This window comes from Rhinopithecus roxellana, chromosome 11 (assembly GCF_007565055.1).
Source record: "Rhinopithecus roxellana isolate Shanxi Qingling chromosome 11, ASM756505v1, whole genome shotgun sequence".
NCBI classification, from domain to species: Eukaryota; Metazoa; Chordata; class Mammalia; order Primates; family Cercopithecidae; genus Rhinopithecus; species Rhinopithecus roxellana.
Window position 1 is genome coordinate 37,861,061 of NC_044559.1, and position 288,358 is coordinate 38,149,418.

At 40.4% G+C, this 288,358-nt stretch overlaps 2 protein-coding genes across 3 annotated transcripts; one reads left to right on the top strand and one right to left on the bottom strand.

Moving 5' to 3' along the window:
* The first annotated feature begins 43,331 nt into the window (after nucleotides 1-43,331).
* Nucleotides 43,332-83,010, top strand: ENO4 (enolase 4). The gene is made up of 14 exons (XM_010388891.2): nucleotides 43,332-43,558; nucleotides 49,093-49,221; nucleotides 50,281-50,471; nucleotides 52,782-52,930; nucleotides 54,595-54,764; nucleotides 54,860-54,988; nucleotides 56,596-56,649; nucleotides 62,258-62,314; nucleotides 64,775-64,942; nucleotides 67,737-67,862; nucleotides 69,894-70,089; nucleotides 73,154-73,221; nucleotides 73,733-73,850; nucleotides 81,928-83,010. The coding sequence occupies exons 1-14, from the start codon at nucleotides 43,394-43,396 to the stop codon at nucleotides 82,080-82,082; spliced, it is 1,875 nt and encodes a 624-aa protein (XP_010387193.1). The 5' UTR covers nucleotides 43,332-43,393; the 3' UTR covers nucleotides 82,083-83,010.
* A 2,184-nt stretch (nucleotides 83,011-85,194) lies between these two features.
* SHTN1 (shootin 1) lies at nucleotides 85,195-206,985 on the bottom strand. Of its 2 annotated transcripts, XM_010388887.1 has the most exons (17): nucleotides 206,422-206,985; nucleotides 179,440-179,492; nucleotides 168,424-168,484; nucleotides 159,974-160,068; nucleotides 154,667-154,835; nucleotides 152,538-152,635; nucleotides 149,732-149,813; nucleotides 145,866-145,960; nucleotides 141,384-141,530; nucleotides 131,086-131,239; nucleotides 128,903-129,002; nucleotides 122,210-122,292; nucleotides 116,019-116,128; nucleotides 112,444-112,497; nucleotides 107,314-107,434; nucleotides 102,430-102,622; nucleotides 85,195-86,977 (listed from the first exon to the last, which is right to left on the bottom strand). In XM_010388887.1, exons 1-17 carry the CDS (start codon nucleotides 206,477-206,479, stop codon nucleotides 86,755-86,757), a joined length of 1,896 nt encoding a protein of 631 aa, XP_010387189.1. In that variant the 5' UTR covers nucleotides 206,480-206,985; the 3' UTR covers nucleotides 85,195-86,754. The 2 variants fall into 2 exon arrangements, with proteins under 2 accessions (XP_010387189.1, XP_010387192.1); XM_010388890.2 differs by lacking the exons at nucleotides 102,430-102,622; nucleotides 107,314-107,434 and having other exon boundaries at nucleotides 206,422-206,883.
* Between the last annotated feature and the right edge of the window lie 81,373 nt (nucleotides 206,986-288,358).

Genomic DNA, 288,358 nt, shown 5'->3' on the forward strand with positions numbered 1-288,358 from the left:
CCAGCTATTCGGGAGGCTGAGGCAGGAGAATGGCATGAACCTGGGAGGCAGAATTTGCAGTGAGCCAAGATGCCGCCACTGCACTCCAGCCTGGGTGACAGAGAGAGTCTCCGTCTCAAAAAAACAAAAACTGCAGGGAATTTTAAGGTAGTTCTATTCCTATTTTAAAGCTGGAGTTGAGGATTTTTTTTTTAATTCCCAGATCATTTTTTGCTTCTGAGAAAACTAAACATTTTAGCCATGTGGCACATTTTATTTTCCTTAACAATGATGGGAAATTCACACACACCTGAGGACACAAAAACACTACTTAAAATCACAAACTGATTTCAAGGGAAAATGTACCCAAAAGGAGAAAATGAAAAGGCTGTCCTCGTTGATGTTGGGGGGGTACCGACTTGTGTTTGTCCTTGAAAAAAACAAATTCACCTGTCACTGATCAACGATGCCAGTTTGCCACCATGCTACGGAAAAAGCATTCCTGCTGACTGTAAACGGCCCCATTTATGTGACTGTTTACATAATTACACAGCGAAACATTGCAATCTTTCCAATTTAATACATGTTTTAACAAGCCCTTCAACTACAGTGTAAGCTTCTATAATCAAATCAAGTCTTTTCAATTAAAACACAATTAGAAAAGGTGTCAGGGTGTCACTGTTATATTTTGCTGCGTGAAAGGATTCAAGAATCGCCTAGCTGGAAATCGGAGCTAACCCAGGATGCCTGAGCGTAAATGCCACCTCAGACCACCCAGGAGGGCACCCAGGCCTTTGGTCCAATGTGAGAGATGCATACTGTCATCCTTCAGCCACCTCTGTGATGGACTGAAGGCAGAGATGAAAACACAGTGTGGCTCTGAGCTTGACCTCCAGGCTCTGGCAAGTGTCTCATGGGCCAGAAGTGGTGGGCACAAAGTTACCAGAGAGATGGCCATCTTCCCTAGTATGAGTGACAGGACAGTGGAATTCTACAGGAAGATGCTAGATATATATATATATATATATATTTTTTTTTTTTTTGAGACTGGGTCTCACTCTGTCACCCAGGATGGAGTGCAATGGCACGATCTCAGCTCACTGCAACCTCCACCTCCCTGGCTCAAGTCATCCTCTCACCTCAGTCTCCTCCTGAGTGGCTGGGACCATACAGGCTTGAGCCACCATGCCTGGCTAATTTTTGTATTTTTTTATATAGACAGGGTTTCATCATGTTGCCCAGGCTGGTCTCAAACTCCTGAGCTCAAGCAGTCTGCCCACCTCAGCCTCCCTAAGTGCTGGGATTCCAAGGCATGAGCCACCTCATCTGGCCTGTTGCAGACATTTGATCTCACTATTTCATCTCAAAGATGTGAAACAGAGCTCACAGAAGACACAGTATTTGCCACAGGCCATGATGTGAATCATTTTTTGACACAAGGTAAAATGTGCACCCCAACCCCTCACCACCCCTTCTGAAGGATCAGTATCTACTTAAAGCAGATATGCAAAGGTGCTCCAGCTCACAGTGCTAAGGGGCAATCGTTCCAAGAGGCCATTGGGAGACAGAGGGTTCCCTTCCATCTCAACACATCAGGGAGAAAGGTGAGATGTGGAAGGCTGGTGCAGTGGATTGACCCTTAGTCCCCCCAAAAGATATATCCACATCAAATCCCTGGAACCTGTGAATGTTATGTGGGAAAAGAATCTCTGCAGAGATTCCAGTTAAAAATCCCCACCCAGTTATAAATCCAATGGCAAGTGTCTTTGCAGGAGACACAGACAGGAGAGACACACAGAGGAGAGGAGAAGGTGATGTGAAGACAGAGGTGGGGACTGGAGTGATGCAGACATTCCTGTACAGGGCTTATTTACAGAGGGCCCTGCACCACCGTTCCTATGTTCAAACTTTCCTACAGTAGGCTACCGTAGGATCAGTGGTGGTGCCACTGACCAGGCAACAACTCAGTATCATGCCCCCAGTGGCTAGTGGGGAGGGGGAGGCAAGTCGGGGGGGACCTCCTTCCACAGACCTCTCTTCCTCCGCTCCTTCCTCTTCCTAGAGGGCTGCTCTGTGGCTTCAGCAGCAGCCGGCCTGGGGTCCTGCTTCCTGGGACACCTGCTCATCTCTAGAGGCAGGGAAGGGGGAGGATGAGGCACATCACAAGACTTAAGTGGGGACTCAGGGGAGTCACTTCCCGGCACCTGGCTCAGGAGCAGTGGCTTTTCCTGACACTCTACGTGTTGATGTGGCACAGTTATTTGGGGGTAAAGTCACCAGCATCGCCAGCACAAGCCACCACTGGGGCTACTCATGACTGAAGCCCTCTGGTGATGGGGTTCCATTACCCACCTTTGCACAAAGAGGAAAGCACCTTGAACCCTCATAAAGGCAAAAGCTCGGGAGTCAAACACACCTGGATTCAAAGCCAGATCTGCCTCTTTCTAACTTGAGTTTGACCACATTTCTAAATTTCTCAAAGCTTTAGTTTTCCTTGTTTCTAAAAAGAGGGCTGAAAATAGCATTTGTGCTCTCCGTGCAAGATGAGGATTCCATGGGAGAGCCCAGTAGAATGAGTAGCCCATGGCCTGGCACACAGGAAGTGCTCAACTGACGTCAGCAATGCTGCCGCTGCTGCTGTTTCAGCGACACATTGCAGCGACGCAGAGGACTGTCCGCAGGGGAAACCCACTCACTCCTGGATTCAGGAAGATTGACGGTTCCAGTATTTGCTGTGCCAGCGCCTAGACAGCTTCTTGGTCTCTGGCGCCTCTGCAGGCCTGTCCCCACTACTGCATCTGCTCCAAAGGACCCTTTCCTAAAAAGAGGATTCACAAAGACAGACGGTGCTCACCGCCGTAACTGCAGCTTCCTCTCGGGTATACACGGGACTGGCAGCGCACTGAAAAAGGCGAGACCTTCGGAGAGAAAGTGGGCAGCAACCTAAAACCTGTCATGGCAGGTTCTTCCAGTCGCACAGCGTCCCTAGGGAGGGACCCAGGAAAGACACAGGTTGGTTTATGCAAGGCTGTGTGGACCAGAGAGGTGGAAAGCAACTGAAGCCCACGGAAGGAAAACTGAAGAATGTGAACTCTTGAGCAGGGCTTAACAAATAAAACACCCAGCCAGGCGAAGGCAGCGCTTCAAGCCATGGGGGGTGCTGGGGTCGCAAGGTGCTTCTTCTTTTGTTTTGTTTTCTCCCTGGTTTGCCTCTATACTTGCCTTATTAATTTCGGTTCTCTGGTTTTACCCTCCAAGGTGAAGATTAAATGTGGAGCCCGCGGGAAGCGCTCCTGAAACCTCCCGGCTGCAGCCACCGTTTCATTTTCAAGTATTGTTCCCAGAGATGGGCTCAGCCCTACGAGCTGGTCCACAGGCACTTCCATTTAACTGACCTTTGGCCATTGTAAACCCCATCAGTAGGTGTTAATCCCTCCTGATTTAGAGGGGGGTTTTTTCTTTCCTCTCTACCACCTCCCCCTTCCCTTTTCCTTTTGAAGGTAAAGTTATGTTTCAAAACATCTCTTGCACTCATATGTACAGTTCTTATAAGCAAGGCACTTTCATATTCACTATGTCACTTGTCAGAAAAATTAAAGATGTGAGCCTGAGGGTCTCTGCAGATGGTCTAACCCAGTGGTTCTCAAAGTGTGGCCCCTGGACCAGCACCATCAAAATGACCTGGAGACTTGTTAGACATGCAAAAATTCTGGTCCCCTTCTCCAAAACTACTGAATCAGAAACTCGGAGGGTGGGCCAGCAATCTGTTTTTACAAGTCTTCCAGGTGATTCTCTGATGTGGCTGAAGTTTGAGAACCACTGTGCTAATTAAATTTCCCCTACAGCTCCTCTCCATTGAACAGATTAGAAAACTGAGCTCCATGGTGATTTGGCCAAGGCCATTCATTCATTCGTTCAACAAGTGTACAACACCGTGCTAGGGATTTAAGACACATTCATGAAAAAGGAAAATGTGGTCCTGCCCCATGGAATTCACTTTCTATAAACCAAAAAACAACAAAACAAAGATAATCACAGGCTGTAGTTAGTGCCACAAGGGAAACAAACATAGGGATAAGATTAACTGGGAAGGAGCTACCTGGGATGAGGTGGTCAGGGAAGGCTTCCTGGAGGAGGCGACATTTCAGCTGGAGCTAATGGGTGAGCAACGCTGGCCATGAGAGCAACAGAAGGCAGAGGCCACCGCTTGGGCAAAGGCTTGAGAGTGAGAAAACACATGGCCTCTTCCAGAAACAGAAACACTGGTGTGGCTGGAGCTTGGTAAGCAAGGAGAAGAGTGGCCAACACAGAACCAAAGGGAGCTGAGAAAGACTGAGGCCGAGACTATGCAGAGCCTCAAGGGCCTCACATCCAATTCCCATTCCCATAAGAGTCAGGCTAAGATTCCTGGTGCCCAGGCCACCTCTGCAGGGCTCTTCTGCCATCTGCACTCAGACCCTCGTTGCGCCAATCACCTTGTCCAGCCTCTTAGATCTTCTAGGACCCGGGAGCTCCCTTTCTCCCTCAGACCAAAGGCAAGGCAGCTGGTCCTGCTCCAGGCAGTTCTCACTGATCTTCCTTTATATTGGGCCTAACTTGGATTCCTCTTTGCTTTTGTTAAAAAAAAAAAAAAAAAAATCAGATCAGCCTCACCCTCCCCATCCCCTATCTCCTCTTTCTCAGGCTAAACATCTTCACATCTATTAAGAGGCAGTGAGACGGTGTAGTGAAGAGGGTGAGTGCTGGAATCAAACTGCCTGTGCTCCATAGGGCACTGCCCATGACCTCTGTACCTAGGTTTTCCCGTATGTCAACTGGTCGTAATAGTAATAACCCCTGCCCGGTAGGTTTGTTGTGATGTTTACATGTCTTAAAACATGTAAAGGGATTCGGCAAGGATTCAGTGAGGGTCAGCTGCCACCGTGGGGCTTCCCGGGCTGGCCTCCATTCACTCCAGCATCCTAGTTGACCTCCCTGGATGGCACCAGTGAGCAGCAGTCACCCGGATGTGGCCAGGCCAGGCCAGAGTGCAGAGGGACTGCTGTTCCCTCCCAGTCTGGCCACTCATCTTCTGGAACAAAACCAGAGGCTGAGTGGGAGACAGAGAGACTTGTCACTGTATACATCTGGGAAAAGCGGCCCTTTCCCTTGGACCCTGTGTCTATGATGTAGACACACTCTGTATATTTGCCCCCTGCCTTACTAAAAGCATGAGACCGGCTGGGCACGCTGGCTCATGTCTGTAATCCCAGCACTTTGGGAAGCAGGCAGATCACCTGAGGTCAGGAGTTTGAGACCAGCTTGGCCAACATGGTTAAAGCCTGTCTCTACTAAAAATACAAAAATTAGCTGGGTGTGGTGGTGCACGCCTATAATCCCAGCTACTCAGGAGGCTGAGGCAGGAGAATCGCTTGAACCCAGGAGGCAGAGGATGCAGCAAGTCAAAAACTGTGCCATTGCACTCCAGCCTCGGTGATAGAGTGAGACTCCATGTCAAAAATAATAAAATAAAATAAAATAAATAAAATAAAATAAAAGCAGGGAACCCCCACAGCCATCAGGAAAACTGATCTTGCCTTTCCTATCAGATGAAGTGGCTTGCGGCTGACCACTGCAACACTGAGACCAGCAAGGAAAGCAGAGACCAAATTCAAAAGCCTCCTGTACAGCCCTGGAGAGCTGTGGAGATGACCAGGACCCACGGGGACAAAAACCTCACAGCAGGGGCCCCTGGATGGCAAGGTGAGCCGACATTCTGCTGCCACTCTTTCCTTCAGGGAATCTGCTCATTCCGGGGGTTGACACAAGAGGCTGAGGATCTGTCGAAGGCCAGGGTCGACGTCAAAGAGGCGCAGACACAGATGAGCTTTGGGCAGCCTCACAGGAATGGAGGGACCAAAATGAGGGATTTGTGGGGCTGGGATTCCTCTAAAAAGGAAGGACAGAAAAGACGGCCCAACACACTCCCACTTTGCCCCATGAGACATTTGCCAAGTTCTGAAACTGTGCAGGGAGGGAGGAGGCTAAGACGTTAAGCAGGAAACTTTTGAAAAGCAGTTAGGAGTTTCCAGTCATCCTGGGAAGCTGTGATGATGAGGATTAAAGTCCAGGACCTGCAGGGGAGATGCCCTGCTGAACTCTCTGGGTTCGGATGGAGGACCTGGAAGGCTAAAACCTTCAGACAGGGGTAAGCCAAAGGCAGGCAGAGCTAAGGTCCTAAGGAGTACAGCTACCAGCTCCTACTTTATCTGCCACTAAAGAAAGAGGCCATCCAGAGCTTTCTCGCTTTTTTTTTTTTTTTTTTTGAGAAGGAGTCTCGTTTTGTTGCCTGGGCGGGAGTGCAGTGGCGTGATCTCAGCTTACTGCAAGCTCCGCCTCCCGGGTTCTCGCCATTCTCCTACCTCAGTCTCCCAAGTAGCTGAGACTAGAGGCACCTTGCACCACACTCAGCTAATTTTTTGTAGTTTTAGTAGAGACGGGGTTTCACTGTGTTAGCCTGGATGGTCTCGATCTCCTGACTTCGTGATCCACCCACCTCAGCCTCCCAAAGTGCTGGGATTACAGGCGTGAGCCACCGCACCCAGCCACTTTCTCACACTTTTATACATAATGTCTGGCATTCAATTAAAAACTCTAAGTCAGGCATGGTTGCTCACATCTGTAATCTCAACACTTTGGGAGGCCAAGGCAGGAGGACTGCTTGAGCGGGGAAGTTCAAGACCAGCCTGGGCAACATAGCAAGACCCTCCCTCTCTACAAAAAAAAATATATATATATATATATATATATTTTTTTTTTTAAATAGCTGCGCATGGCGATGAACACCTGTAGTCCCAGCTACTTGGGAGGCTGGGGTAAGTAAGAGGATCACTTGAGCCCAGGAGATTAAGGCTGCAGTGAGCTGTGATCCCAACACTGCACTCCAGCCTGGGCAACAAAGTTAGAGGGACCTTGTTGCTAAGAAAAAAAAAAATCCAGAAATGTCTAGTAACAGAATGACAGACAGACAAACAGAACCAAACGATCAGAATCCAAAGAAAAAAAGACAATAGAAACAGACCCTAAGATAATCCAGATGCTGGAATTAGCCAAGAAGCACTTTTCAAAAGCTATCATAGGAATGTTCAAGAAAACAAAGGAAAAGATGGAGGAAACATTAAAAGACAGAGAATTTCAGGAAAGAATTAGAATCTATTTTTCTAAAAATAATTAAATGAAAATTCTAGAACTGAAAACTAGAATAACTAAAATTAAGTCAGTAGATGGTTTAAAGGGCAGATTAGACAGAGCAGAAAAGATCACTGAGTCAATAGAAAATAGACAGAAGCGCCGAGGAAAAGCCAGAAAAGATTCTAAGAGACATAAAGTCACACATGGAAGGTCTGACATATAAGTGGAGTTCCCAAAGCAGAGGGCAGCCAGCTCTTGGTGAGGGTCCATACAGGAACCCCCTTTTTGCCTCCGAGCCTTTCCCTTATCCTTGCTCATCTGTGACATATCTCAGCAAGTGAAAAGCCACATCTGCTACCTACACCCAACTGCAGCAAAGATGAACTTTTTTCCCCATGGGACTTTGCACTCAACTCCAGCCAATAATGGGTTTGAACATTTTTGCTAAACTGTAAAAATTGCAGTTTCTCTGCTGGCAATCACTCTCCACCCTCTCTCTCCAGTATTCCTGATGACCCCTCATCCAGCTGTGTCCTAGTGGAAAGGCCAGACCAGGCCTTGGGCCAGACTAGACAGCTCAGTGCCAAAAGCGAAAGGACATTTCTGGGATGCACTGCATCACCAGGTAGGGACATCTGAGAAGGAGTACCATGGACCATTGCAAGCTCGGGATCATCTTTCACCACCATCACCTTGCTGGGAAGTTATGTAACTCTCCTGTTCTGTATTGAGGTTGCAAATGTGTTTTCTAAAAATATAGCCTATGTTATAAAGGGGGGAATAAGTTCCCTTCAACCAGAGCTAAGACTTGGTTTCTTAAAACCCATCAGATGGAGAACAGAGAGCAAAGGGGCAGTCTGACCTTTTCGCTAAACTGGGATAAACCCGACATTTTTCACACCATCCCCTCATCTTGCAGTTAGGCAGTTTATTTAACCTAAGTACAGGACTCTGTACAGTACAGGACTAAGTACAGGATTCTAAGTACAGTTGACTTTTGAACCTAAGTATAGGACTCTACATTTATCCCCACTCATTTTTTTTTATTATTATCACCAGCTCTTTTCTTATTTCTGAGATATCTTTGAACCCAGCAGCTGATCAGTCAGCCAGCCTCTTCCAACTTTGGGTCACCCATAAATCTGCCCAGAGTGGTGGATATCCTCTGCCTCAGATCCAAAAGACAAAAATAAAATAAGCAGAGGGCCAGGCCCAGGGACTCATGCCTGTAATCCCAGCACTTTGGGTGGCCAAGACAGGCGGATCACTTGAGGCCAGGAGTTTGAGACCAGCCTGGCCAACATGGCAAGACCCCATTTCCACATGTTGTAATTTTCTGAATACAAAAATTAGCCAGGTGTGGTGCTAACTGGGTGCCTCAGGAGGCTGAGGCAGGAGAATCTCTTGAACTTGGGACACGGAGGTTGCAGTGAGCGGAGATCATGTCACTGCACTCCAGCCTGGGCAGAAGAGTGAGATCCTGTCCCAAAAAAATAAATAAGTAAAATAAACAAATAAGCAAAAACCCCAGGAAGGAACTAGGAAACTGCTACCCTGTTTTATACAGGTGAGTAGATTCTCCAGGATAACATGGCAGGGCCCTGACTCTGTCATTTTCCGTCGGGCCACTCCCTCCTACTCCCCCACCAAATGCTGCCAGTCACAAATCCTTCTTTTCAGTGCACTCTGCCTGCTGCTTGGCATGTGCTGTTGACAAGGCTCAAAAACAGAAAGCTTTTTGTTGGAAGGGCTGTATTCCCAAGCAATGCATCTGGAAGATAAAATGTGTATCTCCACGGGATTTGTGTTTCTGCTGTGGCTCTCAGCCCCCGCGGCCCTAAGAGGAAATAGCCGGGCTGTGGGTTGGAACAAACCCTCACTGAGCACCGACTGGGCCAGACCCTGTGCTGAGCTGTGCAGGTACATTACCTCCATCAAAGCCCACACATCCTCTCTGGTGAGTGCTACTTCCTCATCTTATGGGAGAGGAAACTGAGGCTTGGAGAAGGGAAGGAACTCACACGCTGGCCGCAGAAAGAGTGAGTGGCATACCAGAACTGAAGTCTCAGCCCTCATGCAAAAGGCCACTGGCTTACTCAGCCTGATTACTCAGCAATCGCTGACCTTCCAGCTCCAGATCAGCCATTCTTTCTGCCACATTCGTATCATCTGGCCCCTGACAGAGGAGCGACTGTACACATTCCCAAAACCATTGTTCTTCCTGCTCAGCTGCCATCCCCAGAGGCAGAGGATGCCTGGCCTGGTCTCCGGCATTCTGCACACGGAGCAGAGAATGTTGGTCATGTGCCAGGCAATGATGTTCTAAATTATAGTTTGATCAATGCATTCTCCACCTTTTCTCCGAGGCCCGGAGTTTTTAGCAGCTCCAACCCCAGACTTCACAGCACCCAAATCATGTCACTGAAGGAGCGAGCAGAGGAGGCGCCGTGTGACTCACGCACCTGACTTCCTAACCCAAAGCTGGCGAGACACACAGCTCCTGAAAGGTTAACCGGCACCGTCCTGCTCGCGTCAAACAGACCCGACATCCAATTCCGGTGGTCGCAGCTGCACGGTCTCCCTGAAAATCTGCCACTCATGATTCTTTTAAATGGAGTTTTTCCTTCTTTTAAGGGTGACAAACGTCTTCCTAATGAGAAATACCAGAGGGTAAAATTGCCTGGAGCCCTCGCCAGTTTCTGGTTTAAGAGATGACTCTTTATGCTCTGGGTTACAACAGCACCTTTGCTCAGGGTTGGATTGAGGCTAAGTTTATTTTTCTGGTGGGGAAATCAATCCTTGAGCTGTGTTAAAACAATCAGCAGGTCCAGTCATGACATCATGTTTCAAATCGTTCTTCCTTCTTATTTATCAACTATGCTGTCAAATGTGGAAACATGAAATCTACAGTTTGCCAGAATCATCTGGATTAACTCTAAGCTGTATTTCTTAGGCAGAAAGAATGAATAATTCTTGCAACCTATACCCCTTACCCCCACCCCACCATACAAATTTACTTCATATTTAATTATTCTTTTTTTACAATTAACAAAAGGAGAAACCCATTTGCTGTTTTTTCCCCTGGGGATTTAGAATCGAAACTTCTACTGCCAGTGGCTTGTGATTCCACCACCCTCACTCTCTAGAAGCTTCTGAGATCTAATTTTGTCTAACAGAGGCTTTGTCTGTAGTGAATGAACCCTGGCTACAAAGTCAGCTTAATTAAAACAATGGCAGTCCAGAAACAATAGGGAACAAGGTGCTGGCTTCTGTGCTGGGCGCTAACTCCTGGCACAGCCTTTTGTGGTGACCTGAGTGGAGCTACTCCTGACGCCGTCAAGTTCAGGGACAGGCTGGTCTTCTATTCAGTCTGTTCAAGGCTCTGGCAGAGGAAATCCAGTGTGGGGAGGCGGGGGGGACATGGCATATTCACACCTACACATAATGATCCTCTATTTAAGATTTCTCTGCGCTCCACAACCCTAGCGATGGGTGTCAGGCTGCCAACAGAATGAAGAGAAGCGGAGAATCACTGCCATTGTTAAAATATCTCAGGCTCGTCACCCCCAACTCCCTGAAAAAACCCCTCTGCCTCAAGAATGTGGGTCAGTCAAGATAATCTGCAAACATGAAGAATGTGGGTTAGTCAAGATAATCTGCAAACATGAAGATGATGCAAGACCATCTCACTGCTTTCTGTCTGGACACAGAGCAGCCACAGCAGTTCGGTTGCCCCGGTCAGACACCTGGCAGACATCCTGGATCATATGCCACCTCCAATTAGGCGCAGATTCCTGTTGCCTAACCTTACAATGATGCTCTCCCCTCCAGCTTCCTCTTCCTCTCTAGGGTCTCTGACCTGGGTTAGGAGTGATCGTGTCTCACCTGGGCGACTGCATCAGCCTCCTGTCTGGCCTCCCTGCCTCCCACATTTTCCTGGCCACACATTGCCAGTAGGGGTCTCTCGAAACAGGAAGACACCTGACCACCTTACTCTCTCCTTGAGAACTTGGATGGTTCTCCCTGAGCTAGAGAATCAAGTCTCAACTCCTCAACCTGGCATATGAGCTCTGTCACAATCAGGGATCTACGAGCCTTGGTAGGTTGTCTCCCTTGGCCCCTGTAAGATTGTGCCCCAACCCAGCGAGGTAGACTTTGGGCCTGCCCCACAGCCAGACCTGCCCTGTAGTGGTGTCCCAGGTCACCCACTGGTTCTCTTCCTTGCTCTGCTGAGTTGCTTGATGCCAGCCATAATGGCAGTGATGCATGGAAGGGGGATGCAGTTACATCATAGATTGTCTCTCTTGGTCCTTGTAGGATTGTGCCCCAGCCCAGCGAGATAGACTCTGGGCCTGCCCCACAGTCAGGTCTACCCTGTAGTAGTGTCCTGGGTCACCCACTGGTTCTTTTCCCTGCTCTGCTCAGCTGCTTCATACAAACCATAATGGCAGTGATGTATGGAAGGGAGACACAGTTACATCTCTATGTGCTGTCCCCACCAAAGCAAAGGCCACAGCACGTCCCCACAACACACTGACACAGTGGTCTGACGCCCCAGAGGGAAAAATGTAACTGTCAGAGAGATGTTAGAACAAGGGACATAGGAGTATGTGATCCCTAAATCACAGTTCTGTTCCATTAGTGAGTATAAAAATCAAAATCTGTCTTGGTAAGAATTTTAAATAAAAGGAAAATAACCGATGTCAAATGGTGAGAGATTTACCCCCAACACATCCCAGTGTGTCTCCAGGAGCAATCATCGCACCTAAGGGCACCCTTCCTGCTTCCAGGCTTATACCTTTGACCTGCTCTGTTAACACTTTGCAGCCCCTGCCACTCTCTCTCGCTGGATTCCTGTCTCTCTGGGTCTCTCTGATGTTCCCAAGTGTCTGTCTCCATTGGTCCCATTCTCCCTAGGACAGATGCTCCACAAGGGAAACCCTTGACTTTTCCTCTTGTTCACAAGCAGCACCCCCAAGCCCTGCGTCCCATGACACCCTGTTTATTCACTGGTCCCAAAATCGCCTGCATTTTCCCAGTTCTGAGACTCGGCCTTTGCCTTCCTTTCTGCCCCAAATGCCCATCATTCACCTGAGGAGCCCTTGCGCCCCTCTGATCTGGATGGCTCCACTTCTTAGATTCCCTGGGTCCCCTGACCCCTACCCACAACAGACAGGGCAGAACGGACAATTCCCCCTTGCACTTTACATAGGAGGGTTCCGTGGTCTGAGTATTTGTGTCCCTGAAAAATTCCTATGTTGAAATCTAATTCCCAATGTGCTTGTATTAAGAGGTAGGGCCTTTGAGAGGTGACTGAGTCATGAGGGTGGAGTCTTTGTGAACGGGATTAGCGTCCTTATAAAAGAGAGCTGACAGAGCTTGTTCACGTGAGGACACATAGAAGGCACCACCTATAAGGAACAAGCCCTCACCAGACACCAAATCAGTTGGTGTCTTGATTTTGGACTTCCCAGCCTCCAGAACTGTGAGCAATAAATATCTGTTGTTTGTAAATTACTCAGCCTAAAGTATTTTGCTGCAGCAGCCTGAACAGGCTATGATAGGTGGGTTAAGACTGATTCAGAGAACAATGGCAACATGGGAAAATCGTATTACTGTATGATATGTATACTGGAAATGTACCTCATAAGGGGATCTGTATGTAGCTGTACATGTTTGTAAACAACTTATAGGATTTTTTTGGTTTTTGTTTGTTTTTTGAGACAGGGCTGCCCAGGCTGGACTGTAGTGGCATAAACTTGGCTTACTGCAGCCTCAACTTCCTGGGCTCAAGCAGTCCTCCCGTCTCAGCCTCCTGAGTAGCTGGGACTACAGGCACATGCCACCATGACTGACTAATTTTTGTATTTTTTGTAAAGATGGGGTTTCACCATGTTGCCCAGGCTGATCTCAAACTCCTAGGCTCAAGCGATTTGCCCACCTGGCCTCCCAAAGTGCTGGGATTACCAGTGTGAGCCACTATGCCCGGCCAATTTATGTGTTTTTAGTTGGTAAAAATGGGTTGTACTGGGTCAGTACCATTAGAATTAGACAAATATGACTTGATCAGCAAAATATTTTAAAAAATTAAAAATCAAGGAAAAATAAGAGCCGAACAATACAGTTTCTGTACTTTGACAAACTTCTTGAATAGCAACATACTTGTTGACGTGAGAGTACCAAAGGGAAAGAGATTAATTTTGCCATTTTTAGGGACCATGATAGGGTGGTAGGACAGGTGTGGAGTTCAAGATCTGTGCAGGAGACAGTCACTGTGATCACCTGGTCAGGGATGCAGTTACATTGACCCTGTGGAAGCCAAGAGTGTTACCTGCCTTCTGTTTCCACCAATGGAATGCTCACATGGCCATGACTTCGCATCAGTTCTCAGCCCTCATCAGACATGGCCAGTCACCACCCTCTCCTCTTCATTTGCCTTCTAGGACACCACATCCTCCTGCTTGTCTTACTCATTCCCGGCACAGCATCTCAGACTTTTTCACTGGTTGCACCTCATCGCTGTGGCTCTAAATGTGACAATGCTCCAGGCTTTAGTCCTCAGACCCCTCATTCCCATCTACACTCTTCCCTTGGGGAATCTCTTCAGCTTTCTTGGTGTTCAGTACTATTTATATGCTAATGAGTCCACGTTGACATTTCCAGTCTGAGCTCACTGTATCTCCACTTGCAGTCTAACAGGTAACTCTAATAAACAAACCCCCAAACAAACACCTGATCTCCAAATCAGCAGGTTCTACCCCAAACACGATCCTCCTCCTCCAGTTGCCAGCAGGTCATATTGATGACTCCACCCTTCAAAATGCCAGCATCATCCGTACTCCTCTCTTTTTCACAACCATATCCAGTCCCCAGAAATCCTATGGCCTCCCCCTGCACCCCTGCAAAATCTGTCTGCTTCTCACCCCTCCACCCTCTCCTCTGAATTCACATCTGTTCCATCTCCACCTACATCTTCATAATCGCTTCCTCTCCTCTCGCCACCCCACTTCCTACCAAAGTGCATTCCCAACATGACCTTTGGGATCTTTCAAAAATTAAGTAAAGAATGTAAGATCATGTCACTCTCCCTCTCAAGACCCTGGCTTCCCACCTCAGAGGAGAAGCTGGAGTCCTTGCCAGGGTCTATAAGGCCCTATGTGGCCTCATCTCCCAGCTAAGTGGCCTCCTTGCTGGGCCTCTAACACACAAGGCACCTCCTACCTCAGGACCTTAGCACAGCCCTTCCTTCGGCCTGGGACGTTCCTCCATCGGACAGCCACATGGCTTGATCAGCCACCTTCCTCAGGCTGCTGCTCAGTTGCCACCTTCTCAGGACGCACCCCCAGAACCACTATTTTAAATGCTAACCTCATTTCTAGCCCATCATTCTTTATTCCACATCCAGCTTTATTTTTTTCTCTATACCACTTATCATTTAACATATTTGTTCAGATTTGCACGTGTACACACATACATACACTAGAATGGAAGCCCCATGAGGGCAGGGATTTGTACTTTTATCCATTGCTGCATAATGATGTGCAGAACCATGATCAGCACATGATAGACATTAAATCATTATCTGTTAACTGGTTTGTGGTTCCACGCTGATCTACCTGTGTCACTTGCCATCCTGACTGCATGAGAGGCAAGCCTGGACCTCAGGGGATGGCATGGCAAGTCACCATCTACCACAGTACCCACCAAGGGCATCACAGTGCTGGACTCACCTGTCAACCTTCCCTGTCGGACAGGGAGCTCCCACCGTGTAGGGACTATGCCCTTTACAGCTCAGAATCCCCAGAGCCTGCCAAGGGGCCTGAAAAAACATGAGTCGGTGCTCGTTGAATGAATGCAATCCAGATAATCCAGGCCTAAGAGGAATCCGAATGAAATGAGATAATATGAAATCACAAATGTGATTTAAAAGACACCTTTGTGTGCTGTGCCTGTCTTCTGGTGTTCACTAAGGCACTTACATCACTTTGTATAGAGCAGTAGTATTTCACTTTGTGTAAAGTAAGTAGTACACTCGGGTTTATCTGAGGACACGGGACGTGGATAACTGAGTTTCTTCCCACATCCACACTTGCTCAAGTGTCCATATGGGAACTGTCTCTCTCCATTACCAGTGGAGGAAGCACAAGACACGCCACCGTAAGCTTTGGGTTCTAGTCTTCCCTTCACACTTACCAGTCTTATGTCTGACCTTCCCTTCGGTGATCCTCAGCTTCTCCATTCTCTTATGATACGAGAACAACTGGCTGATGAAAACAATTCAGCAATGGCTTGTTAGAGGGGACTTGTGGTTTATGAACATACAGAAAGCAGGAATCACCAGGACCCACTGTGGGTTCACAGATTATTACTCTTTCAAATGAATCTTGTTTCCTTCCTTGATAGGATTAAGAAACAGGTAGAAATAAGGGAGATCAAGAGTTTATGAATTCAGTAGGGCATCTGATAAGTTCAATGGGGTTGGTATGAATTTGGTGTGTGGACCAAATTGGATGGCTTGGGGACTCGTTGGATACTGTTCTTCAGAGGCTACAATTTAATGTTCCCAGAGAGAGGTTCTGAATTCAGGACTTCAAGCCTCTATCCTTTGCAAAGTCCCATTGGACATTTTTATCACTGGCTCGAATTAAAATAAAGAGGCCATGTTTATTGCATTCGTGAATAGGCTGGTAACAAAGACGTCATGACCCAGGGTCAGAATCAGCATCCAAATCACTCTCACTCCTAGACTAGAAGCAACGACCTGGATCCAAGAATATGCAATGGAAAGGGTAAGGTGCTATTTTTGGCACTCAAGAGCTACTTGCCCAGGTATAGAATAAGGAAGGCATGGCCTAGCAGCAGAAGACTTAAAAAGGTGTGAGGGGTTTTGTTGACATGAGTCAATGGTGTGCTGTTAGTGTGCCAACCACCCAACCCCAACTCACCTCTTCCACAAAAAGCTTAACTTTGTCTGAGGTTATAATACAGAATCATATCCACAAGTTTGAAGTGAACATCCCACTGTGTTCAGTGCTAGTCTGATGGTTCCAGGGACCACGTTTTGAAAGGGATGTGAAATGAACAATCCAAAAATAAAATTAAGAAAACAATTCCCTTTACAATAGCATCACAAAAATAAAATATTTAGGAATGCCTTTAACAAAAGCAGTGAAAAATTTATTCTCTGAAAACTACAAAACACTGTTGAAAGACATTAAAGAAGACATAGGTAATCCATGTTCATGGATGAGAAGATTTTTAATACTGTTAAAATGGCAATACCCCCCAAATTGATCTACAGTCTCAACACGGTCCCTACATTCACGTAGAAATGCAAGGGACACAGAATAAACAAAACAATTTTGAAAAAGAAGAACAAAGTTGGAGGATTCACACTTTCTGATTTCAAAACTCACCACAAAACCATAGTGATCAAGATAGTGTGGTACTTGTATAGGGATAGACAGACAGATCAATGGAACAGAATTTCAGAGTCCAGAAATAAACCCTCACATGTGTAGTCAATTGCTTTTTGACAAGGGGATGAAGACAATGTAGTGGGGGAAGAATAGTCTTTTCACTAAATGGTGCTGGGACAACTGGATATCATGTAAAGCAATGAAGTTGAACCCCTACATCACACCATATACAAAAATCAATTCTAAATGGACAAAAAGCCAAAATGTAAGAGGTAAAACCATAAAACTCTTACGAGAGGAAAGAAGAAATACAGATACAAGTCTTCGTGGCCTTATGTTAGCAATGGCTTCTTAGATATGCCACCAAAACCACATGTAACAAGAAAAATATGGATAAGCTGGACTTAATAAAAATTAAAAACCTTCATGCTTTGAAGGACATCATCAACACACAGAATGGGAAAAAAATATTTGCAAATAATATATCTGATAAGGGAGTTGTATCTAAAATAAAAGAACTCTTACAAATCAATAATAAAAAGATATAACCCAATTTAAAAATGGACAAAGAACCTGAACAGATATACCTACAAAGAAGATATACAAATGTCCAGTAAGTATATGAAAAGGTGCCAGCATCATAAGGTATCAGTGAAATGCCACTCAAAACACAATGAAATACCACTTCACGCCCACAAGGATGACTATAATAAAAAAGACAGAAAATGCAAAGTGTTAGAAATGATGTGGAGAAATAAGAACCCTCATACACCGTTGGTAAGCATACGAAATGCATACCTACTGTGGAAAACAGTTTAGCAGTTCCTCAAAAGGTTAGAGTTACCGTATGCCCTAGCAATTCCACTCCTAAGATATACACGCGAAAAGCGAAAAAAATATGCCCACACACAAACTGGTCCGTATCAACCTTATTCATAATAGCCCCAAAATGAAAACAACCCAAACCTCCATCAACTGACTAATGGACAAACAAACCATGATCTATCCATACAATGGAATATTATCATTATCCAGCAATAAAAAGTGAAGGACTGGCCTGGCGCAGTGGCTCCCACCTGTAATCCCAGCACTTTGTGTTTTTTTGTTTGTTTGTTTTTGTTTTTGTTTTTTTGAGATGGAGTCTTGCTCTGTTGCCCAGGGTGGAGTGCAGTGGCACGACCTCGGCTCACTGCAGCCTCCGCCTCCCAGTTCAAGCAATTCTCCCGCCTCAGCCTCCTGAGTAGCTAGGACTAAAGACATGCGCCACCACACCTGGCTAATTTTTGTATTTTTAGTAGAGATGGGGTTTCACCATGTTGGCCAGGATGGTCTTGATCTCCTGACCTTGTGATCTGCCTGCCTCAGCCTCCCAAAGTGCTGGGATTACAGGTGTAAGCCACTGCGCCCAGCCAATCCCAGCACTTTGGAAGGCTGAGGCAGGCAGATCATTTGAGCCTAGGAGTTTGAGATCAGCCTGGGCAACATGGCAAAACCCCATCTCTACAAGAAATAAAAAAATTAACTGGGTGTAGTGGTGCACACCTGTAGTCCTAGCTACTGGGGGACTGAGGTGGGGGAATCACTTGGACCTAGGAGGTCAAAGCTGCAGCGAGCTGTGATTGCACCACTCGACTCTAGTCTGGGTGGCAGGGTGAGACTTTGTCTCAAAAACAACATAAGTAAATTTAAAACAAAGAAGTGGCCAGGTGCGGTGGCTCATGCCTGTAATCCCAGCACCTTGGGAGGCCTAGATGGGAGGATCACTTGAGCTCAGGAGTTCAAGACCAGCCTGGTCAACATGGTGAAACCCCATCTCTACTAAAAATACAAAAAATTACCAGGGTGTGGTGGCTTGTGCCTGTAGTCTCAGCTACTTGGGAGGCTGAGGCAGGAGAATTGCTTGAACCTGGGAGGCAGAGGTTGCAGTGAGCCTAGATTGTGAGACTGCACTCCAGCCTGGGTGACAGAGCAAGACTCTGTCTCAAAAACAAACAAACAAACAAAGTACTGATACATGCTACAACATGGATGAATCTTAAAAACATAATGCTAAATGAAAGAAGAAGTTACAAAAGAACGCATCCTGTATGATTCAATTTATAAAAAATGTCCAGAACAGGTGTATCTATAGTGACTACAAGCAATTACTGGTTTCCCAGGGCGGCGATTGGTGGGGGAAATGAGGAGTGGCTGCTGCTAATGAGTATGAGGGTTTCTTTTTGGGGTGATGAAAATGTTCTAAAATTGATCATGGTGATGGTTGCACAATTCTGTGATACACTAAAAAATCATTTAATTGTACGCTTTGAGTGAATTGTATGGCATGTGAATTATAGCTCAATAAAATTGCTATTGAAAAAGGAGGATGCGAACAAACTGGATCTCAGAATGAAAACAGGCTGTGAAACCACATTCCAGGCAGGAAAGCTGAAGAAGGCAGGAATACAACAGAAAGGCTCCCAGGGAGGAGCCACCTACAGATATGTGGAGGGCTGTCAAGTCTACTCCTCTGTCTGGACTGCACATTCCGCACCCCCATACATACCCAATAACTCCTATGCACCTTCACAGTTCAGCTTTCCCATCACCTCCCAGGGAAGCCTCCCCTGCCTCCCTCCACCTTCATCTCTGCTGTCCACCTTCATAGCACCGCATTCCTTGCCTTCATCTCACTTCCATCCGTCGTGACATATTTATTTAATTACTGGATGACAGTCTGAGAACCTTGATAAATTACCAGCTCCATCAAGGGAGCCATTGGTTTTCACTCACCAGAACTTATCAATGTGCCTGGCAGATAGAAAGTGCTTAATAAGTATTTCTTGAATGAATGAATGAATGAACGAATGAATGAATGAATGAAACGTAAAAGCCAGAAACTACAAGCAGATCCTCTAAGAAACAAGCTTCTGAGAGTCTGAGCCATCTACAGATGCGTGAGTGTCACTGTCCCTGCCTGCATGGGAACTGATGGACGACACGGGTGTCACAGAAGTACCAAAGGGAAAGGCAAATGAGGTGGCTTTTCCTTCTGTTTTAAAATCTCACAAACAGTTCACATACACTGGAAAAATCCTAAAAGGCAGATAAATAATCAAATCAAATCACCCATAATTTCTCTACCATGTGATACCCCCAGTTCACGTGTAGCCTTCTGGAGTTGTGCTATGTAGCATTTCCTTATATGGACAAGAAATACTTGAATGAATGGGGAACTATGTGGCTCTTTGTATGTCTCACAGCCTTTAATCATAATTCACACTTCTTGGATGCTTAATCTGTGCCAGGCACCATGTTAAACACTTGACATGTATTTGATTCTCCTAAAACCCAGTGAAGCGGATACTTAGTAATTCACATTTCATATTATATAACACCCAGAAACTGGGTGTTCTAGGAATCACGTCATTTGCTTGAGGTCATAGACTAGTAAGTGGCAAGACAGATTCCGATCCCAGCAAGCTGACTCCAGAAGCCAGCAGGGGTTCCGCAGATGTCGGCTGAATGAATCACTGAATTAATGAATGTGTGCTCAGCCACCCACACTAGGGAAAAACTGAGCTGCGCTTAACCAGTTAGTTGGCTGTTGTCTTTCAAATGCTCTAGAACCTCATTAATACCTTCAGGGGTCACAATATCCTAAGGCTAAAAAAGGGACATCTTGATAACATAAGGAGCTTTCTTTGGCTCCAACTTCCCCCATCACTGGAGAGGTCTTCCTCAAGGGGGAGCCTCAAGCACCTCCCGGGATAAGGCTCTCCAAGGTCTCCCGTGTCCGAGCTTCTGTCATCCATGGAGTCATCCACAGGGCTCGCCCTTGCTGGCAGAGCCCCTGCTGGGCCACTCCCAGCCACTGCCTCCACACCGACTGCAGCCGATTGGCCCCTGCGGCCACTGTGATGCTGCCACATCCACTTTGGAGGTGCTGGTGCTACCTCTCCTGCTGGTACAGACACTGCCAGTGCTGCTGCCACCACCACCACGTGAGTGTCACCAACACTGCCAGTGCCAGGCTCACCACCGCTGCCATGTCACTGGAGCCACCAACTCACAACACTGCAGGGCCAGCGCAGTGGCAGGGAGGAGTGAAGCTCTGGGTGTTGATTGCTCAAGCCCCACTCAGTTTGAAGGCATTTGTAGGACAAACTGGGTGACAAGACGTCATGAAGTGCTCCAAACTGCCCCTCTTCTCCAAATGAAGCTTCATGCTGGACTATCTGGGGATGTCCAAGGGAGAGAGGACTTAGTGCCTCAGGTAAACACATTCCCGGAAAGCCCCACTCATGTTCCCAAGACATCTCTAAATTCTCTGCGGTGGACGGTGCAAGCCAAATTGTGAGCTGCTTTCCGCCCCACCCTTCTCCTGCTGCATATAGATATGACCAATTATGTTCCTTCGTTCTGCTACTGGGAAGCTTACAGGCATTTGTAAATTAAAATTCAGTAAGACCTCGTGGTATGCATTTGTGATCCAACCTGACCCCTGACTTTGCCCTAGTTTCTTTTCAGTCCTGTTTCTCAAATGTATTGTTCTTATTATGTTGTTATACCTATGCCTGAAAGTCCCTTTTGAAATAAGACAGGCATTTATAAAATAAAAGGAAGAGCTGGAATAAGAACTTACGGATACACACTTTAAAAAGTTCATTTCCAAATGTAGTACGTTTCATTAGCGGTTTTTCTCTGCAGACTTCAAACAAGCAGGAAATCTTCACCAAACGACTTGGCAGTTCCAGGTGAAAAACAGAACTCTCAAAGAGTTTTACTGCATGTGAATTACAGAATGACTGTTCACCTCCTGGCCTGTGGTAGACAGGCAGTAAGGACATGGCTGCGAGGCATAGCCCTGGCAAAGCTGGCATTCAGGACCCACAACCCTTCCTACCTCTCCATCTCCTTCAGCCCAGACTCCTTTTTTAAAGGGCACCCAGCTTCCTGCACTGTCCTGGGTGGGCCGTAACAGATGAAGTCACGTTAAGATGTAAAGCTGTAACTCGATGCATGCTTCACAGTTAGGGGCCTTGCAGAACCCCAAAGGCAGGATCACCTATGTAATTTGCTGGGCCCAGCATGAAACAAAAATACAGGACCCCTCATTCAAGGTATTAAGAATTTCAAGATGGTGACAGTGGAGCATTAAACCACATGCAGGGCCTTGTGTGACTGCACAGGTCACAAGTCCCAGTCGGTCCTGCATCAAGGACACACAAAGGCACACTTTAGAACATTACTTTTATATACACAACCACAAATTCTGGTTATTACGGAAGAACAATAAATAGTTGCAAATATTTAAAAACAACAGAAAAGTTCAAGGACATTCTATTCTGGCAGAAACACTAGTTGCCTCAGCTCTGGGATTTGCATCACTTTGGTGTGAAAGTGTGAGAAACAATGTCTTAATTTTTACCATATTTCCATCCAAGCCTCCACATGCTGTCAGAGTGTTGCATTTTTAAGAGAGAAGTTTGGAAGGGGTGATCAGATTGCATATGCCAGATATCGATTGGCTGTGTCCCCACAGCCCAAATCTCTGTGTCCCCAAATCTCACCTTGAATTGTAATAACCCCCATGTGTCAAGGGCAGGGCCAGGTAGAGATAATTGAATCATGGGGGTGGTTCCCCCATACTGTTCCCATGGTAGTGAATAAGTCTCATGAGATACGATGGTTTTATAAATGGGAGTTCCCCTGCACAAGCTCTCTTTCCTGCCGCCATGTAAAAAGTCCCTTTGTTCTTCCTTCATCTTCCCCCATGATTGTGAGGCCTCCCCAGCCATGTGGAAGTGTGAGTCCATTAAACCTCTTTCCTGTATAAATTACCCAGTCTCCTGTATGTCTTTATTAGCAGCACGAGAACAGACCAACGGATACCACAGCAAAGCAGGAAGCGGTAAGACAGCCATGGGCATAAGAGGTTCTCAAAGGATGGGTAGGATTTGGCAAGGCCAGGAGGAAGGGTTCCGGGAAGGGGAGCCAAGGCGCAGAGAGAGGAGCAAGGAGCAGAACCGGTGAGGGGGCAGGAAAAGGGTCACCCACCAGGCCAGGTGGGGCGAGCTCACCTAGGGTCACTGAGTTACTTCAGAAAAATACATAAGAACCCTTTTAAAGTTCTAGAATCTGATTTTAAAACAGATTTTATGTTCATATAGGGTAAAATAAATGTGACTCACTCAATGTCAAATGGGCACTTGTATATAAATGACACATGAACTTTCTCCCTCTACAAGCAACAGCATCAGAATAGAATCCAAAGGGTACACAGGAGGACTGACAGCTTGAATTCTCTTAGTGAACCGTCATCCAGCTCTCCAAATCTCGTGGCTGCCTCTGAGCTCTAGCAGAGCCTTTTGGGTTTGTGCCAAGGCCATTCTCAGTGTAGGGTCATTAGTCAGTCTTACTCTAAACATACTGCCCAGCACATTCCGGGAGGGCGTTATGGGCACTGGTGGGCGCTCCTGACAAAGAACAAAACTCATGTTCACCACCATTAACAAGCTCAGCCTGCAGGGACTGAATGATGAGGAATCACACAAGAACAAAATAGGACTTGTCATCTTCCTACCTGAGACAACACACATGGAAAAACTCAAGAACACTATTCTAGCTATTCTAGCCAGGCATCCGCCTCCTCTAATGGGCTTTCTGACTTAAATGTACCATGACACACACCATGGCAGAACTTTAAGAGCTTAGAGGTTTGTCTTTAGAAACATGTAGGCCAAGATACCTGCTATCATCTACTTTACAAGGAATATAGATTAACAGAGAATTTAAAGTCAGAGAAACCAAGTAACACACGTATATTCCTCCAGACTGCAGCTGATTCTTTCTCCTCCTGCCTCTCTTGCCGTCTTTATATAGAAAATGTTGGCCGGGCGCGGTGGCTCAAGCCTGTAATCCCAGCACTTTGGGAGGCCGAGACGGGCGGATCACGAGGTCAGGAGATCGAGACCATCCTGGCTAACACGGTGAAACCCCGTCTCTACTAAAAATACAAAAAACTAGCCGGGTGAGGTGGCGGCGCCTGTAGTCCCAGCTACTCGGGAGGCTGAGGCAGGAGAATGGCGTGAACCCGGGAGGCGGAGCTTGCAGTGAGCTGAGATCTGGCCACTGCACTCCAGCCTGGGTGACAGAGCGAGACTCCGTCTCAAAAAAAAAAAAAAAAAAAAAAAAAAAAAAGAAAATGTTAATTTATGCACACATGTACATATTATGTTAATTTATGTGCATAGATGTGTATATGTGTATGTACATGTTACATATGTATATTAAATATGCATATATGGGCTGGTTGTGGTGGCTCACATCTGTAATCCCACCACTTTGGGAGTGAAGGTGGGTGGATTACTTGAGCCTAGGAGTTTGAGAACCAGGCAACATGGTGAAACCCCGTCTCTACAAAAAAATACAAAAATTAGCCAGGCATGGTGGTGCATGCCTGTAGTCCTAGCTACTTGGGAGGCTGAGCTGGAAGGACCCCTTGAGCCCAGGAGGTCAAGGCTGCAGCAAACCGTGATCACACCACTGCACTCCAGCATGGGGGACGGAGCAAGACCCTATCTCAAAAAAAAATGCATATATGTACATATATAAAAAATATATAAAAACCTATCTAAATATGCAGATAAGTATATACATATATATAAAGAGCAAGAGGGCCAGGGAGAGCATATATGCATATATACATATATATTAATATATACTACAGTACAATTCAATTCCATCTTATTAAACCCAGTCAGCACTTCAAGAGTCTCTTCCATGTGCTGGCCCAAGGATAAGCACTAGAACACAAAGTTATGAGTGTCACCAACCTCAAGGAGCTCACCATCTAGAGAAGACACACTGAAAACTGAAATGCCCCTCCTATCACCATGGTGGCTATTTATAATGGAAGGTAGTTGGTTTGGTGGTTCTATATTCATGGCGGCCAATAATGTGGGTTGAGTCATGCCGGCTGGGTTCAGGACCCAGCTTCACCACTTTGAAACCGTATGACATCCAACGTGCAACTTGAGCTGCAGCATCCTTGTTGGTAAAATAAATACAGTCATGCACTGCACGATGACATTTTGGTCAACGACAGACCACATATATGATTGTGGTCCCATAAGATTATAATATTGTATCTTTACTGTACCTTTTCTATGCTTAGATATACAAGTACTTGCCACTGTGTTACAACTGCCTACAGCTTCAGTATAGTAACATGCTGTACAGGTCTGTAGCTTAGAAGCAGCAGGCTATCCCGCATATAATAGCTTAGGTGTGTGGTAGGCTATCCCATCTAGGTTTATGGAAGTACACTGTATGATGTTCACACAATGATGAAATTGCTTAATAATGAATTTCTCAGAACATATCCCTGTCATTAAGCAATGCATGACTGTATCTATAATAACGGCCTCTTCATAGGGTGGCAGGACTTAAATGATCTAACAAGTGAAAGCAATTACACTTACTGGAACCAAAAGGCATTCAATGAAAGGACGCCATCATTGTTAGCAGCACTGTTGTTATTGACAGGAACATCAAGTTCGACAGTGGGGGGCACACAAGAGAAAAAGATCACTCTAACTTGGCAGGTGTCAGGAGAAGTTTGTGGAGGTGGTGACATGGAGTTGAATCTTTCCTAATAGCATGTGTTTGGCAGGGGAACAAAAGGAAGAAAAGGCATTCCTTCCAAGGATAGGAAAGGTTTATTCAAAGGCCCTGTGGCATGAAACACCCTACCATGTCTGGAGGACGGTCAGCAGATCAGCACAACCAGAGTGAGGGTTCAAGGTCAAAGAGAAGCCAGAGCCAGATCTCAAAGGGCCACCAAAAAGCCCTTAACAATGGAGTAACAAAATCAAATTGTCCTTTGAGAAGGGTTAGGCCATATTCAACCGAACATAATTTCACCTTTCCAGGGTCACCATCGTGATAATCAGCTATCACGAATACTACTGGAGTATATCAATGCCACAAAACAGAAAACCTGTAATTCACATGTCCTTTCCTCTGTTCACAAGTCTTCAAAAGGTTTTTTGTTTTATCCACTAATTGGCTTATTTTTCCAAAATGATTTAGTTGCTGAGGAAGGTTTTCTTTACCACTAATCTCCTCCAGAATGATTTTAAAACACTCGTCTTACTAACCGTAAGGAAAATCTTAAGTGGTCACTTTTTAGCACTCAAAAAGGCCGCATGACAACAGTTCACCCTCAAAGTGCTCAAACATCCATCGTAGCTGTGTGGATCAGGCCTCCGAGTCGGAGATGAGTGTGGGAGGCATGGACAAGATAGGCGTTAGAACCGGAAATAGAAATGAGAGCTCATAAAAGCAGTGTGAGTAAACAACAGTGTGCAGGAGTAGCAAGAAAGACAAAGAAGGTCACCGAAGAGGAAAAAGAATGCGTGATACGGTCTGAAAGGGACAGACAAAACAGGATAGGACAAAAATGTAAAGGGATTTTTTTTTTTTTTTTTTTTTTTTTTTGAGACAGAGTCTTGCTCGGTTGCCCGGCTGGAGTGCAGTGACACGATCTTGGTTCACTACAACCTCCGCCTCCCCAGTTCAAGTGATTCTCCTGCCTCAGCCTCCCGACTAGCTGGGACTACAGGCATGTGCCACCACACCCAGCTAATCTTTGTATTTTTAGTAGAGACGAGGTTTCACCATGTTGGCCAGGATGGTCTCCATCTCTTGACCTCATGATCCGCCCACCTTAGCCTCCCAAAGTGCTGGGATTACAGGCGTGAGCCACCGCGCCCAGCTGCAAAGGGTCTTTTCAGGGAAGTCAGTGGCAGAAGAGGTCTGAAAAAGTTTGGGACAGTCAACTAAACAGTTTTGAATACCTCTAGATCAATTTGCTCATTCATCATTCAGAAGGTCAGCCTATTAGTCAATTCTATTAATTCTTTTTCAAATATGTCCTGTGCACCTTCCATGCAAGGTGCTGAAGATTCAGAGCTGAATGAGCGTCCAGTCTCTGTCTTCACTCAGTAGCTCACCTGCTATCAGGCCGAAAAAATAACTTGGCATGCATGGACTCCAACCTTCGAGAACTCATGACAGCAGGGAGAGAATTAACTGCCATTGGCCACCTGAGATATGCCAGGTATTGTCCTAGGTGTGCTCACTTATGCCATCTTTCTTAATCTAACCTTCCTTTGATAAAATCAACAGGCATCAACAATCTGTTTTGCTGGCCCCCATTTTCACTGTTCCATATTAGAGAAAACAGAGGCAGCGGGTGGGAAAGAGGTCACGGAAAGGAAGCTGAAAAACCAAAGTTTCAGATGCCCTTTGTTTTAGACACCCCTCATTTCCAGAACTAAAATGAGGTTTTAGACACCCCTCATTTCCAGACCTAAGGATTGGGTCTGAGATTTTCATAAAACAAACATTGCTTTTCCCTGTTCACTTTTTCCCTTTAGTTTAACACAACATTGGCCGCAAATGCCCATGGATTAATTCTGTCATTCCTTGGCTAACAGGCCCATAACATGTTCCATCTGTTCACGTGCGTTTGTGTGTGCTCAAGTGCTGGTGCGTCCAATTCAGACACAACTAGGGAGTACCGTCATCCCTGCAGGAACTGCCAGTTCGTCAGATCCAAATCCTGGACACAGATGTCCTGTCATTGCCATAGGACTGCTTCTTTGTGTGGTAGCTGCTGCAGTCTGGGGGAGCTGAGAATTAATGGTATTTTGCTTAAGTCGTTAAAAACAAAACAAAACAAAACAACAAGATAATCATGTCAACCCATAACGTGGAACTACAACTTAGCAAGCATTTTATGGTCAACGGACAAGCTCAAAGAACATAATAGAAATAGTTAAGGCAAGCATGAAAAAGAGCAAAATCTCAACCAATCACTCTTTGTTTCTCAGACAATAATTTTTCTCCTGAAAAACCAATTCAGATCAATAAATTTATTTATTGAGCACCTACTATGTGACAGGTACTGTTGATCCCACTGAATATTACAGAATTTGTTTTCACTACAGTCTTTTATTCTTTCCAATATTGAAAGCATTGATTGGGATGCCTTCATGGTTTTCTCCTTAAGCAATTTTATTATTATGTCTTCAGAAGTTTAACACTTTCAGGACTACAGTTTTCTGCATTTTTGTTTTGTTTTGTTTTGTTTTGTTTTGTTTTGTTTTGTTCTTACTGTTGTTTTTCACCTAAAGCATTCCCTTTCTTTTCCTACTCTCTGATTTTTACGGAGGAAAAAAAGTCTAGCATCTGGGGTCTGAGACCACTCGAAACGTCTGGGCTGGGGATTGTTAATGGCCTCCCAGAGATAACCCAAATTGCTGATTTAGCGAAGCCCATTCTTGACCTTGACACAAGACAAGACAGGCAAAGGGGAAGGACTTGGGAGGCTGCAATAAAAGAAAAAGGATCATACAAGCGCTCAGATCTTGCCAGGCCCCTCCCCCATTCAGCAAACACCTGGCTGAGTTGGAAAACATGACCAGCCCAACCTTCCTATTGGCTGCAATTGAAGCTGTCAGTTCTCGGCTTGTCACCGGTTGCACTGGGAGGCCCCAGGCAGCCACAAGAGCCCTAATTAGGCAGAAATGACACTTCTACAACTGACCTGCCAGGACCTTTGGCAAACCATTTAACATCATTAGTTAACATGTTTTAAAAGTGTGAATGTAAATGAACAGCCAGTGGCTTTCAATGGAGTTTGTCGGTGGCATCTCCCCCTCCCTTTCTCAGTCTTTCTCTTTTTACATGAATAGTCCACTTGTTTTCTCCAGAATTGGAGGGAGGCACCGAAGAAGAAGGAGGAAGAGGACCAGTCCTCTGAGAGGAGAGACATGTTAAGGCAAAAACAAGCCCAGAAGAGCGAGAGGCCATCTCTTCCTGCCTTTGTATGGGCCCTCACAGAGCCAATCTCCCAGGGCCACCAGAGCAGGGCAGGAAGACAGCATGAAGCCGGCAGGCTAGACGGATGCCAGGTCCATGATCTGTGCGTGTGAGTGTGGCCAGCGACGATTCTAGGCTTTGGATAGGTGGGAAACGAATTTGTTTTCTGACTCAAGGGTGCCTCTGAAATTCTCTCAAACCTCTTCCCACTTCCTGGTGTTCTGAATAAGCAGGTTTTGCAGCAGTGGTTTGGCAAACATCTTACATGTGCAGAAGTTTAAACACCCCAGTTTTAAACGTACCTAGTCCCTCTCGAGAGGAATGAGGTCTGGGGTAGTTATTTCAGAGGCCAGTTTGATACTTACACACATTAGTTCATTTCCTACCTGAAGCGGCTATTTCCCACCTTGAATCACACTTCATTTTGTTCTTTGCTTTACACCCACAGAATCCGTACACGCCAACACTCTCCATCTGTAGGAGGGGGGAAAGAGTTGCACTGTGAAAATGTCGCTTTGTTTCCATGTCGCTCTTAAGTCGCGTACTCGTGCTGGTTGACAGTTTGAAGAGGCAGTACCCGACAGGAGGGAGGCAAAGATTTAGGTGGGCACAGAGGAGCTGGGTCCCTGGCAGGCCTGTGCACTTACCACCTACTTGTTGTGTGGCCTTGGGCAAGGTGCTTAGCCCTGAGTCTCAGATGTTTTGATCTGCAAGACAGAGATAATGCCTTACTACATCAAGAAAGAAAAAAATAGATGGAAAATCACAAAAACTGGAAAGCGCTGTGTGCATGTAAGGAGTCGTGGAGAGACAAGAGCTGCCAAAACTGAGGAACCAGGCCCGGTTCTCTCTCTATTTACCTTGGAGAGATGACACTGAGACTCTGTCCTCTGGTTCCCCAAGGCAAACTTGATGGAGCCACTATACCACCAGCCCATCCCAGGGTACTCCCCGTCCTCTCCTTCCACTCCTGCTTATTCTTAAAAGGGCTGTAGATATTACAAACACAAGCGCCTGGGTGTAAAACAGATTCCCAGAACCCACAGTTATATTAGCTGTTCATTCCCTCTGGTGGGTCCTAAACAGTACAAGGGGAAAAGCATGTCTTGCTCATCTGCAGATTTCTAGAAGCCCTGCGAACACTGGTGGGTACACAGTAGATGCACAATACATGTTTACTACTTGGAATGCAATAATTCAGCATCCACACACGTGCCGAAAGCAGTCAGGAGTGTGTATTTTACAAAGGTAGCACAGATCCTAAATTTGTAGAGCTTTACTCATCCTTGAATTAAAGATGAGTAAAATCAAGCAGGCGGTGTGTGGTGGAGAATGCCTGTGAGTAGTCACGAGAGAGGAGCGAAAGAAAACAATCTTAGTTTGGAGCAGAAAGACAGTGAAAATGCTGGAAAATGTCCTTAATAACAGTAAATGGGGAAAGAGAAAACGACTCATCATGAGGAGGCATTTAGTGCTTTTAAGCTAAATACCTCAGCATATTAAGCAAATAGAGAAAAGCCAGCTAGAAGATGTCAGCAAATTGAACCGAACAGTGCTCAGAAAGCCCATAGGAGGTGTCTGTTTTTGACCCCTTTTCCCATCACATGCCTGGGCCCAGGCTGGTTGTTTAGTGTTGCCTCTCCTCTCCAGCTGCGGAGCTTATTGAAAAGCTCTTGCTCCCTGCCTGGTTTTGGCACATTTTCTGCAGGTGCCTCCTACTGCGGCCACAATGGGCTGCTAGGGAGGTTTAGACCTGTCAACAGCTACAGGGGAGGGGGTGGCAGTGGTGGAGGGAGCGCAGTCATTGTCTTAAAGGGCCAGTGACATTGTGTGCCACCACGGAGCCTGCAGCACTGGCACCTGCTAATGAGATGAACCCTTTCTCCCACTCTCTTTCTCTCTTTAATGATTTAACTAGATCGCTTTGGTTCCTTTCTGGAAGGGGAATTGCTCCATTGATCATATAAAGTAATTGCCTGTAAAACATTGCTCTGCAACAACTACTACTTCCCTGGCTGAAAATGTCACAGCAATTGAAAAGCTCTTAGACCCGTTCGAGAATGAGGTTGCAGAAGAGAACAGTCTTTGCATACATCCCCAAGTATGTGTGTGTTCCTGGAGTTACAAATTTTTGGTGTGACTGGTGGATTTTTAAGACAGAGAATTTCTTCCCTGCTGTATGGTATGATTTTTGTGTGAGGTTGTGGTAAACTAACCGAACACACACAGACACATACACACACTCCTTCAACCCTAAAATCACATCTATACATTCAGAGAAAGAAATTATTTTCTTCATCACCCATGCCATTCTTCTCTGAGAGACCATGAATTTGGAGGGACACCCATTAGGTCCAGTGTGATTTGGGGAAGGGTCTTCATTTCTCCTTACAGAAGTAGACACTATCTTTATCTAGGAGGTAGCAGGGGCCTTGGTTTGGGAAGGAGGAATTGATGCCTTAAGTGTTTACGATTTGCTGATTTTTCAGACCTGTCACTTGGCGGCGGCAGTGACACACTGTGGGGATGGGGACCACACACTGAAGGAGTTTTCATAAATAGCTTTATTAAACAGTCATTGCCACACCAATGTGAAGGAGTAATTCACCTGAGGATAAATCTTTGTCACAGGCATGAACCTGCCAACAAAATAAAAACTGTTAGTGATGGTTTCATTTTCCTCCGACAGGTGAAAGCGTAAGTTTATATCTAAATCGGAAAGAAACCTTTTTCAATTCAGTTGGTGGGAAGGGCCACTTACGACATGCCATGTTGCCCACTACCAATCTGGGAACAAAGCTCAGGTGAATCACCTGTCATCAGGATAAGCCATGGATATGGTTCTTCTAGCTGATGAAATAAAGGCAGTAGACATGCCTATTACTGCACTTTTTATAAAAAGGCAAAAACATCTGCCCACTTACTGACAAAGAGCACAGAGAACCGAGCTACAAAACAAGACCATTTATGGCAATAAATCTGAAAAAGCTGTAGAACTTTGTGCAGCTAAACCCTCTGAAAGGTCATGGTACAACTTCCACAGCTGAACATATGTGCAGCATTTTTTTTTCTTAGAATTTAGAGACTGGAGATTTTAGATTTTAAAATATTTTAATACTATCAGAAAATACATGATATCCAGCTAGGGCAATAACACATACTATACCAAAATACACTGTATATAATAAAAGGTATTTTCCTACCGATAATAAAAGGTATTTTTATCTACCTATTTAGTAAAAAGAACGCAAAAAAAATTCTTTAAATCTAAGCTCATTAAATAAACCGATTCTCGAATATGAAGAATCATATTGACAGTCTTTTAATCAGGAATTTAAATGTGTTTCTATTTGCTCATACTGACAGGGTTTTAAAAAAAAAAATTGTCTGTAAAGTGACACATATAATTAGATGTTTAATTTAATAACATAGAACTAAATAACATATGAAACTAATAACCCCAAAAGTTCTGCCTGGGCTCTGAGTCCCTTAAGGAAAAACAAAGATTTATATACTGTGATGGGAAATAGATAGTAAGTGGCAAATTACACCACATGACAATTTCTAGTAGCTTTGCCTATTTGATCAGTGGTCAAGGCAGAGGAAAGGAGGTTGAATTAAGCCCCTGCATCCAAGAAGAGAACAGCTTGGACTATTGAGGCTGGAAACAGAAACCCCATTCGTACAGAGAAGCACAGCAAGCTAGGGTGTGATGGGAAGGCCTGGGAGGTGGCATTCTGCGTGGGAGGGAGGTGGGGGTGGCGGGCCTGCTGCTGGTCCTCAGGCTGAGTGTCCTCTGCATGAACTCCCAGAGTGAGAGCGTGTGTGGACAGTTTTAACACCATTTCACCATATTTCTGGAGGGGGGAAAAAACTGAACATTTGAAGTGGAGAAAAACAAGCCAAACAAACACATCATCAGTGGAACAAATGTCAAATCTGACAGCAGCCACAGGACTGGTTTCACTTCTGCATGCCCCTTTTTGGTTTATTTGTACATGATGCAAGAAGTCTGTCTAGAATTCCAAAGTTCAGAGGCAACAAAATTATGCTTTACATCTTATTCTTCACATGGATCTCCACTGCACATTTTAAACCAGCCGACTTCACAAGGTACAATTTAACCTTTAGTTAAGTTTGTCTTAACGTCATATGAAAGAGGGTTTGTAAAGATGCTGGGGCTTGCATTCAAAAACGAAAAGACTGCATTTTTTTAAATGTTGCCTTATTCCTCTGTCAAGGCACAGCCGGTTAAATGCACAGAGAGATGAGAATTATAACCCGGGCTAAAATGTGATTGTTCTGAGCAGTAACTGCTAAATTCTTCATAATTCAGTTTTCTCAACTTATTTCTGTAGTGAGAGCCACACGCACTTCAACCTGAGCACCTTAGGTGCTTAGTAAATCCATGTGTTTACATTTGTCAATATGTATTTCATACACTAAAAGTTAACACACAGAAGTGTAAAGGTCCTTTATACTTTAATAAAAAGTTAACAGTCAGGCCAGTGGGTAACACGGCCTGTTGAAATGTTTATATTCAATACATAAGGTGAACATACTTTCACAGTTGGAAAATGATATCAATCTGAACTTTGTTTTATAGCTCCTGAATTAATATAGAACTACTGGCTAAGGAAAGAAACAGATTAGTATGCACAAGTTCATTCTAAAGGAACATTTCAACCGCAGTGTTTAGGATCAAGTCAGACATTACTGAAGCTACATGAGCACAGCCTTCACTCCCCTCCCCCACGAAGAGCCTGGCTCTACTGTGCTGTTTCCTACAATGTTCTTAGAATTACGTGCTACAAAGTTTCCTCAAAAGTCACAAAGCACTAAGTAGCCAAAGGAGTCTTCCCATACCCTTGTTTTTCTCAGTTTGACAGGGATCACAGCTCCATTCCTCCAATAATATCCATCCAAAGTCACAGCTTATTTAAAAATACCCCATTGAAAGAGATGAACTTTAGTAATCAACACAAGTATGACTGATTCCAAAGGACTTCGTAGATGCCTACTGTAAAAAAAAAAAAAAAAACCCTAAAATCTCACCGACACATTTTGTCAAAAATAGATGAGACAGGACGGCATGACGTGTATAATCTTAAAGTCTCAATTTGGAAGCAAGGTGGGTCTATCATAAACATAGTAATCATATGGACTGATCCTGATGTGGCGGCTGAGCCTTAACCCCAGAGGGTACAGACGTGTGTGCAACATTTGATATACCAGCCAGGGTCTAGTTTTGTGCCAAGAAGGTTAGTGCCTTTTTTTTTTTCTTTAGTATTGGGGCTTGAAAGAATGTGAAAAGTCCAAGGCATGCCCCTAGTGAATTGGGGTTGAACTCAAGACAGCATACATATGGACGGGAAAGTCAGTTCTTTTTAGTTAAAAGCAAAACACACGGTGATTTTTTGTTTTTGTTGTTCTCATATAATATATAATATTTGGAGATAAAGTCTCTTGCAAATATAAATTAAAAAGAGTTCCTGTTTTGAGTCCATTTTGACTGCATATCCTGTTTTGCAGATTTATAATTATGTCTGAAAAAGACAACTAATTTTCCAACATTCGGTTTACAAGAAGTATACAAAAATTACTAATTGAACAGATAATTTTTTTCTTGCAGTTATTAATTTCTTGGTTTAGAATTCAAAATGGCTGTGTTTTCAGTAAACTAATAAATGATGATACACAGGAAAACATTCATTCTAAAGCTATACATTGATAAATATACATTTTATTTATTTCAAATATTCTTTAAAATAAAAGTTATAGCCCTTTGTTTTTACCCTAAAAAAAAGAGTCTTTGATTTTGTATTTGATTCTGTATTCTCAAAATCAGCACAGAAACTGTATTTTTCCTATCAGCTTAGCTATAAAAAAAAGAAAGCATTTATGATTAGGCAACCAAAGTTCAGTTAATAAGATCCACAGTTAATAGGAATCTCAACAAGTGTTGGCTGAGAATAATTTTACATCAAACAGAAATTTGGCACTAGTTCCCTCAAACAGGAACTCTGCTTTTAACATGTTAGAGGCAGGAGAATTCTTTAGGAGGTACAGAGATCTAAGCTGAATTCAGATGGAATTCCTGCCTTGTGAGTGTGTTGCACTATCTTCTCCATTTTCAAGTTTCCCGAAAGTTTGTAAGACTACAGTACAAATATTTGGTTGTGACCTTTGGGAAGGATGACTACCTAGGATTGCTCAGTGATGTTTTAAATCAATCAGTTGTTCATAGATCAACTCCAATTTTCACAACAGTCTAACAGTAGCTGTTAAACAAGTGCAGCTCCCTCACGGCACTTTGATAGCTCCGGTAAGGGCAGTGGAACAGAGGGAAGCCTGAGTTACTCACGCTGCTTTCCTTGGCCGTATCTCTAGGCGCACACACATACACACAAATGGGGATGAGGGCAGACACCCAGATACTTCTAATCCATACCTCACTTTTGCCTCAATTATTCATTTCAAGTGAAAGTAATTTCATACAACATTCTCCTAATACACACAACTCTTTATTCCATTCTGAGTACAACTGTGTGTTAGATACTCCCGCACTTTCCTATTCTTTCCTATCCCCCAACTGTAGCAGTTAAAATTGTAGCTCAGGCCAAAGACAAACATCATTAATAACACAATAAAAGCATTTCCATTTTAGAAATCATATTTCAGTCTTTGATCTTTACTAAACTTTTCTCCTTCAAGTATTAATAGAAACATTTTTCTGATAAACAGATGCTGATCATCGGCAGTTTTATCTCTGTAATCTCTACCTAAGGTGTTGAATGCACAATCAGGAAATATAATAATTATATTATTTAATTAAAAACAGGATTAATCATACATTATCCCTTGTCAGCATTCAACACAATTCAATGTATTTTTTAACATCTGGTATAGAAATTTAACACATCTGAGATTCATTCACATACATCACCTTAAATAATTTTTGAAGTACATAGGGCTTCAATTATAATAATTTATAGATGTTTGTCATATACGCAAGAGAAGCAGTTAAATCAACACTGATAAATTTGCCTAAAATGATTTCATTTGCTAAAAAAATACTGAGAATTTACTCCTCCAAAATACAGTTCTTTGAAAAACAGTTCTCATTCTTCATTTGTGACTGTTATTTTTTTTTTTTAATACTCAAAGAACTGTGGTTCTAAAAACTTCCTTGGGACAAAATAGCTGCCAACTCTAAAAGACAAAATTATGGCAGAAAAAGAGAAAACACTACCATAATGACAAAAAAAAAAAAAAAAATCTACACTTTGCGAATAATTAATCTAAAGTGAAGTGCTAAGTTGACAACTTAATTTTTTTTAATTCCCCAAATAATTTTTGAAGGTTTAACATTACCATAAGATTCATAACCAGGCCTGTAGAAATCATCAGTTACAAGGCAGAGGCAGTCTTTTGATTTTGCTAACAACGAACAGATAATTCCTCTTAAGCAGATTAACTTAAAGTACATTTTCAAGGAAGTTAAAATCCCCTTCAATCGGGTTCTCAAATTTAATTACAAAAGTCAAACAATATATTAATACTCATTCAAGTGCAGCCACAAAACAGGCACAGAATTCTCAGGGGCCAGGAAACAAATCCAATTGATATTTACAAGAGTCACAGAGAAAACATTTTTTTGCCATAACTTGATAAAACATCTAACTGGTCCTCTTAACTAAGATTCTTCCTCTCTCTTCTTTGCTGCCCCCTATGTGGAAAATACATTTGACATCTTATTCATTCACAATAAGTACAATCATACTGTTTATTTTGCTATTTTTAGATTAATAAAAGAAGTACAAATTAGAAAACCTGGCCTTTTAAAGGTATTTTATATGTATTCCTTTTGCTTTATTAGCCCTGTAGATACGTTACAAAAATACCTTTAAGCTGTAGCTACTTCTATAAAGTTAAAAAAATTATCTATTTAAAAATGGCAAAAGAGTTTGCTTAAAGAGTTTTGTTTGTTTGTTTGTTTGTCTGTTTGTTTTTGAGATGGAGTCTTGCTCTGTCGCCCAGGCATGATCTTGGCTTACTACAACCTCTGCCTCCCTGGTTCAAGCAATTCTCCTGCCTCAGCCTCCCAAGTAGCTGGGATTACAGGCACCCGCCACTGCACCCAGCTAATCTTTGTGTTTTTAATAAAGTCAGGGTTTCACCATCTTGTCCAGGCTGATCTCAAACTCCTGACCTCGTGATCCACCTGCCTCAACCTCCCAAAGTGTTGAGATTACAGGTGTGAGCCACCACGCCCAGCCTGAGTTTCTTTGCTCTATCTTTTCCTTTTCTCTTTACTATATGAACTCACTGAATAATTGCCCTCTTCCAATTTCATTCTGCCCATATAGAAATTGTGTGTCTATTCCCTGAAAAATACTAATTAAACTGCCAGAGGTAGCATCTCCAACAGTATATTTTGGTCTTCAATGTCAAAGGCCTCTGAACAAACGACTGCAAGGCTCAATCTAAAATAGCCTTTGTCAGGATGCTAGCTTTGAACACTCACATTATGACTATGGCTCCCGCTTTCTATTTATCTGGGAAGCAAGAGAGAAACAACACAACTTTACAATCTTGCACAAATGCTAAAGGCTAACAGTGATAGATCACCAGGAGGCATAATCACCTCAAGAGCTCACTGATACTGTTTTTAAAAGGGGCTCCCTTTTAATTCAGTTCAGTCTGGATTCCAGTGTAAAGTTAAATAAAGGTTTTCAGACAAATACTGCAAAACTGCTAAAGTACTACATTTTCCTTTTCCTTCATCTCCTTGGTCATGACACCACCATTTACTATGTGTTAGCCACAGCAGAAGGAATTTCACATGGATTTTTAAATGTCATTTCCTAGCAATACTATGAAATTAAAAATATTAGTCAGTGAGGAAATGGGCTCAGAAAGGTCAAGTAATTTGTAAAAGGTCACACAAGTGGGAACTGGAAGAACCAGGGTTTGAACTCAGGAGCTTTGATTTCCTAGGCCTTGTTGGCTTCATCCATCAACAGATCATTCCTGGGGGAAGCCTTCGTCATTCTCTTTCTGACCTAATCCATGGAGAAATCTTTTGGAGCAGTGGTTTGCAACCTTGGCTGCATATTAATTATCATATATTTTTAAAATATATACGCATGGGCCCCACCCTCTGGAGATTCCAATTTAATAGGTCTGGGATAGGGCCCAATCATCAGTATCATTCAATACTGTAGCAATGATTAAAATAAACAATATGTCTCTGCGCGGTGTTTAAATTCTAATGGTGCTTAGATTCTAGTAGAAGTCAATGGAATCTCCAGGTGATTCTAATGTATGGCTCAGCCTGAGAACCAATGATTAAGACACCACCTACTGGGAGTTCTTTCTTCAAGACCTCCTCCAAGTAAGCAACTCAACTGGCTCCTCCAAAGAGGATGGACAAGAGTCTAGCAACAGCTAGCATAAGACAGTGGAACCTGAGAGAGTTCCAGCTGTGAGAGGCAGTGGAGCACAACGGGAAATATATGGCCACTGGTGTCAGCTAGACCTGGACTCAAATTCCATCTCCTCTATTTATTAACTGTGTGACCCTGGGCCAATCACTTACCTTTGGTGGCTGTTCTGCAGATTCAATGAAATGATGTAAATAAACCTCCAGGCATATAAAAATGCCCAATCAAAGGTAGTTGCAACTGTTGTTTTGGCTGGTTTTGTTTACTATTACTATTTTGTTTACTATTTTATTACTATTACAGTGGTAATGACTACTGCCAGCAGACATCAATAAAGAAAAAAACAAATTTTAAAGGCCTCCCCCATTTATTAGCCAAATATTTCCTACTTTTATTACTTACCATTTAATTTACAGCTATTTATATTTGCAATTAGCTTGGTAATCATATTTCTTACTCATGACAACTGGGTGAGGATGGTTAACATCATTATTCCCATTTTCTAGATGAGGAATCTTATTTCTTTACTATGCCAGATGACTGAGTGAAGATAGTTAACATTATTATTCCCATTTTCTAGATGAGGAAAAGGCAACATCTTCCATCTACTGTCTGTAGTTTCTATGATCCTATGATTAAAGGCACCTGCAGTCATGTTCATTAGTTCCCTATGAAAAATGATATTCAACATAGATGTCAAGTATAGGAAAGAAGAATTAACAAGCACTTGATAGCAACCCCAAAATAACATCTAAATAATCACTCATGAACACCAAAGTCACGGCAAACAAGTTCCAATTTAAATAAAGGTGTTAGACAGGATTAGGGAAAAATGAACAAACACGTCTTCTTTATCCACCTTCATTTAGGGAAATATCTGACGTAGCTTAGAAATTCTTTCTGAAACGCAGACTGAAGAATTGTTAACTTCCTCTATGAAGGGTCTTCAGTTAGCAGGTTGCAAAAGATTGCGTCCTGATATTTTATCTTAAATTAGGGCTACAAAGTAGGAGGGATCCAAGATGGAAAGATCCAGTTCAGGGGTTCTCTAAAAAGGCCACCAGGAGGCCCGTGGGCTCTGTGCAAGGGCCCATCACTCCAAAGACACCAAATACTCTCCCAACACTGAATAATGGCTTCCCCATAAATGTATCCCTTTTCATATGCATGAAATTTCCATGAATAAAAATATAAATGTCTCTAGAAACACTGCTGAATTTACAGTTATTATATATAACTACTATTGCATTGCAGAGAGGGGCTGAATTTTGTTATTGTTGTTAAAAGGAGACTTCATATTCGAAAAGCTTAGGAAACTCTACCCCAGTCCAAACATCTCTTTTTACTGACGTAGATGGATCTTAGGGGCAGCTGGGACTCCAACCTAGATTTTTTCATTCCCAGACAAATGTTTCTTGTCGCACACCATACACGCCTTCCAGTGCAGTTACAGACTCATGGGACATTAACAGTCATGACTATATCCTCTCTCTAATATCATTTCCTCTTTCTAAAGCAGGAGAGTACAGTCCTACCCTCTCTCCGTGGATATGTTCCAGGAACTTTCTAAATCTCCTGAGCCTCTTCTTTCCCCTTTCTTCCCTCCCATCCTCAGTTAGGTAAGTTTAGGGTTAGCAATACACTCAACCCTTCTCAAGCTCAGATGCTCTGGAAGTGCCCTTTGACATTCAGTCTCAATATGAAATGGAAATACAATCACCGAGGCACTAAAACAAAGAATGTGTAAAGTATATATAAAATCTGCATATATATGAGTGTATTTGTAGCTAAAACTCCACAAATATTTCCTAATACCTACGAAAAATAAGAAAGTGGAATACTCATGAATAATCATTTTATTTACCTGGATCTGTCAATACCAATTGGCTGTTAATAAACCCCTTGCACATCGACTTGTCAAAATGCTTTCACATTTATGATTTCACTTTCTCCTGATGACTCACTCTGATATAAGTGCTGCTGGAGTGTCACTGGAACTGAAATTCCATGAAGAGAAGGAATTTATTTTATTCACTGTTCTTACTCCAGTGCCTAGAATAGCGTCTGGCACGTGGTGGGCATTCAATATTTGGTGACTGAGTGAATGACAGAAGCTGACCAGGTTGGCAGTTTCTATTTGTTGATTGATTTTTTGACTTCTTCTTTGAGAAAATTAAATGAGTCTATAGGGGAATAATTGAGTTCCTAAAAATTTATTCTTAAAGTCTTCATCCTCTTGTAACTTTAACATTCTTTCCTCAAATATTATTAATGTAATTTTTCTTTTCTTTTCTTTTCTTTTTTTTTGAGATGGAGTCTCGCCCTGTCACCCAGGCTGGAGTGCAGTGGCACAATCTCGGCTCACTGTAGCCTCCAACTCCCAGGTTCAAGCAATTCTCCTGCCTCAGCCTCCTGAGTAGATGGGACTACAGGCACGTGCTGCCATGCCTGGCTAATTTTTGTATTTTTAGTAGAGACGGGTTTTCACCATGTTGGCCAAGACAGTCTTGATCTCCTGACCTCGTGATCTGCCCGCCTCGGCTTCCCAAAGTGCTGGGATTACAGGCGTGAGGCCACCACGCCCGGCCTTGTTAATGTAAATTTTCAAGGTTATATAAAGTAATTCATTCGTTACGGGAAAATCAGATACTATCAATATATGGAAAGATGAAAATAAAAGGTCCTGGTGATCCCATCACCTTGGAACAACACAATTAACATGTTGATGTGTATCTTTCCAGACTTTTTTCTATGCAGTTCTACAAATACAAACACATACATATGAAACGTTCCCAAAAGTCTCTGCCCTAGACTTTGTGATTTTGGTTTTTCCTTCTTCTCTAAACCCTTTTTCCTGACGTAGCTCCTTGCCTTCCTTTTATGTCCTAAATGTATTCTTTCCCCAATATTTAGTTCCTATTTCAAAACGATTCTTCCCCCTTTGCCCTCCAAAGGATTCGTCTGTTCTTACAACCTTGAACTCTATGCGGATATTTTCTATCGGATCTTCAGTCCTTCCTTTTCTCTGGGATACCAGTGCTACTCAAGCGCTACACATCTAACGCCCAATGCATCATGTTGCCTCCATCAAAACCAGATGATGCACTGATCCTATTCCCCTTAACTACCACAGAATTCTACAAGGTATCCTTGATAGCCATCTTTGCTTCCCCAACCCCACCACATCCAACTAGTGAAAGCCTTTTACATCCCTCCTTCCTATTCTTTCTCACTCATCAATTCCCACGGTTGCCATCAGTGTTTGGCCCCTTGCACATATACTATTTTCTGCCTCTGTCTCGTTTTCTGTATAACAAAAACCCATCAATGCTACCCACTGCTTCAAGTTAACTTCCTAAAATCCCACTTATTTCTTGCCCTTCCTATATTCAGAAATTTGTGGTTGCTTCCTTCTCTTACAAAATGGGATTCCAGCCTCTTCATAATCTCACCTCAAACTACTTTTCCACCCTATTTCTCATTATTCCTGAAAAGAAACCCTTTGCTCCAGTCAGGTTGGTGTACTCATTATTCACCCACCTCCAAAACATTTGATTGTGAGTTAGGAGTACTTATTAACCGTTTATTATGTGTAAAACCCATTCAATCATTCAACAAATATTTACTGAGCAGTTATTCCATCAGGTAATGTAATAATCCTGCAGACATAGTGGTGAACAAGACAGATCAAGTCGCTGTCCTCCTGGTACTGAGGCAAAAGGGTAATGGGGGAGACTCTTAAAACATGGTGGTCCCAGCCCAGGATACTCGCAATCTTCCATTGAAATGTCAAATGAATCAAGACATCCCTGAGGGCTGAACTTTGCAGTCCAGGCTGCAAATGGGGAAAGACTTCAGAAGGAAGGGCTGGCTGGAGTGAGAGCTGGATTGTGAACATGGCTTCTCTGATGTGGGACTCAACCCGGGCACTCAAGGATGAGCACAGGAGAGAAGCAGGTGCCTTCCTTCCAGGGGTGTATGAGGAAAGGCAAAAAGGTGGAATGGAAACAACAGCAATAGTGTCAGCTTATTTTGCACAAGGGTTCACTCAACACCTATTCAGCAGAGCACATCCTCTGCCCTTGCAGGGCCCCAGGCACCGTGGTGGATGTGAAGGTAACACAGACTCAGATTCTACCGTCAGGGGATTTCCATCTAGCAAGGAGAGAAGGCAGGTTCATGATGGTCTATCACACACAGACAGTGAGACGTTCCATAGAGAGCACAGAGAGCACAGAGAACACGGAGGAAGTTTGGAAGGTGCAAGTTTGGGTTTGTATTAACAGTACTTAAAGCATCACATTTTTATGCATCTGCACCCACACATGCATGTATTGAAAATAACTGTGTTTCAAAGTGCTTTCTCACTCACTTTCTCGTTTTGTACTAGGTGACTTGGGAATCAGGCAGAGTAGGTAAGATGATGTTTTCCAGAGGGGGCAAAGTGTGGCACAAATCTTGTAACTGATCTGCTTGGGTAGGGAACATAAACAGGCGCGAGTAGAACAAGAACACCCTGTCCGTCGCCGCCCACTCCTGCAGCAGAGGAAGTATCTAGAACTGAGGACGCACACTAAGTTCTGTAATCGCATGACACCTGGCAGGTACAACGAAGCCAGGAAGGCACTTCGGACTGAAAAGGGCAGGGCGTAGACAGCATTCTGGAGAGGGAACGTGAGCCAAGGCCATTCCCCCATTTCCGTTTTACCTCCCCAAGTCCTGCCTGAATCATTCCCCACCCTTAGATCTGCCCAAACCACAACCATCCCTTAGGGTTCGCCCCAAATAGTTTCAACCCACACTGGTGTTTTTCATTCCATTGATTTCACCCCTACTAATATCCCAGGGAAAGGCGAGTGGCCGTTTCTCTCCTGGACATCATAGCAGGCCCATCCAGCACACGGCTCGGCTCAGAGCCGGTAGTTAATAAACATGAGCCGAATGAAAGAATTCCTGAGATCGCCACAGCTCAGTAAGGATGCCCTGAGCCCCTACATCCCTCCCCCAACAGAGTGGGCCTGCCTGGCACTGGCGGCCTTAGCAACCCGGAGGAGCTCACTAACCGCGGAAAGCACAGGGGCACGTGGGGAGAGCGGGGTGGCCCAAGACGCTGGGCCACTGGGAGCCGAGCGCACGACCCCAGCTGGAAGTCGGAGCTAAGGTTGCAGCGCTCCGGCAAAACGCGCTAGATGAGGTCGTTAAAAGATTTCCCCCTCTGGAAAATCGCCAGGGAAAAGTGGTGAAAAAGGAAGCCGGGAGGGCCCTAGTCTCGGGAGTCTATGAGGAGCCCAACCCCCGGACCTAATCCCGCAGGAAGATGAGCGAGGTGAGCTAGCGCAGAAGCCATTCTAGCTCCAAGGAAAGGGAGCGGCTTTTGCCGCAGGAAGAACCTAGGTCTGGAAGCCTCGCGATATCTGGGGGGTCGGGATCACGTTGCGTTGCCTAGCGACAGCAAGGACGCTCGTGGGACCCCCGGCTAAACCCCGCTGTAGCCTTAAATCTCCTACCATGGGGGAAGAAGGCGGCGGCCGCAGCTGTGGGACCACTAGGGAGCTGCAGAAGCTGAAGCAGCAGGCGATGGAGTACTACCGGGAGAACGACGTTCCGCGCAGGCTGGAAGAGCTGCTCAACTCCACCTTCTACCTCCAGCCTGCCGACGTCTACGGGCACCTGGTAGGGACCTGGGACAAGCGCTCTCCTCCCGCCAACCCCGCTCCCCCCTACCCGCGCTGCGGCAACGCCTTGCGCCTGCGCCTCAGAATCTAGCATGCGTGCAGCCGGGGCTCTGGTCCTGCGTGTGCGGAGGAGACTCTGGGAGGGAAGGAGCGGGAAGGACACCGCGGGGTGAAGGCGTCTCCGCAGAGAAAGTGGTGGAAAGGAGGCAGCTGGAGGAAAGAGGGCTCTAGGCGGATCTGAGCTGCAGCGACAGCCCAGGGCCTGGCAGGCTTCCTCGCTATCTAAGGGGCCTCTCCGTTTGTGGGCCGGCCCACCACCCATGCCTGCCAGTTGTCATTTTTAACACAGACCTTAATGCCCTCAGCTCAGCTTACCGACCTTGAGCAGCTCCTCTTTGACCACAGGATGAACACCTTGACCACAGGATGAACACAAGTTTGCTACAACTTGGCCTCAGCCTATTCTGGGGCCTCATCCTACTGGCTCCCCTGCCGGGATGCCCGTTAATATCTGACCAGCCCCGCCCTGAACTCCAAAATTCAGACCAAATCCTTGCCCACGTGGCCCTGGACCAACTCTCCTTTAGAGTTCCTACAGCATTTCCTTCGTGTATTGTAGTCCCTTGAGGCAGCCTCCCTAGACAGCCTGTGAGCTCCTGCTGGGCTCGGGGGCCTTTTCTTATCACCTTCCGGGTCTCTGCCCAGCTGTGAGATCTGGCACATAGCTTAGCGTTAAGCAGTGAGCAGTTGAAGCAGACGTTTTCTGCCCTCCAGATCTGTAAGTAGTAGGAAGGCCCCTAGGTGTTTGCACTCTGGCAAGGGAAAGCAAGGAGGCAATGTGAACACCAAGCAGAATGAGTCCTATGAAGAAACAGATGTGCTGTCAGGGTGCAAAACCACGTCGTGTTGAGGCAGATGATATAAAGGATGTTCTGCGAATGACTTTTTCCCACTCATGGCCTATACTATCAAAGGGGACGGGTGTGGGGTTTACCCGGCCCCTTGTGCTGCGTGCTATAACTCACTTAATCCTTAGTACAACTGGGACGAGGTAAAAATGATGATTCCCATTTTACAAATGAAGAACCTGTGGCCAGTGCAATTTAAATGATTTTCCCAAAGGACATAGTGACAGAAGAAAAAAAACCATGTTTTTGTCCCTAGTACCCAGCAGAGTGCATGGCACACGGTGAATGCTGAGAAACTATCTGCAGGCTGAATGAGTGAATGCTTGACTCTTATTCCATCCTCTTCCTACTATCTGTTGCTAGAGGAATTATTGAACACAGTGTATTCTAACGTCCTCATTTTACAGGGACACCAAACCTTTGTCTCACAGCTACTTAGTGAGCAGGACTAAAAACGTGAACTCTTGTTCCCCAGTGTAATGTTCTTCTCATTCTATTAGGCAGCCAGGATATTCGTTTGTGCAGCTCTCTGGGAATTTATATCTTGGTTTGGAACAAAAGTCACTAATACATAAAATAATTGGAGCAAAAGATAAGGAGATAGATGACTGTGTGCTAGATGGAGGGACAGATCCCTATATGCCTATTAAAGGAATTCAGGGATGGAAAAGATCCTTGGAGGCTGTATATCCAGGAAAGCTTTGGCTTGGACTTTGAAGGATGTTCAGGAATTTTAGGGGCAAAAAAGCAAACTCCTTGAACCCGGGAGTTGGAGATTGCAGTGAGCCGAGACCGCACCACCACCATTGCACTCCAGCCTGGGCAACAGAGCGAGACTCTGTCTCAAAAAAGAAAAAGCAATCTCCTTTTCCTTTTCTTAGTGACTGCCCTAGTTTTGGCTGTGCTTACTCTCACCTCATCTCTCCCTCTATCTAGTTCATCCTGCAGAGTGCTGCCAGAGCAGCGTCCTAACATGCAAGTCTGACCACAGTTCTCTTCCTCAGAACCTCCTGTAGCTTTCCCCTGCTTGCTGGCCTTCATGTGTATGGTTCACAGTGCTCAGCCCCTCTCTCATGTAACAGGCGCATCTCCCACTCCCTGTCCTCCTCCTCTACACCAAATCACTGACTGTTCCCTAAAGCCAGAAGTTTCCTACCTCCCTCCCCTTTGTCCCATTCCCTGTCCCTGAAGTATCTGCTCACCACATTTCCCCCTTGACTGCCACTGAAACACTATACCTCCTCCAGTGTTCAGCTCCAATGCCATTTCTTCTGTCCCTCTCCGACACTGATATGGCTTGGCTCTATCCCCACCCAAATCTCATCTTGAATTGTACTTCTCATAATCCCCACATATGACCTGTGGGGAGGGACCCGGTGGGAGGTAATTAAGTTATGGGGATGGTTGCTCTCATGCTGTTCTCGTGATAGTGAGTTCTTATGAGAGCTGATGGTTTTATAAGCGGCTTGCCCCCTTCACCTTGCACTTCTCCTTCCGGCCCTCATGTGAAGAAACATGTGTTTGCTTCTCCCTCCACCATGATTGTAAGTTTCCTGAGGCCTCCCCAGCTGTGCGAAACTGTGAGTCAATTAAACTTACACTTTCCTTTATAAATTACCCAGTCTCAGGCAGTCCTTGATAGCAGTGTGAGAACAAACTAAGACAGACATATTAGAGGAATTCACACATGTTAAAGATCCTTGTAGGCAATTACAATACAATTTATTCCATTATCATAAAACTGAATGCTTGAAAGAGTTTTGGATTGGGAATGTGGCAGATCTGGTTTTGATTCTTATCTCTGCCACTTCCTCACTGTGATAGAGATACACTGATGGTCCTCCAAGGAACTACACTTCCAGTGTGAACACCTTTTTGTAAGTCCCTCCTACACTGACTCTGGACTTGGCTATGTCACTTACTTTGATCAATAGGACCTTGACAAGCACGGTACAAACAGAGAGTTGATAAGTGCTGGCATATTGAAGCTTGTCCTCTTGGAAGCTAGTCATCGTGCTGTGAGGATGTCCCAATTACCCTACTGGAAAGAGAGAGGTTGTGCAGAGAAAGACCTTGGCAGATATGAGACCCCTCAGGATATCCTGTGAGAAAGACAGATGCCCAGCCAACCCCTCACTGTGCCAGCCATCCCAGCTACGGCACTGGACATTGAGTGAAAACAGCTTGGATATACTGGCTCCCGTCAAGCCTCCAGATGATTACATCTGCATCACGGACTCCACAGAAGCCCAGCAAAAGAATTTCTCAGTTGAAGTCCCACCCAGATTACAGGATCATTAGCAAGTTAATGGTTTAAACCGCTAAGGTTTGGGGTGTTCTGTTATAAAGCAGTAGATAATGAAAACATTGGCTAAGTGATCTTGGACAGTTAATTTTTGTGGAACTCAGTCTGCCCATCTGTGGGATGGAGATGATATCACATAGCTTAGAGAGTTGAATGTAATGACATAATGTATATATAGTGCCCAGGGATGTCACTGACATTTATTAATTTATACAAGATTTAATTTATAGAATCCTATATATGTCAGGCCCTGTGGTTTGTGATATAGTGATAAAGATGTCACTCTTTCAGAGCACATATTAATTACTTTAAAAATGTTAGTTCCCTTCCTCTCCTAACACAACGTATGGCACATTATAGGTGCTTGGTGCTTGTTAAATTGAACTCACTATAATACACAGAGTATAAGCTAAATAACATTTTTGCTCTCCTGATTTTAAATTCATTTAGGCACTTACTCTGTTACAAACCACCATTTTAAAAATTCATGGATAGCTTGAAAATGAGCTCTTGCTTACTACTTCTGGGGCCCCACCTCTGAACTGACATGTCGCTGTGGGTATTAGATGACCTGTTGTCCAGGTTGAAGTCACTGGATTTTGAACTGAAAGATCGGAGAACTGGTCTGCTAAATGAAAGCAAAGCCCAATCCTATCTGGTAATCAAGAGAGCAATAAAGGTGTGCCTTTGCCTTCCCTCCTTCCAGTCTCTCCTAGCTCCTGCTCCTCTGCACAGAAACACTGTCCTGAGCCTTTTCTTGCAGGCTCCTTGAGTGGGCTTTCTATCTCAGCTTCTCTTTCTTCAGTCTCTTTCTTGGATCACTTCCAAATGGCTTCTGCTTTTCCACCTCAATGAAACTGCAATTACTAAGGCTCCCAATAAGCCTTTTTGAATACATAGGACTCTGCATGAGCTGATGGTAAGATACAACCATTGCATTAAGTCTTCACCACTAAAAGATCACATGCCTTGCTGGGAGGAATAAAAATGAGCCCATGTGCTGGGCGCGGTGGCTCACGCCTGTAATCCCAGCACTTTGGGAAGCTGAGGCAGGTGGATCACGAGGTCAGGAGTTTGAAACTAGCCTGGCCAACATGTTGAAACCCCATCTCTACTAAAAATACAAAAAACTAGCTGGCCGTTGTGGTGCATGCCTGTAGTCCCAGCTACTTGGAAGGCTGAGGCAGGAGAATGGCTTGAACCCAAGAGGCAGAGGTTGTGGTGAGCAGAGATCATGCCATTGTACTCCAGCCTGGGTGACACAGCGAAACTCTTGTCTTGGAAAAAAAAAAAAAAAAAAAAATCAGCCCATATCAGGTTTCTTAAATTTGAATGCATCATGGTGTTCTAGAGACCAATTGGTTTCTATATCTTGAAACAAGGGGGCTGGGCACAGTGGCTGACGCCTGTAATCCCAGCACTTTGGAAGGCTGAGGTGGAAGGGTTGCTTGAGGCCAGGAGTTTGAGACCAGCCTGAGCAACATAGTAAGATCCTGTATCTACAAAAAGTAAAAATTAGCCAGGTGTGGTGTTATGTGCCTGTGGTCCCAGCTACTTGGGAGGCTGAAGTGGGAGAATCGCTTGAGCCTGGGAAGTTGAGGCTGCAGTGAGCCATGATGATGCCACTGCACCCCAGCCTGGCTGAGAGAGCAAGACCCTGTCTCAAAAAAAAAAAAAGAAAAGAGGGATAGCTTAGGCAACTGAATTGACTATAAGAAGGCCTGCTAGCCTGTAATCCCAGCACTTTGGGAGGCCAAGGTGGGCAGATCACGAGGTCAAGAGAACGAGACTATCCTGGCCAACATGGTGAAACCCCATCTCTACTAAAAATACAAAAATTAGCTGGGTGTGGTGGCACGCGCCTGTAGTCCCTGCTACTCGGGAGACTGAGGCAGGAGAACTGCTTGACCCTTGGAGGCGGAGATTGCAGCAAGCCAAGATCACGCCACTGCTCTTCAGCCTGGCAACAGAGTGAGACCATCTCTGTTGAAGAAGGCCGGCTAATCAGTGACACAGGGCCTTTTAATTAAGAAATGTATGCAAGTTTCTGTTGAGAATTCAACATACACCAAATTGCCCCATATACCAGAGACTCAGGAGTGGCCTGAATCCATATCTCGGTAAGTGAGGGCAGGGCAGTTCTCACAGAACTGCTGGTCTAATCCTGGCATCAGGAAGAATACTCATGGAGAGGTTTGGTAAAAACGAGAGTCAATGTGAATGACTTTTTGCAGATAAATTAGATGTGGTATTGTGACTTTTTTTTTCCCAAGCAGCCACTTGAACCAGAGGATTTTTGTTCTTTTGTGTGTGTTGAAGGCAAACTGCTTTTCTAAACTTGCAAAGCCTCCCACCATATGCAAAATAGTGGGGAAAGACGTACTGGATGGACTGGGGCTTCCAACCCTGCAAGTGGACATATTCTGCACCATTCAAAACTTTCCCAAGGTATGAGGCAGTTTAAGTGTGTTCTTTAATGTCCTGGCCCCACTGTATTTATTAGCAGCTCTTGTCTAAACTGTAGAAAATTAATGTTTTGAAATTAAGTGTTTGTGAAACATATGTATATTTCATAGGTAGTCATGTAAGCATGAATCTTACCATCAACCATGATGGCTTTATTATGTTTAAGTGTAATTTTGATACAGACATGACATGCTAACCTGAGGATGATCCAGCATGGAGAAAGGAACTGAGGCAAAAATAGTATTTTTGTTTTGTTTTGTTTTGTTTTTGAGATGGAGTTTCACTCTTATTGCCCAGGCTGGAGTGCAATGGCATGATCTTGGGTCACTGCAACCTCTGCCTCCCAGGTTCAAGCGATTCTCCTGCCTCAGCCTCCTAAGTAGCTGGGATTACAGGCATCCACCACCATGCCTGGCTAATTTTGTATTTTTAGTAGAGATGGGGTTTCTCCATGTTGGTCAGGCTGGTCTCGAACTCCCGACCTCAAGTGATCTGCCCACCTCGGCCTCCCAAAGTGCTGGGATTACAGGCATAAGCCACTGCGCCTGACCAAAATGGCTTTTAAATTCTGACATTACTCATGCGATAGGTTCTATAAATCTACATGTAGGTTTATAGATTAGTCTATTTACGTAGATATTTATAGATGTTAGACTGACCTAAATAAAGAAAATAATTTACTTTGATAGTTTTAACAATTCATTTTAATTCACTTTGCTACATATTTGTTAGAAATAATTTTTGCTATAGTCTGTGGTGGGAGAATAATAATGATTAAATCTGCATTTTTGTTGTTATTTATTGGAAAGGCAGTGATAAAAATGAAGTTCGATGTAGGGTTTTTCTAAGGGTATTTTAAGTGTTCTATGAAGCTGATTTCCACAGTGTTTCAACAGCTATAAAAATATCTCAAAGAAAATTGTATATTCTCATTCTCCCCTTGAAATTGGTGCTGAAATTTCGTGCATGTTAAAAGCTGGATTAATTTGTTCTTTCTGGGAGAGGTAGGGAAAGTGTTGAACACATTTCTGTAATTTTCAGAACATATGTTCTGTGGTAATCTCGACTCACTTTGAAGTCCATGAGAACGTTCTGCCCGAGCTGGCTGAGGCGGAGGAGGCAGAGAGGGCCAGTGCGGTCAGCACCGCCGTGCAGTGGGTCAACAGCACCATTACGCACGAGCTCCAGGGGATGGCACCCTCTGACCAGGCAGAGGTGGATCACCTACTCAGGTACAGTTTCCACTTTGAAATATAAACCTCAAGAACAAATATATGTCCATTATCTTTCCATTTCACCTGCCAATTAAATGGGTCAAATCTACAGCATTGGGAAGTCAGTTTACATAGCATATGTGAAAGCAGCAACATTTAGCACAAAATTTGTTTTTCTCCTGAAAACCCTGTAATTAACACCTTACTGTGTAACGCTACATAGGGCTTTTTGGTCTCTTTTCATGTATAGAGCTTTCCTAAGATTTAGTAAAAAGCTTCTCAGAAAAAGAATCTGATTGTGAATCCAGAGGATGCCCTTTTCCTCTCCCCACCCGTCACATGCCACCTGTGAACTTCTCATATCCTTTTAGTTAGTCGCAACAGCTGACACTTACATTCTGTCCTCCAGCCACAACTGAGTCTCCCATGCTTTGCCCATAGGTTGACTCAAACGCGCTAACAAGGAAGCATTTACCAGGGCTATGAAAATGTTCTTCATTGCCCAACCAAGTAATGGGTTAGAATCATTTTTCTGTTTGTGCGGGTCCAATGCCACAACCCTTGGCCAACAGAAGGTCATTAGAGGCGTTAGCCACCACATCAGGCCAAGAAACTTTTTTGAATAGTTTTTGGTTTGCTTGGAGTTTCTGAATGCTATTTCTCTATTCCTTTTTTTTTTTTTATTCATGTGCTATTATCATTTTCTTAGTTTATTTATTTTTTTTTCTCAAGCTCTCAGTTACATCTTATATTTTATTACAATCCTTTTTTTTCCTGGCATTTTCCCTCCCCAAATCACCCATCTGGACTGGTTCTTCTGTAGATCAACTACAGAGATGCCATTACAACTTCATTGTTCTCCTGTTTCTGGATCCCACATTCTTTTCTTTCATGATTTGCTGGATCGTATCCTTTAAAAGTAAGGATGAGAAAGGGTATATGGGATGTAAAGTTTCTTAGTTATTCTATGTGTGGTTATTCTGTGTTGATACTTTGCCCCCATGGTTGACAGTTTAGCTCAGTATAGAATTCTCTGTTGAAATCAATTTATCTCATACTTTAAAGGCATTGCCCCACTGGCATCTGGATTATTAATAAATCTGATGCAAATCTGGTTCCTATGTCTTTGTTTTTTATTTGCCTGGTTTTTTTGCCTATAGAAGCTTTTATCCTCTTCTTTTTATTCTGGCGTGCTGAAATTTTACATAAATGCATCTAAGTGGGATTTCCAAAAGTTTTTTTTTTTTGTTTTTTTTTTTTTTTTTTTTTTTTGAGACGGAGTCTTGCTCTGTCACCCAGGCTGGAGTGCTGTGGCCGGATCTCAGCTCACTGCAAGCTCCGCCTCCCGGGTTCACGCCATTCTCCTGCCTCAGCCTCCCGAGTAGCTGGGACTACAGGCGCCGCCACCTCGCCCGGCTAGTTTTTTGTAGTTTTTAGTAGAGACGGGGTTTCACCGTGTTAGCCAGGATGGTCTCGATCTCCTGACCTCGTGATCTGCCCGTCTCGGCCTCCCAAAGTGCTGGGATTACAGGCTTGAGCCACCGCGCCCGGCTCCAAAAGTTTTTTTTAAAATATTCATCATAAGTGCCAAGAAAAAAGAAAGGAAGTCCTCTATATTTGTATGCTATATTTCACTCTATTCTTTTTTTTTTTTTTTTTTTTTTTTTTTTTGAGACAGAGTCTCGCTCTGTCACCCAGGCTGGAGTGCAGCGGCACGATCTCAGATCACTGCAAGCTCCGCCTCCCGGGTTCATGCCCTTCTCCTGCCTCAGCCTCCCGAGTAGCTGGGACTACAGGCACCTGCCACCACGCCCAGCTCATTTTTTGTACTATTCTTGTAGAGACAGGGTTTCACCTTGTTAGCCAAGATGGTCTCGATCTCCTGACCTCGTGATCCACCCGCCTCGGCCTCCCAAAGTGCTGGGATTACAGGCGTGAGCCACTGTGCCCGGCCTATTTCACTCTATGATTGACACATTTGTTTTCTGATGGTCATTTATACAAAAAGAAAATATTGTAACCCACAATAAAATTACATCTTCAAGTTTTACTCTAAAAATGCAAACCCAGGGCTCAAATAATTTTAAAATGAACACTTGAAATCTTTAAACATTTATTTCCATGCCAAAATGATTTTCAGTTCTTGAATGCAGTTTTATAATAGCATCAGTGTTTTCTGGCTTTGAAAATTAAAGTTGATTTGTTCTTAAGTAGCTGAAAAGCAGTTATTTATTGAAATATATTGGGGTCAGCTCTAAAACATGACCAAAATCACAGAGTGATCTTCCTAAATATCCTACTGTAAAGCCATATTTTCTTGCCATTAAGGATATTCTTTGCAAGTAAAGTACAAGAAGATAAGGAGAGAAAAGAATTGGAAAACAGCCTGGAATACTCAGCAGTGCCTACACTTCTACCTCCAGTACCACCGCCACCACCCCCTCCACCTCCTACCAAAAAAAGGGGGCAAAAGCCAGGTTGGTTGGTGACTTACCATCTTGCAGAGTCCTTAGTAACAAATGTGTGAGGAAGAAAGGCTGAAACTTGGACTGCCTTTCTGAGTCTCTTGGCTACAGAACCAGTTTGGGCTCACAGCCAAAAGCCATCCATCCTATGCCACATCCTCACTCAAAGATTTTGCCCCCATCCCACTCTCCGTTTTTATTTGTAAAATAAAACAGTTTCTCACCCAGAGGTGAGAAATACTTATTATTAAATAAGGTGCATTAAGCAGTGCCAAGTTGGGGGTGGGGTAGGAGGGGATGGCTTGGAAGACCTTTCACCTCCCTTCAAAATTTCCATTAGCTAATCAAAAAGCCACTCCATATCTTAGAGTTTTGATTCCTTTGATATGAACAACCAACATTTTCTCAATCCTATGTAAAATGAACATTTTCTTTATAAAACTTTATTTTAAAGAAAATAATAGAAATTATCACTTCAGTTTGCCCTTGCTGCATGCCTTCCAACAGATCGCTAACCTCAGCCCCTGCAGTACGGTCATTCTGGAGCTGCTCTTAGTATAATAACAGGGTTTTGTGTGTCTGCTGAACTAGAACATGCTCCTTGAGGGCATGAATCATGTTTATTCCACTTGCCATTGCCCGCATCTAGCATGATGCCAGGCACGAACCATACACTCAATTAATGCGGGTTTCGTTGAGTAAGAAAGCACCAGAACCAGGAAGGGACCAAAGAGACCAGGGAGACAGGGTACCTTATTTCATAGATCCAAATGCTGAGGCCCAGAGAGGTGAAGAGATTTGCCCTGAGACAAAAAAATTATGTTTGAGCAATCTTCCCTTGGGAGGGTGGGATGGCCACTACTGAGTTATAAGTAGAGACCAACATGGATATTGGTTTAGTGGTTGATTTTGACTAACAGAACGTGGAACTTAAGGGAAGAAGTGGGAAGGCACAGCTATTTTCTAAGCGCTCATTAAGCGTGAGGTGCTGAAATATCTTATCTCCACTGGGGACCTGAACCACATTGGCAGCTGTGGAGGAAAGGCCAAGAGGAACACTAGAGATATAGATGATGGACTCTGTCTGGACCTCACGAGACAGGGAGGCTGAGAACATACTCTAGTGAAAGATGGATAAGGAATCTGGGTCGATGGCTGGATCTGAAAGGCACTGCTAAAGATCGTAAATGACACAGAACAAGGCGTTGGTTTGGTGTTGGTGAGAAAGACAGCAGGGTTAGATATATTTATGCAGAGATGTTCAGCAGAAAATTGAGTGTGCAGCAGCTATGGTGAAATATAGAAAAACAAAAGATTTGAAATTTAAAGACAGTTCAAATCCTCTATCTACTTTCTGTTACATGTTGGGCAAGTCTTTTAACCCCTCTAAACCCCAGTTTACATATATGTAAATGTAAAATAAAAATATCTACCTCATATGATTGATGAAGGAATTAATGTTAAATGGCCTACAATGTCTTAGACTGGCAAAATCCATGGCTAATGATTATTTGAGAATCTTGAGCAAAACCAAACAGAAAACTTCTTGGGGGTTGAGGTAGAGCATTTGTTGTTCCCAGCCTCAGCTTTCATCCTTTCTTTTTCCTGGATCTTTCCATCTGTAAGTAAAGCATTTAGAAATACAGTCTTAACTCTCTCAATATTTCTCCCTCCAGGGAGGAAGGATACTATTACGGAGAAACCTATTGCACCTGCAGAGCCTGTTGAGCCTGTACTCAGTGGCAGTATGGCCATAGGGGCCGTGTCACTAGCTGTTGCCAAAGCCTGTGCCATGCTGCTTAATAAACCTCTGTATTTAAATATCGCTCTATTGAAGCACAATCAGGTTAGTATCTATGAAGTTCCATTAAAAGGAGCCATGAGTATCTCAATATGGATGAACCCTGTTTCTCATTTTCCCTCGTTTTCCCCCTATTTCAGGAACAGCCAATGCTATTTATGCCTTTGCTGATGGTATCGCTGGTCAGCTGTGGGAAGTCATCATCTGGGAAGCTAAATTTAATGAAAGAAGTGATTTGTATACCCCATCCTGAATTAACAACCAGACAAGTACCTTACATTATGTCAAATTACCTTTTCTTAAAAAAAAAATACTCCATAATTGATGAACTTTTAGTGGAGCTCCCTTGTGACACCAAGGGAGAGGGAATTAAAGATAAAATGAGAAAAAAATATTTTAGGAAATTAGTGAAGCGGGGAAGAAAGGCCTCGAACCAAAGGGAGCACATATAGAGCACCTTAGATGTCTGGTTTCATTACAGCATTGGCTCATGCTGGTAACTCAGAGAAGCCATGACTGAGCAACTCTGCAGACCTAGAAAGTGCTGGAAGGTTGTTATTTGGGGGCGTCTTTATTTACTCTGCACTGTGCCCTATGGCAGCAGCAAATGAAAGCTAGCACCTCGTAGCAGCCCACTCTGTTAAGTAAGAACTCCAGGACTTGCGTGGCACCTATGAGACTTTTAGTGCATAGGAGTGAAAAAATCTCAAGTGGCATGTTCACCAGAGGTGTGTGAGGGTCTATACTGCTCCTCAGTAGCCTGAAAGAGTCAATATGCCTCTTTAAATTTTCATGATGACCAAAGGTTCATGATCTGTAGGAGATGCTTTCTAAAAAAGTACGGAAAGCTTTCCCCAAGCCCCCTCCAGCAATAAGTTGAGTGATATTTTATCTTGGTGGAAATCAGTAAAAGAAAAAAAAAATCAAGTTTTTTCATGATAAATAATTCTTTCTTAAAATAGTTATTGCCTTACAGTTTATCAGTTGCAGATGACTAGGATTTATACCTGGCTTATCATCTGTCAGACTGTATTCAGATCCTGGTGTCAGGATCTTTCCTTTAGTTAGTATCTGTTGAGCTGTTTGCATACCAGAGCACAAGGAGTGCCATTCTTTATCGGGTCTATGTATGCAGATCTCATCATCACAACATGCTTTTCTACTTTTTAAGGGACAGTAGATTTATATTGATTTAGCCACTGTAATCCAGACTACCTTGGTGATCTGTGACATGTATTGTAGGAAAGTTGTCTAGGTTGGCCTGGCGTGGTGGCTCACACCTGTAATCCCAGCACTTTGGGAGGCTGAGACGGGAGGATGGCCTGAGGTCAGGAGTTTGAGACCAGCCTGGACAACATGGCAAAACCCCGTCTCTATTAAAAATATAAAAATCAGCCAGGCATGGTGGTGCACGCCTGTCACCCCAGCTACTTGGGAGGTTGAGGCAAGAGAATTGCTTGAACAATTTGGAGTTTGCAGTATGCCGAGATCACGCCACTGTGCTCTAGCCTGGGCAACAGAGTGAGACTCTATCTCAAAAAATAAAATAAAAAATAAAAAAGAAGAAGAAAGTTGTCCAGGTTGGTCCAGAGACCATAAAGGAGGCTGAAGTTAACTTGATCCAAGCAACTGAACCAGTCAGTTCTGAAGGGTGAAGAGAGGCTACTGAGGGAGAAGAGTCTCTCATTCACATTCAACCCAATGAAAACCGGGGCTGAAGATTAACATTTAATCTACTGATTTTGTAGAGCATATCATCCACTAATCAGGGATTCCACAAATACTCTGAGTTAGAAATAGCCACATGTGTTACAAGTTTTTATACTTAAACTTTCTAGTCTGCAACTATGGAAGATCATGGTTGTTCTACTTACAGGGGGTCGAGATGCTTATGGAAATTCAGAAACGTATCAACAAAATAATTGAACTGGTATGTAAAGAGATTCTGTGGTATCTAGTTACTGACACTTAGACACCTTCTAGCGTCCAACTTGTAGTTCATTTGGAATTAAATCAACTGTGGTTGATACGGAGAATGTATTTACTGGCTTTGGGTTTCCCCCATGAACCAAGTGTATCCATGTCCTCAGTGGCTATTGATCCAGCCTCTAATGGTACTTAACAATCTCATTTCAGTTTCTGGGGCAACTGGCTTTGTGCTAAGATCATCCCTTAGGATTTACTAAGAAAGAAAGGATGTGGCCCCCAGGACATGAGAGGCAGCTTGATGGAATGAAGGCACAGACTCTTGTGCCTGCATTAGGATCCCTGTGTTGAGTAGACAAGGGCCTCTGGCAGAGCAGCCCTCTTGGGGGCAGTCACAGAGGCAGGTGTATGAGTCACCAGTTGTCCCATCGTGTTCTAAATGGGCAGTGCACAGTGATATGGCAGGGCTGAGGCCAGGAGAGGGACCCAATCCTTGTCTGTGGGGCTTTATACACACACACACACACACACACACACACACACACGCACGACTTTTACTTTGGAATACTACATTTACAGAAAAGTTGCAAAGATAGTACAGACAGTTCCTGAATACCTCTCACCCAGTTTCCCCCAGTGTTAATGATATATTGCATGGTACATTTGTCAAAACTAAGAAACCAAAATGGTACACTACTAATAACTACAGACTTGATTCAAATTTCACTGGTTTTTCCACCAGTGTCCTTTTTCTGTTCTAGGATCCATTCCAGGATCCCACATTGCATTTAGCTTGAGGCTTTTAAGCTGCATGATGAGGAAGCAGTAGGCTGAGGACTCAGTAGGATGGGACTGGGATACAATAGCAGTGGAACATGAAGGAACTCTGGTTCTAACTCTGTCTCACCAGCAGAGAGTGTGACTGCAGGCAGGGGGCATGGGCCCCTCCCCTGCAGCGATGGGGGTTGGCTGGCTGGGGCCCAATCCCTGCAGTTGATCAGAATTGCTTTAAGCAATTCCAGGCTGGAGCCGGTTCCATGGTGCTTTGCAGGAGGCCAGCTTCTTTTCTGGGTGACCAGCCTGTAGAAACTCAGACTTGGACAAGTTAGCTCTGATGTTGCACTCTGCTTTGCCATTCATAACTCCATGACCTTGGGCCAATTCCATAGCCTCTCTGTCTCGGGTTCCTCATCTATAAAATGGAGATGATCAGTATCCAAATCATGAGGGTGACTGTGAAGAGTAAACAAGTTTAACCTGAAACACGCTGCATCAGGATCCAGTGCCACAGGAAGCCATACCTGGTGTTAGTTGTGTCAGAGCAGGTGAAGGAAACCCAGTTTAAACTATTAGGAAATTCAGGATATCTGAGCATTCTACAATTCATCCTTCTTAATTTCTTTTAAAAGTTTTTCAGCGGGGCGTGGTGGCTCAAGCCTATAATCCCAACACTTTGGGAGGCCGAGGCAGGTGGATCACCTGAGGTGAGGAGTTTGACACCAGTCTGGCCAACGTGGTGAAACCCTGTCTTTACTAAAAATACAAAAAAATTAGCTGGGCATTGTGGCAGGCGCCTGTAATCCCAGCTACTCAGAAGGCTGAGGCAGGAGAATCACTTGAAACCAGGAGGCGGAGGGTGCAGTGAGCTGAGATCGTGCCATTGCACTCCAACCTGGGCAACAAGAATGAAAATCCATTTCAAAAAAAAAAAAAGTTTTTCTTGAATTCTAAAATCTTTCCTGACATTTTGTCTTTTAAATGTTTTATTTATTTGTGATTACACAAGTAGCTCATGAATGTTCTTGTGAAAATTCAAATACTGATAGAGCAACCCACCCACAACCACCTCCTACAGACTACCACCCTCAGTACTGTCCCTTCTCTAAAGATAACTGTCGTTAAAAATTGAGTGTGGCCTTCCAGACTTGTTAAAACAATAATTAAGTAGATAGGCCAGGAGTGGTGGCTCACACCTGTAATCCCAGCACTTTGGAAGGCTGAGGTGGGCAAATCAGTTGAGGTCAGGAGTTCAAGACCAGCCTGGCCAACATGGCAAAACCCCGTCTCTACTAAATATACAAAAATTAGCTGGGTGTGGTGGTGCACATCTGTAATCCCAGCTACTCAGGAGGCTGAGGCAGGAGAATCACTTGAACCTGGAAGGCGGAAGTTGCAGTGAGCCAAGATCACACCACTGTAATCCAGCCTGGGCAACAGAGTGAGACTCTGTCTCGGGGAGGATAAAAAGATAAGTGCACAACAGAGAACCAGAGAACAGTATTTAAAATAATACAAAAATTATACACAACTCATTCTGCAAATTGCTTTACTTCTTTGCCCTTTTCATTGAGGTGTTTATCTTTTATTGCTATGTAGGAATTCTTTACATAATAAGGGATTTAATCCTTTATATATATATTTATATATATATTATTATATATATATATATATATATATTTTTTTTTTTTTTTTTTTGAGACGGAGTCTAGCTCTATCTCCCAGGCTGGAGTGCAGTGGCGTGATCTCAGCTCACTGCAACCTCTGCTTTCCGGGTTCAAGCGATTCTCCTGCCTCAGCCTTCCGAGTAGCTGGGGTTACAGGCACCCAGCACCATGCCCAGCTAATTTTTGTATTTTTAGTAGAGATGAGGTTTCACTGTCTTGGGCAGGCTGGTCTCGAACTCCTGACCTTGTGATCCACCTGCCTCGGCCTACCAAAATGCTGGAATTACAAGCGTGAGCCACCACGCCCAGCCAATTCTTTATATATGCTAGACCTATTTTCCTGTATCGTGTTGCCTGCCTTTAAATTGTATGATATGGAGTCATACCGATTTTAAAAATTTTTTGATGGAGTGAAATGTAGCAATCTGTTCTCTTAAGGCAGTGACTCTCAACCAGCAATTATTTTGTCCGGGGGACATTTGGCAAGTCTAGAGACATTTTTAGTGGTCTTGGCTTGGAAGGAGGGTTCTGATCGCATTTTGTAAGCAGGGATCAGAGCTGCTACTGAGCATCCTGCAATCTACAGGGCGGCCCCCACAGTGGGGTAATCCAGCCTCTTGGGGGCTGGATTATATCTTAATTTCTTATTTATTATATCTTAATTAATTATATCTTAATTTCGCCTGGTCTTTATATCAATAGTGTGATGCAGGGATCACATTTCTGTTGACTTTCCACGTGGTGTTACAGGTTTGGAAGCTGCAGTAGGATTCTTAGTAAAAGCTCCAACTAGTTCATTCATGTTTGAAGGAAAAGCAGTAAAGCACTTAGAGAAAGTTCAGTATCAAAAACCATCATCACTATGCTGTCGAAGTCACAAAGTTTAAGTTGTTAAATAATATGTAGTGTAGTGGAAAGAGCATAATCTTTGAAACAAACAGATTTGGTTTCAATTTTGGCTCTGCACTTATTAGCTGCCACTTCGTGAGCCTCTTACATATCCTGTCAAAGCACTGGTTTCCTCATCTGTACAGTTTTTAAGTGCCTGCCTTGGTCAAGTGTGGTAGCACAGGCCTATAATCCCAGCACTTTTGGGAGGCGGAGGTGGAGAGGCCAGGTGTTCAAGACCAGCCTGGCAACATAGCGAGACCTTGTCTCCACAAAAATTAGTCCAGTGTGGTGGCATGCGTCTGTGGTCCCAGCCACTTGGGAGGCAGAGGTGGGAGGATTGCTTGAGCCCAGGAGTTTGAGGCTGCAGTGAGTTCTGATCATGCCACTGCACCCCAGCCTGGGTGACAGAGGGAGATCCTGTCCCATTAAAAAAAAAAAAAAAAAAAAAAGCCTGCCTTGTATGGGAGGAACCCTGAACTCCTGGGCTCCTAATAAAGGGTGCCTATTTATAGCATAGTAATTGAATATAGAAAGATGTTTAATCCTTCCCAGTAATTACACTGATAACAGATCATTCCCAACAGTACCCCAATTCTTCTATTGTCTTAATTTTAATCTATTTTGAGAAAAAAAATGCTGAAGAAATGGTATGTTTTCTCATTCAGGCCCCAACCCAAAGATGTCTGTAGATAACCTCCGGTCTTAAAACAGGAGATGATGGGAGTGGAACCAGGGTTACTGCAATCACCATGCTTTATTTTGGTAATAAAGTGATAGCTCCTGATGACATCATTTGGCTGGTGGCATTGATTAGCAGATTACATCATGCCAGATTTATTTTGGCATAACTCACTCTCCCTAGGAACTCCCGAGTAGACTAATTCTTACTAATGAAAGATTATATTTGTTTCAGTTTTTAGCCATTTTTAAATCCACTTAGTCTGAGAACAACCATTCTAGAATACATTGCATTTTTTTTATGATTAAAAAGGCTGCCAGCCTGGGCAACATAGTGAGACCGTCTCTACAAAAATATTTACCGAAAAAAAAAAAAAATTAGCCAGGCATGGTGCTGCACACTTGTCGTTCAGTTACTCGGGAGCCTGAGGCAGAAGGATTGTTTGAGCTCAGGAAGTCGAGGCTGTAGTGAGACATGATTGTGCCACTGCACTCCAGCCTGTGTGACAGAGTGAGACCCTGTCTTTAAAACAAAAAGGGGTAGGGTTGGGGCTGGAGATTTTAACTTCCATTATTTAACAGCTTATTCTTATTACGGTAGAGAGAAAGATGTTACAGGTTGTTTTTTTCCCTGGTTATTTTTTGCCGTTGCAAGGCCCTATGCTAGGTGCAAAAGGGGATAAAAACGTACTTCTTGTCCTCAGGCAGCTTAAAAGTCTCAATGAGGGAGCATAAAAAACATGAGAAATCCAATAATAATGCAAACCAAGACTGTTCTTTAATGTTTGCCGTTTTGAACTGGTGCCAGTAATCACTGAGATCGTCCCCTGATCACATCACGTGACTTCCCTTTGCCCTTCTGTTCAGGGTCACTGTATGTGCATATACTTGAGTGTGAGCCATACTTATGCTTGACAATCATGCCTCAGCTTACAGAGCCAGTATACGCTGAGCACGAAAGTGCATCCTTTAAAAGATTAGATCCTTGCAATAATATGCACCCAATACGCCAAATGTGGGAATGCCTCTTTGGGAATTACCTTTGCTTTTAACCTCATGACACTACACCCACTAGATTCACCAGATTTAATTACCTTTGACTGTTTCAAATCAAAGTCAAAACGACCCTGCAGGAGAAAGTGTTTGCATCCTGAGAATATTCAAAACATTATGTTGGGTCTGTAAAAGCAAATTCCACAGCGGGGTTAAGCCCTAAGGGCAAGGAGGGGACTTTGTATCCTCCTGCAGAAAAAGGGTGCCTGCACACAGCAGAAGTTCATGATATACATGTGAATAACACATTACTTATATGCATAGAAATGCATGAATCTGTATACACACCCCATATATGTGACTGGGGGCAGAGGGTAAGGATGAACTAGAGGAAACACATTCCTGAATTTCAGAAATAGTTTGTGGCATATAAAGTAGGGAGTGGCTGGAATTGTCCCTATGTGCATGAGTGTGTGTGTGCGTGTGTGTGTGCGCACGTGTGTGAGATTCAGCGTGGTTGGTCAGGTCTCAGAGCAGTAAGCTTTGTTTGCTGCCACAGCCATTCTAAAAATTTCAGGTGATGTATTTTTATCTTCTGCCCCACAGCCCTCTCCTCCAAAAGCAGAGACAAAAAAAGGGCATGATGGAAGCAAAAGAGGTCAAGTAAGTCTATATATTGTTTACCATCCTTCCATATGACACTGTTTATAGATTTCCTGCCCCTTTTTATCTTCCATAGTCACTTTTTGCTCCAAGTCCAGGACTGAGGCAAATGGAAACCACATAGTGATGTTGTTGCTCCAGGCACCCCCCAGAGCTGCAGTATCATGCTGCCCCTGCCTTCCAGCAACAGGCTGCCTGGCCATTGCTGGCAGCAGCGGTCTGGCCATCTGGAATCTCACAGGGTTAGGAAGCATTTATGGGAAATAGGGTTACACTGGACCCTATAGGGGAAGTGTTTGGGAAATCGAATCTCTCTGACAACTAGCTGAAAGGCACATAGGATATTTTACATTTTATTATTAACAAAGAGAAAAAGAAGCAGCACAAAAAGATGGCTCTTCCTTCCATCTGGTCCCCCAAACACACTGAAGCATCATTTCTGATGAACCATTGCAGGAACTCTGATTTTGCCAGGAGAATGAGGCGAAGAGTCCTCCTTGTCAAAACTGGCTGCGCTGGCTTCAGGAGCCTTGGGAGACCAGCGGAACTTGATCTGTCAGTCACCTTGGTGATTGTGAATGCTCTGATAGATGTATCTATTGTAGCCTAAACTTTCAACAATATAAATAGAACAGCCAATAAGAACTTTGAAGAGCATGCACATGGGTGAAGGTTGCTCACATCTGCAGTATTTGATTGGCTCTGTGAGTGAACAATCCTTGCCCCACCTTGATGTTTGGTAGGTGACAGTCGGCTGAAGTCAAAAGAAGAGGGGCTAGGAAAGAAAGGAGAAGACATGGCAGAGATAAAAAAAAAATGAAGTTTCTTTTCAAGATTAGAAGAGAGAAATGTATGAACACATACAGCAGTAAGTAAAATACTGTTAACAGTTTGTACATGTTGGAATGAGCACAGCCGCGTAATATTAGGCCTTGCAAGAGGTGGAGATGGTAAACAAGCCACCAGTTCTCAGTGCTGTTCCTTCATTCCAGCAGGCGGTTCTCTGCATGCTGGGAAACTTAGACCAACATCAGCCCTCCCTGTAATCAGCTTTACTACTTTTTTTTTTTTTTTTTTTTTTTTTTTTTTTTTTTTTTTTTTAAACCGTTAGAAACAGTCTAGAGTATAGATTCCAGAGAGGCAGCCACACAAGAACTAGGGGTATAAACTCTGGTGCTAAACTGCCTGGATTAAAATCTGGTCCAAATTACTTAACTCTGTAAAATGGAGATCATAGTAATACCTTCGTATGATGTGTAAGGAGTAAATGTATTTTACTTTATGTAATGTGCTTAGGACAGTACCTGGCATTTAGTAAGGTAAATGTGACCAAATAAGTGATGCTTTCATAGTTCAGAAGGCTCTATAACAAAACTCAATTGATGGACAAAAATTTCCTCAACTATTCCTTTGTTTGCCAAATAAAAGTTTCCTCTCGTTGACATTAAAATAGTGCTATCACCAGTCAAAACAGAATACTCACTGCCGGGTTCATGTTTGTCGTTGAGTTTGGCGCAGACACACACACACCTTACCTTAAGCCCTCAGATTCATTGATATTGCTTCAATTTATAATTGCATAGTGGCAATTTACGGCGAGGGCACGTCAAGGCTGACTTTGCAATAGCTGTCTTTCCTCGGGGTTATGTGGGTCCTGAAATCCTCTTCCACTAAAATCCATCTTCAGTATTGCATCCTCTTAGCGGAAGTCTGCGGTCCTTTTAAAGTGGCCAACGCCTGTAATCCCAGCACTTTGGGAGTGTTGAGCACAAGACTTCAAGACCAGCCTGGGCAACACAGCGAGACCCTGTCTCTACAAAATATAAAAAAATTAGCCAGGTGTGGTGGCACATGCCTGTAGTCTCAGGTTCTTAGGAGGCTCAGAAAGGAGGATGACTTGAGCCTGGGGAAGTTGAGACTGCAGAGCCACATTCAAGTCACTGCCCTCCAGCCTGGGTGACAGAGCAAGACACTATCCCAAAACAAATAAATAAAGCTTTTCCTAAAGGAGGGTTAGGCTTTTAACAGCTGCATTTATCTGGAGGAAAACAGAACATAGGAAAGAGCAGGTTTGGAGGAAAAGGACTGGCAGAGCTAGAGACAGACAGGCTGGACATTCACAGGGAGGGCCTGGAGATTCACCAACCGGGTGGTTGTGACTCAGGCTAGCCCCACGTACAAGGAACAGCAGCGTCAATAAAGAGAGAACACAGACACACTGAAGAGAGAAAAGCGTGCTCCCAGGCTAACCTTGGAAACCTCAGAAGTAAGAAAATTACTCCCAGATACTGCAGGGGAATCTCATGCCCTAAGTCATGTGAATCAATCCTAAGTAGGATTGAGAATCAAAGGACTGATCTTTGCAGAGCTGTATCTGATCATAAACCATGCCTATCACAGGAAGCACCAAGAACCTTAATGAGGTGTACTGATATGCATCATTGTCTCTTGATCTTGTAGCAGCAGATCACTGGCAAGATGTCCCACCTTGGTTGTTTAACCATTAACTGTGACACCATAGAACAGCCACTGCTTCTAATACAGGAAATCTGTGCAAACCTGGGGCTAGAACTGGGAACAAATCTGCATCTAGCTATCAACTGTGCTGGACATGAGCTGATGGACTACGTAAGTTTCCACTTCAGAACATTCACTTCCTATTGAGATCCATGATTTTTAAATTAGAACTCAGAGAAAAAGAGCTTATCTGAATATTGTCCAAACAGATCTTATTGTTTTTTATTAATATTGTGTGAAGGATTCAAATATAAATGGAACTGAGAAAATCAAATTAGCTAATGACCACAGAATAACATAACCATAAAAAATTTTAAATAATGTCATTATTATATATAGAAATTCTATAATAAAGATGAGTAAAATGAGTCACTTACATTGCAATCCTGAAAGCTACTGAAAAATAATTTAACAAACTGCATTTGGTTGATAAATGCTGAATTTGTCGAGCCTGAAAAGTGGATGAGTTGTAACTTATGACGTGATAGGCCCTTCTAGACATGTAGTTCTTAGAATTTATTGTGACTTTTTAAATATAAAACAATTTCCAAGTTATTGAAGTTTATGAAGAATATGTTGTTGTCCAACTAAACACATCACAGTGTTATCCACAGCCTGGGTTAGGAGGACAGAGCCTTAGTGATATGATGAGACTCCACCTGGGGATCACCCACCTGAAGAGAAAGATTCTAAAAAGAGAGTGGAAAACAGGTTCATTAAAAAACATCCTAGTCGGCCGGGCACGGTGGCTTACGCCTGTAATCCCAGCACTTTGGGAGACCGAGGTGGGCAGATCACCCGAGGTCAGGAGTTCAAGACCAGCCTGGCCAACATGGTGAAATCCTGTCTCTACAAAAAATGCAAAAAATTAGCTGGGCGTGGTGGTGGGTTTCTGTAATCACAGTTACTCGGGAGGCTGAGGCAAAAGAATTGCTTGAACCCAGGAGGTAGAGGCTACAGTGAGCCACGATCGTGCCATTGCACTCCAGCCTAGACAACAAGAGTGAAACTCTGTCTCAAAACAAAACAAAACAAAACAAAAACAAGCAACATTCTAGTCTTCACTGCCTCAGGGTAATACAACAGCAATTTACCTTTAAACTTGGGAAACTGGTATGTTAGGAAAGTTATTAGTTTTCTGTCTTACACATATACTTCCTGATATAGTTTGACTGTGTCCCCACCCAAATCACATCTTGAATTGTAGCTCCCATAATTCCCATGTGTCATGGGAGGTAACTGAATCATGGGGGCAGGTCTTTCCCATGCTATTCTCATGATAGTGAATAAGTGTCACTAGATCTGACGGTTTTATAAAGGGGAGTTCCCCTGTACACACTCTCTTGCCTGCTGCCATGTAAGACATGACTTTGCTCTTCCTTTACCTTCCACCATGATTGTGCGGCCTCCTCAGCCATGTGGAACTGTAAGTCAATTAAACCTCTTTCCTTTATACATTACCCAGTCTCAGGTATGTCTTTATTAGCAGCATGAAAACAGACTAATACATTTCCCAATTTCAAATACACAAAAATGCTGAGTCTGTGTTTTATGAAATGCCCAGCATATTGCCAAGCATTTACGGTGACTTGGTAATTTATGTCAAATTCAGGGGACTTGACCAAATAGCATTCTGCTTTAACTGTGATTTTTAACTTTACAAAGGACATTTTGAACACTATATAAGAACCCTCAATTTTGGCTGACTTCTGAAAGTTCTTTTACTTTTCTAAAGAAACTAAGCACATAAAAGAATATTTAAAGTAATTTCCTGTTCTTCACATAATGATTGGTTCCTAGGCATACCATTAAGAAAAATAATTGCATGTTTTAATCAGCAACGTATACCAGGAACTATGAATATACTGACTGCTAGTGCTAACTAGAATGGGTATTTATTGCTTATATTCAGTAAAATGTATTAGCTTGATATCAGATAATTCTTACAATATTGTTCAAAATCATTAGCGTTTCCTCACTGACAAGATAGGGTTTTTCAAGCTTTGCATTATAGAAGTTAAAAGATCTTGCTGCTTTTGAAGATGAAAAAAGTATGAAATCCATTCAGTTATGGTCTTAGGAAACTGCTAATTCCAATGGAATCCATTCTATTATCAGCAGCAGCAGGAAGGCATTAGCAAACCAAACAGCCACTCTGTTCCATTCCACCTCCCTCCTGGTGCCCAAATATCCCAGGTGCCATCCCTGAACACAGACTTAAAAGGAAGGGTGCTTTGTTTTGCAGAAAGGCTATTCTAGATCCTTCAGCCCTGTTTACTTCTATACTTAATGACTTAGGGGCTTCTCAGACTTCAAATGAATGTTGTACTAGAATTCTACCTTCAGAACAATATTGTTACTACTAGAAGGTACAAGCTACCTAAGAAAGAAATGCCTCACATAAATCACATTACTTTTCACACTGGTTGTTAGTGTATCAAAAGCGTAGCCTTGCTTTCAAGCTTTAGAATATTTACGGTAAAGGAAACAAGTTATTCATTCAGTGTGAGCTAAAAGATGGTAGGGTCTAGTGAGTGAGCAGGTTAGCATTGCTATTCTGCTTGTTTTGTGAATTTATGTTATTGTCCATCTACCCAGGCAGCCAAGTCTAACAGATTATTCCCCTCCTACTCTGTAATTCTTGGTGTTTTGTGTAGGAGGCTCCATCTGAAGTCTGTGGGAAGAACCCTAGAGGGCATCAAAAGGAATGGTGACTTGATTTCCCAGGTTAATATTTAAGATATTTAAAGTAGAATGGACAGATTTCTCAGGTCAGTGTGACCTGAAAAGAACCTGTTTACAACCTCTTATATAAAATGAACAAAAAGGAATCTGAACCACTTCTTTGGGATTTGATGAATTCATTGTTTATCCCTTATTTTAATATTTTCCTGACACATATCAGAGTAAAGGAAAGTATGAAGTGATCATGGGCACATACAAAAATGCAGCGGAGATGGTTGACCTGTATGTGGATCTGATCAACAAGTACCCTTCAATTATTGCCTTAATTGATCCTTTCAGGAAGGAGGTAAGCACCTTACCTTTCATATTTTATAACATACTTTATATGCCATAAGATAGGCAGAACTCACCTTTTATATTTTATAACAAAACAGAGAATAAAATCTCATTCTTTTGGATCTCTGTCATTCAAAACGTGTTTTAATTTGGTCTGGGGCTGAGTTGCTTTATTTCAGGATTTATGAGAAAAGGCACTTACTAGGCAAATGAATAGAAAAAACACAATTACCTAGGAGTGTGCCTGTCTGGGGAACGAAACCTGCTATTCGCAAGCCCTTCAGGAGTACCCGTATGTTTACAAGCAGCCTAACAGATGGAAGCTGCCCCTGCTGTGCAAACTGGAGCTTCAATCGGTTAATCATGTATCATTTTCATGTGCTCAGGGAAACAGGACTTCTATAAGACCAAATATTTTTCAACCTAAATCCAGTCACTATATATGCATAAAAGTAACAAAGCCATTTTTTCTTTTGAGACAGGGTCTCACTCTTGTCACCTAGGCTGGAGTGCAGTGGCACGATCTTGGCTCACTGCAACCTCTGTCTTCTGGGCTCAAGTGACTCTCCTGCCCCAGCCTCCCGAGTAGCTGGGACTATAGGCGTGCACCACCACACCCAGCTAATTTTTGGTATTTTTAGTAGAAACAAGGTTTCGCCATGTTGCCCAGGCTGGTCTCCAACTCCTGAGCTCAGGCGATCCGCCGACCTTGGCCTCCCAAAGTGCTAGGATTACAGGCATGAGCCACTGTGCCCGGCCTGCAAAGCCATATTTGTAAAGTGTTTGAGATATTGAGGTTTTATGATCTATTAAAATTCATGCATTTGACAAAGGCTTATGTGACCATCTTTCCTCCAACCAACTTACACTCCAAAATTTAAATTCTTGATTTTACAAATTTGAGAACCATGAGATAGATTGGACAGATATATTGAACAGGTATCTTCTTTGACATAACACAACTATTTCGATTTGGAGGACAATATAAATGCTGGTCCTCATGTGGAGTCCCAGGGTCTCAGTCCCATCCTCCCTTTCACAGCCTCCATTCCACTCCAGCACACACAGAATGCACTGGCTGAGCCTAATCTTAGCTCTTTAACCTTGCCATACCAGCCCTGTGATGACCGTCCCGAGGCTCTGGTCATACTTTTTTTTTTAAGACAGGGTCTTGCTCTGTCACCCACGCTGGAGTGCAGTGGCTTGATCACAGCTCACTGCAGCCTTGACCTTCCAGGCTCAAGCCATCTTCCCACCTCACCCTCTCAAGTAGCTGGGACTACGAGGCACACCACCACACCCAGCTAGTTTTTGTATTTTTTGTAGAGATGGGGTCTCACCACATTGTCCAGGCTGATCTCATACTCCTAGACTCAAGCGATCCTCCTGCCTCAGCCTCCCACAGTGCTGGTAGTACAGACATGAGCCACTGCACCCAGCCTTGACCACAGCTTTTTTAATGTGATAGGATGAACCTGTGTGGTCTGTTCTAATGCAGTAAGTTGAAATCTGGTACAAAAGCTAGGATGACTCTGTGTGTGTGTGTGTGTGTGTGTGTACTTTTTATAATTGTGTATAATTTTAAAATAAGCATTTCATTTCCTATGATGGTCTCACCAATAAAAATAAGGGTGTTGAGAAGGGACTAGAGCCCTTGCAGGGTTTCTTTTTCCATTTTCTGTTTATCAGAAATATCAGAAAAATCCATCCAGTCAATCTTTAGCAGCATTATAGATGAGAGTGGATGGGAATAGCCGGGGTCTGAAGAACTCTAAAATCCACATAAGAAATAGCATTTAGTGTATTAACATTTTATTCACGAAACCTTTAAGCTCAAATGTAATCGCTATTAGTTTCTGTTTCACAAAGCTTCTTAGTTTGTGTGGCTGTGGTACAGGGATCATTCAGGAACTGTTGAAAAGAGAATTGTTTTGTGCATCTCAGGGAAAATGTGTGAGTTTGAGTATGTGCTCTATTATTCCTGTTGTTTTGTAATTATGTTCAATGCATTATAATGATCGATTCTTAAATATTTACCCAGGACTCTGAACAGTGGGACAGCATCTATCACACACTTGGTTCCAGGTGTTACATAATTGCAGGAACTGCATCCAAAAGCATTTCTAAACTTCTAGAGCAAGGAAACATCAGCATCCCCAAATCCAATGGGCTGATCATAAAACACACAAACCAAACTACAATGTCTGACTTGGTGGAAATAACCAATCTGATTGACAGTGAGTAAAAGTATACATCTGAAAGACTCGTAATGACTTGGTTATATAAGAAACCAAAAATACACAGCATATCAAAGTTACTAAAAAGCATGGAAGAAATCTTGGAAGAAAAGAAAGTCCAACCATTTGTGAGAGATTTAGTGCTGGAACACAAAATGCAGCTTACTGACTCACTTCACAATGTTCCACTAACAGCCCAAGTCCAAGCTCATCCCCTCTACTGAGGGCTACCAGAGGTACGACCAAGGCCACTGCCCTGTCAGCTTGACAGTGGGGACAGCCTTTCTGCCTGTAACAGGAGGACTAATGGCTGATTTCTTATGAAAGGGCATAGCCTTCAGCACATTTATCAATTTGCTTTAGGCTCTGAGCTTGGGCTACAGAAAATCTTTAAATTTACAGAAACCTGGCCGGATGCGGTGGCTCATGCCTGTAATCCCAGCACTTCGGGGAGGCTGAGGCCAGCAGATCATGGGGTCAGGAGATCGAGACCATCCTGGCTAACACGGTGAAACCCTGTCTCTACTAAAAATACAAAAAATTAGCCGGGCGTGGCGGCAGGTGCCTGTAGTCCCAGCTACTCGGGAGGCTGAGGCAGAAGAATGGTGTGAACCCGGGAGGCTGAGCTTGCAGTGAGCTGAGATCGTGCCACTGCACTCCAGCCTGGGCGACAGAGAGAGACTCTGTCTCAAAAAAATAATAATAATAAAATAAATAAATTTACAGAAACCCATAGAGGTACCCCAACTCTTACTGCTAAAGAACAGATCTCAAATCCTGAATCATGCACTGTGGAACACCTGGGTACCATCTGTACTAGCCAGGCTTCTGGCTACAATGCAGTGTTTAAGCTAAGAAAAATAGCTCACCATTAACAAAGCCAAGGCACCAAGCACAGCCAAGGAACAACAGGGGCAGAACATGTGTAGCTTGCATCACATTACCGCAGTATTGTAAATTTCCTCCTATCATTTACTACCACTTTATGCTCTAGATTCTAGATAAGGAGTCAACATCTTAACAGGGATCATAGCTCTTTCTTCCACATAGGCATGGCTCAAGTACATAGTAAGGATGTAGGAATTACTTAATTGAAAAGGCCCCAAGTACATAGTAAGGATGTAGGAATTACTTAATTGAAAATAAACTTAGCTACTTATAATATATCCAGACACCAGTCGGCCATTTTAATTTGCATTACTTGGGGAAGTCTAGGAGGGATCAGAATTTGGCATCAGATCACCCACTGCAGGGAATGGTCTACTTGAGCAGTTTAGAAAACAGGTAACAAGATCATATTAGAAGCAGTTTTCTGTCAGTACACAGACCGGAGGCAAGGGTAGGTTCACTACTAACATGCAGCACAAGGAAGCTTGGCCAGGCAGTGGGGCATCAGGGAAGCCTCGGGAAGCAGAACCTGAATCATCAAGTTGGGATTCAGGGACAGGATCCCAGCAATGGGGATCAGGGGACGACAGGTGAAAAGCAGGGCTCTAGTGTTGGTGCATCTGGGATGCCAGAGGAGAGCAGCTTTATTTAAGACCAATGGATCAGGCATTTGCGAACTGGACATAATCCTTACAGCATCCCTGTGAAGTAGACACTATCATTTCCACTTTATTGATAAGAAAACAAGACTTGGAGAGATTAGGTAAGTTTCCCATGACACTATAGTCATCTCACTTGCCCACAACTCTTGACCACGTCAGTGTTTAAACATGCTGTTCCTTTGGGCCAGAATGCTTTGCTCTGACATACTTGACTCTGCATCCTTCAGGTCTTGGCTAAAATGAAATGTCTTCAGCCACTCTTGCCTACCCCTATCCCTAACTGGTTCTGTTCTGAGTCTTCCTCCTAGCATCCTATATATCCTCTTTGTAATACTGACAATGACTTGTACAACTATCTAATGACTGGGGTCTCCCACTAGACTACAAACTGAGTTCATGGGCGTCTTGTACACTTATGCAGAGGGCATGAAACAAATACCATGAGTGGGTTGCAGGAACTAGACAGAAAGGTGGTCTCAGAGCTGGAGCAGAACTCAGAGCCAGACTGGCAGCCAGGGGTCTGGGTTGGTGCCAGAGGATGGAAGAAGATGCTCATGCAGGGCTGGCCTGTGGGTGGTAGATGATAGATAGGAGGCAATGCAAACACTGTCGCTGCAGGAAGAGCTCTGGCTGGCACTCTTCACAGACTGGCACATTTCAAAGGGTTTTGAGACCCTCAAATGATTGATTACTACCAACACTACTCTTCTAGTAAACATTCAGAATGGCAGTCCTTTGAATAGAATTCTACACAATGACAGGAGAAAGCCATTATGTAGGCACAACTCCACGTTACTCTTACCATATTTCAGACTCAAAGATACACATTTTTCTACATTGAACATTTAAAAAATTGAATCGTGTCTTATAGCTGTGGTCTCAGAAATGTGTCCATCTAATTTGAGCATCCCCCTACCCCCTTTTAGCGGTAAAAAATAATAGTACATCTTACAAATCATGTATCTTAATTTTTTTTTTTTTTTTTTTTGAGACAGTCTCTCTCTGTTGCCCAGAGCTGGAGTGCAGTGGTACAGTCTCGGCTCACTGCAAGCTCTGCCTCTCGGCTTCACGCCATTCCCCTGCCTCAGCCTAAGTAGCTGGGACTACAGGCACCCGCCACCACGCCTGGCTAATTTTTTGTATTTTTAGTAGAGACGGGGTTTCACCGTGTTAGCCAGGATGGTCTCGATCTCCTGACCTCATGATCCACCCACCTTGGCCTCCCAAAGTGCTGGGATTACAGGCATGAACCACCGCGCCCAGCCATCACGTATCTTAATTTTAATGAAACACGGTATTCATTTAGTATTTACAGCATCTAAGCTACTGAAAGTTGGGAGTAAACAAATAAAAGCAGGGCAATAAAAATGCAAATGTTGAAATCCTAGGTGGAAAAATAATTGACTCTTCACAGGAGAGTTTTAAATCTGAGAAATTTTAAATTTTGATCCCAGAGGCCCACATGGATGCTAACTTTCTACACCGTATAAAACTGAAAGAAATTCCTCTTCCAGGTAAGAAGCACATCACAGTCTTTGGAAGTACAGAAGGAGAATCATCTGATGACAGCCTTGTCGATTTGGTAAGTGCTGAATGCTGGTCAACTGCCAAACACTGCTTTTATCACGAATTGGTATTTCAGAGAAATGCAGTCTTTGGTGGAGAAAGTCATGTAACCTTTTATGAAATAGACTTGCTTCCTCCTAGATAGTTACCTTTTGCAAAGAGCTAATCTCTGAACTTTTAAAAAGAAGAAAAATTGAAGTCCAGGGAAAATGATGAGCACACTTAAATGACTGGGGTGTGCACCTGCAATCTTTCCTCCTAAAATGAAGTGAGAAAGGCCAAAATGTTCTTAGATAAAATCAGCATGCCTACGTGACTAGTAAAGTGCCTGATGGATAGTCAGTCACATCATGTTTGCCTTTCGGCACGCTCAGCTTGTAGGCCACTGTGCTCATGTAAACATAAACTAATAAGGGAAAAACCAAAACAGCACACCGTGACAGTTTCCTTTCTCCTTAAAGAATTGTTTGTCGTTTAGCAAGACATGGCTCCTCCATCTAAAATGAGCTCCCGCCCCTCTCTTTCAGGCTGTTGGGCTTGGTGTCCGGTTTATCAAGTTGGGGGGTCTTTCCCGTGGTGAACGAGTGACTAAATACAACCGCCTTCTCACTATAGAGGAAGAACTTGTCCAGAATGGAACACTGGGTATGCGCTGCTTTCTTGCTTTGTTTTCACTTAGCCATGAATAAGAGAACAAAGATTGGAAGAGGGGGAATAGAAGTCCCTCTGCAGGGGGGCGGAGCAAGATGGCCGAATAGGAACAACTCCAGTCTCCAACTCCCAGCGCGAGCGACACAGAAGACCGGTGATTTCTGCATTTTCAACTGAGGTACTGGGGTCATCTCACTAGGGAGTGCCGGACAATCGGTGCTGGTCAGCTGCTGCAGCCTGACCAGCGAGAGCTGAAGCAGGGCGAGGCATCGCCTCACCTGGAAGCGCAAGGGGGAAGGGGATCCGTTTTCCTAGCCAGGGGAACTGAGACACACAACACCTGGAAAATCGGGTAACTCCCACCCCAATACTGCGCTGTAAGCATACAGGCATTCCAGGAGAATATATCCCACACCTGGCCGGGAGGGTCCCACGCCCACGAAGCCTCCCTCACTGCTAACACAGCAGTCTGCCGCGATCTATCCGCAAGGCAGCAGCGAGGCTGGGGGAGGGGCGCCCGCCATTGCTGAGGCTTAAGTAGGTAAACAAAGCCGCTGGGAAGCTCGAACTGGGTGGAGCTCAGAGCAGCTCAAGGAAGCCTGCCTGTCTCTGTAGTCTCCACCTCTGGGGACAGCGCACAGCTGAAGACCAACAGGGGAAGTAGCGGGAGCCGGTGCAGACGCGAACGACTCTGTCTGACAGCTTTGGGGAGAGCCGCGGATCTCCCAACGCGGAGGTTGAGATCTGAGAACGGACAGACTGCCTGCTCAGGTGTGTCTCTGACCCCTGAGTAGCCTAGCTGGGAGAAATCCCCCACTAGGGGCAGTCTGACACCCCACACCTCACAGAGTGGAGTACACCCCTGAGAGGACACTTCCAAAGGAAGAATCAGACAGGTACACTCGCTGTTCAGCAATATTCTATCTTCGGCAACCTCTGCTGCTGATACCCAGGCAAACAGGGTCTGGAGTGGACCTCAAGCAATCTCCAACAGACCAACAGAGAGTCCTTCTGACTGTCAGAAGGAAAACTATCAAACAGGAAGGACACCTATACCAAAACCCCATCAGTACGTCACCACCATCAAAGACCAGAGACAGATAAAACCACAAAGATGGGGAAGAAGCAGGGCAGAAAAGCTGGAAATTCAAAAAATAAGAGCGCATCTCCCCCTGCAAAGGAGCGCAGCCCATCACCAGCAACGGATCAAAGCTGGTCAGAGAATGACTTGGACGAGAGGAGAGAAGAAGGCTTCAGTCCATCAAACTTCTCAGAGCTAAAGGAGGAATTACGTACCCAGCGCAAAGAAACTAAAAATCTTGAAAAAAGAGTGGAAGAATTGACAGCTAGACTCATTAATGCAGAGAAGATCATAAACGAAATGACAGAGATGAAAACCATGACACGAGAAATACGTGACAAATGCACAAGCTTCAGTAACCGACTCGATCAACTGGAAGAAAGAGTATCAGCGATTGAAGATCAAATGAATGAAATGAAGCGAGAAGAGAAACCAAAAGAAAAAAGAAGAAAAAGAAATGAGCAAAGCCTGCAAGAAGTATGGGATTACGTAAAAAGACCAAATCTACGTCTGATTGGGGTGCCTGAAAGTGAGGGGGAAAATGGAACCAAGTTGGAAAACACTCTTCAGGATATCATCCAGGAGAACTTCCCCAACCTAGTAGGGCAGGCCAACATTCAAATTCAGGAAATACAGAGAACGCCACAAAGATACTCCTCCAGAAGAGCAACTCCAAGACACATAATTGCCAGATTCACCAAAGTTGAAATGAAGGAAAAAATCTTAAGGGCAGCCAGAGAGAAAGGTCGGGTCACCCACAAAGGGAAGCCCATCAGACTAACAGCAGATCTCTCGGCAGAAACTCTACAAGCCAGAAGAGAGTGGGGGCCAATATTCAACGTTCTTAAAGAAAAGAATTTTAAACCCAGAATTTCATATCCAGCCAAACTAAGTTTCATAAGTGAAGGAGAAATAAAATCCTTTACAGATAAGCAAATGCTTAGAGATTTTGTCACCACCAGGCCTGCCTTACAAGAGACCCTGAAGGAAGCCCTAAACATGGAAAGGAACAACCGGTACCAGCCATCGCAAAAACTTGGCAAAATGTAAAGACCATCGAGGCTAGGAAGAAACTGCATCAACTAACGAGCAAAATAACCAGTTAATATCATAATGGCAGGATCAAGTTCACACATAACAATATTAACCTTAAATGTTAATGGACTAAATGCTCCAATGAAAAGACACAGACTGGCAAACTGGATTAAGAGTCAAGACCCATCAGTCTGCTGTATTCAGGAGACCCATCTCACATGCAGAGACATACATAGGCTCAAAATAAAGGGATGGAGGAAGATCTACCAAGCAAATGGAGAACAAAAAAAAGCAGGGGTTGCAATCCTAGTCTCTGATAAAACAGACTTTAAACCATCAAAGATCAAAAGAGACAAAGAAGGCCATTACATAATGGTAAAGGGATCAATTCAACAGGAAGAGCTAACTCTCCTAAATATATATGCACCCAATACAGGAGCACCCAGATTCATAAAGCAAGTCCTTAGAGACTTACAAAGAGACTTAGACTCCCATACAATAATAATGGGGGACTTCAACACTCCGCTGTCAACATTAGACAGATCAACGAGACAGAAAGTTAACAAGGATATCCAGGAATTGAACTCATCTCTGCACCAAGCGGACCTAATAGACATCTATAGAACTCTCCACCCCAAATCAACAGAATATACATTCTTCTCAGCACCACATCGCACTTATTCCAAAATTGACCACATAATTGGAAGTAAAGCACTCCTCAGCAAATGTAAAAGAACAGAAATTATAACAAACTGTCTCTCAGACCACAGTGCAATCAAACTAGAACTCAGGACTAAGAAACTCAATCAAAACCGCTCAACTACATGGAAACTGAACAACCTGCTCCTGAATGACTACTGGGTACATAACGAAATGAAAGCGGAAATAAAGATGTTCTTTGAAACCAATGAGAACAAAGATACAACATACCAGAATCTCTGGGACACATTTAAAGCAGTGTGTAGAGGGAAATTTATAGCACTAAATGCCCACAAGAGAAAGCAGGAAAGATCTAAAATTGACACTCTAACATCACAATTAAAAGAACTAGAGAGGCAAGAGCAATCACATTCAAAAGCTAGCAGAAGGCAAGAAATAACTAAGATCAGAGCAGAACTGAAGGAGATAGAGACACAAAAAACCCTCCAAAAAATCAATGAATCCAGGAGTTGGTTTTTTGAAAAGATCAACAAAATTGACAGACCGCTAGCAAGGCTAATAAAGAAAAAAAGAGAGAGGAATCAAATAGATGCAATAAAAAATGATAAAGGGGATATCACCACTGACCCCACAGAAATACAAACTACCATCAGAGAATACTATAAACGCCTCTACGCAAATCAACTAGAAAATCTAGAAGAAATGGATAATTTCCTGGACACTTACACTCTCCCAAGGCTAAACCAGGAAGAAGTTGAATCCCTGAATAGACCAATAGCAGGCTCTGAAATTGAGGCAACAATTAATAGCCTACCCACCAAAAAAAGTCCAGGACCAGATGGATTCACAGCTGAATTCTACCAGAGGTACAAGGAGGAGCTGGTACCATTCCTTCTGAAACTATTCCAATCAATAGAAAAAGAGGGAATCCTCCCTAACTCATTTTATGAGGCCAACATCATCCTGATACCAAAGCCTGGCAGAGACACAACAAAAAAAGAGAATTTTAGACCAATATCCCTGATGAACATTGATGCAAAAATCCTCAATAAAATACTGGCAAACCGGATTCAGCAGCACATCAAAAAGCTTATCCACCATGATCAAGTGGGCTTCATCCCTGGGATGCAAGGCTGGTTCAACATTCGCAAATCAATAAACGTAATCCAGCATATAAACAGAACCAAAGACAAGAACCACATGATTGTCTCAATAGATGCAGAAAAGGCTTTTGACAAAATTCAACAGCCCTTCATGCTAAAAACGCTCAATAAATTCGGTATTGATGGAACGTACCTCAAAATAATAAGAGCTATTTATGACAAACCCACAGCTAATATCATACTGAATGGGCAAAAACTGGAAAAATTCCCTTTGAAAACTGGCACAAGACAGGGATGCCCTCTCTCACCACTCCTATTCAACATAGTGTTGGAAGTTCTGGCTAGGGCAATCAGGCAAGAGAAAGAAATCAAGGGTATCCAGTTAGGAAAAGAAGAAGTCAAATTGTCCCTGTTTGCAGATGACATGATTGTATATTTAGAAAACCCCATCGTCTCAGCCCAAAATCTCCTTAAGCTGATAAGCAACTTCAGCAAAGTCTCAGGATACAAAATTAATGTGCAAAAGTCACAAGCATTCTTATACACCAGCAACAGACAAGCAGAGAGCCAAATCAGGAATGAACTTCCATTCACAATTGCTTCAAAGAGAATCAAATACCTAGGAATCCAGCTTACAAGGGATGTAAAGGACCTCTTCAAGGAGAACTACAAACCACTGCTCAGTGAAATCAAAGAGGACACAAACAAATGGAAGAACATACCATGCTCATGGATAGGAAGAATCAATATCGTGAAAATGGCCATACTCCCCAAGGTTATTTATAGATTCAATGCCATCCCCATCAAGCTACCAATGAGTTTCTTCACAGAATTGGAAAAAACTGCTTTAAAGTTCATATGGAACCAAAAAAGAGCCCGCATTGCCAAGACAATCCTAAGTCAAAAGGACAAAGCTGGAGGCGTCACGCTACCTGACTTCAAACTATACTACAAGGCTACAGTAACCAAAACAGCATGGTACTGGTACCAAAACAGAGCTATAGACCAATGGAACAGAACAGAGTCCTCAGAAATAATACCGCACATCTACAGCCATCTGATCTTTGACAAACCTGAGAGAAACAAGAAATGGGGAAAGGATTCCCTATTTAATAAATGGTGCTGGGAAAATTGGCTAGCCATAAGTAGAAAGCTGAAACTGGATCCTTTCCTTACCCCTTATACGAAGATTAATTCAAGATGGATTAGAGACTTAAATGTTAGACCTAATACCATAAAAACCCTAGAAGAAAATCTAGGTAGTACCATTCAGGACATAGGCATGGGCAAGGACTTCATGTCTAAAACACCAAAAGCAACGGCAGCAAAAGCAAAAATTGACAAATGGGATCTAATTAAACTAAAGAGCTTTTGCACAGCAAAAGAAACTACCATCAGAGTGAACAGGCAACCTACAGAATGGGAGAAAATTTTTGCAACCTACTCATCTGACAAAGGGCTAATATCCAGAATCTACAAAGAACTCAAACAAATATACGAGAAAAAAACAAACAACCCCATCAAAAAGTGGGGAAAGGATATGAACAGACATTTCTCAAAAGAAGATATTCATACAGCCAACAGACACATGAAAAAATGCTCATCATCACTGGCCATCAGAGAAATGCAAATCAAAACCACAATGAGATACCATCTCACACCAGTTAGAATGGCAATCATTAAGAAGTCAGGAAACAACAGGTGTTGGAGAGGATGTGGAGAAATAGGAACACTTTTACACTGTTGGTGGGATTGTAAACTAGTTCAACCATTATGGAAAAGAGTATGGCAATTCCTCAAGGATCTAGAACTAGATGTACCATATGACCCAGCCATCCCACTACTGGGTATATACCCAAAGGATTATAAATTAGTCTACTACAAAGACACATGTACACGTATGTTTATTGCGGCACTATTCACAATAGCAAAGACTTGGAATCAACCCAAATGTCCATCTGTGACAGACTGGATTAAGAAAATGTGGCACATATACACCATGGAATACTATGCAGCCATAAAAAAGGATGAGTTTGCGTCCTTTGTAGGGACATGGATGCAGCTGGAAACCATCATTCTTAGCAAACTATCACAAGAAGAGAAAACCAAACACCGCATGTTCTCACTCATAGGTGGGAACTGAACAATGAGATCACTTGGACTCGGGAAGGGGAACATCACACACTGGGGTCTATCATGGGGAGGGGGGAGGGGGGAGGAGGGAGGGATTGCATTGGGGAGTTATACATGATATAAATGATGAATTGATGGGTGCTGACGAGTTGATGGGTGCAGCACCCCAACATGGCATAAGTATACATATGTAACAAACCTGCACGTTATGCACATGTACCCTAGAACTTAAAGTATAATAAAAAAAAAAAAGGTTAAAAAAAAAAAAAAAAAAAAAAAGAAGTCCCTCTGCAGGAGGGCAGGGGAATCCAAAGACCATACATAAGTGCTGACAAAACTAGGATGGCACTTGCCACAATGTATATTGTTGTCTTAATGGATCATCTGTTTACCTGAATGTTTAAAACTCTCGCCCTTTTTCTTGATGAATAGGCTGCACGATGCTCTTCAATAGAATTAATTGATCGGAATTTCCAAGCCTACCTTTTGTTATGGTCCAAATTATACTTAAGGTTTCCCTGCATAGCCCATGAAAGTTAAAGGCAGACGCTTTCCTGGGGGTTCTTGGAAACAAATCGTTTTACTTAAAAACAAGTAGGCAGTGTGTTAATTTTAACATACCTTGGAAAGGTCTCAAGAGAAATAAATCAGTCATTTAATGAAATCAAACCTTTGTAAATCTGCATGGTTAGAAGCACCTTGTATACTGGGTAACTGGAGAGAAACACACCAAATATGCATTTTTATTTTCTTATATTACTGATTGTGATGGCCAAAAGGAGGCATATAGCAGGCAGTGGCATTTTAAGAGACCAATAGAAACCGTTGATTATAAACGTCATGTTTAACATGTGTAGTGGCCTTGAAATGCATCCTAGGATTCAGAAAATAAAGAAATAATTGGGAGACTATTTCTGAGTCACATAAGGGCAGTCAAAAGTTAGTCTGTGTTTAGTGTGTAGTAGAAGGGCTAGTTTTTTTCAAATAGGTAAAATTAGACTGTTCCACATATCTGATTATTTTTCCTGGCATCCTGACTTGTGGAGGCCTTAGCTTCCCTGAATGACTGATCCCAGTTCCAGCCAGACGTTACCACGAGGGAAACGGCTGCTGCAGGGCACCAAAAAGGACTCTGGTGACCACAGGCTCCACCCCTCTCTGGTGACAGTGCAGCCCCCTCAACATTCCACAATGGATTGACAGATCGAGGAGAATTTCTCTGACACCGGCCTTGGTGAATCATTATTAAAGGGACCCAAAACTGGAAAAATAAATCTCCCCACTCCCACTTTCGAGTAGGAAATCTTGGCAAAAGTTCAGCCATTACAATGTTGTCAATACTTACATGGAAGAACCTGACTGGAATGGTCCTCACCTGCCATCATTTCCCTGGGAGCAGTCAGCTGGCAGTGGCTTGTATCATGCATAATACTGGCCTTTCCCCCAGTTCATCATCTTCCTCTTAACCCTTTCTGCTAAGCCTCTGCCCAAAGTCCATGATGCATCATCAAATGTTCCAGAATGAATGAGTGTAAATAAAATTGAACAGAACATCTGTATGGCGGCCGGACGCGGTGGCTCAAGCCTGTAATCCCAGCACTTTGGGAGGCCGAGACGGGCGGATCACGAGGTCAGGAGATCGAGACCATCCTGGCTAACACGGTGAAACCCCGTCTCTAATAAAAAATACAAAAAACTAGCCGGGCGAGGTGGCGGGCGCCTGTAGTCCCAGCTACTCGGGAGGCTGAGACAGGAGAATGGCGGGAACCCGGGAGGCGGAGCTTGCAGTGAGCTGAGATCCGGCCACTGCACTCCAGCCTGGGCAACAGAGCAAGACTCCGTCTCAAAAAAAAAAAAAAAAAAGAACATCTGTATGGCACAATTAACATATAACCAAATACAGGCCCAGTTGTAAATGGTTCTGGTATCCTTTCTGATGGTGATGTGACACCTTTGGACTAGTACTGAAGATGATCTCCTTCAACTCATGTAATATATAAAAGCTGGCACCATTGGATTAGACCGTAAACTTTATTGTTACTTTTTTTTTTTTTAATAGGTTTCAATGAAGAACGCACTTTTTTTTACTTTAATGAGGAAGCTGAAAAGGCTGCAGAGGCACTTGAGGCTGCTGCGGCTAGAGAGCCGCTGGCACCCACCTTCCCCACACAAGGTGTAGAGGAATCAGCTGAAATAGGAGCATCCTCTGGATAGGGCTGTACACACCCCAGGTTCCAGCCACACCGTCACTATTAGTAGACCGGGAGGTCTGATGTATGGCATTGTGTCTCCACATCGAGTTTCCTCTTCAACTTCACCAACTCCTGTGGTTTTTATTCTAATTCCACTGTTTGGTAAATTACATATATGGTGTTCTTGCTTGAAATTCTATCTGTGAACTTTGTTTTGCAGCCACCACACTTCCGTGCAGATTTTGCCTTTTAGCTCGCCTGTCCGTTTTTCAGGGGCACGCTCCAGTAAAAGAGGCCAATATTTTTGTTGTCAAGTCTGCACTCAATCAAACACCCCATCCTTTACCAATCAGAACATCTCTGAGAACAAAAACCTAATGACCCTAGAAGCTCTCTGTGCTGGGAACAGATGTCCGTCTTCTGTGTTTACTCTACATGTCTGTCCTGAAAAGCACCGACACATTTTTGTAGCCAAACCTCACGCAGAAGTGTGAGAGCGTCACTATTTTTTGTAACAGCCAAACAGTTTCATCTCACTTTCCTACCCTTAATTCCCTTTTCCCTAATTCCCTCTTCTTTTTAAATTTTAGTTTTTCTTGTATTATTTTTATCTTTGTGAGTCTTCTTAGATCCTTTTTGGAGTAAGAATGAGTATAAATGAATAAGCACATCAGTAAATGAATAAATATTCTCAAGGTTATTAAATGCCCAGTTATTTATACTACAGCATTTAAAAAGCAATCTGCAAGTGATAAAAAAAATGATGTGACATATCCGTTCCCTGAACTGCCTCTTTTGTAAGCCAGTGTTGGGATTATAGCAGAGGAGTAGCAGAAATAAACAATAGTCAGACACAAACATATAGATAGAATAATATCCAACCACTTTATATGATTTAGGGTCTCTTGTTAAAAGGGTTACCATTTACTTCTCCTAAAAATTATATAAATTGCTATGTACTGACCTATAGGGGAGTTGGCTAAGTTTAGACTTCTGATAAATTCTATAATTTTTACTAAACACACTGAAGATCTCTCCTTTTAAAGAGTACTAACAAGGGACCTTAATTTCCTCATAACGAAGCCAACTCCTTATTCTCAAAGAGAATCTGGCTCAGTCGCAGATTCTCTCAGAGCAAGGGGCAGGAGACTTGGTTGGTGTCACTCTAAGTTGGAAGAACTGTGTCATGGTTTGTGGCTGCTACTGCCTCTCCTGATGCTTAGTAACAAACAACGGGTAGGAGAAACTGGAAGGAAAATTCATTTTAAAAGCAGAACAAACATGACTGGGTGTTCACATACCCTTTGAAAAATACACACACACATACACACACACACACACACACACCATGAGAATATGCCCTGGAACAGTGATACAAATTATAATTAAATTACTAAAACCAGAGCAAAAATGTACAATGAATAACAAAATAACTAAATGAAATTAACCAGAGGTGATTTATTACCGTAACCAGGTCAGCAGTGTAACTTCAACACAGAGCAGTTTACTCACCTATCCTCGAGACTGCGCTCACCAATGGATAATTAGCCTTTTAATTTAAATTTCTTAGGGTGCTAGGCACTCTATTTATGCTGTCTCTGTGTTATATAACATATAATATGAAATATATTTATATAATCGTATATATAATATTATCTGTGAAAGAAATGAAAGAAACAGTCATATCCCAAATTAAAAATGACTGTGGGATGGGGAAATGTCAGTGCTTGGAAGAGAAACTTCAAACCACTCCAATCCTTATGCAGGGACTGCTTGATGAGTCTCCGAAGGTCGGTGATAATGACAGATAGTTATCCATTCTCAACAACTTCTTGGTATATAAGCTAATGTTGTTCCACAACGCCACAACAAATGTAACTAAACATGTAGAGTATGCATTTAGAAAAATAATCCAGACTTTAAGGCTGTGATACAGACTCTCATTTACTGAACACACAACCAAAAAATGGTCTGGAAAGACAATTAACAATAATTGTTACCTGTACTGCTCCATTTCCAGCAGTTTACCATTAACAAAGAAGGTAAGGAAGGAGCAATTATTGGTGAGTAGTTAGAGCCAAAGTGTCCATCCTCCTTACTCAGGGCAAACTAGGCTGGACGCTAATAGCCCTGTTGGTGCCTGGCAGTCAGAACTTCCATGGGACTGTTCAGCTGCTGAAACTACTGTGGGTGAGGACTGTGTTTGAGACCAGCTCAGATACAAAAGGGTACAAGTGCTTTAATTAAAATCTTATTCTTCCAGAAAAAAAGAGACATTTTCTTTTTATTTAACAGCAATGGCACAAAGTACCTCTACCTCTTTGCCTCACTCGGGCTATAAAATGCATCAACATTAGATTAAAAAAAAAAAATCCTCTATAGCACACAAGACTTAATTTATCTTTCCCAAACAGAAGGAAACATAAATAACCTTTTAGAAAAATCAAACACATAAAGATGCGGTCTCTTCCAACTTAAAATCGTGTAAGCAGGATGTATGTAAGTTTTGTGTGTACAATAGCTATGAACATACCTTGCCGATACAAGCATAGTTCTCCTCTGTCTTCCTATTTGGGATCCCTTGCTTTGGTTGATAATGTCACCCCAGCCAGGGGCAAAACCCCCTCAAAACCAAAGTGAAAAGGGAAAAACTGTAGGCAGAAAAAGGTGAGTGGATATCTTACGTCAAATACCTTTATGTCAAATTAATTTAAAGTGCTTTGTAATCACAGTGAGAGAAAGTAAGCAGCTTAAAAAAGGCATGAACACTTTCAAAATACCTGTTACTAATTGTTCCCTAGTCCAGCTAACACATTTCACCCAAAGGGCAACTTCTAACTCTAGAAAGGAGGGTGTTTTGATAACCATATTATTCTGTTGATGGTGTGATGAAATATGGAAAGACAGTATATATATTTTTATATTCCTAAATGTGTGTGAGGTGCATCCTGGCAGACAGATCACAGATGGAAGAAGGAAGACAGCACAAAGAAACATGAAAGAAAACTCAATAAACAATCTTAGGGACTATTAAAAATTACTAAAGTTGTCAAATCATATACAATTTTCTATTAAAGAATGTCAAGCTTGGGGAACTAAACCAGAAATGTTAATAATAACCACAACTGACCCTCAATGGGAAAAACTATTGGTGCCTTTTTAATAAGTTGTGGTGAGGAGAGTTCAAATTACAGGACATAAGAGAATTTGTTTCATGAATTAATGCAGTCTGTAGTTAGCATATCATATAGCAGTATTATCCAGTTGAAAAAGATTACATTTTACAGTTGAAAAACATTACATTTTAATTCCCCATGAGTAAAGTGATAAGTAACTGTAAAATCATCATTGGGAGAACATGGAAACAGTCAAGCATAACGAACTTACAGAAAGATAATTATCTCCAAATTTAGGAAGTACATGTACCTGCCTACCCACCTCTTCAAGCCTATGCTTACCACACGTGCAAAAATACAATACAATACAACTACTGCAATTATTACTATCATTTTCTTTTGCGCTTAGGTGAAAAACACCTGACAGCTACATGCTGAGCCATGCTAACAAAACTAAACCTTTCACTTCCTTTAACAGTAAAATTACCATTACTGAATCATTGTCATAAAAAGTGCATTCAAGTACATTACCACTTATTTTAAATAAACACCAATTTTGAAACAATCAACTTTGAAAAGCTGCATAAGTTTTTTTTTTTTAATCCCTGATTACATTTCTATTTATTCACTGTGGTAGCCTGAAACATTGTATTTTTAGAGACTAACTACTGCTTAATTTCTTTTTTAAAAAAACAACAACAAACCTGTGTAATATAGAACAGCAGTGAAGCAAGAAAAATGTGTGCTTGTCACTTATCTTCACTGTACTGTACATAAGAACTCTGATAAAATATGGTACTTGTGCCACATTAGTATATGGGAAAACATAATTAACTCATAGCACAGAGCACATGGTTTACCAACATATTACTGTAAAATTCAAGGTTTGGACTTTCACCTCAGTCTGTATTCAGGCTACCAGAGCATCCCCACGGAGGTCCTTGGGAGGCTTTGGACACAATCAATAGCATGTATTTTTTCATCCAATAGTTAACAATGTATGTAATTAAGACTGACTATGGGACTACGAGTTTGATGCCAGCTCCTGAGTTTTAAGTTTATCTCAGTCTACCGTAGAAAACAACTTGTATGCCACAGTACCCAACAATTTCCACGCTGCTGCAGTTTCTCCATCAAGAGGATCAGATCCAAACCAGAAGCTTCTTTGGGGGCTTTAAAAATCACATTAAGTTGATCCGTTTTGTTTATCCAATTATTTACAAGCACCTCAAACTTTCAGCATTCCATTTGAGGAGTGGTATGCACATTTCCTAAAAAGGTATCAACATCTGCATTTTTTTGTAACCTTCTAAAAGAAGTCATACTTAATACAGTAACTAGGAAAAAAAATATCATCCTTATAAAGATCAAATAACCAAAACCTAATAGGAATGTGTGTTTTGCTAAACAGCTTACTTACGTTTATAGTTGCTACCTACAAAAGTAACACCAGAAAAAAACCTGTATTCTGAATACAGTGACCAGAGCAGAATGTCTACAGCCCTTGCCAATATACCAACACTCATCACGTGCTTATTGAAAAGGACTTCCAAACATGTCAGGCTTCTGGTTTCCGGATCAGCAGTTGGAGCTGTCTGTCTCTCTCACGTTTTCAATGCTGTCTTCTTTGTTTTCTGGTTGGACTTTGCCTTCATCCTCCTTGTGTTGAGTTGGATCTTTTTCAGCAATCTGGTCTTTGGTTTGGGGTTCATGTGTAGAAACAGGATCTAAAACTACAACTGGTTCGACTTGTTTTTCACCGTCAATGTATTTTTTCCTGCATCCAGTGCTACTGGGAGGCCTATGAGATGAAGAGTTAGACAAAAAAAAAGTAAAAAGCAGAGAGAAAATAGTTGTCTCTGATATTCTGGATTCAGATCAACATAAAACCCAAAATGTTCTAAGTCTAGTCAACATGCATGTAGTAGTCTTTGAGATGCCAGCCATTTAAAAGAAACAGTGAAGCTATCGGATTACACAGCTGATACTAGGAGCACAAGGCCAGAAGAAAGAAGGCAGAGAAAGAGCGATTAACTACACAAGTGTTAAAAAGCCAAATGCACCTACCTGCTTAATTCCATTCTCTTCTCAGGAAGCGTAAAGCTCATGGACAAACTGTGAACCTCTCACGGCCTGCTGCCCAGACTCCGACCCGCCCTCACTTAGCTGGATGGAACCAGTTAACTCCCTTCCCTCCTGCGTGTCCCTGGGTACGGCTGGTTGCAAGGTAGCCCTGAGGAGCCAGCATGGACAAGGGGAGTAATCACCCCTCATCACTGATGGAAAGGTGAGAGGCATGCCGGCTGCTGCTATCACCAAACAGAGGAGACCTGCTCAGACTTCAGGAGAGGGTGGTGGTAGGACCAAGGGCAGAGAGAGAGTCAGAGTAGAAGCTAAAATGCTAAGTTACCATTCATGTTTTTAAAAGGAGAATCAGGTTTCTTGAGAAATTTCTTACGGAATTTCAGAGGCAGTTTTCCACAGACTCCTCCTCTCATCTCTTCTGCTGCAAGAAGCTATGGCTCCTCAGGCTGAATGGGTGCGGATTTCCTTATGGAAACAGTTATCTCTGAAACACCCAAAGGTTCAGGCTGCTGAGCTGCTGCCTGAAGATGGAGGCAGCTGCAGTGGGCAGGGCTGGGGCTTTCGGACTTTTCTGGTCTTTCTGGAAAATGCTAGGATCTGGCCTTGTTGTCCCTGAGAACTGGTTGTTAACCATGACCTGGCACACCATCCCACCTCTTGGTGTTCCACCAGGTGCCGGTGAGCTGCTAGCCAGTGCCTGCCCACTGCTCTACCAGCCCCTCACCAGGAGTTGATTTCTACTATTCTCTAACCCGTTCACCAGGTCAGAGCTGGCAGGAGACACTCTTTTACCACCTAATACCTCTCTCTTGTTGGTTTTACCACAATTGTTTCCTGTCTGTCTCTTTCAATAGCATGTAAACATCTACGAGGCAGGGACTGTTTAACTTTACTCACAATTCTATCCCCAGCACCTAGCACAGAGGCATTTGTGGAATAAACGAATGGCAAATACTAATAAACTGAAAGGTTCAGAATTAAGGGGGAGAAATCAAGGTTTGGGTGTGAGTAGGTCTGGATGTCTCTCTTGCAACAAAAACAACAGAACAAATGATCAATTACTAAGTGAAAGTAACCTGCATGACCCAGTAATGGGCACAAAACCTCAAACCCAAAGACCACACTGTTTTTTTTCACTTTCTGACCAGTACTGTAAGATCAGTCCAAATGTTTAAAAACCACTCCCTCTGGCTATCAGGTTATATTACCTATGTGTGGCTCGGTCATCATCCTAAGTGGCAAACACTGTCTTCCTTGGAGGTGGTAAAAACAAAAATAAGCAGGAGCCTGGGTACAGGCTGTGCTGCAGTGAGGACAGATTCCTTTATTTTTGCCTGATTATGGCACCATGACATTGTCCATCTACCTCGGCCAAGGAACTACTTCTCCAGACATCTGCCGCTCTGCTTTGGGAATCAGAATGGGCTGTAGTTTCTCCAGTGGTACCTATTTTGACTCTCTCTGACCCACACAATATTTAAAAGCCTGTAATCAGAGAAGTAGAACAACTATGAGCAGTACTAAGGATTGATCAGAGGAATTAGACCTTAGGGAGTGGAAGGCACTAGTCATGCAGTCTATGTAAATCTGCTGCCTCTGCGTCTGACACTGGGCCTGCAGTCAGCTATTCTGACAGTTGGGAGAGAAGGTGGCTGTAAAGTGACAGAGACTGAGGACAAACTAGAGCTGTACCTATCTCTCCATGTCTCACAAGCACCAATCTTGATGATGCAAGACAATCTGTAGGATAAGCAGGAGCCTTCCCCAAGGAGCTGCACATGCACCTGTCCCAGGATTTGGAAAAGCTGGAGGAAGAGATGTGGGGAGCTGGAGAAACTGTGGGCCAGTCACTGCCACGTGCCAGTTAGGTGAGTCAGGACATCAGGAATGTCATGCACAAGCTATAACAGAGCCTGCCCTACACGGACCCTCCGAGGGTTAAAAAAAGTTTTTTTTAAGACAACTACTTCACTTCTGCCTTCTAAATCTCATGCAGATTTATCTGTGGGCAATTCTAAACTGAAAACAAATGAGTGAGGGGATTCTAGGAAATAAAGCTGCAGCCCAGCTAAGGTTCCAGGGAAAGTTCCATCCAAGTCTGCAGGTCGAGTCACCAGTATGATGGCTTCACCATCTTGGGCCTGGGCCCACTCTTACATAAGCCAGCCAATCTGCTTTCAGCATGCAAAGGAGGTAGTATTTCTCTCATTTAGGTGAGCAACTTCCATCAACCCATACTAACCTTCATCACTTCTGTAGAACTACCATGGATGTTTCCATGCTCGTGTGTGTCTGCAGGTGAAGGGGTGGTGCACAGATCCTAGAAAAAGCTTTCTTCATCAGCTCAGGGCTAAAAATTTCCAGGAAGTGCTGTCTGGGCTCCACAGCAGCAATGCATGGATGTTGATTGAACTGAAAACTCATAAACCTAGTATTGTCAGGCTGAAATTGCCCTAGAATTGTCTCAGTCCAAAGAATGATTTCCCTGCCCTGAAGCAAGCTTCTTGACTGCAGATTAATCTATTATTAAGTCACTTATAGGCTACAATTTGAGGACCCCTTTGTTATCACTGAACTAGGTGCAGTGGGCATTTTCTGAAGCTAGGCATGGAGGGAGAGTGACTGGTTTCTCAAGGATAATGACCACTGCCTTTGAATCCCAATGGAAGGTGGAAAGGGACCAGGGCAATCGTCTAGTCTGACCTGTCCTTTTACAGATGAGGATGATGGGGCTTGAACTCTTGTTCTGAGTCTGCCACATGACTCATCAGTGGCAGACTCAGAACAAGAGTCAGAAGTTCCTGTCTCTGTGTTTCTGCCTTTTCCATGACAGCATGCTGTTTGTCAAAGGCATCTTCTCCTAGAAACAGGAGGCTACAGGCTAGTTTTTGGCATGTTTACTGATTTCATTCTTTCTGAATCCCTGTTTCCATCTCTATCTTCCAGATCTGTAAATAAAAAGTCTACCCCTTCAAGCTATCCCTCCTTTTTAATATTTCCCCTGTGGTTTGTAGCTCCTTCTGGCTTGACATCACTAGGTCCACTCCTGGCTCCCACCGGCAGCTGCCCAAGACTCCTGGAATGAGAGGCTTTTCCTTCTCCTAGGCCTCATTCTACCTTCATTCCTATTGTATGGGAAAGGCCCCAGAGCCGCATCAGTGATGGTGCCAAGAACCCAAGTTCTCACTCTAGTAGTCATGGTGGCAGGTTCTAGAGGGTTAAATATGAAGCTTCTCCCCAAGGGAGAAATCCCAGAAGCTCAAATGCAACACTTCAATAGGAGTTGTAATATACTGTCATTCTGTTCAGGTTTTCTACTTTAATGCAACATCTAAGGACTAAGACCACAATAAGGAATTAAAAGTCCGTACTTATAAAAATTAATGGCAACCTGTCTCCTGCATGCCGCAAAATCTGCAAGTAAAAACTTAAATTTCACAAGTATCACTTATAAAGTGAAACTAAAATCGTGGGATACTTGGGCTGACAGGGATCACCATGGTGAGCTAGTCTAACCTCTTCATTTGTCAGATGAAGCGGCCAGGGAAGAGTGAGGTTAAATCAGCATACAACTTGTTAATAGCAGATACAGGACTAAACTAATGGAATCTTGATTTCCTGTCCAATATTCCCCCCCACCCTTTTTTTTTTGAGATGGAGTCTCACTGTCGCCCAGGCTGGAGTGCAGTGGCGCGATCTCAGCTCACTGCAAGCTCCGCCTCCCGGGTTCATGCCATTCTCCTGCCTCAGCCTCCCATTTCTTACCATAACATACTGGTAGTCATTTATGATCCATTCATATAGGTATTTTTCATGGGTCATATTAGACTATGTACTCAAAGGCTATTTCAAGACAAAACCAAAAACCAAAAAGCAAGATAAAAGCTAGGAGAAATACACGAATCTATGCCACTCTATGAAGCCTGGTGCCCAAGTACAACTTGGGTGACCTTTTAGAAAGCAGCTACTGTGCCCCTACTGCAAGAGAGCCTAAATATGGCGCCTGAGCAGGTGGGGCAACTTACTAGTAAAAGGAAAGACCTGACTCCAAACCGTACTGGTACCGGAAGAATCAGAACGATGGCAATGGCCATGCCAACACTGAACTTTATATAGGGACTCAGTGATTTCTCAGACTGTGTTACAAGAGACGAAAGTGCAGCATTCTAATTTTTAAAAAGCACATCATTGTTTGCATTCAATGAAATTCCTTTCAAAATCAACTTTCCACGTTCCAATTATATTCAACAACATTCTAGCTAACATTTCGGCTGCAATTCAAATTAACTAATGCCCAAAAGAGCCCTAATCGACGTGGTTCTAAGCTCAGTTGAATACAATCAAAGCTCATGAAATGAAGGGGGAAATGCTTATTTCATGCAAATTCTGCATATCACTCAAGCTTAATTTTACTGATAATATAAAGGTGGGACATTTTGAACATTACAGTGAATGAACTTTTAAGCGGTGAGAGTTATTTTATAAAATGCTACCTCTGAAAAGCTGATTGCCAAACAGTATAAAAATGGTTTGAGGCATAAATGCCAAGTTCATTTCTATTTCACTTCTGAGGTAACTATCTTTCAAATCGCAACAGCTGGACTATTTAACACAATCTGGTGAATCAAAGTATAGTTCTTCTCTGGTCTCCCAGTGGGATGTCTGCATTAGTCGGTGGCAGCCATCCAACAAATGACGCACAGCCGGACGGTCTGAACTCTGTCTCATTTACAATAAAAATGGATAAAACTGCAATCATATTTACCACCTTCAAGGACAGAAAACGGAAAGATTTAAATTTGTCTTTATAAAGTCGTTTCCTGGAAAAACTCCAAAGAGGAAGTCGCTTTTATATTTTCTCTGGTGTAAAAATAAGCATTCTTATTTTTTTCCAAGCCCTTTATACAGTTACTGCAGTGAACAGTAGTGGCATTACAGCAGAGGTAGTTTTGATTGTTTCTTTTGGAAACCCTATTTTTCAGGAGATTTTAATAAACTTATCCAAAACTTCACAAAATAAAGTTTCAAACCTAAGGTGAAACTTTCTAAATTACTACCGATTCCAGCAGTATTTTTAAATATAATAAAGGCAGAACAAAGCTCAGTTCTTTTTTGCTTTGGGTACTTTTTCCAAACTTCATTTTAGCTCAAAGAATGTATTAGTTTGTCAATTTGGGTCCACTTCTATTTGTGGAAAAAGTAGATTTAATTATTAACATTGTTAAACTACAGAATACTGCTGTGTTTGAAAATTGACATCAGCCTCTATATGCTGATTTGCTCTCAAGATGAACAAGAATTCCTTTTTAACGTAAGTAACAGTGGCTGGGCAAAGATCTGTGTCTATGCTCAGCAATATTTTTTTTAGCTGAGTAACTGCAGCACAGGCATCCCAGTACACAGCTTACCTCCCAGACCGCAATGCAATGCTAGGGAGCCTTGTACCTTGTAGGAATATTATCCTATTCCTCTAGTGTAGGCTGGACTGCACACATTTACAGAATCTAAAATACACTGGCACAACGAGGTTCAGGAATCTGGACTATTCTCACAGCAAAAGCAACACTGACAATGAGTGAACTATGATTTCAGCTCAGCCAAAGATTCTGAAATGTGGGTGATCCTTTCCTTAGGCTTCGTTTTTTTTCTGCACAACATTAAGTCATCATGGAAAATCCACTCAGATTCCAGCTAATAAAAGCCATGTTATTTACAAGAAATATTTTAAGAGACATAAAGTCTTCCACAAAATTCACCATATATAACATTTGCTCCTTAAAAACAGCTGCCATGCACAAAATACTTGCATTTTCATTCTATGTTTTCAGGAAAATATTTTTTAAATGTAATAGTTTTTCTTTCTGTTTACTATGTATTTTTAAAACTCTCTTTTAAGATCGGAAATCACAAATTACTTTTCATAGAGCTATATAATAAAGAATACTGCAAATGAAATGTGTTTATTGGGTTTCAGAAACTGGGTCAGTTTATTCTGAGATCTGACATTGCAGTTGAGCTTTAGCTTCTTCTATTTGAATAAAAAACCTCCCCTCTACTCCACTATACACAAATAAAAGGAAATATAAACACTGTAGAGACTATTGAAAAATGGTTAAGAAAACCACAGTGTACCAAAAGCAATTTGGTTCTCTATGCAGAAATGATATATTTTATACAAAGTCTCTTAAAAATCATAGGTGCTTGCAACTGGAAGCAAATGTTAGAAGGCAATTAATTCTCTGAGAAAATTGAGAATTACTCAGCAGCATTTTAACAGTAATTTTGAGATTTACTCAACAGCAGTTTAACAGTCATTTTTACACTAGGTGTAATACATCCTCAACAATTAATCTGGAGGAAGTTGCTGTTTGCACAGCAACTCAGAACACTTGTAAGACAATCCTGACAGGCGGATCTTTCGGACAGTCCACAGGATAACTCCTTGGCAGCGGGGGGAGGAAAAAAAATGAAGTGAAGGGATCTCAACTTCCAGAACATCCAGTTGTTCTGCTAATTTTGTTGTTAAAACTTAATTGTCCATGTACAGGCGCACATGGAGAACCTTTGTAGCAGCGCTTTGCTGAACAGAGCTGTTTCCTGCAGTGTCAGTACACAATTCAGCAGTACTAAGATTACAGTTGAGAGCAGAGCAAATCCTTTAATTGTATAAGAGCATCAGATTAAGCAGTAACGTTCATGCAGTTCATTCTGCTAGCTGGTAGTCTCTTCTCAGAAACAAATGTTTACTAAGTACAGGGAAGGTGCCCTCCCTCCCCCTCCCTGATGGGCGCTCATGTGCGCACGCATACACGCGTGCACACACACACATACACGCACAAACGCATGCACACACACAAAAGAGAAAGAAAGAAAGCGGAGAAGCGGAGGTTATGAGGAAACGGTGGGGGAGGAGTATCAGCCAGGAAGAAAATCTACTCCTTTCCATCCCAGGACTGAAAGAACTTTCCCAGTCTCCATTTGAACAAAACGTGACCCCAAACCTCTCTTAAGGAATGGTTATATGGCCAATTATATTAATTTCCAGCTGAGATAATTAGTTTCAGAGAATAATTTTATGCCAAGTTTCCCTAAAGAAGTTAAGAATCTCAATTTTTATTTGCTAATGTATTTCAAAAGCTCATACTCTTTCATAGGATTACAGAAAGTAAACAAAATAAAATAAAATAGCTCAGATCATCTAGCTCCAGTAAATTAAAAAGCTGTACTTTCCTATTTCATTTTTCTACATTAGTATCACATTAGAAATACTGAATGAAGAGACTAGTTAGAGGTCAAACAATGATAAAAATCAATCTTACTTTTAATTCAAAACCTGAAAGGCAATTAGATTTTTTTTCTTTCATGGAAATGTTTGACTGGTCACACCAACCAAGAGACATCTAAAATTTATCTTTTATCAACTACCCTTTGGTTTCAGTTAATGGCCCAAACAAGGTGAACTCTTACAAAAATAAATCTGTGTGGGGCCAACAGTCACATGTATTTAGAGATACCACAGACATAGAAATTAAATGCAAATTAAAATAAAAATGGTTTCACTGGAAATGAACAATTTTCTATTGAAATTGAAGTCTTATAATTGCTACATGGGTTTTTGTTTTTTAAATTCTTCTAGGGCAGCATGCAACCTCTTTTAACTCCCCCAAGTGAAAAAGCAAACTAACTGCCTGTTTGGCAGTTACAAAGGAAATTTAAAAGAGCTTGATAAAGCTTACAGTTTTGAGGGGACCTGGGGTGAAGAGAAGCATGATAAATTAGAAAAATGTTAACTTGAAAAGTCTCTGGCAATTAATTGTGGCTTAAAAGGATCTTTGAGAATGACCAAGATGACACAGCTATGAAAGCACTGCAAACCACTGTTAAAATGGAACAGGAATTCCCTTGCAAAGGGGCTTTCCCTTTTGAAGTAAGATTTTATAGAAGTAACTAGATAAAATGAAAAATCATCTTTGAGGCTGACTGCCTTGTCTAATTGCAACTGTTAGTAGGATATCCACCTTCCTGAAAGTAATTAATTGAAAAAGTGTGAATATGGATGAAAAAGCTTAATTCAGACAAGCAGGGCCACTTTCAGATAAGATGGTTTCAGGAGAAAAGCAAGATGGCAAGAAAACATGATACTCTTAAGCTTCTGCCTGACTGTGATGCAGACACATTTGAAGATCTGCTCACCTCCTCCTCCATACTGAAGGCCCATGTGTCCCGCCTCTCTTTATAATAAAAATGTCCTAAAACATAATGACCAATGGATAAACACAAACTCAAAGGAGTTAACCAGTAATTGACCAAACATGAAGCTCTCTCAAAAAGGTATAGAATAAAGTGGATACAATAATAAAATGTATTTGGGGCTTTAGAATGTATGTTTTTTTTTTTTTTGAGACGGAGTCTCGCTCTGTCGCCCGGGCTGGAGTGCAGTGGCCGGATCTCAGCTCACTGCAAGCTCCGCCTCCCGGGTTTACGCCATTCTCCTGCCTCAGCCTCCCGAGTAGCTGGGACTACAGGCACCCGCCACCTCACCCGGCTAGTTTTTTTTTTTGTATTTTTTAGTAGAGACGGGGTTTCACCGTGTTAGCCAGGATGGTCTCGATCTCCTGACCTCGTGATCCGCCTGTCTCGGCCTCCCAAAGTGCTGGGATTACAGGCTTGAGCCACCGCGCCCGGCCAGAATGTATGTTTTTAAACTAGATTCACAGATAGTGATTCACCTTTATATTGTCATACTATCATTTAGTAAAAGCATTGTTCTAATTCAATGATTACGGTCAGAAATTTTCAAGGTATTTGACTTCTGGGAAAAAACTATTTCTCAGCATGGTTAAAATGTTCAATAAAATAAAAAAATGTGCAAATGGAACTTATGCTGAAGACTAAAGTAGCTTAAGGCTGGTATTCTGACAGGCTAATTTCTAAAATTTATTTTGAAGCATGGCCCTTTATTGGACATTTGGCATGAAAAAGACTGAAATAATTTCTTTCCAAGTCTTCTTTAAGACTTTTTGCTAATTCAGATAGGCTCTCCTTTTCAGAACTCTATTTTACTGGGTAACACTTTCCTCCCTTGACAAGTGATCTTTAAATTGCTTAGGTTAGCCTTAGAGAATGAGAAAAGGAAGACATGAAACTCCCTGTAAGTATGTAGGGTCTAAGGAACGGGATGTGAGTATCTTAGGGTCAATGAAGCAACTTAACTGCAGAATCATCACCTCCTATAGAAGAAATCTTATGGTCATTCTTTTCTTTCCCCTTCCTTAAGCTCTTAAGACACTAAACGCAGTACACCATAGTTCAAAAAGCACTGGCTTTGGAGATAAAGTTTAAAAGGTTCAAGTGCAATTTGAACTAAATGTCAACTAGAAGTGTAATTTTGGGCAAGTTGTTTACCTCACTGAGCCTCAGTTTTCTCATCTGTAAAATGGGAATAATGTCCAATCTATAAGTTTGGGAGAATTAAAATAATACACAAAAGCACCTGGCTTAATATGTGTTAGTGAAATACAGTGACAACAACACAAAAGCAAATTCCAAAACTCTCCATCCCCAAACTGGAAGCTGGTTCCATTACTGAGAGCCTCCATCTATAACTAACATATACATCCTGCCTACTATAATTTCAGCACATTTCCTCTTAGATGGATATTATTTTATTATGAATATATACTAATAAAGAGTAATAGAAGTATTAACTTAAAACATACACACACAGAATGGAAGTTTCTTGGCATTTCCCCCCAACATGCTTTTTCCTTTATTATACCTATATCAACCAAGAACATCAGACTTAGGCATTCTGTTGATAAGAGTTAACATGTTTCAGATATCTCACATAGGATTAAAATGGAAGGCAATCTGACCCACACTGACGTATACTGGATTTTCTTTTTCTTTTTCTTTTTTTGAGATGGAGTCTCGCCCTGTTGCCCAGGCTGGAGTGCAGTGGCGCGATCTCAGCTCACTGCAAGCTCCGCCTCCCGGGTTCACGCCATTCTCCCGCCTCAGCCTCCCGAGTAGCTGGGACAAGAGGCATGTGCCACCACGCCCGACTAATTTTTGTATTTTTAGTAGAGATAGGGTTTTGCCATGTTGGCCCAGCTGGTCTCAAACTCCTGACCTCGAGTGATCCGCCTGCCTCAACCTCCCAAAGTGCTGGGATTACAGGTGTAAGCCACCATGCCTGGCCTGTGATCAGGTACTTCTAACCTCTAAAAGCACTTGGGGCAATAGTGAAGGGCTGACCCCTGACAGTACTACTCTAAAAGATAACAGTCAGTCATTTTGATTTGGACTTGTCAGTTCTGAGGATGTATTTTAAAAATTAATTATTTTACATTTCTGGGTTTGTGTTTTTCTATAAAAACTACAATGAGAGACATGTAACTAGGAAATATGTGCCTCTTACTCCTTATCCTAACTGTGAACAGCTTTACCAAGTGAACACATTTGCTAGGAATTACTGGGATTCGAAAGCTGAAAGGGACTCTGTACAGTACATAATCTACTTGCCTCGATTTTAGATTAGAAGAAACACAACAAAAAGAAAACAGAACACAGAGAGGTTAAACGACTTGTCCAAGTCATCTGGCCCAGTCAAAAACCCAGGGGGTCCAGTGTCTTAGCTTTGGTCCTTGATGATCCATTATCCCAGCATTATAATTGTAAGATAAGATAGGAAAGTAATTTATTGAAATGCTTTTCCTATATGATCTTACTTACTTGACAATCCTACAGGGCAGGCATTACTACCGTCAATTTACACACCAGGAAACTCAGTCATAGATTACGTAACTTTCCCAGGGTCACAAATATCTAAACAGCAGACCCAGGATCTGAACCCTACTCTGTCTGATTTTAGAGTTCGAGTCTTGGAAATAACTGGATGCTGCTTTCCACCCTGTGCATATGTGGACAGGCACTGGCTTAGAAAATGAATTACATTGTTTCCTTGTTACTCCTTGTCCTGTCTACAGGCTTTTATTGATTAAAATACAAATCATTGTTTTTCTGACCCTGGGCAACACTTAATTATTCTATGGCCAGGTATTATAGCTGTCTGAAAGTAAAAGAGTTTCTTTTAAAAATTCTGTAATTTAGGCCAGGCGTGGTGGCTCACGCCTGTAATCCCAGCACTTTGGGAGGTCAAGGGGCGTGGATCACCTGAGGTCAGGAGTTCTAGATCAGCCTGACCAACATGGTAAAACCCTGCCTCTACCAAAACTACAAAAATTAGCTGGACATGGTGGCAGGCGCCTGTAATCCCAGCTACTCAGAAGGCTGAGCAGGAGAATCGCTTGAACTCGGGTGGCTGAGGTTGCAGTGAGCCAAGATCATGCCATTGCACTCCAGCCTGGGAGAAAGCAAGACTACATCTCAAAAAAAAAAAAAAAAAAAAAAAATTCTATAATTTAGAATTTTCTCTCTTTGATTCCCACCCATTCATTGGCCTGAATCAGTGAATAAAATATCTTACTATATTTTAACATTATCAGACTTAATCTTAATCAACAGAAAGAGCATGAAAGCAAAAATGAGGTTTGCACTTAATGTGCCTGGCCAGCCCTTTACCTCTTATAGCATAAAGGGACATGATGAGCATAATTCTGATCTAAATTATAACCAATTGGAATTCATAACATTCACATTCACTGTGAGATTTAAGATACTAGGATTAGATGGTATATACTTATTAGAAATAATTAACAGGACACATTTTGAAGCTATTATTAAAATAGAAACAGAATAAATTAGGCTTTCCCAAGCCCTGATTATCTTTTCCTTTCTTTTTCTTCTTTTCTCTTAAAAACAAAACAAAAAAAACCCCTTGCTTTGCATACGTTGGTGACAAGAACACTAATTTTAATTAATCCTTATAATTAAGCATTAGAAGTGTTTCTTGCCTTCTTATAGGTCCCTAGGAAATAAATCAGTATATCTTTGACTTTATAATTTACCAGAGAGGAGTTACTCAATTATATGGAATCTATACATATGTTGATTTTAGGAATTTATTAAAAGAAAAAAAACTTTCTAGGTATAGTGTGATGTTATTTAATTTTCTGGTTAAGTGAAGATCTTACGCAGAAAACATCTTTGTCTCTACCTTTACACTTAAAACATTTCTTGGCAGTTTTCAAAACTTTCCTGTCCCATCTGAGGCCAATCAAGTGAGCACAGCTGAATCTTTCTTTTACAACTGGGTATTCTGTTGTCTCTGGTAACTTAATCTGGAGTAGGTACAATGGCAAAAAAGATATGCAAGACTGAGCTGAATATAAATGGTTTCCAGGCATTTAAAAAATGTGTTAAAACCAAATAATTCAATCAAACAACCAACCAACAAAAACTTCTAATATCAAGCTCATGTGCCTATGTGACTGTCGAATAATGGGAGAATGCTGATTAAGTATTGTAGTTGATATTCTACTGCTTTATTCATACTGAAAATGTGCTCATTCATTCATTTATTCAAAAAGAATTTATTGAAAGCCTACCATATGGCAGGAATCGTTCCATGTGTGTAAGACACACCAATAGACAAAACAGGAAAAAATTCTTACCCTCATGGAGCTTACATTCCAGCGGGGGAGAGAAAAAATAAAACAATAAATATAATAAATAAAGTATATAGTAAGTTAGAAGGTGATAACTGCTCTAGGGAGAAATGACGTAGGATAAGGGGGAATCAGAGCTTAAGGGAAGAGGAGTTACAATTTTGAATAGGGTGGTCAGGGTAGGCCTCATTAAGAAGATAACATTTGAGCAACACATTCATGGAGGCGAGGGAGTAAGCCATGCAGCTCTTAGAGAAGACCACAACAGGCAGCAAAGGGCCTAGAGTGAAGTGGTACTGGGACGAAGAGGCCAAAGAGGAGGTGGAAGGGAAGTTACAGTGGCTGGGGCTGGCGTGTGTGTGTGAGAGAGAAAGAGAGAGAGAGCGCGCACATGCATACATATGTCGGGGCAGTAATGTCTGAATTAGAGCCGACTGTCATTGGCATCCTCCCTTGACCATGATTCAGGTCAAAAGCCAATAGTGCCACTCACCTGAAACACTAACGGTGGTGTTGCCACAGATCGAAACAGAAGTGTAACTACTAGAATGCAAAGACAGTTTTTAAAAGCAAAGGAAATAATTTACTTATTAATTGCTGACCCGACTTCAAAGTGCTTTGACAGGCCAAGTCTATAAAGTAAGACAATGTGGTTAGTATAATAGAGTACTTATTAGTCAAAGCCAGCCAGAAACAGCACTGAAAATAACCCTTCTCATTCCTGGAAGCTAGGCCAGTTTCAGGGGATTCTGACAAATGATACAAACTGTTAAAGCTTACATGTAACTACATTAAGTTAAACTTCTTTTAGTCATTAAAAGGTTTAAACAGAAATGAATGAAGTGTGCCTGTCTGGGTAAATAATTACCCTATACATACACAGAATTCTCAGATTCAATCTGGATAGTCTAATTATACTTAAGAAACAGATTTTTCCAGAAAGGTGCTCTTATTTGATAAATTACTGTCAATATGAAAATACACAGCATCAGTTATTTTATTTAGCTAAAGAATGTCAAGAACCAAATAATCGAGCATTAGGTTACACAGTTTAAAAGTTAATACAGCAGTCCACAGTATTTGGATTAGAGCTTTAAGTAGATAAATTAAATTGGAATATGTCTCTTAAGCAGTCATTGAACAAGCAAGATGAGAAATAAATTGAGCTTCACATCCGCCTTTATGGCTTCTAACAACTGTGTCTGTCAACACATGGATCCTTTTCACTGTCAATTCAACACACATTTTGCAGACCTTGGGCCTGCAATTATTTCATTTCCTTTCTTGGAAATGTAATTTCCACTTACTTTTGGAGAACAAAAGGCAGACAAAAGGAAGAAGGAGTTGCAGTATTTTCTGATTCAGATTATCTGTGTAAAATGGTAAAGGAAAAAAATCTATACACACACACACTGAAGCATTTATCAGAAACTAACTTGTCTCAGCCAAATTGCTTTTGTGTCGGGATATTGGTTCAAATGTAGCCAGATTGTTGATGTCAAATTAGGTGTTAAACAAATTTAATAGGAAAGATGAAGAATGAATATAGATCATCTTTCTGTTAGAACTGTTCAAATGACTCTAGTCAAAAGAAAGGAAACACATGACTACAGGAGAAAATGTCCTTTTAAACACAGTGAAATTAGATAAAACTGTAAATCAGCAAAGAAGGCCATTCATTCCAGAAGAGAAAAAAAGTTAATAGTAGCAATGAGAGAATGCAAGACAGGAAGAAAATATCAGTGGGCAAAAATAGATCCAAATTGAATTTCAACTTCATTTGTCCAGGTTTCACCTTTTAAGCTAAGACAGCTAGGGTTACAAAAAAGGGGTTCTTTCTCTCTTGATAGGATAGGAAATCAGAGGTTCAATTAACCATGATTACAATATTCGGCTGATCTGATTTGTCTCACCTCTTCCTTTTCTTTAAGTGACAAACTAGCTGACATCCTGGCAAGAGAACTAAAGCAAAACTGTAGACTAATTTCAGAAAGAGCTGCCATTGTTATAAAACAAATTGATCCTCCACTAGATCTGTCTGAAACACATTCAATAGCAGGATTAACTCTTTGACAATCAAAGTGCCACTCTGAAGCAAGTCTATACAGATAACTCTTTATATCGTATGTTTTCATTTTCAGGATAGAGCAATATTAGGCACATCTTTAACTGAAGACTAGAAAAGAAGGTTGTAAAAACGTGCCCTTCTAAGTAGCCTCTGAAAGATCTAGTATCTTCTTGGGCTGCTCATGAACCATTAAGAGGGATGATCTATGTATTTAATCTTGGAAGACTGATTAAGTGTCTCCTGATGCAGAGTCTGTATCATCCAGATCAATTCTTTGTGTAGAAGAACCTGATTACCAAACCAGTTTAGGGGAAGTAATTCTCTTTGTACATGGTACTTGCTTTAGATCTGAATGAAATCCCTTAGCTAGGAGCCTAGAATGAAAAGCTGGCCCATCAAATGAAAAGAAGAAGAGAATTTATTGGCGAGCCAAATCAAAATCTCTCTAAAGAGAAACAAATCAAAGAAACACACAAGTTAGTCATTACAGATTCTTCTAGACACCACTTAGTAAAGAGCATCGTTACTTACTGAAACGTAACCTTGGAACTTGTGCATCCTTCCAATTTACGGGGCCCTTCACCTGGCTCAGGTGTTGGGGGGGACGGGCTGTTGAATTCTGCCTCCAGAGTTTTCTTGTTCAAGGCTGTTTTTGTTACACTGGATACAGAACCCAACACTGGCATGGATTTGGACTCTGAGGTTGCTAATATCCCAGTTGGACCTTAAAACCAAACACATACCTCAAGTTTAATAATTCTGTATGATGCTTATTAATATGGTACTGAAAAACAGATTAGCTGAAAATCCCTCAAGAAGTGAAAAGGCCACGTTAGTTAAAATTTCAAGAGCATGCTGGAAAATGTTCTTGTTGGAAATCTGCTGTGCTTTGGTGGTACTACTACGTTTCAATCTATCAGGACCACGCTGAGAAATTGCGTACAAACCTTTAAGAAAACACAAAATCCCAGGCCACAATTCCCTCACTGACCAGGTTCCTTAGTAATACTGGAATTGTGAAACGTCTTTTCCTCTCATAGAGTATGGCTTTCTGACAGCCCTACTTGAACCATTTTGCCTCTCAAGAGTTAATTCTTCCCAAAACTCAGCTCTGCATTTTAAACAGAAAACGGAACAATGCCAAAAGGCTCTTTCTAAAAAGGCTCATGAAGGCTTCTTGAGCATTAAACAGCTTTTATGAACATTTTCATTTTAATGTGAATGAGAAGTAAGTGGATTTATTTCCTCTTAAAACACAGACACAAAATTATAAAAATTAAGTGGGAAAGAGTTTGGCTATTTACCTTTTGGACTTTTCTGCTCTTTAGGACAGGATTTAAAGACAGTAACAAAACATGTTACTGGAATTATTGGCATATCAACCTAAAAATTCTGGGCATTGAAGCCAGTCCCTAATTTTAGGTGGAAAGATTCTATCCTAGTCAGTTTTCCTCAAAGCATGATTCTAGTAAGTACTTCTTGAAACTTCAGAAGGAAAATGCTTTTAAAACAAAGAGATTTATGAAATAAGTCACAAATATGCAAATTAAATGACTATTTCTAGAAATAAAGTGACAGGATAACCTTGAAATGTGCCAGTAAGAAGAGCACAAAACTTGGGTGTCTATCCCTAACAAATGTCAGATCATCTTAAGATGGAAAGTGCTAGTGGGTATAATCCAAAATACTAGCTAATCCCTGACTATTGGTATTAAGCTCTGGAATGCTATTCTTACATTTGGATTTAATGTGCCTGATGTACTCAATATAACAATGTAACATATCAACTCTAAAAATGAAGGTCTAATTTGAACAACCTACCTAAGAGAGACTAAAAACTTGTGAACCCATTCTGTTGGACACCTCTCTGAGCCTTGCTCTATGCAGGTGACACAGGACCTCTCTGTTCTAGTGGAAGCCCCAGTTCACAAAGCATTAGTTTCTATCTTCCCTATTTAATTCACCTATACTCTGTAGGCAGACAAGTTTGGACATTATTGGATATTTTGATTTAAAAGGCCTTTTCCGGCTGGGCATGGTGGTTCATGCTGCAATCCCAGCACTTTGGGAGCCTGAGGCGGGCAGATCGCCTGAGGTCAGGAGTCAGAGACCAACCTGGCCAACATGGTGAAACGCTGTCTCTACTAAAAATACAAAAATCAGCTGGGAGTGATGGTGGGCGCCTATAATCCCAGGTACATGGGAGGCTGAGGCAAGAGAATCGCTTGAACTCAAGGAGGCAGAGGTTGCAGTGAGCCAAGAACACGCCACTGCACTCCAGCCTGGGTGACAGAGAGACACTTCGTCTCAGAGGAAAAAAAAAAAAAAAGGCCTTTTCCTCCCAGCTATGTCAAGTCTCATGTTGCATGGAGCTGTGGCAGTTAAGAGAGAACGGCAGAACACAAAGATCAATTAATATTAGAGTTCCTGAAAATATAAATATGAAGTTGAATTCAAGATTTGCTTCTGATCAGCTCTATTCTGCCCTTGGATAAGCGTTGACTACAACACTAGCTTTAAACAATCTGTCCTTGTAAGAAAGATCTGCTTCTGAATACACCAACACATTTTCTGCAAAAAGGAAGGAGAGTAGTGAGCTAAGCTACAGCTCTTATATTTTTCTTGTGTACAAAGAGACATTTTAAAAAATGTACACTGTTTAAGATTATTATTATTGTATCCTGTTTAAGCCGCCCAATGTTCTCCAAGAGGCACTTGCCGCTCTTTGAAACGTTAGTTTGGTAGGCCACAAGGCTAGGTAAAACAAGGGAGCATCAGTTAGATGCATAAGAAAAATCCTAAGGAAAAGGGTACAACATCCTTTGTCCCTGGGGAAGATAACCATTAACCTGAGATCTTAGCTCTGCAAAATCTCAGGCTGTCTCTCTTCTGATGTTTCCTTTCTCTACTGGTGACCTCACATTTACTTTCCCATAAGCCCTAGTGGGCAGAAGAAAACCACCCCAGAGATTCAAGTACCTGAGACGCCAACCTATCCAACTCCTCACCTCTGTCACCTGACTCCCCCCATGCAGCTCTGCGGCTTTACTTTCTTCCTTAGGTTCCCCCATAGAATTTTCACTTTGTCCCTCCACAGCCTTTGTAAAAATACTCACATGGTAAAAGTCACCTCTAGTTTGATAATAGAAAAATGTTTTTACCACCTAAAAAATGGTATGATTTCTTTTTTAGATGATAAGAGTTTGTTAGTTTGTTTCCTTCCTTTTTTTTCTTTTGCTTTGGCTATTAGGAAACTCAAAGGAAATTTCTACTCAATTACAAGTCACTCTCTTAGCGTGTATTTGCTCTCTACCTCACCAATGAGTTCTCATTTTTCTATTCATTTATTAATGGTTCTACTGAATATGCATTTTCTATTCTAACTGCCCTAAAATAATACAAATATTTGTATATTGGTGGAATATAATACATAAAATGAAAGATTCCCACCATGTACACGAAATGTGTTCCTTTCTGTACTCTGAAATATTCAAATTTCCGTATTAACTAAAATAAAAACCTTTGCTCACTTCTTCCATTGAAAACTAACTCTGAAATGTGAGTGTTGCACATTTTGACCAAATTTGTGAGTGAAGTAAGAATGTTTCTGGAAGAACAAAAAAGCCAGTGGCAAAACACAAAATGTGAACGACAGAGCACTAAAACGGCACATCAACAAAGTCCTTAAAAATAGCAGTGTTTACATGAGCACTTTAAGGCTGAAATGATGAAAAGGATGACTCAAGCACTGATTAAGTCACAAAATGAATAACGATTGTATGTTACGTGGAGGCTGCATAATGCTCACAAAGCCATCCTACGAAAAAAAAATGCTGACACCCCCTTAATTTTCCTGAGGTAGTTGTTTTGGGGGGCACAGTAGTGGGGAGAATCTTTGTAAGATTTTAATAATAGAACCTCCAAACCAACCTAAAAACTGAATGGCTGATTTTTTTTTTTTAAAGAAGAAAACAAAAGTTTCCTTTTTTTATAACAGAAGTTTGGTTGGTATGAAGCCACTCTGGATTCGAGGAATCCGTTTACTCAATTGTCTGAGTATATCTCTCTCTGAACATTAGAACTTGATGTTCAAAAACCCATCTTTAATATTCTAGCTACTTAAATTTGGTCAATGTAACTCAGTATTTTCCAGATTTAAACTGTTATGATAGACGACTTGAAGCTGACTGAACTCAATCTAGAAGCCTCAGCCCATTAGCCGTGGTTGCTGATTAATTTTACTTTTTTTTTTTTTTTTTTTTTGAGACGGAGTCTCGCTCTGTCGCCCAGGCTGGAGTGCAGTGGCCGGATCTCAGCTCACTACAAGCTCCGCCTCCCGGGTTCACGCCATTCTCCTGCCTCAGCCTCCCGAGTAGCTGGGACTACAGGCGCCCGCCATCTCGCCCGGCTAATTTTTTGTATTTTTTAGTAGAGACGGGGTTTCACCGTGTTAGCCAGGATGGTCTCGATCTCCTGACCTCGTGATCCGCCCGTCTCGGCCTCCCAAAGTGCTGGGATTACAGGCTTGAGCCACCGCGCCCGGCCTGATTAATTTTACTTTAAGGTAGTTTTTTGAAGTCGGCCGCCTACCTGGCCACAAGGGGAAATCTCATAAAGGTTTCCATTAATTCCCATGACCGAGCTGATGAAACCACTGAAGACACGCACAGTTCTAGAAATATTTTGAGGCCTAATACAGACCTAATGTCACACAAATACAAACTGTGAGCTCGAGATTTGCTCAGATGGTAGGTACATTATAGTTGGTGACAGAGCTGGAATTTCCCAGTCACTCAGTTCACAAGTAGGCACATTAAGCTAAAGGGATACAAAAAGTAAGGATGATTTTCTTGCATTTGTAACTGATGTGTAATTTCTACTGCAACTACTAATTATTGTGTGCTTATTTCATGCCATGCACATTGCTGAGCATTTTTCACATATTGACTTAATCTTTAGAATAATCCTATGAAGCAGTGTTTTTATTATTCTCATTTTATAGATGAAGAAACTGAGGCACAAAGAGGTTGAGTAATTTGCTTAAGGGCAACCAGCTAGTACACAAGAGAACTAGGACCCAAACTTGGGCGGTCTGGCTCCAGAGCCTGTATTTGACACTATATTGTTGCCAAAACTCTTCCGGAATGTCTTTACACAAAGGCATCTTGCATTAAACAAAGCAGATCTATAAATGCCTGGTTACTTACAAATAAATAAACATACCAATAAATAAAAATATCTAAGAGTTCTTATGAGATATCCATAAATATCTTTACCCATCCCATACTTCTCACTCACATTAAAAATAAATATTTTAATAATAATTTTTAAAAGCTTGTTTCATGTTAAAAGAGACTTAGAAGAAGATGTTTCAGAGATGAAGAGAAGGACTGTGGAGAATTCAAACCGGCTTACTACTGCTATCTGCTTCTGCTGTCACCTTTCTGCGACGCAAAATCCTTTCTAACTCAGTTTCACTGTTTTCAGGGTCAAGGGATTTTAAGCTTCTTGAACTAGTGGATTTGTTAAGTGTCCCCTAAAGTGAAAACAAAACAAAAACAAAAAGGTTAATGTCTTAATACAATATACAAAAGAATATAAAAATCAAACCATGAAAACATTACCAGAATTTGAATGGAATTATGAAACAAAATGAATTTGCTATATATTAATATTTTTTAAATGTGCACATTTTCAATAAGACAGAGTGTTGGATCATTTAAGAAGATGCTACTGATGGTGTAAATGCTAGCTTTTGTTTCAGAAGAACAGTACAAGAACACTTCTGGAAGAGGTGACTGTATGAAATTCATCAGTGGGAAGGTACCTGCATATCGACGATTAAGACTGATGTGTGTTGACTGGGTGGAGAAGAGAATTGATATATTAAACTCACCTTAGAAGGGTATCTTTATATGGCAGCCACAAGCTACTAAACTGAAATCACAGCGGCACTGAAAAATGTGTGACTGATCCTTCAGAGGGTGACCCTGGCTGCACACCTGATGTCCGTGGCGTCGTAGCTGTCAAAGGAGGCACATAATGCTCTCCAGGGGCTGACCCAAAGAAGGGCTGCACTGAGCACATCTTGACTTCAGTATGAAAGGAAAGTTATAATCATACAGACAGGCAAGCAAGGGTCGGCATCTTAACTCCACATTCCTAACACAGGGGACAGTTAATGTATTATTCAGGGCCCAGAAGACACTGAAGGAAACAAGAGATGCTATAAATCTGTACTCCTGCTGAAACTGATACTGGCTTTCAAGAAGACAGAGAAAGATCCATGTTTCCCTGCTCTGGCTCCTCTGAGAAGTATGTTACAGAGTGAGAGCTATGGTTTTCCATCTCCATTACTAGTCAAGTGTCTGTACAGAACACTGGGGGACGTATTTCTCAGTGATATATAAGGATTTAATACATCAACAAGTCTTTCGTAAGAGATGCCCATTATTTCTTTGAAATGGTCCTTCTCAACTGTGCCATATACTTGGGAGGCAGCGGAGGGAGAGGAAGGCAGGAGAACCATAATCTTTTGATCAGAGGAAATAAGAACCTCAAGTCTGGTGTAACTTGCCAGACTTCATGCCAGAGCCAAAAGGCAGCTTTTGTCCACCAAGGCTAAAAACCTTCCCAGCCTCTGTAATGTGTGAATTCACTAAAGACTTGCCTTAATCCTGCTCCCTCCCTGCCTGCCAACTACCTGAAGGATTCTAAGAATTCTAATGGCTAAAAATGGTAACCCTTGTTTCTTCTTTAGCCTATAAAACAAAAAACAAAAAAGGTGCTTATAAAATCAAATGGTTAAAAATCTCATATAACAGAGGTGATGTTATTTTGTTTAGGGAAGTTTCTCCCTAACTGCTTAAAGTTATAGAAAAGTAACCGGTTGTCAGGGAAGAAACTGACATAACAAGATTAGGAGATTATATTATTTTGCTGTCAGCTGCCTAATCAACTGGTTTGCAAAAGACTTAAATAAGGCTCATATTTTAATCAGGCATACAAATTTTTTCCCTAGAAGTATCTCTTTTTGCTTTTCATTTATTGTGAAAATTCATTAAATATATTAAAATGTCTATCACATCACATGTAACACTTTAATGGGTTATTTTATCATTAAAATCTGGTTTCTTTAACATTGCTGATATGCTTCTATGTGTAGAAGAGTCACACTGTGAGGTATGACCGATACTGACAAGATACAGAAAATAGAACCATAGCCACTTTACATTTGAAAAAAGTACTACAACAACTATTCCCATATCATTTGTATTAATAATTTTTTAAAACTTACCATCTCTATCATTTGTAAACGGATACTTGAAAAACATAAGGTCATCGCTACTAAAATAAGTTGTAAAACTACTACATTGTTTCAATAGCAAGGACACTGTGTAATTTTTCTCAATGGCTTGATTTAATTCAAAGAAAACTTATGTGTGTATTCGTATATACATACATACCTTTCAAGGATATCTTTTATTGATGAATGTATCTTTCACAATATTTTCTAGCTTTTTATTTGGATAATGGCATTATTTCCTCAAATTCTTGACTTTAGTAAGCTACTCTCTCATCATACCTAATTACTGAAGGAATCCATTTTCCACGTTCTAACCCTTGAATCCCCAACTTCTTTCTCCATTTACTGATAGATGTGGTGGCTTCAGCTAATATATGAGTAAACTTTCAATACAAGGGCAATTGTGGAGGAAAGACAGGTTTCTGCGTGACTCTCAACTGAAATGACGAAGAACTCAGCTAATAAAATACCAAGACTATTTTAGTTATCTCTTTATATTAGAAACATAAAATTTGGGAATCAGAAATTAACTGAGAAACTGTGGTACATATAATTCCTTCACTTTATAGAAAAGAGAATTCAAACTCAGGGAGCCTCAGGGTCTGGGGACAGGTCCCACAATAAGTCATTGATAGGGCTGGAACTAGCACTTAGATTTCCCAAGTCCGAAACCAATACTCTTTTTCTGCTTCAAACCACTGTGATCATTTAACAATCTTAGGCCCCACACTAGTCAAATGTTCATAATACTGACTAATCTAATTGTCAGGCAAAATTAACTATTCAAAAACTTCTGGGTATTCTGGAAAACTGAAGATGTCTGAAAAAGACCCATAATATAATTTTTTAAAAGTTGATTTAAGTTCTTTGATTTACAACCAACTGAAATTGAGAAGAGAATTTTGATTTGTATCAATCTATTCTTCAGAAATCACCACTGTCACTTACAGTGGCTTTTTAAGTAACTGGGGTGACTCAAAAGGTTTCATTTCCTAAACCTCAAAACCTTTTGTGACTATGAGAAATGGACTATACATATTTTTATCTACAAAATACCCAGCTTTAAAACTTAGTGGAAGTAGGTTTGGAAAAAAGAGGTCAGTCAATACTGAGACATTAAAAACTGGCTTGAAAATTGTTCAACTCAGAAAATAGAATAGGGCTTTGAAACTCCCTCAAACCAGAGACTTGTTTTCTACCTGTGGGCTAACTTAGCAGAAGGCCAAATCACTAAGTCTTACAACTTGGGTCACATTCCATTTCATCAAAAAATAACCCACACTGAGCTTCTTTCCGGTTCTGTTCCACAGTAGAACCAAACACAGTGTTTCTTGGTTTCTTGACAACCCCTGGTACCAGTGCTTATGTTTTTCAGTACACAAAACACAGGCTTTTCGTGTTCGTCTTAATTGTTTCTTACATGCCTTGATTGTGAGGTTGGCACCATGTGTTTTACAGGGTACTAACTTCAATAATCGAACTAATCTGAACTTCAGCAACAAGCACCACTAAAGACCCAAACGTCTGGCAGGTTGAGCTAGGAGCTTTCTTTTTCTCTTTTTTATAAGAATGTGTGTGGTTTATAGGCTCCAGGTGACAGGGAATTACAAATAGTCCATCCTCCCTCAAAGAAACTTCTATGGGGGAAGAGGAGAACTGCCACTTGGCAAAGAGTAGGGGAGAGAATCATGAGTTCTACTTTTAAAAAAACTTAAGGTAAAGAAATAATATGGTCAGGGTAGTAACTCCTAGTGATACATTAATGCCAGGTAAGGTGGTGAGATCTAAAGATAGATCCAAGGCAAGAAGGATGGGGGCAATTTGCATTAAAAAAGATGTCTTAAACTTTTTTATAATTTATAAATTATTTCACGAATTTCTCTCCTTGAAGTGGCACAAAATTATGGTGAATAAGGTATTTAAGAGTAATGCTGTAATTCAGTAAACTTGCTACCATCCAGCATTCTCAGAGAATGGGATATCTTGGCTAATCAAATACTATCATATGTACCTATAGAAACGTCTGATTTTCAAAATTAACCTAATTTTTAAAAAGTCAAACTCAGTATAGTCTACTCTTTCACTGTTGACCAGAACTGTGCCCCAGGGGACATCTTTATGAATATGAATTAGCATTATAACACAAACATAACAAAAGAGACTGTCATAGGGAGTTCTCCTTAATAGAACACTGAATAACAGACTTTTCTGATCAAAGAATCCATTAGATAATCACCACATGCTTTTTCAATGGCTTTAAAACATTATTCTGTAGGTAGGCCACCACTGTTAGCCAGTGATACACCTCTCTTCAGTGCTAATCCCACTCACTTAAAACTAAAGCAAACTAATTAAGCCATTCTGGGTTAAGTCTACTGTTTAAAGACATGCTTGATGAAAATAATCTTGTTTACCACAATTATGTGGATGTCTACATGCAATGCATAATTAGCACAGCAACAACAAACATGCGAGTATTCAGTCCTGTACCTCCGCCCCCATGTTTGTTGACTTACTGTGCATAATAACTGGGATTGGGACTGTAACAGGATCTGAGAATAGAGCTCTTAGTATCTGAAACATTTTCTAAGTGAGGCATCTGTCTCTGACAGCAACTGCTGGAGAGTGCTGTAGCCACTGATTCCACTGGCAAAAGCTCACAGTTTGAAAAGCAAAAATATGACTAGAAAGGGACACAAAGCATGCTCTCCAACCGTCAGAAAATAAAATTAGTAACATAAAAAAAGAGCCTCTTATTTTATTCCTCAATTTATCATCAAATAATTGTTTCGACTGTGAGGAAAGGCAGACTGTGACCCTGTTACGAAGATATTTGGAGAGGCGCTTAGCTTCACATTTAGGATTCTCCTTTTAGGCTTCAAAGTAAAGCATTATTCATCTATTGTATTTCTGTTTTTCATCAACATGTACGGATCCTTACATATGACCAGATACTTCATCTTCAAGTTGTGATGCCGGGATTGGAGGGCAAGAACAGGAAACCATGACTTTGGTGAAAGTGTAACCACTCTTTCAGAATAAAAACAGCATAGTGTTATTTGATACATTATTAACATATGTGATAGAGCAGTCTGTAAGCACAATCAAACTGGCCAAAGATGAGGCTAATTGTAAATGGGAATAAAACACACCACAAACAACTCACCAAACAACAGATTTTAAAATACTCTCCTTTCATTTCCCCATTAGCTAAACAATAAACCGAAATCTATTCTTACCAGTATTCCTTTTAGTTCATCCACTGCACTTTCGCAGCCTTTAGAAGATTCTGGCTATAATTTTAAAAAGAAAGAAAAATTACTGAGTAATTCAGTTTTAAGATACTAAACAATGATTTTTACATGGCAAAGTATTAGTAGCCTTATATTGGTAATATATATGACTATGTATATTTTTAAATTAGGTCTATGTCTTAAGGTTAGGAAAAAATACTAGCCATGTTAGTGCTCTCAAGTAGCAGTTAAACAAAAAAGAATATAAACAAAAAAGTTATATTCAAAGCAAAAGGAGACAAGCTACCCTCTTCTAAATACCATATTGTTACCTCTTGATTATTATCATAGAGAAGATTTGGTAAACATCAGATTTCAAAGGTCTGATTCCAAATTATTCAGAGCTTCTTACAGTAAACTGTTCTCCACCTGCATTGCTGGACTCTGCCAGCAAGCAGGGACGAGGAAGAAGGCAGTACAGAGCAGAAGCAAGCCACAGGGCAGAAAACCTCTCTCAGCTCCACAAGCTATGGGAGGAGGTCAGCTTACAGGGGCCTGACATGTAAGAATTTCACAAGAGGACAGAGTCCAGAGAGCAGGGACCAGCAAAGAACTTGGCTACAGGAGAAAGTTAGCAAGGCTGGCTGCCAGGGCAGCCACAGACCTCAGAGGAGGTGTAGTCCAATCCCTCATCTTGGAGGGAAAGTCAGGCTTGAGCAAGGTAGTATTTGAGTTAGGTGTCTTGATTACAAGCTCAGCTCTCTTCTGGCCATACCATGGACAAAACAATTTGAAGTAAAATTCTGGGTATGATTTGCCTGCTCCACAATACCTAATGATCTCTGCAGATCACTCAACTAATTTAATGGAGGGAAAATTTAGCATGAGAACCTCATGAAAAGTAAGCTCAGGAAAGACTTCTGATCTCCCTCGTACCACTTCCTTTCACGAAGGATAGAGATGAAGGGGAAACTTGCCAGACATAGCGAAAAGAACCCCTTGAGCCTCTTATTCCTGGAGTAGAAGTAAGGTTATACTCTCTCTCATCAAAAAATGAGAGTGAGTCAACAGCAACCTATAATCCTTTCCTCTCAAAAACAGAATTTAAAAACAAGATCCTACTTCAAATTTTAAAAACAGAGAAGTAAGAGAGAGAGAGGTTTGCTGCTCATGTACAAAGCTAAGGCATTCAGCTCTCATAGCGCAGATTTTCTGTGAAATACACATGCCCTTAGTGCCAGTCAATAAGCACTAAGACACGAATTTCAACCACACTGGCACCAACACCACCACCAAAGGAATTTAGAAAATAAGCGGTTAAATTAATATTCTCAAGGCAGGCTTGACTTCTGCAGGTCAACCCTTCAGGTGATAAGCTGTGACATTCAAACAAATGCCTTGCCTTTAGGCATACCCGAAAGTGCTGCCATGCCACTCAGGCTGCCCTCTGACTGTGCAAGCCTTTTGAACCCTGGACCACAAAATATCACCATCTGTGACATTTCAGGAAAGCCCTGATGGTACTAGGGGAAGACGTCTGTCCTCAAGCATGCAGCGACCATTTGTTTTAAAGGTTATTGACCAGGTCATTCAGCACTATATCTGCACTAATCTAAACTATAGTTTAGATTACCATCAAGAAAACCCAGTCGTCCACTGATCCTTGCTCAGTTGCTTCCCAGATTTTGAATTGACATTAAATAATGTGTAACTGCAGGAAGAGTTATGGGAAGAAAGAAAAAGCACAAAGTGATATTCTGAAAATGAAAGTATGTATGGAACATTGCTTATGATTTAAGAAGTTTTCAATCTTTCTCTTTTGAAACTAATTTTGCTTCTTTATGGCATTGCGTTTTTTTCTAGTAATAGTTTGGTTTTGCTTATTCTTTCCATAATTAGTGGTGATGTGAAAGCCATAAAAACGGATTCTTTTTCAAAGGTGGCACTCAGACCTTTCATTTTAAAGTATTTTCACACTTTATTCCATTTGATCTTGACAACAACCCCATGTGTCAGATAAGACAGGTGCTGTCCCCATCTTGAAGAGAAGAAGTGTGGGGAAGCTGGGTGACAGTGCCAGGGCCCAACTCCAACAGCTCTGCTCTTCACTCTCTTGCCAGACACCAGCACTGGGCCAGCTGTGCCAGATCATTCTACACACTCAGCTTCTCCTCTAGTTTTACATTTCATCCTTTACTTAGAAAACTGCTTTCAGATCACTGGCACAAGACTGAACTATTTTACGTGGTTGGCTGAAGCTTCTGTTTCCTTAGATGTAAATTTACTCTTGCAGTTGAGTATTCTTTCCCTCTTTCCAATCCTTTCACACATACAGCCCACACTATAGCCCCTCTCACCTTACATGGCTATTTTGCCTGCCTGTGACAAAGTGGCAACCTAGAAAACCCATCAGAGGCCAGGCGCTGTGGCTCACGCCTGTAATCCCAACACTTTGGGAGGCCAAGGCGGACAGATCACGAGGTCAAGAGATCAAGACCATCCTGGCCAACATGGTGAAACCCCGTCTCTACTAAAAATACAAATATTAGCTGGGCTTGGTGGCGGGCGCCAGTAGTCCCAGCTACTTGGGAGGCGGCGGCAGAAGAATCGCTTGAACACGGGAGGCAGAGGTTGCAGTGAGCCGAGATTGCGCCACTGCACTCTAGCCTGGTGACAGAGTGAGACTCCGTCTAAAAGAAAAAAGAAAGAAAGAAAAAAAGACAAAACCCTCAGAATGTGTACTGAACAGTCATAACACTGGGGGACGTTCATGCAGTTGAGGCAGGGCACCCTTGAGAGGGAGAAATAACCAAACCATAAAGGTTAGTGAAGAAGGGGAAGGAAGAAGGGGAAGTGGAAGAAGAGAAAGAACCGGTCAGTTCATACCTAATTAGAGAGGAGAAAGAATATTTTTCAAGAAAAATGTTTAAAACTATTATTGGGCTTATTTAAATGTAACAGATATACAGAGATCATGAAAGGGACTCTTAAGCGCCTTCACAGATCCTGGAGCACTCGCTGTGGTCTAGTTTAGAAGAGTTTTTCTCTTTGAAGTGACTTGGAAAACATTTGTGAAATTAATGAAAAACAATCATATAAGTCTCACTATTTTCCCCAAAGTTGTCCTAGTTTTCTGCTGTTATTATTATGTGATTCCGTCCACTATAATAGAAGCCTCAGAAAGGCGAGGGTTTTTGCCTATTTTGTTCACTACTTTATCCCCCGTGCCTAAAACAGTATCTGGCGCATAGTAGATAATCAGTAGAATCACACAAAAGAATCAGGAATCAAAAGAAAGGATGTGATAATTGTTATTTGTTTGGTGTAACAGTTCATATCACTGTCTCTTGTAATGAGACGACAGCACCCCCAAAATAACATAGCTTCCATTTTATACTGATTTAGGTTCACCATGGATCCTCCTGAAACATGCTTATGTGAAAGTAAAAGTTTTTGTGACACATTAGCTTTATCCTAAGATTTGACAGTGAGTTCTGATGCAGTTTTCATCAAATTTCAAATTTGTACATTTAAAAAAGGAAATATCAAGCAGGGAAAAAAAGCATTTAGTTACTCCATACCTTTGTCTTCGGTCTGACTGTCTGATTAACGGGTCTAAGATGAACTCCCTTTTTAATTCTATCCATCATCTCTTCAACTGCTTGCCTCTTTAGATCTGTGACTTCTTCAGCTGTTCAAAGAACACATACATAAATCCTCTTATGTTACAAGAAAACAGCTACTTCCTATTTTTTGGTCACTTGGAAAAATTACACTATGTGATTAATCACAGTCATTTTTCATTCACAGTTGCAGAACACTAAAAATTTACTAAGGTTAATAGCTATCAGGTAGCAACATTTAAAGGAAAAATTTTTACAGAAAAAAATCTGATCAGAAAAATAAGAATTATAAAAATCTGTAGCCTGGATCCAAGTCAATATTGTCTTGCCTCTGTCAACAAAGTAGACTTTGTTCATTTGTCAACATTTTTCTAGATCTTTAAAATCCCAACTTTGTGCCTAATCCCAAATAATCTTTGTCTCAAAGATGTTTTTACAACTTACTGTACATCCTATGTCAAAGAAATCAGCCCCCCCCCCAAAAAAAACAACTACCAGAAATCCATTACGGGAAAAAAAGATGAAATAGATGTTTTTCTTGTTGGAATAAGTCTATAGTCAAAAGACAAACAGCAAGTAAATAAAATCTATTTTTAAATTGCCATCTTTTGTTTAGGAATCATATGGAAAGGAAACATTTAAGCAAACCTTTCTCAAGTCTTTTTAAATTGTCACTGTTAAAAGAAAACACACATGTAGCAATAATTGCAATTAAGTAATTACATTTGATTTTAAAATTCAACTATCTATTGTTTAAACTTGCCACTACTTTGCTGCAAAAAAAATAAATACATAAATAAAAAAGAGGTGGAGATGTGTATCAATTGGATGAATGTAACTGAGGTGAACTTAAACCTGTTGATCAGAAAAGTGAAATGTCTCTCTTGTAGAATAGCTTGAGCAAAATCACAGAACCATTTCAGAACATTTATCACCATTAATGCAGTTCTAGGTCTTGTGTTTACCTCCATCTAGCTCACTGCAGCCTACATATTTGAGTTTATCTCATAGGGACCTTTCAATTATCGTCTTTAATAGACTCTACACTGCCTGGCAATATGGTGGGCAGTCAACAAGTCTCTACTGACTATTGGCTTCTGAAGTTTCTGCTTTAAATGGCTACTAATGTCTTTACGATTTGAGTAGAAATGACTAAACCCCAAAAGCTGGCTTCTAAATGTTGAGTAGAAATGACTAAACCCCAAAGGCTGGCTTCTAAATGTAGGCAATCACTACTGCATCCCCAAGCTAATTAGCTCCAGTATCAGGCTTTGCAATAAGGAGGCCTTATTATGGCTTCTTTTTCTGCTACAAGGCCAGACTCCATTTCAACCCTGGGTAGCCATTCCTCTTGTGTAAGTGCCTAGGGGAGCAACTAAGAGAGACCAGAAGTTTCCGTTATCCTCATCTCTACAGGTCCACAAAGAGGGATCACTGCCATATTCACTGTATAACCTAGATTTTCTGATACCGTCCTAACTTCAAAGAGAATTGTCAACCTCAGAAGCCATTGAAATGCTGAGAATTAAAGTCTCTCAACATCTAAACAACAGTTTTCAGATATAGAAGTCAAAACAAGTATCTTTTGCCAAGCAACATGGGAAATATGATCACCAAAGTTAGAGCTCATCTACCAGTAAATGAAAGATGACTAAACTGTGGGTTGATCAATCATGTGCCCTTAAGCAGCATTGTCTTGGGCAGCTTCTTCTGATGGTTCACAAACATCAACAAAGGAACAGATAAGTAAATTATGATGGGTAGAAATTCATTCATTAATTCAATCATTCATTCCTTCATTCACTCACTCACTCACTCACTCACTCAATTATCTGCATATGTGTTGTGAACCACACAGTGCTTTTGCCGACCCTATTCAAAACCCAGGGAGATAAAACCCAGATCTGCCATCCAAGCATCTGGTATGGGTGTGGGATTTATTCCTGAGAATCTAGAAAATACTTTTTTTTTTTTTTTTTTTTTTTTGAGATGGAGTCTTGCTCTGTTGCCCAGAGCTGGAGTGCAATGGCACGATCTCGGCTTACTGCAACCTCCAACTCCCAGGTTCAAGCAATTCTCCCGCCTCAGCCTCTCGAGTAGCTGGGATTACAGGCGCGTGCCACTATGCCCAGCTAATTTTTGTATTTTTAGTAGAGATGGGGTTTCACCATAGAAAATACATTTTTAAAACATTTGATTTTTCAGAAAGTCTGCCATTTTGAGTCTAGGAAGAGCTGCATGGTAATAGGAACACCGCCTACAAACAGATTAGCACTCTGTAAGGAATGACTGAAACCCAATTAAATGCACCATACAAAAACTAATTAAGGCAGACAGATGGAGAATTATGGCCAACACCATTCAAATCTGCTACAGCATCTAACATAGCAGGAATTTAAAGTAGTTTCTTATATTTGCTTGCCAGAATCATAGTGATAATTCAGAGACGTGCCACTATCTGTATTGTGTACAGATTACAAACCAGGCTTTAATTTCTCAGTCTTTTTCAAATGTAAAGGCCGAATTGCTTTTAAGGAAAAGAAATCATTCTTATCAGATTCCCTACTCAGGCGCAATACAAGAGTAATGCGAGGTTAGCCACACAAGCTTTCTCTCTTGCCGACCCTGTTTTTGAACTAGCAAAAAGCAATCTATATGAACTTCTAAACTATTAAGCAGTTCTAATAAATCTGCAAGAATCACCTACAGAGAGCTCATGGTATGTTTTGTAATTCTTTCTGCAATCACACAGTTGGTAATTGTCTCACAAAAGCATGTAATCAAGAGGACAACAGAAATATGCAGGATACTGGAGATTAAAGAAAAGGGACAAATGAAGACAACAGGTCTAATGTTATTGAACTGCCACAGGAAAATAAAATCAAATGCTCTTTGAGTTAGTGCTTGAAGGTCAGTCTTGGATCAGAAAGCTACATGTAATTAACTGGGGCTGAAATTTTAAGATCCACTTGAAAAATGTTAGTTCCTTAAAAAAAAAAAAAAAAAAAAAAAAAAAAAAAGACCCACAGACAAAACCATCACCTGATTACTCAATAAAACCTTCTGCTATTACCTCGAAGAAACAAAAATGAATTTCCAAATTCCACAGGATTACTATTTCACTAACTTTTTTTTTTTAAGGTAATTAAAAAAAAAATCTTATGCCACCATGATGTACCAAATTTCTAAAGAATACATTATAGTTGAATTAAGTTCAAATCTGACATCAGGTCATAAAGTTAAAGAAATTTCCTTAGCTACAATAATCACAAGAACCTGTGGGATGAGGATTCCCTTTGCCTCTCCCACATGATGGCTAGTACCTTTTCCATGTTTTTCCATGGTAACATTATGAGTATTTTCTGTGATGGATACTACTCTAAACACTTTTCACATTGTGAGACTCACTAATTCTCACAACAATCCTGTGAAATAGGAAGTACTATTATCCCCATTCTACAGATTAGCAAATCAAGGCACAGCAAAGCAAGAAAATACCAACAAATTAATGACCTGAATGTATGATTAACAGTAGGCATACTTTTGAAATCCAGAACTGACCTAATAAATACATTCTTGTCAAAATCAGAGTTATTATCTCCAGAGTGTAATGATCTCTTACATTCAATTCTTAAAACTATCTATAAGATATTCTGCAGTCTTTCTTTACAATGAAGATTTTTAGAGCCATAAGTAAGGAGTAAACGTTCCCCCACTTATAAACTCTGAAAACCTCATCAACTGTAAGTTAAAAGCCATCGTAAGATGCTAACCTAAGAAAGAAAACACAGTGAATGTGAGACAAGTCACTATGTTATAAATGCAAACCCCAAAGTGTCACAGAGAATTCTAATGTTTGATGCTTGACATTAATTCATCATGCATTTAATCATTGATTTATTCACTCAACAACTATTTTATCAGTGTGACCTATTAACAAGACACTATAAATAACTGCCTTGCCAGATAGAGAGAGGGCACTGCTTCAGCCACGTGTGAGTACAGTATGCATTATTCAAGGCTGCATGATTTTTAGGGTTGCTCCAGTCTAAAAATCTCAAGAGCAACTTCTATATTGGTAACTCTACTTAGAATCCCAAAATAGCAATCCGGTAGCCCAAGGATGTGTGAGAAAATACTGTCACATTTCATGAATTATAAATAAATATCATTTTTGTAAGAAAAACTGTATAGCTCCTAAAATTGGGGGTTAAGAAATTTTAGAATAATTTTTCTTTTTAATTTAAGGTGCTATCAAAGTTGACAAGTTGATGATGTGATTTACTTGGAAGGAAAATTCATTTTATTCCAATTTCCCCCCAATCCTCTAAGATATACCAATTGTCTCCCCCGAAAAAATTGAAACAAAATTTAAATTACAGCATCAGGAAACGCTAACAGCCAGTAACCCAAGAGCAGGGCTGTCCAGCAAATCACCAAAGGCGGAACTGCTTCAGAATCCTGCAATGCCTTGTGCAATGCAGAATTTGCCTTACAGCCCCATTAATGTGCAGAGGAATAGAGTCCAAAGGATTGCAGAAGGCAGGCACAGAAAGCCAATTCTTAGAGATGAAATCAGCTTGCATTTGTAATGGTGCTGCAAGATTCCTGCTAAGAGACAAAAAACGAAGTCCAAACTTCAATTCATTCAATATGCATGAAAGCAGGGGGATGCTGCCGAGAAGAGTGAACCCTCAAAGAGCTTGCAATCTGCTCAGGGGAGAGAGGTGGAAATAACTCAAACACCACAGCCAGAGTAGAGGTAGGGAGTGGGACATTAAATCCTTAAAGTAACAGAATTTAAAGCAAAATGCTGTCACAATGCATGGTAATGAGCTACTCATTACCATGTTGTTTATACTAACAAAATAGGATAAAAAGGAGGATGAAGAGTCTGGAACATAGCAGCTATCTGCCCCGAATCTGCATGGTGGCTATGGAATTAGAACAGCGGCACAGAGGACCAAGATCCGGCCCCCTTGTTTTAAGCCTTTGCTGTCACTGTGGGTGCACACCAAACTGACATCAGTGCATCTAGCCACTCGCTGGCTCTGCTCAATGGGAGGGCCCTTCTCCCTCCAGTCCCATCTAATCATTGTCCTGTATATCTCTATCTCCAATGAACCAGAGTCCTCTGAATTTTACCTCCCTAAATAGTTCCTGAATTCATGCATGTCTCTCTACCCCTGCTGCTACCACCCTCATCTAAGCTACCATCAACATTCATCTGAATGACTGCAATAGTCTTCCCTTATCCACCCTCATCCATTTACAGTCTGTTTTCTCACTCTCACAGCCGGTGTGATTTTTTTTAAGGACAATTCTCTTGTCCTTAACATGTTATACCTCTGCTTAAAACTTCTACTGCTCTTAGAAGAAATTCCAGAACCTTGACCTTGACCTCCAGAATCTGGATCCTGCCTACCTATTAGACCTCCTCTCTTGGCCACCATGTTCCATGTTCAAAAATATCAACTTTCTTTCAGTTTCCTAATATGCCAAGTTCCTTCCTGGACACTTTGGACCTTTGAATCTGCTGCTCCTCTATTTGAAATGGTTTTACCCTAAACACCACCCACCCAACCCACCCAATGTTCTAAAGGCACAACTACTCAGCTTGAACATCACTTTCAGACACCAGCAGTCCACTTCCACTATCTCTTAGCACCGTGTACTCCTCCTTAATTGTATTTAAATAATTACATATTTACTTGTTTACTTCCTCCCTGGTTACACTAGAATGTAACTTCTATATCATGTATCGCCAGCACACAACAGTGGAGTAGTATATACTAAGTGTTTGACAAAGTCCCAGGTCACTTGCTACCAACTCTAAGAAGTCTTGCCCCAAATCCCTCATTTGGAATTACTCCCTCTCTCTCCAGTACACTCCAAGGTACCCTGACCTTTAATGAAAATATATTTGCCACTATGTCTCTCATTACAGTGAGGTGTGCGTGTTTATCTCCTCTGGATAATAAACTACAGGAAGGCAATGATGGTCACTGGTTCATTCTTATAGCTGTTTAGTGCTTTATACTATAAATGTTATACAACAACATGTTTATTGTCAAAGAACTTAACAAACATGTGAATTGCCCCCAAAATGTACACCATCAAGCACTTACACCAATGGAAGTGATGCTTACTTGCTTCTGGTTGAGTTGCCTTTTCTTTCTTAGCACCACTGCCACTGGGGTGGGATCGTTTCCTGATCATGGACATGAGGGATCTTTGGGAGAAAGAAAAAGATCAACAGGAGATTACTGGATACCTAGATCCTAAATAATCAGTAAAAATCTCACTCTTTGGTAGGTGCATGAATATACAACTACAATTTAAGTCGTCTACTTTCCATTTTTAATAATATTAAAGTTTTCATCACTTTACAGAAGAGAAATACGTCTCATCCTCTTCTGTATAAAACCAAACTAATTACTGGAGAAAGTACACTGCTATAACTAATAGTAAAATGCATACAGACTTAACAAAGGAAAAGAGACAAAAAATTTCAATACTCATATATATAAAATTCAGAAATAGCTATCTACGTACTATGTTAGAGGGGGAGAGAAGAATGAAAGAATTAGGGAGTGTTTCATAGGAAGAAGTGTTTGTTATCAGTACCTACCTATTTGTGAACTATGGGTATAAAAACATCTGAATCCACATGGTGTAGACCAAATACTTACAGATCAAACATATTTACACCACTCTCTCTGGTCCATTTAAAAACAAATCTATGTAAAATCAAATTATGATAAATTGGACTATACTAAAATTTTATAACCTTTGATATGCAGAATAAAAAGGATATATAACAAAATTCTATAGATCAATGAGAAAAAGCGCATAATACAAAATGGAAGAGAACCTTGCAACTCCAAAAAAGATGTCCAAATTTCCAACACATATACAAAAGAGGTGCTTGACTTCATTAGCTGTTAGGCAAACACAAACCCACGCGGGGATATCACTATACATTCAGCAAACAGACAAAATAAATCTGGTAATATCAAGGATTAGTGGGTCTGTGGAGTAACAGAAGTTCTCAAACCAAAGAGGATATATAAATTAATAGTACATTCCACTCTGGAAAACTCTTTGTAATTATCTAGTAGAGTCAAAAATATATGTATCCTATGAGCCAGTGATTCCACTGACACATATCCAACAGAAAGGCAAGCACTTGTGCACCAGGATACATGAACAAGAATGCTCATGAAGAATTTCCGTAATTCCCCAGAACTGGTAATAACTCAAATGTCCATCAACACCACAATGGATAAGTGCATTCTGAGACCTTCATAAAGTGAATTAGGTATCAGTGAATATGAATAGATTTAAGTTACACAACGGATGAATCTTACAAAATAGTGTAGAGTAGGCTGGGAGCGGTGGCTCACACCTGTAATCCCAGTACTTTGGGAGGCCAAGGTGGGTGGATCACCTGAGGTCAGGAGTTCGAGACCAGCCTCGCCAACATGGTAACACCCTGTCTGTACTAAAAATATGAAAACATTAGCTGGGCGTGGTGGCGGGTGTCTGTAATCCCAGCTACTTGGGAAGCTGAGGCAGGAGAATCGCTTGAACCTGGGAGGCAGAGGTTGCAGTGAGCCAAGATCGCACCACTGCACTCCAGCCTGGGCAACAAGAGCGAAACTCCATCTAAAAAAAAAAAAAATACATATATAAATAAATAAAAATAATAATGTAGACTAAAAAGAGCAAGACCACAAGGATACATGAAAATTCCAATTATATAAAGTTCAAAACCAAGCCATACAGATATTTACAGTAGTTTAGGGATACATGTTAGGCAGGAAAATTTTTCTTCAATAATGCAAGGAAATGATCACCATAAAAGACAGCGATTAGAGAGAAAGGTGCTTATCTTTGGAAACGAATCAAAGGAAAAAATTAGGGTGCCAGTATTGCCTATTTCTTGATTTGGAGGGTGATTACACAGATGTTCACTTTAACATTATTTTAAAACTGTACATTGGCTTGTGTACATATCTGCATATATTATCATTTCCTCCATAAAATGTTTACCAAAACATGAGTGAATCAATAATTTTTGAATTCCTTCAGCTGCATCATAAATGAACTCAGTGTGGTGAACTGTATTTGCAAAACAGTCCAGCAATAGAAAACAAATACTTGGAGGATAAGAAAGGCATAATGTTGCCCTTAGGAAAAGGGGCAAATGGATATACGGAGAAACGCTTGTTCAGAAGATATCACCACCCAATGCTTCTTTTTCATCCTTTTTTTTTTTTTTCCCTGAGACGGTCTCACTCTGTTGCCCATGCTGGAGTGCAAGGGCACGATCACCACTCATTGCAGCTCTGATCTCCTGCGCTCAAGTGATCTTCCTGCCTCAGCCTTTGGAGTAGCTGGGACTACAGGTACACCATCAATCCTGGTTAATGTTTTTTAATTTTTTGGAGGGGTCTCACCACGTTGCCTAGGCTGGTCCTGAACTCCTGGCCTCAAGCAATCTTCCTGCCTTGGCCTCCCAAAAGGCTGGGATTGCAGACGTGAGTCATTGTGCCCAGCCTCCAGTTTCTTAATCATTATAATTTCTAGCTTTTTTAACTTTTCACTTCTACGTTTGCTTATATTATTAATCCCCTTCCTAATTGCCTTTTCTTAAAATTCCCAGACTCACTGGATAATCTCCCATAAATCACAGTAGAAAGAAAAAAACACATCCTGCTCTATCCAGCTTGGGAACCAATCACGGAGCTTCTGACTTTGTCTAGTTTCTCTTCTTTGGGCTTGCAATGGCCAAATGGAATTAAATTATTTTCACAAAAGTTAGAAACTCTAATTTACATAGAACTTTGAAATAAGTATATTTTATTCTAGAAGTTATAAAGAATGAAATAAACTTTACTTGTTCAATTTGTTCAATTTGTCATTCTGTCAGCTGAATCTACTTGTTACCACTCCATGGTGGGCTGGGTGTGAGGAGGGTTCTCACTAATCAGATGTCTCACCTTACCCTCGCACCACACTCTGCACTGACTTCGCCTCTGGTTCTACGAGGAAATTTTGCAAGTGTACATTATTGTACATTAAGATGATGAAGCAGGAATTTATTTTTACTGCTCAGAGTACTTATATATATATTTCCATGTGTGAAGAATAATACCTTTTTATTAGCATAAACCACCTAGATGACAGAAAGCGTTAGCGTAAAGGATTCTGAGTTGAAGCATAAGCTGTAGACATACAGTGCTCAGAGGAAAATCATTGCAATATTAAAACCAACAGTCAAGATGGGACTCACACTATAGGGAAGGCAGGACTCACAGGCCAGAGGAGATTAGGTCAAGACATCTGGGACCCATACTCAAACCTCTGGCCATCACTGCCCCATTTCACTGTCATTTCAATTGAATGAATAAAATTTCAGGCACGTGTCATCCCAAGATGGAACATTTCAGTGGAGAATTTTCACCCTAGTTTTTTTTTTTTTTTTTTTTTTTTTGAGACGAGAGTCTTGCTCTGTCGCCCAGGCTGGAGTGCAATGGTGCGATCTTGGCTCACGGCCAGCTCTGCCTCCCAGGTTCCTGCCATTCTCTTGCCTCAGCCTCCCAAGTAGCTGGGACTACAGGCACCTGCCACCATGCCCGGCTAATTTTTTGAATTTTTAGTAGAGACGGGGTTTCACCGTGTTAGCCAGGATGGTCTTGATCTCCTGACCTCGTGATCTGCCCGCGTCGGCCTCCCAAAGTGCTGGGATTACAGGCGTGAGCCACTGCGCCCAGCCTTCACCTGTTAGTTTTTCAAGTGTCCGTCATGGCCACTGTAATAGTTATTTTGTGTGTCAACTTGACTGGGCCACGGGGTGCCAGAGATACTTGGTTAAACATGATTCTGGTGTTTCCATGAGGATGTTGTGGATGACATTAACATTTCAATCAGTAGACTGAGTAAAGCAGATGGTCCTCCCTGAGGTAGGTGGCCCTCAGCCAATCATCTGAAGGCCTAATTAGAACAACAAGGCTGATCTTCCCTCAACTAACAGGGACTTCCTCCTGACTGCCTTCAAACTGGGTTATTGGCTTTTTCTTGCTTTCGAACTTGAACTAACACATTGCCACTTCCTGGGTCTGGAGCCTGTCAAACTTTGGAATAAAACTACACCATAGGTTCTCCCAGTTCTCAGGCCCCTAGACTCAGCCTGGAACCACACCACTGATTCTTTTGGGTGTCCAGCTTGCCAACTCACCCTACAGATCTTAGGGCTTGACAGCCTCCATAATCACATGAGCCAATTTCTTATAATAAATCTGTATTTATATCTGCCTATATCTGTATCTACAGATATACATGTTCTGTTTCTCTAAAAAAAAAAACCACTTAATAGCCTCAACCCTCTCCCCATGAACTATATCTGCATAAAACCTGTCCTACTTTCACTGCCACTGGGACAAAATGACCAAGATTTGCCTTCTTCCTCTTTCTTCTACCTATTCTTGGAGTCAAATGAGAGGGAAGAGAAGGGAAAAGCTGTAAGGCCACTTAAAGAAGCCACAAGCCCCAGTCTTTTTTTTTTCTTCCCGCTTTCATTTCTTTTTTTTTTTTTTTGAGACGGAGTCTCGCTCTGTCGCCCAGGCTGGAGTGCAGTGGCCGGATCTCAGCTCACTGCAAGCTCCGCCTCCCGGGTTTATGCCATTCTCCTGCCTCAGCCTCCCAAGTAGCTGGGACTACAGGCGCCCCCCACCTTGCCCAGCTAGATTTTTGTATTTTTTAGTAGAGACGGGGTTTCACCATATTAGTCAGGATGGTCTCGATCTCCTGACCTCGTGATCCGCCCGTCTCGGCCTCCCAAAGTGCTGGGATTACAGGCTTGAGCCACCGCGCCCGGCCCCCGCTTTCATTTCTAACCATGATTTACATCTGGATAAAACAAATGGGTCAGGAACAAAGTTAGAAAACTTTGATTTGTGAATACAAAATCCACTCGAACTCAATACATATGCAAATATACCTCTTTGGCAAGAAAGCACTCCTCACAAAAAAAACTTCTTTTCTTTTAAAAATTATGTCCTATACTATTTAAATTCATCTTAAAATAAAAATCATATTATTCAATAAAATTTTCTTTAAAGAGCCTTATAAAAGAGTTCACACTTGAGACACAAATAGTCCTGAACATTCATTTCTCAGCGTAACTGTAAAGTGCTCTTTGGGAAAAAAAATTCTACTTAGGTTATAATTTACTTTTAATTCTAGGGGCTCTCAACATTTCTGAGAATAAAAATCAAAGGCCACCAGCAAGACTGTAATTACTTTTTAATCGTTCTCCCTCTTCGTGGACAGAAGTGACCTTTCTTATCAGCTCAAAATCCCAGACCTTAGAGAAAGATCAAAGTGATGAATTTCCAATTTTAAATGTCAAATCCAGAATATCTCCTACAGATTTAGCCACCCGGGAGAGAAAGGTTTTAAAATACCTGAAATTCTTTCAATTGACTCTTGGCTCTATCACGTGTAAAAATTATTTTGCCTTAACTACTTCAATGGCTTAAAGTAGATTATGTCATACCCTGCTCAGTAAGGAAAACTAATGAGACTCTTTTTAAAAGGCAAAGTCCCATTTTCATAGTCGTGTGGGAGGAACATGCTACACATTCTATTCAGATGGATCAGCAAAGGTGCAAAGTATGAATAAATGGCCTCTCTGTGTGAAAGGATTAAACAAATCACATGAGTTAATGAAAGGTTAAAAAAAAAAAAAAAAACTAGCAAAAGTTTTTAAATGCCATTTATTAAAGAATAAATTATACAAAAGCAGCTAATATCATGACATGAGCACATTTGTCACCTTGGCAAGGAGGTTGTCTTATGTAATTCTGGATGGTGGCATGTGGAACCATAAAGAAGGCAAAATTTGACTCTAAATCTCCTAGTGTGTATTGTGCTCAAGTGACATACATAATGCCATCATGTCACCTTAGGCTTCAGAAAATACGAATTCCTGTCTGTATATGTGACTTCCTGTCACAAGAATTTAAACATAATTTATCTTTCTTAAGGAAGGTTCCTCTCTTAACCTTACTAAAGGTATAAATACGAGGAAAGGGATAAAAGTAATTAATACTTCTAGTTTAATTACTCGTTTATAACAATTAGTATGTTTACATTTTCATTTAGTATTTTTATTTTTAAAATAAATGAACAAACCAGAGCTTTTCAAATTCGAATTAGCAAGACAGAAGAGTAAACACATTCTGGAGAAGCTCAAAATTCCTTGTTCTTACCATTAAAGGAAATCTTAATGTTATTGAATAAAATTTATATATTACAAGAAGGGAATAATATATTGGCTTATTAGGCCATTCTCATGCTGCTAATAAAGATATACCTGAGACTGGGTAATTATAAAGGAAAGAGGTTTACTTGACTCACAGCACCTGTGAGTTCCACATGTGAGTTCCACATGGCTGGGGAGGCCTCACAATCACGGCGGAAGGCAAGGAGAAGCAAGTCACATCTTACATGGCAGCGGGGAAGAGAGAACTTGTGCAGGGGAACTCCTCTTTATAAAACCATGAGATCTCATGAGATTCACTATCATGAGAACAGCACGGGAAAGACGCACCCTCATGATTCAATTACCTCCCATGACACATGGGAATTGTGGGAGCTACAATTCAAGAGGAGATTTGGGTGGAGACACAACCAAACCATATCACTGGCCTTTAGAAAAATTTCCAAGGAAAGCATCAGCTAGTATCTTTCATGCTTTTAATATGGCTCCTCTCATGGCACAATCTGATGGGGAAGAACATTTGATGCAGAGCAGTCTTCCTGGATATGCTTACCGGATAGGATTGGGAGGTGGAGGGGGAAGTGGTGGTGGAGGAGGAGGTGGTGGAGGTACTGAATTCTCAGACTGGTTCACTCGTTTCTGGAGTTCATCAACTGCACAGAGAGCAAGCATTCAGAAGAGAGCTGAAACAAGCAACTAAACATTGTTTATACATGTGAAAGAAAGAACATAACCTTTCTCAAAAGTAAGTTCTTTTTATTAAGGCAAAATAAAAAATTTCAATATGAAATTGCAGACCTTTTTAAACTTTTCACTATCTAGTCTATCGCTAATGCAAGAGAGGACTCCCATCTATCGATATTAAATGTTATCTTTTTGCTGTATATACAACTTTAGAAAAGAAAAAACATGCAAAACAATGGCTGAAGGGTAGGAAGAAGTGAGTAGGCTGAAGAAATATTTGTTAACAATGAAGTATATTACTCAAACACTAAGAAATTGTTAATACTTGACTTTAAAAGTATACAGACCAAGAATTAATTTTAAAGATGACATTTAGTAATGAATTTTAATAACTGCATACTTCTCTCCCCTGCTTAATTTCCTTCAAAAACTGCAAATACTAGAGTCTTTGATTTTAACCAGATTCAGCTTCCTCAATCTGTAACTCAGAAACTTTTTCTCTTTTGAAGATACTTCTGGAAATGCACCATATTCCTTCAAGTCTTTCATGAAAACAGGCATTTTACTTAGCAAGCACCAACGATGTCAAAGTGCCTATGAATGGTGCTACAGAAGACATTAACACCTGACTTCAAGGAACTTAATTTGTTTATATCACAGATGCTAATACCTATGAGATAATGGGTAAAAGGTGCTGCATACTGTTGGCATTCAGAGGTAGCTCTCCCCGTCCATAGCCATTCCACTTTCCCCAACTAAGTGTACCCCCAGGGATCTGTCCATTTGTATTTACCCTCAACACTTAAATAGGCAGTGTGGGCTATACTCTCCAAAACTGAGAATCCACTGGTCATTTCATGTGTATGCACCTATCCCTCCAAGAGGAATCTGAGTTCTCTGAAGACAAAAAGCATGGTTCCTTTCCTTCTGTCTTTTTTTTTTTTTTTGAGATGGAGTCTTGCTCTGTCGCCCAGGCTGGAGTGCAGTGGCGTGATCTCAGATCACTGCAAGCTCCGCCTCCCAGGTTCACACCATTCTCCTGTCTCAGCCTCTCAAGTAGTATATCCTAGGATAAGGCTGGGTACACACACAGCAGACACTAAGCATTAATAAAAGGCATTCAGAATTGAACCTCATGTGTTTCCAGTGTCTGCCTCCTCCATTCATAATAAAGGTGGCTTTGGCTACAGGCTACTCTGATATTCACTAAAAATAATGGAATATTTCTTAATTTTGGATCAATTAAAAAATAAATTATAATAAATTTTTATTGTGGATTAGAAAGCACTGAATGCTTTTAGAAGGAAAAAAGGCTTACGTGGTTCTTCTGCATAGGTTTCAAAATTCTAGTATAAAATTAACCAAAAAATATCTGAGGTGAATATTGAAGCTATTATAAAGGGAATGTACCTGCCTTCTTAAATTACCAACCTTCCAACAGAGACTTACACATATGCCTGCATAATAATCTAACTCGCACATTCCCGTTAAGCCTTCTAGAACTGAATGAATAAATCTTTTGATTTAAGTATCCCCCGGTGTTTTAAAAGGTTTTCCATTTAATAGATATATTGTTGCCCAGTTCATTGTTAAGTATGATGTAGAAAGTATTATTTCATGTGTATAATTAGATACCAAAGATGAAGGTGGTATGCACACCAAAGATGAAGATAGTATGTTTAAAAAGTTTAATACTTTCTAAAAATGCACTCTAAGTGAACAAAATAAAGTACATAATGAATATTCACCTCTGAAGCTCCCTGAAAAGTTTGGTCCTCCTATGCTAATGGTATCTCTGTGTCTTAATTCTGTATATGATGTTCATAAGGGCTCTAAGTCCAAAAAAGAAGTCTAAATATTTGTGAATTATTTAATACAGCAGCTATTCTACTGAATTGCAATGGTTAGAAATGAAGGAATTTAAAAACAAATCTTTGTATTTTCCCACAGCATTCAGTAAATGTTCTAGACTAACTATAGCCAGGTTTTGTACTAGGCATGAGTAATTCAAAGATTAGTAGTAAGACATAGTAGCCTACTCAATGCTTTTACCAGAGTGCTTTAAATTTCTGGCTTTCTCTTCAGAATTCTGATATTTCAATTCCAATTCCTTTTTATCTTCTTCTAGAAGCTCCAGTTGCTGTTTAAGGTTGTGTATTTCTTTGTGGAGTGTTTCATTTTCTAGTTGCTCTTTTAATTCTTTGACCTGTAAGTTATTAAAAAAAAAAAAAAAAAGACTTTCATGGGTGACAGTTTTTTCCTTTGTCAAAGAAAAGAAAGGGAAAAAACAAGTATTTCCCTTTGACCGTACTTCATAGCAAACAGATTCCGATCCATCTTCACAACCATGCAAATTCTAGATACAATTAACACAAAATCATAATCAGCTCTTTGATTTAAAATACATTTACTGGGAGTTATGTACTAGACACTTTAACTTTTGTCGGTTTTATTTTAGGTTCGGGGTATGTGCGCAGGGTTGTTATATAGGTAAATTGCGTGTCACAGAGGTTGGTGTACGGGGTGTTTCGTCACCGAGGTAAAAAGCATAGTACCTGACAGCTACATTTTCGATCCTCTCTCTCCTGCTACCCTCCACCGTCAAGTAAGCCCCAGTGTCTGTTGTTCCCTTCTTTGTGTCCATGTGTAATCAATGCTTAGCTCCCACTAAGAAGTGAGAACATTTGGTTTTCTATGCCTATGTTAGTTCCCTTAGGATTATGGCCTCCAGTTCCATTCATGTTGCTACAAAGGACATTATCTCATTCCTTTTTATGGCTACATAGTATTCCATGGTGTAATGCGTACCACATTTTCTTTATCCAGTCTACCACGGATGGGCACTGAGGTTGACTCCATGACTTTGCTATTACGTATAGTGCTGCGATGAATATATACGTGCATGTGTCTTTATGGCAGAACGAGTTATATTCCTTTGGGCAATGGGATTGTTGGGTTGAATGGTATTTCTGTTTTAAGTTCTTTGAGAAATCACCACACTGCTTTCCATAATGGCTGAACTTACATTCCCACCAGCAGTGTATAAGTGTCCTATTTCTCTGAAACCTTGCCAACATCTGCTATTTTTTGACGTTTTAACAACAGCCATTCTGACTGACAAGAGATGGTATCTCATTGTGGTTTTGATTTTCATTTCTCTAATGATTAGTTAAGCATTTTTTATATGCTTGTTAGTCACACAGACACTTTAATTTTTAAGTATGAGTCACTTTTGTAACCATTTTCAAAAGAAAAATTCAGGTAATATTTTAAAAGACCCCTGGGGGACACAAATTTAGTAATAAGTATCAAAAGTCTTAAAAAAAAAAAAAAAAAAAAAAAAAAAGAAAGGCTTTTGATTTAGTAAAACCACTTTTAGAAATTATTTTTTAAAATACTCTGAAATGCATTCAAGGAAGTGGTTTTTTGCTTTGTTTTGTTTTTGTTTTTGTTTTGAGACAGAGTCTCACTCTTTCGGCCAGGCTGGAGTGCAGTGGCGTGATCTGGGCTCATTGCAAACTCCACCTCCCAGGTTTAGGCAATTCTTGTGCCTCAGCCTTCTGAGTAGCTGGGGCTACAGGCACATGTCACCACACTCAGCTAATTTTTGTATTTTTAGTAGAGATGGGGTTTTACCACATTGGCCAGGCTCGTTTCGAACTCCTGGCCTTAAGTGATCCACCTGCTTCGACCTCCCAAGGTGTTGAGATTACAGGCATGAGCCACCACACCTGGCCTGGAGTGTTCTTTACAACAACAAAACGCTGCAAATAACCTAAATGTCCACCAATATTTTTGATTTAATAAATTATGGCATGTTTATTCAATGAAATACAATGCAACTATTTTAAATCACATAGTTAACTGTATACTGACATGAGAAGATATATTACCAATGGAAAAAAAATCAGGGCATAAAATAGTATGCATGGTATGATTCAATTTAAACAAACTATATTTACAAAGTTATATATTTACAGAAAGTTCAGCTATGCACCAAAATATGGGATACTTGGTTAATCTTCTTTAACGTTTGCTATATTTTAAAAATGTATTATAAGGAGCATATGTTATTTTTATAATTGCAAAAACCATATGCTGTGCTTAAAAGACTGCTGCATCTGCAAGGGAACTTACAGATAGCTAAGAAACATTTTAAGCCACATACAGATGGTCCCCAATTTAGGATGGTTTGAGATACAGTTTTTCGACTTTACAATGGTGTGAAAGTGACACACATTCAATACAAACCACACTTCAAATTCTGGATTTTGATCTTTTCCCAGGCTCACAATGTGTGATAAGATACTCTCTCACAATCCTCTGCAACAGCAGCCAGGCACAGCTCCCAGTGAGTCACATGATCATGCAAGTAAATAACTGATACTCTAGAGCCAGGGTCCCCAAACCCCGGGTCTTGGACCGGTACTGGTCCATGGCCTGTTAGGAACCAGGCTGCACAGAAGGTTAGCAGCAGGCATGAGCAAGCATTACCACCTGAGCTCCACCTTGTCAGATCAGCAGCAGCAATAGACTCTTACAGAACCGCGAACCCTATTGTGAACTGCACATGCAAGGGATCTAGGTTGGCCACTCTTTATGAGAATCTAATGCCTGATGATCTGAGGCGGTGCAGTTTCATCACAAAACCATCCCCCATCCTCTTCCCTCCCCAGTCCATGGAAAAATTGTCTTCCACGAAACTGGTCCCTAGTGCCAAAAAGAATGGGGATTGATGCTCTAGTTTTCCAGTTTTGATTGATGCTCTGTGTTTCCAGTTGACTCTGCCCAATTGTAGGCTAATATAAGTGTTCTGAGCACGTTTAAGGTAGACTAGGCTAAACTATGATATTCAGTAGGTTAGGTATATTATTTTTGATTTACAATATTTTCATCTAACATGGGTTTATCAGGACGTAACCCCATCGTAAGTCAAGGATCATCTGTATATGAAAAGACTGTAAGAATAACTGTATATATACAGAGTATAAGTTTTAGAAGTAGTGATTATTATAATTTCATTGATAACTTTAATCTTCAGTACCCAACAAGGTATACATACAACAACTTAATCTTAAACCTCAGCTCAATTCAGTAGGTTCTAGGCATGTATTATTTGCTAAATGATTTAACTGTAAGTAGCTAGACTTTTCAGAACCAAAAGTTAAATTCTAGCATAACACATTTTTTTTCTCTTTTCTTGGAAAGTAATTCCTACACATGGGGACAAAAGAAAGAATAAAATTCTTTCCCTCCCACCCTGTTCTCCAGTTCTCTTTCCCAGGGGACCGTTACCATCTGTCCATCCAGAGGTACTCTACATATATATCAACATTTGTTTTTAAAATTGTTTTTATTATTTATTTATTCTACTTTAAGTTCTGGGGTACATGTGCAGAATGTGCAGGTTTGTTACACAGGTATACACATGCCATGGTGGTTTGCTGTACCCATCAACCTGTCATCTACACTAGGTATTTCTCCTAATGCTCTCCCTCCCTTTGCTCCCCACCTCCTGACAGGCCCCGGTGTGTGATGTTCCCCTCCCTGTGTCCATGTGTTCTCATTGTTCAACTCCCACTTATGAGTGAGTACAGGCAGTGTTTGGTTTTCTGTTCCTGGGTTAGTTTGCTGAAAATGATGGTTTCCAGCTTTATTCATGTCTCTGCAAAGGACACAAACACATCCTTCTTTATGGCTGCATAGTATTCCATGGTGTATATGTGCCACATTTTCTTTATCCAGTCTCTCGTTGGTGGGCATTTGGGTTGGTTCCAAGTCTTTTCTATTATGAATAGTGCTGCAATAAACATGTGCGTATGTGTCTTTATAGTAGAATGATTTATAATTCTTTGGGTATATACCCAGTAACGTGATTGCTAGGTCAAATGGTATTTCTGGTTCCAGATCCTTGAGGAATCGCCACACTGTCTTCCTCAATGGTTGAACTAATTTATACGCCCACCAACAGCGTAAAAGCATTCCTATTTCTCCACATCCTCTCCAGCATCTGTTGTTTCCTGACTTTTTAATGATCGCCATTCTAACTGATGTGAGATGGTATCTCATTGCCATTTTGATTTGCATTTCTCTAACGACCAGTGATGATGAGCTTTTTTTTATATGTTTTTTGGCCACATAAATGTCTTCTTTTGAGAAGTGTCTGGTCATATACTTTGCCCATTTTTGATGAAACTGTTTGTTGTTTTTTTGTGTGTGTGTGAATTTAAGTTCCTTGTAAATTCTGGATATTAGCCTTTTGTCAGAAGGATTGATGGTAAAAATTTTCTTCCATTCTGTAGATTGCCTGTTCACTCTGATGATAGTTTCTTTTGCTGTGCATAAGTTCTTTAGTTTAATTAGATCCTATTTGTCAATTCTGGCTTTTGTTGCCATTGCTTTTGGTGTTTTCGTCATGAAGCCTTTGCCCATGCCTATGTCCGGAATGGTATTGCCTAGATTTTCTTCTAGAGTTTTTATGGTTTTAGGTCTTACATTTAAGTCTTTAATCCACCTTGAGTTAATTTTTGTATAAGGTGTAAGGAAGAGGTCCAGTTTCAGTTTTCTGCATATGGCCAGCCTGTTTTCCCAACACCATTTATTAAATAGGGAATCCTTTCCCCATTGCTTGTTTTTGTCAGGTTTGTAAAAGATTAGATGGTTGTAGATGTGTGGTGTTATTTCTGGGGTCTCTGCTATGTTCCATTGGTCTATATCTCTGTTTTGGTACCAGTACCATGCTGTTTTGGTTACTGTAGCCTTGTAGTATAGTTTGAAGCCAGGCAGTGTGATGACTCCAGCTTTGTTCTTTTTGCTTAGGATTGTTTTGGCAATATGGGCTTTTTTTCTGGTTTCACATGAAATTTAAAGCAGGTCTTTCTGTGAAGAAAGTAAATGGTAGCTTGACAGGGATAGCATTGAATCTATAAATTACTTTGGGCAGTACAGCCATTTTCACAATATTGATTCTTCCTATCCATGAGTATGGAATGTTTTTCCATTTGTTTGTGTCCTCTCTTATTTCCTTGAGCAGTGGTTTGTCATTCTCCTTGAAGAGGTCCTTCACATCCCTTATAAGTTGTATTCCTAGGTATTTTATTCTCTTTGTAGCAATTGTGAATGGGAGTTCACTCATGATTTGGCTCTCTGTCTGTCTATTATGGGTGTATAGGAAGCTTGTGATTTTTGCACAATGATTTTGTATCCTGAGACTTTGCTGAAGTTGCTTATCAGCTTAAGGAGATTTTGGGTTTTCTACGTATACAATCACGTCATCTGCAAACAAGAGACAATTTGACTTCCTCTCTTCCTATGTGAATACCCTTTATTTCTTTCCCTTGCCTGATTGCCCTGGCCAGAACTTCCAATACCATGTTGAATAGGAGTGGTGAGAGAGGGCATCCTTGTCATGTGCCGGTTTTCAAAGGGAATGCTTCCAGCTTTTGCTCATTCAGTATGACATTGGCTGTGAGTTTGTCATAAATAGCTCTTATTATTTTGAGATATGTTCCATCAATACCTAGTTTAATAAGACTTTTTAGCATGAAGGGGTGTTGAATTTTATTGAAGGCCTTTTCTGCATCTATTGAGATAATCATGTGGTTTTTCTCATTGGTTCTGTTTATGTGATGGATTACGTTTATTGATTTGAGTATGTTGAAACAGCCTTGCATCCCAGGGATGAAGCTGACTTGATTGTGGTAGATAAGCCTTTGGATGTGCTGCTGGATTCAGTTTGCCAGTATTTTATTGGGGATTTTCACATCGATGTTCATCAGGATACTAGCCTGAAATTTTCTTTTTTTTGTTGTGTTTCTGCCAGGTTTTGGTATCAGGATGATGCTGGCCTCATAAAATGAGTTAGGGAGGAGTTCCTCTTTTTCTATTGCTTGGAATAGTTTCAGAAGGAATGATACCAGCTCCTCTTTGTATCTCTGGTAGAATTCGGCTGTGAATCCGTCTGATCCTGGGCTTTTCTTGGTTAGCAGGCTATTAATTACTGCCTCAATTTCAGAACTTGTTATTGGTCTATTCAGGGATTCAACTTCTTCCTGGTTTAGTCTTAGGAGGGTGTATGTGTCCAGGAATTTATGCATTTCTTCTAGATTTTCTAGCTTATTTGTGTACAGGTATTTATAGTATTCTCTGATGGTAGTTTGTATTTCTGTGGGATTGGTGGTGATATCCTCTTTATCATTTCCCTCTAAACACTGCTTTAGCTATGTCCCAGAGATTCTGGTATGTTGTATCTTTGTTCTCATTGGTTTCAAAGAACTTATTTATTTCTGACTTAATTTTGTTATTTACTCAGTAGTCATTCAGAAGCAGGTTGTTCAAGTTTCCAGGTAGTTGTGTGGTTTTGAGTGAGTTTCTCAATCCTGAATTCTAATTTGATTGCACTGTGGTCTGAGAGACTCTTTATGATTTCCATTCTTTTGCATTTGCTGAGAAGTGTTTTACTTCCAATTATGTGGTCAATTTTAGAATAAGTATGATGTGGTCCTGAGAAGAATATATATTCTGTTGATTTGGGATGGAGAGTTCTGTAGATGCTATTAGGTCTGCTTGCTCCAGAGCTGAATTCAAGTCCTGAATATCCTTGTTAATTTTCTGTCTCATTGATCTGCCTAATATCGACAGTGGGGTGTGGAAGTCTCCCACTATTATTGTGTGGGAGTCTATATCTCTTTGTAGGTCTCTAAGAACTTGCTTTATGAATCTGGGTGCTCCTGTATTGGGTGCATATATATTTAGGATCATTAGCTCTTCTTGTTGCATTAATCCCTTTGCCATTATGTAATACCCTTGTCTCTTTTGCTCTTCATTGGTTTAAAGTCTGTTTTATCAGAGACTAGGATTGCAACCCCTGCTTTTTTTGCTTTCCAGTTGCTTGGTAAATATTCCTCCATCCCTTTATTTTAAGCCTATGTGTCTTTACACGTGAGATGGGTCTCCTGAATACAGCACACCAATGGATCTTGATTCTTTATCCAATTTGTCAGTCTGTGTCTTTTAATTGGGGGCATTTATCCCATTTACATTTAAGGTTAATATTGTTATGTGTGAATTTGATCCTGTCATTATGATGCTAGCTGGTTATTTTGCCATTAGTTTATGCAGTTTCTTCAGTGTCGTTGATCTTTACAATTTGGTATGTTTTTGCAGCAGCTGGTACCAGTTTTTCCTTTCCATGTTTAGTGCTTCCTTCAGGAGCTCTTGTAAGGCAGGCCTGGTGGTGACAAAATCTCTCAGCATTTGTTTGTCTGTAAAGGATTTTATTTCTCCTTTGCTTATGAAGCTTAATTTGGCTAGATATGAAATTCTGGGTTGAGAATTCTTGTCTTTAAGAATGTTGAATATTGGCCCCCACTCTCTTCTGGCTTGTAGGGTTTCTGCAGAGAGATCCATTGTTAGTCTGACGGGCTTCCCTTTGTGAGTAACCCAACCTTTCTTTCTGGCTGCCCTTAACATTTTTTCCTTCATTTCAACCTTGATGAATCTGGCGATTATGTGTCTTGGGGCTGCTCTTCTCGAGGAGTATCTTTGTGGTGTTCTCTGTGTTTCCTGAATTTGAATGTTGGCCTGTCTTGCTGGGTGGGGAAGTTCTCCTGGATAATATCCTAAAGAGTGTTTTCCAACTTGGTTCCATTCTCCCCATCACTCTCCGGTACACCAATCAAACATAGGTTTGGTCTTTTCACATAGTCCTACCTTTCTTGGAGGCTTTGTTCATTCCTTTTCAGTCTTTTTTTCAATAATCTTGTCTTCATGCTTTATTTCATTAAGTTGATCTTCAATCTCTGATATCCTGTCTTTCACTTGATCAATTTGGCTATTGATACTTGCATATGCTTCACCAAGTTCTCCTGCTGTGTTTTTCAGCTCCATCAGGTCATTTTTGTTCTTCTCTAAACTGGTTATTCTAGTTAGCAATTTCTCTAACTTTTTATCAAGGTTCTTGGCTTCCTTGCATTGGGTTAGAACATGCTCCTTTAACTTGGAGGAGTTTGTTATCACCCACCTTCTGAAGCCTACTTCTGTCAATTTGTCAAACTCATTCTCCATCCACTTTTGTTCCCTTGCTGGCTAGGAGTTGTGATTTTTTGGAGGACAAGAGGCATTCTGGTTTTTGGAATTTTCAGCCTTTTTGCACTAGTTTTTCCTCATCTTTCTGGATTATCTACCTTTGGTCTTTGATGTTGGTAACCTCTGGATGGGGTTTTTGCGTGGATGCCCTTTTGTTGATGTTGATGTATTCCTTTCTGTTTGTTAGTTTTCCTTCTAGCAGTCAAGTCCCTCTACTGCAGGTCTGCTGGAGTTTGCTGGAGGTCCACTCCCAACCCTGTTTGCCTGGGTATCATCAGTGGAAGCTGCAAAACAGCAAATATTTCTGCCTGTTCCTTCCTCTGGAAGCTTCATCCCACAGGGCCACCCGCCAGATGTCATCTGGAGTTCTCCTGTATGAGGGGACTGTAGATCCCTGCTGGGAGGTGTCTCCCAGTCAGGCACTGGGGTAAGGGATCCACTTGAGGAGGCAATCTGTCCCTTAGCAGAGCTCAAGCACTGTGCTGGGAAATCTGCTGCTCTATTCAGAGCCGGCAGGCAGGAACGTTTAAGTCTGCTGAAGGTGCGCCCACAGCTGCCTCTTCCCCCAGGTGCTCTGTCCCAGGCAGATGGCAGTTTTATCTATAAGCCCCTGACTGGGGCTGCTGCCTCTCTTTCAGAGATGCCCTGCCCAGAGAGGAGGGATCTAAAGAGGTAATCTAGCTACAGCAGCTTGGCAGAGCTGCAGTGGGCTCCGCCCAGTCCGAACTTCCTGGTGGCTTTGTTTACCCTGTGAGGGGAAAACAGCCTACTCAAGCCTCAGTAATGGCAGACACCCCACCTCCTACCAAGCTCAAGTGTACCAGGTTGACGTCAGACTGCTGTGCTGGCAGCGAGAATTTCAAGCCAGTGGATCTTGGTTTGCTGGGCTCTGTGGGGGTGGGATCTGCTGAGCTAGACCACTTAGCTCCCTGGCTTCTGCCCCTTTCCAGGGGAGTGAACAGTTCTGTGTTGCTGGCGTTCTAGGTGCCACTGGGGTATGAAAAACACTCCTGCACCTAGTTTGGTGTCTGCCCAAATGGCCACCCAGTTTTGTGCTTGAATCCCAGGGCCCTGGTGGCACAGACACCCAAGGGAATCTCCTGGTCTACAAGGCTTGCAAAGGCCGTGGGAAAAGCGTAGTATCTGGGCTGGAGTGCACCATTCCTCACAGCACAGTCCCTCATGGCTTCTCTTGGCTAGGGGAGGGAGTTCCCCAATCCCCTGCACTTCCCAGGTGAGGTGACACCCCGCCCTGCTTCGGCTCGCCCTCCATGAGATGCACCCACTGTCTAACCAGTCCCAATGAGATGAACCAGGTACCCAATGCAGAAATCACCTCCCTTCTGCGTTGATCTCACTGGGAGCTGCAGACCGGAGCTGTTCCTATTCGGCCATCTTACCAGCCACCAAATACGAACATTTCTTAGTGAGGCAAAACAAATCAACTCTACCTCACCACCAACTTTGTAAAAACTTCAGAACTTCCAAGAATTAAATGTCAATACTGTTGCCACAGAGGCTTTGACAGGTGATAACAAGTAGCAGCTAACAGCCTTTCCTTCCCAAATGAGGTACATTATAAGTAGTATAAACATTGATGTAATTTTTCTTAAGTGGTCTCTTTAATTTGAAAGTCTTTGTTCCACTTCTTTGCTTCTCTTCTCCCACATTCTCCTCTCACCTACCACAATGACTATTCTTTCTTCTTGGCACACAGAGGTACACTATGTCAGCTGGAATAGCTCCCCTCATCAAATTGAAATAACCACTTAGGAAGTCTTTAAACATACACATTTGTGCAAGTTTACAAAATCAGAAATTTTCTCTAAGCAAACAATTACTCCTAATATGGACTTTCATTTTCTCCGAATAAAACCTATGCCCTCCAACAAGTGCTCTGAGATGAATAGAGCCTCTTAGTGTGTGCAGTCTCCAAAAAATACGTTTCCAAAAATCAAATTTCCAGACTTTGCATTATCCAAGCTCTGCCTGAGTTATATCTCTTTCCCTTGCTTCTTCCGACTCTTTGGACAGTTTAAAGAGTATTATAAAGTGTACAACAGTGTGTTACAAATTTCAGTTTCACAACATTAAATTCATTTAGTTATTTTTTTCTAAAAGGTGGTTGGAAGGACTTAGTAACTAAGGCAAAATATGAAACAGTAAATGACTGGACTGACTCTACAGGCACCCTTCATCTTAAATATATGTGTATATGCATGTACGCGTGTGTGTACCTAAAACTCCAGAAGAAAAGGGGTTACCTTTTGTTGATGCTGAATTCTCTCTTCTTCAAGGAGCTGGGTGAGTTTTGCATTTTCATCTAAAGCTTTCAAAAGCTGCTGATCAGGGACGGAGTTCTGCAGCAGAAGGTGGCTTTGCCTCTTTAGCTTGTTTTGCTCAATGAACATCTGCAAAAGTTTGTTACAAGAATGTATATATCATTCAATCTCACATATCTCCTCAACTGTAACTTCAGCAAAAGTAAAGTACATGGAATTTTTATTAAGACAGTAAAGGCAAATTCTGACTTGTACAAGTTTCAGAGGCAGTGATTGCTATGATTCCTTTTATATAATCTTTAATATCTTTACTCCCGCCCCAACAAGATATTTATACAATAAGCTGGTCTTACTCTTCAGTTTTTAATATTTTATTATTGCTTTAAAATACACTAATATTAATAGCAGTAGCTCATATTTCTCAAAAACTTACCTTGTGTACTCCACTAAATATTTTATATGTGTTATTTTAATCCTTACACCAATCCTATTAAAGTGCTTCTACTATGAAGAGGTAACATTTACTAAACACTATGTGATAGACATGGTGGGAATCATTTTACATTCGTTATATCTTATAATCCTTAAAACAACACTATCAAGTAGACACTACTATCATCTAATTTTACTGATAAGGTAACTGAGGCTCAAAGAAGTTAGGCGACTTTCCCAAGAACACATGTAAGTGACAAGACCAGGATTTAAACCCATATCTGATTTACATGCCCAAGCTCTTAACCATCTGGCTAAGTTCCTCTACTATTTACTAGATCTAATGTTTTGTTTTAAACTAATTAGTTTCTCCCCAGTGATAAAAGTAGTTAACAGTAGAAGGGTAAAGGGGAGAAGGGAGACAGTATACTTTCATTGAGCACTTTATTAAGCAATTTATATATGTTATTTATCAAATCTTCACAACTTTACATGATTGAAAATAACATTAATTTCTATTCACCTGTTATTTCTTTTCCTTAACACCCTACCCAATTTGGCCAGTGAGTGATTCCAAGTATGAAATGTTTCTCTTAAACTCTGAAATCTGGCCTACCAATTTTATAGCAGAGCTTCACCTTTTCAGAGTTTTAACAGCATTACGAAATTTACACTGGAACTTAACTGAAAGCTCTGAACTGTAAAATGATTTGCTACAGCACTCATGTTAGTTTGTTCAACAACTTCACCCACCATGTAACAGAAAAAGTCAGCAAATAAAACTCAGGACAAAAATATTTTCCATCAACCTCCATGTGGCAAGACCACAGCTTTAATGATTTATACAATCCTTAAGCTCTTGATCAGTAACGATTTCCAAATCGAAGTCAAGTCACGAATATACTATACTAAAACACTAACATTTTCTTCCCAGTATGTCTTCCTGTGAGAGAGGAAAAAAAGGTCAGAAGCTTTCCTTCTTTGCCTGTGCAGGGATTTATGAAAAGCCCATGAAACTACGACAGGGTTCCTCTGCAGAATTAAAGCACATTACAAAGTCAAACAGGTAAATAAATAATTGTATATACATGAAACCCACATTCTTCTTCCATTTGTGTGAGAGTGAGAGGTATAGAGATTGCAGTGAAGGAGAGTATGTGCATGTATGCTTGGCTGGAGAAGGGTAAGACGCAGCTTTAGCATTCTAAGAAAGAGTAATCAATATTTCATTACAGTATCTTAAACTTCAGACCAGTGATTTAATTAAAATGAATTGTTTTGGGTGACCATTATGATGACAGTAATTTTTTTTCTTTTTTTTTTGAGATGGAGTCTCGCTCTGTTGCCCAGGCTGGAGTACAGTGGCACAATCTCAGCTCACTACAACCTCCGCCTCCCAGGTACAAGTGATTCTCGTGCCTCAGTCTCCCGAGTAGCTGGGACTACAGGTGCCTGCCACCACGCCTGGCTAATTTTTGTATTTTTAGTAGAGATGGGGTTTCACTATGTAGGCCAGGTTGGTCTCGAACTCCTGGCCTCAAATGACGCCCCCCGCCTCGGTCTCCCAAAGTGCTGGGATTACAGATGTGAGCCACCATTCCTGGCCAAAAAATTTAATTATGTTGAATAAATTTTAAAATTTAATATAGTTATGAAGACAACTGATAGTTTTCTTGTTGGGGGGGTTATGTTTTTGGCTTTGTTTTCTAAATAAACTAGTGGGAATTAAGAGTGGGGGGTAACTTTCAATTTTTATTTTATACATTTAGAAAATATTTGTATCTTTGTGCAAGGCACACATATTCCTTTTTAGCTAAAAATATAAAGTAAATTAACCTTAAAAATTGATTTCTAGGGCTCTAGACTATAAGCTCCAAGAGGGCAGGGCTCATATTTGCTTTCTTCACCACTGGATTCCCAAATTCAGCATAGTGTCTGGCACAGTAAGATGTTTGCTGCATGCCTTAAGTGGTAAGTAAAATGCAAAAGAATGGGGACTCTGTTGTTAAACTAAGTTTTGTGTCTTTGTACTTATCTGTTGAAAACCTGAGAATGTGGAAACTATGTAAAAAGGAAAATATACTAGTTCCAATCTAGTGCTATTTTTTTAAAAAGTTTTCTTCTCACTATTGTGTAGATTGAAACTAGATATTGTAAAATTGTTGAGTACCACTGCAAATATTTATGCTGCCAATAACGTAAGTACCATTGCTCTTGCTTCCTTTCTCTCCTCAAACTTCTACCTCCTCATTCTGGGTTAACATGTCAGCATCATTGTTTCCACCAACCACTAAGACTGAAGACCAGGTGAACGGCAGAGTCAATCATTCATTTTTGTCCTCTTACTGCAACCTTGCATCTTCCATCTGTCTTCTCTGCTACTACATGGCCTTCAAGTTTTTCTTTGAGCTGCTTTGTATTCTAACATCATTGTGCAAACAACAGATGGAAAACTGAAAATGTCTTGAAACGAGACCCTGCTATTCAGGTCAAAATCAGCCAACCTTTCCAGTTTTGCAATAAAGGTATCTTCACATTATCCCTGCTTCCCCACCTCCTCCACTGTTTTATTTCATTGCATTATTTATATTGCTGCAACGTTTTCCAGAGGGCTCTGACAAACTTCAATTCTTTTTCCTTTCTTCCAAGTAATAAGAGAAAAATATTTACTCACCTTTCATTAAATTCTCTGAATAAAATGAATCATAATATTTCAAGTCAGATCTACTTGGCCCAAACCTTTGGTAGAGTTCATTGCTAGCACAGCTATGCTCAAGCACAGAAAGAGCCCCACAAAACCATAATCAGATTTTCAAATGACATTCCCATAATGCCATGCTTTGTCTTCCTTCTATGCCTTGGATACCTTTACCTAGGACTGTTTTACATTTCCTGAGCTATTTCCCTTCAACCCACAGTATGCACATAAATTCAAACTACACCTACAGGATGGAGATCCCATTGCAGACCAGTTTTTGAGTTTAGCCGACTGGTGAACTCCTCATGCCCCTGGACGCTAGCCCCAGGGCCATGGAAGACCCAATGACTGCATGTCAATAGGTAAGCCGGAACAAGAGATGCTCAAAGCTGATCTCTAACATGAGAGGAAGATCAGTAGGCTGGTGAAAGGCTGAGATAATGAAAATGAATATACTACATGGCAGTGTTCCACAGTCAGTGGAAGAATCGCCTGGCATAATGACAGCACTGCACAATGGCTGAAGAGAAATACTGATACCATAATACTGTTATCTGAGATGGTATATGGAGATACATCCAAGAATTTAAGCCTACTTGAAATGTACAGGCATCCTGTACCCAAGCTAGACTTTCCATCACAAGCCATGGATATCACCAAATGCAATTCCTTTCCCTCACATGGCATTTAGTTAACACAACACTTTTGAAAAATTTTGCCATTAAAATCCACTTGGTCAGGTCTGTATTACTGTCCATTTAACAGATGGTAAAAGTGAAGCCCTGAGAGGCTGAAGAATTGCTCAGAGGTCATACAACTAGTAATTGACATGGCCAAAATTTGAGCCCAGATCTTTTGACAATGAACTTGATACTATTCTGTTATCTGCCTCCCTAAACCAGCAGATCCTTAATTCAAACTGGTGAGTTCTTACTCAACCTCAAGAATTTGTCTGATATGTCATCTGCATATCAGAGTATGATAAGGTCCCTTACAAAACAAAATTAAAAAGGTTTTTACTACTGGGCACAGTGGCTCATGCCTGTAATCTCCCAGTACTTTGGGAGGCCGAGGCGAGCGGATCACGAGGTCAAAAGATCAAGACCATCCTGGCCAACATGGTAAAACCCCATCTCTACTAAAAGTACAAAAATTAGCTGGGCATGGTGGCGAGTGCCTGTAATCCCAGCTACTCGGGAGGCTGAGGTAGAAGAATCGCTTGAATCAGGGAGTTGGAGGTTGCAGTGAACCAAGATTGTGCCACTGCACTCCAGCCTGGCAACAGAGCGAGACTCTGTCTCAAGGGAAAAAAAAAGTTTTTACAAGATACCCACCTCTTGTGCAAATGACTCCGCTTTCTTTCGAAGGTCCTTCTCCAGCTCCAGGTTTACTTGCATCTCCTCATACTCTTCTACAGCTAACATAGACACTTAAGAAGATAAAGGAAAAAAAACCCAGACAATAAGTCACACAAATAATCAGGAATATGGATGAAAAACAGTGTTGAAAAGATTCTTCATACCAGCATCCAGGTACCCTCATGCATTCCTGGTTGGCATATAAATTGATAAAACCTTTTTGGAGAGCAACTTGGCAATGTGAATCAAAAATCTAAAACTACACATACACTTTGAATAATCCCACTTCTAGGAATGCATATGCTAAGATTGTGCATATACAGACATTTGGTTGCAAGGATGCTCTCCACCTCACTGCTGATAAAAGTGAAAGGACATAATGCTCTAACACTGAAGGAGCAGTAAATTGTGATACAAGAAGTATTATTCTGCCATCAAAATTATATTGTAGAAGCATACTTAGTAAATGGAAAGACATCTGTGATGTATTTTTAAAAACAGATTGCAAAAATTAGTGGAAAATGAATTCATTTTTGTTCTTTAAAAGCCACAGATAAAGCACATCAACAGCCATTTCACAGAATAGAAAATATACAAAAGGCCAATAAACATGTGGAAAGATGCTCATCTTCATTAGGAATCAGGCAAATGAAGAGTAAAAACACTTCTTACACCCGTCCAAGAGGCTACTGGTAAAAATTTTAAAGCATGGTTTTATTAAATTTGGAGAGGACAAAAAACCATGGGAACACATATATTGTTAATAGGACTGTAAACTGATAGATCTTATACAATTTGGTACGCAGTGAAAAAAAAATTGAAGGTAAAATTTTACATTTGGCATATGTCTCAGAGAAACTCTTGGACATGTGCATCAGATGACATGTCTAACAATTTTTATAACAACATGACTCAGAATAGCAGAAATCTGGAAACAGCCCAAAGTCTACCAACAGGATACTACTTAAAATAATTTTAGTGTAGTTACCTAATGGAATAGTATACAGCAGCGAAAACAAACATACTACAGCTATGCCTATCCACATGCGTGAATCTCACAAACACAAAAAGTTGCAGAAGGTTATAGGAAAAATGATTCCATTTATATAGAGTTCAAAAATATGCAAAATTAAACAATGCTGTTTAGGGATACATACATATTTGGCAAAACTACAAATAAAAGAAAGGAAATAATAAAAATTCAAGGGAGAGGTATGAGCAGAGAGGGATGTTCATGGGTTTACAAGGTACCAGCAAGTATAGAGAGAATTCTTTTACTGGTATTTCCTCTGTCTTATATATATATATAATAAACATATTTAACACAAAATTCAACGTGTATATATATAGATTTGTTTAAGATTGGAAGAATATACACTAAAATGTTATTAGTGCTTATCTCTGAATTGCAAAAGTTGAGATTTTTTCCTTTTCTTACATGAATCTAAATTTTCCACCAAAGAAAGTATATTAACTGAAGATATATATTTTAAAATATATAATATATAATATTAAATGCAAATAAATGTATAAATGTAAAAGTATAAAAATGTAAATATTTTTATATATTATATATATTTATATATAAAATAATTTATATATAGAATATGTATTATTTATTTATTTAATTATTTATTTACTTATTTATTTTTGAGAGACGAAGTCTTGCTACGTCTGTCGCCCAGGCTGGAGTGCAATGGTGCAATCTCGGTTCACTGCAACCTCCGCCTCCTAGGTTCAAGCGATTCTCCTGCCTCAGCCTCCCGAGTAGCTGGGGTTACAGACAGGTGCCTGCCACCACATCCAGCTAATTTTTGTATTTTAGTAGAGACGAGGTTTTACCATGTTGGTCAGGCTGGTCTCAAACTCCTGATCTCAAGTAATCCACTCGCCTCAGCCTCCCAAACTGCTGGGATTACAGGTGTGAGCCACAGCGCCTGGACATTTAAGTTATTTTTAAGTGTTCTCCTTATTTACAAAGGAGAGAAACAAACAGCCTTAGATCTATTCAGACCCAAAGAATCAGAGCTTTGTACCAAAGAGTTACTGCAAGACAGAAAGCTTCAAAAAGAAGGTCCTGTCAAATAAAAGTAACATAAATTCTTTGCTATTTTCAACATTCAGTGGCTTATTTTGTCAGTGATAATGACAGGACAGAGGGAATGATGACGCCATTAGATATTAGGCACAAGCTAGGCAGACAGCACACTGTCCATCCACTTCTGGTGAGGCACCTCCACCCTGAGCTGAGTCATACCAACACAATCTTTCAAAAGGCTCTCTTAACAGCTGCCTTCACACACTGTTCCGCCAGGGCACTTCAATACTAACTGACTAAGGACTGGTTGGCTGTGTAATGACATAGAATTCCAAACTCTGTACTCTGTAAATCTACAGCCTCCTCAGATGAAAGACTAGTAAGCAGAGCAATATGAGTGGTGATTTTTGGCGTGAATTATAGGTCCCTGAGAGCTAAATGATTTTCAAGCATATTTAAAAAAGAAATTTCATGAAGAAAACAAAGAACACTGTGACTATCTGAAGCCCTGGCAAGATAACTGACTCTCTTTTCTACGTCTAGAACACTATAATAAAACGGGAATTTTCACGTGTCCTGGCCCTTCTGACTTGGAATCTGAAAAAAATCAGGTTGGTCCTAGTCAGGTATGTATTTACATAATTTTTCTCTCTTTCTAGACAGAGGGCTCTCTGAAGGCAAGACCTATATGATTAACCCTTGCAGAACCCTTTTCCTAACACAGTGAATCAAGACTGAAAATTCTACACCATTTGTATCTTTAAATACAGAAAGACTTGAAGAAATGTTACAATCCAGCATATTGGCCACATTTAACTACAAGGCCCTTTATTTATTAAAAAAATCCCAGTTGATTAATGATAAAAAGATTGACGGCTACCACCACCAACAATAGGGAAGGCCCTGGGTCGCAAAGGCTTCCTGTTAGTGTTGCAGCTTCTAAACAAGGAAAGAGAGTGGCTGAGGGAAAAAGAGAGAACAGAAAGTATATTAAGTTCTTCCTACCACTTCCCAGAACTACTTTTGCAGAACCACACTTTGGCATCATTTCCTTGTTTTAAACTGGGAGACACATGAAACAGCCCTCATGAGAGTTGATGCTGCATTTTATAACTAGGTGGATAAAGTCACTGTTGACCAAAGTACACGAAATTTTCTCTGGATATAACCACTGGAGACATTTCCCTCTCACCAGGAGACCAGGTCTCCTTTTCCTGATCATTAGGTTCGTTTTCATGTGATTCATTTAACTGATAATCAATCTCTTATTGCACTGACTGCCAGACAGCGCAGAGCCAGATTTCAAACAGACAGGCAGGAAATCTGCAAGACCTCAGAACAAGTATGCACTTTGTATATCAATCTAACTCTCACTTTCCTTTGTCCTATTTTCCACACCCTCTTAATTTACAATTTCATCACATAATGTTACATGTTTTATGTAGATGGTCTAACCTCTTCTGGATTGAGATTTACTAAATAACCTACCAAATATACAAATGCTGAGGGGATAGCTAAAAAGGCCATGATCCCTGGATATATGTAAGACAGAAATAGTATTTCTGTTAAGAGGTTTCAAAATGAGTGGGTTCCTTGTTCCTCAAGTGAAATCACTTTTAGATGTTCCCAGACTCTAAGTTGGGTAATAAAATAATAGGAATGGGAGAGACACACTGCTAGAAAAACACAATATAAGAGATTTTATTTACAATCATACTTAGGCATAGAAGTAAAATGACACACAATATATGCAAACAGAACAAACTGCATATGCATTTCAGAAAAAAAGATTGGACAGACTTACCTCTATTGCATTTTTCTAAGACTTTTCTCTGTTCAAGAACTTCTGAATTTAAAACAGCCTTTTCTTGTTTAACTTTATTTACCTAAAAATGTGAGATTTTTGAGGGGAGAAAACACCAAAAATTGTAAAACAGGACATATGGCAATGTGTGATACTCAATTGCTGTTCAACTTTCAACATGAAGTTACAATTTAAAGCAGAAATTGGTTTCAATGTGTTAAGACTTTTTATTAAAGCTTCAAGGATAGCTATTTAAGTTAGGATGTGTACCTGGTACAGAACTTATTGATATATTCCAGTTGGCATTGGCCCCTAAACATGACAGTATGCTAGCCATCCAATGTAAATGATACATATCTTTTTAAAAGTAAAAAAAAAAAAAAAGAATATAGAGATGGGGTCTCTTATGTTGCCTAGGCTGGTCTCGAACTCCTGGGCTCAAGCAATCCTCTTGCTTCAGCCTCCCGAAGTGCTGGGATTGCAGGCGTGAGCCACCATACCCAGCCATGATTCGTATTTTTAATGCAAAAATCCAACTAAAGATCACCCAGAAAATACAAGAATCATTTAGTCAAGATCTGATACTCAATTTTGGTATTCATTTTTAATGTTGATTACTTTTGACTGAAGACAAACATGAACTTTTAAAATAAAGGAAAACTTTGAACTTTCATGACTCTTGGCTTAAATAAAATAAATATAAATACTCCCACAAAAATTTAAATTTCTGAAATAACTGTTGATGTCTATAAATGAAAAGAGAATACTACAGAAAAGTTTTTTTTTTTTTTTAAAGAACATAAAGAAAAGCTACATGTAACAAGGTAGAAGATAAATCTCAAATACATTATATTGAATTTAGAAAGCAGGCATGTTCATAAAATTTAAAAACACTCAAAATACTATGTATTGTAGTGAACATGTAAATATATTCACTGACATGATAAACACCAAGTTCAGAATAATGGCTGTTAAGGGAAACTGGGCAGGAAGCAAGGATTATGCAACTAGAAAGAGTTATACCAGGGCTTTCATCACTGTGCTAATATTCTGTGAATTAAGTTAGGTAGCAGGTATATGGATGTTCATTAAAAATAATTTTTTTTAGACACAGGGTCTCACTCTGTCACTCAGGCTGGAGGGTGGTAATACAATCATTGCAGCCTCGAACTCCTGGGCTCAGGCAATCCTCCCACGTCAGCCCTCTGAGTAGCTGGGACTACAGGCACATGCCACCATGCCTGGCTAATATTTTTAAAAATATTTTTGAGAGACGAGGTCTTGCTGGTCTCCAACTCCCGGGCTCAAGTGATCCTCCTGCCTTGGCCTCCCAAAGTGCTGGGATTACAGGCGTGAGCCACTGAACTTAGCCCCATTATTTTGTTCATTATGCCTTTTCAGATGTCTGAAACAGTCATAATAAAAATAATTGTTGAACTGTCTTCCAATAACACCTCTAAGTGGGAAGGGAGAGAATCATCAGTAAATAATCACAACTGAGGAACAGAGCACACCAAGAAACAAAGATAATGGTCCTGAAAGTGGCTCTGAATCCATCAGCACCTCCAGATAATCTATGAACTGGTTCTTTTAGTGTAGGCTTTATTTTTGGTTTTGGTTTAAATTAGTAACTGGTACACACTGTCTAACAGTAAGGCCCTTTCCAAAATATCATCATCCTTCTTCCCATTCATTACAATGTTTTGCCACAATAATAAAAGGAGCTCAGACTGGGAAGTTGGCGGACACTGCTTCCCAACCGTTTTTACATCATGGCTTCCAAGAAAATGACAGTATGTGTATGCGAACTGAGGTAACTGGATGAGGCTGCTCACTGACAGGATCAATACGTTGCCATGCTCATAAGCCACTTTATCAAGGTGCAGTAGCACATCAGTTGGGATGCGGTGGGCTACAGAATCTAAGAACCACTGATACAAATTAAATCAAGAATCAACACTGTGAAGGCAAATCCTTGAAGCCTCATGCAAATAAAAGGCAATTGTAGAGGTCTTGTTCTTAAAGACAGTTCAAAAGGAAAAAGAGGCCAGGTGCAGCGGCTTGCATTTGTGTTCCCAGCACTTTGGGAGGCCAAGATGGGAAGATCATTCAAGTCCAGGAGTTCAAGGTAAGCCTGGGAAATACAGGAACCGACATCTCTATAAAAACATTTTAAAAATTAGGCAGGCGTGGTGACGCCTGCCTGTAGTCTCAGCTATCTGGGAGGCTGAGGCAGGAGGATCATTTGAGCCTGGGAGGTTGAGGCTGCAGTGAGCTGTGATCGTACCACTGCACTCCAGCCTGAGTGCGATAGAGTTAGGTCTTGTCTCAAACAAAACAAAACACCAGAAAAGAAAGATTCTGCAAGCAACCACTTGAATGCATCCTACCACCTATCATAAATGCCTGTGTTGGAGCAGCACTGAGGGACAGTCCTTCCCAACTGAACCAGTCATTCACTGGAAAAGCAAAACACACTTTTCTTTCTCTACCAGCGGGGCATTAAAATATATGACTTGAAATAGTAGCTACTATTTGCCTTACATAGCAAAACCTGGGGGAACAATAGGAAACATGTCCATGCTATTTCAGAGTTTTATTTATTAAGCCAGGTAGCGGGTACATGAATCTTCATGATCTTATTTCCTCTACCTTTTTCTATGTCTGAAATTGAGGAGAGAAGATTAAAATTGGTACATGGTTCTCATGTTAAAAATTGGCTTATAATACTAAGTTCTTAACTTAGCAAATCCCCAAACACCTTGAAAATGCTAAAGCCCTTGCCTTTCAGGCCTGAGATACATACTTCTTCAATTACTTCTACAAGTTTGCTCTTGAGATTTTCCAGCTCAATGGCTAATATCTTCTTCTCCTCCTGAACAGATACAATTTGATCTCGAAGTTCTGCATTTTTAAAGAAAAAAAAAATATATATTAACTTATTTTTAAAAGAAGACATCAGTCTGGTCAAAAGAATTGAAAATGCCAGTCCGTGTGCAGCTTATGGTCAAGATTATTTAACAATTAAAAGGAAATGAACCAAAGGACAATGAGAATCTCATTTGCGTGGCCCCTCCCCCATATAGCCATGGATATTAACAATTTTATATCAGGCAACCTCACTACATTAAATGTACCAGATCATGTTTTCTTTGCATTCTATCAAAACCACATTCTAGAAAACTATCTGGCATTTTGGAAGTAAGATTTTTTTAAGTTTTCAGCAAAACAAATTAAGGTGTAGTATTTATTTCTTTTTTATTTCATAATGCCACGGGCTCTTATTACAAAACAATATAAACAAACAATTGGGCAGTTAATAATTTGCATATTTTGATTAAAAGTAAAAGATCCTGACTTGTTGCCAATGTATAGTCCTTAGACATTATTTGAACTGATTCAAAATATAACCATTTGAAAGAAGGGTTAATTCTCGTAATTTTCTCTCTAGAGTCATGGCTGTTTTGTTTTTAAATTTATTACATAGTTTTATTATTAGGATTCAATGAAAAATGTGTTACTAGAGTGAGAATATTATCAACTGTAAGAGCAAAATCTTCTGGTGTTAAAGTTACTTCCATCACTCAAATGTTTGAAAATACACATACATTAGCACAGACTACTCAAATTTATATTCCGGCCTACTGTTTTGCCACTTAGGTTTTTACTGCCTTTAATTTCTTACTGTTTTCCAAGTGCAATAAGAAACATGTTATGTGGTTATTTGTAAATTAAATCAAACTCTTTACATAAACTCAGCTTGAAGAAGTTATCAGAGACTTATTTCTAAATCACTTTCTCCATTGGCTGGCTAATCCAGAAAGAAGAACATGAAACCAAATTGTTCAAGCTCGAACAGAAAGGAGAATGATGAACAAAGGGAACTCCTTTAAAATTCCTCTCCCTCCCTACCAACATGAATTCTATTTTGTCTTAGCTTGAGAGGTTGAAGAGTCAGATAAAGATGGTGTCTGTAACATCCTTTCTTCTTTGTACTTCGAGTCGAAATTTTATCTACCAAACAAATAAATGAATATTGCTTTTGACCTGTATACTAAATTAAAACGTTCCAGTAGTTATTGAGCCAGAACTGCTTTCCTACATCTTTAAATAAACATGTGTATGAATAAAATGAATGAGAATTTAATAGATGTATCATATGATCTTGCCTTACAACACTACCTGTTAACCAACAAAAAGGGGTGTTGGCTAAATATATTTTTATTCTTTCTTTCATTTAACAAAAATATCTTGACACATGGTACATATCCTTAAGGTTATAGTATAACTGGCTGTTTCCATTGAGACAACACTTTCAAAAGTGCCTAATTCCAAACAAGAAAGTAACTCATAAAGCACAATTGTTATATACCCTATGGTGATTTGGAGATTTAAATAAATGATGTGGGAAGCTTTCAAAATACTGACGCCTGGGTCCTACCCCATCCAAAATTCGGATTTAATTGGCCTATGGTGTAGCAAAATTTTGGATAGGGTAGGACTCAGACATCAGTTTTGTTTTTTTGTTGTTGTGTTTTGGAGATGGAGTCTCACTCTGTTGCCCAGGCTGAAGTGCAACGGCACAATCTTGGCTCACTGCAACCTCCACCTCCCAGGTTCAAGTGATTCTCCTGACTCAGCCTCCCAAGTAGCTGGGATAACAGGCACCCGCCACCATGCCCAGCTAATTTTTGTATTTTTTAGTAGAGACGGGTTTCACCAGGTTGGCCAAGTTGGTCTCCAGCTCCTGACCTCAGGTGATCCACCCGCCTTGGCCTCCCAAAAGTGCTGGGATTACAGGTGTGAGCCACCATGCTCTGCCCAGGCATCAGTATTTTTAAAGCTTCCCACATGATTCTGATGTGCAGTCAGGGTTCAGAAGCACTATCCTAATGGGGTACAAAATATGCTCAACAATTAAGCAAAGAGTTCTACCTTTAATTTGCTTCTGACACTGTACTGAGACACAAGTCTCGGCGGCACCGTCTGTGTCTGTAGTTGAATCTTCATCATCAATGTTTATCTCTTCAGTTATTACATCTGGCCCCAGCTTGGCCATGTACAACATGCTGATTCTTTTCAATGTTTTATTTTCTTTATTTAGCTAAGACAAAATATAAAAACAGTTATTTTAACAGCAGCCAAATGAGTACCTTGGGTTTTTAAACAATAGACAAATTAAGTATATTTTTGTCTTACATATTCATCAACACTCACAGCAGGACATAACAATTAGCAGATTCATTAAATAAGGTTTTATATTAAATTTATTTCTTTAACCAAGACCTGATGGCTGGATTACAGCCAGTAGCAAGTGGAAATGCTAGTTGTAACTGATGAGAAATATAGGGAACTAAGATAAAATACCAGTACATATTAAATAAAATTTTGATTTATAGTCATTAATAGTCTTTAAAAAGGCACTTTATTTCAAGCAAATCTTCTGCTTGCTGTGGTGCTGTGAACACCTTTTAAATGTCTGTTTACCTAACATCTCCTCTTTTCTGGACATTACCACTCCTCATTGTTCCACATGATTTCAATGAGAGCGCCATGCTCTCCCAAGCATACCCCATCCCTTTGGTCACAGTGAATTAGCCCAGGGATTAAGCACATGACCCAAGTGTGACCAATCAGATCCCCTCTCTAGAAATTTAGAGGCTAGAACAGAGCAATGAGTTTCTTTCCATGTGTCTGGACAGGAGCTGCTGGTAACCACATTCCACTACAGAATCAAGGAAAAGAGGAAGGTAGTTTTTAGAAAAGCTAAAACTGAAGCTGATGTGTAGAGAAAGGAAGAGAAAAGCAATGGAGAAAGGGTTTCCCACCAGACTCAAGCCCCAAACTCCAGTCCATTCCTAAACTGCTCCTGACTCTGAGATTCTATGGAATTCTCTGATATTTCTAATAGATTCCTACATCATTTTCTTTTTTTATTTAAACTAGTTCAAGATGTTGTTTCTACTATCTCTTCTACTATCTCTATTAAAAGAGTTCTCATTTGGTTGGGTGTGGTGCCTGTAATCCCAGCACTTTGGGAGGCCGAGGTGGGCAGATCAGAAAGTCAGGAGATCGAGACCATCCTGGCTAACATGGTGAAATCCAATCTCTACTAAAAAAAAAAAAAATACAAAAAATTAGCTGGGCGTGGTGGCAGGCAGTTGTAGTCCCAGCTACTCGGGAGGCTGAGGCAGGAGAATCGCTTGAACCCAGGAGGCGGAGGTTGCAGTGAGCTGGTATCATGCCATTGCACTCCAGCCTGGGTGACAGAGCAAAACTGTCTCGGGGAAAAAAGGAAAAAAAAAAAAAAACGCTGCTTAGGCTCTATACCATACCAAAATATCTGGCAGTGGAGCCCAGCATAGCACTTTTTCGGTTTCCCAGGTGATTCTAATGTATGTCAACACAAAGAATCATTGAGAAATGCACTGCTTTAGTATCCAACCCAGCTCTGCAATAAAATTCCATCTCTGCCTTTACAATTACGTTTCAGTTTTCTCATCAATAAACTAAGAATTAAGATAGTTTCTATCCCACAATAGGATGATTAAATGAGACATTATATATAAAGTATTTAATATAGTAACTGCCACATAATAAAACTTCTGTGTTAGCTATTAAAAGTAAGAAAAGAGGTTTAGTTTGTGTCTAACTATCCTTCGGAAATCATTTATCCCAGCTAGTTTTCTTCAATCAAGGTATTCATTTATGCATTTTCTTCTTCCTCCAGGATACTCATGGAACTATTAGTTTCTGCCATCTAGTGCTTACTATACTACTTCTTAGACAACCACTACAATAATACCTTAGTAACATCATAGTTAACACAGTTCTGCCCTCAAAAGGGTTTAATGCCTCTATCAAACCAGGTACCAAAATCCATCAGTTTGTCTGTAATACAATTACCCTATTTAACAAAGTCACTAGTTTAAGAAAAAAAAAAGCCAACCAGAAAATTTCGTAAGTCTTCTCTGAAACACCATTTTCACATTTTGAAAGAAGAAATGTAAGATTTATATATATGAGGTCTTTTTTTTTTTTTTGGAGTTTGGTTCTTGCTCTGTCACCCAGGTTGGAGTGCAGTGGTATGATCACAGCTCACTACAGCCTCAAACTCCTGAACTCAAGTGATCCTCCCACCTTGTCCTTTCAAAGCACTGAGATTACAGGTGTGAGTCACCACACCCAGCCTAAACATGAGGTTTTATGTGCATACTATTTGGACATTTTTGAGAATTCTGAATTTACAGATTTTAGCTAAGCAATTTCATTGTAGCTATTTGCCAAACTATAGGTTAATGGCATGCTACTTGTTGTTTGGAATCCCTCCGTGTCTAAGGCAAAAATATATCTTTTTTTTTCCTTTTCTTGAAATGGAGTCTCACTCTGTCACCAAGCAGGAGTGAAGTGGCGTGATCTCGGCTCACTGCAAACTCCAACTCCCTTCACGCGATTCTCCTGCCTCAGCCTCCCGAGTAGCTGGGATTACAGGCACGCGTCACCATGCCCAGCTAATTTTTGTATTTTTAGTAGAGATGGGGTTTTGCCATGTTGGCCAACATGGTCTTCATCTCCTGACCTGAGGTGATCCGCCCACCTCAGCCTCCCAAAGTGCTGGGATTACAGGCATGAGCCATCGCGCCTGGCCAAAAATATATCTTTTAAAATCCTACAGTAACAGAACCTACTATTCTATTCAAATGTAAGTAGAGTTTTTATATTACCTATAGTTTGTGACTATTTAAAGGTACAAAACAAGCAAGTTTAATGGCTTTGGATCGTATGACTTAAATAACTGGTCTACATTTATCAGTTTTATCTACACATTTTAGCAAAGGAAAGTATCCATACTTGGTTCTAAGAAAATTATGAGGAACTGGGCACAGTGGCTCACACCTGTAATCCCAGCACTTTGTGAGGCTGAAGCAGGCAGATCACCTGAAATCAGGAGTTTAAGACCAGGCTGGTCAACACAGCGCAACACCGTCTCTACTACAAACACAGAAATTAACTGGGTGTAATGGCAGGTGCCTGTAATCCCAGCTACTCAGAAGGCTGAGGCAGGAGAATTGCTCGAATCCAGGAGGCGGAGGTTGCAGTGAGCCAAGATGGCACCACTGTACTCCATCCAGCCTGGGCAACAGAGCAGGACTCCATTTCAAAAAGAAAAAAAAAGAAAATTATGAGGTCAAACTGCATCATAAGAATTAAACATTCCATTTGTCATTAATTTGATGGCAATAATGTAGAAAAGTAAGAATTCACAGAACTTGGCTTTCAGAAAAAATGAGCAGTTTTGCAAGTCTACTTTCAAAAATGACAATTGATACTTAAATCAGAATGTGCTATTATCATTTATTGGAAACACGTATAATGAAGTTTCCACATTTTGCATTCAAAGCACTCTTTTACAACAAACAAGCACATTTACAGTATTTGATTTAATCAATTTTTTGGATTTTTATTCTAGGCCCTATGAGTTCATACTATATCTTCAAAATAAACTATATGTCCATTTTAAAAAAGGCTTTTTAAAGAACAGGCAACAAACAGTGTTAAGTAAGGATCCTACTGTTAAGACTTAATTGTAAAAATGAGCTCAGAGATTAGGTAACACTGGTTCATAACCAGCAATGAATATAACAGTCACCAGGCAGCTTTTCTACACACACATGCCTGGGTCACACATCTGGAGCCAGTGGATCTGGGGTATTATGAAGAAGCCAACAACCATGGCGCATCCTGGCATTTAGAGCAAGACAACTGTAGCTCAGAGAGGTGGGTTCTCTTGCCAAAAGACAACTATTAAATAAAAGGGAAGACAGAAAAGTAATTTTTTTACAGGGGGCCATATGCAAATAAATTATTAACTCCAGTCCTAACTCTAGTCCATCATGTCATTTAAGATGAGACACTACAGTCCAGAGAACAAAACTAACTTGTCCAAAATTACATATGCCCAAAATGACATAACCGGGAACAAAACCGATGTATACTGCCCCACAAACCAGTGCCTTCCAGAAACTCTGCCAATCCTGAAAGGTAGCCAGTATCCTCACTCTGGATGTGCTATGACAACAGGAATACTTGCTAATAACAAGAAAAAATAGAGAGTGTATCCTTAGACACTAGAATATCCAGAGCAGTTAGCAGGCTCCAAATGTACTTTTTCTCTACTTATTCCAAAAAAAGAAATTCAAAGAATGAAAACAGAATTCACACAACATTATGGACTAGTGAACTCCAGAAATGTGCCGCAGAGTAAAAATGATGTGAGAATACTCATGTTATCATTTTTTTAAGAGTGTTTTTAAAGTGTATTGCTATGTATTCTTCAGACGAATACCAGGAGGTTACATAACCAAATTTATATTCTTAGGTTCTGATTAAATATCTTATGAATTCTAATGTAGTGTTGTTATGCAAACAATTAAGCAAATGCCTCTAGCAAGCATGCTGTTAATGCATACAAATTATATTTATTTATGTATTTATTGGGAGTAGGATTTCAGTCACATCCAAAGGAATTTTTGGAGGTGGGTGATGGAGGGGAGGGAAAAGAAACACAACCAGTATTACTAATGAAATTTGGTTGAAAATTGCTGTAATCCATTTTCTGATGAAGTGGTTCAGATGCATTTTACACAACCCAAAATACATAAGACAGAGATAAAAAAACATTCTTTAATAATAATGTACTTCTGATGAGACAGAATGTAGAAAATTACACACTTGGTAAATTCATCAGCAAGAGGCAATCAGTGGAACACTGGAGGTCACCTTTAGCATGCCCTCGCTTCGCTTCCACAAATAATCACCTGAAATGTATGGCTTCAGGGTGACTTTTTCATCTGATTCAAATATGAGACATTCACTGGTCTTTTATGTCACACCAGGTTAGTTTTAAACTTGGTTAGCATTTTAACCAAATGCATGGACATTTGCAAAGTTCCGTTTAACCCTACTCTGGGACCATTTTTTCCACATTTTCACAGGCAAAAAGCACAAATGCTGAAATACTCACATACAAATGCTCCTTTTACAATTGGAATAACTTTTGCATTAAGGCGAATATTTACATAATCATATTCCAGGATTCTGAGACCTTTTAACATTTCCCTCACCATCAGAGCAGATAATCGATTAGAGAAACAGAAAAGCAAAACCGGACAGAAGTCACTGCTTAGAAAAGCAAGTTGAAATTTAAAAGCTCAGGTAAAATGCCTTCATTTGAAGTCTCACCTTTGTTGCCAAAGCTTCAGCACTTTCTCGACAAGTCTTCTCTATTTCAAGATGGTTCTGCATGAAATTAACTTCCTCTATGACCATGTGAGAAACTAGGAATGAGGGGGGAAAAAAAAATCTCAGCATTCAAAGATTAGTCAGCTATTCCAGGAGCCCACGCATCGTCCCATGATTAAGAATACTTCAATTCTTTGGCTAGCCAGACCTTTAGCTATCACTGAAAAAAAGGTTTTTGAGAAGCTGCCCTGATTAAATCTGAGCTAATATTTGAATGTAGAAAGAAACAAGAACACAACGAAAAACATTCATTTTACATACATACATTTTATTATGTACATTTTAAGAAAGCTAGATTTTTTTACATCTATTTTCTAAGCAACTATATATGTATCCATACACATATCTGCTAATTTAAACAAAAGAATATTTCATAAATAAAGAGGAGTGACAGCATGACTTCTTTTTCTTAGCAGGGTGTAACAAAAAATAAAAGAAAAATAAATCTTAAATTGATCTTATGACTGGAATAGTGATGTGGCAACTTGGCTAAGTACTGCAACATTAGTCTCTAATAGCTACAAAGTAGTTACTGCTATTTTGTAAGTAACTCTTGGGCAGAAAAGTGTAAGCAATAAGATTTATGTACTATATGGTTATAAAGCAGAGGCTAATAAATTGCTTCCTGAATCACAGGCTATCAGGAGCATTAGAGGAAAAATAAAATTTTACTTGATATTTTACCAATGCTTGAAAAACAGTATTTTTTAGATTTTTTGATAGCTGGTGCATGTAAATTGAGATTTACAGGTATAAAGTGATTTAGAACTTGAGTTATATTTTGAAGATCAAGTAAGAAAAATGCCAATTCCTTCCACCCATATTTCTAGTTAAATGAAAACTCTCAGAATCTCAACCCTAAATGTAGACAGTACTTATTGCCATTTGTTTGGCTTAAAAAAAAAAAAATTAAAGGAAACCCAAATGTGAAACCCAACAAAGTTAGGCAAAAAGCACTGGGCTCACATAACACAAAGAGAGATTACTTTTGCTTCATTTAAGCTTAATTAACCTGCAATTATGATTAAACTCAGGGGAAAAAATTTCTGTCCAAATTAAATACAAAAATGTATTACTTCCTAAGTCTGTCCAAAGTTCTTATTATGTTAATATTCAAATTCATAAAGCAGCACTAAATGGCCAGAAACATCTCTAACCTTGACATTTTTTCAGGGGTAATAATAATCTGCAGCAAATGCAGGCCAACCAAAAACCACTTAACTAATTAGTAGTTGCAGTCACCGAGAAAAACATGAATCAACACTGTTATTACAAGTGGCACATTTGAGTGGCATCTAATTATGACTTGATGAGCACGATACTTGCATTATCAACATTACTACTGCATCCCATCAGGGCCTAAAAGCTGCTGATGGCATTGACTTCGAGAAACTCCCACTCAATGGTACAGCAGCACCCAACAATCGGCTTGGCAGGGGCCCCCCTCACTAAATGACACGTTAAGCGTAATTACTGGTAGACATTGTAAATAAACAGGATTGGAAGTGAAAATTGTACCAAGTGCATAAGACACAATCTGACACATTGGAAGTGGCAGCCTTAATTGAGAGTTTCTTTGACTGCTCAAGATCATTTCAACTGCATTTCTCAGAGGACAGTGATTATAACTGTGGAGACAGACGGCATAATGGTATCAGCACTGCTGACAGAGCAGTGAATTAAATTGTATCTGCTGTTGTGTGAAAGCCTTGATGAGAGGTACAGATGCCTTAGTGGTCTTATCATTATAACACAATGGTCATGTTGTCATCAACCTTTCTGGCTCCAATTGAAAAGAAATGATTGTGTGTTGAAGCTCCCCCTCCCTTCCACATCACCCCCCTTCTTCTCTTCTATCTCTTGTTCTGAATAGAACCAATTTTCAGAGAGCTATGAAATCACGCAATAGGTCCTAAAATGCAGCTGCTTGGCATACAAACGGGTCCCCATTAAACTGGAATCACACACAATATGTGTTTATGCCAGAAGAACAAATAGAAGCTGAACACAGGCCAAGTTTATTCACACACACAAAGCCCATGTAGCTCTTCATCAATATAATTGCCTTTTATATTGTAGTTTAAATAATAGGCTCTATTATTTCCTTAAAATCCTAATATTCCTGGCATTTTATCACTATGTTTACAAGGTAGGTTCTTCAAAAATGTGAAGGAAAGAGAAAAGAAACCTATACAATTTTTACAACATCAAATATGACTTTGAATTTTTAGCCTTAACTACTTGACATCTTCTGCCACAATCTGGTATTTCCACTATCATAACAAAAACATAAACACTCTGCATTTTTCATAGGAATCTTACTTTTTATTCAATAACATTCTTGCTCCTGAAAGAGTAAGAAAATTCATTCCACAGTAGTGAGGTTTAGGCCTAGCAAATAGGAAAAAAAAAACAAGCAAAAAAAAAAAAACCAAAAAATTTATTTTCTAAACATTTTGTAAAAAGGTGCTCTGTGATTTAACTTCATAAACATAGCTGGGTAGTCCTTGCTCACACTTTCTCCAATTCTGATTTGGCACACTCCATCTGGTGGGATTTTTATTGCTTCTCAAAGAGAGAACAGTAGACATTTTTTAAATTGCACATTAATTTTTAGTTTAGGAAATTCTTCCAGTGCTAAATTGGTAGCATAACAAACCTACTTACCAACTTTCTAGGTTCATAAGGGAAGAATATATTTCAAAGGGTGATTGTATCTTTAAAAAGCATGACCCCATTTCCAAAACCAAAAGTCATGTGATGCAAAACAGAACTATTTTTAATATGTAAATTTATTTGCACATTTCAAAGAATAAAAGTTTTTTAAGCATTTAGATATTCGTGTAACAACTTGCCCTGTGGTGCTGAATTGAGCTTGTCTCAGGATATCCACAATCCATGGCCACTGTACCTGTCATATTTGCATATTTGGATGACATGAGGTTTAAAAAAGAAAAAAGATGAACTTTTAATAAAGTGTCCGTAATATTGCAGTTATGTTAAAAAGAAAAATCTTTCAGAAATATATACCGAAATATTTCCAGGCAGTAAACAGTAAAATGCTATGATGACTGGAATTAGTTCCAAGGCAATCCGAGGTCAGTGACAGTGGGTGTATGGGTGTACAGATGGAAGACTGGCTGTGAGTTGGCAACTGTTGCAGCCGGAAAACTGAAACATGGGGATTTGTTACAGCATTTTCTCGCTTTTGCATAACTTTAAAATTTTTCATAATAAGAAAATTTTAATGACCCTGAGAACTCAGAAGTGTAACATAAAAGTACATCAACTATTGTTTCTATTCGTCCACTCGAATTAGCAAAGTTTGTCTCTCTTCAACTATGACTTCAAAGCAGTCTTACATACATGGCAGTGCAGTACACATCACATTGTAGGGTAACCGGTTTTTTTTTTCTTTTACTTGTTTTTATCTTCTACTCACTATGAACATTAGAGCATGGATTTTGTTTTACAAGTCTGATTCTCTTGCACCTAGCACAATGCTACATGCAAAGTAGGTGCTCGTGTTAGTGTCTATTTGAAGGATTGAAGGCCTAAGCTCATCTGGGAACAGCCTTTTATAAGAATGTTCTCTGTAGTATAGAATTGCTTAGGAAACAACTACCATCATCATTTGTTGAGCCTGACTATGTGTTCAGCCTTGTGCTAAACTCTTTACATGTGTTCCCTCCCTCATGAAGCCTCACAACAATCCTATAACGTTGGGATGATCACAGCAATTTTATATTTGAGAACATGGAGGCCCGGAGAAGTTAAATAACATATTCTAAATCACAGAGCTCTAACCGGTAAAGCCCAGCTGAAACCACTTCTAGGTGATGCTACTTTTCTATAGTCCTTTGAAATTCATTATACAAAGTGTCACCACCAATGATGTTGCTTCTACAGCAAATCTCCTCTCCCAACTCCAACTCCCAGAGATATTTAGATGTAGAAAATCTCTAAAGCATATGTGGTGAACATATTACAAATTCTTCTTCAACATCAGACTACTTTAGAAGTTTTCCATGTGGTAAAGAAACAGCCATAAAAGTTGGCACATATGTAGGAAAATCGGTGTGTCCTTAAAACAGATTAATGGATCTAACATTGTGGTTGAAAAGATATGAAAGGGGCTGGGCGCAGTGGCTCATGCCTGTAATCTCAGCACTTTGGGAGGCTGAGGCAGGCAGATCACCTGAGGTCAGGAGTTCAAGACCAGCCTGGCCAACATGGTGAAACCCCTCTCTACTAAAAATACAAAGTTAGCTGCCTGTAATCCCAGCTACTTGGGAGGCTGAAGCAGGAGAATCACTTGAACCCGGGAGGCGGAGGTTGCAGTGGGCCGAGAGCACGCCATTGTACTTCCAGCCTGGGCAAAAAGAGCAAAACTCCATCCCAAAAAAAAAAAAGAAAAGAAAAGATATGAAAGGTCTTTAGCTAGTTCTCCTTTCACAGGAATCGTCTAGGGAATGCAGCTTTGCTATGTGGTGGTGTTCTTTGTGTGTAGGAGGAAGGCTCAGAGAGAGCTGGCAGAGGATCAAAAATGACATAGACATATGGATAAAAACATTTATCCTGGGAAAAGTATGCTAAGCTAGGGAGAGTAGAGCCCTACGGCCAAACAAAGCTTTTCCTAACCCTTATGCAGCTGTTACCTCTACACTTCAAGACCTAGGCCTAGGCCGGGTGTGGTGGCTCATGCCAGCACTTTGAGAGGCCAAGGCAAAAGGATCACTTGAGGTCAAGAGTTCAAGACCAACCTGGACAACATGGTGAAACCCCGTCTCTACCAATAATACAAACAACAGCCAGGCATTAGGGGACACACCTGTAATCCAAGCTACTTGGGAGGGTGAGGCACAAGAATTGCTTGAACCCAGGAGGCGGAGGTCGCAGCGAGCAGAGATCACGCCACGGCACTCCAGCCTAGGCGACAGAATGAGACTCCGTCTCAAATAAAAAAGACATAGGCCTAGTAGGTAAACATTACAGGGATTTCAGATTTCAACTCAGCACCAAAAGAAACTTTTCTCCACCATTGTCCGAATGTGGAGTCTGTTGTCAAGGAACTAACTCCCTAAAGGTAAATGATATGAACTCTTAATACTGAAGGGCAGTCAGGCACTGGATAGTTTAGTTGATGAGATGGTGGTAGTAGCAACTAACATTTATTGAGCATTTACTACATGCCAGGAACAGTGTTAAGTATTTTTTATACAGATTATCTTTTTTTACCCTCAAATGGTCTATGAAGCAGGGTCATTTATACCAATTTTATTAATGCAGAAACTTGGATTCACACAAACTAATGCTCTTCACTGGTGATAAAAATACTGCCTACTGCCTTCCAAATCTGAAATGCTACCCTCTGCTCAAAAGCCATGAATTATTTATCCTAGATACAGTTTTCTGACAAATATTTAAAGTTTTCTTAGTCCTCATTTTTTCGTTTTTTGGGTTTTCTTTTTGAGACGGAGTCTCACTCTGTCACCAGTCTGGAGTGCAGAGACAAGATCTTGGCTTACTGCAACCTCCGCCTCCCAGGTTCAAGCGATTCTCCTGCTTCAGCCTCCCAAGTAGCTAGGACTACAGGCACGTGCCACCATGCCTGGCTAATTTTTTTTGTATTTTTAGTAGAGATGGGGTTTTCACCGTGCTAGCCAGGATGTTTTTATGTCCTGACCTAGTGATCCACCCACCTTGGCCTCCCAAAGTGCTGGGATTACAGGCGTGAGCCACCATGCCCGGCCAAGTCCTCGTTTTCTCTCCTTTCGAGACTGAGTAAAGAGTTGGCACTCTGCTGTTCTGTGAGTTACCAAGAGAGTAAGCAAAAAAGAATTAGCACTCTGTTTTCCTAACATCCAAACCTTAAGTTAATTAAACACACTTAGCAAAGGTAAAAACTAAATGCATACAACAATACAGATAGTTGTACTAATCTTCCAGTCAATCCTCTCAGGCTTTTTTTTTTTTTTTGAGACGGAGTCTTGCTCTGTCGCCCAGGCTGGAGTGCAGTGGCCAGATCTCAGCTCACTGCAAGCTCCGCCTCCCGGGTTTACGCCATTCTCCTGCCTCAGCCTCCCGAGTAGCTGGGACTACAGGCGCCCGCCACCTCGCCCGGCTAGTTTTTTGTATTTTTTAGTAGAGACGGGGTTTCACCGTGTTAGCCAGGATGGTCTCGATCTCCTGACCTCGTGATCCGCCCGTCTCGGCCTCCCAAAGTGCTGGGATTACAGGCTTGAGCCACCGCGCCCGGCCCCCTCAGGCTTTAATTTGAGTTGCTCATAAGGAAAAATGTAAATTTTTAAAACTATCAAAGATATTCAGAGGAAGAGACAAAGAAAGGGAAAAGAGCAAGGGCAGATGAAAGCAGAATTGACATGTTACTTTGAAGATTGATTTTGGGGAATGTTGCTTCTGGTTTTGCATAATGCAGGAGGCAAAGTCCCTATTGCCTACCCAGACCAAAATATTTTATAAGTCCAATCATAAGGAACTTGAACTATTTCCACTGCACACCAATCCACTATCAATAATTCAGGCATATTAACTGGTAACAACACCAATGGTATAACTCTTTAAGATGTGACTCAGAGTAAATACATTCCATAAGTTAAAAAGTACCATATAATTGGAATTCACACATTTGCAAATAAGAGGTATTTCTAGCATAGCATACTGGCCTCCAAAGACAGGTAATATCAGCAAGATTCCCCTTGGATGTTCTCTGTTACAATCAGACACTGAAATAAACTTATTGTTGAAATTTAACCAAAATGCTTCATTTGTATAGCTGTTTTACCTAGAATAAAATGTTCTGTTGTGTAGTTACCAAATCAACTCTTTATAAATAATCAAATACCCTGACTGATAGAGCATCTGCAGAACGATGGAGAAAGGCCTTGCTTCCAGGGAAGGGGGTCACTTTCCCTGCTACGGTCTGAGCCTTTGCCTACGACATATTTCCATCTGATCCTTCTGGGTCTGATCAGCTATGTTGTCTTAGGGGATAAATAACAGATTTACATCACATAAAAAAAAACAGCAAAAATTTGGAAAGTACAGCTTTTGTGGGAATGTGACTTTCTTCAGTGAGAGGGCTATTTCAAACATTCACACTCTCAAAAATGTTTAAGTTCTATGAAGCTATCATTCCTTTTCTCTATTTTTGAACCACATTATAAAGTATAAGTAAGTGACATGTAAAAAGTCATACATATTTCATGTATACAACATGATGAGTTTGGGGAATAATTATACACCTGTGAAACCATCACCACCATCAAGGTTGCATACCTATCCATCGTTTCCCAAAGCTTCCTTCTGCCCTCTTTATTTACTTATTTTATTTTGTAGTAACAACACTTAACATAAGATCTACTCTCTTAGTAAATTTTAAGTATACAACACAGTATTATTAGCTATAGGCACAATGCCGTATAGTGGATCTCCAGTATAATTCCTTTTCTATGAATTAACCTCAGGAACTATTTAGATTACTGTAAAGATGTGTCAGAATACCTGCCATGGCATTATTTATAATAGCTAAAAACCAGGAATAATCTATCAGTGAAAGAATAATTAAACACATTATGGTACTATCCTATAATGGAATACTATAGACAACAATTAAAACTGATGTACAGGCCGGGCGCAGGAGCTCCCGCCTGTAATCCCAGCACTTTGGGAGGCCGAGGTAGGAGGATCACGAGGCCATCCTGGCCAATATGGTGAAACCCCTCACAAAAATTAGCTGGGCATGGTGGTGTACACTTGTAGTTCCAGCTACTCAGGAGGCTGAGGCAGGAGAATTGCTTAAACCTAGGAGGTGAAGGTTGCTGTGAGCTGAGATCTTGCTACTGCACTCCAGCCTAGTGACAGAGCGAGACTCCAACTCAAAATAAATAAATAAATAAATAAATAAATAAATAAAACAAAAAAAAACTGATGTACATCTGTGCTGACATACAAAATATGACCATAAGTACTGTTTACTGAAAAAAGCAGGCTGCAAAACTGAATTCAAAGCATGATTACATTTTTTTACTACACAAATAAAAGACCAACAAGGAATGACTATAAAGTACTAGCATTAGCCTTTTTCAAGGAGCGAACAAGTCATTTTTGTTCTCCTTTAACTTTTATGTATAGTTAAACTGTTTTATAGCAAGTACAGGGTTTTCTAACACCCTTGATAAAACAATTATGCTTATTCCATTTCTTTAAAACTTAAAGTGATGCCTGAGCATTTTTGGACAAATAGAAAGAAGTCTTGCTTTCTTGATTGTATGACCAGGATATTAGCAACTAAACAGAGTATGTTTCTACTCACATAATCCCCAACATGCTATATGTGTTATAATAATTCCACTGAAATGCTTACGTACTTTTCTGAAATTCTTCCAGTTTTTTAACAGCTTCATCTCGTTCTTGCCTAATTTTGTCACACTGAAATGAGAGAGGTAAACAAATGTTAAACTTCAATCATAAATTTTAAGTTTGAAAAGGCAAGCAAGAGCAAACTTACAAACAACAGCAATTTTCTGAAAACAAAACAAAATGTAAAACCTTTGAAAAGCATCAATGGTGATACAGAACTGGTACTGCTCAGCCAGCATGGTGTTTGTGCCATCTGTATCTGGCCAGTTTTCTCAGACCTTCTAAGATATGAGTCACCTTCCTGCTCATTATCTCCTCAGTAACAGCTCAATTTAACATCCTTGAGTTAAAATATATTCATGATTTAAGAGAATGTTTGTACCTCTTTTTATGTTGGCTAATGCCGTACATAGTCACTCATCTACAGGTCTGATTCCAAACAGTTTCAACTATCCAGAACATTGGTGCATACTTGGGAGGGAATGGAAAGACTACCGTGGGCCAGGCGTGGTGGCTCACGCCTGCAATCCCAGTACTTTGGGAGGCCGAGGCAGGAGGATCACGAGGTCAGGAGTACGAGACCAGCCTGGTCAAAGAGACCAGCTTGGCCAACATGGTAAAATGCTGTCTCTACTAAAAACACAAAAATTAGCCAGGCGTGGTGGTGGGTACCTGTAATCCCAGCTACCTGGGAGGCTGAGGCAGGAGAATTGCTTGAACCCAGGAAGTGGAAGTTGCACTGAGCCAAGATCACACCATTGCACTCCAGCCTGGGCAACAGAGTGAGACTCTGACTCAAAAAAAAAAAGACTACTGCATGAGGGCAAGAGACAGCCACATGGCACACATTCTCACCCAAGAAAACATGATCCATGTGTCCTCAGAATTCTGAATAGAGGAAGGTACCAAATTAAAAGGAGAGAAGATAAAATATTCCACACTAAGCACATCATCATTTATATAAACTGATTTTTAATTTAAAAAGCTGAGAGAACTCACTGAAAAGACTTTGGGAGGCAAGACCATAAAAGGCAAAAATAACCATTAGAGCATAAGGACCTTTTAGGGTACCTGGTATAGAAACAAGTATCTCCAGTATCGACAGGCCCTGGAAGCATTAATGAATTTTTTAAAAAAACCTAATGTTTATTATCACAAGGACTGAATTCAGTATATCTTGAATTTCATAAAACAGGGATATATAACAAGATATTCACCACAAGTAGCTAAAACATTAGAAAGTAATTTCTAGCTATTAGAGTAGTAATTTAAAATGTAATATCTTGGGAACACCTTACTCCCTAAGAGTGCCTTATGAATAAAGCACAATTTTAAATTATATTTGATTGCTAACCTGCCAGATAAATATATTGGAATTTCATCCCTTTGGATGGTCTTAATTCCAATTTTCAACAGCTAAAAAATTATGATGTCAGATGTGAAAAATCCAGATTAAAACAATGAGATATTCTCACCTATTGGACTGGCAAAAACTGAAAACAATCTGATACCGGGAGACAGGAACTCTCCTAGACCACTGATGGATGTGTCAATTGGTATAATTACTTTGGAAATAAACTTCTATCAAAATTTAATACATACTTTCCTATGACTCAGCAATTCTACTTTTTGGTGTATATACCCAGAGAATCTCTAGTAATATATAACATATACAAAAATGTTCCACATTTTTAATAATAATACATCATGGTATGTTCATATACTACACTACAGAGCAGTGAAAATGAATGAATAAAGCCATATGTATCAACATATATGTTAAAAACCATCATGTTGGCTGGGCGCAGTGGCTCAAGCCTGTAATCCCAGCACTTTGGGAGGCTGAGGCAGGCAATCATGAGGTCAAGAGATCAAGACCATCTTTGCCAACATGGTGAAACCCCGTATCTACTAAAAATACAAAAATTAGCTGGGCGTGGTGGCGCACGCCTGTAGTCCCAGCTACTCGGGAGGCTGAGGCAGGAGAATCACTTGAACCCATGAGGCAGAGGTGGCAGTGAGCCAAGATCACGACACTGCACTCCAGCCTGATGACAGAGAGAGACTTTGTCTAAAAAAAAAAACAAAAACAACAACAAAAAAATCATTTTGAATGAGTTGCAGAAGATATATCAGATATATCAAATAATATCTTACATGCACAAAAGCATCTCATATATTTATATATGTTTTATGATACATCTAGTATATATAAAAACATGAAATGAGGCCAGGTGCAGTGACGCATGCCTGTAATCCCAGCACTTTGGGAGGCAGAGGCAGGCAGATCACGAGGTCAGGAGATCGAGACCATCCTGGCTAACACAGTGAAACCCTGTCTCTACTAAAAATACAAAAAACTAGCCGGGCGTGGTGGCGGCACCTGTAGTCCCAGCTACTCAGGAGGTTGAGGCAGGAGAATGGCGTGAACCCGGGAGGCGGAGCTTGCAGTGAGCCAAGATCATGCCACTGCACTCCAGTCTGGGCAATAGAGCGAGACTCTGTCTCAAAAAAAAAAAAAAAATATGAAATGAGAAGAAATATATAACATTTATGACAGTAGTTGTCTCTTAGGAGACAGGGAGGGGGATGGGATGAGAAATGGTGAGTTTCAGTTGTATCTGCTGCATTCCTTGTTTTTGAATTTCAAGGGAAGTAACAGCTCTGTGCAATGGGTATTTGTTATACTATCCTCTGCCCTTTTCTGTTCTTTCAAAATATTTTAAAAATAACAAAGTAAGAAGCTTGCAGTTCAGTTTTCCCCTTTAGTCGCTAAAGAACCACTGAAATGTCATACTGTCCCTGCTCATATGGGTAAATGTATTCTGGCAAGAGAACATGAAGCAAGTACACAGTGTTAAATTAGCAAATCTGGTTACTAAATCCTGACTCAGGATCCCCCATCCAGTCAAAATGAGTTAGGCTGGACCTAACTTATTTCCTAAAGGAGAAGGCATTTCTTTGATTAAGGTTTTCCTGTGGCAACGCCATCCTCTGTAAAAAAATAATAATAATTCTGTCTAACACAGTCTGTAGTTCCAGCTTAAACCAACAACATTTATGATTTTTTGGTGTTTAAAATTCTAAATAGTAGAGTTCTAAATTCACATATAGGCTTTTCTTAGCTCCTTCCTCAACCCAAGGGGACTACATTAGACATTGTAACCCTTAATGATAGGAGACGTCTGGCCAGCGGTTTCAGGAATGTTCCTGTCATTTTCTAGAATGGGCTTCTGTTTGCTCTGGACTTCCCCACCACCCCTACCAGTCTGTCTACCTTCCTCCAACAATGCACAGTATAGCATAAGGCACAAAAAGAAACCTAGTTCCCGACTAGGCTCAAACTCCTGAGTCATGATTGCCAAGTGAAATATACCTGGTGCTTTACTTTCAAATTAATTTAATGTTTCTTAATCTGGCATATCTGAAAAATGTGAGATGTCTTGTAGAAAACTGTCTCCATGTAAAATCTGGTACTTGGGAGTGTTGCTCCCGACTTAATGTCACCTGGTTCCCTCTATATAGCTCTCAAAGCTCTACCTAAAGGAATTAGAGGTTTATTCAATTCTTGCTTCAGTCAAACAGCCAGAGTTTTTAGTGAGACTTTGAATGACAAAAGCATTAAACAGGAATGGTGCTCTATCTAGTCAAATCTGAAAAAGGCCACCAGTTGACATCATACACAACCACTAATGCGATGCATGACAATTTTAGGTAGGCTTGTACTAGTTGCCCAGAAGAAACACATTAGGTCCATGCTCTCTGCTATTAAGGCCCAGGGAGACAAGCTCAGGTTAATAACAGGTCTCAACATCAGTTTTATTCCAACATGCAGGTAGCCCATTTCTATAGTCCAGCTATGTGTTCACACTAATCCTATGGTTATCATCAGCAGATTCACAAGCTGTCTCCCATCCCCAGCTGTGTTCTATCAGGGGTCTTCATGTTGCTTTGCTTTCTATTTTCTGCAACCACATTATGCTAGAACTGGCAGCCACAGAATTTACCATCTGTTATGCTGAAAGGGGTGTGAGTTGGGGGTGGGGAGAGTCTACACATGCTGCAAATGCAGCTTACTTATTCTGAACCAGAACTGAGCAAAATATGGAGGATGTACGCATTTACTAAAAGCAGAAATCCAAACACCCACTTATTTCATCTTTTTAGGTGAACCCAGAAAAAAAACTTGCAAATTTTCTCTCATTCTACCAACAGAGGGAAGTCAGCCAGGATTACGGGCCTTTTTGGAAGAATGTTTCATCTTTACACCACACAGAAGCCCCTCACCCATCCCACCCCTTCCTCTACCCTGCTCACGCAGCTGCACCATTTGTAAAAACTGCTTCTTTTTGTGTGAGAATTGCTCATGAAGACTTTGCAATAGCAACAGATGTTCTTGGGCCTACATCACTTAATTATGATGCCCAACGATTCTCTGCAGCTCAAGGCTGGGGTAGAACCCAGTGGCACAACTGCTGGCTCATGTAAGCAAGCTGGATAACATTACATCTACTCTAGAGTCTCTATTTGGCTCTTTATGAAGGGATGAATTGACCGGAGGTTGGCCTTGCTGGTTTTGAAAGCCCTTAATATTAGAAGCCTTGGTTATTTTCCAGATCTCTTCCTTGAACCTCATCCAGGCAGATACCTGGCTTCTGAAACTAAACCAGGATTTCTGAGGATTGGCAGACTGACTTGCAGAGAAATACCCTTTCCAGTGTGAATTAGTATCTTCCTCGCACCACCCACTCCCCAAAATGGGCAGCTCAGTTATTCATCCCTCTCTCACATATTCATCCAACTACCATCAACATTAAAATGTCTGCTTCAAAGGGCTCAGCAGAAGTACAGATAACTGATATAGACACCAAGACATCTTTATATTCTGTTGTACGTATATGTTACGCAAGAAAAACCTCAACATTCTGAATTGTATCTAACTTCCACTAACATAAATATTCATGCTTGTCTTCCTGGTGCACAAATGCATCAGAGGGTTGCTAGCCTATACATAGGGCAGTTCGGGGCCCAAGAAGTACATATATGCACCGCATATGCACAATACCAAGATAGGGGACAAGCTATATGTAGGCAAGTACATTACAGTTGACTGAATCAGACTTTTAAGCAAGTATCTACTATAATCATTGAATGTCATTATTTCCTTCCTCTGAGAACTGAACAAATTTATACAGCCTCACACAGCCCAGCCACCATGTTAAACACTGGGCACAATACATGAACACAATAGACAATGTGTTCTCACAAAAACTTATGATCTACCACGAAAGATCAACAAATGAAGTAAGCAATTCATAAGGACCCCCGATATAATGTGAGAAATACTGCCAAACCAGAAATGAACAAAGTATATACCCATTTCCTAAGGAACGTACAGCAGAGGCTACAACGCCACTAAATCTGAAAAAGTTTAACGCTACACCATTTTTCTTGAAGTTCATTAATGTCCAGTTACAACAGTTAAAGATTTAAACATGCCCAGCATCAGAACTGTGTGTAATTTACCTGTTTACCTGTTTTAGAGTCCTCGGCATACAGTGAAAGGACTATCAATTCATTTTTAATAGTCATCAACGATTCTACTGCTCCACCTGTGTAAGTCTGGCTAGCACTGTGCTTTCTGGATTTCTACACTCTTATCCGTAAAGAATACGACACATTAAATCATTCCCACTAGGATGGAATTCCTTTCACTCTCTTTCTCTTTTGGTGTTCTTCTTTCTTCCAATTCAAAGTTCTTTCCCTCCAATTTTCACAGGCAAAAAAGAAGTGGTAGCTGCCCTCAAAGCTGTCTTGCAGCATTCCCCAAATTCTAGGTATTGTGTGTTAGATGGAAACACATGTCATCAGAACAGAGATCCTTGCTCTTTGTTTCTAGATAGATTGCTGTTAATAAGAGACTCATTTTCACTTTCAAACTGCTAAGTAATTACTTTTTCTCTGGCACAACCACTTGCCACTCTGTCTCAAAGAAACTGCATGTATGTGGATGTATTATGCATGAACAGTTAGCATAATGGATGCATATCTTGCTCTTTAAAGTGGCTTCTTTATTGATTTTTTTTTAAATAAAATACTTTGGGACCTTCATCTCTGAATATTACACAAGAGGAAGAAATTTCAACAATAGACAACTGAGCCAAGATGCAAACAGTATCATATATCCTGCTTCTTGAAACGTAAGTCTTGGAAAGTGTCCGTCTCATTCTCTTTTCATTCATTGTTCCTGGCAAGCTGACAGAACCGCCTGATGCACTGTTACAGTAGCTCACCCAAACGACTTCTAATCAGCCACTTAAACATTTATGCATTTCAAAACTTGATCTCAGAACATAATACTAAACATAAATACTTACTATTTAAAGGCAGACATTCTTCTATTATACAGATTTCCTTCTTTTTATGCACTCTCCACACACAGCCCCACCCCCACCACTCTGAGAAACGTGAAAGCTATTCCATTCAAAGCTCAATGACGCTTTTCCCCCCATATAGGAAAAAAACCCACACGATTATGACAAAGATCCTGAGTGAGTCATAAGAGAATGCCCTTCAATTGTGGAGGCATGACTAACATTTGAATATGGTGATTGCTACACAAGCAAAGTAAACCATTTTATTTGGTTGACTGCAAAATATATAGTCATCTATTTTTCCATACCCCAAAAATATAAATTTGAAGAGTTGTTCACCTCAGTATGATAGGCTCTTACTTTTTCACACCCTGCTAAGTCCATTTAGAAAATGGGCAAAAAATAATGGAAAGTAGCTAGTAGCACTACTGCCATAATCCCCGTTCATCTTGATGTTAAGAAAAGATTCATTGTGTTTACATTTTAAGGCAACCCACACCATTTGCTTATACTCTAATATTTTGATAATAATAAATTTTGCTTGATAAATGTGATACATACATAAAGAAATATGCAGATGTCTTATTACCAAAAAGGCAATAAATTCTGTTGTGAGAGACAGAAGACTTTGAAAAACCTAAGTGACATTTATTAAGCCAAGCATTCAAGACTAGTAAAAGTTTATCACATGGAAAAGAGTAGGAACCTTGTCTTTTTGTTCTTTGTCCATTGCCCAGCCATGCTCTAGGCAATCACTCAGAGCAGCATAATTGATCGTGGTTACTTGTCAACTTACTTGGGGTCCTCATTAGAGTGGTTTTACTCAAGAGTAGGACCTTCATATATTTTTCTTTATAACCCAGGACTCAGAAGGCATTCAATAAAAAGTTTTCCCTTCAAAAGAACTTTCCTTATAAAGTCAAACAGACTAACTCCATCCTCAAAGTCACTGATAAAAAACATAAAAGAGTCAGCAGTTTCCCTAAAATGGAAGAACGGCAAAAAAAGAGAAAAGATCCATTAAAACACTGGTCCATTCCCCCTATCCCAAATTTCCTGCTTTTATCCTTGGGATGCATTATGCCAGAATCTATACGTATATATACAAGTACACACATACATATATACACACATATGTGAATGTTTTGACATAAGATTGACTTGGTATTTATATTCAACTTTCAGTTTTTCAACACAAACCAATAGTTGGTAAAGACAAATGACCCAGAAAAGGATCAAGTCTGATAATTTGCTGTGGAAAACTCATGCACTAACAATACAGAATCAGAAGCAAGTTAAGACCTTGGTGGAAGAAGAGTCAATAAGCTCCCACTGTTCACCTGCTTCTAAAAGAACATCTTGCTCAGAAGACCCATGTTTGAATCTAGACTCTGCCATTATCTGTGTAACAATGGGAAACTCACTCAAACCCTGTGGTACTGTTCTCTCCTCTGTGAAATGCAGTGGACACACTGCTGTTTGGAGCATGAGACAGGGATTATGAGAGAGCATGGATGTCCTATAGCAGCTTCTTACTCCATGCAGCCTCTGAACAACTGCTTTCCCTGAAGAACACCATGTCAGACCACTTGTCCCAACACAAGAGACTCCAAACAGGGCAGGAAAAGATCTTACTAAAGGAGTCACATCCACAACCTCCTCCCATTGATAAGGTTCATGGCCTGGTGACAAAGATAGTAGACATGTGGAAGGGAAAAATACCTTGCAATTTATTTATTTATTTTTTGCTTCCTCTGTTCATTCTAAATTTCCCTACATCAAATTAACCATGGCAAAAGGAGTCTTACTTTAATTTGCTGTCCCTGAACAATTTAACTGCACTCTGGTTTGGGGCCACGAATGAAAGGACGGCCATATGTATTTGCTGATGTCAACTGGACAAAGCTCACCCAGCCAGGCACAAGAGAGTGCTTTCCCAGAGAAAATGCTGTTCTCCATTTACCACCTCAGGAACTAAAGCTGCTTTTACTCATTCTACACTCTATAAAAGGCTTTTATTATATGCTTCCCTCCTTTGTAATACAGCCCCCCCTTTTTGAGGAAAAATCTGCAGTAATAAGCAAGCTAGTCTTTTAACAGAAGATAAACAGAGTGCAATGAACTTAAAACCACTCTACTTTGTTTTACCCAACCACACAGCATTCCATATTGCTTTCATTTCTTTTCTTCCCGTTGCTGTTAATATTTTTAAAGAATTACAACAGAAGCAGGTCAATAATGTCTACAGATGTCATGAAAGTATTAGACCATACTCTATGCAGAGAAACATGTAAACACTTAATGGGCTGAGGTAATTTATAATCCTCCTTTTACCAAATGCATTTTACCTACAATTCCACTTGCCTAACGGATGATTCACTTAAAACCTCACTGCAGAAAGTGGCTGTCAGTTAAACAACCATCATCTCCAGCAACAATAGATGTTTACAGAGCGTCTACTATGCATTTTTAGGGCACTGCTAGGTCTACATGTAAGCAAGGATTAAAGAAGAATAAATAGAAAATTTAATCTTCTTCCTCTTACATTATTCATTTGCTTCTATCATCCTTCTTTCTCTATTTTATGAAGACACCTGTTTGCTTTCCCTCCTCTTACCTTCTAGGTTAAGTCAAAGAGTGCTCCTGAATTAACCCCTCCAACTTGCTTTGTTCTTCCTGTGGGTCAGAAGCAGCTATGAAAGAGACTCAATGACTGATATCATCTCAGCCTCTTTGTTCTCCTAGAGCTGGAAAACAGCTGAGTATCTTAGAGCAAGATGCTCAAGTTATCCAGCCTAAGCATTACTCACTAGTTTACTTTGGAATTTTGGGGCATCAGGAGCCCAGGATCTAAGAACAACCTCCTTACCTGTTTATGTCCTCAGGACATTTGTGATTTTGCACGGTTATAGGGCTGGAATTAGAAATCTTGCCAAACTACTATTTTCAATGAGTTTCTTATTCTCTCTCTGTGTGTGTGTGTGTGTGTGTGTGTGTGTGTGTGTTTTGAGACAAGATCTCACTCTGCTGCTGCTGTGTGTGTGTGTGTGTGTGTGTGTGTGTGTTTTGAGACAAGATCTCACTCTGTTGCCCAGGCTGGAACACAGTGGTGCAATCATGGCTCACTGCAGCTTCAACCTTTAGGGCTCAAGGGATCCTCCTGCCTCAACCTCCCAAGTAGCTGGGACTACAGGTGCATGCCACCATGCCTGATTAATTTTTTAACTTTTTTGTAAAGATGGGGGTCTCACTATATTGCCCAGGCTGGTCTTGAATTCCTGGTCTCAAGTGATCCTCCCACCTCAGCCTCCCAAAGTGCTTCTTACCATATTATGTATGTATGCACCAGCCCCTTCTAACATGGATGTTTTTATCACCTCCACCTACCATTCCCTGAATGACCTGATGAAGGCAAGAGAAGAAACTTAGGATTTCACAGAACACCAAGGATTTAGTTACAAATGAGCAAAGGAGCCTTAAAACTGGTGAAAAATAATGATCTAAAAATCCACTATAATCTGCTTTGAACTAGAGTACTTAACATTAATATCACCAACCATACTACAGCTATATAGGTGGCAAATTAATAGTGAAAAAGTTAAATATAATTCTACAGAGCCCAATAAGGAATCCCAAATATCTCATACATTTTACAAGTATTTAGCTTGCTGCCAGTTTTTATTATAGCTCTTACTCGGAAATTTTAAAAATGAGGTTTCACAATTTATAGCAGTGATGGCTATCTTCTTCCTTAATATCGACTAAGAACCTGTTTTACTAATTTTCGACCAGGGATATTATGTTCTGAAATATTTGGCCTACCCAACAAAGTAATTTTTTAAAGTAAATTTTGTTTGCATCTAAAACCAAAAATAGGCAGTTGGCTTCATCTCTATTTTTCATTTGCTATTCAGTCCCTCTACGTTTCTGACCTTAGCCTGTTCTTCCATTTGTCTGCTCCCTAAATTTACAAGGAAAAAAAACCATATATATATGTATTTTTTATTAGCTATATATATTAGCAAGCATTCACAAACCTTAAGATATTTTCAGTGATAAGAAGGATACATTTTGTAAGGTAAATAGAATTCAATTATTTAACAGTTAAAACAAACCTGACAGAGCCCCTGAAAATATTCACCAGACTTCCCCACCTTCACAGTGGATGCTTCTCAACTTCCGGTGTATTATTCATATAAATAGAAAAAGCAGACATACAAAGATTTATGGATGTATTGGGGCAAAACACCAATGACTAATTACAAAGAGTTTTCTCCAGGATCCAATGTGTCTAGGTCCCAAAGTACATGTATCAAGCGTTCAATTCCACTGACAGAATCCCCAATCTGACTGTTAGGGGAAAAGTACGATTCCTGGGGACTTGAGTTGCTTGGCCTGGTGCCTTGCTGCACATTTAGCCATGTAGTTAATCTCCCAGAGCTGCACCCACTGTGGCATGCCTGCTATTCTTTACCATCTGGAGCCTGGAGTTGGTATTAGCTTGAACCACACATGCAAGAGAAAAGGGAAGAAAAGAAAAAAAAACAACCCTCATTCACATTTAACTGAAATTGGTGACTGAACAATGCACTATGCCGCCTAGGCTTTTACACATGTAAGAAAGGGGGAAAAAAAGGGTAAAGTACAAACCTTCTCCTTTGTTTTCTGGTTCTCTGCTCTAAGGTCTTCATATTCGCCTATTGCTAAAAGAAAAAAGGAAAGCAACATTACAACACTGTCAAAAGTTTACTGCGGGGAAACCTGGGGAATCCACCTAACCCCCATTGTCTTCTTACTAGGTTGAGGTAGAGCGGAGAAGAGGCAGCAGAAAAGGGGCTTCTGCTTTTATTTTTTTATTCTGTAGAGACAGGGTTTCACTATGTTGCTCAGGCTGGTCTCAAAACTCCTGGGCTCAAGCGATCCTCCTGCCTTGGCCTCGCAAAGTGTGATTACAGACATGAGCCACCAAACCTGGCTGGGCTCCTGCTTTTAACAGTAAGGAAGAAAAAGCAGATGTGAGCCCACCAAATTAAATTTCAGTTCTCCCTAGGTCATTAGGAACACCCACGAGCCAGGTAGTTCTCCCTAGGTCATTAGAAACACCCACCAGCCAGGAGAGGTGACATATGACAAGCGATTTCTCCTTTCTGATGCTCAGCACTTGGTCCTGTGAAAGCATTCGGGCAGGTGTTCCCTGAAGTTCCTCCTAGCACTATTAGTCTGTGGTACTATAATCAGAGGTTTATTTAGAAAATCTGCCTGTAGAAAGTAGAGTAGGTTTGCACACTTGACTCAATGTCACACGTCTGCTTTATTCACAAAGCAAAAAATCTATGAAGGATTCAGCTAAGAACTATTTTCAGATAAGATTGTCAGTCACAACCAGAAATTCAGACTCATTTCACTAAATGGGGAAGATATGTTAAACTGTTTGGAAATATAATCCACTACGTAGGGGGACAGTTGTGTACTTAAAATATTTTATTGACCAAAAAAAAAAAAAAAAACCCTAAATCCCCACATTCATCTTTAATCAAAGCACCATTTTTAGGTATCCCTACAGTTGAGAATATAAAGTTTTGAACACATTAGGTGAGAAGAAAAAGAATGGCCTAAGATCAATGACAGAGCAGAACATCTGAAGTAAGTCTAAAACTGTGGCTCACCCCAGGGCCGGCACCTTGACTGGCACGAGAAAGTCAGTGAATCATCAGGTTGATTTTCTTTTTTTAACAGACAGGGTCTTATTCTGTCACTTAGGCTGGAGTGCAGTGGTACCATCATAGCTCACTGCAGTTTCGAACTCCTGGGCTCAAAACAATCCTCCCACCTCAGCCTCTTGAGCAGCTGGAACTACAGGTACATGCTACCATGCCCAGCTAAATTTTTAAATTTCTTGTAGAGATGGGGTCTTGCTATTTTGTCCTGGCTGGTCACAATTTGAACTTTTGTCTTTATGGATTTATCTACCAAAAAAAAAAACCCCTCAGTTTTTCTTTTAAGAAAAAAAAAACAGAGCTTCCTATTTCTATGAACAAGCTAGAAACAGAAATAAAAAATCTGAAACCAGTGGCTGCAAGAACATCCCAGATAATCTGGTCCTTAATTCCAGAAATGTACAATTCTAACGACTAGGGCAAAGAACACCCCAGAAACAGACATTTAACATGGTAAAGCACATGCCTTGTTTTCTCCCATGGTGATCGAAAGGGTTCAGAATGGCTACTGTGATGGTGGCACCAAAGTCCTAAAATCCAAATTCAAATTGATGAATATTTATGACATTATACCACCAATGTCCAGAAGTTTTATTAGTATACCAGAACCACTTAAACAAGAATTAATGGACAATTTTATTGAAGCCACATCCCAAAAGAATCCTTGAAAATTAGTCCATAAAATAGGTGAATGTGTACATGGAAAGATATAGTTCTTCTGAAAATAATTACATTTACAGTCTGGGTGTGGTGGCTCACGCCTGTAATCTCGACACTTGGGGAGGCCAAGGAGGACAGATCACTTGAGGTCAGGAGTTCAAGACTAGCCTAGGTAACATGGCAAAACCTTGCCTCTACTAAAAGTACAAAAATTAGCCGCGCGTGGTAGCACTTGCCTGTAGTCCCAGATACTTAGGAAGCTGAGGCAGGAGAATCATGTAAACCTGGGAAGCAGAGGTTGCAGTGAGCCAAGAACGCACCACTGCACACTCCAACCTGGCAACAGAGCAAGACTGTACCTCAAAAAACAAAACAAAACAAAACATTTTCAACAGAAAAAGATTTGACTGACCTAGAATGAAGCTCTCTGAACACCAGCTCTTCGTCAGCCCTATCACACATACCCCAAGAGCTAAGTATAAACTAAATCGTCTTTGGAGGTGAAAAACCAATGAAACGTGTCCTCACCTTTTTAACAGAAAGAAACAAGAACTAAGTAATAACTTCTAAAAATATTCACTTACACCACCACTGGGTAGTCTATGGTCATGATCCCATATCTTATTACTATATCTTAAATTGTTTCAAAAAATAGATATATAAGTATTCTATTAAGAGACTTTGATTTTAGGTTACTTGACATTTAAAAGTATCTGTAGATGAAGTTGAAAACCAAAGTTGATTTAATGTTCTATTATTGGTAAACTGCTTTACAGACATAGAGAATGAACAATAAAGGCTTATAAAACCATGATCTCAGCTGGGTGCAGTGGCTCATGCCTGTAATGCCTGCACTTTGGGAGGCTGAGGCGGGCAGACCATCAGGTCAGGAGTTCGAGACCAGCCTGACCAACATGGTGAAACACCGTCTCTACTGAAAATACAAAAAAATTCGCTGGGCATGGTAGTGCGCACCTGTAATCCCAGCTACTCAGGAGGCTAAGGCAGGAGAATCACTTGATCCTGGGAGGCAGAGGTTGCAGTGAGCCAAGATTGCACCACTGTATTCCAGCCTGGGCAACAGAGCAAGACTCCGTCTCCAAAAATAAAAATAAAAATGAAAAGAAAAAGAAATAAAAAACCATGATCCTCAATGATCTCATATTGACATTAAGAAATCTTTTCTATTTAAAACATCAGATAATGGTTTCGAAGTCTTTTTTTAAATACCAATACTATTCTTCCATTATACTGCCAACAGAACCCAGATGAAACATTGTAGGCTCCCAATTACTGGGTATTTATGAAAAGAATTAATTAAGAATCTTAATTCCAGCCTGGGCAACAGAGCAAGACCCTGTCTCCAAAAAAAAAAAAAAAAAGAAAAAGAAAAGAAAGAAAAGAAAATGAAAAAAAAAAAAAAAACCATGATCCTCAATGATCTCATATTGACATTAAGAAACTTTTTCTATTTAAAACATCAGATAATAGTGTTGAAGTCTTTTTTAAAATACCAATACTATTCTTCCATTATACTGCCAATAGAACCCAGATGAAACATTGTAGGATCCCAATTACTGGGTATTTACGAAAAGAATTAATAAGAATCTTTGAACTATCATATTTTAATGAAAATCACAGAAAATATGCTTTCTTGTGACTATGTACAACTTTAAAGTAAGGTATAAGGAAAGGAAAGGAAAGTATGAGAAGAATTCAACCCTTGCTAATAAAACCAAGCTCACTACCATAAACAACACGTACAGACATGCACGCACATACACACACGTATGTATCATAGTAGACCCCAACCCTCACCTCAGCAAAACTGGCAGAAACTGAAGTGCTCTATATTATTCAGCTTCTTCTTTGGCAATGTTACGGGGTCGCAGAGAAAGCTGCCTTCTTGCTTCAGAACTGGCTTGCAGTCTGAAAATTTTAAAAACTCAGCTTGTACAGCTCAAGTGATTCCAGAAGAGACATCCTCCAAATCCTGAACTCGCCAATGCTAAAGAGACTAATCTGGTCAGGTACGGTGGCTCACGTCTGTAATCCCAACACTTTGGGAGGCCAAGGTCGGGGGAATCACTTGAGGTCAGGAGTTCAAAACCTGCCTGGACAACATGGTGAAACTGCATCTATACTAAAAATACAAAAAAAAATTAGCCAAGTGTGGCAGCACATGCCTGTAATCCTAGCTACTCAGGAGGCTTGAGGTGGGAGGATCACTTGAACCCAGGAGGTGGAGGTTGCAGTGAGCCGAGATCATAACACTGCTCTCCAGCCTGGGTAACAAAGCAAGACTCTGTCTCCAAAAAAAACAAAAAAAACAAAAACAAAAAAACAAAAAAACACAGATGAATCTAACCAATTCTCGGCATATGAAAGATACCTGCAGCTTGAGAGCTCAAGAAGACTTCGTCTCTCACATTTACAGGTACAGTATATTTCACTGTACTATAAGGTTATATAGGACAGTAATTAAAAAGCGCATCCTAATGACAGCCTGAGCACTTACTGGCTAGGGGGACCTTGGGCAAATCAGTTAATCTCTCTGACTCTCAGGTTCCTCATCTGGAAAATAGGAATAATAATTACACATCTCTCATGGTGTTGTTACTAAGAGTAAATGAGTTAACATATGTAAGAGTATTTGGGCATATTAACTGTTCAAAACATGTTAGCCATGGTTATTATTACTGATACAGGAAAGTACATCAAATCCTGTGTTTACAACAAAAGAAGTTAGGCTATTCCCTAATGCCCTCAGCCTCAGGCTTACTTTTGTTCTGCATGGCAGACAGGAAAAATTTCCAGGGTACTTCTATCCTCCCCCAAATAAAGGGAGGGGAAAGGGGGTTAAAGATCAACTGCAAACAATGTGTTGCGGTAAAGAAAGGTGGCAAAGAAGTAAAAGCATTTCTGAGAGCTGTACTTGCCAATCCTGGCTACACACTGAAATCACCTGGGGGGCTTTTAAATCATATAGATGCCTTGCCCCTCCTGCTTCAAGATTCTGATTTAACTATTCTGGGGTAGATCCTGGGCATCCAAATAGATAGATAGATAGATGGATAGATAGACAGACACATACATACGTACATACATACACACACACACACTCACCCACACACATACACATTTGGAAGTGAGAGCCCCAGGTAATTCCAATGTACAGCCAAAGTGGGCTGTAACATAACAATATAGAATGGAAGAAAAAGGAAGACGGTGGAGGAAACAAGGAGAATAGCAAGCAGAGCATGTGTTTCAAGAATCATGCTGGTTTTCTATTTTCTAACTCCTCAATGCCAAGAAAAGTTTTCTTTCCAAGCTGCAAATCATGACATAGCCAGCCCAACAGGCAGCTGAGTAGACTTAGTTGTTTCAGAAATGTGACAACTAAAGTTCCTAACTACAAGCCAGTAACACCTCTAGCTAGGGTTAATAAGAATCATGCTTTGTCTGGGATTTTGTCAGTTTTAGCACTGAAAGTTCAGCATCCTAGGAAACCTCCCAGTCACACGGAGGCTAATCACTCTACCTCTAGCACTCTTTCCAGACCAGTATTTCCAACCAATACTTATCAGACCTGTGTGGTCCAAAATGGTAGCCATTAGCCACAAGCAGCTATTTAAATTTTAATTGATTGAAACTAAAGAAAATATAAAATTCAGTTCTTCAGTTGCAGAAGTTATATTTCAAGTGCTCGATAGCCACATGTGGCTAGTGAGTGCCATAACGGACAGTGGACACAGAACATTTCCAACATAGCAGACAGTTCTACCGGCAGTTCTGGGCCGCTCTGTCAAGAGGCTCTACAAGCATCTCAAACTCAACTTTTAGAAAGTGAGCTCATCAATTTCCCTTCCCTACTCCCTGTATGAAAGGTCTTCTGTCATTGGTGTCATCATCTACCTACCTAGTTCTCAAGATAGTACCTGCAGGATCACCCTTGAGTTCCCACTTTTTTCTCCCTCCAAAGGATCATCAAACTGCTCAAACCTCTAAAAAATATCTCTGCAATCTGCCCTTCCTCTGAAGCTGTTATCTCTGCCCTAACTTAGACACTCAATAATGACAAAACCCTCCTATCTAGTTCTAGTTTCCTTCTATCCCAAGGACATTCTTTACATAGCAGTTAGTTAAAAAAGCAAGCTGGTTATTTCATGTTTAGAAACTTCCAACCACCTTATCTTTACTGCCTGGAATCCCACTCTACTGCTCACTGTTCAACCTCAACGGCCACACCGCAAGTCCCAGTGCTTCCCTAAACCCAACACCTTTCATTCTTAGGTACCTTTGCAAATGTTTTTCCCTCTGCCTGCAAAGGCTTTCCCTACCCCATCTTTCCTATCTCCTCTTTTTCAATGCAATTCAACTGTTACTTCTTCTAAGAAGCCTTCCCCATATACTTCATGCAAAATCAGCAGTTTTATCTTAATACATCATCAGAGTACACTGTTCATATAGCTCTATTAGAGCATCTACATATAACATTATAAATTATCTGTGCACAGGTCTGTTTTCCTGTCGTTCTTCCCACCCAATTCACTGCTATATATGTCTTACACTTAAATGAATACCAGAGTCCATGCCTATGTTGAATAAATGAATTCAACATGTTGAATATGTTCATATAAATCTGTGAGGCAAAACAATCCAAATATTAACATCCTCATTTTACAAACAGAGACACAAATGCATAGAGAAATCAAATCCCACAATACACAATGGTAGTGGAAGCACCAATCTACTGACTCCCAGAGCCATTCATCCAAAAAGACATTACTGAGCATTACTGTGTGCAATGCACTAAAGCACTGGATCAGAAATAATCCTCTTGGTTAACAACTACATCTTTATCTCTCCAGATTCCGATATCTAGGATCCTGTCTGACATATAGATTATGTGACAAACGTGTTAAATAAAGGAAGAAGGAAGAATGGATCTAGGTCTTCACGTGATCAAATCATGAAAGAGCACATACTCTCCTCCCCGTGGTAAGAGTCTCTTACATCATATATTGTATCAAGATACTTAATAGAAATGAAGGTTTAAATAGCCATCAAATGTAACCAGAAAACACGACCTCATGAGAGCTTCTAATGTAGATTCTCATCCATTCAGTCTGCATCTTTGATACTCAGGGATCTTTGAGATACCTCTTACTAATGGGGAATGAGGACATGAGTCACAAAAGACAGTGTTCAATTATGACATTATTCCCTTCTGTACACATCCCAATGGGTCGTCCTCTTATAGCCAGAGTAGAAAGAGAAGGCATTTGTACCTTACTTGTTAATTAAAGCATTCGAAAAGCCATGGAAAACACTGATAGAAAATCTGATCAAAAAACAAAGGTGACAGATTTCATATCCTGAAAAGAAATTACGGCAAACCAGAAATTTATTCATTACATGGTAAAACACACAGCTCAGTGTTAATAAATTAATGATACTTAAGAAGTACTCTCAGCAAACTACATTAATGACTTCAAATTAACCAAGAAGAAAGGAAGGAAACTGAGTATCTTTAAAATACACATATAAATCTGATTTCTGGTCTGTTATGTAAGGAGCTTGTAAATCCTCATTTCGTCCTCACAACAAAAAGTAAGAACAAATTGAAAATCAACAACTCTTCCTAAGATCTATCAGATAATTGAAGTCACAGGACAAACCACCATCCCCAAAACTGAAGAGACACATAAGGCAGATAGAAAGGATTATAATTTATTAGAGAAGCAGCCCAGAAGCAGAAACCTCCTTGGGAACCGGTACCCGGTAACTGGTACTGGAAACCCTAAACTGTAATTAAAGAATAGCTGGAGGCTCAGTTTGGACAAGTTTGAGTGTTAAAATTGCCAGGGGGACCCAGCCTTAGAGGGGGTCCCTACACTTTTGTGAGTTTCACCTCCAGGATCACTACTAGATGCTCAAAGTGAAAATTTTCCCTACTACTCTGGCAGGTGGCACAGAAAAGTAGCCACTATTGACAGAGTGCAGTGGCTCACACCTGTAATCCAGCACTTTGGGAGGCCAAGGCAGGAGAATCATTTGAGCTCAGGAGTTTGAGGCCGGCCTGGGCAACATAGCGAAACCCAATATCTAATTTTTTTTTTTTTTTTTTTTGAGACAGAGTCTCGCTTTGTCACCCAGGCTGGAGTGCCGTGGTGTGGTGCAATCTTGGCTCACTGCAACTTCTGCCTTCCGGGTTCAAGCAATTCTGCCTCAGCCTCCTGAGTAACTGGGATTACAGGCATGCATCACCACGCCCAGGTAATTTTGGCATGTTTAGTAGAGACGGGGTTTCACCATGTTGGTCAGGCTGGTCTTGAATTCCTGACCTCATGATCCACCCACCTTGGCCTCCTAAAGTGCTGGGATTACAGGTGTGAGCTACCGCGCCCAGCCTATTTTTTTAAAAGGAAAATAAGGTAGCCTCTATGAAATATGCCCAAAGCATTCTTTTCCTCTAAACAATGTCTGTCCTCAAGAGAAACTATCTTACCAGGGTCTAACAGACTTGGTGGAAGGCAAACACCCAACGCCAGCCCCCACTAGCCTTCTTGTCTCATCGAAGAGGTAAATAAAACAAAACTGAGAACTTGTAAAGGTCACTTCCTAGGGACACGGGGTCACTAAGAGCTAATCATAAAACTATGATCTAATCACAGAACTACAGAACACTTCCCTTCCTTCCATATGTTACCACCACATTAATGTTTGTACAACTTGATTCCTAATTGCCAAAACTTGGGAACAAACAAGATGTTCTTCAATAGGTGAACGGATAAACAAACTGTGGTACATCCAGACAACGGAACAGTATCCGGTGTTAAGAAGTAGTCGGTGTTAAGAAGTGGTAAGTAAACTATGAAGCCACAAAAAAAGACAAGGAAAAAAACTTAACTGTATATGGCTAAGTGAAAAGGGTCAGTCTAAAAAGGCTACATACATATCATATGATTCCAATTATATGACATTCTGCAAAAGGCAAAACTATGGAGACAATTAAAAGATCAGTGGGAGGTTAGACGCAGTGGCTCACACCTGTAATCCCACACTTTGGGAGGCCAAGGCGGGCGGATCACAAGGTCAGGAGATCGAGACCATCCTGGCCAACATGGTAAAACCCCATCTCTACTAAAAAAACAAAAATTAGCCGGGAGAGGTGGCATATGCTTGTAGTCCCAGCTACTAGGGAGGCTGAGGCAGGAGAATCACTTGAACCCAGGAGGCGGAGTTGCAGTGAGCCAAGATCGTGCCACTGCACTCCAGCCTGGTGACAGAGAGACTCTGTCTCAAAAAAAAAAAAAAAAAAAAAAAAAAATCTGTGGGTGCCAAGGGTTTGTAGTTAAAAAGGAAGGGTTGAACAGGTAGAACACATGACATCTTTAGAGCAGTGGTTCTGTACTGTAATGGTGAATACATGTGCTATATACTTGTCTAAACCCATAGAATGTACAAGACAAAAAGTGAACCTTAATGTAAATTATGGATTTTAGTTAATAATAATGTATCAATTCTGGCTCAACAATTCTAACAAATGTACATTAATTAAAGCAAGATGTTAATAACAGTAGAAATGAGAGTAGGAAAAGGTGAAGAGGTATGTGAATATTCTCTGTACTTTTGGCTCAATTTTCTATAAACCTAAACTTCTCAAAAAAAAGTCTTATTTATTTAAAAAGCTAATAACACACACACAGACACAATCACATGCAAATTTGTGCTACAGAGGATTTGAAATTGAATCAAGTCTAAAGGGTCTTGATATAGCAGTACGCTTCATGGTACCATAGAAAAATTTCAGAATTCATGCGTGGGCTTATTTTACTTATTTTATTTTACATTTTTATTTTATTATTTTTTATTTTCTTTTCTTTTATATTTTATATTTTATTTTATTTTACTTATATATTATTTATTTTATCATTATTTTTGAGACAGGGTGTCACTCTGTTACCCAGGCTGGAGTGGAGTGACATGATTGTAGCTCAATGTAACCCCAAACTCCTAGGCTCAAGCAATCCTTCTGCCTCAGTCTCTCCAGTTACAGATGTATACCACCATGCCCAGCTGACCTTTTATTTTTATTTTTTGTAGGGAGGGGTTCTTGTTACGTTGCCAAGGCTGGTTGTACTCATGGCCTCAAGCAATACACCTACCTCAGCCTTCCAAAGCACTAGGATTATACGCATGGGATTACAGGCATGAACCATCATGCCTAGCCCAGAATTCATGTTTTAGTGTTTAAAATGATAAGCAGGCACAGTATGCAATCAACAAAAGCGTCTTCCTTCTACATCTTGAGGCAAAGCTTAGCTGTGTAACAGTCTTACAGAATAAAATTGAAAGCACAACAAAGTTTAAAATACATATACTTTTTGGATCCCACAATTCCATTTTCAAGAATTTTTCCTGTACCCCAAAAATCCATATAATTATTATATCGATTTTTTTAAAAAAGTATTTGTAAAATGAATGTTTCCTACAGCTGTACTTAAAGATACATGTGTATAAGAATGTGAGCAGAATTATTATATTTAGTAAACTTCACTTTTATGAGTTTCAGATTTACAGTAAAACCGCAAAGATAGAGCAATATCTTACATCAGTATAGTGCATTTGCTAAAATTAATGGACCAATATTGATACACTGCTATGAACTAAAGTCCTTATTTCATTCAGACTTTCTTAGCTTTTACTTGATGACCTTTTCTGTTTTAGGATCCCATCTGGGATACCACATTACATTTAGCTATTATATATACTGCAAAAAAAAAACCAATATGTCTCCTTAAAATATGAAGGACTGGGGAGAACTGAAGATAATTAGGATACAGGGGAGCTCTCTACCTTTCCTCTGTTTGCCTAAAAGCAGAACAGAGAATTACAAAACCAAAAGGTCTTTCTATCCTCCCCCTTGTTCCTGCCTAAAAACAGGATGTAAATTCTCCTTTACAACCATATCAGCTCAGAGATGGCACCAGAGGAATCTGCGAGCAGACTTTGCCCCATTAGCTTCGCCATACCTTTACCTTCCCCATACCTGTACCTTCCCCATACCTGTACCTTCCCCATACCTGTACCTTCCCCATACCTTTACCTTCCCCATACCTGTACCTTCCCCATACCTGTACCTTCCCCATACCTGTACCTTCCCCATACATTTACCTTCCCCATACCTTTACCTTCCCCATACATTTACCTTCCCCATACCTGTACCTTCCCCATACATTTTCCCACCCTTGGAAGCCTGGGACTGCTTTCCTTTGTCCTATCACTTCTCTAAAAGGAATTGTTCTTTGTTGAAGGTGATAATAAAAACCAGAGTTTTAAGCCACTACTTGGAGTTACTTTTTGGCCTCGGGATGTGCATTGTACGTGTTAATAAACTTGCTGTCTCTTGTTCATTTGTCTTTTGTTACAGGAGTCTGTCCCAATTACCAACCTATGAGGATTGAGGAAAATAATAATTTTTTCTCCCCTTCATTTTGGCATAGTTGGCGGATATTCTGAGCCACTTCACTCGCTCTGGGACCTGCAGACACAATCCTGGGAGAACAGAACAGCCAGAAGCTGGTAGGAAAAGAATATTCTCATAAAGGCAGCTCTCCCAAGTCTCTACCTGTAGTGCCTGGTCAAGAGGGGAAAGTAAAAATTTTTCCTTGTTCCTTCCTTTCCAAATTCAGATGGGCAGGAAAAAAACTTTTGAAATTTAAAAAAGAAAAAAAATCGTTCTTTGAATTTGTGACTCCTGTAGATTTGGTTTGGGTACATATTGATGACTGATCTTTAGCCACCCAGGAAAGTCCTTTGTTTTTCTTGTCTCTCTTTTTTTTTTTTTTTTTTTTTTTTTGGTGTGGTTTGTCATAAAAAGGAAAATCATAAGAAGATTCTCCTTCCATCTTGCTGTATGTTTTGAGAGCTTGGCTTCTGCAACAAGCAAGGTTTTTCTCTCTGGTCTCCACCGGTCCCAGGGGGCACGAATTGTCAGATTTGTATCAGCAGCAGCTATCCAGCTGGCTAGGAGTCTAAAACATGTTTGTCCAGCCATTCCAGCTCTCAAGGAACATTCTCTTAATTGTCTTAACATTCACTGCCTTGTTAACAATGAGGGTCTTTGCTTTCTTAGGCTGTGGTTGGATGAAACTGGATCTTGAGGGGAACTGCATCTTTTTCATCCTACCCTCTTTGGAATATAATTCTTGCATCTATGGTTTTAAGCTATAAAGAGGCTTATTGTTAGCAAACCCCGAAACACACCCCATGGGCAGCTTCTGTTTTTCTGTTTGTCTTAGCGACTACTGTCTCTTTTTGTCTTCCATCTCTTCGTGCCACACAGGTTATTGGGCCTTTCTTCCTTCTACCTGTCTTTTGGGAGTGGTGTGGCTCTCGGAAGGGCTGCATCTTCTACACTCCCTCTTTGAAGACGTTGGTTAAAGCCTTAAAGGGCTTCTTGGTTTTAGTCTCATGCATGGTTGTAGTTTTGGTCTTGAGTCACTTGTAATATATAACTTTGGTATAGAATTTTAGTTTACATTTGTTTCTTAGTCTATCTGTGTTGCTATAAATGAATACCTGAAGCTGGGTCATTTGTAAAGAAGTTTATTTGGCCCATGGCTCTGCAGGCTGTACAAGGAACATGGCATCAGCATCTGTTTCTGTTGATGGCTTCCGGCTGCTTCCACCCCTGGCAGAAGGTGAAAGGAACCAGGTGTGTGGAACGATCATATGGTGAGAGAGGAAAGCAGGAGAGAAGGAAAAGGTGTTATGCACTTTTAAACAAGGAGCTCTCAGGAGAACTCTCATGGAGGCTAGTAGACAACTCTTCTAGCTTCATTACTCATTGCTACAAGGTACTAAAAAGTAGGCATTACTAGGAGGACAAAAGCACCAGGCCATTCATGAGGGATCCAGCCCCATGACACAAACACCTCCCATTAAGGTCTCACCTCCAACATTAGGGAATCAAATTTCAACATGAGATTTTGGGGGACAAATATCCAAACTTCCAAACTATAGAAATTTGCCTGTTTCTTTCTCTCCTAAGATAAATGGAACTATATATTCGGGGGAAAAAATGATTTATTAAAACACTGCAGGCCGGGCACTATGGCTCACGTCTGTCATCCCAGCACTTTGGGAGGCCAAGACAGGCTGACTGCTTGAAATCAGGAGTTCAAGACCAGCCTGAGCAGCATGCTGAAACCCTGTCTGTACAAAAAATACCAATACTAGCCAGGCATAGTGGCACACACCTGTAGTTCCAGCTACTCGGGAGGCTGAGGTGGGAGGATGGTTGGAGCTCAAGAGGTTGAGGCTGCAGTGAGTCATGATCATGCCACTGCACTCCAGCCTGGGTGACAGAGCGAGATGCTGTCTCAAAAAACAAAAAACAAAAGAAAACAAAAAACAAATTCCAAAGGCAAATAGCACTAAAGTTGAAACAGAAGTCTTTTTATTTCTATCTCAGTTGGAAATTTCCGTGACAACACAAGTTAAAGATAATGCAATTAGATAAACAAGTCAGTCCATTGATATGCAGACTGCAACCCAAACTCTCTGAGGAATTAAAAACAACCCTCCATGTCTTGCAAATTGTTTACAAAACTAGGATGTGCCTCTAAAAGCAATTCAAAGCCCACTTATTCTAACTAACTCCAAATCTCACCTATTCATCTCAGGATGCTAGCAAATGCTGTACAACATCAGGACATTGAAATCAGTACTGTCCTGCACTTAAGAAAAAGAAGGAAAAGCTGAAATACTAACTACCCTAGGCCTCTAGTAGGCAAATAAGTCCCCCAAACTCTGTTTTATGTGAAAATTTACATTACTTCTCTGTACCTTTGAGATACACATTCCCTAATTAGTATTACCTAAGAAACTATCCCTTTTTTTTTTTTTTTTTTTTGAGACGGAGTCTCGCTCTATCGCCCAGGCTGGAGCGCGGTGGCCGGATCTCAGCTCACTGCAAGTTCCGCCTCCCAGGTTTACGCCATTCTCCTCGCTCAGCCTCCCGAGTAGCTGGGACTACAGGCGCCTGCTACCTTGCCTGGCTAGTTTCTTTTTTGTTTTTTGGGGTTTTTTTTGTATTTTTTAGTAGAGACGGGGTTTCACCGTGTTAGCCAGGATGGTCTCCATCTCCTGACCTCCCGATCCGCCCGTCTCGGCCTCCCAAAGTGCTGGGATTACAGGCTTGAGCCACCGCGCCCGGCCGAAACTATCCGTTTTAAAATGCAAACTTCTGGGAGATGATTCTTAGAGAGGGAAAAAAAAAAAAAAAAAAGAGGGGAAAGAGAAGCCAGGAATATATACCGTTTGTCCTGGAGGAAACCTGATAATGAGATGTTTTAAAGAATTTTATGTTTAAAGATCTCTGCGGTCAGAAGTTATCTTAATTCAAAGTGTTATTCAGATTACAATGCATTTTTGAGGCCTCTTTGTTCTATTGGATCCAACTGTCATTTATAAATTAGTGACTTTTATATTATTATACGATCTTATGGCTGAATATTTTTTAAATGAAAGCTGAAATATCTTTTTTGTATTTTTTTACGTGTACATGTTTTCTTTCCTTTTTCTTTCTTTTTTTTGAGACGGAGTCTCGCACTATTGCCCAGGATAAGAGTGCAGTGGTGTGATCTCGGCTCACTGAAACCTCTGCCTCCCTGGTTGAAGCGATTCTCCTGCCTCAGCCTCCAGAGTAGCTGGCACTACAGGCGCCCGCCACCACGCCCGTCTAATTTTTTGTATTTTTAGTAGAGACGGGGTTTCACCGTGTTAGCCAGGATGGTCTCCATCTCCTGACCTCGTGATCTGCCCGCCTTGGCCTCCCAAAGTGCTGGGATTACAGGGTTGTGCCACAGTGCGCCGGCCTGTATACATGTTTTCACATATGTCGTAGGTTGCTTTTACATGGTTACAAAATGCTTTCGGCCAGGCACAGTGCCTCACACCTGTTAGTAATCCCAGCACTTTGGGAGGCCGAGGCGGGCGGATCATGAGGTCAGGAGATGGAGACCATCCTGGCTAACATGGCGAAACCCCATCTCTACTAAAAAAAAAAATACAAAAATTAGCCTGGCGTGGTAGCGGGCGCTGTAGTCCCAGCTACTCCAGAGACCGAGGCAGGAGAACGGCGGGAGTCCAGGAGGTGGAGCTTGCGGTGAGCCAAGATCAGGCCACTGCACTCCAGCCTGGGCGACAGAGCGAGACTCCGTCTCAAAAAAAAAAAATTAAATGAAATTAAATTAAAAATTTTTTTAAATGCTTTGAAGAAATTCCACATTGGCTTAAAGATAAATGAGCAGTCATAAATTAAATTTACTTAAAACTCCTAAGATTTAGAAACTAACCCAAATACTTTTCAGGTTCACATGACTTGGGCAAATAAGACTAGTTTAATAGTGTTAGTTTAGTGAAAACAACTATGTCTTCTAAGTTACAAGAAAAAAATACCACATATAATTAACTTTAGAGTTCTTGCTTGGGTAGTAACTACCTAATTTATACATGCTATAAAATGGATAAGAGAAAAATAACATGAGATGATACCTAGCTTTGACTGTCTCATAAAATTTTCCAAGCATAATTAGTAAAATGAGTGAATTAAACAAATCAGATATAGCAGGGTAAGAGTTTATACAGGTACTTTTAAAATAATATATTTTATAATATGTTTACTTACAAAGGTTTCACAATCTCTTTGGTTACCACATCCTTAGAGTTTTGTGAAATTAAATTAAATGATGAATATTCATTGAGTATATAGATCATTTTCAAGTAAGATAAAATGTTTAAACATTAATTGCTAAATATAAATTTAAGTTTATCTACTTTTGGCTCCTCATTGCAAAGAAACTAAAGCTATCTGAGTCTGTTAGCAAGCTTTAAAAATTGTACTTTGAGGAAACACGTATTTCTAAGATATTATAAAGTGGTATTAGTCTATGGAATGCTGGTTCAAAATTGCTAAGGATTAAAACTCTAATATATGTAATTAAGGCTACTAGAAATAAGAGGAACAATTCTGTATGCAAAGTTTACAAGTAAAATAAGATGTATTTTTTGGTGAGAAAGTTATAAGCAAGATATGAGCATCTGTTTTTGTTGAGGAAAGGAATGATTTTGTCTAAGTAGATGTTATTTAAAGGTTGAAAAATGAATGAAGAAATGATATACAGAAAACTAAATGGATACAGAAAGTTGGGAAGAGAAAAGAGAGCAAGAGAAAGTCTTGTGTGGTTAAACTAACCAAAGTTGAATTAATTTATTATGAGATTTAAAATAGAGCCTTGATATCTAAAGTACACTGATACAAAACTAAAATTTGGTCTTTTTTAAAAACAAGATTTTCCTATAGTATTGATAAGAGAAAAGAGAAGATTTTTGTTCACCTTTTTAGTGAACTGTAGAGACAGAGAGAGAAGGGGAAGGAGGGAAGGGGAAGAGGAAGGGGAGAGTCTGTTTCATCAAGATGATTCCCTGTGCTTCACATTGTCTTTATTGGGTCTTTGATTACTTTAGAAAATTGAATTAAAGAGTTAAGGTTTTTCTACAACTATATACCTTCCTATTTTCTTTTGAAGCCTTTATCACTCTGATTAAAGGAATATTATTACACAATCAGAATGACTATTATTTCACAGTGACCTGTGATCCTATTTTGATTGTTCTGAATCTTATTTACAAACTTCCCAAAGTCAAATTGTAAATGATGTATTTTTTACCTTAAACTAACTTTAGGATTTCCAGAGGGCTCCCTAGAAGTCTGAAAGCGACATATTAAACCCATTAGGTTTATTCTGCATGCTGAATTATATGAGAAACGTTGTCAAATAACATGTAATGCTAACCTTTGAGTTATTATTTGTATGAATATGTTATTGATGTGTTTCAAAACTATGGGATTCCCAGAAATCTAATATGCTATCTGGAGTTGCTATATCTCACAAACAACCAAATTTCCTTGTCAACTGCATTATTATCATAATGAACTCCCATCAGATCTTTAACCATGGCTTTTTTTTTTTTTTTTTTGAGACGGAGTCTCACTCTGTCACCCAGGCTGGAGTGCAGTGGCCAGATCTCAGCTCACTGCAAGCTCCGCCTCCCGGGTTCACGCCATTCTCCTGCCTCAGCCTCCCGAGTACAGGCGCCGCCACCTCGCCCGGCTAGTTTTTTGTATTTTTAGTAGAGACGGGGTTTCACCGTGTTAGCCAGGATGGTCTCGATCTCCTGACCTCGTGATCCGCCCGTCTCGGCCTCCCAAAGTGCTGGGATTACAGGCTGGAGCCACCGCACCCGGCCATAACCATGGCCTTTTTAAGTCTTGTTGTCCACATTTATTATAACTACTTTATTCTGATGCTCTTTCTAAAAACTTTTTGCAAGCAATTATAATCCTAAAGCATTGGGTCTTCAAGGAGGTATATGAGAAGAACAAAAAGAACTCTGAGACATACAGGTCTCTGATAACTTTAAGGAAATACCAGTGGACTGTGTATGAACTCCAGAATTCCAAAGGAGACACTGAACTCCTAATATTGCTAACATCAAGCAGAATTAAGAATTAATTACATGGGACTAAAATGATGAGGGACTGTGATTTTTATGACTTTTTTGTTAGAAACACTACTCATTCTTTTATTTTCCAGATTTAGGAAAACATTTTCTTCTTTTGCGCTATCTATAGCTTACAACTATTTGGTAAAGTATACTTTTGCAAACAGAATGGAAACATTTACTTTTCTTCCTTAGCTGATCCCTCCAAAATTTGGAAACTATTCATGAGTATTCTTATTTTTAGGATAATATAGGCATTTGCATAAGTTCAATAAGAATCCGTTCTTCTTTTAATAGGACACAACTGAAAACACTGGTTATATTGCCAAAGTTTGATGGGAATGTCATATTTTCTGATATGACCAAACAGTTTTTGGGAACTGAGGTCCCTAGAGGAACCTCAGTTTAATGGAGCCAACAAAGGCACCTTAAAAAACTGGCCTCGTACCTGAATACATGGTTCAAACGGTTGCCTTATAGGTGGGTGAAGAATGTCACCTTCCTGACAGGCCCAGGAACATCAGGAATCTAGGGAAGAGAGATATCTATCCAAGAGTACTATAGGCACAATCTGATGTTGAGTCCTGAGCTTGGCTTCTTAGCCTAAGGAGGCACTTTTTTAAGCCTAATCTGAGATTCCTTATGAAGAGTTCCAGCAAAGCAGATTTTAAAAGGGCTTACATAGTCAATCATGATTCTTGCTGCACTTGTGCAAATAATCAGGCCAAGTATAATAGACAAAAACTTATTTTACAAATAAACTGGTCTTACTGATTCTCTTTGGTAGAAATTAGTGTAAGAGAGGAAAACTGTTCTCAGAAAAATAATAGTTCAGAAACTATAGCTCACCCATTACTAGATTCTAGCCCTGTTCATTGTTTTTTGAGATTTTATTATTTACCTGCAATCTGGAATGGATCCTGAATTCTTTCTGTTTTTTTCTAGTGTCTGGCTGTGAGTCTCCAAACTAACATTTCCAATTTTTCTCCCATCCTTTTGACCTGGAATCACTGAAATTAAAATTGGGCTTTTTCTGAAGCTATGCAAGCTAAAGCTGGAGAACTTGACGCAAACATCAGCGAAATTACCACAACAGCTTTTGTATAGACAACCTTTATGATATTTAATCTACAAACAAGGAAAATCTGTCAGATTGCAACTGCCTGCCCCACTCCAGCTGAAGACACTTTGAGCCTAAAATATATAAATCCTCTCAAATGGCTGCTCTCCAGACTCAGAAACAAATTTATAGACTGCTCTAAACATTAACCTTGCTTTTTCTTCTTTTCCATAGACATGTCTCTTTTTAAGTTTTTGTATGCTTACACCATATAGAAACCTAACATTAAAGACATCACCCATAACACCACCTCTTGAAATAAAACATGACTGTTTACCTAAACTAACCTAGTTTCAGGACTAAGAGACTGACTCAGTAAGATATGAGACAAATATACTTAAATCTGTTCTTTTCTTCTGGTTTTCTTCCCCTTTGCCAATCACTTACCTCACAACCATATCTCTCCAAAACTACCAGCCTAGCACATAATATGTGTGACTTTCTGAAAGTAAAGTTTCAAGGGAAGGAACTGAAGGAAACCAGCCTGTCTCCCCAAAATATGAAAGATCTTTGAGCTAAAGATAACTAGGATGCAGGAGAACTCTCTGCCTTCCCTCTGTCTGCCTAAGAGCAGGACACAGAATTACAAAGACAAAAGGTCTATCTTCTCCCCATTTCCCACGTAAAAACAAGATACACATTCTCCTTTACAACCCATATCACTTCAGAGACGGTGGCAGAGAAATCTGCGAGTAGACTTTACCCCAGGAGTTTCCCCACAAACTCACCTTCCCACATTCTCCTGCCTTTGGAAGCCGGAACTGCTTCCCTTTGTCCTAACACTTTTCTAAATGTATTGTTCTTTGTTGAAGACAGTATGATGAGCCACTGCTTTTCTCCCTTGCGACGTGCACTGCATGCCTTAATAAACTTGCTTGTTCATATGTCTTTTGTTACAGGTATCCGTCCCAATTATGAACTTACAAGGAATTGAGGGAAAAATTTTTTTCTCCCCTTCAATCCTTAAGGCATCTCTTGACTATGACAGTTTCTTAGACTTTGCTCATTTTTATGACCTTAACAGTTTGCAGAAGTGCTGATCAGGTATTTTGCAGAACGTCTCTCAATAGGGATTTGCTGATAGTTTCCTCATGAGTCGAATGGGTTTATGGGTTTTTAGGGGAAGACCACAGAGGTAAAATGCCAATTCATCACATCACACTACCATGCTATCAACATGACTTAGCATTGTTCATGATGGCCTTGATCATCTAGCTGACATAGTGTTTGTCAGGTTTCTCCACTGTAAAGTTACTTGTTCCCCCTTTTCCATATTGTAGTCTTTGGAAGGAATTCACTATGTGCTGCCCACACTTAAGAATCAGGGAGTTAGGCTGGGTGCGGTGGCTCACACCTATAATCCCAGCACTTTGGGAGGCCGAGGCAGGCGGATCACGACATCAGGAGATCGAGACCATCCTGGCTAACACAGTGAAACCCCATCTCTACTGAAAATACAAAAAGTTAGCTGGGCATGGTGGCGGGGGCCTGTAGTCCCAGCTACTCGGGAGGCTGAGTCAGGAGAATGGCACAAACCCGGGAGGCGGAGCTTGCAGTGAGCCGAGATCGCGCCACTGCACTCCAGCCTGGGCGACAGAGCGAGACTCCGTCTCAAGAAAAAAAAAAAAAAAAAGAATCAGGGAGTTATGATACACCACTTTGAGGGGGAACATCTACATAAATTATTTGGAATTGCTCTGCATGGGAGATTTGTCTTTAATCATTTATTTATATCAGTATCAACTCACGAATATTCATACTTTGAATTATAATCCAATATTCTGTTGTTCAGAGTTCCGTCTTGGGACATTGGAAGTTCTTTCCATTGGCTCTTGTGTCTCTGACAGACAGTAGCCTCCCTCTTACCTACTGTTTCACTCTCCAGAGTTTCAGTTACCCATGGCCAACATGGTATGAAAACAGATGATTACAGTAAAATGAGATATTTTGAGAGAGAGAGAGAGAGACCACATTCACATAACTCTTATTATGGTATATTGTTATAACTGTTGTATCTTATTATGAGTTATTATTGTTAATCTCTTGTTGGGCCTAATTTATAAATTAAACTTTATCACAGGTATGTATGCATAGGAAAAAACTTTGTATATATAGGGTTTGTTATTATCCATGATTTCAGGCAGCTACTGCAGGTGTTGTAACATAGCTTCCTCCGTGGAGAAGTGGGGACTACTGTATCTCCATCAATGTCAGCTTATCAGTTGGTGGACTTCCTTAGTTTCCAGCACTACAAGATGCTCTAGGCTCATCTTGTATACTTCCTGCCCCTTTCCTAAAATTAGCCATTTCTCCTAGGAGCCCTGTTCCTTTTATTCAAGAATGGCATTAGAAGCCAAGTTCTGGGCTCTACATATGCTCATTGATGCTGGTGCATCTAGGCTCTCTCAGCTGACAGAGCAAGAAAATATATGTATATACTAACCAAAATATATATATTTTATAATATATAATATATACATATATTTCTATGTGTAACCATCCATACCTGTATTAAGCTAAACATGAGTTCATACTGATGTCTCCAACATGAATCCATTACTAAAAGCATTTTCTTTTTAGAGAGACGGGATCTCACTATGTTGCCCAGGCTGGTCTCAAATTCCTGGGCTCAAGGTATCCTCCTACCTCGGCCTCCCAAAGTTCTGGGATTATAGGCGTGAGCCAACACAACCAGCCCAGAAGCATTATTTGTAATAGCAAAAACAAAGAAAGAAAGATAGAAATGTCCATCCAGTGGATATTAAGTGCACTGTGGTACGTCTGTACATTGGAACATTATTCAATCAATTTTTAATGATTTAACGCTACATGTACTAATGTAAAAAATTACATATTATATGATAAATATATATGCACAAACACAATTTCTGGAAGGAAAGAAAATAAAAGGCTAACAGTAGTTAACTTTGAGAAATGGGAATGGGGTCATAGCATGCATTGTCAATGTAGTGATTTCATCCTCAAGGAGACAAGAGAAAAGATCTTGAATATTACAATGGCTTATGGTCCTTCAAAGAGTCACAGTGCATAAAATGCCTAAAAAGTTTCCTTAGGAGAGTGATAATGAAATAAAGATTGAGAAACAATGGGTCAGAGAGAATAGGTAATTGTACTTTTCACTTTACACACTTGTTTTCTATGAGTATGTGTTTATTTTTGCCTTTATTTTAAAAAAGGTTCACAGCTGGGCGCAGTGGCTCATGCCTGTAATCCCAGCACTTTGGGAGGCTGAGGCGGGTGGATCACAAGGTCAGGAGTTCGAGACCAGCCTGACCAACATAGTGAAACCCCGTCTCTACTAAAAATACAAAAACTAGCCGGGTGTGGTGGCACATGCCTGTAGTCCCAGCTACTTGGGAAGTTGAGGTGGTAGAATTGCTTGAATCTGGGAGGCAGAGGTTGCAGTGAGCCAAGACCACGCCATTGCACTCCAGCCTGGGTGACAAAGTGAGACTCTGTCTCAAATAAATAAATAAATAAATTCTTAAATACATAAATACATAAATAAAATTAAGGTAATAGTGAAATTCTGACTAGAAGACACAGTTCCTTAGCCCATGCTGCATGTCCATCTCATGAGTGGTTGCCAAACTGCTGTTCTTCAGCAACCACTCCCTAACTTTAGGAGGAAAATGCATTGTTGATAAGTACCTGGTGATTCAGACGCAGCTGGCCCTTGTACGACACTTTGAAAAATACTGATGTAAAACCAAGTTTGCACTTGAAAACAAGGCAACATTTCATTTCAAACAGTTTTCTACTGGCTGATCTCATATGCACCCAAGATTGTCAATGCTTCCGTTTTCCCAGACTGACATGGTCATTGTGGTAGGCAATAGTTTCTGACTGTTTTGTCAAAATAATGCTCCAGTTATTTCCTGGCCTAGAAGCCAAGGGAATACCAAATGGATCTTTTAATTACTAACTTGCTGTAAGAATAAGCTTGACTAGATTTCCATGTGAACCTTAAGTATCATTTTAATAATCTTGGGGAAAACAATACTAACTCTAAAAGTGAAAGGAGGTTTAAAATTGCTTTAAAACCAATTACCTCACCATAGGAAATCCATTTTAAATACTGTTAGCCCAAGAATTGTCCATTACTGGGGTGGTGGTGGTTGTTTTCCTCTTATGTGAGTATGTCCTTATTATTAAATAGCCATCTCTCTTCAAAATTTCATCAAGTTGGGAATGGCATGGCATTACTATACTTAATAGTTTAGCGGACATGTGTTGCCCGTGTCTGCCCAGTCAGCATCCTCCTGGTAGTGGCACCCCATTCTGTTTTGGACTACTCCTCCAATCTTTGCAGGGGCTGCCAATTAAAGTATCCTGCCCTCCCGTGGTCAAAGTATTTGAATACATGAGATTGGCCAAACTAAGCCAATCAGACACTCTTCTTGCAATTTACATGCCTAGCACCATCTCTAGACCAGAAACTCCTCACCAGCAGGGGCAAGGTCTTATTCAGCTCTATCTCTCCGATGCCTAGCACAGTGCCTGGCTATGAATATTCAATGCATGTGGGCTGAATGAATTACACAGAAAATCATGCACCTTAAACAAATGCTGAACTAAGTCTATCATTTCCCCACTGAATTCCGGAGGGGGAGCAAATTGTATGATGTTTTGTAAGGGAAATATCCACTTTAGTAGCTAGGAAATATGCCTCGGAAATAGTATCCAAAGTTGCCATTTCTCCGTGCATTAAAGATGTCAATCAGTCCAATAAAATAAAGCCCCAAAAAAGACAAAAGGAGAATTACCTCATTACCTCAACATCTGCTTGAACATAAGCAATCACACACTGGCTAATTTTTTTTAAAGGGACATAATATAACTTTCTAGAAAGACATAATATAGCTAATTATACCATTCACTAGGAGGGAACATAAAATGTTTTGAAGTAATTCAGAAGTGGGTGTGATTTATAAGACATAGAGCCTAGGGAATGGTAAGTATAAATTAGAGATTGTTCATATTATGACAGACTCCGTCATTACATTTCACAACTTTTGTCAAAAGCAACCTTATTCACCACACCACTAAAGGCTTCACATTAGGGAAGGCTGCTGTCAGCTTTGTGGTTTAGAGTAGACAAGAATCTCCTTTCTGAACACTCTCCTGGGGAACTGGTTCAAATTTTAGACTTAAAACTTACTAACACAGGGGGAAATTAAGAGAGATTGTTTAATGGGTACAAACATAGTTAGATACAAGGAGTAAGTTTTAACATTTGATAGCAAAGTAGGGTGACTACAGTTAACAACAATGTATTGTATATTTCAAAAGAGTTAGAAGAGAAGACTTGAAATGTTCCCAACTCATAGAAATGATAAATACTGGAGGTAATTGATACCCCAAATACCCTGACTTGATCATTATGCATTCTAAGCATGTAACAAAATACGCCATGTCTTCTCTAAATATGTACAAGTCTCATGTATCGGTTTAAAAAAAACTCACTAAGGAAGGACCCATATGATGTAAAAATACTTCAAACATCACTAATAACCAGAGCGATGCAAATCTTAAAAGGTAACATTCTGCCCATTAGACTGGCAAGAATTCAAAAACTTGTCAGGCTATCAAATTAATAAAGATTGCTATTAGCCAGAGTTGACCAACGTGTGGGGAAATGGGTGCTGCTAAAGGATATTTGAAGTGGTATAATCATTTTAGGGGGCACTTTTGCAATGTCTAGCAAAAGTATATGTCCATGCCCTCTAATCCAACAATCCCATTTCTTCTAAGAATCTATCCAAGAAAAAAAAGTAATTGTACATTTATTCATATAAGTTGAATAGTAAGTGTCTTCTCTTCTAGACAATTAATTTGGTGACAAGGACTGTCTAGTTCATTATTTACACTCCTAGTGCCCAGCACATGGACCTCACATATGGTGGTACTTGATAAGTATTTGTTAAAGGAATATGTTTACTCAGCATTATTAAGGGAAAATAAAATATTTGATAAATAATGGTTCTTTTTGCTCACATTAAATAGGGGTAGTGGAATTATCACTCAAAATATTAACATTGTGAGTAAAAACATAGTAACAGGTAGTAAAAATTACTATTTTCAAAAATAAACTATGTAACCATCAGCTTACAAAATTGATCATAGTATGTACTGTTAAATGCCCAAAGACCCAGTTGCCTGTTCTTCCAAATCCCTAGCTGCCCAGTTAGTTCTACAGGTCAAACAGTAACTGAGTACTTTTGGAGTAAATTGTTTCCTGTCTGTGATCCAATGACAAGCAACGACCTAGTTTTGAAATGTATAAAAATCACACCGTGAGCTGAAGAAATCCCAACACCTTTGTAACTAGACCCACTTTCCCCAAAAGTATACCTTTTAAGAAATACAACTTTGAATATCTAACTGTTCTATTACCTTTGATATGCACTTAATCAAGGAAATATATCCTCTAACAATACCAATGCCACGGATTTGTTTATTTTCCAATACAATGCAATAGGAGAAAGAGCCAGAAATTTAGAAATCCTTTTTCTCGGGTCTCAAACCCAACATAGGAATGGAGAACGTGTTCCGAAATCAAATATAAACAATTTGCAGATTATCTACATTGTTAATCTACCCTTGAATTATATAAGAAATGAAAGGGGAAAATTTTCACTTTTATCATTATTTGAAAACTGACCATCCATAAGAAGATTTGACATCCACTGACAGATATTACCTAAAATTTCTGAAAGCTCCACGAATCTAGAATATGAATCAAGTTTTAATGTTATGGGTTGGGGGAAGGTGTTATTAAATATAAAATACCAGTAGAATCCAGTATCTCGCTAAAATACTTGAGAAATTTCAGATAAAGGCATTCTGTCCACCCACTAAATTTACTGATGCTTGTGACTTTATGACCTCAGGCTAATCTAGGATGCCAGGTAAAGCTGCTGGGAAGGCCAAAGAGACTAACATTTATCCAGCACTTTCTAGATGCTGGATATCACAGAAGAATGTGTTATGTCCATTTCAGAGGTTAAATACTTTCCCCAAGGTCATACAGTAAACAGTAATGTTGAAATTTGACAGAGTGTGGCTTCAGAAGAATCCAGATGCACTTCCCAACGGTGTTTGTGATTTTACGGAACAACAGGTAAGAGTACTGGACAGGACCTCAGGAAGTCCTCCAGTTTTGCCCTCGCCTTTAGTCAGGTCAGCCTTGACTGACCAGAAGATCCACGGAAGGGAAGAGACTCCTCCAAGTTCACAAGCCGGTGAGCTGGGCCAAGAGAAGTCAAAGAACTGGAACTAAACACCAGGTTTTGCCACAGAGCAGGGACCTTCCATTACATGGTCATGTCAGTAAGACATTCAGAAAAGTACATGTTCCTACACATTTTTACTTCCTTTAAATCTGTTTGGTTCCTCCCTTTCTGTTTTTATTTTTATTTTTGGAGACGGAGTTCTGCTCTTGTTGCCCAGGCTGGAGTGCAATGGCGCCATCTTGGCTCACCGCAACCTCTGCCTCCAGGCGATTCCCCTGCCTCAGCCTCCCGAGTAGCTGGCATTACAGGCATGCACCACCACTCCCGGCTAATTTTGTATTTTTAGTAGAGACGGGGTTTCTCCATGTTGGTTAGGCTGGTCTCCAACTCCCGACCTTAGGTGATCCACCCGCCTCGGCCTCCCAAAGTGCTGAGATTGATTACAGGCGTGAGCCACCGCACCCGGCTGGTTCCTCCCTTTCTTGACCCACATTCGCAGACCACCCTTTGGTCAGGGTAATAATGATAACTGTTTAAAGGTGGTAGGTTAGTATTTGGTTGTTGATCCGGTTTGGTTCAGAAGTGTGGTAACTGATGAAAAAAATAGTTGACTGAAGCAGTTCTTTATTAAAAGATAATCCCCAGTTACCAAGCAGTACAGAAATGTGTGCACATGGCCTGGCTCTCCTGCGCCCAGCGCCAACCCTGTTAATTCTGGAAGCTCAACACTGGCAGGATGCTGACCTTGCTTACTAATAAATTGCTAAAATTGAGAAGTGATTAAAAAATTATTGCCTGAAAATCCCAGCTGGGTAAGGAAAGAGGAACTAGACCGAACCCAAACGAAAAGCTGGTAAGGGTGTGAAACAGCGCTACAGGCCACCCAGAGCCAACAAATGTGTAAGGGTGGGGCCAAGCTAGCTGAGCCGCCTAAAGCAGCCAAAATATCCTGCCCCACCCGCTTCTCCCGCAAGGAAGGTGGCACTGTGCAACCTCGTCCGCACTGAATCCTCGTCCCTCCCCCCAGCCCCGCTTCGCCAGCAAACGCAACCGGCGGGCAGCGCGTCTCACGCTGCGGGGCCTGACTCGCCCCGACACTCCGCGTTATCCTCGGTCCAGGGCTTTCCCAGGCGCGCCGGCCACGGAGGACGCCTCTTCGCGGGTGACGGAGCTACTGCGGTGACCACGGCGGCCGCCACGTCTCCCGCCCGGCTTCCACCTGCCCTGGCTGGCCCCAGCGCCCTGGAGCGGTCCCCGCCCACGGGCCGCGGCTGCCCACACCTGGCGCCCGCGTGCTGCCTACCTTGCTCCTTCAGACTGGTGATCAGCTGCAGCTGCTTCTCCTCGTCCGAGCTGTTCATTTTGGCGGGTGGGGCCGGGAATAAAAGCGAAAGAATGAGCGGCGCGGGGCACACAGGGGGAGGGGGAAGGAAAAGCAAGATGCCGGTGGCTTGCGGCTCCACTACCCGGAAGTTGGATCTGCTCCCGCTCCTCCTCCTCCTGGCGCGGAGCGCGTGAGTGAGATCATCCCCACGCACCTACTCGGCGGCTGCGGCCGCTTCACCTGCAGGTGGGGCGGGGCGGGCCCCGCAGTCCCGGGCAAGGGGTGGAGGGACGAGGGCGGGGCGGCAGCCGTGATCCCAGCCTGTGGCGGCCCGCGCTGCAGGACGCGCTGGTGGGAGGGCTGCGGCCCTGCGTGTGGTCGCTCTGACTCGCTCCGCACCCTTTTCTCCGCCTCCACCCCCGGACTCAAGGACACGGGTTCAGAGAAGACTGGCCGTGGGTTCGCAACGTGTGTGGGAACTCCACTTTGGACGCTGCCCGGGGGTCGCTCCCCACGAACCACAGATGCAGAGCGGGACCCAATGAGCCATGAACGCCTGGGCTTCTTCCCCAGTTCTCCCGCAGTGGACTCTGGGGGCGCGGTTGCAAAACCTAGCTGCCCGCAGGGGCGGTCCCAGGGTCGTACATTTTGCACCTTGAAAAGCAGACAAGGACTGAATCAGGCCGCCCAGCTACTTAAATGACCATGCCGTGAGTGAAGGAGGGTCCCAGCTAGCTTTCGCCCATCGCAGGTGGTCAGATGGTCAGGTTTGCCAGGTTTTGCCAGGTGATCAGAACGTGGACCCTGCCGCACGTGGATGGTGGGGCCTGCAGGGCCCTTGCAGATCATCTGGTGGCGGGATGACCTTCCCTTTAGAGAGGCTGCCACTGCAGTCCGAATGCCAAAAGTCACGCAGCCCCCGGGCATCAGAGGCTGGCAGTTAAGCCAAGCATTTGTCCCACTTCACTGCCCTCTGAACTATGTGAACTCATGTCTGGGTTAGACTATGCCCATGAAAGAAGTGGCAGGCCTGCATTCTTTCAAAGGTGCCTCTCCCGGACCCCTAGTTGCGAGCGAATCTTGGGTTCAGTCTCCTGCATCTTTGAACTTCATCTGAAGAATGGGAAGAATAGTGATACCTACTCTCCAGGAAGAGTTGTAAGGATTTAATAGAGAGAGGAAGATTAACAAAACACCAAGTCCAGAATTTATAATGCAGTTTTTTGTTTGTTTTAACATTACAGGTCTGTCGCCGGGCGCGGTGGTTCATGCCTGTAATCCCAGCACTTTGGGAGGCCAAGGCGGGCGGATCACGAGGTCAGGAGATCGAGACCATCCTGGCTAACACGGTGAAACCCCCGTCTCTACTAAAAATACGAAAAAAATAGCCGGGCATGGTGGCGGGCACCTGTAGTCCCAGCTGCTCGGGAGGCTGAGGCAGGAGAATGGCATGAACCCGGGAGGTGGAGCTTGCAGTGAGCAGAGATCGTGCCACTGCACTCCAGCCTGGGCGACAGAGCAAGACTCTGTCTCACAAAAAAAAAAAAAAAAAAAAAGATTACAGGTCTGTGAGAAAGGGGTTGTGGTTGCTTAACTGTAAGCTGAAGGATGCAGTTCTTTTACACTGATCATTAAGCATGTGAGATAAGTCCAAACTGAATTAGACTTTCTGCACAGCTTGGCTTTTCTCACTACCTGTAAGCTTTTAGTTTGGGTACAGCAACAGCACAGTGCTGCTCATTCCTCAATTGATGTTCTATGGAAGTGCCCAGCTCCATTTCTTGTGTTCAGTTCTCCATGATAGTTGTAGAGTGAGGTCGAGATATAGGTAAATCCTGTAACTAGTGTCTTTCTGATACTCACTACATGCTAACTCAAATTTTGAAAAAATGGTAGCACTGCTTTCTCTTTCTCTAAAATGGCAAGATAGTACTTTAGCACGGGTGATTTAGGGGTAGAATGATCTAAAAGGGTAGTGTAGTATTTTTTAATATAGTGTATTAAAATGTTTAAAGTTTAAAAATAATTTTGATACAGGATTGTATTATTCAGCCCTTTCCCTAGGTTTGCATAATTCAAGATAGTTGCAGATAGCTGCCATGAAGATCCCCAGGAGATAATCAAAGGGTCTTTGCTCAAGTATTACATCTTAGTCTTCAGAGTTGAAAGAAGTCCCCGAAACAGGAGACAATTCAGACTCAACTCCATGAAAATGTGAATATATGCTGCCACCAGGTATTTTGTGGGAAGATAAATAATTCCCTTCCAGAAAAAAAAAAAAAATCCGGGAAATTTGGGTGGAAAAAATGGGCATTTAGCTTTTGTCCAGCAGTCAGGAAACCTGTTAAACCTGATGAGTCATCCTGACTCATTCTCTCACACTCTACCAAATATAAGCAAAGTGCACCATTAAATATTTGGCTTAGTTCACAAAGTTCCATTTTTTTTTAATGGCTGGTTTGTCTTCTCCAATTATACAGTAGTTAGATAGTATTTCTGGAGTTTAAGAATAAGTTAATTATCAAATCTATAATCAAACTGTTTTGGTTCCATACTAAATCTGCAGCCTCTTGCAATTGATCCCATTTATCCCCCTTAAAATTAGAAAAGGCTCCTGAGCTGAGATCCTGCTACTGCAATGCAGCCTGGGTGACAGAGCGAGACTCCATCTCAAAAAAGTAATGTAAAAAAATCCCGAAATACAATATGGCATTCACTTGAGGACATGGTATGAATTATTAGGAGGGCTACTAGAGTCCTTATTGGAATTTAGGTCTCCCATTACACTATGGTTTATTTATATGATATGAATATTGATGGATAGAAGTGATAAATTAGTTTTTGTTCTGTTTAATAATATACATAGTGATGGCTATGGGAAGCTGAGGAGGGCAGATCATGAGGTCAGGAAATCGAGACCATCCTGGCTAACATGGTGAAACCCTGTCTCTACTAAAAATACAAAAAATTAGCCAGGCGGGGTGGCACGTGCCTGTGGTCCCAGCTACTCTGGAGGCTGAGGCAGGAGAATCACTTGAACCCGGGAGGCAGAGGTTGCAGTGAACCGAGATCCCGCCACTGCACTCCAGCCTGGGTGACAAAGCGAGACTCCGTCTCAAAAAGTAATAATAATGTACATAGTGATTTATGTTGCAGGCATCACGTTGGAGTTGTTGACCTCCAAATAACGTCATTTAAAACCCTTAAAAATGTGTGTGTTTACATATACATACACATATATGCATAGACAGAAAGGAGAGACTTTTAAAAAATGAATTGAAAGAACATGTACCAAACTCAGGATAATGGCTGCCTCTAGGGATAGAAAGTAGGGGAACAGGACCAAGGTGTGGGGATTGGAGTGTGAAAGTACAGTGGTTGGCCGGGCGCAGTGGCTCATGCCTGTAATCCCAGCACTTTGGGAGGCAGAGGTGGGCAGATCACAAGGTCAGGAGATCCAGACCATCCTGGGTAACACGATGAAACCCCATCTCTACTAAAAATACAAAAAAATTGGCTGGGCGTGTGGCGGGCGTCTGTGGTTCTGGCTACTCGGGAGGCTGAGGCAGGAGAATGGCGTGAACCTGGGAGGCAGAGCTTGCAGTGAGTCGTGATCGGGCCACTGCACTCCAGCCTGGGCGGCAGAGCGAGACTCCATCTCAAAAAAAAAAAAAAAAAAAAAAAAAAAAAAAAGTCCAGTGGTCAAGAAGGAGTTTCTCTTTAATCTTTTTTAAATTTTTCAGGTAATTAAAGTAAAATCACATGTGTCATCTTTTGAGGCATACAGATAAATAAGATTGAAATACAATGAAGAGAAAAAGGTTCACTCTCTTTGATCCACTAATTCTATATCAGGGAATCTATCCTAAAAGGCGTATGTACAGAGCTGTTTAATGTAATGTTAATTAGGATATGAAAATGGCAACATAGGCCGGCCGCAGTGGCTCAAGCCTGTAATCCCAGCACTTTGGGAGGCCAAGACGGGCAGATCACGAGGTCAGGAGATCGAGACCATCCTGGCTAATATGGTGAAACCCCATCTCTACTAAAAAAATACAAAAAAACTAGCGGACGTGGTGGCGGGCGCCTATAGTCCCAGCTACTCGGGAGGCTGAGGCAGGAGAATGGCGTGAACCCGGGAGGCAGAGCTTGCAGTGAGCCGAGATTGCGCCACTGCACTCCAGTCTGGGCGACAGAGAGAGACTCCGCCTAAAAAAAAAAAAAAAAAATTAACCAGGTGTGGTGGCACATGCCTGTAATCCCAGCTACTGGGGAGGCTGAGGCAGGAGAATCACTTGAACCCAGGAGCAGGAGGTTGCAATGAGCCGAGATTGTGTCATTGCACTCCAGCCTGGGCAACAAGAGCAAAACTCGGTCTCAAAAAAAAAAAAGAAAGAAAGAAAATATCAACCGAATATGCACAAAAGGAAAGGAGAAGGAAGTCAAAATGATTAACTACCAAAAACATACACACTTTTTAAAAAACTAAGTACAAAATAAGGCAATAATGAAGCAAACGAGGAGCAAGAGCTACAGATAATGAATGGCAAAATGGCAGCAATATGTCATTTCTTATTAACTATAACTTTAAATGAAGATGGTTTAAACTCTCCAATCAAAAGGCAAAGACTGGCAGGATGCAAAAAAAATATGATCTAACTATATGCTGTCTACAAAAGATTTATTTTAGATCCAAAGACAACAATAGATTTAAAGCAAAATGGTGGGAAAAAATTTCATTAGTAACCAAAAGAGAGTTGTGGTAGTTATATTAATATCAGACAATGGCCGGGCGCGGTGGCTCAAGCCTGTAATCCCAGCACTTTGGGAGGCCGAGACGGGCGGATCACGAGGTCAGGAGATCGAGACCATCCTGGCTAACACGGTGAAACCCCGTCTCTACTAAAAAATACAAAAAAAAAAAAAAAAAAAATACAAAAACTAGCCGGGCGAGGTGGCGGGCGCCTGTAGTCCCAGCTACCTGGGAGGCTGAGGCAGGAGAATGGCGTAACCCGGGAGGCGGAGCTTGCAGTGAGCTGAGATCCGGCCACTGCACTCCAGCCCGGGCAACAGAGCGAGACTCCGTCTCAAAAAAAAAAAAAAAAAAAAAAAAAAAAAAAAAAAAAAAAGAGACTCCGTCTCAAAAAAAAAAAAAAAAAAAAAAGAAGAGCCTCAACACATGCCTCACAGAAAAATTAACTCAAAATGGGTAATAGACCAAAATGTAAAACCTAAAACAGTAGAACTTTATAAACGAGACACAAGAGAAAAAACTGTGTAAAGTCTGGCAATTAGTTTTTAAATATGATGCCAAAAGCATAATCAATAAAAGAATTAATAAATTAGATTTTATGAAAGATATAAGAAATTAAACATTAACAATACCTGCCATAGATGAGGAAAAAGATTTACAAATCACATATTAATTCACATTAAATAAATCACATTAATATTTTGTATCACACATTAAATAAATCACATGTTAATATTTTGTATCCTAAATATTTAAAGAACTCTTAAAACTCCAACAATAAGAGCCAGTGTAGTGGCTTGTGCCTGTAATTCCAGCTCTTCAGAAGGCTGAGGCTGGAGGATTTTGAGCCTAGGAGTTTAAGGCTGCAGTGAGTCACTGCATTCCAGCTTGGGCAACAGAACAAGACCCCATCTCTAAAAATTATATAAAATTTTTAAAAAATAAATATTAAAATAAGTCAATAGTAAAAAAGATTAATTGGCAAAATATATAAACGGATACTTAACCAAAAGAGATTTTTTTTTTTTTTTTTTTTGAGACTGAGTCTTGCTCTGTGTCCCAGGCTGGAGTGCAGTGGTACCATCTCGGCTGACTGCAACCTCTGCCTCCCTGGTTCAAGTGATTCTCCTGCCTCAGCCTCCCCAGTATCCGGGACTACAGGCGCCCGCCACCATGCCCAGCTAATTTTTGTATTTTTAGTAGAGACAAGGTTTCACTATGTTGGCCAGACTGATCTCAAACTCTTGACCTCAGGTGATCTGCCCACCTCGGCCTCCCAAAGTGCTGGGATTACAGGAATGAGCCACCATGCCCAGCCCAAAAATATATATTTTTAAATGGTAAATAAGCATATGAAAGGATGCTCAACATTATTTGTCACTAGTGAAATGCAAATTAAACAACAATGATATATATAATACTATATCTCTATTAGGATGGCTAAAATAAAAAAGGAACAATCCCAAATGCTTAGAAAGATTCAGAGCAACAGTAACTCTTTAATTGCTGGTAGCTATTTTAAATGGTACAGCCTCTTTGAAAGACAACTTAGCAGTTCCTTATAAAATTAGAAATACATTTGCCATACAACTCGGTGGTTCCACTCCTGAGGCTTACCCAAATGAGTGGAAAACTTATGTTCACAGAAAAACCTATATACAAATGTTTATAACAGCTTTATTCATAATCACCAATAACTGGAAAAAGCCAAGATGTCTCTCAACAGGTGAATGAACAAACATATATATCTTCCAAATATGTGTGTGTGTGTATATATATATATCTTCCATAAAATGGAATATATACATCAATTAAAAAAGAATGAGCTACTGAGTGGATAAGTGTATACAGATCTTAAATGCATTCTGTTAAATTTAATAATCCAGACCCAAAAGGCTATATACAATATGGTTCAATTTATATGACATCATGAAAAGGCAAAACTATAAGAATAAGAAACAGATCATGGTTACCAGGGGTCAAGGAAGAATGGAAGGGTTGACTATAAAGGAGCCATACAGGGGAATTATTAGGGTGATAGAATTATTTGTATGGTGCTGGGGTGTTGGATAGATGACTCTATGCACTTGTCAAAATCCAAAGAGGTACACATCCCAACCTTGCTGCATGCAAATTTAATAACAAGTCAGCCAAGATAGGGAAATATCAGGACAGAATTCAGAAAATGACAAATAAATCGAACCATATTACTAATACATGACATTACCTTACTAAAGGGGAAGGGATGAGGGAAAGGATCTGACCTAAGAAACTTTGAATAACAGTATTTTGACTGGATACTATAAGGCTAAAGACAAAAGGAACCATACATCAGCACCCTTCTAGCCTGCAAATCTACCTCTCTCTAGTGTATGGGTTAGCAATTCTCAAACTACTCTACATGTAGGGTAGGGTTGAATAAATAAGTAAATCAACTAGATAATGGGAGGCAGGTTTCTCACCATAAGAGAAAGAAGCTACAGTCAGTTCTGCTACAACCAACTTATGTGTTCTTAAAAATTATCATGCTGTGCAAAATTGTACAATAAAAACTATAGGTCTCATGGGAAAAAAGAAGCTAGTAGCACAACACTTAAAAACTTCTTCAGTGAGAGATTAGAACAAAAATAGGAACCTAATTTTAAAATAGTACCATAGTTTTATACAAGAAATGATTAAGAAATGCATAATGCTACAATCAATGTAGTATTTTAGCTTTAAAACGCCTAAAGTTTGTGAACATACGCATCATAAAGGCTACGACTTTTGAGTTACTGTAAAGTGATGGAAGAAGGGTTATTTGAAATCCAATCGGAAAGTTGTAACAGCACAAGTGGATGGGTGTGGCTCGTTATCCTCGGTTTTGTGGTTGGACTCAAACATCATAGTACTTTCATAGTCTTAAATCCTGAGGCATTTTTCCCCCCTGATTTGCAGGTCCTTCAAGGAAGGCATTTATGACAGATACCTGTTTCATCTAAGTTAGAATTTCAATCCAATAAATGGCCTTCTTCTTAATTAACTTCTGTGTCACTGTTGGATTTCTTTGCTACTTTCTCAGCTGTACTTGCCTTTCCCAGCTGGCCTCTGGCTCTGCTGACAGAGGAAGGCTTTGGAAATTGTAGTAATTTTGTTTGTTTGGGTTTTTTTTTTTATTTATTTGTTTGTTTGTTTGTTTGTTTGTTTTAGACGGGGTTTTGCTCTTGTTGCCCAGGCTGGAGTGCAATGTCGCAATCTCAGCTCCCCACAACCTCTGCCTCTCAGGTTCAAGCTATTCTCCTGCTTCAGCCTCCCGAGTACATGGGATTACAAGCATGTGCCATCATGCCTGGCTAATTTTGTACTTTTAGTAGACACGGGATTTCTCCATGTTGGTCAGGCTGGTCTCGAACTCCCAACCTCAGATAATTCACCTGCCTCAGCCTCCCAAAGTGCTGGGATTACAGGAGTGAGCCACCACACCCGGCCTGTAGTAATGTTTGAAACCACAAATCCAGCCACTCTCTGCACTAAATGGAACCACTTCTGCAAGATGTGGCAATTTCTGTTGAAAGTTTTCGTATCTAGTGCTTTCTTTCTGATTGTAGGAAAAAATGTTCTTAATTTTTTTCTGTTTGGTCTTCAATTCAAATGCTCAACAATCTTTGTATTTCTTCTAATTCTTCAGGCTATGTTCTTATTGACTTCATAGTATTTGAAGTTAAGCCATCATAGATGTTTCTTTTGTTTTCACAGTATTTCACAATATTGTTTTTGAAGATCCTCAATGTGGATTCCTTTATGCTTGAAAGATGTTACGCTATTTTGGTTTTTGATAAACACTTCATTATTTCAAGTTTCTCCTCAATACCTAAAGCTTTCTTTTTGTATTCACTGCTTGGTGTTTTTGAACCACAGCATTTAGATGTATTTGGGGTATATATATCTCTCACTGCTTCACAAATGTGAAAGAATAGCATTCTTACGCAGATTCACAAATGTAAAAAAATAGCACTCTCATACAGGTTCAAAAATGTAAAAGAATGGCATTCTTATACAGGTTCACAAATGTAAAAGAATAGCAAAACATAACCTTATTAGATAATATATATGATGAATTAAGGTAGTTGTAAATGTTTGAGGCATATGTGTGTGAGGGAGAGTGCGTTTTATGTATCCCAATTTGGCTTGATTCAGATGGATGCAATTTTCTCTGTTCATCTAGTGTTCCTCAAGGATGAAATCATACAAAAGAAATGTGAAATATGTACCATGCTCAAATTATTCCTTTTGTTTGTTTGTTTGATTGTTTGAGACTGAGTCTCGCTCTGTCACCCAGGCTGGAGTGCAGTGATGCAATCTGGGCTGTCTGCAACCTCTGCCTCCTGGGTTCAAGCGATTTTCCTGACTCAGCCTCCTGAGTAGCTGGAACTACGGGTGTGTGCCACCACGCCCGGCTACTTTTTGTATTTTTAGTAAAGGCAGGGTTTTACTATGTTGGCCAGCCTGATCTTGAACTCCTGACATTAGGTGATCTGTCTGCCTCAGCCTCCCAAAGTGTTGGGATTACAGGCGTGAGCCATCACACCTGGCCAAATTATTCCTTAATATATCAGTTGCATTGGAGTAAAACAAACATTGTATCAGAATTAACATAAGTAAGAAAGGAAGACTAGAATGAATGCTATGGTGCTAGAGAGATGTCAGTATGAACTCATGTTGATATTAATATATACAAATGGGTACATACATAAAGGTATATGTCTATGCATGGGTTAATGTACATATCCATAATTATATCCTAGTTTTGTCCACTGAGAAGGCCTAGAAACAGTGATAAACCATAAGCAATGAGCATAGGCAAAACCCAGATCTTGGTTTCTAAATACCATTCTCTAAGAGAAATAATCAGCGCTCTTTTGAGAAATGGCTGATTCTAAGGCTATGGCAGGAGGTCTACAAGATGAACCTAGAGCATCTTGTAGTGCCAGAAAAAGAAAAGAAGAAAAGATGGAGGGCATGTCAAAAGGACTCAGGAACCAACCTGAAAGAGCTCTCAACAGCTGCAGTTGGAAAAATTTGAGCAACAAAACAAATAACAGTAGTATTACAATCTAACCAAAAGATTAGATAAATATCCATGAGTTCATACTGATATAAATAAATGATTAAGTAAAAAATTAATGAGGAAGGAGGAAAAAAAGTGTTGAGTTCATACTGATATAAATAAATGATTAAGTAAAAAAATTAATGAGGAAGAAGAAAAAAAGCATTATTTTCGAATTCCAACCAGTGTATGTAAATATTTCCCCTCCGGGGGTGGAGTGTAACTCCCCTTTCCTTGAGTGTAGGCTGGATTCAGTCACTTGCTTCCAAAAATAAGAGATGGAAGCAGGAAAAATAGCAACCGTACAGTGGCGAATCCCAGCAGACAGCACTTTAAGTGATCAAGGTTAACATCAATAGTGATAAGTCACATTTATTAACTTATATTGATATGATGCAATGAGAAATACACTTCTCTTCTGTGGTGGCATTTTTCCTAAAACCCATAACCCAGTCTAATAATAATAATAATAAAGAGAGACAAACAAACACAACTTGAGGGACATTTTACAAAATATCTGCCCCATAACCTTCGAAACTGCTGAAACCATAGAAAACATGGGAAGACTAAAAAATTGTCACAGACCAGAAGGGACTAAGCAGACATGATGACTGCAATTGATGTAGTAGTATTCTGGACTGGATCCTGGGACAGAAAAAGGGCATTAGTGGAAAAATAAGTAAAACCCAAATCAAGTCTCTAGTTTGGATAAGAGTATTATACCAATGTTAATTTCTTAGTTTTGACGGATGTACTGTGGTTATGTACCCAGTGGGCTGGGTGAAGAGTATACAAGAATTCTAGGTATACTCTGTATTATTTTTGCAGCTTTTCTGTAAATCTAAAATTATTCCAGAATAAGAAGCTACACATCAATTGGTATCCACCATATTAACATACTAAAAATAAAAACCTATATTATCATCCCAATAGATTTAGAAAAAAGGCATTTGAAAATATTCAATATCAATTCATGATGAAAACTATCAGCAAACTAGGAGTAGAAGGGAATCTACTCAATCTGATAAAGGGTATATATTTTTAAAAAAAAAAAAAAGCAAACATTTTTCTCCCCTTAAGATTGGATGTCTACTTTCACCACCTTTTTTTTTTTTTTTTTTTTTTGAGATGGAGTCTTGCTCTGTTGCCCAGGCTGGAGTACAGTGGCACCATCTTGGCTCACTGCAACCTCTGACTCCTGGGTTCAAGCAATTCTCCTGCCTCAGCCTCCTGAGTAGTTGGGATAACAGATGCACGCCACTATGCTCAGCTAATTTTGTATTTTTTTAGTAGAGACAGGGTTTCACCATGTTGGCCAGGCTGGTCTTGAATGCCTGATCTTGTGATCCACCCACCTCAGCCTCCCAAAATGCTGGGATTACAGACCTGAGCCACTGCGCCTGGCCTCCTCTCACCACTTTTATTGAACATCATACTGGACATCCTAGCCAGTATAGTAAGGAAGAAAAAGAAATAAAATGCATACAAACTAGGAAGGAAGTTAAATAGTCTTTATCCACAAATGACATAATTATACATATAGAAAAACTAAAGGAATTTTCACAAAAGCTACTAAAATGAACAAATGAGCTTACTAAAGTCACAGGATCCAGATCAATATAAAAAATTACTTGTATGTCTATGAAATTGCAACTAATGACTAGAAACTGAAATTTTAAAAAGGATTCCATTTACATTAACACTTAAAATACTAAAATAATTTAACTTTTTTTTTTTTTCTTAGAGACTGGATGTCACTCTGTCACCCTGGAATGCACTAGTGCAAACATGGCTCACTGCAGCCTCAACCTCCTGGGCTCAAGTGATTCCCCACCTCAGCCTCCAGAGTAGAAGAGACCACAGATGCATGCCACCACACTTAGCTAATTTTTAAAAGTTTTGTAGAGACAGGGCCTCACCATGTTACCCAGACTGGTCTCAAACTCCTGGGCTCAGGCGATCCTCCCATCTTGGCCTCTCAAAGTGCTGGGATTATAGGCATGAGCCATCACACATATCCTTAACAACATTTTTTTTTAAAAAAATAGCTTTAACACAAAAATTGTACAATATCTATATGTTGAGAAAGAAAAGAAAACAGGCTGGGTGTGGTGGCTCATGCCTGTAATTCCAGCGCTTTGGGAGGCCAAGGTGGGAAGACTGCTTGAGGCCAGAAGTTCAAGACCAGCCTGGGCAACATAGTGAGACCCTGTCTCTATGAAAAATAGCTGGTCATGTAGCACATGCATGTAGTCCCAGCAACTTGGGAGTCTGAGGTGGGAGGACCGAGGACCACTTGAGGAGGTTAAGGTTACAGTGAGCTATGATCATGCCACTGCACTCCACAGTGGGTGACAGAGTGAGCCCTTGTCTCAAAAAAAAAAAAAAAAAAAGAAAGAAAAAGAAAGAAAAAAAGAAAGAAAAGAGAAAAAGAAAGAAAGAAAGAAAGAAAGAAAGAAAGAAAGAAAGAAAGAAAGAAAGAAAGAAAAAACAAACACTGCTGAGACATAAAAGAAGACATAAATATTTAAAGAGATCTACCATGCCCAGTATATTGGTATGGTATGGATTAGAAGACTTAATATGGTTCAAATGCGAAATTCATCTACATACTTGATGTAATTTCAATCAAAATTCCAGCAGGCTTTTTTGTAGAAAATAAAAAGTTGGTTTTAAAATGTATGGCAAGGCAAAGGACCTAGAATAACCAAAGAAATCTTAAAACAAAAGAATCAACTTAGTTCACATATGCAAAAGAAATTGAAGACTTAAACTACAATAATCAAGACTGGAATTGGCATAAGAAAAGACATACAGGTCAATAGAAAAACAGAGAAGTCTGGGCACAGTGGCTCATGCCTATAATCCCAGCACTTTGGGAGGCCGAGGTGGGCAAATCAGTTGAGGTCAGGAGTTCCAGACCAGCCTGGCCAACATGGTGAAACCCTGTCTCTAATAAAAATTAAAAAAAAAAAAAAAATTAGCCAGGCATGCTGGCACGTGTCTGTAATCCTAGCTACTCAGGAGGCTGAGGCAGGAGAATCACTTGGAACCTAAGAGGTGGAGGTTGCAGTGAGCCGAGATGGTGACACTGCCCTCCAGCAACAGAGCAAGACTCTGTCTCAAAAAAAAAAAAAAAAAAAAAAAAAAAAAAAAAAAAAAACCCTCACTTATAAAGTCATCTTATTTTCAATAAAAGGGCTAAAATAATGGGGAGAAGAAAGTCATTTCAACAAGCAGAATGCCTGAATATCAATAAAGAAAAGAACAAACCTCAATTCCTACCTCCACCATATTAAAAAAAACAAAAAACGAATTCAAGAAAAACCATGGACCTAAATATACAGGAAAAAAATATGAAGTTTCTAGAAGAAAACAGAAAACAGCATCTTCTCAACCTGAGAGAGGCAGAAGTTTCTTAGACAAGATACAAAAAGCAATAAATTTTAAAAAGTGGTACATTTGACTTTATAAAAATTAAAAGTTTTGCTCATGACATCATTTAAAAAATAAATACACTATCCACAGATGGTGAGAAAATATTTGCAAGACATATATCTAAAATATGACCAGTATCTAGGACATATAAAGAGCTTCTACAACTCCATAATAAAAAAATAACCCAATAAAAATGAGCAAAAGGTTCACAAAGGAAGATATATAAATGGCCAACATGCATTGAAAGGATAACCATCAGCAGTCATCAAGGAAATACAAGTAAAAACCACAATGATGGCCAGGCATGGTGGCTCACGCCTGTAATCCCAGCACTTTGGGAAGCTGAGGTGGGCAGATCACCTGAGGTCAGGAGTTCAAGACCAGCCTGGCCAGCATGGTGAAACACCATCTCTACTAAAATTACAAAAATTAGTTGGGCGTCGTGGTGCATGCTTCCCTCCCTTCCTGCCTTCCTCTCTCCCTCCCTCCCTCCCTTCCCTACTGGGGAGGCTGAGGCAGGAGAATCACTTGAACCTGGAGGTGGAGGTTGCAGTGAGCCGAGATTACGCCACTGCACTCCAGCCTGGCAACAAAGTGAGACTTCATCTCAAAATTGTAAAGACCGACAACACCAAATGTTGATAATGATAAGGTTAAATGTGAATTCTGATACATTCTTAGTGAAATGTTCTTAGTGAAATGTAAAATGATATATGCATGTTGGAAATTTTCAAACCATAAAATTCATTCATAAAACTACAAGTGTATAGTTCACTTTTAGTAAATTCATAGTGATGTGCAACCATCCCCACAATCTAATTTTAGTGGCAGTTTGCTATAAAAATTTAATATGCATGTACCTTATGACATAGCAGTTCACTTCTACATATCTGCCAGAGAAAAATGAAAATATGTAATCCATACAAGAACTTATAGATAAATATTCACAGTAATTTTTGTTATAATACCAAAAACTAGAAAAAATACAAGAGTCTATCAACAAACTAACAGATAAACAAATAGAAGCATGTCCATCTGTGATGGTTAGTTTTAGTTTTATGTATCAATTTGGCTATGTATAGGACTTAGCTAGGGAATAGGACTCCACTATTTAATCATTTTATTGCTGTGAAGGTATTTTGTAAATGTGGTTTACATCTATAATCAGTTAAAGCAGATAACCCTCCATAATGTGGGTAGAACCTCATCCAATCCAATAAGGCCTTAAGAGCAAAACCAGATCTCTCTGAGAATTTCTGCCACAACACTATAGCATTAACTCCTGCTTGAATTTCCAACCTATTGGCCTGCCTTCTAGATCTTGGACTCACGACTATAGCATCAACTCTTGCCTAAATCTCTAACATGATACACCATCCAATAAAACACCAATCAAAAATAAAAGGGGCAAACTACTTACACATACAACACTTTGAATAAATGTTTTTTGAGACTGCGCAGTTCAACTTTTTATTTTAATAAAATCAGAATATGCGCAGCACATGCAGTGCTAATGTCTAAACCAATACAATAAACAATTACTAAAGCTACAGTGACTTGAGGTTCAATCTTTACATTCAGCAAGTTTAAATCCTTACACAATTTTTGAAACCTTATTTATTAATTGAAAATATTGCTTGCTGATGAAACTTGCTTAAATGCTATTGCTGAATGTGTAAGTCACTGATTATGCCAATACATCAAAGATAACCACATGTTTGAGGATTGCAATGTGCCAGACATTCACTGGAAAAAAAAAAAAATACAACTAAACACAACTCACACAACAAACATCTGAGAATCTGGACACTTCGTATAAGTGTTTTAAAGTGTTTCATCAATATCTTAAGACAAAGGTAGGCTGGGCGCAAAGGCTCACGCCTATAATCCCTGCACTTTGGGAGGCCGAGGTGGGAGGATCACTTAAGGTCAGGAATTCGAGACCAGCCTCACCAACACAGTGAAACCTCATCTCTACTAAAAATACAAAAATTAGCCAGGCGTGGTGGCTGGCGCCTGTAATCCCAGCTACTTGGGAGGCTGAGGCAGGAGAATAACTTGAACCTGGGAAGGGGAGGTTGCAGTGAGCCAAGAGTGTACTCCTGTACTCCAGCCTGGGTGACAGAACAAAACTCTGCCTAAAAAAATTAAATAAATAAATTTTAAAAATGCAAGTGTATCAAAACCTTGGCATGATTTAATTTCAAGTCTCCAATTTTGCTTTTACTAACATCAGAAAGTTATGGCTACACTGCCAATGCCAGGTCTGCTTAATTTGACTTAAGAATTTAATATGACAACATTAAAAGCTCACACTACCCCAAAATATGTAATTTCACACATACGGTGACATTCAACATTCAAGTGCCAGCTTTTATACAGTCTTTTGGTCAAGTTTCTTTAAACTTTCAAAGAACCACTTTTGGGCTAAAGTGCTCTGAGGCCCTAAATAAACTTGAAAGGCAATCTAAGGCCACAAAGGCAGCAACTCCTAGGTGAGTCCTAGTGCTGAACTGGGCCCAGAGACACTGAACTGGCGGTAGGGGTTGAGGAACACACAACCTATTAAGACACCAGCTGGGGCAGCTAAGGGAGTGCCAGCATCACCCTTCCCCTAACCCCAGGCTGCACAGCTCAAGGCTCCAGAAGAGACCCCTTTCCACCACTTGAGGAGAGGAGAGGGAAAAGTGGGGAGAACTTTGTCTTGCATCTTGGATACCAGCTCAGCCACAGTAGGTTGTGGCTCCCATCAGAGTCATGAGGCCACCTTTCCAGGCCCTAGCTCCCAGATGACATTTCTAGACAAACCCTAGGCCAAAAGGGAACCTGCTGCCTCGGAGGAGAGGACGCAGTCCTAGCAGGATCCATCACCTGCCAATTGAAGAGCCCTTGGGCCCTGAATAACCAGCAGCAATACTCACATACTATGTCGAGGGCCTTGGGTGAGGCTCTGAGATATGCTGGCTTCAGATAAAACTCAGCACATTCCCAGCTGTGGTGGCTAAGGGTAAGACTCCTTCAACTTAAGAAAAGCAAAGGAAAAACTTAAGGGGACTGTGTCTTGCACCTTAGGTACCAGTTCAGCCACAGGGAGGTAGAGGACCAAGTAGGCTCCTAGGGTCCCTGATTCCAGGTCTTGGCTCTTGGATGGCATTACTGAACCTGACCTGGGTCACAGAGGAGCCCACTGCCCTAAAGGGTGAGTTCCAGGACAGGGATCATTCACCACAAGCTGACTGAAGAGCCCTTCAGCCTTAGGGAACATTGACAGTAGTCTGGCAGTACTCCCTGTGGGCCTGTGGTAGTAGTGGCCACGGGATGAGGCTCCTTTGCCTTTGGAAAGGAGCAGAAAGAGTGGGAAGGACTGAGTCTTGTGATTTCAGTACTAGCTCAGCTACAGTACAATAGAATTCCAGATAGACTTCTTTTTTTTTTTTTAGACAGTGTTTCACTCTTGTTGCCCAGGCTGGAATTCAATGGCACAACCTCAGCTCACTGCAACCTCCTTCTCCCGAATTCAAGCAATTTTCCTGCCTCAGCCTCCCAAGTAGCTGGAATTACAGGTGTGCACCACTACGCCCAGCTAATTTTGTATTTTTAGTAGAGATGGGTTTTCACCATGTTGGTCAGTCTGGTCTCGATCTCCTGACCTCAAGTGATCCGCCTGCCTAGGCCTCCCAAAGTGCTGGGATTACAGGCATGGGCCACCATGCCTGGCCAAATTCCAGATAGACTTCTAAGGCTTTTGACTCTAGTCCCCAGCTCCCAGATGGCACCTCTGGACCTGCTCAGGGCTGGGGAGAACTCACCATCCTGAAGGAAAGGACAGAGGCCTGGTTGGCTTTGCCACCTGCTGATTGTAGAGACCAGGGCCTTTAGTGAACATAGGTGGTAGCCAGGGAGTAGTTGTAGCAGACCTTGAGTGAGGAGCAGGCCTATGCTGACTTCTTTGACCTGGCACAGTCCCAATGATGTTGGCTACAAGGGTGCTTGTGTCACTTCATCTCCAGCTCCAGGTGGCTCAGAACAGAGACAGATTCCATTTGTTTGGCAGAAAGTAAGGGAAGATAACAAGAGTTTCTGCCTGGTAATCCAGAGAATTCTTCTGGACCTTGTTCAAGACCATTGGATCTGAGTCCCCACCCAAATCTCATGTTCAGTCTTGGAGGCAGGGCCTGGTGGGAGGTGATTGGCTCATGGGAGTGGTTTCTCATGAATAGTTTAGCACCATCCCTTTGATGCTGTTCTTGGAACAGTGAGTTCTCCTGAGATCTGGTCATTTAAAAGAGTGTGGCACTTCCCTCTCACTTCTTGCTCCTGCTGTGGCCATATGAAGTGCTAGCTTCTCCCTCACTGCCCACTGAGGCCTCCCCAGAAGTGGAGCAGATACCAGCATCATGCTTCCTGTACAGCATGTGGAACCATGAGCCAATCAATCCTTTTTTTTTTTTTTTTTTTAAATAAATTACCCAGGCTCAGGCATTTCTTTTCTTTTCTTTTTAAGATGGAGTCTCGCTCTGTCGCCCAGGCTGGAGTGCAGTGGTGTGATCTTGGCCCACTGCAAGCTCTGCCTCCCGGGTTCAAGCAATTCTCCTCCTTAGCCTCCCAAGTAGCTGGGACTAACAGGCACCCACACCATGCCCAGCTAACTTTTTGTATTTTTAGTAGAGATGCGGTTTCACCATGTTAGCCAGGATGGGCTTGATCTCCTGACCTCATGTTCCACTTGCCTTGGCCTTCCAAAGTGCTGGGATTCCAAAGGCATGAGCCACCGTGCCCGGCCTAGGCATTTCTTTATAGCAATACAAGAACAGACTAATATAGGAAGTTGATACCAAGAAGTGGGGCATTGCAATAAAGATAACTGAAAATGTGGAAACGACTTTGAAACTGGGTAATGTGCAGAGTTTGGAAGACTTTGGAGGGCTCAGGAGAAGATAGGAAGATGAGGGAATGTTTGCAACATCCTAGAGACTTGTTGAATGGTCGTGGCCAAAATGCTGATAGTGATATGGACAGTGAAATCCAGGCTGAGGAGGCCTCAGACAAAAATGAGGACCTTATTGGGAACTGGAGCAAAGGTCACTTTTGTTATGCCTTAGCAAAGAACTTGGCTACATTGTGCCCCCGCCCTGTGGATCTGTGGAACTTTGAACTTGAGAGTGATGGTTTAGGGTATATGGTGAAAGAAATTTCTAACCAGAAAAGTATTCAAGATGCGACCAGGCTGCTTCTAATAGCCTATGTTCACATGTGGGAGGAAAGAAATGACCTAAAGTTGGAACTTATATTTAAAGGGGAAGCAGAGCATAAAAGTTTGGAAAATTTGCAGCCTGGCCACATAGTAGTAAATAAAAGCCCACTTTCAGGGAAGAAATTTCTTCAGGCTGTAGAAATTTGTATAAGCAAAAAGGAGCCAACTGCTAATAGCCAAGACAGTGGGGAAAAGGCCTCAAAGGCATTTCAGAGATCTTTGTGGCAGCCCCTCCCATCAGAGGCACAGAGGCCTAGGAGGACTGAATGATTTCCTGGGCCAGGCCCAGGGCTCCACTGCCCTGGCACAGCCTCAAAATATGGCTTCCACCCATGGCTCAAAGGGGCCCAGGTACAACTTGGGCCACTGCTTTAGAGGGTGGAAGCTGCAAGCCTTGCAGTTCCCTCATAGTGTTAAGCCTGCAGGTGCACAGAATGCAAAAGTTGAGGCTCAGGAGCCTCTGCCTAGATTTCAGAGGATGCATGAAAAAGCCTGGGTATCTAAGCAGAAGCCTGCTGCAGGGGTGGAGCCCTCATGGAGAACCTCTACTAAGGCAGTGAAGAGGGGAAATGAGGGATTGGAATGCAGAGCCCCCACTGAGGCACTGCCTGATGGAGCTGTGAGAAGAGGACCACTGTCCTCCAGACCTCAGAATGGCAGACCCACCAGCAGCTTGCACATTCAATCTGGAAAATCCACCAGCACTAAATGCCAGCCCATGAGAACAGCCACCAAGACCAAAACTCTGCAAAGTCACAGAGGCAGAGCTGCCCAAGGCCTTGGGAGTCCACCTCTTATATCAGTGTGCCCTGGGTGTGGGATGTGGAGTCAAAAAAGATTATTTTGGAACTTTAAGATTTAATGACTGCCCTGCTGGGTTTCAGACTTGCATGGGGCCTGTAGCTCCTTTTTTATGGCTGATACCTCCCTTTTGGAATGGGAATATTTACCTAATGCATATACCTCCATTATGTCTTGGAAGAAACTAATTTGTTTCTGATTTTACAGACTCATGTGGGGAAGGGACTTGCCTTGTCTCAGAGGAGACTTTGGGCTTTTCACTTTGGAGCTAATGCTAGAATGAGTTATGACTTTGGGGACTGTTGGGAAGGAATGATTGTATTTTGCAACGTGAGAAGTACGTGAGATTTGGGAAGGGCTGGGGCAGAATGATATGGTTTGGATCTGTGTCCTTACCCAAATCTCATGTGCAGTTGGAATGCTGAATGTTGGAGGCGGGGCCTGGTGGGAGCTGACTGAATCATGGGGGCAGTTTCTCATGAATGGTTTAGCACCATCCCCTTGATGCTGTCCTCAGGATAGTAAGTGAGTTATTGTGAGCTCTGGTCATGTAAAAGTATGTGGCACCTCCCTCCACCTTCTTGCTCCTGCTCCAGCCTTCTGAAGTGCTGGCCCCCATTTCACTTTCTGCTATGATTGCAAGTTTTCTGAGGCCTCCCCAGAAACTGAGCAGATACCAGCATCATGCTTCCTTTTTTTTTTTTTTTTTTTTTTTTTTTGAGAGAATCTTGCTCTGTTGCCAGGCTGGATAACAATGGTGTCATCTTGGCTCACTGCAACCTCTGCCTCCCAGGTTCAAACAATTCTCCTGCCTCAGCCTACCAAGTATCTGGGCCTACAGGCACATGCCACCATACCTGGCAAATTTTTGTATTTTTAGTAGAGACAGGGTTTCACCATGTTGGCCAGGATGGTCTCAATCTCTTGACCTCGTTCGTGATCCACCCACCTTGGCCTCCCAAAGTGCTGGGATTACAGGCATGAGCCACCATGCCTGACCCTTTTCTTTTAAAATAACCTAGTCTCAGGTATTTATAGCAATATGAGAATGACCTAACACAACCAACAAGGTGGTACATCTATGAATGTGCAAGAACCACAGCATTGTTGGGCTTTGGGTGCCCCCTAAAGCAGATACAGGTTAGATCACAACACCCAAGTCCTTTTGAATATCTGGAAACCTTTCCCAAGAAGGACGGGTACAAACAAACCCAGACTGAGAAGATTACAATAAATACCTAACTGTTCAATGCCCAGGCACAGACAAATATCTATAAATATCAAGACCATCCAGGGAAACACGACATCACCACATGAACTAAATAAGGCACCAGGGACCAATTCTAGAAAAACAGATATGTTGCCTTTCAGATACAGAATCCAAAATAGCTGTTTTGAGGAAACTCAAAGAAATTCAAGATAACACAGAGAAGGAATTCAGAATACTATTAAACCAATTTAACGAAGTGATAGAAATCCTTAATTAGAAAGAATCAAGCAGAAATTCTGGAGCTGCAATTGGCATTCTGAAGAATGCATCAGTCTTTTAGTAGCAGAATTGATCAAGCAGAAAAAAGAATTGGTGAACTTGAAGACAGGCTATTTGAAAATACTTGGTCAGAGGAGATAAAAGGAAAAAGAATAAAAAACAAGAAAGCACATGTACAGACTCTAGAAAATAGCTTCAAAAGAGCACATCTAAGAGTTATTGGTCTTAAAGAGGAGGTAGAGAAAAAAATGGGGTAGAGGGTTCGTTCAAAGGGATAGTAATAGAGGACTTCCAAAATCTAGAGAAATGTATCAATATCCAAGTACAAGAAGGTTATAGAACACCAAACTGATTTAACCTAAAGAAGACTACCTCAAGGCATTTAATAATCAAACTCCCAAAGGTCAAGGACAAATAAAGGATCCTAAAAGCAGCAAGAGAAGAGAAACAAATAACACACAATGGGGCTCCAATATGCCTTGTAGCAGACTTTTTGGTGGAAACCTTATAGGTCAGGAGAGAGTGATATATTTAAATTGCTGAAGAAAAAAAAAGTTTTACCTCAGACTAGTATATCCAGTAAAAATATCCTTCAAATATGATGGACAAATAAACTTTCCCAGACAAACAAAAGCTGAGGGATTTTGTCAACACCACACCTGCCCTACAAGAAATTCTAAAGGGAATACTTCAGTCAGAAAGAAAAGTATGTTAATGAGCAATAAGAAATCCTCTGAAGGTATAAAACTCACTGCTAATAATAAGTACACAGAAAAACAGAATATTATAACACTGTAACTGTGGTGTATAAACTACTCTTATTTCTAGTAAAAAGACTAAATGATGAACAAATAAAAAATAATAACTACAACAAGTTTTTAAGACATAGTACAATAACATATAAATAAAAAGAGCAAACAGTTAAAAAGAGGGGGATAGAGTCTAGTTTCTTTTTGCTTGTTGCTTCTGTTGTTTATTTATGCAAACAGGGTTAAGTTTTTATCAGCTTAAAACAATGGGTATTAAGATAGTATTTGCAAGCCTCATGGTAACCTCAAACCAAAAACCATACAACAGATACACAAAAAAATGTAAGAAGAGGCCGGGCGCGGTGGCTCAAGCCTGTAATCCCAGCACTTTGGGAGGCCGAGACGGGCGGATCACGAGGTCAGGAGATCGAGACCATCCTGGCTAACACGGTGAAACCCCGTCTCTACTAAAAATACAAAAAAAACTAGCCGGGCGAGGTGGTGGGCGCCTGTAGTCCCAGCTACTCGGGGGGCTGAGGCAGGAGAATGGCGTAAACCCGGGAGGCGGAGCTTGCAGTGAACTGAGATCTGGCCACTGCACTCCAGTCTGGGCGACAGAGCGAGACTCCGCCTCAAAAAAAAAAAAAAAAAAAAATGTAAGAAGCAAGACACTAAATCATATCACCAGACAAAATCACCTTCACTGAAAGGAAGAAAGGAAGTAAAGAATGAAGGAAGAGAAGACCACAAAACAACCAGAAAACAAATAACAAAATGAGTAAATATTTACTTATAAATAATAACGGTGAATGTAAATGGACTAAACTCTCCAATCAAAAGACATAGAGTGGCTAAATGGAGAAGAAAACAAGACCCAATGATCTGTTACCTGCAAGAAACAAACTTCACCCATAAAGACACACATAGACTGAAAATAAAGGGATAAAAAATTTCCATCCAAATGGAAACCAAAAAGGAGCAGAAGTAGCTATACTTACATCATACAAAATAGATTTCAAGACAAAAATTGTAAGAACAGACAAAGAAGGTCACTATATAATGATAAAGGGGTCAACTCAGCAAGAAGACATAACAATTTTTTTTTTTTTTTTGAGACCGAGTCACACTGTCACCCAGGCTGGAGTGCAGTGGCGTGATCTTGGCTCACTGCAACCTCCACCTTCTGGGTTCATGCCATTCTCCTGCCTCAGCCTCCTGAGTAGCTGGGACTACAGGTACCCACCACCATGCCCGGCTAATTTTTTAAACTTTTAGTAAAGATGAGGTTTCACTGTGTTGGCCAGGATGGTCTCGCTCTCTTGACCTTGTGATCCGCCCACCCCAGCCTCCCAAAGTGCTGGGATTACAGATGTGAGCCACTACACCTGGCCATATAACAATTTTAAATAAACATGCACCCAACATTGATACATAAAGCCAATATTATTAGAGCTAAAGTGAGAGGTCCCAGTACAATAATAGCTGGAGACTTCAACAGTCCACTTTCAGCACTGGACAGATCTAAGACAGAAAACCCATAAAGAAACATCAGACTTAATCTGCACTATAGACCTAATGGATATTTACAGAACATTTCCTCAGTCAGCTGCAGAATACACATTCTTTTCCTCAGCACATGGATCATTCTCAAAGATAGACCATATGTTAGATCACAAAACAAATCTTAAAACATTAGAAAAAAATTGAACTAATATCCAGCATCTTCCCTGACCACAGTGGAATAAAACTAAAAATCAGTAACAAGAGGAATTCTGGAAACTATAGAAATACATGTAAATTAAACAATATGCTCCTGAATGACCAGTGGGTCAATGAAGAAATTAAGAAGGAAATTGAAAAATTTCTCAAAACAAATAACAATGGAAACAGAATATACCAAAACCTATGGGACAGAGCAAAAGCAGTTCCAAGAGGGAAATTTATAGCTGTAAGCTGCCTACATCAAAAAAGAAGAAAAATTTCAAATAATGTAATTATGCATCTTAAAGAACTAGAAAAGCAAGAGCAAACCAAACCCAAAAGTAGTAGAAGAAAATAAATAATAAAAAACAGAGCAGACATAAATGAAATGGAAATGAAAAAAATACAAAAGATTGATGAAACAAAAAGTTTTTTTTAAACTTAAACCAAATTGACAAACATTTAGCCAGACTAAGAAAAAATAAGAGAAAATCCAAATAAACAAAATCAGTTGTAATGTTTACAACTGATACTGCAGAAATTCAAAGGATCATTAGTGGATACTATGAGCAACTATATGCCAGTAAATTGGATAATCTGGAAGAAATGGACAAATTCCTAGACACATACAATACCAAGACTGAATCATGAAGACATCCAAAACCTGAACAGACCAAATAATGAGTAACAAGATCAAAGCTGTAATAAAAGGTGTCCCAGTAAAGAAAAGCCCAGGACCTGTTGGCTTCACTGCTGAATTCTACAAAACACTTAAAGAAGAACTAGTATCAATCCTACTCAAAGGACTCCAGAAAATAGAGGAGGGAATACTTCCAAACTCATTCTATGAGGTCAGTATTACCCTGACATCAAAACCAGACAAAGGCACACCAAAAAAAAAAAGGAAACTACAGGCCAATGTCTCTGATGACTGTTGATGAAAAATCCTCAACAAAATACTAGCAAACCAAATTCAACAATACATTAATAAGATCATTTATCATGACCAAGTGGGATTTATTACTGGGATGCAATGATAGTCCAAAATATACAAGTCAATCAACGTGATACATCATATCACAGAATGAATGACAAAAACTATATGATCATTTCAATTGACACTGAAAAAGCATTTGATAAAATTCAACGTCGCTTCATGAGAAAAACTCTAAAAAACCAGGTTTAGAAGGAACATACCTCAACATAATAAAAGCTATATATGACTTTCACATGACTCACAGCTGGTATTATACTGAATGGGGAAAAAAACTGAAAGCCTTTCTTCTAAGATCTGGAACACAATAAGGATTCCCACTTTCACCACTATTATTAACATAGTACCGAAAGTCCTCGCTAAAGCAATTCGATGAGAGAAAGAAACAAATGGCATCCAAACTGGAAAGGAAGAAGTCAAATTTTCCTTGTTTGCAGATGCTGTAATCTTACGTTTGGAGAAACCTAAAGACTCCATCAGTTCTAATTTTTTTTGGTAAATAAATTCAGTAAAGTTGCAGGATACAAAATCAACATACAGCCAGGCATGGTGGTTCACACCTGTAATCTCAGAACTTTGGGGGGCTGAGGCAGGTGGATAACCTGAGGTCAGGAGTTCAAGACCAGCCTGGCCAACATGGTGAAACCCCATCTCTACTAAAATAGAAAAATTAGCCAGGTGCAGTGGCACATGCCTCTAATCCCAGTTACTCAGGAGGCCAAGGCAGGAGAATCGCTTGAACCCGGGAGGTGGAGGTTGCAGTGAGCTGAGATTGCACCACTGAACTCTAGCCTGGGCAACAGAGCGAGACTCCATCTCCAAAAAAAAAAAAAAATCAACATACAAAAATCAGTGGCATTTTTACATGCCATCAGCAAACAATCTGTAAGAGAAATAAAAAAGTAATCTCATATACAATTGCCACAAATAAAATTAAATATCTAGGAATTAACCAAAGAAGCGAAAGATCTCTATAATATAAACCACAAACATTGATGAAATAAATTGAAGAGGACACAAAAAATGGAAAGATATTCCATGTTCATGAATTAGAAGAATCTATATTGTTAAAATATCCATACTACCCAAAGCAATCTACAGATTCAATGCAATCTCTCTCAGAATACCAATGACATTCTTCACAGAAATAGAAAAAAAAATCCTCAAATTTATGTGGAACCACAAAAGATCCAGAATAGCCAAAGCTATCCTAAGCTAGAAGAACAAAACTGGAGGAATCACATTATTGGACTTCTAATTATACTATAGGGCTATAGTAATCAAAACAGCATGGTCCTGGCCAAAAAAAAAAAAGAGCATTGGAACAGGATAGAGAACCCAGAAATGAATCCACACACCTACAGTGAACTTACTTTCAACAAAGGTGCAAAAAACATACACTGGGGGAAAGACAGTTTCTTCAATAAATGGTATTGGGATAACTAGATATCCATATGCAGAAGAATGAAACTAGACCCTTATCTCTCTCCAGACACAAAAACCAAATCAAAATGGATTAAAGAGTTAAATCTAAGACCTTAAACCATGAAACTGACAAAAGAAAACATTGGGGAAACTCTCTAAGACACTGGTCTGAGCAAAAATTTCTGGAGTAATATCCTATAAACACAGGCAACCAAAGCAAAAATAAACAAATGGAATCACAAAAAGCTTTTCCACAGCAAAGGAAACAATTAACAAAGTGAAGAGACAACTCACAGAATGGGAGAAAATATTTGCAAACTACCCATCTGACAGGATTAATAACCAGAATATGTAAGGAACTCAAACAACTCTATGGAAAAAAAATCTAATAATATGATTTAAAATTGGCAAAAATGGCCGGGCATGGTGGCTCACGTCTGTAATCCCAGCACTTTGGGAGGCTGAGGTAGGCCTCGAGGTCAGGAGTTCGAGACCAGCCTGACCAACGTGGAGAAACCCCGTCTCTACTAAAAATACAAAAATTAGCCGGGCATGGTGGCACATGCCTGTAATCCCAGCTGCTCCGGAGGCTCAGGTGGGAGAATTGTTTGAACCTGGGAGACGGAGGTTCCAGTGAGCTGAGATTGCGCCACTGCACTCCAGCCTGGACAACAAAAGCAAAACTCTGTCTCAAAGGAAAAAAAAAAAAGGCAAAAGACTTGAATTGACATTTTTCAGAAGAAGAAAAACAAAGGTCAAATAGGCATATGAAAAGGTGCTCAACATCACTGGTCCTCAGAGACATGCAAATCAAAACCACAATAAGATTTCATCTTACCACAGTTAAAATGGCTTATATCCAAAAGAGAGCAATAACAAATGCTGACAAAGATGTGAAGAAAAGTATACCTACTGAATTGCCAAAGGAAATTCAACAGAAAGTTGGGTTTTTAACGTGACTCCTCAAATTTAGTAGCTATCTATTTTTATTAAAATCAATCTTCAATGCTGAAGAAAAACTAGACGAGTAAATAAATGATACTACTGAAAAATCAATATGTAGCATCAGGGAGTCTAATACTCTATTTTTAGAACTATTTTAAAACTTGCAACATGTGTTTTCTTTTCCGTATTTCCATTTTTTCAGTGACAGGCATTGCTTCATATGAGGATAGCATATACACAGGTTTACAGTTCACTGGTTTAACACTCTCACCCTTTGTCTTGAAGAGTTAGATTGGTTCATCTTGGTTAGATGAACCTGTAACTTTCCGAAGCACTTGTAATTTTCTCACAATTCTAGAGAAAAATTAGTGTGCCTCTCATTGTCATAAATATCTACTGCTAGCCCATCACATAAGTAGACACTTAAAATCATTAGTATTTTAAAGATTATACCGATAAAACACTATATTATTCTTTTCAAAGATTCACCAACACTGAGTTGTTTGAAATCATCTACTTAAATTTTAAAATTCCTTTTACTTAAAAAACCAACAGAATGATAGTCCCAATTTTACATAAAGGGAAAATAAGATCCACATAAGTGAATATGTTCTCATTCACTTAGCTACTTAATGTCAGAACCACAGTTTCATGCCCTCTGCTACTCGGTTAATTTAGTTTTTGAGTATGTATGTTAGTGAAGGAAATACACGAAGGAAGAGGAAGCAGGTAAGGAGAAAGAGAGGGAAAGCAAAAGCGCACTTCAAGTTTTTTGTAGCATATCTGTCATTTTTCCTTTGATATTTACAGGCCATATTTACCAGGAATGGTAGCTCACTAGCTGCAAAACCAAAGAGCCTTTTGTCTTTGAAGCCACCCTTCAAAAGTAGCACTTTCTGTGTAATCAGAGAAATGTCATGCTCAGAAGCAAATTTATCCCTTCATAATCTGCTCCAACTTAATGTCTGTGGTGGATCTCAAGGTATTCCAGAGAAAAGAATATATATATTCCATAGTGCTCAAGTTTGAGGTTCTCCTTATCCTCCCTCTGCTCCCCTCTCTCCTAATACTGAAAGTCCCACACCAACATTTTTAACCATCTTTCGGTAGTTACATTTCATAACCATTCAGTCTCTTCATCTGATTAACTTCTGTAAATACGAAGATAAATACCTCCCTTTTGTCATGAAAAGCATCCAATCTAGTGAAAAACATACCCCAAAACAGCTCTCAAAGGGATGTGCTTCCACTATATTCATGATCAGTAGCACCTATGCAACACTTCCTTTTTTTTTTTGAGACGGAGTCTCTTGTCTGTTGCCCAGGCTGGAGTGCAGTGGCGCAATCTCTGCTCACTGCAACCTCTGCCTCCCAGGTTCAAACGATTCTCCTGTCTCAAGCTCTTAAGTAGCTGGGACTACAGGCGTACACCACCACGCCCAGCTAATTTTTGTATTTTTAGTAGGGACGGGGTTTCACCATATTTGTCAGGCTGGTCTCAAACTCCTGACCTCAGGTGATTCACCCGCCTCAGCCTACCAAAGTGCTGGGATTACAGACGTGTGCCACTGCTCCTGGCCCTTTTTCTATTCTATTAACTAATGTGGCATTAATAAACACAAATATTTAACCTGTCTGAAGTCTAAAACTCTCTGTAAGAACAGGTCATTGAAAGCAGTGTTTTAAAAGGAGGGACACCATAAGTCTATTCTTATTTTTCTATATATTTTTTCCAATTTATTTTACATGATTTTCAGACAATTTTCATCTCTTAAAAGTGGATCATATATATATATATATATATGTTTTTTCAGGTGGAGTCTCACTCTGTCGCCCAGGCTGGAGTGCAGTGGCGCAATCTCAGCTCACTGCAACCTCCACCTCCCAGGTTCACGCCATTCTCCTGCCTCAGGCTCCAGAGTAGCTGGGACCACAGGCTCCCGCCACCACACCTGGCTAATTTTCTTGTATTTTTAGTAGATATGGGATTTCACCGTGTTAGCCAGGATGGATCTTTATTGTTTAGTGGATAAAGAAGTGTCAGTTTAGGAAGATGGAAAAAGTTCTGGAGACCAATGGTGGTGATGGTCGTACTACAATGTTAATATACTTAATCCCAGCCAGGCGCGGTGGCTCACGCCTGTAATCTCAGCACTCTGGGAGGCCGAGGCGGGTGGATAATGAGGTCAGGAGATCAGGACCATCCTGGCTAAAACAGTGAAACCCTGTCTCTACTAAAAATACAAAAAAATTAGCCGGGCATGATGACTGGCGCCTGTAGTCCCAGCTACTCGGGAGGCTGAGGCAGGAGAATGGCGTGAACCCGGGAGGCGGAGCTTGCAGTGAGCCAAGATCCCGCCACTGCACTCCAGCCTGGGCGACAAAGCGAGACTCCATCTCAAAAAAAAAAAAAAAAAAAATATATATATATATATATATGTATATATATATACACACACACGTACACATACACTTAATCCCACAAAACTGTATACTTAAAAATGATTAAAATGGTAAACTTTATTGTGAACATTATCACAATTTTTTTTTTTTAAATGACTCAATAAAGAAGAGAGGGAGGCCTGGCGTGGTAGCTCATGCCTATAATCCCAGCACATTGGGATGCTGAGGCAGGAAGATTGCTTGAGCCCAGGAGTTTGAGACCAGTCTGGGCAACACAGGGAGATCCCATCTCTACAAAAAATGTAAAACATTAGCCAGGCATGGTGGCACATGCCTGTAGTCCCAGCTACTCAGGAAGCTGAGCTGGGAATATCACTTGGGCCCTGGAGGTGGAGGCTGCAGTAAGCTGTGATCATGCTACTGCAGTCCAGCCTGGGCAACAGAGCAAAACCCTGTCTCAATAAATAAATAAATAAATAAATAAATAAATAAATAAATAAATAAGAAAGAGAGGGGCCTTTAGGGGAAAAGAAAATATAAAATGAGAATTGTATATATGGAAAAGAATGTGCAATAAGGGGAAATTTAAATATGCTTCAATATTATAAAAATTCAATGATTCTCCAGGAGACAGCTTAGTTCTAAAATTATTTTATTAATCTGTAGTTGAAATGCCAGGTTGAAAATAGATTTTCAAACTATTTTTTAAGTTATGAAACTAATATCTTCTCTTTATTTTCATTCAAGTATAGTAATAAAGTAAGCAGTTTTCTCTTCCCCCAACCTCTACACTCTACTCAAGGGTAACTACTATTATGTTTCATAGATATTTTCCTGGAAATGTTAATACATATTCTTATACACATATTTTTAGAAATATGGCTCATTTATACTATTCTATAATCTGTTTTACTTAACAACATATCTTGGAGATCTTTCTGTATTATCTTATTGATTTACCTTATTTTTTAAAGCTACATAGTGTTCAACTATATGTATGTACATTACTTACCTACTCACCTATGTGAAAACCTTATAAATATTGAAAAAAAGAGCATTTTGAAACTGTGTAACATTGTTAATAATGATGTACTTTGTGTCTGATTAAGATATGCTATGTCCAATTTCTTTCTCAAAACTGCAGTAAATACGTACTGTGGAACACCCATTCTTGAAATCTGTGTAGAGTATTTTCTATATCAATTTGAAGTCAAAGAAGTAATTTAGTAGGGAGTCTATAAGTACCCAAATAACAGGACCAAAGCATTTAGCTTGGATTATTTTTCTGATCTAACAGAGTGGAAACATCAGAACTGAAAAATATACCTCCAAAAACCTCCTTGAAAAGCTGGGCATAGATGCCAGAACTACCTATGTCGAAGTGAAAAGTATGGTCAAAATATTTTGATGGTAATGCCTAACAATGAGAGACAATGAAATCTCATTGTTGCCTTATAACATTTTAAATGAAAGTCCTAATTTTGGCATATTAAAGTGCTAAAAAGAAAGGATGTTTTTGAGCAATTTGTGTCATTTTAAAACTCAACTAGTAAGTTTCTTAATACTTTAACAGTTTAATATGTGCATATATATGCAGAGCAAGTATTTAGATCATCGTCAAGCAATTAATCTTTTAATTATGATTAGCAGATTATACTGACAACTTACAAAACTTACAAAATTCGTCTTTGATGAGTATTAGTGCCAAGCCTTTCTAAAAGAAATGGAAATTTGTATTATTTCTGAACTAGGCAGTATGTTCACAACATTCATTTATGGAGAATAATCTGGAGTGGTATCAGCAGAAATAAAAGTAACAAACTCTGGAAATCCTCTCCTTAAAAGCAATGAGGACACTGGCAAAATTGTTGAAATCAACTTTTTCAGAATTCTGGAAAATAAGCAAAAGTATGCAACAATCTCGTGGGCATTTATGTTTAAAAATGACTTGATCTTGGTAAGAACAATGAGCTGAGAAACATAAAGGTCACAGCCCAGGGGCACAGGCTCATGAAAAAGCTGAGAACTAGTCATAGGACTACAGCACACTTCCCCTCTCCCCACATCTTACCACCACATCTACATTATTCAGGGATCCTGTATAATACAAGGCAATTATATATGAAAGAATTCCACATCCCAGACCTTTATTAAGAAGAAGTCTTCAGGAAAGCCCCTATACAACAGTTGAAACAAAAACAAGGACACCAGAAGAAATTTCAGCTTCTGACACATACAACTACGGCAAACATGCCAAAGGCCTATTTACCTCAATTCTTTTTACTCAGTACATCATGTCCAGCTTTGAACAGAAAATTCCAAGGCATACTAAAAGACAAAAAAATATGCAGCTTAAAGAGACAGAGTAAGCATCATAACCAGACTCAGATTTTTAAATTTTCAGACTGGTATTTAAAGTAACTATGGTTAATATGCTAAGGGTTCTAATGAGAAAAGTGGATGACATACAGTAACAGATGGGTAAGGTAAGCAGACAGATAAAAACTCTAAGAAGGTATCAAAAAATACTAGAAACAAAAAATACTGTATCAGAAATGAAAACTGTTTTTCACAGGCTCATCAATAAACCAGATACAACTGAGGAAAGAATCAGTGAGTTTTATAACTGGAATACCAGGAGAAGAAACAGAGAAAGAAACAGAAGAAATATTTGAAGGGATAATGCCGGAGGATTTTCCAAAATTAATGACAGACAGAATGCTGTAGATCCAGGAAGCTCAGAGAACACCAACCCAGATAAACCAAAAAAAAAAAAAAAAAAAAAAAAAAAAAAAAAAAAAATCTATACCTAGACATATACTCAAACTGCAGAAAAACAAAGAAGCTAGGGTAAAAAATGGCCAATGAGGACATAAAAAGGTACTCAACACCGTGAGTCATTAGGTAAATGCAAATCAAAACCCCAGTGAAATACTTCATAACCATGAAGATGACTATCATCAATAAAACAGACAATAATAAAAGTTGTGGAGCCGGGCGCGGTGGCTCACGCCTGTAATCCCAGCACTTTGGGAGGCCGAGGTGGGCAGATCACGAGGTCAGGAGATCGAGACCACCCTGGCTAACATGGTGAAACCCCATCTCTACTAAAAATACAAAAAATTAGCCGGGCATGGTGGTGTGCGCCTGTAGTCCCAGCTACTAGGAGGCTGAGGCAGGAGAATGGCGTGAACTTGGGAGGCAGAGCTTGCAGTGAGCCGAGATGCACCACTGCACTCCAGCCTGGGCGACAAAGCAAGACTCCGTTTCAACAAAAAAAAAGAAAAGTTGTGGAGAATGTGGAGAAATTGGAAGCATCACACATTGCCAGTGGGAATGTTAAATGGTGTAACCATTTTGGAAAACAGTTTGGCAGCAACTCCCAAAGTTAAACATAGAGTTGTCATATGACCCAGAACTTCCTCTGCTATGTACATACCTAAGAAAAATGAAAATATATGTACACACAAAAACATGAATATTCATAGTAGTATTGCTCATAAGAGTCAAGAACTAAAAACAACCCAAATATCCATCAATTGGTAAATGGATAAACAAAATATGATATATCCATACAGTAAAAGAATATTTGGCCGGGAGTGAAGTTCCTACACATGCTACATCATCCAACTTTGAAAATGTTATGCTAAGAGAAAGAAGTCACCTGTTATATGATTCCATTTACATAAAATGTCCAAAATAGGACAGTCCATAGAGACAATAATTCGATTAGTAGTTGCCAGGAGCTGGGGAAAAGAGGGAATGAGAAATGACTGAGAGTGGGTATGGGGTTTCTTTCTGGGATAATGAAAATATTCTGAAATTAGATAGTGGTGATAGTTGCACAACTTTGTAAATATATTAGAAAACACTTAATGGCATACTTTAAAAGAATGAAGTTCTGGCACTAAAAAAATAGAGAAAAAAATGGAAAAACAAAAGAGTGAATTTATGATACGTAAATTATTTTTCAAAAATATATATTTTTTTTGAGACACAGTCTCGCTCTGTCGCCCAGGCTGGAGTGCAGTGGCATGATCTCGGCTCACTGCAACCTCTGCCTCCCAGGATCAAGCGATTCTCCTGCTTTAGCCTCCTGAGTAGCTGGGATTATAGGCGCCCAACACCACGCCCGGCTAATTTTTTTTGTATTTTTGGTAAAGATGGGGTTTCACCATCTTGGCTAGGCTGGTCTTGAACTCCTGACCTCATGATCCACCCGCCTCAGCCTCCCAAAGTGCTGGGATTACAGGTGTGAGTCACCATGCCCAGCCCTCAAAAATATTTTTATAAGAATAATCTGTGTCATTCAACACTGAGAAATGATTAATTATCTATCATGTACCAGGCACTATTAGATTTGGGTGATAAGAGAGATGAATATAATATGGTCCTAACTCTCAAATAAACCAGTCTGTCATTGAAAGCAAACATAGCAACAATAATTTTGATACAGTTTGATGGGGCTGTGATGGTGTTAATGCTCAGATACAGTAGTTGAGATAAAGCAGGCAATGATTAACTCTCTCTGGTACAATTAAGGTAACCTTCCTTGAAGAATGGAAATTTCAGGCCTGGCCTAAAAGAATAAATAATAGTTTGCAGGGGGTATGCAGGGACAGAAAACTCCAGTCACTGCAAGAGCATACACAAATACATAAAGGCCAAAAAAAAAAAGTCTCGTTTTGTTTTTGTTTTTGTTTTTGTGGTTTTTTTTTTTTTTTTGAGACAAGGTCTCACTCTGTCACCCAGACTGGAGTGCAGTGGCACGATCTCGGTTCACTGCAACCTCCGCCTCCCAGGATCAAGCGGTTCTCCTGCCTCAGCCTCCCAAGTAGCCGGGATTATAGGCACGTGCCACTACTGCCCGGCTAATTTTTGTATTTTTAGTAGAGATGGGGTTTCACCATGTTGGCCAGACTGGTCTTGAACTCTTGACCTCAAATGATCTACCCACCTTAGCCTCCCAAAGGGCTGGGATTACAGGTGTGAGCCAAAAAATATATATTATTTATCTTTTTTTATATATAAAGTCAGTTTTTATATATATATATATATACATTTTTTTTATAAAGTCAGTTCAATTATGTAGTCTTAACTCACTCTCTGAAACCAAAGAGAGTTTCCTTCCCCAAATTAGATGACATCAGAAACACTGTGAACAAACTACTGAAGATCCGTTTCTATAAGTGGAGGTGCATTTTGCAACTGTAAAAAGGGCATAGTCTGGTGAAAAAGAGGAGTCCATAAGTCATCACATATATAAACAAACCCAAATAGTAAACACCATAAATAAGAGCATGGCAGTAACTCTTGGAGTATATAATTAACATGATGAAAAAGATTAAGTGGCTCTGTGTGCTGAGGTAATGTAAATATCTCCATCAACTCAATCAGACCTAAATAATGACTCCAGCATAACTTATCTGGATAAATAAAAGCTCTTATTGTTGTCCTATTCTGACAACTAACTAATCAACACTCATTCACAAAGAGAACATAACTATGATTAAATATAAATTCTAGATAGGAAAGATTCATTTTACAACTTTCCCAGCTGATTAGACACATCGGCACAGTCTTGTTACCTACCCCCTTCTCTGAGGCAGACTTCATCAATCTGGAAAATGAAGGCAGACCACTGATTGGAGGGCAAACCTGAAAAGGATTAAACACTTAGCATGGCATTCTAAAATACTGTAATTACAGTGCAATTAACCATACTGCATATTAAACGTGCAACTCTGAAATGTGTTCAGACTCCCCAATTATAACTAGTTATTCTTCAAAGAATTTTGCCGCCCACATTGAATTTCTCTAGTGCTTCTTTGTTATAATTCAGGTGTGACAGTCACTAATATATCTAAAAGGACAGTTAATAAAAAGTAGACATTCTTTACTGTAAACCTAAGGCATGCATGCCAGGTAATACCTAGCCATTAGCACTAATCATCATGTTTCAGACAGGCAGACCTATTATGCAATTGGACTTTGCCCTCTTTAAAATATATTTAATGGTCAACTAGGAAGAGACAGTGAGATTGAGGCAAAAATAAAGGCCTAGGTGGGAATCTAAAAACCTGTATCTGTTCTTGATTTTCCCAACCGGGCAAGTAACTTAGCCTCTCTGAGTCTCAATTTATTCATCTGTCAATTGGGGCCTATATCTATCAAGGGTTTGGTGATGATCAAAAGACCTAATGAACAGAACTGTAAAAAATTGTATCACTCTACCCAAAGCTAAGGTGCTACTCCATTACGGGCTCAGATTGTGTCACAAAAGAGTGATCAATGGAAAGGGACAGACAGAGATGTTTGCAGTCATGGTTCGGGTCAGGGATGATCTTCAAAACATCTAACCACAGCCTTAACCAATCAGAAACAAGTCAGCTTTAAGCCATTGTCATAGTCTGTAGAGTGCAGACCAGCCGAGGATCACCCTAGGTTCAAGGTGGCAAACACTTTTGAAAATAGGATAGAAAATGGCAGAACTTGTTGAATAAAAAACAAAACAAAACAAAACAAAAATCCTCATAGAATTTTAACCTAGCTTTGTGTTAATGGTAGTAGAGTTCCTATAACAAGGGAAATAGTGGTGACCGTTGAAATTATTTCTTTATTTGTCATCTTTGCCAGACAGAGCTATAAAGAGAAGGAGTATGTCTGTTTAAACATCTCTATATTCCTAGCCAGCACAATGACTGGTATAGGACCGCAGTAAATGTTTGTTGAATGAATGAATGAATGAATGAATGAATGAATGGGTAAATGCATGAACAAACAAAAGAATGAACAGATAGTCTAGCACTATTCTGCAATAGCTAGGCCAATCCAGACTTCTACGGTCTAGAAACCATGATTTAAGAGAGGTTTGGACAAAGGAAAGGGGCCACAGTTGAGGAAATCAAGGGCCATTAGACTAGGTACTGAGAAATTCCATGATGTAGTAAGTATCTTAAATGTCTTTCTGTATGCAAATACACATATCAATATATGTGGGACATAGCTAAAGTAGTACCAAGAGAGAAATTTATACTGCTAAATGCTTATATTAGAAAATAGGAAAGTTCTCAAATCAATAATCGAAATAATCATCTCGAGAAAATAGAAAAAGAAGGGCAAATTAAATCCAAAGGAAGTGGAAGGAAGGAAATAAGACAGGAACAGAAATAGGCCAGGCGCGGTGGCTCACGCCTGTAATCCCAGCGCTTTGGGAGGCCGAGGCGGGTGGATCACAAGGTCAGGAGATCGAGACCACGGTGAAACCCTGTCTCTACTAAAAATACAAAAAATTAGCCGGGCGCGGTGGCGGGTGCCTGTAGTCCCAGCTACTCAGGAGGCTGAGGCAGGAGAATGGCATGAACCCGGGAGGCGGAGTTTGCAGTGAGCCAAGATCGCCCCACTGCACTCCAGTCTGGGCAATAGAGCGAGACTTTGTCTCCAAAAAAAAAAAAAAAAAAAAGGCCGGGCGCGGTGGCTCAAGCCTGTAATCCCAGCACTTTGGGAGGCCGAGACGGGCGGATCACGAGGTCAAGAGATCGAGACCATCCTGGCTAACACGGTGAAACCCCGTCTCTACTAAAAAATATGAAAAACTAGCCGGGCGAGGTGGCGGGCGCCTGTAGTCCCAGCTACTCAGGAGGCTGAGGCAGGAGAATGGCATAAACCCGGGAGGCGGAGCTTGCAGTGAACTGAGATGCGGCCACTGCACTCCAGCCTGGGTAAAAGAGGGAGACTCCGTCTCAAAAAAAAAAAAAAAAAAATGACAGGAACAGAAATAAATGCAACTGAAAACAATTAGCTAGGTGTAGTGGTATGAGCCTGTAGTTTCAGCTACTCAAGAGGCTGAGGCAGGAGAATTGCTTGAGCCCAGGAGTTCAAGGCCATTCTGGGCAACACAGCAAGACCCCATGTCTAAAAATATAGAAAGAAAGATAACAAAAGAGAATATCAATAAAACAAAGGCTTCTTCATTGGAAGACAATTAATAAAATTGATAAACCTCTAGCAAGACTGAGAAAGATAAAAAGATGAAATATATAAATCATCAGTATCAGGAATAATACAGAGGATTTCACTACAGCCATTAAAATTTTAACAGTTTAAATAACTAATAGGTTAAAGAAGAAATCACAGGAATGATTGGAAATACGTTGAGATGAATGAAAATAAAATACAATATGTAAGAACACATGGATGCAGTGAAAGCGGTGCTCAGAGGGAAATTCATAGTCTACATTAGCAAAAAATCTTAGGTCAATAATCTAATCGTACACCTTAATTAACAAGAAAAAGAAGAGCAAACCAAATCCAAAGCTAGAACAAGAAAGGAAATAATCAAGATTAGAGTGCACATAAATGAAATTGACAATTAGATAAACAAAATAATTGGTAAAACCAAAAGTTAATTATTTGAAAAGATCAACAAAATGGGCTGGGCGCGGTGGCTCACGCCTGTAATCCCAGCACTTTGGGAGGCTGACACAGGCGGATCACAAGGTCGGGAGATCAAGATCATCCTGGCTAACATGGTGAAACCCCATCTCTAATAAAAATACAAAAAATTAGTTGGGTGTGGCGTCGTGCACCTATAGTCCCAGCTGCTGGGGAGGCTGAGGCAGGAGAATGGCGTGAACCTGGGAGGTGGAACTTGCAGCGAGCTGAGATGGCGCCACTGCACTCCGGCCTGGGAGACAGAGCAAGATTACGTCTCCAAAAAAAAAGAAAAGAAAAGATCAACAAAATGGACAAACCTTAGCTAGAATGACTTAAAAAAAAAAGGAGAGAGACTCAATTACTAAAATCAAATATGAAACCGAGAACAGGCTGGGCATGGTGACACAGGCCAGGCTTGGTGGCTTGCACCTGTAATCCCAGCACTTTGGGAGGCCAAGGCAGGAGCATTGCTTGACCCCAGGGGTTTAAGACAGCTTAGGCAACATAGTAAGTCTTTGTCTCTACAAAAAAATTAAAATAAAAAATTTAACTGGGTGTGGTGGCACATGCCTGTAGTCCTAGCTACTGAGGAAGCTAAGCAGGAGGATCGCTTGAGTCCAAGAGATTGAGGCTGCAGTGATCTCTGATCACACTCCTGCACTACAATCTGGGTGACAGAGTGAGATCCTGTCTCGAAAAAACAAATGGGAACATTATTATTAATATTACAGAAATAAAAAGAGTATAAGGGAATATAATAAACTACTGTAAACCAAAATGTTAGACAGCCAGGATGAAATGGACAAAGTCCTAGAAACACAAATTACCACAACTGACTCAAGAAGGAACAGAAAATCTCAATAGACCTATAACATATAAACAGATTGAATCAATAACCACAAATCACCCAACCAAAAACAAGCTAAGGATTAAATGACTTCATTGGTGAATTCTACTGAACATCTAAAGAAGAGTTAACATTAATCTTTTTCAAATTCTTCAAAAAAATAGAAGAGGAAGAAATTCATCCTGACTCATTCCATGAAGCCAGCATTACCTTGACACCAAGCCAGACAAAGACAAGGCAAGAAAAGAAACTGTAGACCAATATCACTTATGAACACAGAAGCAAAAATCCTCAACAAAATACTAGTATACCAAATCCAGAAGTACATTAGAATAATTATACATGATGATAAAGCAGATTCATCCCAGGAATGCATGGGTAGTACAATTGCTATAATATACGACATTAGTAGAATAATGAGGAGGAACCATATGGTCCTAATTGATCTAGTAAAAGCCTTTGACAAAACCCAACACCCTTTCATGATACAAAAAAATTCTTTATTCTAGTGATAACAGGGAATTTCCTCAACAGGTTAAAGGACATTCATAAAAGACCTACAACTGACATCATACTCAATGGTGAAAGATTGAAAGATTTCCCACTGTAATCAGAACAAGACATGAATGATAGCTTTTAATACTTCTATTCAATATTGCACTGGAAATCCTAGACAGAGTAATTAGGCAAGAAAAAGAAATAAAAGTCATCTAAATTGGAAAGGCAGAAGTAAAACTACCTTTATTTTCACATGACATGATCATATATATATATATAGAAAAGCCTAAGGAATACACAAAGAAAATTTCTAGAGCTAATAAATTCACCAAATATCTATGATAAAATAATAAACATGTAAAAATCTATTGAATTACTATAAACTAGCAATAAGTAATCTAAGAAGAAATGTTTTAAAATTCCTTTTATAATAGCATCAAAAGGATTAAAATACTTAGGAATAAATTTACCCAAGGAGATGTAAGATTTGTATACTAAAAACAATAAAACATTACTAAAAGAAAATTTTAAAGCCTAAATAAATGAGAAGACAATCCATGTCCATGTACTAGAAGACTCACTATTGTTAAGATGGCAATGTTCCCCAAAGCTATCTATATATTTAATGCAATCCCTAGCAAAATTCCAATGGCATTTTTTGCAGAAATAGAGAAGCCATTCTAAAATACATATGAAATGGCACAGGACCCCAAATAGCCAAAATAACCTTGAATAAGAAACAGTTGGAGGACTTACACTTCCCAATTTCCTAACTTACTACAAAGCTATAGTAAGAAAAAAAAAAAAATGAAACTGGCAAAGGATGGATATATAGATCGATGCAATAGAACTGAGAATAAATAAAACCATATATTTATAGTCAAGTGATTTTTTGACAAGTGTTCTAAGATCCTTCAGTGGGGAAAGAAAAGTCAACAAGAGGTGCTGAAACAACTGGATATCCACATGTAAAAGAATTAAGTTGGGCCAAGCGCAGTGGCTCACGCCTGTAATCCCAGCACTTTGGGAGGCTGAGGTCGGTGGATCACGAGGTCAGGAGATCGAGACCATCCTGGCTAACAAGGTGAAACCCTGTCTCTACTAAAAATACAAAAAAAATTAGCCGAGCATGGTGGCGGGCACCTGTATTCCCAGCTACTCAGGAGGCTGAGGCAGGAGAATGGACTGAACCCAGGAGGCGGAGCTTGCAGTGAGCCAAGATCACGCCACTGCACTCCAGCCTGGGCGACAGAGCGAGACTCTGTCTCAAAAAAAGAGAATTAAGTTGGACCCTTACGTGACCCCTCATAGCACTTACAAATATTAACTCAAAATGGATCAAATACCTAAATATAAGAGCTTAAACAATAAAAGAAGTTTTATGGAAGAAAGAAGTAGTCATAGAAGAAAGAATAGTAATGATCTTTAGAATCTTTAGTATTAGAAATGATTTCATAGATAGGATATGAAGAGCACAAACAACAAAAGGAAAAATAGATAAACTGGACTTGGTCAAAATTAAAATATTTTGTGCTTCAAAGGACACTATCAAGAGAGTGAAAAGAAGACTCACACAATGGAGGAAAATATTTATGAAGTATATATGTGATAATGGTCTAATAACTAGAATATATACTTTTATAACTAAACAACAAAAAGACAAACAACTCAATGTAAAAATGGGCAAAGGACTTGAATAGATGTTCCTCCAAAGATGATATACAAATGGCTTACAAGCATATGAAAAGATACTCAACATCATTAGTCATCAGGGAAATTCAAAATAAAACCACAATGAGATATTATTTTATACCCTCTAGGATGACTATTATTTTAAAAATGGAAGTGTTGGCAAGGATGTGGAGAAATTGGAACCCTCACACATTGCTAATGAGAACATGAAATGGTACACATACTGTGGAAAACAGTTTGGTAGTTCCTTTAAAAATTAAACATAGAATTACCATATGACTCAGCAATTCCACTCCTAAGTGTATACCCACAAAAAGTGAAAGTGTCAAACAAAAACCGGTATAAGAATATTCATTGCAGCACTATTCACAATAATCAAAAGGTAGAAACAAACCAAATGTCCAACAACAAATGAATGGATAAATGTGGTATATACATACAATAGAATATTATTCATCCATAAAAGAAACGTAGTATGATACCTCCTACAATATGGATGAATCTTGAAAACATTATGCCAAGTGAAAGAAGCCAAACACAAAAGTCTACATATTATATGATTTCATTCATATAAAATATCAAGTAGGAAAATTCACACGGATAGCAGATTAGTGATTGCCAGTGCAAACTAGAAATCCTAAGCCCCTCACCAACTAAATGAATCCCCTCTTAGCCAGGGGATCCCAGAGAAACTGAGTTTCCTGCCACTGTGGAAGCGAGGTTGGACACATTTCATTTACCCCTGATCTTTTGGAGTTTAGACACAACAACTGACCAGCTTTAATGTTAAAATAGAGATCATAAGACTGACAAAACTGATTCTTTATGGCAATAAGATACCAAATTATAAGCAAAACCTAAGGCCATGCAAGTCATGCCTGCAGGCCATCAATCTTGCTAAACAGGTCTGTTTCATCCAGTATATTGTGCTGACTCTGACATAGCATCCTTATTTTAACTTACATATTTCTTTCTGCTGAAATCAAGTTATAGACAGAGCCTTACTCCTTTAACTGCAAATTAAAGAATCTCTGAATCCACCTATAGTGTGTAAGACTCCACTTCAAGATATCCCACCTTTTCAGGACAAAACAATGTACACCTTCCATATATTGATTTATGTCTTTGTAACTCCTACCTCCTTGAAATGTATAAAACTGTATTCGTCTGTTTTCACACTGCCATAAAGAACTACCTGCGACTGGGTAATTTACAAAGAAAAGAGATTTAATTGACTCACAGTTCCACATGGCTGGGGAGGCCTCAGGAAACTTAAAATCATGGCAGAAGATGAAAGGGAAGCAAGGCATGTCTTACATGGCAGCAGGAGAGAGAAACAGTAAGAAAAGCCAGACACTTCTAAACCATCGAATCTCATGAGAACTCATCCACTATCATGAGAACAGCATGAAGGAAACCACCCCCATGATCCAATCACCTCCCACTAAGTCCTTCCCCTGACACGTGGGGATTACAATTCAAGATGAGATTTGGGTGGGGTTACAGAGCCAACCATATCAACTGTAATTTGACCACCTTGGTATCCCTTACTCAAGGCTTCTTGGGTTTGTGTTTTTCCTGAGCCACAGTCACTTAAACTGGCTCAGAATAAACCTCTTTAAAATATTCTACAGACTTTGGTTTTTCCATTCACACCAGGGTTGAAGATGAGGGGGAAATAGAGAGTGCCTGGTTAATGGGTATGGGATTTCCTTTTAGGGTGATGAAGTTATTCTGGTACCAGATAGTGGTGCTTGTTGCACAACACTGTGAATGCACTAAACACTACTGAAATCTACACTTAAAAATGGTTAAGAGTGGCTGAGCGCAGTGGCTCATGCCTGTAATCCCAGCACTTTGGGAGGCCGAGGCAGGCGGAGCATGAGGTGAGGAGATCGAGACCATCCTAGCTAACACGATGAAACCCCATCTCTACTAAAAATACAAAAAATTAGCCGGGCGTGGTGGCAGGCACCTGTAGTCCCAGCTACTCAGGAGGCTGAGGCAGGAGAATGGCATGAACCCGGGAGGCGGAGCTTGCAGTGAGCAAAGATTGCACCGCTGCACTCCAGCCTGGGCAACAGAGTGAGACTCCACCTCAAAAAAAAAAAAAAAAAAATTGGTGAAGAGCTGGGTGCAGTGGCTTCCACCTATAATTCCAGCTACTTGGGAGGCTAAAGTGAGAGGATTGCATGATGCCAGGAGTTCAAGACTAGCCTGGGCAACATAGCACAGCCCTGTCTCTAAACAAATATTTTAAATTAGCCAGGGATTGTGGTATGCATCAGTAGTCCTAGCTACTCAGGAGGCTGACACAGGAGGATCACTTCAACTTAAGAGTTCCAGACTACAGAGAGCTATGGTCATGCCACTGTACTACAGCCTGAGCGACAGAGCAAGACCCTGTCTCTAAGTAGAGAAAAAAAATAATGGTTAAAAGGGTAAATTGTATGCTATGTATGTTTTACTGTAATTTTTTAAGCCAAAAAAGATAATAAGGGAATACCATGAACTTAAAGAAAATGGACCGATTCCTCAAATACCACAAGTTACCAAAACTTAACTGAGATGAAACAGACAGCCTGACTAGTCCTATAACCAGCAAAGAAGTTGAATTTGTAGTTGAAAAGCTGAAAAAGAAATTTCCTGGCCCACATAGCTTCACTAGAAAATTCTACAAAACATATAAAGAATGAACACAAATTTTACACAATATTTTCAAGAAAGTAAAAGAGGAAGGAACTCTTACCAACTCAATGTATAAGGTTAGTATTACCCTGATACCAAACCAGACAGAAACAATACAAAAAAGAAAAGTGCACACCAATATTTTTCATCAGTATAGACATAATAATCCTCAACACAATATTAGCAAATTGAATGAAGTCATGTATAAAAAGAATTATACAGCATAACCAACTATTTATTTCAGGTATGCAAGTTTAGTTCAACATTCAAAAATCAAGCAATGTAATGGTCCACCCTATCAATGGGCTAAAGGAGAAAATTCAGGGGATTGATTGATTTAGAAAAAGCATTTGACAAAATCCAATACTCATCCATGATAAGAACTCTTGGCTGGGCGTGGTGGCTAACACCTGTAATCCCAGCACTTTGGGAGGCCGAGGTGGGTGGATCACCTGAGGTCAGGAGATTGAGACCATCCTGGCTTACACTGTGAAACCCTGAAACCCTGCCTCTACTAAAAATACAAAAGATTAGCCGGGAGTGGTGGCACACGCCTGTAGTCCCAGCTACTCATGAGGCTGAGGCAGGAGAATCACTTGAACCCAGGAGGCAGAGGTTGCAGTGAGCCAAGATGGTGCCACTGCACTCCAGCCTGGGCAATAGAGAGAGATTCCTTCTGTCTCAAAATAACAAACAAAACAAAATAAACACAAAACAACCCTTAGCAAACTAAGAATACAGTGGGAACTTTCTCAAGTTGATAAAAACATCTACAAAAATCCTACAGATGAAAGACTGCTTTTGGTCTAAATTCTGGAACAAAATAAAGATGCTCACTCTCATCACTTCAATTCAGCATAGTACTATAAGTTCTAGTTACTGCAATGAGGTAAGAAAAAGAGTGAAAGGCATACCAATTGGAAAGGAAGAAATAAACTGCTCCCATTTGCAGAGAACATGACTATTTATATAGAAAATATCAAGAAATCTAGAGTCAAAAAAATTCTAGAACTAATAAAATGGTTCAGCAATGTAGCAGGAAAACAAGATCAACTTTGAAGTCTATTGAAGGCTTGCAGCTTCCAGAGTAAGACTTAAACAGTAAATTGCGGGTTAATTTTGGTGAATTTCAGCTATTAGCTCAGCAGCAGCTATCCATCCCCCACCCCAAGCCACCTGGTAAGCAGCTGTACACATATTCCAGGAGCAGCTTGCAGTTTGCCTCAGCCAGGGTAGACAAAAAAGACCCAATCCTTCAAATGTTGGAGAGCTGGGTTGTAATCACGGATTGCTGATTTTGATCATGGAGGTGCAGACGACACAGAGATAGGCAGTAATTGTTGCAAATTCCCATTGCTACAAGGCCCTCCCACTCAGGCAGAAATAACTTTCAGGCTATGGCTCCCTCCCTTTTCCCTTCTTTTTTCTCTTTTTTCCCTTTGGGAGCTAGGCATTTAGGGGCTAGGACATTCAAAAACAACCACATACGCAGAGAATTTAGAAAGTGACTCTGCATGCTCAAGGGAAGGCACAGGCTCAGAAAAGACATTAAGTTTATATCTCAAGCTGATCCCCGGAACAGACACAGCCTGCAACAATCTAAAAACAAAAGTAGAAATAAACAAAACAAGCGCACACACACACACACAGCAAACCCTATGGAAGGGGGAGAATCTGATGTCTAGAGTTACCACATTGTTAGATTTAAATGTCCAGTTTTCAACAAAACATCACAAGACGTTTAAAGAAACAGGAAAGTATGACCCACTCAAAGGAGCTAAGACTATTCAATAGGGAAAGGACAGTCTTTTCAATAAATGATCCTAAGAAAACTGGATATCCAATGTCAAAGAATGAAGTTGAACCCTTACCTAACACCACATACAAAAATTCACTCAAAATGCGTCAAAGACCTAAACATAAAACCTCGAACTATAAAACTCTTAGAGGGAAACACAGGGCAAAATCTTCATGACATTGGATTTGACAATGATTTCTTAGGTATGACAAAAACAATCAACAAAAGGAAAAAATAGACAAGTTGGACTTCATGAAAATCAAAAACTTTTGTGCACCAAAAAACATTATCAATAGAATAAAAAGGCAGCCCACAAAATGGGAGAAAATGTTTGCAAATCACATAACTGATAAGTGATTAAAAGCCAGACTATATGCAGATCTCCTAAAACTCAACAAAATAACCCAAACAACCCGATTCAAAAATAGGCAAATGACTTGAACGGACATTTTTCCAAAGAAGATATACAAATTGCCAATAAGCACATGAAAATATAGACAGTATCACTAATCATTAAGTAAACACAAATCAAAAGCATAATGAGATACCACCTCACACTGATTATGGTGGCTACTATTAAAAAAAAAAGAAAATAATACATGTTGGTGGGGATAGGAGAAATTAGAACCCTTATGCACTGCTGGTGGGAATATAAAATTGTGCAGTCACTGTGAAAAATTATATGGCAGTTTTTCAAAAAATTAAACAGAATTACTGTATGATATAACAATTTCACTTCTGGGTATATACTCAAAAGAATTAAAAGCAGGGTCTTGAAGAGGTCTTTGTACACCTATGTTCATGGCAGCCATAGCCAAAATGTGTAAGCAATCCAAGTACCCATTGATAGATGAATGTATAGATAAAACGTGGTATATACATACAGTGGAATACTATTTGCCCTTAAAAAGGAAAGAAATTCTGACACATACTACAACATGGATAAAACTTGAGGGCATTAGGCTAAGTGAAATAAGTTAGTCACAAAACAAAAATATTATTCCACTGATATGAGATACCTAGATAGTCACATTCATAAAGACAAAGTAGAATGTGGTTGCCAGGGGTGAAGGGAGGAGGGAATGGTTATTGTTAAGTGGGTGTAGAACTTCAGTTCCATAAGCTGAAAAGAGTTATAGAAATGGATGGTGGTGATGGTTGTACAACAATATGAAGGTACTTAATGCCACTGAATTGCACACTAACGAATGGCTAAAATGATAAATTTTATGTTATATGTATTTTACCACAATAAAAACATGGAAAAAAGGCCGGGCGCGGTGGCTCAAGCCTGTAATCCCAGCACTTTGGGAGGCCGAGACGGGCGGATCACGAGGTCAGGAGATCGAGACCATCCTGGCTAACACGGTGAAACCCCGTCTCTACTAAAAAAATACAAAAATCTAGCCGGGCGAGGTGGCGGGCGCCTGTAGTCCCAGCTACTCGGGAGGCTGAGGCAGGAGAATGGCGGGAACCCGGGAGGCGGAGCTTGCAGTGAGCTGAGATCCAGCCACTGCACTCCAGCCTGGGCGACAGAGCGAGACTCCGTCTCAAAAAACAAACAAACAAACAAACAAACAAACAAAAAAAAACATGGGAAAAATACTGCCCCCGCCCCAATAATAATAAGGGGAAACTAAGTACTGGTGAGGATATAGAGAAACTGAATCACTCACACATTGCTGGTGAGAATGTAAAATATAGAGTACAGCCACTCTGGGAAACAGTTTGGCAGTTTCTTACAAAACTAAACATGCAACTACAATATAGCCCAGCAATTGCACTCTGGGCATTTATTCCAAAAAAAAATGAATTCTTATGAATACTTATGTTTACACAAAAACCTGTACACAAATGTTCATAGCAGCTATATTTGTAATAGCCAAAAACTGAAAACAACATAGATGTCCTTCAATAAGTGAATGGCTAAATACACTGTGATATATACATACCATGGAATACTGCTCAGCAATGAAAAGGAACAAACTCTTGATACATAAAACTTGGAGGAATATCCAGGAAATTATGCTCACTTAATAAAGCCAATCCCAAAAGTTTCCATACTGTATGATTCCATTCGTATAAGATTCTTGAAATGATAAAATTATAGAAATGGAGAACAGATAAGTGGTTGCTAGGGTTTAGTGGTAGGGGCAGAAGGGATCTTTGTGGTGACCGAACTCTTCTGTATCTTGACTGTATCAATGTCAGTATCCTGGTTGATATTGTTCTATAGTTTTAGAAGATTATACCATTGAGGGAAACTGGCTAAAGGATACATGGAATCTCTCTGTATTATCTTGTGCAACTGCAAGTGAATCTATAATTATGTCAAAATAAGAAGTTTAATTAAAAATATGGGCTGGGTGTGATGGCTGACGCCTGTAATCCCAACACTTTTGGAGGCCAACGGTGGGAGGATCCCTTGAGGCCAAGAGTCTGAGAACAGCCTGGGCAATACAGCCAAACCCCATCCCTAAAAAAATTTTTTTTAATTAGCCAGGCATGGTGGTGCATGCCTGCAGTCATAGCTCCTCAGGAGGCTGAGGCAGGAGGATCACTTGAGCCCAGAAATTCAAGGTTACGGTGAGCTACAGTGGCAAAGTTACATGCCACTGCACTCCAGCCTAAGCAGCAGAGTAAGACCCTATCTCTAAAAATAAAAATAAAATAAAAAAATATATTGTGATTTTTCATTTTAAAATGTTATTTATGCTAACACATAGTGGGTTTATTGTTATTATATTTAATGACATGAAATAAATATTTTTTAAATATCTACTTTAATTTCTAATAGAGTAAATGTTGATAGATATAAAGGGAAGCTCTTTGTGGGTCTTCAGTAATTTTTAAGAATGGTGTACTGAGCCAAACAGTTTGAGAACCGCTTCTCTCCCTTATGGTCAATAAATTTAGAATTATTTCTTCATTCATGGCAAGGCATAAGTAATTACATGTAACTAGGAACTCAGATGACTTCAAAGAATTAATAAACAGCAACTAAAATGTAATGTCTTTCCACCCATGTTTACCTATATAGAAGCTGTCTATAGGAGGTCAACCAAGGAAACAAACCAGAAGTGTGTACTATACACAAGAACTTCACCTTGAGTGGATAACACGGAATACAAAAGGAATCAAATTTCAACCAGATGATACCATTTTCATGATGACTATACCACCTTGAAGTTGGTTTCATAGCTTAATAGGTCTTTCAAGAATTAATGTTACAGAAAGCTTGTGGTATTTTAAACTATTTATGGTAAGAAAAGCAAGAGGAACAGTAGCAACTCTGACAAAAACCTAATGTAGTACAGTGCCTAAAACAGAATATATCTGCCTAGATTATTCTGTTAAAGACCGTGGCTTCTAATTTAAACATCAATAACAATTAATGCTGAACTAATATAGGAGTCTAATTGGGAAGAAACAACAACACGTTTTTAAGCAAGATGGTCAAGCTTTGCTGGCACCGTTCACATTATGTTAATACACCATTATTATGTATAGTCAAGACAAGTCTACTGTTACTATAGCCTGAAGCTTTAGTCTTTTTTTTTTTTTTTTTTTTTTTTTTGAGATAGAGTCTTGCTGTGTCACCCAGGCTGGAGTGCAGTGGCGCGAGCTTGGCTCACTGCAACCTTCACCTTCCGAGTTCAAGTGATTCTCCTGCCTTGCCCTCCTGAGTAGCTGGGATTACAGGCGTGCGCTACCACGTCCAGCTAATTTTTGTATTTTTAGTAGAGATGAGGTTTTACCATGTTGCCCAAGCTGGTCTCAAACTCCTGACCTCAGGTGATCTACCCTCCTCGGCCTCCCATCCCATAGGTTTTCTTTCTTTCTTTTCTTTCTTTCCTTCCTTCCTTCCTTTCTTTTTCTTTCTTTTCTTTTCTTTTTTTTTTTTTTTAATGGAGTTTCGCTGTTATTGCCCAGGCTGGAGTGCAATGCCACGATCTTGGCTCACTGCAACCTCCACGCACTGGGTTCAAGCGATTCTGCTGCCTCAGCCTCCTGAGTAGCTGGGATTACAGGCATGCACCACCATGCCCGGCTAATTTTGTATTGTTTTAGTAGAGACAGGGTTTCTCTATGTTGGTCAGGCTGGTCTCAAACTCCTGACCTCAGGCGATCTGCCTGCCTCGGCCTCCCAAAGTACTGGGATTACAGACGTGAGCCATCATGCCCAGCCAGGTTTTCTACAAAGAGGAAAAGTCACTCCAATTAGGCTTCTGCGAAACCTAACAATCAGCACCAGCCAATTGGCCTACTTCTACAAAACACATTCCATGTTATATTTTAAAATAACACTCTTACTAACGTGTGCACAATGATTCTCTTTCTGAATTGAAATGTTGGTAGAGTATAACGGTATTTCATGGGTTTGCTTCAGGTTTAAATGATCTCCAAACACGATTTATCTTTTGCATTGCTATGAACCTCAAAAAAGCGTCAGATAGGTTCTGCTAAGGAATTTCAGCTCTCCCTCCAGAAGAATTACTTTCCCTTCCAGTCACTGTGGCCTGATCAAATTATTTGCAAAACGTTTCACACTAGTCTTTTAACTAAACTTTGTGTACTTAACAAAATAACCTGATTAAAAAGGAAACACGAACAAAAAAGGAGGAAATAAATCTTAGAACTTTTCAGCTAGGAAGAGAATGATATGATTTCTAGGTAAAAGTGAGAACATTTACCCTACAGTGAAAAACATTTTTTGACCATACATTTTAAGTATCATTAGTTTAAAAAGTTCAAGATACAAAAGATCCTGAGTATTGTGTGTCTTGCTCAACTAACACAGAATTCCCATAGGGAATCTCACAAGTAAGAAATTGGACATCAATGAATCAGCTTACATTTCGAGGTTCTTATTGAGGTGCTCCTCCCAGAATTCTAGGCTAGATACTGTGCTATGATTGTAGGAGCACAGGTTTTGGGTCAGAAAGCCCTAGTTCAAATGTCAGCAATGCCATTTATTAGGTTACCTTCCTCAGCCTCAGTTACCTTTACTCTAAAGTGGACATAAAAATAGTACCCAGTTTATAGGTTTATTGTGAAAATTAAATGAGACATTGTAATGTGTTATGACACAGTAGGTATTCAACAAAGCGTATCTATTGTTATTAGATTCTTTTGTATAACTCATAGGTTAATGTTGATAGATATAAAGGGAAGCTCTTTGTGGGTCTTCAATAATTTTTTTAAATGGTGTACTGAGCCAAACAGTTTGAGAGCTGCTTCTTCCCCTATGGTCTATAAATTTAGAATTATTTCTTCATTCATGGCAAGGCCTAGGTAATTACATGTAACTACGAACTCAGATGGTACCTATAGGAAAGAGAATGTAAGATCAGCAGGCTTTAAGTTGAGTGACTGGAATTCACTGGATAATACTAGCCATGAATGGAGATGGCTTTGTAAACCCCAGAAGGGAAGTTTTCATAAACATATAAATCTTTTTACAATCTATGGATTCTTTTCCCTCCCCTAATGTAAACCTTTTACTGACTCATCCTATTATTGTCTCCCAGTCCCACATCCACCCTTTTCTATTCCACACGATAACATCATGGCTAGGAATCTATAAACTACATTTCCTATTAGCCTTTATTAACAGGAAGCATTGGCAGAAGAGTAAAAGGCAGGCGGAGGAAAGCTCCCATCCCTTCAGACAGCGACTTTAGAAGTGAAGTAGATCTGAAGTGATCCCAGTTTCAGCACCAAGTCCTCTGCTCCATGGTTTCACCACCTGCTCCAAGAGTCACTTTGGGCACTCCCAGGTTCTAAGAATATCACCAGTCCAATGGGGTGGAAAATACCTCCTGCAATACTAATATCAGGTTATCTCAATGGGCATGCATTGCTCTCTCAGCCACCTTGTAGAAGTGTTAACCAATTCCCTGTATTAAATTCATTTTATTGAAATTTGTAGAGAGGTTTCTGTTTTCCTTACGTGCCCTTAACTGATACTGCTTCCTATTGCTCTTGACAAAAGTGCAAAGCCCTTGGTGTGGCCTTGAGATCCTACATGATCTTGTCCCAACTACCCCCAAGCTTCACCTACTGACCCTCTTTCCTTGAATGTTCAAGGCCTCTTTATTCCTTATAATACTCCACTCTCCATCTTGTCTCATTGTATTCCTACATTTGGTGCCTTTTCTCTAGCCGGTCTTCCTTACACCATTCACCTGGCAACTTGTATTCATTCTTCAGTTCTCCACTGGAATGTTACTTTTCCAAAGGCCTTTCTTGATATCCCCAAATCCAACTTTTAATTGTTTTTCTAAACAAGAACTAAACTAAGATAAAAGCTATAATATACTTCTCACATATTCCATAAAAGAAAAAAAAGTAACACCAAAAGGGTCACTTCGGAATAAAGGACGGTCCTTTAAACTGAGTAACTTTATGAAAATCTCTCTGGTGTGCTCATTTCCCCCTTTACAGCAAGTCTCATTGAGCACTGGCATTAAGGAACTGTGAAACTAGAAGCTGGGAAGTCATATATTCTCATTCAATTTTCAGTGAACTAGGTAAAACAAATGTTTCAACTCAAAGCTGGCCTCAAAAATAGATGCTCCAACCATGAGTTTGCTGTGGCTACCAATTGGGCACTGTGATATTGAGACCATCCTTGGACTACATTTGCGAAGGTTACAAGGAACCAAGAAAGGGAGTTTAATCCAACTCTTCATATCCACTCTCAGACACACTGGCTGTGTCTTGCCTCTCACTAGAAATGGACGTTCAACCAGGCACAGTGGTTCATGCCTGTAATCCCGGCACTGTGGGAGGCCGAGGCAGGCAGATCATGAGGTCAGGAGTTTGAGACCAGCCTGGCCAACATAGTGAAACCCTGGCTCTACTAAAAATACAAAAAATTAGCTGGGTGTGGTGGTGGGTGCCCATAATCCCAGCTACCTGGGAGGCTGAGGCAGGAGAATCGCTTTAACCCATGAGGCGGAGGTTGCAGTGAGCCGAGATTGTGCCACTGCACTCCAGCCCAGGCAACAGTGTGAGACTTCATCTCAAAAAAAAAAAAAAAAAAAAAGAAAAGAAAAGAAAAAAGAAATGTACTTTCATATCCCACTGCCTTTCCAAACCCCACTTGTCCCACCCTCAACAACGATCACCATTATTGCCCAAAGTCCCACACAACTGTGGTGTTGAGAAGAAAGCCAGCAACCTATATTGAACCTTACTGTTCTTTGGGGTAATTTCATTAGCCTCATTAGGAGTCTCTGCAAACAGGGTTTCTGAAGCTCAACTATGCAAACTGTTGCCTCCTTCTTCTGTTAAAAGGTTTCTTTCGGAATGCTCCCTGATTACCTTTCTTATTCATTTACACCTCTCCCAGAGCTTGCTTCTTTTTGGTTCTGCTGATATTAGCACATGCTTATCACCTCACTTAAGAAAGGTGGACTACATCATTCTCAGCAAACTAACACAGGAACAGAAAACCAAACACCACATGTTCTCACTCATAAGTGGGAGTTGAACAATGAGAACACATGGACACAGGGAGGGGAACATCACACACCGGGGCCTGTCGGGAGGTTGGGGGCAAGGGGAGGGAGAGCATTAGGACAAATACCTAATGTATGTGGGGCTTAAAATCTACATGACAGGTTGATAAGTGTAGGAAACCACCATGGCATGTGTGTAATTATGTCACAAACCTGGACATTCTGCACATGTATCCCAGAACTTAAAGTAACATTTAAAAAAAAGAAAGAAAGAAAGGTGTGTTGATGGAGAGCATCCATCAAACAGCTTCCACATCTCCCTAAGAAAAGAAATATTAAGCTGGGTGTGGTGGCTCATGCCTGTAGCCCCAGCATTTTGGGAGGCTGAGGTGAGTGGATTGCTTGAGGTCAGGAGTTCGAGACCAGCCTGACCAACATGGTGAAACCTCATCTCTACTAAAAATACAAAAATTAGCTGGGTATGGTGGCAGCTGCCTGTAATCCTAGCTACGCAGGAGGCTGAGGCGTGAGAATCACTTGAACCTGGGAAATGGAGGTTGCGGTGAGCCAAGATAGCATCACTGCATCCTAGCCTGGGCAACAAAGCAAGACCTTGTAAAAAAAAAAAAAAAAAGAAAAGAAAAGAAAGAAGAGGAGAGGAGAAGAAAAAGAAGAGAAGAGAAAAGAAAAGAAATAAAAGAAAAGAAAAGAGAAGAGAAAAGAAAAACATTAGGCTGGGCATGGTGACTCATGTCTGTGGTCCCAACAGTTTGGAAGGCTGAGGTGGGAGGCTTGAGGCCAGGAGTTTGAGGGTTCAGTGAGCTATGATTGCACCACTTCCCTCCAGCCTGGGCAACAGATCAAGATCCTGCCTCTAAAAAAAGAAAAGAAAGGAAAAAAAAAGAAACATTAGAAATAGCACAAAAAAAAAGTTATACACAAGATTCCATGTCTAACTAATAACAGGATCTATGGAGGCCTTGTTTACTTTTGAAAACTTTGCTTACATTGAAAATTACTCCTTGGGAAACAGACTTGTGATTTTCCCTTACCAGTCCTAGAACTGTAACACCTCAGTTTCTATAGCGGGCATTCATTTATTCCTCTTTCCACTAATACAACAAATATTATTTATAGAGTCCCTATTATACAGCAATGAACAGAATAGACAAAGGTCCTTGTATCCCTTGGAGAGAGAGAGAAAGACAAATGAACAAAGAAACAGTAGTGCTACGGGTAGAATTAAAATTGGGACATGGTGATAACTATGTGACTACATTAGACTGTGAGATCAGAATACCTTTCTGAGGGTGATATTTACACTTGTATAGGTGACAAGGAGCCAACTAGGTGAAGATGTGGGACAATATTATAAGGAATGTGAATAGTTATTACAAAAGCCCTCAGACACAGAAACTAACTAACAATCTTTACCTGTACTACCTTATTTCCACGTTTTGGCCATTTTATGAATATCCAACTGAATTTCCCAAGGCCTAGATACTAAAGCAAACACCTATCACATACAATACTTACAACACTAGGCAACAGTGGTATACTGGAAAGAATGTGGGACTTAGAAGACTTCTTTCATTCAACTAATATTTACTGAGCATTTGCCTCATGCCTGGCGCTATTCTTAATGCTAAGACTATGACCATGAATAAGACAGAAGGCAGCAAATAACAGGCAATTACTGTTCTTATCTGTGGAATAAAAGCTACAAAAGGAATCACAAATGGATACCTCCAGGTACCCTAGTCACCCAGAAAACAGGCACCTCACTAAGATTTGGAAAGTAAATGAAGGCTTCCTAAAAGTGTTGTTTTTAGGCGAAGATACGAAGACTAGTAGGGCTTAAATCAATGAGGAAATGGTTGGGAGAGGAAATGTAAGAGCATTCTGCATAGAAGGGGCAACCTATACATACGCCTGAGGAGAAAGAGCATGGAACATTAAAGGAAAGGACAGCTGGAGCGCCCAGTATCAGCAGAAAAAGAAAAAAAAATTGTGCTGGAGACATTAGCAAGAACTAGGTTCCAAAGGCCTTATAAGTTAAAATTGATCCTGAAAACAATGAGGAGCCCCTGAACAGTTTTAAGGAGGATGGCAATGGCTGGATTTACATCCTAGAAAGATTCCAGCCAGGTACGGTGGTTCATGCCTATAATCCCAGCACTTTGGGAGGCTGAAGCAGGTGGATCACTTGAGGTCAGGAGATCGAGACTGGCCTAGCCAAAATGGGGAAACCCCCGTCTCTACTAAAAGAAATACAAAAATTAGCCAGGCATGGTGGCAGGTTCCTGTAGTCCCAGTTACTCAGGAGGCTGAGGCAGGATAATCGCTTGAACCTGGGAGGCAGAGGTTGCAGTGAGCCAATATTGCGCCACTGCACTCCAGCCTGGGCAACAGAGCAAAACTCAAAAATCCATCTTAAAATGCATCTCAAAAACATTTAAAAGATTAAAAATTAATTAAAAATAAATAAATAAATAAATCCCTGGCTGTCATGGAAAGAAGATCTGGAGGAAGAAGGACTAGAAATGGCGAGCGTTTAGGAGGTTGTTGCAGCAATCCAAGGGAAAAATGACTTGAACTAAAATAATGGCAGGGAGGATGGAAGGACAGACTGAAAATATATCTAGGAGATAGAGTTGACAGTATTTGGTAACATATTGCATATGGGAAGTGGGTGAGATGGAAAATATCAACAATAAACCCCAGGTTCTGGCATGAACAATGGCGTAGACAAGGGGTACCATTTACTGAGAGAGGAAGCACAAAATAAGGAATAGCTTGGAAAACCACAGGAAGTTAAAGTACAGACATAAAGAGTACAAAGCATCTTTGAGGCCTCCAAGCGGAGCCAAGAGGTGAGATAGATACTTGTGTTCAGAGCCCAAGACAGAGGCCTGGTCAGGCAGATGAGAAATGCGAACCCATTTAAGAGTCATCAGGCCAGGCGCGGTGGCTCATGCCTGTAATCCCAGCATTTTGGGAAGCCAAGGCAGGTGGATCACTTGAGGTCAGGAATTCCAGACCAGCCTGGCCATCAAGGTGAAACACCATCTCTACTAAGAACACAAAAATTAGCCGGCGTGGTGGTGCGCACCTGTAATCCCAGCTACTCAGAAGGGTGAGGCAGGAGAATTGCTTGAACCCAGGAGTCAGAGTTTGCAGTGATTTGGGATTGAACCACTGCACTCCAGCCTGGGTAACAGAGTGAGACTCCATCTCAAAAAAAAAAAAAAAAAAAAAAAAAAAAAGTCATCAATTTCTTGTTTGAATTTGGATTCAATGCCATTACTTAATGACATTAAATAATTACTGTTAATTCTGCTTAGGTATACAAATAGCACGGTGGTTATAACTTCAAAGCCCTCATGAAATGTATATTGAAATATTTACAAACATTGACAAGTGCAGTGACATGATGGGGAAGGATAAGTGACACAAAATGTGTAAAGTGTTGGTAATTTTTGCAGTTGAGTGATGGGTACACAGACATTAATTAAACCATTATTTCTTCTTTTGTTTATGTTTAAGAACATTTGAGATAGTGTTTTTAAAGAATCATCTACCTATATAGGAAACAGTGAGAAATGGATGAGCTTGCTCTGGGATGACAAAAAAGGAAAGAAAAAGGAAAGGGAGGTGAGTGGAAACTGGCCTCCTGAGGAAATCTCCATATTTAAGGAAAAGCAGAGAAACAGGAGTCACTGAAAAGACCATGAAGACTCTGCTGCAAAGGTAGGAGAAAATCAGAAGACAGTGAGGTTTCAGAAGCCAAGGGAAGAGTTAGGTGTAAGAAGGCAGGAATAATCAATAATGTCAAGTAATATAGAGAAATCAAGTAAAAGAAAGACTGAAAAGTATTCACTGCACTTAGGAACCAGAAGGTTGCAATGATCTTTACTGGGTCCGCCCAATATAGTAGTGGACACCAACCTCGGATTACAGTGAGCTGAAGAATGAGTGGGAAGTGAGGAAGAGGGAAAACATGTACAGATCACTGTCAAGTGGCCTGGCTCTGAAGGCGAGGTCAGGAGAGCTGTAGCTAAACAAGAATGTGGGACTGAGAAAGATTTTGGCTCATAAGATGGAAAATACTTGAGCCTGATTAAAGGAAAGAAGGGGAGGCCTCCCTCACTTACTAATCATGAACTTGTGTAGGTCACATTTATAACCCTTCAGGATTCAAACCAGATAATATAAATGAAGGTCTTGGCCGGGCGCGGTGGCTCAAGCCTGTAATCCCAGCACTTTGGGAGGCCGAGACGGGCGGATCACGAGGTCAGGAGATCGAGACCATCCTGGCTAACACGGTGAAACCCCGTCTCTACTAAAAATACAAAAACTAGCCGGGCGAGGTGGCGGGCGCCTGTAGTCCCAGCTACTCGGGAGGCTGAGGCAGGAGAATGGCGTAAACCCGGGAGGCGGAGCTTGCAGTGAGCTGAGATCTGGCCACTGCACTCCAGTCCGGGCGACAGAGCGAGACTCCGCCTCAAAAAAAAAAAAAAAAAAAAAAAAAAAAAAAAAAAAATGAAGGTCTTCAGTAAACTGTCAAGTGTTATGTTACTATTATTAAGTAAATTATTACTATTACATTTATAAAGTCCAAGTGGCTTTACCATTCTGCTTGTTTCCTCTCTATAACTAAGAACATTTTATCTTCACTCGTGTAGAGGAGAAGAGAGATCACAGCAAAATAGCTAGTGAGTATAATCAGGCGATAACGCATGCCATTTTTATCTTAGGCATGGATGAGACCGTGATTTATTCTGCAAAGCAAATGAATCAGCAACCAATTTTTATAAATGGTACACAGGGAAAATATTTAAAGCCTTGTTATATCTAGCCAACAGATTGTACATATTACAAAGGCAAATGTAATAATAAAGGAAGTAGAGTTCTATAAAAATTAAGTAATGAAATTGGAATTCAGAAACCCATTAGCAAGGAACTACGATGATAGAAAAAGTAGTACTTTCAAGGTAAGTAAAGACCTTTGCTTTTAAAATCCTTAATGAAGATGAATCAAAAAAAAGTATTAAAAGCCATGGGAAAGTCTTGAAAATCAAACTGCTAAAAAAAAAAAAAAAAAAAAATTCCAACCTGCTGCCTTGATGCCCATAATGGACCCTGAAGTCAATACGAGGCATGTTAAATGGTTGCAAACCACCACTAAGTGGATATGGGAGGTATATATTTTTTCTATTCTTATGTGTGTGTGTGGAGTGGGGAGTTCTTGTTTAAATCATAGTCTGTTGCTAGATCTAAAAAAGTTCAACACTCCAGATTCTAGTTTAAAACCACAGCCAGAGGAGATTTTCTTCTGAGTTCCTTATTCACTCTTGGGGGCCCCTTTCCTCCATCTGCTTTTCTCTTTGTGTTCTATGCGTTTTTCCCCCCTCACCTTCCTTATTCTCGGCAAACTCACTGCCCAGAATTTAACGAGTTACAGTCACTTAATTTTTTTAATGAGTTTTAGTCATTGTGGTCTATTTTCTAAGAGGCATTTCTTTTTTTCAAAGCTATCTCTAACAATAAAAAATAACTCTCCGTATTTTGCTAAGCAGGCAAGATAGCTTCTTTTTCAGAGAAGAAGTAGGCAGGGCCACTTAGATTCGTGAGATCATGTCTGACTGGCTGCGGCACCCTGAGTGGATGCAAGAGATCAGTTTGGTGGTAAATCTTCCTCTTGGCTCTCAGTTCATTATGCTAGACTTACTGGAATTCAATATCGAATCCTTTTTTTCTTTTCCTAAAAGGAGGCTTTAGTGGGGATAAAGTGGAGGGAGAATGCCACTCGGGGACATTAAACCCAGGAGAGAAGGCTGCATCATCTTCACCAGCCCACAGGCGCAGGGCCCTGTAGCAGTTCCATAGATGTTGGTTTCATAAGGATCCAAAATAGTCTTAGAGATTTTTTTTTTTCTCAGAAAGAGGTCTGGAGATATCAACTAAAATATAATTTTTCTTAATTTTAAAAATGTTTTATTTATGTATATTTTCCTACCTTTAACAATAAAGCAGCAATTATCTTACATGAATAAATTAAATGTAATTTCATAAAATGCCATTTTACAAGATTTAAGCCAAATGGGTGTTTTAATTGTCTTTTTAAAGTAATTTTCTTTGCTCTCTTGCTATCGATTATTATGATGTTTCCTCATGTTTGACACTTTGCATTGGTGAAATATTTAATTATATTATATTTGAAAGTCTATCTTCAGAATCTCCTGTGTAACTGTAATGTCAAAACAAGATCAAAGCAGGAAATACCCTCTGTTTTCTGGCCCATAAATGGTGATTAGATAGTGAAGGAAATGAAATCTGCATGCCAGGAACTATGCTAGGACCTCTAATAGCATTACTCAATAAGCCAGCTCAGTGAATATTACTATTCTTATCACATAAATGAGGAAACTGGGGCAAAGTGAAATTAAGAAATTAGCTCAAGATCACATAGCTAATAAGTGACAAAAATAGCATTTATTCCTGTTCTGTCTCTAAAGTCCTTCCATGTGTGTTGATAAACTTGTGAGGTGTTTTAGACCATGAGGTTTTTGACTCCTGGCCAGCCATCAGGGCTGGGCTTTAGGGGCCTCAAATCACATAATATAGTCAGCCACTTGCTCTGCTTATTATAATAGTCCACTATGCTGCCAGAAAACTGTTGGAGTTATCTTAAGACCTAGAATCCTGGCTGGGTGCGGTGGCTCATGCTTGTGATCCCAGCACTTGGGAGGCCGAGGTGGGCAGGAGACCTAGAATCCTGTTGCAAATCCTACTGTCGTATATGTCACTGCAAATTGTATTTGAGCTAACAAGGAGCATCTGGTAATACCGAAATTCAAATTCCTGTGGTTTTCTTGTGAAAGACAATAATTTGTTAGTTCAAATAAGATGCAGACCTTTTCTAAGGATTTTCATTCTGTGAAATTAACATCTAAGACTTTGTTCCTGACAGGAAATTTGCAATTTGTACTTTACTGTGTATGTCAAGCTGGTATTTCTTACTTTGGGCCAATTATGACTACAGTGAATAAAGAAAATTTTAGTTCAAATACTTGGATAGGGAAAGAATAGACTGGCCTAGGCTCCCAGCCTACATCTTTCTCCTGGGCCGGATGCTTCCTGGCCTAAACACTGGATTACAAGTTCTTCAGTTTTGGGACTTGGACTGGCTTTCCTTGCTCCTCCACTTACAGATGGCCTATTGTGGGACTTTGTGATTGTGATTCCATCATGGCAGATGGGAAGCAGGACCAGACTGCAGCTCCAGCTCAGACGGACAGAGCAGCATGTGGAGGCCCACATTATAAATTTTAGCTCCAGAATGACTGCAGGAATAAATCAGGAAACCCGAGAGGACCCACAGACCCTCTAAAAGAAGTGGACTGCTCCTGCAAGACCCGGAAGACATCCCAAATACTGTGCTGGTATCCACAGCTGAGAGACCCATAGATGGATCATATCACAGGACTCTGTACAGACAACTCCTAGTACCAGCCCAGTGCCTGGTAGACTTGCTACGTGGCTAGACCCAGATGAGAGATAACAATCACTACAGCTTGGCTTTCAGGAAGCAACATCCATAGGAAAATGGGGAGAGTATCACATGAGGGGAACACCCCGTGGGACAAAGGAATCTGAACAACAGTCTTCAGCCCTAGTCCTTTCTCTCTGAGAGTCTATCCAAATGAGAAGAAACCAGAAAACCAACTCTGGTAATATGACAAAACAAAGCTCTTTAACACCCCCAAAAATCACACTAGCTCACCAGAAATGGATCCAAACCAAGAAGAAATCCCTGATTTACTTGAAAAAGAATTTAGGAGGTTAGTTATCAAGTTAATCTGGGGGGCACCAGAGAAGGGCAAAGTCCAATGCAAGGAAATCCAAAAAATGATACAAGAAGTGAAGGGAGAAAATTTTAAGGAAATAGATAGCATCAAGAAGAAAACAATCAAAAGTTCAGGACACATTGGACACACTTACAAAAATGCAAAATGCTCTGGAAAGTCTCAGCAATAGAACTGAACAAGTAAAAGAAAGAAATTCAGAGCTCAAAGACAAGGTCTTAGAATTAACCCAATCCAACAAAGACAAAGAAAAAAGAATAAGAAAATGTGAACAAAGCCTCCAAGAAATTTGGGATTATGTTAAACGATCAAACCTAAGAATAATTGGCATTCCTGAGGAAGAAGAGAAATCAGGTTAGTAGGGAGGAGTAGATGTCCAAATAACTACAAAAAGGGCAAACATTTATTAATTGCTTACTAGGCAGCAGGTACTGTACTACTTATGTGCATTATGTCATTTAATTCTCATAACTCTATGAAGTACATACTATTATTTAGCCATTTTATAGATGAGAAGCTAAGCAGATAGATGACGTGCAATGGTCACATAGCTGGTAAGCGGCTGAGCCACTTAACTACTGTATTATAGTGTGTTTCCAATGTCACAGAAATTAGAGGAGGGGAGAACGTTTGCAGGTGAGGAGGCTAAAAGCAGCACCAATTTCGCATTTCATTGATTAGCCTAACATCCAGAACATACTAACATCAAAGCATGGGTGACGCCACCTCTCCTCACTGGATTTGCTTTAAATTTTAGCCCCTCCTCTAGGATCTGACATGAACCCTGAGGCTACTGGCTGGAAGACAGCTCAGTAACTGTTGTTGAGCCCTGATTTGTGTCCCCTAATTCTGTCTCCTTCAGGTGAGCCCCTGGAGATCCACTTTGCCCCTCTGCCAGTTCAGTGGGTGGCTTTTGCATCTTGTCATGGTCCTTGAGGCAGCCATCAGGATTAGTACCCCTTAGGCACTGTCCCCCTCCTGAGCTCCCTGAGGTTTCTACAAATAGAGCTCCCGCTGCCTATATCCCTCAGAATCCCTGCAGTCATTGAAGAATATATGAGACTTTTTTGAACGGGGCAGGGGCAGAGGCAGCACTAGGTGTAGTGCAGTGGGGAGGATAATGCTATATGTTAAGTCCTGACATTTTGGAAATATTAGTTTAAAGCACATCGTTTTCCCCCTTTAGCTAAATTTAGCTAATTCTTATTTTTCTAATTGTACATCCATATCTTTTCATTAAAAAGCTAATAGTCTCTAACTCCTCTCAGCAAATACCAAATGACCCTGTTGTTCACTCCCTGATAGCTTTTGAGCTAACAGTGTCATAAATTAATAAAGCACATGTCAAAGCATATCATCAAACTCTGTGACAGGGTGCACTCCTTGGAAACGTTTCATTGTTAATAACAAATTCATAGCCATAGCACCTCCAATTCTTGTCATCCCTCAGTACCCAACTCTCAGAATTCAAGAGTCCTTTAGTAAGAGATCCAGCAGAGATCCTTAATCTATACTTCATGAGACTTCTGAAATTATATGCAAAATTGTGTGTATGTGCATCTTTCTGGGGAGATTATCCATAACCTTCTTCAGATTCTGAAAGAATCCGCAACTCACAAAAAGAACTACCGCACTTCAGTGATAATCACCACAAATTTTAGATCATCTCTTGTGCAATTTTGATTTTGCAATGTAAATTAATTTCTGTATCATTTTCCAGAACAACATAGAATTACAGGATTTTTATTTTAGTAACCCATGCCATTTCTATTGGGGATAATTACAAGAATAGGGAACTGAGACTAGGAACAGGAAATGCAGCAGTTGGCAGGGCAGAAGTAGAAGTTTTTACAACACCTTGGACAGACAAAAGAAGTCCAGGGACAATAAACCTGCTTTTACACTGCCCTCCCGTGTCTGTAGGAAGGATGGGCAGATAGCAGGTACTCTCTATGGCTTAGACTCAGACTGGTCAAAGCTAAGGCTCTATACTCGAGGAATTAAGAAATGTAGTAGTCTTCCAGGAGGTTCAGTTACTCAGCATATTCAGGAAATTTAGGATTGAAAAAAATTAAGATGTTGTGAAGAAAAAGACACTTTTGCATTTCCTAAAATAAAACAATACAGACATAAATAACGGAATTTTACACATCAAAAATTATTAAAACATGCAAACTGTACTATTATTTTCCATTTATCTTTCCCCTGCTTGGTAAAAATGTTCTAGGATCTCCTTTTCCCAGAGTTTCAACACAGTATTTAGGAATCTGCTTTGTTTTATTGTAGTTACTCTGCATCTGAGAATCAGTGTTTCTCAAGCCCAGCCCTCAACATAGAGGCTCCCTAGATTTGATGAGTCACAGTTGTTCATTCCTGCCCTGAGTTTTGTCTCTTGTATCTTACAGTGATCTCAGTGCAAAATAACTTGTGCATTTGAGATGGTAAAAGCTTTGGGTCAGGCTGTCATGGAAATCACAAGATCCTTCATTCATTCAATTATTTACCAAATAAATACTGGGCAAATTCTTAATGCCAGGTATTCTGTTAGACATTGAGGATGCAATAGTGACCAAGAAAAGCATGGCCTGGGACTTCACGGAATTTCCAATCTAGTAGGGAATACAAACTAATAATTAGAGGCAATTATCCACATAGTGTGATATGCATTATGGTAGGAACATTCTAGGAGTTAGGAGTGGTCAGGAAGACACCAGAAACTCTACTTGGTTGGGAGTGGTCAGGAAGACACCAGAGGTATTACAGTAGTGGCTCAACTACGACCTGAAGGAAGAATAGAAATTAGTTAGAATGGGTTAGAGGAAGAATTGAGAACACCCATGGCAAATAATAACATTAAATAGAGTAGAATTAGAACAATCATGTAAGGAGGAAATAGCTACAGATAAGGCATACAGGTCCAGACCATTTAAGGATTTTAGGCAAGACTGACAGGATGATTTGTATTCTAGAAAGATAACTTTAGAGGCTGAGTGCAGCGGCTCACGCCTATAATCCTAGCACTTTGGGAGGCCAAGATGGGCAGACCACTTGAGTCCAGGAGTTTGAAACAAGCCTGGGCAACATAGAGAAACCCTATCTCTACTAAAAATACAAAAATTAGCCAGGCGTGGTGGTGTATGCCTGTTGTCCCAGCTACTTAGGAAGCTGAGGAAGGAGGATCACTTGAGCCTGGAAGGCAGAGGTTTGAGTAAGCTGAGACTGTGCCACTGCACTCCAGCCTGGGCGACAAAGCAAGACCCTGTTTCAAAAAAAAAAAAAAAAGATAACGTTAGATATTATATGAAAATGGACTGAACTGACCACGATTGAAGGCGGAAACCACTGTCTAATTTAGGAAAGCGACAGTCAGTAGGGGTAGAAAGGAGTAGATTGATCTGACATACAGTAACATCCTTGGAGCTGTCCACTAGAGTGCTGAGCTAAGGCCCAGGTTTTCTTTGCTTCAACTGTATCTTTCTTAGGAGTTCATTGGAAAGACCTTCAAATCTCTTTCATCATTCACTTGTATCTATCCCATTCCCAAACCCACCATATGAGAATACCAACACATGTTTATATTTAAATTATAACAGAAATGATCAACTCTGGCTGAAAAATGTGCAGAAATAAACATATGTATACCACAATTTCATATAAAGTGACAAATTACAATGCATACTTAGCTGCATTGGATAGAATGGATGAAAGTCACCAAGATATTTCATCATTTCAAATATTGAAAGTTATTTTGAATCTCTGGCTCAAAGTTGGGGCTTCTAGGAGAAAGTTAGCATTAATTTTGATTCACAAAACCTGCAAAGCATTAACTTTTAGAAAGAGAACTGGAAAAAATATGCCTCGCACCAATTTGTCCAAGGTCATATAGATGCCTCTGAATTTACACATTATCTTCATTAAAGTGAAACTGACTTACAAGTTTCTGGAGAAAAGAGTGGCAAATGGAAAGTAATTGCACAGTATCCATTATTATTAATTTAGGATGTATAAAACTTCATTAGTGTTGCCTTTAGTGTGCTGACTTTATTGCTTTATTTTAGTGGAAGAAAGGTTCTAAGGACTTTCATTGGTATATTTACATCTCAGTACCTCTCATTTTATTTTTTCGTATTAGACCTTAAGTTCCCCCAGCACAAAAGCCCTTACGTGCAATCAAAATGTGCAATCAAAAATAATAAAATGCTTCACCTCTACGAATAGATTTCCTTAGTTGGCAAAGCAAATCTTGAGTTTCATAAGCAGAAGGTGTGGTCATATCTCAGCTTTTCCCAACAGCTGATCAGAAAGAGGTATGAAAGGAATTTTGATTCTCACAAGTTTATATTTTGACTAAAGACAACGAAGAGCTAAGATGGAAAGATAGTGAATGACATGTGACTTCTGACCTTGACAGCGGTATGTGTGTGGAGAACAACTCTATCTGGGCACTTAAGGAAATCAAGGTTTTCATTGGAAGTTTGCCCACAGAAGAAAGGATAACTATTAAATAGATATTGGGAGCAATCACCAAAATCTTTTAAATTATTATTTAGATGGGTAAGCCTCCACTTTGGAGGAATCATCAACTGTATTTATCTTGATGCCCCAAATAAATCAGCAGTTTACAATGGGTAACTCATTTCCAGAAGAGACGCAGCGGCAAACCACCCGCAACAATTTATTCTTACCTTAATGGAGGAAGGCCAATGATGAACAGCACAAACAGTAGCTAACACTATAGACATCTCAATTGGTCCGACTTACACAATTCTAACTGAAAAATTAAAGTTTAGCAAACTTCCCATTCTATCGGTGCCAAATCATTATACCCAGATCAGTTGCAGACAAGAGCAAAGCTTTCAATGGACATTTTAAACACGTGGGATTAAGATCCTGAAGCATGTCTTTGAAGAATTATAAGAGAAGGTGAAACGTGGCTCTACCAGCATGACTCTGAAGACAAAGCACAATCAAAGACAGGCTTCCCATCAGTAAGCCATAATGGTCTACAAGGATGGTGCCTCCTGTCAGCAGTTGACTTACCTTTCTAAAGATGATTACCTGCCTGCCATGTAATCTTGTGGCCACGACTAGTGTTCCTGATATGTAATCTTGTGGCCACCGCTAGTGCCTAATAGCCTTTGACATTTACTCTTGCTATGATATGCCACACCTATGAGAGTAGTAGATTATGGCCACATCATTATAGCACCTGGGACCAAGCTCTGCCATGATTTTGGGAATAAGCGTACCATGCAGATGCTCCTGATGTTTGCTGCACTGTGTATAATAAACTGCTTAGATCTGTTCCGTTGTGTCTTGTCTATTTTTGGCACCTATGGAGTTAATAGAATTGTTTGCAGCACGTTAGACACACACCACTAGTAGGAGTGCTTTAGGCAGGAGGCAAATCCTCCCAGTGAAAGCACAGAAACAAAGGAAGGAATGAAGAGAACCAGAAGAGTAAAAACATGTAGGTAAATACAAATAAATTATTTCTTTAATATATAAAGGTCAGCTCAATATTTATTTCTCCTCGTGTGACTTTTGGAAGGTCGTGTCTTTCAAGGAATTGGTCCATTTCATCTACGTTATCAAATCTGTAGGCAGAGTAGTTTATAATAGTCCATAATCATCCTTACAATGTCCATTAGATCAGTAGTCATGGCCCTGCTTTCATTTATGACATTAATAATTTAGGTCTTCTCTCTTTGTCTTCATTAGCTTGGCTAGAGGTTTGTGAATTTTAATAAACTTCAAAAAAAAAAAAAAAAAAAACCCAGCTTTTGGTTCCATTGATTTTCTCTCTTGTTTTCCTGCTTTCAGTGTCATTGATTTGGGGCTTAAATTTGTATTATTTTTCTTCTACTTCCTTTGAATTGTATATGATCTTTCGAGTTTCCTTAGGTTAAAAAATATTATTGATTTTGGACCTTCCTTCTTTTCTTATATATGCGCTCAATGCTATAAATTTCCCTCTAAACACTGCTTTTACTGGTCCCACAAAGTTTGATAAGTTGTATTTTTATGTTCACTTTGTTGAAAATATTTTTAAATTTCTCTTGCGATTTCTTCCTTGCCCCATGTGTCATTTGGGGCAAGTGTGTTGTTTAATCTCCAGATATTTGGGTATTTTCCAGCTACCTTTATTACCAATTTCTAGTTTAATTCTGTTGTGATCTGAGAGCATATTTTGTGAGTTTTCTAAGGTATGTTTTATAGCTCAGAATGTGGTCTACCTTGGTGAGTGTATCATGTGAGCCCAAAAAGATGCATATTCTTCTGTTGTTGAACTATTCTATAAATGTCAATTAAATCCAGTTGATTGGTGATGTGGTTCAGTTCAACCATGTCTTTATTGATTTTCTGTCTGGGGGATCTGTCAATTACTGATAGAAGGGTGTTGAAATCACCAACTATAATACTGGATTTGTCTATTTCTCTTTGCAGTTCTCTCGGTTTTTGCCTCACATATATTGATGCTCTGTTGTCAAGTGCATACACATTAAAATTGTTATATCTTTTTTTGGAGATTGACCCCCTTTGTATTATGTAATGTTCCTCTTTATCCTTGATAATTTTCCTTGATCTAAAGTTGGCTTTCTCTGAGTCATTTTTTTTTTTTTTCAGACAGGTCTCACTCTGTAGGCCAGGCTGGAGTGCGGTAGCGTGATCTCGGCTCACTGCAACCTCCGCCTCCCAGGTTCAAGCGATTCTCCTGCTTCAGCCTCTGGAGTAGCTGAGACTACAGGCATGTGTCACCGCCCCCAGCTAATTTTTTTATTTTAGTAGAGACAGAGTTTCACTATGTTGGCTAGGATGGTCTATCTCCTGACCTCATGATCTGCCCGCCTCAGCCTCCCAAAGTGCTGGGATTACAGGCATGAGCCATGTAATCCCATCCTGAGCCACGGCGCCCAGCCGTCTGAAATTAGTATAGCTATTCCAACTTTCTTTTGACTAGTAGAGCACAGCGTATCTTTCTCCATCAGTTTACTTTTAGTCAATTTGTGACTTTATAAAGTGGGTTTCTTGTAGATAACACATAGTTGGGGTCTTGTTTGCTTTATTTTAACCACTCTGAGTGTCCCTGTCTTTTCATTGATGTACGATAGGCCATTCACATTTTAACTAATTATGAATATAGCTGGACTAGTATCTATAATACTTGTAACTGATTTTCATTTGCCACTCGTTCTTTCTTTTTTGTTCTCCATTCTTGTCTGCCTTCTCTAGTTTTAATTTAGTGTTTTATATGGTCCTACCTTCTCTTAGCATATCATTTATACTTCTTTTGGCAAAAATGTGGAGAAACTGTAACCCTCATACAGTGCTAACAGGAATATAAAAGGACGCAGACATTATGGAAAAGGTCAGCAAGTCCTCAAAAAGTTAAACACAGAATTATCATATGACTCAGAAATTCCATTCCTAGGTATATACCCAAAAGAATTGAAAACAGGGACTCAAATAGATACGTGGACAGCAATGTTCACAGGAGCATTATTTATGTTAGCTTAAAGGTGGACACAACCTAGGTATCCATCAATATATGAGTGGATAAACAAAATGTGGCATATACATATGATGGAATATTATTTGCCATAAAAAGGAATGAAGTTCTTATACATGCTGCAACATGAATGAGCCCTGGAACATTATACTAAGTGAAATAAGCCAGACACAAATGATCAACTATAGTATGATTCAATTTATTTGAAATATCTAGAACAGGCAAATTTATAGAGATATGAAATAGACTAAAGATTAGCAACATTACCAGGGTCTGGATGGAAGAAGAAATAGGGAGTTATTGCTTAATGGGTACAATAAGCAATAGTTTTAGTTGTTTGGAGTGATGAAGAATCTCTGTAAACAGATAATGGTGATAATTATACATTATGAATGTATTTAATGTCACTGAATTGTACACTTTAAATGGTTGAAATGGCAAATTTTATGTTATGTGCATTTTAAAACATTTTTTTAAAATGCGTAAGGAAAGGGGAGTAACCCTACCAAGTATAAAGATTTCACACACAAAAAATATTAATAATTAAAGACAGCATGGTGTTGGATCAGAGTTAGACAAACTGACTATTAACAGAGAATAGAAAGCCTCCAAATAGATACATTTATTTACATTTCGTACACGACAGAGATGACAGGGCAGAAAAAAGAGTGACTATTTGATAAACGGAGTTAGTTATACACATACAAAAAGGAAAATGGATCTTTATTTCACATCATACATAGAAATCAACAAAAAGTAGATTAAGATTTTAATGGAAAGTAAAACTTTAAAAAATATTTATGTGACATACAGGAAAGGATTTCTAAAAACAAGACAATATGAGTCAAAGCATAATGATTAATACAACTGATTACATTAAAACTAAAAATGTCTACTCAGCAAAAGGCAGCTTAAAGAAAGCAAAAAGACAAACTACAAAATCAGAGAATATTTTTTGCAATGTATTTAAATGCAACAGACTAGTATCCTAAATATACAAAATCTTGACTGGGTATAGTCCTGACACTTTGGGAGGCTGAGGCAGGAGGACTGCTTGAGACCAGGAGCTTGAGACCACCTGGGCAACATAACAAGATCTCATCTCTACTAAAAGTGTAAAAATTAGCCAGGCATGGTGGCATGCATCTGTAGTCCCAGCTACTCAGAAGGCTGAGGCAGGAGGAAACCAAACCAAACAAAAGAACAGGTCAAGTGTTAGAGAACGCAGTCAGTTCTGCTGTATTGTTTGTTGTGAAAATATGAATGTGCTCCAGTGTAACTAATATATTAAAGACTAATATATTAAAGAATTTGTGCATAATGTGAATTTTGCATTTGATTACACACAATTTCATCCCACAAAATTTACTAGATGAAGGCAGAAAACTGCACTTGGGTGGACGCACTACACAGGAATACACAAAACAAACCTCTAATATCTACCAGCTACCTCAGTTCACTACAGTGTTTTGAGCCACATTTATCCACATTTAGTACCATTTATTTACAGCTGATTAAAATTTAGAAATGTTTTGTTATAAGGCATTGCCTAAATATTGGTAGAGTTGATTCACATAAAAGCTAGTTTTCGAATTATACCTTCTAACTTCTCCATTTCCCTTTAAGGACATTTTCAGTAGGGCCCAAAAGGTTAGAAATATGCATGAAAATATCAGTGTGTCCATTAGAAAAAGAACCTGGAATTTTAGCTAGAAGGGAAGAAGCTGCTGAGTCATTCCCAGGAGAATGATGAACTACAAACTTTCAGAGATGCAATTTCCTTCTCCCTCCTTTGTCAATTTCATGGCCACCCATTAAAAAGTCAAAATGTCTGTACTCAGCAAATCCTCCAATACAGGTGTAAGGGGGCAGCACCTGCAATGTATAGGCTATTTACTCTGTAAGAATTCTGTGTGTGGCATTGCTACTTGTGGCTCTGGAAAAAGTCTTTGATCAAATTCACTCAGGTACTAACTTGCCTTAGGTCTGCCACTAAAATATAGATGCCTAAGTTCTTTTAGGCACATTTCCTAGACCACACACACGTCAAGGGTCTTGTCTGGGGCACTTTCAATGAAGCATACAAAAGTAGCTCCTAATAGACCATGAACATGTTAAGTACCATGACCCATTCCTCTCTATATCCCTATAACCTGGCACATTATTGATGAGTGCTGGTGGTAAAGGCAAAATAAAGTCCTATCTCTGGCACATTAATAGGGCTGTACAGCCCCACCAACCCATGGTAGGGCTGTACAGACAACAGCCCTATTAGCAACAGTTCTAGACAACACACAACTATAGTGAGAAAAAACGGATCAGTGGCTGTTGAGGGTAGGAGAAAGAACTGACTAAACTGGGCACAAGGGAATTTTGAGGGTGACAAAAATGTTCTAATCTTGATTGTGGTGTTGTTTACCTGGTGTGTACATTTTTCAAAAGTCTTGAAACAGTACACTTAAAACTAACAACCTTTATGTAAGTTTTATCACGTAAAAATTTAATAAAAAGTAATGTAGTGTCTACAAGTGGGGAAAGGGTAGGATAATACTTCAGGAACTTCGTACTGTCTTTAAGAAGCAACAAAAAAATCACCATTTATCTTACAACATACAAAAATTAACTCAAAATGGATCAAAGACCTGAACATGAGACTTAAAACTATAAAACTCTTAAAAGACAACATAGAGCAAAAGCTTCATGATGCTGGATTTGGCAATGATTTTTTGGACAGGGCATCAAAAGTACAGGCAACAAAAGCAAGAATAAATTGAACTACATCAAGATTAAGACCTTCTGTGCATCAAAGGACAGTATCAACAGAATGAGAAGAAAACCTGCGGAATGGGAGAAAATATTTGCAAATCATATATCTGATAAAATATTAATATTCAGAATATATAAAGAACTCTAAAACTCAACCACAAAAACAAACAAGCTGATTCAAAAATAGGAAAAAGAATTGAATAGACATTTCATTCATTAAGGAAATATTAGGAAAATAAAAATCATTAGGAGAATAAATATCAAAACCACAATGCAATACCACCTCATACCTCATTAGAATGACTATCAAAAAATACAAAACAAAAAATAAATAGAAAACAACATATGTTGGTGAGGATGTGGAGAAATTAGAACCTTTGCATACTGTTGGCGAGAATGTAAAATAGTGCAGTCACTATGGAAAACATTACAGTGGTTCTTCAAACAAGATCCTGCAATATCTCTTCTGGGTATAAATCCCAAAGAACTGAAAGCAGAGTCTCAAAGAGATATTTTACACCCATGTTCATGTTCATAGCAGCATTGTTACTAATAGTCAAAAGAAAGCAGCAACCCAAATGTCCATCAAGAATGAAATTGTAATATATACACAATGGAATTATTCATCCTTAAAAAGAAAGGAAATTCTGACACATGCTACAACATGGATGAACCTTAAAGGACATTAAGCTAAAATAAGCCAGTCACAAAAGGACAGATACTGATATCCCACTGATAAAGGTACCTAGAGTAGTCAGATTCATAGAGGCAGAAAGTAGAATGTGGTCGTCAGCGGCCAGGGGACAGAAGGATGGGGAGTTGTTGTTTTAACAGGTACGGAGCTTCAGTTTTGCAGGATGAAGAAGTTCTGGAGATTAGCTTCACAATAATGTGAACTTAACACTACTAAACTGTACACTTAAAAATGGTTAAGATGGTCAATTTATGTTATGTGTACTTTCCACAATTTAAAATAAAACAAAACAATCACCATTGGGTGGGCTCAAATAAAAGTGAAGAATTCAGAAGGGAGTAAGGGCTGTTTCATATGATTGTACAAGTTGTCTTACACAAGGGTACCTAGCTATGGATTGAAAAGCCAACCCATCCTCTGTTCTCCAAGCCACACACCCTAATTTGTGAAAACGGAAGGAAGGAAGGAAGGAAGGAAGGAAGGAAGGAAGGAAGGAAGGAAGGAAGGAAGGAAGGGAGGGAGGGAGGGAGGGAGGGAGGGAGGGAGGGAGGGAGGGAGGGAGGGAGGGAAGGAGGGAAAGGTAAGCCAGGGAAAAGAGGATGGAGAAGGGGAAGAAGAATAAGAAAAAGGTTCTGACTATTGGGGTGGATCTGTTCCCAGGACTTCTGCTTTAAAGGCTTCTGACCCTGTGACAGAAGAGCACAAGGTGGTTCAGAATGATGATTTAGGAACTGTGCTTCCCTTTCCAACTTCAGTGTGTGCAGTAGCAATAAATTATCCTCTGGAAGAGAAGATTGAAAGCACTGGATCACCTTTTTCTATTTCTCTTCACCTCTGTTTCAAATAGCAAACGACATCATGCTGAAAAAGTCCACCATTACTCTCAGTTAAATCCTGCCTTCTTCTGAATGGAAATACTCCTGAGAATAACGAACACATCAATATTAGCATTTATCGAGCTTACGCTTTGTGCCAGGGACTGTTCCAAACGCTTTACATAGATTATATCACTTAATCCTGAAATATCTCAGATGAGGTAAATAGTATTATTATCCAAACTTTAAATTTTATAGATGAGGAATCTGAGACACAGGTTAAATAATTAGCACAAGGTCACACAGTCAAAAAGGAAAGCTCTGGAAATCCACATTTGGCTTTTCCTTAAATGGCAGACATGACCTTTCCCCATAAATGACCTTTCCTTTCAGAACAGAAGCTAAGCAAATTAAAGAACTGGTATTCCTTAGACTATGTGACCTTCTAAGGGGAGTTGGAACCTACTAAGTTACCCTGAGGGAACAAAAAACAAAGGCCCAAAGAATGCCAGCCCATCTCTAAGCAGCCTCTCTTAACAGGTAGGCACAACCCAAAGGCTTTGAGTTCCTAATAACATTGAATTTCTTGCAGTTTTTAGCATATACATTTTCTCCAGTATGCATTTGCTCATGCTGGTCCCTCCACTGGGAAAACAAGGTCCCTTGCCCTACTTTACATGACTGACTGCCTCATCCATCAAGACTGAAGGCAAGTAGTGAGTGTCCTTTGCAGGAAGGTCCCCCTAAGCCTTCTTCCTCCCACTCTGCCAGAATGAGCCTAGTTCCCTTACTACATGACATGGAAATGATCTCTTGTCCATGTCTGTATCCACCAGTTGAGGCAGGGATTGTGTCTTCTTAATGACTCTGTCATTTGTCAAGTGATCAGGGCTTTACATACAGTGTCTCATTGAGCCCTAAGAACAACCCTGGGAGACTGGTATTCTCAACCCCTTTTATATAAATGAGGAAAATAAGGGATAGATGAAAGATTTAACCCAGCTGTGACACCAAAGCCTGTACATGTAACCACTATAGTGCATAGTACTTCTCATATGTGGATTTGTATTCCCTATGCCCAACACAGTAGCTTACAAATAACCGATGTTTAAGAGATGTTTACTGAACTGATTGGAAACCATGGGCTTAAATGATTCCCCAGTAAGGATGTGATCATAATACATTAGGTTATAGCTTTGACCTCTCACAGGCAAGCAAACTCTAATTTGGATAATGACACTAGCCTCCCAGAAACTCTCTTGCTGCTGCAGATGAAAGTCTATGATTCTCTAGATGACCAAGCTACAACATCCTATATCCAGAATTTTCAACAAATGCAAAAAGTTGATAAATCTGTAGGAATAAATCCCTTTGTGTTTGAAATGAACCAACACCCACAAATGTAGACATGGTATTTTAAAATTGTGAAACTTTATCCCCTTTGGGAACAAATTAAACCAATAAAAACAAAGGGGAAGAAGAAGGCATTCTCTAGACCCATCTGGCTGTGCCCAGTGCATAAGGATCTGCCAATCATGAGGCAACAGCGCCCAGCTGGTTTGAGTCACTGAGAGAAAAGCTGCATGCAGATAGTTTATATACTGGAATAAATCAAGATGAGCAATTACCATTTTCTGGAGAAGCTTGGACTTATTCAGGGTAAGCTTTCACATTGTTACTGTCTTTAGAGAACCGAATTTTAGAAAAAGTGAGGGGGAGATAAGAGAGAGACTGAGGCTAAAGGGTTTAAAAAGAAAAGTGTATGGGCTCATATGTAATACTTTCTTCAGCTCATAGATAAGAAATGCCTGGTTGAGGAACACTTCCAACAGGTCCACTAAGAGCGGTACATGAAGAATTTGAAAGAGCTGAAATTCTTTAACAATTCTAAGGGCTTTACAATAAATGCAAGAATAGCAGCTAACACTTATAAAGTGCTAAATGTTTCAGACTCTACAATATATAATGAGACCTCCTTCAATAAATGTCAGTAGTAGTCATTGTATCTATTATCATTAGTATTACTATCCTCAGTTCACTCTCCCTCACAAGGACACTGAGTATATACTACCATCATCCCATATTGTACATGAGGAACTAAGCTAAGACAAGTTAGGTAGCATGCCCAGATACATACAATTAGAAAATGGAGGCAGCAGAGCCCACAAGTGCAGAAAATATTACTACAATAATAATGGTAGCCACCATTTTACAGCTACTCCAGGTGATCTTGTGTTGAGCACTTCACAATCATTATCTTTCAAGCTCACACCAACCCTGCAGAGCATTATTATTAAGAATTTGAAATGCAAAAAAAAAAAAAAAAAAAAAAAAAAAGCCACGTGTCGTGGTGCATGCCGGTGGTTCCAGCTACTCAGGAGGCTGAGGTGGGAGGATGAGCCAAGATCAAGCCACTGCACTCCAGCCGGGGTGACAGAGAAAGACCCTGTCTCAAAAACACAACACAACAAAACAAAAACTTGAGACTTAAAAAAGTCATGTCAAAAGTCATTCAGCTAATAAGCAGCTGAGGCCAGATTCAAACTCCGATCTACCTAACCCCAAAGGCTATGGACTTTTCCACGACCCCAGGCTTTCTTTCGTCATAAGCTGTACTGTAACATATCCCCTAGGAAACCACTGTGGACAATGTATTGGAACCACACACAACGGGCATTCACCGTGTGGACTGCACTTTGTCAGTGCTATTGTGCAGGTAAGGAAGGGATACAGGAAGCCAAACACTCGGCAATGATTTTCTATGCATGACCCCAAGTTCAAAAACCAATGCTTTCTGTCAAGGGTAGTTGTGCACTCAAGTAACAAACCTGGGCAAATAAAACGTTCAGAGGAAAACATGGAGCTTCCTGGAAAAATGATTTTGAGGGAGGCTACTTCTTCCAATAGACTATTTTTGAGAAACAAATTTGATATATTTTAACTCAATGTGGAGCTCAGGATATGTGGGCTTCCCTGACTCAGAAGCACTACAGACCACAAATCACAGTGTATCTCTTCTCCTGGGCACAACTCCATTGCTCTGCCACTACTCTGAGGCACTACACCGCTCAGATGAGAAAAATGTGTTGCCCCAAAGAGACCTAAGAAATACCAAAAGGAGCAGAAATGACAGTATTTGTCTTGACTTACTTTGGTGTCACAGATGTTGCCACACAGTACAAACTGTGTAATATTTGCTGATTACAATGACGCGCAATATACATCAGCTTGGATTGATACATCATCAGCACTGTAGGAAACTACAGGTCTTACCTTGCAAAAAAATGTTTAATTTCAGTCCAATCTGTCAGTTCTTCCTAGGGCTTCATCTTCCCCAGTTTTCCCCTCCTCAGGAAAAAATCTTTAAAGTCATTTCGTAGATAAAAATAGGTCTGGAGTTTCACAGGGGTAGCCTTGTAATTTTGTACTTCTTGGTTATTACCATGTGTTTCTTTAGAACACTTGGGTCAGCTGTCTAATTTGAAAAGCTCTGCTGACATCCCAAAGTATTTGTTCTAATTATTGCTTAACACCCTCGTAAGAGGCTTCCCAGAAGATAAGTGAAGTTTCCTAATCATTTCCCTGGTTTGAACCTTAGAAAGAAATGTAAATATATATTATCATTAAATGAGTTGTGATTTTAATTACTGGAAAATGTTATTAGTTCTGTTAAGAATTATTCAGAAGGTAATAAAGATAAAAGCTGTCAAAATTAATTAAGCACATATTCATTAAATCCAAGGTAGCTTCAGTTTCTTTATTGCGCAAATACAATTAACACTTAATCTGAATCTCGATAAGTTACATAATCATGTGCCTCAAAATAAAGGGAGGATACAACCTTGGCCTTCTCCGTTTTACATGGGAAAACATTAATGACGCTGACATCAGAGACAATTAGACAGTGTCAGCCAATTGTTTTTAGCCAGCTTTCTCTCACATCTGTGGTGTCTACAAGCAAGAAGGCTCATTGTTTCCACAGGCCTCCTTCGGGCCTTGGCTTTTTGTGTAAACCGTCAATCTCTTGGCGAATATCAAAGCCGTGAGGAAATTAGAACAGACCAGCTCTGCTGCCCCACACTAAAGCTTAGCAGGGTGCATCCACTATGCTACTAATTAGGCAGTGACCAACAAAATAACCTGTCAATGTCCGCTAGCCATTTCCCACACACCTGCATTTCATACCCTAATAAGCATACAGCAAGAGAGAAAAAGGGATAACTGCTGAAGTGTGAAAAATGAACAAAATATAACAATGTTTCCATCCCCACCTATATTCTGGCAATTACCATTTAACATTAGGGGGACTCAACATGTCTGAAGACTCACAATAAGGTATCTGAAACTAAAACCCAGGGGGGAAACCACACATTGAGACTGTATTAAGGTTTGCTTCGAAAATATCACACTAAGAAGAATCTAGAGTTATGTATAAAACCCAGGAAACTGAAAATGACCATAATTTAGATTAGGGACCAGGAGACTGACTTTTTAAAAACATTTTCCATTCAAGCCATTGAAAGAGAAATGCGCACCATTCTCTTCATCGTTTCCTTCCATAAACCAAAAATATATAACAGGACAGAAATTAGAATATCAGGTTGTTTCATTTTTTCCTTACATGTTCCACTCTGATTTAGTAAATTTATGATCACCATCATTCTTCTGACCTACCGTATATTAATTAATTTCTTTCTCAGGTCTCTCTTTCTTTTCCCCATGGATTCCCACTGTAGTCTTTTGGACAAGATTCTGAAAGCAGCATTTTATTTGCTAGTATTTCATTCACAGAGAAAGCTACATGCCTTGCAGTTGAGGAAGCTGAGAAGGTTCAATATTAAATGGATTGAAAATACCCCTATTTTGCCCTTGAGCTTTAAAATGTATTTGAGAACTCACTACCCAAATATAAAAGCAGGTTCCATTACATCTTTAACAACATAATTCTTAAGCGATTCCAACTGTATCTCCATTTAAGACTCTTCCCAATTTCTTGGGTCACAAAACCTCTTTGTTTTACTTCTAGTATCTTTGTTGATTCTAGTATTCCTGAACATAAAAAGATACACTATCTCCAAAAATTAAACAGTCAAAAAAATGAAGTGGAACGATTTGGTTATTGTGCTTAAAATAAAACAAAAATAACTCAACTTCTCTCAACTGAAGGGTTAAAAAACAAACAAACTTTGCACAATGGCTCTCTCCACTTTATTTTGCCCCAAACAAAGATTTTGTAGTACAGGTACCCATATGATAGATTTCTTATGAAAAGGCTTCTGGCTTTTAAGACCATATATCCTTTGGAGCAGCTCCTTTTTGTGCCTCAGGATCCAGCTGAACTTTTTTAAAAAGAGAGAACAAGAGAAATGTAAGGACAAAATTGTTATGTGAAGAAACATCACTTCATCTCAATATGTGCCAAGGAGCAGGCTATATTGTGAGAGCATCCTTGATGGAATCACATACAATATAGACCAACATTCAAATGGTATTTGTTAGATACTTCTGAACACTACTTTTCTTTTCATTAGACTTTATCCAAAAACAGCATTTTCAATTATAAATAAAAACTTTCTCCACCTCTTCCTACTTGAACTCAAGTACAGAAGGCCCCTATTTAACATGCAGCTCCGGAGCCGCCACCAGGCTGCCTGTTCAGCTGCCAGTGGCTTTTGTGTACAAAGATGTTAATTGGTTCTAATCCCCTCCTAGAAGCTGTTTTGGTAGCCTGACCTGGCACCCTGAAGGACACCTTGGTGTGAAAAACTAAAGGGTCCATTGAGGAGGGAGTGAAAGGCAGCCAAGCATTCCAACACATTTTAATTTCAGGAATTAAAAAAGAGGAACATCATCATGGAGATCCTAGAGAAATCTTACAAAGCTTTAATAACAGTGAAGTAAGTCCTACAAACACCCAAACGCGCACGCGCGCGCGCGCGCGCGCACGCACACACACACACACACACACACACACACACACACACACGGAGAAGGAAGCCCGAGAGTAGGGGCAAAGGGAAATTCAGATTCTCAAATTCTTCATTTCATAACTTCAGCTTATAAACTGGCCTGGTTCTCTGAAATCCAAAAACGTAACTTCACTAGTTGAGGCATTTGTTTCTTCTGTCCTGATTTACCAAACTGACATCCTCATGAAAATCAGATTCCCACTCTGCTCAACCCCCACACTCTGCTAGAATGTATGGTCTTATTTGATTGAAGTATAGTATCTATCTCAACTACATTTAAATTTATTTTATAACTCACAGTTTCTGAAAGAAAAGATGAAGAGAAAAAAGTAGTAATTCTTATGGCAAAATTTTAATTCACTCTTCTACATGGCAAACAATCTTTTCTTACAATTCTGTAAAATACTATCTATATTATGTGCCAATTTAGAGAATATACATTTACACTTTGGGTGGCAAATTATGCTAATGGCATGCATGATCTACAACTGTGGGGTTTTGGATTTTTTGGCAGAGTTCACAGATCAACTTCATGGGCCAGAAGAATTTGCCTTTTGTCTGATAAAAGCAGAAAGATATGAAAGTTATGGGTTATTAAAACTACACCAAGTGCCAAATTTTCAACTATGGTCCAGTTTACACTTTAATCTCCACCCTGATTTTCAAATGTATTTGAGAACTCACTACCCAAATATAAAAGCAGCTTCCATTACACCTTTAACAACATAATTCTTAAGCGATTTCAACTGCATCTCTATTTAATACACTTCTCAATTTCTTGCATCACAAATTCTCTTTGTTTTACCTCTAATATGTTTGTTGATTCAAAGGTTATCAAAGGTTATTTGTTTTTCCATCATCCCAACAGATTCAGATAAGGGCAAGAGTCAGAGGGACGCTGGTGAGAACACCGGCAACGTGCTTCACGTGAAGTGGAGTGGATCGTCCCCAGAACAACTGAAGAGGCACAGAAAGGGAATGGCAAGTTTTTTCCAGTAGTGAAGCTTTTCTGAGCAAAAGAAGGCACTCCTAGTGTGCTTTTAAAAGATGCCTGAAATTTGAAATGAGATAGCCTATGGAATAGGAGATTCTAATGATCAAGATGAAATTATTATATGTAATCAGATACTGAAAACAATCCTCAAAGTGACAGCAGCCCTGATTTGGTCATAAACATTTTCCCTACAAATCACTTAACTCTTCCCACTGCATGTTTTCAAAATGTCCACTTGTAATAACCACTGATCACGCCAAAATCCACTCTGAATATGAGTATCGAACATGATCATGATGTGGACCTTACAAGTCACTCTCCCAAATGATTTCTCACTTAGCAAATAAAAGAAAAAGAATGCAGGACTCAACAACTTATATACTATTGACATCAGTATCTACATTCGTGAGTTTCCCCCAAACGCTTCTTCCTGCTGATGGAGACACAATTTCTGTTCCATCATGCAAGCCAAATTCTTAGAAACAGATCAGCCCTGAAGGAGATAAAGAATGGCTGTCTCCTTTTTATCTCAATCCTTAAAGGTCTTCAAATTTATAAAGACCTTAACAGTACTTAGTACGGAAAAATTCAAATAGTATAAATCAAAAGCATAATGTTCCACAAAGATAAAGAAAATGTGGTGTGTGTATATATATATATACATGAATATATGTACACACACACAGTGTACATATGTATGTGTGTACATATGTACACACAAACACACCATAAAAAGGAATGAAATAATGTCTACTGCAACCACCTGAATGGAGCTGGAGCCATTATTCTGAGTGAAGTCACGCAGGAATGGAAAAAAATACTCTATGTTCTCACTTGTAAGTGGGAGCTAAGCTATTAATATGAGGACACAAAAACATACAGAGTGATATAATGAATCTTGGGGACTCGGGGTGGGGAAGTAAGAGGGGGTGAGGGATGGAAGACTACATATTTGGTACAGTGTACGCTGCTTGGGTGACGGGGTGCATTAAAATCTTAGAATTCACCACTAAAGAACTCATCTATGTCACAAAAAAACACCAGTACCCCAAAAACTATTGGAATTAAAAAATGTTAAGTATAATATTCCTTTGAATATAAACTCTCATTTCAAAATTATTTGATGGAGGCCTAGCATCTACCAATATCACTTCACTTATTTTGCTCTCAGGATGTTAAAGCCAGAACTTAACTTTCCCAAGTTCACAAAGTTGTTCAATAGTGGGGCTAAAATTTGAGTCATGTCCGGTTCCAAAACTCACATTCTTTTCACCACACCATGCTGCCTTCCCAAATTAGATTAAAATAAAATAAATAAAAGGTAACTAGACAGAAGTGAAGTTAAAACATGCTAGTCTTTTCATATGTCTAGCACTACTATAATCATCTAGGAGGTGCTCCATGAATACTTGCTGAATGAAGCTTTATCGACCATTTCCTTTCTCTAACCTTTGAGGCCTCGGTTAGAATCGAATGTTTTTCCCTTACCAAGCTGAGTGGCTCTAGACAAGTTACTGCACCTCTGTGAGCCTATAAAATGAATATAATTGTCTATCAGGTTGTCATAAAGAGTAAATACAGGCCAGGCGCGATGGCTCACACCTGTAATCCCAGCACTTTGGGAGGCCGAGGCGGGTGGATCACCTGAGGTTGGAAGTTCAAGAACAGCCTGACCAACATGGAAAAATCCCCGTCTCTACTAAAAATACAAAAGTAGCAGGGTGTGGTGGCACATGCCTGTAATCCCAGCTACTAGGGAGGGTGAGGCAGGGGAATCGCTTGAACCTGGGAGGTGGAGGTTGCGGTGAGCTGAGATCACGCCATTGCAGTCCAGCCTGGGCAACAAAAGTGAAACTCCGTCTCAAAAAATATATATATAAATAAAAAATAAAGAGCATGTAAAGCATCTGGCACACACCAGATCAGGGCCTGGGAAACAATCATCCACTTTTGTAAGTAAACTTTTATTGGAAACTCATCACCTCATTCATGATGTGTTTTCTGTGGCTGCTTGCACACTAGGATGGCAGAACCAAGTTGTTGCCACAGAGACTTATGGCCCATACAGCCTAAAATCTTTACTATCTGGCCCTTTATAGAAAAATTTGCCAAACTTGAAGTAGATAATCAATAAATGTATGTTTTCTTGCCATTCCTTTCTTTTCCTGACAGTAGTCACTTCAAGTTGAATGAACTAAATTTTTTTTTTTTTTTTTGAGACAGAGTTTCACTCTTGTTGCCCAAGCTGCGGTGCAATGGCACGATCTCGGCTCACCTCAACCTCTGCCTCCCAGGTTCAAGCAATTCTCCTGCCTCAGCCTCCTGAGTAGCTGGGATTACAGGCACTCACCACTATGCCTGGCTAATTTTGTACTTTTAGTAGAGACAGGGTTTCTCCATGTTGAGGCTGGTCTCGAACTCCTGACCTCAGGTGATCCGCCCGTCTCGGCCTCCCAAAGTACTGGGATTACAGGCGCAAGCCACTGCACCCGGCCTGAATGAACTAAATTTTTAAATGTTTTTTAAGTTCCAACTGTCATATTGTTAGCAACAATCCTTACCCAGCCCACATATAATAATACAGATAGGTGGGCAGTGCCACAGGAACAACTGCACACACCTCAAAAGCACAGGCTGAAGGGTTACACTGTGCTTATCCCTGAGCAAAGGGCTCAATTTGGCTACCATTCATTTAGCTGTGGCATTTCTTCCAGGTTATGAAACAGCTTTTTGAAGAAACGATACCTGAGCTGAAGTCTAGGGATTAAGAGTTGGCTAGGCAAAAAACTGAGGGAATAAGCAGCTGAGGAAGCAGAAACAGTTTATGCAAAGATTCT

Coding starts and splice junctions, on each gene's coding strand:
- ENO4 (XM_010388891.2), top strand. CDS start 43,394: ATGGGGGAAGAAGGCGGCGGCCGCAGCTGTGGGACCACTAGGGAGCTG. Junction 54,989..56,595: donor CTGAATTAACAACCAGACAA/GTACCTTACATT, acceptor TTCTACTTACAG/GGGGTCGAGATGCTTATGGA. Junction 73,222..73,732: donor ATGACAGCCTTGTCGATTTG/GTAAGTGCTGAA, acceptor CCTCTCTTTCAG/GCTGTTGGGCTTGGTGTCCG.
- SHTN1 (XM_010388887.1), bottom strand. CDS start 206,479: ATGAACAGCTCGGACGAGGAGAAGCAGCTGCAGCTGATCACCAGTCTG. Junction 154,836..159,973: donor CTGAAGCTTTGGCAACAAAG/GTGAGACTTCAA, acceptor ATTTTGTCTTAG/CTAAATAAAGAAAATAAAAC. Junction 107,435..112,443: donor ATGAACTAAAAGGAATACTG/GTAAGAATAGAT, acceptor TTTTCACTTTAG/GGGACACTTAACAAATCCAC.